Raw genomic sequence first — 288,358 nt, forward strand, 5'->3', positions numbered from 1 at the left:
GAGTTGGCCTTAAACAACTGCCACAATTGCTGCAGTCTTCAAACCATAGCATCTAGTGCTTAGTGTTGACGACAGTGGTTTCCTCCCTAGACAAGTTTGACAGTATGGTTTGGTGCCCATTTCCTGGTTGCTTATCTTTGAGACTTTACTACAGTTCCACAAGCCCCATAATATGTATGTAATTAACTTTGTCACCGACTGAATTATGTCCCCCCCAAAAATGTATCAGTTTGGTTAGGCCATGTGAGGTTGTCCTCCATTTTGTGATTTTCCTGTGTGTTATAAATCATAATCTTTGCCTGTGGTTAAAAGGATTAGGTTGGGATCTGGTCACCTCCCTGATCCAAGGTAAAGGGAGTTTCCCTGGGGTGTGGGCTGCACTTTTTTTTTTTTTAAATAATTTTTATTGTGCTTTAAAAATCAAGTTTACAAATCAAGTCAGTCTCTCACAAAAACCCATACACACCAGAGGCCCTCGGTTAATGGAGCTAGCAAAGTATCTTTTCCCCCCAAGTTGCAAATTTTTTCCTTCCCCAAGGTGGGGAGGATGGCTCTAGGTGCTCATCAGGGTCTATCTCAGGCCCAGGGATTCAGCCGCTGAAGCCAGCTTGGGGGTGGGGAGGGGGGCACGGTAAAATATATGCCAATACTTAGCTTTTGCCAAGAGCGCCCTTCTTCTCAGGTTCTGGAGGTATGAGTGGGCTGTGTGGCTGGCTGCTTCTCCCTGAGGAAACTGCGGATGAATGCTAGGACCAGCCCCCCACCCCGCCGCTCTGGGAATAGTACCTGAGGGCTCCCCGTGATTCTGGTCCGGTAACTCCTCTCCACTTCTGAATGGTCTTTTCCTTCCCCTGCTTCTCAATTCGTTGTCTAAGCTTGCCTTTGATGCTAAGGGCTCCCAGCTTGTCACAAATATACTCGTTTCACTTGTTTTTTCAGGTCTTTGTTGTAAAGAGGGCTCGACGGAAGAGTCTGTCTATTCCACCATCTTGCCTCCGCCCCTCTGCACCACCTTTTATCTCTTAAGAGATAAAAGTAAGGGAAGATAGCAGAGAGTTGGGGACCTCACACCACCAAGAAAGCCGTACCGGGAGCAAAGCACGTCCTTTGGACCTAGGGTCCCTGAGCCTGAGAAGCTCCTGGACGATGGGAAGATTGAGGAAAAGGATCTTCCTCCAGAGCCGACAGAGACAGAAAGCCTTCCTCTGAAGGTGATGCCCTCAATTTGGACTTGTAACCTACCAGGCTGTGAGAAAATAAATTTCTCTTTGTTAAAGCCACCCACTTGTGTTATTTCTGTTATGGCAGCACTAGATGGCTAAGACAAACTTATTTACTTCTTAAGTCATACATAATGGTCTTCTGTGGTTTATATATATACAGATGTAAGAGGTGCTCAGCAAATACTGTTTTTAAATTAAAATATAATATGTTTTTAAGTTAAAATAAAATATGTCACATGACAATATTCGACAAGTTGAATTGGAGTAATGACGAAAGGTATCTTATGCCCTATTGGTCATGGAAAAAAAATAACTACATAGACCTTATGTTTTGAAAAAGTAGAAAATAATTTAGGTAGAAATCAAATAATATGCCAGCATTGCAAATGTCCTGCACCATCCTCACAGTCATTACTGTGTTTGAGCCCATTGTTGCTGCCACATGTCAATCCGTCTGCTTAAGAGTCTTCTTCTCGTCTGATAACCCTCTACTTTACCAAGTATTATGTCCTTCTCCAGGGACTTGTCTCTCCTGGTAACATGTCCAAAGTACATTAGACAAAGTCTTGCCATCCTTGCTTCCACCACTCATCTGTCAAGTTTGTTGTGCTGTGGTGGCTTTCATGTTGCTGTGATACTGGAAGCTATGCCGCTAGTATTTCAAATACTAGCAGGGTCACTCATGGTGGGCAAGTTTCAGAGGCACTTCCAGACTAAGACAGACTAGGAAGAAATACCTGGCAATCTAATTCTAAAAAAAAATTGGCCAGTGAAAACCTTATGAATAACAGCAGAACATTGTAAGTATATATAGTATACATACAATAATTCAGTATGACTATATACATACTTGTCATTAACTTGATTCTAACTCATGGTAACCCCGTATGTTCTATAGGGTTTTCAATGGTGGGTTTTTTGAAAGTATATTGCCAAGGCTTTCTTTCGAGGCTCCTCTGGATGATCTCAGACTTGGTTAGGAGCGGAGAGCATTAAACATTTGCACCTTCCATGGGAACTCTCTCTCTCTCTCTCTATGTATGTATTTGTGTACATATATGTATGTATATATGTGTGTGTATATATATATATACAGACACACATTTTTTAAACATACTTATGCACACAACACCATCTAGTTTGAAGGCTTTCATACTAAATTTCACAGTAAACTGTTTGCTCTAAAGAGTGAAGTAAAAAGATGGATGTGGGAATTGAAAGATTTTTCCTGTATTTGCATTTGTAATATTTATACGTAAATATTTTACAGTAAGGATGTCTTAATAGTTTTATAATTTTAAACACTACATACTTTAATACAAGATGATTTATCTTAAATAATTTTGGCTCTCAACTTAAAGATACCAAAGTCTATAGCCTCCTATATAGGAATGCAAAAGGCCCTTACATTCCAGAATGCGTTTAACATGTATCATGGCACACATGCAGTATGGTCTACAGTTGCCAACCAAATACCAACATAGAGAGCTACAGGGTGCTACAAGAGCTGGCAGCTCTCATGTTTGCATCAGCTTCTACTAATTTCTTCATCTTCCCTCTGTGTCTGACACATTTCATGTTATTGTTTTAAATATTCCCTTAACTACTGAGCTAATATGCTTATATCTATAAGGGGTCTCTAGTGAACCTGTAAATAAAGACACATTAGCTCCCTAGAGGGCCACCATGACTCTCTGAACAAGCCAAGATGCCTAGAGACCTAATCATACAATTTCCCTAAGAAATAGCCTTGCTTTGAAGAAGTCACATCACTCAGCAATGAGTATGATAATTACTCACAGCAGTTTGCCTGGTGCTGTACAACATCCAATTTACAGAATTAAAGGTAATGTAATTTAAAGGAAAAGCAGCTCGTTTTTTGGTGTAAATGGCTACATCAACTACTGGACCTGTCTTTGGGGTAGAGCCTCTATGTTAGGGTTTCACAAGGCTTGTATTTTTAATTAGTGTCCTATTCAGCTTGCTATAGCTCTCAGGGGGTTTTTCTAGGACAAAATAAATCAAACTGCCAAAGAACTGAAACAAATTTTGAAGAAAGAACATGAGGACTAACCATTCTAAGAGAATAAAGACTAATCAGACAAGAAAAAAGAAGCAGATATAGGCCAAAATCCTACGAAATGCACCAAGAAAAAATAATTCAATTTTTGTTGTTGCTGCTTTAAAAAAAAAAAAATGGATTTAGCCTGCCAGAGAGAAGTGTTAGCACTTTGGAAATCTGATATTGCTAATCCTAGGTCGGGGGAACTTCAAATAAGTCACCTAAGAACTACTTAAAAGTCTAGTGCTTGCCCTCCAGAGGTAGAAAAAATGTTCTTTAAAAAAAAAAAAATTGGGATGCTAAAGAACATAGTTTAGTTAAACAGTGTGACATAAAAAAGCTCATATAAAAAAATTTTTTTTTTTATATATAGCATAGATATTTGATGGTTTCTAACTTGTTAGCGTTGCATTATTTTACTGTTTAATTTGTCTTCTAAGCATTTAAAAAATTGTTTTGTTGCTTTGCTTGCTTAATTATTAATTTTATTATCAAAATAATAAATGCACATGGCAATAGATTTAAATATCTCATTGGGCTTAAAATGAAAAATAAATGTCTCCTTCTACATTTCCTACAGTCTTATTACCCAGAGGTAGCTGCCATTAAGTTCTTGTTTATCCTTTTATGTGTTGTGCTTTCTTTTTTAAAAACAACACTACAATGAACACCCTTTCATGTATATTATTGCAAGTACATCATAGCAGTTTCTCTCTCAAAGAGAATATACACTGCTAATTTTGATACCACTAAACTGCACGACAAAAAATATTTCATCAATGTACATGCTCTTCAAGGATGTGTGAGCATAGCGCTTGTTCTCAAGCTATTGAGCAAAGCGGATTCCATCGAGTTCAAACTATACCACCAGTTTATTAGTCGAAAAATGGTAGCTCGGTACTATTTGGACTTGCATGCCTTCAGCTATCAATGAAGTTGAGCATCTTTTCCTACACAGATAGTCCCCAACTTACGACATATTCAAGTTATGACGAACTGCACTCATGACCGTCTTTTTTTTTTTTGGTACATATTATTGTTAGCAATATGTACTACATACAATGTTGCAGTGTATAATTTGCTGATAATTTATTTCTGAGATGTAATGTTTCCAACTTTCAAGGACAAATAAAGATTGGATTTACAAAGATACTAATAATAAAAGGCAACAATAATGAAAACTACAAAAAAAAAAAGATGTTTAGCTTGCAACGGAACAGACTTACGACAGAGTAGTCATTGGAAGGGAAACCCATGGAAAATCAGGGACTACCTATGTTCATCTGCAATATATTTTTTTCTGTATAATATTAGTCCATATCATTTACACTTTCATATATTGAGTTTTTTGTTGTTTTCTTAGCAATTTATAACAAACCAGCTCTTTATCTGTTGTATATAATTCTAATAATTTTCCTCAATTTCTTTTTCTTTTAGCAATGATTGTGATACTTATTGTTATATATAAAGATTTTTTAATTTTATGTGAACAAATTTTTATTCTTTGCCATTAAGACTTCTAAGTTTGGAATCTTGCTTAGAAAGTCCATTTCCACTTGAAGAGCATAAGAAATGTCCCCACTCCTAGTGTTCAGCTTTGCAATGTTATCCATAATATGTTATGATCCACACAGTCAAATACCTTTGCATAGTCAATAAAACACAGGTAAACATCCTTCTGGTATTCTCTGCTTTCAGCCAGGATCCATCTGACATCAGCAATGATATCCCCGGTTCCATGTCCTCTTCTGAAACTGGCCTGAATTTCTGGCGGTTCCCTGTTGATATACTGCTGCAGCCGTTTTTGAATGATCTTCAGCAAAATTTGGCTTGTGTGTGATATTAATGATATTGTTATATAATTTCCACATTCAGTTGGATTGCTTTTCTTGGGAATAGGCATAAATATGGCTCTCTTCCAGTCAGTTGGCCAGGAAGCTGTCTTCCATATTTCTTGGCATAGATGAGTGAGCACTTCCAGCGCTGCATCTGTTTGTTGAAACATCTCAGATGATACTCTGTCAATGCCTGGAGCCTTATTTTTTGCCAATGTCTTCAGAGCAGCTTGGATTTCTTCCTTCAGTACCATCGGTTCCTGATCATATGCCACCTCTTGAAATGGTTGAACGTCGACATTGCGAAGAATGGGAATTCCAGAACACTTAATTGTGCTCATGAGGAACTTTACATAGATCAAGAGGCAGATGTTCGGACAGAACAAGGGGATACTGATTGGTTTAAAGTCAGGAAAGGTGTACATTAGGGTTATATTCTTACACCATACCTATTCAATCTGTATGCTGAGCAAATAATCCGAGAAGCTGGACTATATGAAGAAGAACAGGGCATCAGGATTGGAGGAAGACTCATTAACAACCTGCATTATGCAGATGACACAACTTTCCTTGCTGAAAGTGAAGAAGACTTGAAGCACTTACTAATGAAGATCAAAGACCACAGCCTTCAGTATGGATTGCACCTCAACATAAAGAAAACAAAAATCCTCACAACTGGACCAATGGGCAACATCATGATAAACGGAGAAAAGGTTGAAGTTGTCAAGGATTTCATTTTACTTGGATCCACCATCAACAGCCATGGAAGGAGCAGTCAAGAAATCAAAAGATGCATTGCATTGGGTAAATCTGCTGCAAAGGACCTCTTCAAAGTTTTGAAGAGCAAAGATGTCATCTTGAAGACTAAGGTGCGCCTGACCCAAGCCATGGTATTTTCAATCACATCGTATGCATGTGAAAGCTGGACAATGAATAAGGAAGACAGAAGAAGAATTGATGCCTTTGAATTGTGGTGTTGGCGAAGAATATTGAATATACCATGGACTGCCAAAAGAATGAACAAATCTGTCTTAGAAGAAGTACAACCAGAATGCTCCTTAGAAACAAGGATGGCTAGACTGTGTCTTTCACACTTTAGACATGTTGTCAGGAGGGATCAGTCCCTGGAGAAGGACATTATGCTTGGCAAAGTACAGGGTCAGCGGAAAAGAGGAAGACCCTCAACGAGGTGGATTGACACAGTGGCTGCAACAATGAGCTCAAGCATGACGATTGTAAGGATGGCTCAGGACTGGGCAGTGTTTTGTTCTGTTGTACGTAGCATCTCTATGAGTCAGAACCTACTCGATGGCACCTAACAACAACAACAAGAGTGCTCAGCTATTAGTGTTGAATTTTAATGTTAAATTCAAATTACATTAAAAATTGTGTATGCCCCTTTGAGATATATTGAGCCACTCTATATAATCAGCTTTAGGGTGATAATTCAGTAGTGTCTTTTTGAAGAGATTCATATAAGAACTATTCTAGGCACTCTGCTCAGGACTTTCCATGTAGCATCGTGTTGAATCCATACAATACTTTTCAAGTGTTACTATGTGCTTAATTTAAGCACTATAGAAGTGTTCATATTTTGTTATATCATTATCCCTATTTTACAGATAGAAAAATTGAAGTTCAGAGAGCTTTAATTGGCATGTCTATGCACACATGTTGAGGTCACCTCAACATAAAGAAAACAAAAATCCCCACAACTGAACCAATAAGCAATAGCGTGAAAAACTGAGAAAAGATTGAAGTTGTCAAGGATTTCATTTTATTGGATCTACAATCAACACCCATGGAAGGAGCAGTCAAGAAATCAACAGATGCACTGCATTAGGCAAATCTGCTGCAAAAGACTTCTTTAAAGTGTTGAAAAGCAAAGATGTCACCTTGAGGACTAAGGTGCGCCTGACCTGAGCCATGGTGTTTTCAGTCACCTCATATGTGTGCAAAAGCTTGACAATGCATAAAGAAGACTGAAGAAGAATTAACATCTTTGAATTGTGGTATTAGCAAAGAATATTGAATATACCACGGACTGCCAAAAGAACAAACAAATCTGTCTTGGAAGAAATACAACCAGAATGCTCCTTAGAAGCAACTGTGGCAAGACTACATGTCACATACTTTGGACATATCATCAAGAGGGATCAGTCCCTGGAGAAGGACATTATGCTTGGTAAAGTAGAGCATCAGCGAAAGAGGAAGACCCTCAACAAAATGGATTGACATAGTGGCTACAACAATGGGCTCAAGCATAGCAAAAATTGTGAGGATGGCACAGGACTTGGCAGTGTTTGGTTCTGTTGTGCATAGGGTCGCTTTGAGCCGGAACCAACTAGACAGCACCTAACAACAACAACCTGAACACATGTCTACTAAAACAATTACACTTGGAGTACAATCCAGGCTTTTTTACTCCTAATTCTACTCTTTCACCAAATACTGAAGACGATTCAAGTGCATGTTCAATACCTGTCCAGAAACAGCTAATCTCGTCCTTAACCACTTGAGTAGAACACTGAGTCATTCAAGTCTCTAAGCTTGGAGCATGGAACTGAGCATAACAAATATCTCTGTCCTCCCTGCAGACCACTGCTGGGAAATTCTCTTCAGAGAATTTTTTTTCCCATTTAATTGTTGAGTAAAGATTAAAATTGGCAATGTCTTCAGACCTTTGAGAACTTTAAGTATTCAACTACTAACCCAAAGGTTGGCAGTTTGAATGTACTCAGAAGAACCTCAGAAGAAAGGCCTGGTGATCTACTTCTGAAAGGTCACAGACACTAAAAACCTCCTGGAGCATTATTCCACTCGGCACACATGGGGGTGCGCCATGGGTTAGAATGGACTCAAGGACAACTGATTTTATTTTGTTTTGTTTTTAAGCCTTTGAGACAAAGGGGACTCTCAAACAGTGCAGGCCTTACCTTGAGGACAGTCAAACCAACCACACCTGTCATTATCTTCCTTAGTTTCAGGCCCCAACACAAGCTCTCTCCTTGGCGGTTTACCATACAGAAGTATTCTCTGCTCCTTCCTTCTACAGACCCTCCCTCCTGATCTGTTCTACTTGACTCTCTAAGACCCACCTTCAGATGTAAATAAAATCTCCTAAACTCGTGGCCCCTCACAGAACTCTCTGGATCTACTTGTCTTAACTAAAACTTGGCTTTCTCCCTGGAGACCAATATCCCCATCATTGTCTCTAACATTAAAACAGTGCGTCTGTTTTTTTTTTTTAATCATGAAAATGAGATAATTGGGAGTTCAAATTTTACTTTCTAGGTTTTCCCTGTCTGCGTATATAGTACATTTAAAACATGGTGGGTTCGAGAATTTTGACCAAGCCCCATGCTCAATTAGACATGCCGGAAGTCCTTAAAGGGGCAGCTTTGGACAGAGTTAAAAACAAAAACAAAAAAACTCTGTCCTCCTCTTCTCTGTTCTCACCTCCAACTTATTTTCATGACATCATTGTAATCTGGTTTCTACTTTCACCAGATGGGGCGAAGGGGGGATTAACCAGTAAGCAAGGTAAGCTTATAGTAAGCAAGGTACACACAGACTTAATTGTGTTTATTTACTAATCTGTAGTGCACAATTTCACCAGTTTTTGTGGAAAACAGATAAAGTTGTGCACTACAGATTATTAAGTAAGCCTGTGTGTACCTTGCTTATCAGTCCCTGCTCTTGCCACTCAACTGAAGCCATAGTAGCAGAAATTACCAATTATCTGATTAACAAATACAGTACATTTTAAGTTTTCATCTTACTTGACTTTCTGCGACATGTAAGCAATAAACAATTTCTTTCTTGAAAACCTGTCCTTTGTGTTGATTAAGGACACCACTTTCTCCTTGTTTTCTTTGTACTTCTCCCATTGCGCCACCTTAGCATTCTCGGCTGACTCCTGGTTCATTGATAAACCTTTGTTATAGAGCAACATCACTGATACTGTTTAAAGTAAAAGCAAAAGAGATTTATTGAGGAACAGAGTGATTTGCGAACTGGGGTAGCAGAGAGCAACCAGGCAGTTACAAAGTGCTCCGTTTTGCTGGAGCTGAGAAGAGAGATTTATAGTTGAATAGTAGCAACATTTTTTAGGGAGACAGTCTAAAGCCCAGGTGGACTAAGGCATGAGACCTCCTGAATGACCAAAACAGAAGAAAAACATTCAGATAAGGGTTGTGAAAGATACATGATTAGCAGGATAATACGGGATGGACCTCTCCTGTTGGGGGTCTTCAGTTTGTCTATTTAAAACATATTAAGTGTTCTTCCCGCAAAATTCAATCAGCGAGATCTCCGGCTTGAATGCAATGCCGTTCCTCTTCAAGTTGTCATTTAGGGCACAGTGAACCATATGATTGTCCGATTCAAAATGATTAATACCAGTCCATTTCAGCTTACTAATGCCTAGGATATCTATCTTTATGTGTTCCGTTTCATTTTTGATGATTTCCAATTTTCCTGGATTCATATTTCATACATTTCAGGTTCCAATTATTAATGGATGCTTGCAGCTGTTTCTTCTCATTTTGAGTAGTGCCACATCAGCAAATGAAGGTCCTGAAAGCTTGACTGCATCCATGTCATTAAAGTTGACTCTACTCTGAGGAAGCAGCTCTACCCTGGTTGTATTTTGAGCACCTTCCAACCTGGGGGGCTCATCTTCCAGCACTATATTAGACAATGTTCCACTGCTATTCATAAGGTTTTCACCGGCTAATTCCTTTCAGAAGTAGACTGCTGGGTCCTTTTTCCTAGTCTGTTTTAGTCTGGAAGCTCAGCTGAAACCTGTCCTCCATGGGTGACCCTGCTAGTATTTGAATACCCGTGGCATAGCTTCCAGCATCACAGCAACACACAAGCCCCCACAGTACTACAAACTGACAGATGTATGGGGGCACACACAATCAACGTCCGTGGAAGCTAGAGTCAAGAAATCAAAAGACACATTGCATTGAGCAAATCGGCTGCAAAAGACCTCTTTAATATGTTGAAAAGCAAAGACGTCACCTTGAGGACTAAGGTGTGCCTGACCCAAGCCGTGGCGTTCTCAGTTGTCTCATATGCACGCAAAAGCTGAACAATGAGTAAGGAGGACCGAAGAAAAATTGATGCTTTTGAATTGTGGTGTTGGCAAAGAATATTGAATTTACTATGGACTGCCAAAAGAACGAACAATTCTATCTTGGAAGGACAGCCAGAACGCTCCTTAGAAGCGAGGATGGTGAGACTACACCTCACATTCTTTGGACATGTTATCAGGAGGGAACAGTCCCTGGAGAAGGACATCATGCTTGGTAAAGTAGAGGATCAGTGAAAAAGAGGAAGCCCCTCAACCAGAGGGATTGACATAGTGGCTGCAAGAATGGGCTCAAGCATAGCAACAATTGTGATGATGGTGCAGGACCAGGCAGTGTTTCGTTCTGTTGTACATAGGTTGCTATGAGTCAGAACCAACCGACAGCATCTAAGAACAACAACAAGTGTTCTTCCTAAGAGCAAGCTACCCCTCCATTGTTTATCCTCAGTCATTTGCTTTCTCAGAAACAAAAGTGGAGCCTAAGACAAAATGAAGTCCAAGCCAGACTTTGTGCAGGCATTTTAGTCAAACCAAATCGCTCAGTTTTAGGGTGCCCTCACACAATATCCAGTGAGAGAGGAGGAGAGCCAAGGTGTCCTATCCTTGGCTCTCCTCCTCTCTCATTGGATATTAGTGTCTTCTGTGGTCTTACCAATTCTTGTTGCTTTTTTTCACCATAACCAGATGACTCTTAAATTCAAGATCCATGGAGAATCTGCACCTCAATCTCAACATTTCCAATACTCAACTCTTTAACTTTATTCTTTCTCTCCAAAATTATTCCTCTTTCTGAGTTTCTATTTACCTGAATGGCATCACCATCCAGTCATCCAAGTCAAATGTGGAAATTCTTCTGGACTTCTCTCTTTCCTTCACACCCCATTTCTATTTGGCTAACAAGTTATCAGATTCTTGTTTTTAACTTTTCTCCTGTCCATCTTCCACTATTTTAGATAAAGTTGCAGGTACTTACACACTATCTCCTTGGAGCCCTCATGGCATAGTGATTAAGAGCTCTGCTACTAACCAAAAGGCCAGCAGTTCCAATCCACCAGCTTCTCCTTGGAAACCCTTATGAGGTAATTCTAATCTGTCCTATTCATCCTATCCTACACGGTCGCTGTGAATCAGAATGGACTTAATGGCAGACAACAACAACTTACACTATCTCCCAGGAGAGAATGGATATCTTCTTTGGTGCTTCTTTTATAAACTAATTTACAGTCTTTGAGTATTAACTTAATGCAATGTGGGTAAACTTATTCACTGGATAATGGCATATAATCCTTATCACAATCCTATGAGATAAGTGCTGTTTATTATCCCTATCATACAGATAAGAAAACTGCTGCTTAAAGATTTTAAGTAATTTGCTCAAAGTCACAAAGGCCAGAATTCAAATCTAGGCAATCTGAATCTGAGCCTGAGCACTTAGCCGCTACAGTAACTACCTTCTGTTTAGATTTATATCACAATATCTACAACATTTTAGGATCTTTATGTTTATTTTATTTTTTTTATGTCCCTCTCCAAGAACTCTTTTGGAGGTTAAGGAGTTCAACATCACCTTTGCATTTCTCTACGAATAGCGTAGGGCCTGAAAAATAGAAAAATGATGGAAATATTCACTAAAATAATTTTTTTTTTCTATGATAGTTGTTATAAACATTTGACTGATTGTTAGTGCTTGAGCGGTTACTGCAGAGGAACACAAACGAAGTAGAAAGCAGAGAGCTTTGCTCAGAGAAATTATAGCTTACTTAGAAAGGTAAACGATAAATACTTATGAAAGACAGGACTATTAACAAAATTGTCTACTTAAACCCGAAAAGACTCTTTTAATAATAAAGGAAATCAAGTTTATTCCTAAATGACTGAGTAAATAAATGGTTTTTCTACTCATGCCTTTTTTTTTTTTTTTAAGTGTCAAAACAAATTTCTAACAAGAGAAAACTCAATGTGAGCCTTAGATTTGGAAACAAGATATTATGAGAGGAAATTCAGGATTAAGGTCCAGTTTTTCTTGCAATTACACTGACATAGAAAAGCCAGATTTGCAGCTCAGTTCTCTTACTAAGTGTTAGATTTTATCCTAAGCGTTTAGGGGTATGAAAAAATGAGACATATCTAATATGTTACTATTCCATGCCAAAGTGGGTATGCCATATTTCACCCCTGGGGGAAAAATGATAACATCATACAAAAGCTTGACTTTTTCATATTATTCCCTAAATTGATTTCTCTCTACTCCATTGTTGTGTCAAACCACCAAAAAACAAACCCACTGCCGTCGAGTCGATTCTGACTCGTAATGACCCTATAAGACAGAGTAGAACTGCCCAACAGAGTTTCCAAAGAGCACCCGGCAGATTCAAACTGCCGGGCTCTTGGTTAGCAGCTGTAGCACTTAACTACTATGCCACCAGGGTTTCCAGGGCAGTCACAATTCTTACTCATGTAAAAGGGATAGTGACCTGACGGTTTTCCTTCAATTCTCATTTTCCCTATAGTGAGAAAGTTAATCAAGGGATTAAAATTATGTATCTGTATCACTTCTACAGATATATATATAAGGCCAACAAGAGGAAAAAAATCTCAAATCTCTTTTCCTTCCTGCTCATTTTGGATGGTATCCTCTTCTCTCATAAATATAAAAAGTAATACTGTTGACAGATTAAACAAACAAAAAAATACTTTTTTTTTTTCTCTTAGTGTTTTCTAAAATTACTGAAATGTGGCTTTTTATTTAAATTGAAATGTTGATGTTTGGCATGTTTACTAACATAGAAGAACCCACTTCTACTCCAGCCACATAGAAATAATAGCCCAACTATGACAGAGAATTCTTTTTAAACAAAAATCATTTGCTGTCCAGTTAATTTCGACTCCTAGCGACCCCAAGTGTACCAGAGTAGACTGAACCATAGGGTTTTCAATGGCTGATTTTTTTAAAGTACATTTCCAGACCTTTCTTCAGAGGTGCCTCTAGGTAGACTTGAACATCTAAACTTCCAGTTAACTGCCAAGTATGTTAACCATTTGTACCATTTTTAAATACAGAGATGAATTAGAATAATAGAAAATAACCCCTGCCCCCCACCAAGTGAAAACCAAGCATTAAGATGGGGCCAAAGAGGCCCAGGTTGCTATTAGATCTAGGTCAAAAAGCTGAAAATTAGGATATATACTGAGAGAGAGAAAGAAGAAATGAGACAAATGATAATAATAGTTGAATCAGCATAAAGGACGTAGGGGTGTTACTTGTACTTTTTTTTTTCCTTTTTTAATTCCAAATTTTATCTGTAAATTTGAAATTATATCCAATTAAAACTGTTTTTACAATTAGAAAAAAAAAAAGATGTTTCGTGGGAACATTTCTTTGTCAGATTGAGGAAGTATTCCAAGCTCTGAGCAAGATCAGTAAAAGAAATCCATACCTAGACATGCCGCGGTAAAATTGCAAGATACTGAAGGCAAAAAGATATCTCAGAACCAACCAGAAAGGATAGGCAGATTTACATGCAAAGGAAGGACAACTACATTACCCTAGATTATTGCAGACTTCTCTTCATCAACAATGAGAACAGGGTAAGAGGAATAATATCTTGCAGGTTGTGAGTAAAAACAACTGTCTACCTAGAATTCTATAACCAAATTAACTATCATTCAATGGAGAGGGATTAAAGATATAACCAGACATATACAGCGAGATTTAACTCAGACTTCACTGTAAATTTGATTGTTGAGATGTGGTAAGTGGGCATCTGATAAGCTTGGGAATTAATTAAAAGTTTGCCAAAGCCGAGGTCATCGTCCTCAGCAAACACATGACATTTTGACTTTATGTAGAAGGATCTCTGCTTCTGCTCCAAAGAAATTGCTGCAACCTGAGTCCTTCAAGGGTAAGAACATATCTTCCAGTTCTGTTCTTGGTCTCCATCCCCTACTTAGGTATATGCATATGTGCATAACACAAGGGCTTCTCTTTTATTTAATTCTAGAAACTGAAACTGTCTCTTTAAAAAATCATTATATTCTCACTGACCACAACCTGATAGATGGCTGCATTGACTGAATTCCAGCTGTTTGGTGGGTACATTTTTTTTTTTTTTTATTAACTTTTATTAAGCTTCAAGTGAACGTTTACAAATCCAATCAGTCTGTCACATAGAAGTTTACATACATCTCACTCCCTACTCCCACTTGCTCTCCCCGTCTTGAGTCAGCCCTTTCAGTCTCTCCTTTCCTGACAATTTTGCCGGCTTCTCTCTCTATCCTCCCATCCCCCCTCCAGGCAAGAGTTGCCAACACAGTCTCAAGTGTCCACCTGATATCATTAGCTCACTCTTCATCAGCGTCTCTCTCCCACCCGCTGACCAGTCCCTTTCATGTCTGATGAGTTGTCTTTGGGGATGGATCCTGTCCTGTGTCAACAGAAGGTCTGGGGAGCATGGCCGCCGGGATTCCTCTAGCCTCAGTCAGACCATTAAGTTTGGTCTTCTTATGAGAATTTGGGGTCTGCATCCCACTGATCTCCTGCTCCCTCAGGGGTCCTCTGCTGTGCTCCCTAGCAGGGCAGACATCGATTGTGGCCGGGCACCAACTAGTTCTTCTGGTCTCAGGATGATGTAGGTCTCTGGTTCATGTGGCCCTTTCTGTCTCTTGGGCTCTTAGTTGTCATGTGGCCTTGGTGTTCTTCATTTTCCTTTGCTCCAGGTGGGTGGAGACCAATTGATGCATCTTAGATGGCCGCTTGTTAGCATTTAAGACCCCAGACGCCACATTTCAAAGTGGGATGCAGAATGATTTCATAATAGAATTATTTTGCCAATTGACTTAGAAGTCCCCGCAAACCATGTTCCCCAGACCCCCACACTTGCTCCGCTGACCTTTGAAGCATTCATTTTATCCCGGAAACTTCTTTGCTTTTGGTCCAGTCCAATTGAGCTGACCTTCCATGTATTGAGTGTTGTCTTTCCCTTTACCTAAAGCAGTTCTTATCTACTGATTAATCAATAAAAAGCCCTCTCCCACCCTCCTTCCCTCCCCACCTCATAACCACAAAAGTATGTGTTCTTCTCAGGTTTACTATTTCTCAAGATCTTATAATAGTGGTCTTATAAAATATTTGTCCTTTTGCCTCTGACTAATTTCGCTCAGCATAATGCCTTCCAGGTTCCTCCATGTTATGAAATGTTTCAGAGATTCGTCACTGTTCTTTATCGATGCGTAGTATTCCATTGTGTGAATATACCACAATTTATTTAACCATTCATCTGTTGATGGACATCTTGGTTGCTTCCAACTTTTTGCTATTGTAAACAGAGCTGCAATAAACATGGGTGTGCATATATCTGTTTGTCTGAAGGCTCTTGTATCTCTAGGGTATATTCAGAGGAGTGGGATTTCTGGGTTGTATGGTAGTTCTACTTCTAACTGTTTAAGATAACGCCAGATAGATTTCCAAAGTGGTTGTACCATTTTACATTCCCACCAGCAGTGTATGAGAGTTCCAATCTCTCCGCAGCCTCTCCAACATTTATTATTTTGTGTTTTTTGGATTAATGCCAGCCTTGCTGGTGTGAGATGGAATCTCATCGTAGTTTTAATTTTCATTTCTCTAATGGCTAATGATCGTGAGCATTTTTTCATGTATCTGTTGGCTGCCTGAATATCTTCTTTAGTGAAATGTGTGTTCATATCCTTTGCCCACTTTTTGATTGGGTTGTTTGTCTTTTTGTGGTTGAGTTTTGACAGAATCATGTAGATTTTAGAGATCAGGCGCTGGTCGGAGATGTCATAGCTGAAAATTCTTTCCCAGTCTGTAGGTGGTCTTTTTACTCTTTTGGTGAAGTCTTTAGATGAGCATAGGTGTTTGATTTTTAGGAGCTCCCAGTTATCGGGTTTCTCTTCATCATTTTTGGTAATGTTTTGTATTCTGTTTATGCCTTGTATTAGGGCTCCTAGGGTTGCCCAATTTTTTCTTCCATGATCTTTATCGTTTCAGTCTTTATGTTTAGGTCTTTGATCCACTTGGAGTTAGTTTTTGTGCATGGTGTGAGGTATGGGTCCTGTTACATTTTTTTGCAAATGAATATCCAGTTATGCCAGCACCATTTGTTAAAAAGGCTTTCTTTTCCCCAATTAATTGACACTGGTCCTTTGTCAAATATCAGCTGCTCATACATGGATGGATCTATGTCTGGGTTCTCAATTCTGTTCCATTGGTCTACGTGCCTGTTGTTGTACCAGTACCAGGCTGTTTTGACTACTGTGGCTGTATGATAGGTTCTGAAATCAGGTAAAGTGAGGCCTCCCACTTTCTTCTTCTTTTTCAGTAACGCTTTGCTTATCCGGGGCTTCTTTCCCTTCCATATGAAATTGGTGATTTGTTTCTCTATCCCCTTAAAATATGACATTGGAATTTGGATCGGAAGTGCGTTAAATGTATAGATGGCTTTTGGTAGAATAGACATTTTTACTATGTTAAGTCTTCCTATCCATGAGCAAGGTATGTTTTTCCACTTAAGTATGTCCTTTTGAATTTCTTGTAGTAGAGCTTTGTAGTTTTCTTTGTATAGGTCTTTTACATCCTTGGTAAGATTTATTCCTAAGTATCTTATCTTCTTGGGGGCTACTGTGAATGGTATTGATTTGGTTATTTTCTCTTCGGTGTTCTTTTTGTTGATGTAGAGGAATCCAAGTGATTTTTGTATGTTTATTTTATAACCTGAGACTCTTCCAAACTCTTCTATTAGTTTCAGTAGTTTTCTGGAGGATTCCTTAGGGTTTTCTGTGTATATAATCATGTCATCTGCAAATACTGATAACTTTACTTCTTCCTTGCCAATCCGGATACATTTTATTTCTTTGTCTAGCCTAATTGCCCTGGCTAGGACTTCCAGCACGATGTTGAATAAGAGCGGTGATAAAGGGCATCCTTGTCTGGTTCCCGTTCTCAAGGGAAATGCTTTCAGGTTCTCTCCATTTAGAGTGATATTGGCTGTTGGCTTTGCATAGATGCCCTTTATTATGTTGAGGAATTTTCCTTCAATTCCTATTTTGGTAAGAGTTTTTATCATAAACGGGTGTTGGACTTTGTCAAATGCCTTTTCTGCATCAATTGATAAGATCATGTGGTTTTTGTCTTTTGTTTTACTTATGTGATGGATTACATTAATGGTTTTTCTGATATTAAACCAGCCTTGCATACCTGGTATAAATCCCACTTGATCATGGTGAATTATTTTTTTGATGTGTTGTTGGATTCTATTGGCTAGAATTTTGTTGAGGATTTTTGCATCTATGTTCATGAGGGATATAGGTCTATAATTTTCTTTTTTTGTAATGTCTTTACCTGGTTTTGGTATCAGGGAGATGGTGGCTTCATAGAATGAGTTGGGTAGTATTCCGTCATTTTCTATGCTTTGGAATACCTTCAGAAGTAGTGGTGTTAACTCTTCTCTGAAAGTTTGGTAGAACTCTGCAGTGAAGCCATCCGGGCCAGGGATTTTTTTTGTTGGGAGTTTTTTGATTACCATTTCAATCTCTTTTTTTGTTATTGGTCTATTTAGTTGTTCTACTTCTGAATGTGTTAGTTTAGGTAGGTAGTGTTTTTCCAAGAATTCATCCATTTCTTCTAGGTTTCCAAATTTGTTAGAGTACAATTTTTCATAATAATCTGAAATGATTCTTTTAATTTCATTTGGTTCTGTTGTGATGTGGTCCTTCTCGTTTCTTATTCGGGTTATTTGTTTCCTTTCCTGTATTTCTTTAGTCAGTCTAGCCAATGGTTCATCAATTTTGTTAATTTTTTCAAAGAACCAGCTTTTGGCTTTGTTAATTCTTTCAATTGTTTTTCTGTTCTCTAATTCATTTAGTTCAGCTCTAATTTTTATTATTTGTTTTCTTCTGGTGCCTGATGGATTCTTTTGTTGCTCAGTTTCTATTTGTTCAAGTTGTAGGGACAGTTCTCTGATTTTGGCTCTTTCTTCTTTATGTATGTGTGCATTTATCGATATAAATTGGCCTCTGAGCACTGCTTTTGCTGTGTCCCAGAGGTTTTGATAGGAAGTATTTTCATTCTCGTTGCTTTCTAAGAATTTCCTTATTCCCTCCTTGATGTCTTCTAAAACCCAGTCTTTTTTCAGGAGGGTATTGTTCATTTTCCAAGTATTTGATTTCTTTTCCCTAGTTTTTCTGTTATTGATCTCTAGTTTTATTGCCTTGTGGTCTGAGAAGATGCTTTGTAATATTTCGATGTTTTGGACTCTGCAAAGGTTTGTTTTATGACCTAATATGTGGTCTATTCTAGAGAATGTTCCATGTGCACTAGAAAAAAAAGTATATTTTGCAGCAGTTGGGTGGAGAGTTCTGTCTAAGTCAATGAGGTCAAGTTGGTTGATTGCTGTAATTAGATCTTCCGCGTCTCTATTGAGCTTCTTACTGGATGTCCTGTCCTTCTCCGAAAGTGGTGTGTTGAAGTCTCCTACTATAATTGTGGAGGTATCTATCTCACTTTTCAATTCTGTTAAAATTTGATTTATGTATCTTGCAGCCCTGTCATTGGGTGCATAAATATTTAATATGGTTATGTCTTCCTGATCAATTGTCCCTTTTATCATTATATAGTGTCCTTCTTTATCCTTTGTGGTGGATTTAAGTCTAAAGTCTATTTTGTCAGAACATTAATATTGCTACTCCTCTTCTTTTTTGCTTATTGTTTGCTTGATATATTTTTTTCCATCCTTTGAGTTTTAGTTTGTGTCTCTAAGTCTAAGGTGTGTCTCTTGTAGGCAGCATATAGATGGATCGTGTTTCTTTATCCAGTCTGTGACTCTCTGTCTCTTTATTGGTGCATTTAGTCCATTTACATTCAGGGTAATTATAGATAAATAAGTTTTTAGTGCTGTCATTTTGATGCCTTTTTATGTGTGTTGTTGACAATTTCATTTTTCCACATACTTTTTTGTGCTGAGACGTTTTTCTTAGTAAATCGTAAGATCCTCATTTTCATAGTGTTTGACTTTATGTTAGTTGAGTCGTTACGTTTTTCTTGGCTTTTATCTTGAGTTATGGAGTTGTTATACCTTTTTGTGGTTACCTTATTATTTACCCCTATTTTTCTAAGTAAAAACCTAACTTGTATCGTTCTATATAGCCTTGTATCACTCTCCATCTGGCAGTTCAATGCCTCCTGTATTTAGTCCCTCTTTTTGATTATTGTGATCTTTTACCTATTGACTTCCAGGATTCCCTGTTATGTGTATTTTTTTTTTAATTAATCTTAATTTGTTTGTTTTTGTGATTTCCCTATTTGAGTTGATATCAGGACGTTCTGTTTTATGACCTTGTGTTGTGCTGATATCTGATATTATTGGTTCTCTGACCAAACAATATCCTTTAGTATTTCTTGTAGCTTTGGTTTGGTTTTTGCAAATTCTCTAAACTTGTGTTTATCTGTAAATATCTTAATTTCACCTTCATATTTCAGAGAGAGTTTTGCTGGATATATGATCCTTGGCTGGCAGTTTTTCTCCTTCAGTGTTCTGTATATGTCGTCCCATTCCCTTCTTGCCTGCATGGTTTCTGCTGAGTAGTCAGAACATATTCTTATTGATTCTCCCTTGAAGGAAACCTTTCTTTTCTCCCTGGCTGCTTTTAAAATTTTCTGTTTATCTTTGGTTTTGGCGAGTTTGATGATAATATGTCTTGGTGTTTTTCTTTTTGGATCAATCTTAAATGGGGTTCGATGAGCATCTTGGATAGATATCCTTTCGTCTTTCATGATGTCAGGGAAGTTTTGTGTCAGGAGTTCTTCAACTATTTTCTCTGTGTTTTCTGTCCCCCCTCCCTGTTCTGGGACTCCAATCACCCGCAGGTTATCCTTCTTGATAGAGTCCCACATGATTCTTAGGGTTTCTTCATTTTTTTAAATTCTTTTATCTGATTTTTTTCCAGCTATGTTGGTGTTGATTCCCTGGTCCTCCAGATGTCCCAGTCTGCATTCTAATTGCTCGAGTCTGCTCCTCTGACTTCCTATTGCGTTGTCTAATTCTGTAATTTTATTGTTAATCTTTTGGATTTCTACATGCTGTCTCTCTATGGATTCTTGCAACTTATTAATTTTTCCACTATGTTCTTGAATAATCTTTTTGAGTTCTTCAACAGTTTTATCAGTGTGTTCCTTGGCTTTTTCTGCAGTTTGCCTTATTTCATTTGTGATGTCTTGAAGCATTCTGTAAATTAGTTTTTTATATTCTGTATCTGATAATTCCAGGATTGTATCTTCATTTGGGAAAGATTTTGATTCTTTTGTTTGGGGGGTTGGAGAAGCTGTCATGGTCTGCTTCTTTAAGTGGTTTGATATGGATTGTTGTCTCCGAGCCATCACTGGGAAACTAGTTTTTCCAGAAAATCCGCTAAAAAAAAAAAATGCAGTCAGATCCCTATCAGAGTTCTCCCTCTGGCTCAGGCTATTCGGATGTTAATGAAGCCGCCTGCGTCCAGTCCTAATCCCGGCAGGATGGTTGATGGTTCCCCGGCTGGGACGATGCTCTCCCTGTTCCAAGACCAGTCACTGCCTCCCGGGGACTTCTTCTACAGGCTGCGTCCCACGCCGCCCGCGGAACTGGCTGGTCCCCCTTCTGGGGTTAGTTCAGGGGGGTGGAGCAGCTCTCTGTGCTTGTGCCGTACCTGACTGGTACGCTGGCTCCAGGCTCTGAAAACAATCGCTGCTTCCCCGTATTAGTTCGTTCTCCATCTCTAAATCTGTGTTTGTTGTTCAGGGTTCGTAGATTGATATGTATGTGATCGAGTCACTTGTTTTTCCGTGTCTTTGTTGTAAGAGGGATCCGAGGTAGCGTCTGCCTAGTCCACCATCTTGGCTCCGCCTCTGTGGTGGGTACATTTTTACTTTATAAAAAAAAAAAGTGAAAACTTAAGACTTAGATGGAAAACAGCAGATAAATTCAGCTAGGGACTATTCCCCCTTGCCAGTCTCTGGAAACTTTTAGACACAATCCATCTTCAATAAACAAACAAAAGAAAAAGTATCCATAAATGTAATTATTTTGATCATGCTTTCAGATGGTATATGAGGTAGCCAACAGGAGGCAAATAATATTCAGGAATAAAAGGTTATTTCTTCAAATTGGTGCTGGGAAATAGCAATGAGTGAAGCGTGAGGAAGTATGTGGGAAAACCCTGAGCACCGATAGATTTACATTTTTATTAAAAATCTGTCAGCTAAGCATTCCCTAATTGAGTAGTGGGTAGGACATCACACACTGTCTTCCTTAGAGTGTCTGACGCAACTGCAATGGCTCATTGCCTAAAGTAAAAGTTATGTGAAAGGGCAAAACAAGACTCCAAGAAGCTGGGGTTTTTAGATGGGGGTTAACACTGTCGGTCTGAAAGCAGCAGGAAAATGAAGTGGGCTCAGAGTACAGGGCATTTATGGTGCTGCAGAAGGGCTTGTGGTGTCCTTCTGGGGACAGCTGGATTTTGGTTAAGACAAAGGAAAAGAATAAACTTTCAGTGGAGAAACTGAAAATACAAGAAGGTTTCTTAATTATAGAAGGATAGAGAGACCACTGTGAAACATTTGGGAGGGAGGAAAACCGTGAGAGGAAGGGGTCAGGGAAGAAAATGATGAGCCATGAGATACTGAGAGTACACAAGAAGGTAGATGCTTTGTTCAATTTAAGGATGCAGTGAAATCCAAGGCTGTGAGGCTTGATGATATTAGTTGGCTGCATATTTTTCAAAATGGTTAACCCCAGCAGACCCTTCCTTGGATGCTGAGGAAATGAGTCTTTTGCCACCAGGGCTCCTAAAAAGTAGTACCACCCCAAACCAAACCCACTGCCTTCCAGTCAATTCGGATTCATAGCGACCTATAGGACAGAGTAGAACTGCCCCACAGGGTTTCCAAGGAGAGCTTGGTGGATTTGAACTGCTGACCTTATGGTTAGCAGCCATAGCTCTTAACCACTACAGCCACCAGGTTTCCAAAAAGTAAACCAAAACCAAACCAAACCCATTGCCATTGAGTTGATTCTGACTCGTAGTGATCCTACAGGACAGAGTAGAACTGCTGCATAGGGTTTCCAAAGAGCACCTGGTAGATTTGAACTGCCAACCTTTTCGTTAGCAGCCATAGCTCTTAACCACTACACCACCAGGGGTTCCCTCTAAAAAGTAGTACAGGTAAACAAAAATTATGAAGGTATAATGTTTTGAGAAACGAAACTATGTTTTATATATAAATATAAAAGCATATATATATATATATGACAAGATACTATACCCGTTGCCTTTGAGTTGATTCCTACTCATAGCAACTCCGTAAAACAGCGTAGCACTGCCCCATAGGGTTTCTAATGAGCCACTGGTTGATTCAAACTGCCGACCTTTGGTTAGCAGCTGAACTCTTTACCACCGCCACCACGGCTCCATAACAATATAGATATACTTATTAAATTATGACTGGACCCATGGTGGCACCATGGTTAAAGTGGTCGGCTGCTAACTAAAATACCAACAGTTTGAAACCACCAGCTGCTCTGAGGGAGAAAGATGTGGCAGTCCGCTTCCATAGGGATTTATAGCTTTGGAAACCCTGTGGAGCAATTCTACTCTATCCTATAGAGTTGCTATGAGTTGAAATCGACAGTGGGTTCTTGGGTTATTAAATTACAGGAGTTCCTGGGTGGCACAAATGGTTATGTGCTCACTCAACTAATAACGGAAAGGTTGATGGTTCAGGCGCACTCAGACTCCTCAGAAGAAAGGCTTGGCAATCTGCTTCTGAAAGGTCACAGCTATGAAAAGCGTATGGAGCACAGTTCTATTCTTCAACATATGCAGTTGCCACGAGTCAGAATCAACTCCGTAGTAACTGGTTTGTTATTTTATTAAATTATTAAACATACATCTTTGTCTATCTACTCGTTGCTCTAACTATATTTTCTTTAATTTGTTTCACTTTTTTCACTCTCCTTCCACCCATTCCTATGAGTTATCTTCTAGACCATCCAGTGTTCCATGTCTCTGAGGAGGGATGCAATAAGAAGAAGCAGAGAAAAATGTTTTTCTCGTTTTGGTTTCTAAAGTTCTAAGCTTTTGGAAAACTGACAATTGAATTTTATCCAGAATGAGGGCTGTGACAGCAAAGATCGGAGTAAGAGGTATTGTTGAGGGCCCAAGGGAGCTGAACCTGAGTCACAGTCAGACAGCCTTCACTTGCATAAGCAGAATATGTTGTCTAACCACATGGGTGATGCTAGCTGAACTTCCCCCTCTGAGCTATAAAGATCTCCCTTCAGGAGCAGGCAGCATTGTGCCTGAGGATCAGAGGTGGCCTATGTCAGTGCTCCAAGACCTGCTCCACAATTGAGGGTAATGACACTCCCTAAATGCCCTAGATAAAAAGGTTGTGGGGAAGGAGTGACATGGAAGAGAGCCACGAACCCTGGGAAAGCACACCCCAATTACAGAGCCTTCCACTAATGTCAGAGAAACAATATCCAAGCGTGCCCTTAGAGATAGTGTTTTGCAGAAGTTCCTTTAAAAAGAAATTCTTCTTTTAGAATAAAAAAAAAAAAAAATGGAGTAAAAATAAAATAATTGACTTATTTAGTGAAGTATAGCAATGTTAACTTTCCTTTTTTTCTTTTTGTTAGTTATGAAATTCCCAGTACGGGGAAGTAAGTGATAATTTAAAACTCTATGATTTGAAAATCTCCAACGTGTCTGTCAGTTTGTCGTACTGTGGGGGCTTGCTTGTTGCTGTGAAGCTGGAAGCTATGCTACTGGTATTCAGATACCAGCAGGGTCACCCATGGAGGGCAGGTTTCAGCTGAGCTTCCAGACTAAGACAGACTAGGAAAAAGGATCCAGCAGTCTACTTCTGAAAGGAATTAGCCAGTGAAAACCTTATGAATAGCAACGGAACATTGTCTGATATAGTGCTGGGAGACGAGCCCCCCAGGTTGGAAGGCACTCAAAAGATGACTGGGGAAGAGCTGCCTCCTCAAAGTAGAGTCGACCTTAATGACATGGATGGAGTAAAGCTTTCAGGACCTTCATTTGCTGATGTGGCACGACTCAAAGTGAGAAGAAACAGCTGCAAACATCCTAATTATGGATAACATTGTGAAGAATGGGAATTCCAGAGCACTTAATTGTGCTCATGAGGAACCTTTACATAGATCAAGAGGCAGGTGTTCGGACAGAAGAAGGGGGTACTGATTGGTTTAAAGTCAGGAAAGCTGTGCGTCAGGGTTGTGTTCTTTCACCATTACTATTCAATCTGTATGCTGAGCAAATAATCCAAGAAGCTGGACTATATGAAGAAGAACAGGGCATCAGGATTGGAGGAAGACTCATTAACAACCTGCGTTATGCAGATGACACAACCTTCCTTGCTGAAAGTGAAGATGATTTGAAGCACTTACTAATAAAGATCAAAGACCACAGCCTTCAATTTGGATTGCACCTCAACATAAGGAAAACAAAAATCCTCACAACTGGACCAATGAGCAACATCATGATAAACGGAGAAAAGATTGAAGTAGTCGAGGATTTCATTTTACTTGGATCCACCATCAACAGCCATGGAAGCAGCAGTCAAGAAATCAAAAGATGCATTGCATTGGGTAAATCTTCTGCAAAGGACCTCTTTAAAGTTTTGAAAGGCAAAGATGTCACCTTGAAGACTAAGGTGCGCCTGACCCAAGCCATGGTATTTTCAATTGCATGTGAAAGTTGGACAATGAATAAGGAAGACCAAAGAAGAACTGATGCCTTTGAATTGTGGACTTGGTGAAGAATATTGAATATACCACAGACTGCCAAAAGAAAGAAAAATCTGTCCTGGAAGAAGTACAACCAGAATGCTCCTTAGAAGCAAGGATGGCGAGACTGCGTCTTACATACTTTGGACATGTTGTCAGAAGGGATCAGTCCCTGGAGAAGGACATCATGCTTGGAAGAGTACAGAGTCAGTGGAAAAAGGAAAACCCTCAACGAGGTGGATTGATACAGTGGCTGAAACAATAAGCTCAAGCATAACAACAATTGTAAAATGGCTCAGGACTGGGCAGTGTTTCATTCTGTTGTGCATAGAGTCGCTATGAGTCAGAACCAACTCGACAGCACCTAACAACAACAACAACAATTTGAAAATCAGGCTAATTTGTTTCATTTAAAATAAACCAAAATATTTTGAAATTATGCCAGTAATTCGTGTCATTATTGAAAAACTCCTAATAAATAAAAATGTCCATAATGCCACCATCCAGACATAACTACTCGTAACATTTTGGTATAAATGCTTTCCAGACACATTGTGAAATATAGCCATTCATATTTCAATAATCTGACTTTACAAAAGTTTGATTTCAGGCTCTCCCTTCACCTCACAAGGCCTGGTCTGAACATCACAAAATGGGAGCAATTTTAGAAGACTCATGCAGAGCACACAATGGGTAAAGTCAGGGAAACCTTAGATATCACCAAACACCTTGCGGGATGAAGTTCCTAGGCTAGAAGACAAAGAACCATAGACCCGGGGGACATCTACATCAATTGGCACAACATATCACATGAAGTCAACGTTCTGTATCCTACTTTGGTGAGTAGCGTCTAGGATCTTAAAAGCTTATGAATGGCCATCTAAGATAAAACTATTGATCTCTTCCCATCTGTAGCAAGGGAGAGTGAAGGAGACCAAAGACTCAAAGGAGTAATTACTCCAAAGGACTAATGGACTATATGAAACACAGACTACATGACCCCAAGAACAGAAAAACTAGGTGGTGCCAGGATACCATTACCCATTGCCCTGACTGAGATCACAACAGAGGGTACTAGACAGAGTGGGAGAAAATTGTAGAACAAAAAAATCAAATTCAAGATAAAGACTGGACTTGCTGGTCTGACAGAGACTGGAGGAACCCCCAAGACTATGGTCCTAACATACTCTTTGACCTGGAAATGAAGCCATTCCAGGAGGCCACGTCCCAGCCAAACAATAGACAAGCCAATAAGATAAACAATAACACCGGAGAGGAACGTACTCCTTAGAATAATCAATTATAAGATGAGAAGGCAGGACAGGGTAGATAATCAGGACAAAAGAAAATTGAGAAACCAGGGCAGAAATGGGGAGAGTGCTGATACATTGTGGGGAATGAAACCAGGGTCATGAAACACTATCGAATGGGAAACTAATTTGCTCTGTAAACTTTCTTCTAAACAATAAAAAAAAAAAAAAAAAACTGGGGATGAGTTTCTGGAGTTGAGGATGTGCCCCAAATATGGGTGCAGCCAGTGATGGTCAGATGTCCTCCAAAGCCAGAGTTCTAAGCAACAGGGCAGGGAACACAAGTGGTGTTAGGAAAGGGGATGAAAGTGTGTGTGTAGAAATACAGTTCTCATTAAAAAACATTTGCTCCCTTCAAAAAAAAGCAAAAGAAGAAAATGAGTTATAATGATATGAATAAATTTGATATCTATTAAAAAGAGAAAGAAAAAAGAAAGTATCTCTGCAGTTGTAAAGCTGGTGATTATCACATCAGAGTTTCTTTGAGAGAAACTCACAGTTTTCTAGTTTATACAGAGGTGTTCTGGGAACCACTTGCCTAATTTTGATTGACTTGTTTTGTCTTTGTTTTTTTTTTTTGTCTTTACTGTTTGTACCAGACGGTAACTGCCACGAGAGTGCTGAGTAACAAATACACCCCAAACGTAGTGGTTTAAAACAATAATCATTTATTCTCATTCTTTGTCTGTGGCCGATCTAGGCTGGGCTAGGCTGGTCTTGGCTCCAAGTTGCAAGCTGAATCCAGGTCTGTCCTACATGTTTCTCACTCTTCTGAAAACTAGCAGATTACCTAGTATTTTAGTTACCTGGTGCTGCCGTAACAGAAATAACACAAGCAGGTGGCTTTAAAGAACAGAATTTTATTTTTTCACGGTTTTGGAGGCTAAAAGTCCAAATCAGGGTCTCTGCCATGATGACTTCTTCTGGGGCTTTTCTGTTAGTGTCTACCAACAAGTTTGGTGTTCTTTTGCTTGTAGATGGGTACTCACATGGCACCTGTCTCCCCTGTGTGTGTCTGTCTATTTTGCTCTTTTTATAAGTCACTTCTCTGAAGTGATTAGTTTTAAGATCCACCCTCCTCTGTTATGATCTAATTAACATAATAGAAAAATTTCTATTCCCAGAGTCGCATTCACAGATACAGGTGTCAGAGCTTCAGCAAAACTTTTTGGGGAACACAATTCAACCCATAACACCTCAGTTATATTCTTTTCATGGTAATGGCAGAAATGCAAGAGAGCAAGTCTAACCGCATGAGCACATTTCAAGCTTCTACTTTTTTCACACCTGTTAACCTACTGGCCAAAACAAGACAATGGTTAAGTCCAAAGTCAAAGGACAGGAGTGTACACCCCACTTGCCATGAGGCCAAAGACAGTCATATATCCAAGTACATATTTCTCCCATGAAGAATTGGAGGCAAAGAGAATTTTTGAGTAATAATTTAATCTATCCAATTAAATTTCAATGGAATACATTGTCTAAAATACATTTGCTTTGTCAATTCTTAAAGTAATTGTATACTATTAATATTAATGTTAATTACATTTTGATTTATAACAATTTGCTCTACAATAATATTTCATGGATGACTCACTTTCAGAAGATGGAAGCAGAAAAATATGTTTTTAATGAGTTTATCCTCATCAGGTTGTTCTGTAACTGGTTTTCCATGACAGTAACTAGAGATAGAAGTAATAATTCTAATTCCTGATTCTGTGACGAATTTTCTTTGTAAACTGTAAGAAGCTTAAAAAGGTAGAAAAGTAATTTGAAAACATGAAGCATTCCCGAGAAACGGTAATATAAAGCCCAAAGGATTCCCATCAGACATCGCAAGAAGAGAGAGTCAGATTTAGACCTTTTAATGGCTCTGTAGGGGAGTCCCTGTGTGGTACAAATGGTTAAGCCACTTGACTTCAGACTGAAAGGTTGCAGGTTCAAGTCCGCCTCAGAAGAAAGGCCTGCTGATCTACTTCCGAAAACTCAGCCATTGAGAAGCCTATGGTGCACAATTCTGCTCTGACACTCATGGTTGCCGTGAGTTGGAGCTGACTTCAACACAACTCTTTTTTTAAGGTTCTGTGGACTGCTTTTAGGGATCAGAGACTAGACAAAGACGACGGCGCTTCGATTGTTGTGATGTCAAGGAAGAAGTTTGTGAGCGTCTATCCACTGATTAACACCCAGCATTTCATAAAAGCACTACCCTAAACAGAAAACAACAAAGTCACTTTAAAAAGAGCGCTCCAGTGTGCGCAGTTCCTCGTCTCACCCAACTTACATGTGCTGTTGCAGCTTTTACCTTCTCATGAATTTCCATGTCAACTACCTGGAAAGAGCACCGCTCCTTTTTCCAACAGGTGGGATACTTCCTGCTCAAACGTATTATAATTTTCTTCTGTCTTTCCTTCCTTTTTTATCTTTCTTTCTCTTTTTGAATAAACCTTTCTCTGTACAGTACTGATTCATAAATTTGGAAGCAATGTGAAACTCACTTAGTTCATACTTCTATTATTAGGTAGGTCCAGACCTCAAATAACCACACCTAAGACAGTGACCGCACTGGGTTTTTTTTTTTAAGACAGGAAAGGAAGCGCTGGGGGTGTAACGGTTAAGTGTTATGGCTGCTAACAAAAACCCGGCAGTTTGAATCTGCCAGGCACTTCTTGGAAGCTCTATTGGGCAGTAGGACTCTGTCTTATAGGGTTTCTATGAGTTGGAATCAACTCGAAGGCAACGGATTTGGTTTTGGTAAGATAGGAAAAAACAAGTATATATATATATACATATATGGCTATGGCTGGAAATCTTTTTTTTTTGTTGTTAGCTTGCTAAGGTCAGCATTTCAGGAAGCTGGTATGCCAGGTGACCTGAGGAAACTGACCTGTATTAGATGATTATATGGATAATATGAGCTACTGAGTGTTGATTTAAAGTGGTAGTGCTGTTGTGGCCACACCTGGTCCTGATGGAATCAAGCTTAGATTGGGCTTGGCATAGTTCTAGGCTGAGCTATAGACTAAGATTGATTTGCTAAGACAGGCAATGACTTCCCTAAAACTGCAAGTATTTAATAGAGGATGACTACATATGTCGGAGGAACCCTGGTGGCTCAGTAGCTAAAGGGCTTGGCTTCTAACCAAAAGGTTGGTAGTTCTAACTTACCAGCCTCTCTCCAGGAGAAAGATGTGGCAATCTGCTTCTGCAAAGACTGACAGCCTTGGAAACCCTACCAGGCAGTTCTATTCTGTCCTATCTGGTTGCTATGAATCGGAATCAACTTGATAGCAATAGGTTTTTTTTTTTTTTTTAATATGTATACATATTCTACCCACTGCCAAGTTTGCCATACAAAACTATTGTTGAAGAATTCTAGCCAGCGGATATTCAGCAAGTTGTATCCTGTCATTTCCCTTTCAAAATCTTTCAGTGGCTAAGAAATTCAGATCTCTGTGCTCAACATACAGGTTCCTTCATGATTTGATTCCTGAGTACCTTTGTAGCCTCATCTATAGTTATACTACCACTAGTTTTATGCTTCCATACAGTGGTGTAGTACATGTTTAACAACTGGCTCTCTGATGAAAAAAGAGAAGCCTTCCGTAACAGAAAAAAGAGAAGTTGGCTTTATAATGCTTCTCTCTTTTTTTTTTGTTTTTATTTAACTTTAGATGAAGGCTTACAGAACAAACTAGTTTCTCATCAGTTAGTACACACATTGTTGTATGACATTGGTTAACAAGCCCATGACATGTCAACAGTTTCCCTTCTCAACCCTGGGTTCCCTATTACCAGCTTTCCTGTTCCCTCCTACTTTCCATTCCCTGCCCTAGGGCTGGTGCCCCCCTTTAGTCTTGTTTTGTTCCATGGGCGTGTTCAATTTTTGGCTGCAAACTGAACCTCAGGAGTAGCCTCATTATTGAGCTGAAACGGTATCCGGGGGCCATACTCACAGGGTTTCTCCAGTCTCTGTCAGGCTAGCAAGTCTGGTCTTTCTTTTCGGGTTAGAAATTTGTTCTACATTCTTCTGCAGCCCTGTCCGGGACCCTCTATTGTGATCCCTGTCAGAGCAGTCAGTGGTGGTAGCCGGGCACCATCTCGTTGTACTGGACCCAGTCTGGTGGAGGCCATGGTAGATGTGGTTCATTAGTCCTTTGAACTAATCTTTCCCTTGTGTCTTTAGTTTTCTTCATTCCTCCTTGCTCCTGAAGGGGTGGTTTTATAATGCTTTTGATTTCTATGATGTAAATACTCCCACAATGGCTACTAACATAAAGTTGCTTATCATGGAGTTGGGAAGAAATGCACAGGATTGGCTCTTGTGAGCTTATGCCAGTCAGCTGTAATGCACCACTGCCTCCATGACTTCCACTACTAGAATATCCTTCTCCACTTTCTTCACTCTTACTCGTCTTTTACTTCTTAGCTTTGCTGATATTCCCACAGCTCCCTCCCCCAGCTCAATCTGAATTATATGCCTCTACTCTGTGTTTCTGGTGTGGCCTGTGGAGGGGTACTATGATAGTTTATTTTCTGTGTCAAGTTGGCTAGGCAATGGTGCCCAGTTGTTTGGTCAAACATGAGTCTAGATGTCGCTATGAAGGTAGTTAGATGTGATTAAATTTATAATCAGTTGACTTTCAGTAAAGCAGATTAAACCTGGTTTAATCAATTCTGACTGATATTGACCCTATAGGACAGCATAGAACTGCCCCATAGGGTTTCCAAGGCTGTAATCTTTTCAAAAGCAGACTGCCACATCTTTTCCCTTGGAGTGGCTGGTGGGTTTCAGTTAGCAGTCAAGCACTTAACCACTGTACCACCAGGGCTCCTCCAAAGGATATTTTCCTCTATTAAGTGAGTGTGTCTCATCCAATCAGTTGAAGCCTTTAAGAACAAAAACTAAGTTTACTGAAGAAGGAAGGAATCCTGCCTTAGGAGTGCAACATAGAAATCTCGCTGAGTTTCCATTGTACTGGCTTTTTCTTCGAATTTCAGCCTCAAGACTGCAACATCAATTGTTACTTAAAGTTCCAGCCGTCCAGCCTGCCCTATGAATTTCATACCTGCCAGTCCCCAGCCCCAACCCAGCCAATTTCTTAAAATAAATTTCTCCTTCTCTCTCTAGATATATACATATATGTGTATATACGTATATATCCTATTGGTTCAGTTTCTCTGGAGAACCCAGAATGATACAGGTACTACAGTTCTCTAAAAAAAAAAAAAAAAAAAAATTACTGAGTGCTCTCAGTGCTTCACACATTAGCATAAGTACAGGAGAACCACTGTTGAACAGAACAAATTACTCAGGCTCTGAGCACATTTGCTCAACCTCTTAGGAAAGGAAGACAATCAGCAAGTGTGGTAAAGTATTATTGTGCTACATACAGAAGAACCAAAACCACCTGCTGTTGAGTTGATTCTAACTCATGGCGACCCCATGTGTATCAAAGTAAGAGGGGCACCAATAAGGAGCGTTGTCTGAAACTGTAATTATTACTCTGTGAAAATAAAACTGAAAGAAATCAAAACTGTGAGGAATAAAATAATCCATTTTTAGGCACGATTTACCCACAAAAAGAACAAATGGCCACCCAAGGTCTAGAGGAATGCAGTGAACGGATATTAGCAAATGATTTTTTGACAGATCAGCAAGAGACTGGTAAGTGACACATTACCTTCACCTTTTCCCACATGCAGCCATGGCTATAGGAGTGGGTACTTGATATGGGCCTGACAAATTGTCTAAAATATAAACCTTTGATCAAAAATGGGCAGCTAATTATAATTTTTTAACCCTTGGATTAATATGTAGATCCTGGGGAAAAGAAGTTATCCTTTCCCCACTGAGTTTATTAAGCTAGAATAGGTTTAGGAATAGCAGCAGACCATTTTCCCTGTTACTGGAAGGTAAGAAGATGCCAAGCAGAAATGGAAATGAGAAGAGACTAAAACTTCTTGTTGAGCTGAGTCATAGGTTTAAATCCTTGAGCCCCTGGTTCCTCCAGCTCCTGCTTTGGTGGGCTAGACCACCCACAAATTCTTGCTACTACAGGAGCTAAGAAGTCAGTACTTACCTTTGCTGGTTTGAGTTAGAGTTAGTTCTGTCATACATACAACCAAAGGCTTCCTGACAAATATAGTAACTCTGGATGCTTCAAGGAAGCAAGACTAGACTGTGACTGCAAGTAAGAAATAGTACCTCCAGGAAGGTTCTTGTTTTGCCGTTGCTTCAACTCCTCCACATGTCAGAAATTAAGCCAACAGGAAGCCCTATGACAGATTCTGAGGGAGGCCTGTAGCCTGTAGGCTCTCAAAATAGCCTTTTTTTGATGGCATTTATATTTCCTTTCTTTGTATTGACCTTCCTTTCCCAAATGGCCCAATCCTTTGTAAAGTCTTATGAAAGCTTAAAGTTTGACTTTAGCTATTTCATGGGGAATTAAGAAAAGAGGTTTAGCAAAGGGGAGAATAAAAAACCAAAAACCAAACCCATTGCTGTTGATTTGATTCCGACCTCTGTAGCCTCCTGCAAATGCATGATGGTGTTTTCAGAAGCAGACGCCCATGCAGTGCCCAGCACACAGAACTTTCTTAAACCTGGAACCACTTTTTTGGGAAACTTCATTAATATAATGTGAAATTAATGTTCCACGGAACACTTGTTGGGAAGTTTTTCTCTGTACTAAGAAACATGTAACGTCGAAGGTCAGTACAAAATAAAATCAGTCAAACTATAAGCTTGTACTGTGTGTATCCAATGTACATAGCCCTGTTCCAAGGGCTATTTAGGGGCAGTAGAAACAAAGAATAAGTAACGAGTGGAATCAAAATTTCAAAGAATTTAAAACAACAGTAAAAGAAAATAATTGACTTCAAGTCAATCTAATAATGTCCATTGATCTACTTCCGTGTATTTTAAAATTGTCATGATCATAAGCTCTGTGGTAGTTAGTAATATGAATAAAAATAGTCTCTTATTTCAAGGAACTTCTTGTTGTTAGGTGCCATGGAGTCGGTTCCAACTCATAGCGACCCTATGCATAACAGAACAAAACACTGCCTGGTCCTGCGCCATCCTCACAGTCAATGGTATGTTTGAGCTCATTATTGCAGCCACTGTGTCAATCCATCTCATTGAAGGTCTTCCTCTTTTTGACTGACCCTCTACTTAACCAAGCATGATGTCCTTCTCCAGGGACTAAACCCTCCTGATAACATGTCCAAAGTATGTGAGGCATAGCCTTACCATCCTGGCTTCTAAGAACCATTCAACACACTTACAGTCTAGAAACTTACCTGTTCTGGGAAGAAGGAAGATTAATGAGTTGGAGGATTTAGGAAAGATTTTTTTAAGAAGGTAGCATTTGATCTCAAGGAGTTAGCTTTTAATTTATTTTTATTTTTTTAATAAATAAAAATTTAAAACTTCTGTATGACTAAAGAGTATCTATCAATAACAGAAAAGGGATTGCTATCCAGAATATTTAAAGGCCTACTACAAAAAAAGAATAAAAACCAGGAAATCTAATAGGAAAATAGAGAAAGAATATAAGCTGGCAATCACAGAAAATATACAAATTGCCAAGAACCACTTGAAAAAATGCTCAACTCGACTAATAATCAAGGGAATACAAATAAAAACAAGATGAATAATTTTCACCCAACTGATTGGAAAAGAATGTAAAGACTGATAGTAACTATTACTAGAAATCTTACAGAAAATTAGGTATTCTCAAAAACAGGTGGTGGAGTGTAAAATGACAAAGCATTCTGGAGAACAATTTGCTTGTACCTATCCAATTTTTAAATTGTGAGTTTTCTGAGACCCAGTAAATCCACTTCTAACAACCTATCTTAAAGAAACTGCTGAAACCGTGCACAAAGCTGTGCATTTATTGCAAATTGTTTTAATCACAGAACATTTTGAAAAACCCATCATGACTGCAGAGGCATGGTTAAATATATATTATGGTGCATCCATTCAATACAATTTTCTGCAGTGGCTAAAAGGAATGAGCTACATCTCTTTGCACTGATACAGGAAGTTCTCCAAGACAAGTAGCAAAATCAAGTTGCAGAGGAATATGTATTATGTGATTCCATTTAAATTAAAATGCATATGTATAAATCTACGAACATATGTATATTTGTGTGCAGATAAATGAATGAAAGAAAGGAAGGATTCCTTCATAATTATTAATGGTAGTTAATCGCTGGGGTAAGGAGTGAATACAGGTTAGCATGGGAGTGAATTTCCACATTTTACTTTCTACATACTAATGTATGTCTTAAATAGTTTGCACTGAGAATATACGCATGCATTATTTGTATACTTTTAAAAATAAAGAGGTATGGAAACAATGTAGAATTAATGTGAGTACAAGCTGAGAAGAATGAGTTTGTTGGCATGGGATAGTGCGGCACCTAATCTAACTAGGGCTGAGGACGCTTTTATGGTAGAAATAGAAATGAAAGTTTAGTGAGAGAGAAATGGGACTAAATTAAGGAGAACCTTGGAACCAGAAAGGGAAGTTCAGGTTTCTTACAGTAGCTTTGGTATTAGTAAGATTCATTAAAGTTGCTAAAACGGGGCCGTAAAATCCCAATGCGACCACTGTGCTGCCCCATTTTACGTTAGTTTAGAGACCTGGTAAGAACCAAATTGAGATAAATTTTACATCCAACTACCTAAAATTCCCTTTCACTGTGCCCAGTTTGTTCAAGCTTGACTTTGGTTTGCTCATCCTTTGATTTTTATACCTACCAGATGAGGTCGGGATTAGTTTCTCTCAAAACAAAACTACTAACAGCTTTATAAAGAAAGGATTACCCATCACTTTATTTAGAAGAGGCCAGATGGCCTAGCAGGCATAGAATTTTAAGGATTTCTCTCCACAGCCATCAAAAGGATTTCTATAGAGAAGTAATACAAATCTAAGAACTGAAAAGAACATTTGAGATCATCTTCCATCCAATGGGTTCCTATTTCACTCATAAAATTCCACTTCCTTCCATGGCTTTAAAAAAAAAAAAACCCTTGCCGTTGAGTTGATTCCAACTCACAGGGACCCTATAGGCAGAGAAGAACTGCCCCATAGAGTTTCCAAGGAGCCCCTGGTGGACTTGAACTGCTGACCTTTGATTATCAGCCATAAAACTTAACCACTACACCAGCAGGGTTTTCAAACTTAAAGGCCCTTCATGATTTCTTCCCAAGGCCAACCTGCAGACCCACCCTCACCTTCCTTCACTCTGCTTCTGCCACACAAGTAAACAGTCATAGCTCTGTTTCCATGGCCAACAAAGGCTCTACTGAGCACTCCCACGGGCCTCTGCTACTGATAACACCATCGTGCATTTGAGAGGGGAGTGTTTTTCTCTTTGCTAATGCTCTTTTCTTAATTCCCAGTGGAAAAGCTGAGGTCAAGCTTTTACTTTTCTCAAGACTTTACTAAGGGTTGGGCCATTTGGGAAAGGAAGTCCAAGGCAGGAAGGGAAATATAACTGCCACTAAAAACAAATCAAACGCATTGCTGTCAAGTACATTCAGACTCATAGAAACCTTATAGGACAGAGGAGAACTGCGCTATAGGGTTTCCAGGGCTGTGATCATTATGGAAGCAGACTGCCACATCTTTCTACTGTGGAGGGCCTAGTGGGTTCAAACCACCAACTTTGGGTTAGCAACCGAGTGCTTAACCATTGCTTTACCAGGGCTCCTTAACTGCCACTAGCAAAGGCTATTTTGACAGTGCACAGGCTCCAGTCCTTCCTCAGAAAACATTATAGGGCTTCTTGTTGGCTTAAGTCCTGGTCTGAGGCCATTGGTGGAACCAGTTAACTCCCCAGTGAAACTTCTGCACGTTTATCTTCCTTAGAGTTCATTTCAACTGCCGAAAAGTTTAAGGGGAGGACGTAGTTCATTGCAATCTATGCCCCATCTTGGATGAGTTAATTAGCCCTCCTGTTCCTCAGCTTCCTCTTTTGTAATATACGAATAATAGCACTAACAGCTATTGTATAGGATTATTGTGAATATTAAATGAGTTAAAGCATTAAGAATAGTATCTGGCGCTTAATAAGTACTTATCAAGTGTGAGTTATTACCCACCTTACACAGTTGGACTTATTTTACACTTCTTCAGTTTCTTTCAGCGTAGGTGAATTCACATTTTTTCCTCTAATAAATTCCATCTTACTGGTTTGAAATTATGTTTCTAAAGTGGTGGCGGCTTCTGATTCAGCTCTATCATCTACCATATAGATAATTATCTTTAGTTTTCTATGTCATGCCAACTGATTCTTCGCTTGTGTTAATGATGATTAATTTTTGTTTATTTAACAAGCTGATTAAGGATCTACGCATGTGAAGGTGTATGTGCTTGTGCATATGAGTGTTTAAGGCCAGGATTTCAAAGGCGCATTTAATTTTAATAAGGAGGGAGATTGAGTATAAATAATCCAAAGATTTAAGTGAGAGTGGGAGATGGAGTAGGTAAAGAGGGGCCACTTATACTGGCCAGAGTTTGAAAGAGTCATTCATTAAGGATGGAGCATGGAACGGTGACGTTTTGGTATAGTTTTTATTAGAGAAACATGTCTTGCAGAAATGCTTACAGGAGAGAAAGCTTAGCTTTTATTTTTTATCTTATTCTTTAATATTTAAAAATGTTTAAACTATCACACCTTAAGGGCATGAACAGAGTAAGGTTATCTTTGCTTAACAAAAACAGGGTAGTCTGTAAAGCTTGGAAAAACCAAATATAGGACAAATCACAGGAATTCCTCTTTTATGGAATGAGTAGTAAACCAAGAGGTGATCCAGACAGAAAACATTTGGTAGCTTTAAAAATATTACAAATGTATTTATAGTAAGGGTTCTACCTTGAGAATGTAAGCCTTGGGATATGAAGAAATTCTTGTGAGTGAAGACTTTGTAAGCACTTTAGGGAAGTTAGAGCACAGAATGGAAGAAGGAAGTACTCATGAGACTTTGCTGGAGTGGAAGAGAAGAAAGTGTTTTTGGTAGCCAAGGGGCCTACGCAAAGCAGTATACCCAGGAAGGACCTGAACCTGCTCTGTATTAAGAGATGTGCTACATTACAACAGTGATTCTACTGCATCAAAGGCTGCAGTGGTCCCTTTGATAACTCACAACGAAGGTGGTGTGTCTGAAGCTGTACAACAAATCACTTCATAATGTTTTCTTCTCTGTAAGTTGGAGCAGATGACTGCTGATCGTTTTCGACGCCCTAGAAACTTAAAAATCCATCAGAGGTGATAGTCATTCCTTCTCTCGTAAACATGACGTTACCACTGTTGGAATCGGAACTGGACTGATTAAGGGTCTGAGCCAGTTTGACAATTTTTGGGCACTTATGCTGAAAAAGAAGCTGATTAAAACTGGGGTGCCTATAAAGAAAAGAGGCTGGAAGGAAAGATCATTCTTTCACTGAGCAAACATTTAGGCCTTCCTCCTGTATTCCAAAGGAGCCCTGGTGGTACAATGGTTAAGCATTCCACCATTAACGGCAAGGACAGCAGTTTGAACCTACCAGCTGGTCCCAGGGAGAAAAGACCTAGTGATCTGCTTCCATAAAGATTACAGCCTAGGAAACCCTGTGAGGCAGTTCTACTCTGTCCTATAGCATGCTATGAGTGGAATCGACCTCATGGCACAACAACAACAATCTGTATTCCAGGCACTACACAAGGAACTGGGAATGCAAAACCAAATGAGGTATGGTCCGCCCACACAGTTTTGTCAGTGGAGAAATGATCAACAAGAAAACTGCACATATTGTCAACTGAGTTTTCCTGGAGACCTGTCCTAGGGTATGTGGCAACAGAGAAGTGGGGCAGCTACATCAGCCTGAGGTGTATTTAGGCAGAACTGACACTGAGGATCAGGGCAGTATCTCATTTTTAAATAAGGCAACAGGGTTGGAGCAGTTTTTCCTTGACTTACTGGCACAGGGGTGGCTTCTTAAAAACAGGTCAGATAGACTTTAGGAAAACCTTGGCACGTGCCAGTTGATTCTGCCAATACCTAAGAGGGAAGAACTAGAGAGTTTTTGGAAGTGAAGAAAGTCCCTCAAAAGGGGCCCCGTTTCATGAAGGGCTGAACTACTTTCATCCAGGGAAAAAGATTCAGGCATTAAGGGACAGGAGGGTGCCTGCCTGGAGTAATTTCAAGGCTCTTTTCATCTTGCCTCATGTGACAACAAGAAAAGACTTTTAAAAAAAATATTTATTTTTTTTAACCTCCATTCTCCCTCTCCCAGACACTCCGGTTTGGGTTTTCCATATGACTCATAATTCCTTTCGAAAAGAGGAGTCGAATTCATAAAAGTGGTGGATGAGGTGGAGCAAAGGCTGGGCGCCCCAGGGAGTCTTCATTACCTATACCCTCCCTCAGCCCCGGGGCGAGCGGAGGTCGGGGGTGGGGAAATCCAGTCAGCGCCCGGGATGGCAGATACTATTAAAGCCCTGGCGTCCCGCTGCCGGGCTGGGTGACTGCCTGAGCGGCGGGCGCGGAGGGCGCGGGAGGGTCTGTGGCGGGCGGCGCTGCAGCAGCTTCGGCCCTGCCGCCGCCGCTCTCGGGCGCGAGTGTGCGCGGGTGTGGAAGGCCGGCGTGCGGGCCGCGAGGGGTGTGCGCGCGTGAGCCGGAGAGGGGCTCGCCCCTCGCAGGCGCCCGCCGCCCCGCCGGTGATCGCTCTCCGGCCGTCCCCAGCACCGTCGGCCCCCCACGGCCGTTGGTCCGGGCGGGGGAGGGAGAAAGTGAGACTCCGTGTCATCATCATCCATTGTCAGGAGAGGAAACTGGAATCCAGCAGCGGCGAGCAGCAGCTGGGTGGTCACATCTGGGAATGCAAAGCCGACCTCCCCCCCCTCCGCCTCCTCCACCACCTCCTCTCTCACCCGGGATCACTTCCGAAACCACTTCAGCTTCAGCCCCTGCCTCGGCCAGAGGTTTCATTTTTAACTGAATATTTACAAAAGCTGGAAGCGTGCGAGGGGGTGGGGTGGGGTAGAAATAGCGGCTGCTTCTTTTCCAGGGATTTATTTCATGGGGATGTGTTCAAGGCAAGAGCGAATTCAGAAGGATATCGACGTCGTGATCCAGAAGTCTAGAGCCGAGAAGGACTGCCTGTTTGCAGGTGAGTTTTCGCTTTTCCACAGCCTCGCACCCAGAGCCAGCTTCCTCGGCCCGCCCGTCGCCTCCCTTCCCAGTTTTCTGACCGCGACGTGTGTGATTGGGGTGGGTTGCACGTCCCCATTCCGGGGTTCCTTTGGCAACAGCTGCTGCAACGAGAGCAGGAGCCAAAAGGGGTGGGGGCTCCAGCCTCAGCTCCCCTCACCCTCCCGGCTGGGGCAGCCAGCAGTTTCGGGGCCAGAGCCCGGGTGGCCGGAGTGGGGGTCTAGGCAGAGGGGCAGTGCAACATATTTTTAGTCTCTCCCCGCACGAGTCGGGGAGCGTCCCAGCTCGTCTCCCCGCTTCCAGCAGCAGCGGCCGAGCCAGGCGGGCTGGACTCGCTGGGTTTGCGCAATGGGCTGAGTGGCGGCGGCGACGGCCGCGAATCTGAGCCCTCTGTGTTGCGCGGCGCTCGCCGGCTGCGCTCGGCGCCGAGGCCCCCGGGGGAAAAGCGCTGGGCAAATCTCCGGCCCCTTCGACTCCCTGCAGCCCCCTGCGACTGGAAATGCGTTGCCTCGGAAAGAGAAGGGGTTCCCGGGGTTCCCGAGGGGCCTAGCGCCTTTGCCTGGGGGGTCGCCTTTCGTCCATTTTTCTCCCCCGGGAAAGGGACCTGATCTTGCTTTTGCAGTCGCGAGCCCGGCGGGGGCTGCTTCCGGCCGCCCCGACCGGGAAATTCCCGCCGTTGCCATGGCACCCGGCACTTGTTGCGGGGGGCGGCCTCCCGCGGCACTCGGCTGGGGTGCTCCGCGTCCCCTCCCGCAAGGCGGGGAGAGGGGACCTCGCGGCTGTCTGGCCCCTCGCCACCCGCCCAGCCAGGCCTTCCTTTGGTTCCTGAAAAAAACAGGGGCCCGGATCATGAGCAGAGTTAGAAAATTCACGCAAGGGGTAGCTTTTAACAGGACTTTTTGTTTCAGATTTCAGATACTCAGACTCCACCTTTACTTTCACCTACGTTGGCGGCCCCAAAAGGTATTTCTGTGTATACAGCTGCTTCATTTCCTGTTCACACGCTTGTGTTTCCTTTGTTCTTAGCTTGTTCCGCCTTTGAGTATTTTTTGTTGTTATTGTTGTTCTTCAGCCACGTCCCACGTCCCTCGGTTTTAAATAGCGGAGGGGAAATAAGGTCGGTTCAGGTGTTTGTAAGACCACGCCACAGGCAATGAGCAGAACTCTTACACTCTCGATGTGAAAGTGTTCGACCACAGTAGTACTGTGGCTGTTGAGGCGTTTTGGGGTTGATATAGTCAAGTGGGTGCAAAGCTGGAATACTCGGTATGAAGTGAAATGCATAAGGAGATAAGATGTCACAAAATAGTTTGATTTCAAGTAATGATCTTTGTGGGCAGTTGGGGCTGCAAGTTTCTGTGTTTTCTGAAGGTCGACATGTAAACATACAGTTTGCCAGTTTTCCATATTTTTTTTTAAGAAATGGTATTTTGGTAGTCACATTTAGTTGTAGGAAAGAATTTGGAGAGGTATATGTAGCTAGAGTGTATAGCCCTTCTCTTTTGGGGGAAAAATGAGATGCATATTTTAATATTAAATTTGTAACAGTTTGGAAGAAGCCCAAACCCGATTTTGTATTTAGGAAGCTGAATTAAAATGAAAGGTAATCGTTAAAATATGCTTGCTGCCTTTAAGTATGAAGTTAGAATTTTCTCCTTTAAGCCTTTGGGGACAGAGTGGTTTAAAAGAGCAGTGGCCACATAAGAGGACTGTCAGAGATTGAGCCTCAGAGGACTCTGGTGACCTTCCGCGCTGTTAGGACTTGACATCTAATATTTGCTCACATTCCAAAATATGTCTTAGCTATTGGCAACGTTTAAGAACACATAAATTGCAAAAGAAGCTTTTTTCTGTAAATACGTTTTTAAAAAGCTGGGAATTAATGTGAACCTTTAAAACAGGCAGGATTTGTGTTGCATTCTACTTTTCCTCAAAGAAGCTTTAATTATAAATGGTATCAGGTTATTTTTGTATGTATGTAAAAATTCCTAAACCCCAGGGTTGTTTTATTGATTTGATGATTGAAAATACAACAGTAAATCACTGTACTTACATTAGTATGTAGTTTATTGGGAGAGAATAAATTACAGTATATCTTCATTTCCTGTTGTACTACTGTACTATTGTCTTTGTAATTAGGAATACAAAAATAATTAAATTAGAGGAGAATCAACTGAATTAATGCTGCTTCTCCGTATAATATCCTCTTGGATAATTTTAACAGTTGAAAAATATGCTACTCCTGAAGTGGCCCATTGAAAATATTCCTCATGCAATCAGGTAGATATCTGCTCTGATTGTTTCACAGTTGTTGCTGTTCATCTGGTGAGAGGTGTGGGGTCATGGAAAGCCCTGTGTGGGCTTTTCAACTAACCTGCTTTCTGATTTAGATAAAATACTTGAGTTCTTTAGGCCTCAGTTTACTTACATGCGCAAAGAGGGGGTTGAACCATATGCCTAAACTGTAAAGTCTGTTAGGTTCTGCGCTAAGATTCTTTATCAGCAAATTATTGAAGCAGTATTAATATAGCAAGACATGGAGAAGGTCAGAGACCTCCAGGAGCAAGACCTGGGGGTTGGAATGAAAAATTAACTAATTAAGGTAACATCAGTTTTCACTGTAAGAACAAGTATGAGGAAGTACCATGGCTGCTCTTAAAGAGATGCTTCCTTTTCTATGTAATCCTATTGAGGGATAGTATTTTCTTTTGTTCCTGGTTTAAATTCTTAGAACTTGGATATCTAATGTGGAACAGCCTGTAAAAGGGGAAAGACAACTGGTACAACTGCTAGCATGATTGCTTTGTCTTCTCAAAAGTCTGTTTCCAGTACAATATATAAAAGGTTTTGTAGTAAAAGGGTCGCTATGAGTCAGAATCGACTCGACGGCAGTGGGTTTTTTTTTTTTTTTAGTAAAGATTGGTAATCCATTTGTGGTTTGTAGCTTGTGGTAGTGAAAACATTTCCCTCAAAAAACAAAAACATATATGTGTATGTGTTGTTTTCGTTACCTACATCGGAGTCTGGTATTTATTACCCATTTGCCATTCGGAAATGTCAGACATTTAAAATTAAAATAATCCTCCTCTGTTTTGATTTAATGTTCCTACCAATTTATAATGTTCAATTAATAGTGTCATTGCAGGTAAACTAGACTTACTTTACCATATGAAGAAGGTGAGAGTCCTGTGGAGAGATAATACATGATTATCTTTAAATGTATTTAACTGCCATTTCATCTAAACCATTGAGAACTTATTTTAAGAATAATTTTCAGTTCAAGTTGTAGATAAAAATATATCATTTCCTGTCTGACACTTTTCAAGAGTGAATTATACTTTGTTCTAAACACAAAGGTTGTTCTTATAAGCTGCTATTAAAAACATAATCAGAATCTTTTTTTTTTTTGTATGTACGTTTCTTTTATTTCTGTGGATGAGAGGAAATACCAAGAGTGTTTTCCCAGCGCTGGCCAGTGGCCTAGTAAATTGATCTCTTATTTGGAGGTCCTCTAAGGGACAAAGTGCTTGCTAAAACCCGTTTTCGTCCAGTTGATTCCGACTCATAGTGTCCCTATAGGACAGAGTAGAACTGACCCACAGAGTTTCCAAGGAGCGCCTGGTGGATTCAAACTGCTGACCTTTTGGTTGGCAGCCATAGCACTTAACCGCTACACCACCACAGTTTCCAAGTGCTTGCTAGTGTCTGCTATTCTGTCTTGATGGACTTCAGGTGAGGAATGAGGGGAAAGAGATGGCCAACTGGAAGACCCATAACCCCATTTTCCCTAATGGGCAAGCTCATGGACTTATTATTGTCCTTATTTTTGCATGTGCAAACAGGCTCAGAGTTTAAGACTCATGCTCAAATTCACCCAGTTAAGTGATAGACTTACCCGGTAAACCTTGTTCTTGCAGATTGCTGGGACCTGTGCTTTCTCTACATCTGTATTACCAACCTTTCTGAGCAGGCAGATACTTTTTAACATCATAAATTATGCAGATACTTACTTGAGAGTTGTAGTTTCAGTGTCTGTTGATGAGACATACTTAATGAAAAAGAACAACTGTGAATTCCTTAATTACGAATTTGATTATTAATAGCACCTACATATGTTTGAAAAATTATGGCTTTTTTTTTTTTAATATGGCAAGAGTAATTCTGTCTATCTATGATGCTTTGGAAACCCTGGTGGCATAGTGTTAAGAGCTTTGGCTGCTAACCAAAAGGTTGGCAGTTCCAATCTACCAGGAACTCCTTGGAAACTCTACCTACGGGACAGTTCTACTCTGTCCTGTAGAATCGCTATGAGTCGAAATTGACTCAGACAGCAACAGGTTTGGTTTTGGTTTTATGATGCTTAAAATACCCCTGGTCTGTTTGGGATAACTGCACAACCATCAGTGGTTCAGGGCCTACCACAGGCTCCTACCCTTTGCTGCCTCCCAATTTTAGGGGTGTACCAAGAGCTATAAACCAGAGGCCTTAATTGTACACAACTTGTAAGATTATGCAAAAGCTATTTCTTCCATAAACTGTGTCATTTTTGTCATCTCCTGTCTCTTTTTTCCTTTATTTCTCTACCACTGAGTTTACTGACTCGTTAAAATCAGAAAGATTCTGGATTTGGGTTCTTTATCTCACTTGGAATCAGATGTAGAGTTAGGGATAAAGTAAGTGTGAAGACTACTGGGCTGTTGAGGGGGGATAGGAAAGCAAGTTGAGTCCCTGGGGCCAGTGGTTAACAAAGATAAGGAAAGTGTAAGGAGAACCCAGCAGGCCTGGTAACAGACCATTCTGGGATTCCCTTATTGCAAGCTTGAAACAAGGAAAGTATTGTGAAGATACAACCCTGAGGGTTTAAAAATACATAAATAAAAATTGTTTATTATAAAAAAAATTAGAGAAATAAGCAAAACCAAAACCAAACCTCTATCTTCTATTAACATATTAGAATATTCTTTTAGAATTTCTACTTCTATATGCATATAAGATATATGTATTTCATAGATTTGTTTTTCCAAAGATTCTATTATGCTGTTTGAGACTTCGCTTTTTTTCACTCAAGGACATAACATTAACATCTTTCATACAGAAATGATGTGAGAATAAAGAAAAATGTTTACTAAATTGAGTGCAACTGCGTGATTTCTTGTTTAATCTTTGGCAGAATGGTGAGTTGCATGCACCTGTTGTTGTTAAGCGCTGTCGAGCCCGTTCCAACTCATAGTGACCCTGTGTACGACAGAACGAAACACTGCCCGGTCCTGTGCCAGTTTCACAGTTGTTGCTATGTTTGAGCTCATTGTTGCAGCCACTGTGTTAATGCAGACACTGACTCATCTGTCAGTTTGCTGTACTGTGGTGGCTTTTGTGTTGCTGTGATGCTGGAAGATATGCCCCCAGTATTCAGATACCAGCAGGGTCACCCCATGGTGGACAGGTTTGAGCGGAGCTTCCAGATTCAGACAGACTAGGAAGGAGGACCTGGTGAGCTACTTCTGGAAAAAAAAAAAAAAAATTGGCCAGTGAATACCTTATGAATAGCAGTGGAACATTGCCTGCATATGTAAAGTTCTTATTGTATGAATAGACACTCTTCTGTATAGTCATGGGTAAATGGGAATCTTTTGAAATATGACCCCTTGTTTTAGGGGTTTCTGTCCAAATGTTTCAAAGCATAAAGTGTACAGCTCATAACAGCACTGCAAGGGCACCGTGCTACCTCCTTATTCTCCTGAGCCTTCGCATTTGCTGCCTGGAACACCTGTCTTTATCCTACCCTCCTACATGTTTCCCCACTTCAAAGTTAATCAGCCCTTATCGTTGTGATCTTTGCTAAGCCAAATTCTCCTCTGAGAAGCCTTCCCTGGCATTCTGTTTTCTGGTATGATTCTACTATGTGTTTCTAAACCTGTCACACTGTATTGTCATTGGTGGTTTGTTTACTGGACTGTCTATTTGATTTTGAGCCTCTTGGAAACAGAGACTCTGCCCTATTCATTGTGGATTCTTCAGTCCCTAGCACACTGCCTGTTGTTGGTTGCCATCGAGTCAGTTCTGACTCATAGTGACCCCATGTGACAGAGTAGAACTGCCCTGTAGGATTTCCTTGAAGGAAACAGAAGCAGGTTGCCAAGTCTTTCTTCCAAAGTCACTGGGTGAGTTCGAGCCGTCAACCTTTCAGTTAGCAGCTGAGTGCTTAACAGTTGCACCACCAGCACTCCTAGTACTGCCTAATACAATATAATTCCTCAATAAATATATGTTGAATGAATTACTGAATGAATGGTTAAAGATCTTCTCGCAATTTCCTAACCAAACGACCACGTATTGAGATACTCAAACACTTCAAAGAGCCCCTGATGTGGTGATGTCACTTCCAATGAAAGTTTATATTAATCCAGGATGACAAATTGTCTAGCAAAATTATAGCCCTGTTCACTGGATCACATGCTCAAGTGCTTTCAGGGGAGCGAGATAATACAGTTGTTTAGGATTATAGGGAGCTATGGGGACTGTTTTATTGACTATACAAAGACATTCTACTGTGTGAATCATAACAGATCATGGATAACATTACAAAGAATGGGAATTCCAGAACAATTAATTGCATGCATGAGGAACCTGTACACAGATCAGGAGGCAGTTTTCAGACAGAACAAGGGAATATTGCGTGGTTTAAAGTCAGGAAAGGTGTGCGTTAGGGTTGTATCACTTCACCATACCTATTCAGTCTGTGGAAACCCTGGTGGCATAGTGGTTAAGAGCTACAGCTGCTAACTGAAAGGTCGGCAGATTGAATCCCCCAGATGCCCCTTGGAAACCCTATGGGGCAGTTCTACTCTGTCCTTTAGGGTCACTGTGAGTTGGAATAGACTTGATGGCAATAGGTTTTTTTTGGTTTATTCAATCTGTATGACCAAAATAATGAGAAGCTGGACTATATGAAGAAGACCGGGGTATCAGGATTGGAGGAAGACTCATTAACAACCTGCATTATGCAGATGATACAAACTTGCTTGCCAGAAGTGAAGAGGACTTGAAGCAGTTACTGATGAAGATCAAAGACCCCAGCCTTCAGTATGGATTGCACCTCAACATAAAACAAAAATCCTCACAACTAAACCAATAAGCAACATCATGATAAATAGAGAAAAGATTGAAGTAGTCAAGGATTTCATTTTACTTGGATCCACAATAAACAACCATGGAAGCAGCAGTGAAGAAATCAAAAGACACATTGCATTGGGTAAATCTGCTGCAAAGGACCTCTTTAAAGTGTTAAAAAGCAAAGATGTCACCTTGAAGACTAAGGTACGTCTGACCCAAGCCATGATATTTTCAGTCACGTCATATCCATGTGAAAGCTGGACAGTGAATAAGGAAGACTAGAAGAATTGATGCCTTTGAATTGTGGTGTTGGAGAAGAATATTGGATGTACTGCCAAAAGAACGAACAAATCTGTCTTAGAAGTACAATCAGAATGCTCCTTAGAAGCAAGAACGGCGAGACTGCTTCTTAATGTAATTTGGACATGTTGTCAGAAGGATCAGTACCTGGAGAAGCACATCATGCTTAATAAAGTATGGGGTCAGTGAAAAGAGGAAGACCCTCAACAAGATGGATTGACACAGTGGCTGCAACAATGGGCTCAAGCATAACAATGATTGTGAGCATGGTGCAGGACCAGGCATTGTTTCGTTCTGTGGCATATAGGGCTGCTGTGAGTCGGAACTGGCTCGATGGCACCTAACAACAACAACATGAGGATGTGGCAGATTGCAGAGTTAGGACTCGAAAAGTATTTAATTCACTTTAAAAAAATCACGAGCACTCTGGTGATCAGACTTGCTGGGGACCCAATTCCACCTGAGCTCCAGTGTGTAATTTGCTAACTCATGGGATGCCATGGATAGAGACAATCTACCTGATTGCCAAAGTGTGTTTGTTTTCTTTTGTTTCAAAAATGAGAAGTGTGTGCCTGTGTATATTGGAGGAGGTGGGTTGGAGGAGTAGAGAAGTAATCCCATCATCTTAAAAAGATTAATTACTTTTTATCATGAAAGAAATACACACTCATTTTAGAAATCTTGGAAATATGCAGTTATTTTGAAACCATCAAGTGCTCCTTACAGTGTCAAGGAGAAAAGTGATCATTTTTTTGCATCGAAGATTAATATATTCCTTTTGGCAGTGGTGGCTTGATCAGCATAATTACACATTACATCAATTATTATCCAAAATACTGATTTTTTTTAAATTAAATCAGTCCACATTTACATTGTTAATAATTAGGTATGGTATTCTGATTGCTGAAAGAGGTACTAAAGAAGAGATGTTCTTAGAATGCAGCTGAGTCCCCTTGCATAACTCAAACGTAAAAAATTCAGATTCATAGAAATTGAGGTGTTTGCTGTAACACTATGCATGTTTTAAAATAAATCATTTTATTCTACAAAGTCAGGCACTAAAAACAACAGGGCTTGTGGGAAAAGAAGAATTGGGAGAAAATACTGTTTTTTTTTTTTCTTTTTCTTTAAAGTGTGTTCCTTGGGGCCCTTGGAACCTACCTTAATCCCAGGTGGCAGGGGGCGGGGGTGTGAAGGAAACTGAAGAGGTGAATAATCTGGGCTTTGACATCCCCTTTTTAAATAAAAGCTGCACTTGCTCTTCTCTGTTCTGTATAAAAATTTCTTTGAAAAAGGTTTCATTGTTAAATGAGTTTTAAAACCACTGAACTAAAATACCACAGTTTTACGCAGGTATAACTTTATTGACGCTTATATATTAAAGCATATATTGAAACTCCATTGATTTCATGGATTAAGCTAATACTACTAATGACATATATTGAGCCGGTAACAGTCTCTGTGCTTTATTCTTCACAACAAAGACAAAATTGGTATTTTGTCTGCTGTTTTACATTTTACAGTTAAAGAAACTGAGGCTTGGGTAATTTACATGATTTAGAGCTAGGGAGAGGCAGTCCAGGGATATATTTCAGTGTAAGTCAATGTTTATGTAAGGTTTAAGGGGCATTGGTTGAACTGGCATGACTAGAATAGTTGGAAATGTTTGGGGTGGAGAGGAATTGCTAATGGGATGTCTGCCAGGGACAGTACTGAAAATACACTGGTTTTCAAGAGAAGTGCCTGAGCCCAGTGCTGAGCATAATAAATCGGAAAATTATGTACATTGGCTGTGGAATCCTTATGCAAATATTGGGCCAATTCATTTACATTCCTCATCATTTCTCTGTGCAGCATTTAAAAAGATCGTATAAATGGAATTTCATCAATCTCAAAAATATTTTATAATTCTCTGCACAGATTTGCTTTTGTGTAGATTGGGCAGTAGTAGATAAATCTTTGCCTTAAGGTAGCTGCCACTGACTTAGTCTGGAATGTTAGTCAAGCGTTGATGTGTAATCTTCCCTTTTTCACTCCCTGCATTTCTTTTTTCTTCCATGTACCCCGGGAAAGACTAATAAGAACTGTGTTTTTTGTTAGTAAGGCTTGTCTTCCCACTTTCATTGTGACATAGTCAAGGTTTTCTGTTCAGTGATATTTGAATGCTGGACACTTCCAGCTCAGTGTTTACAATCCAATACATCAGCACAACCCATAGTTTCCTCTTTAAAAGAACCATCTCTTCCCAGCCGTTCCTTGTTTTACTATCACATTACTGGAGCCAGGCACCAGGGTCAGAGTCTCAGATTTCACGTGACCAGCCTTCCTCTTCACCTCTCCCGAAGCTCTCCTGATCTTTTCTTTGAAATCAGTGTTGACATTATCATCCCTCCCTGTGTCAACACTGGTTACCTTGACGTTACTAAAACCCAGTGTTTCCAAATTCTTGGTTAACAGCTCTTACCCATCAAGTCCATTTCTACCTGTATTCTTTAAGCATGAATATAATCATCATCATTTATCTGTCCAGAAGCCTTTAAACGTGGCACTTGTTTTCTCCATGCCAACCTTTAACTTCTGCTCTTGACTTTCAAGAGCCACCTTTCTATTCATATGTATTTACCAGGCTTCCAGACATCAGTTTATACTGTTTCCCAGCCAGGTTCGCTTCCATGCCATTCCAATACTCGGTGAATTCCTGCCTTTTTCCTTCAGCACAAGGAATATCTTCCTTCTATCTTTGGTCTAAGTAAATCTCTTTAAACTTTCAGGGATCACTTTAAAACATCTCCATGAACAGTTCTCAGAATGGTCCAGTACTCACTGCGCTCCCTCTCCCTGCTTAACAGCAGTTTGTATTAATTTAGTGCATTAAGTGTACACAGCTGTTCCAGGTTTATTACTTGATAACATCTGTTTCATAGTACAATTGGATATCAAGATCATGGTTTTTATTATGGCAGAGACCAGTTAATTTTATCTTTTCCTTGACCACAGTGCTGTTGCCTTATTTGACTCTTCAGTTCTTAAAACTGTATGAAGTATGTGTGCTCAGGAGGACAGAGTGAGAACATGAGTGGAACAAAGTAATCACGAGAGGTCAGAGTGAAATCTGAGGAGGAAAGGATAGGAATAGAAAAAGATGATCTTCAGTCCATTACAGAATAACAACAACAATAAAAGTCTTGAGCATAGTTTATACATCAGTGATATTCCAATTCGTGACTGATGCCTTGTCAGTATTAAATGGAGGATCACAAGTCATTCAATGTTAAATTTACGAGGGAGACATTCTCTAAAACCTTTGTGTAGATCCATCACCTTAACTGCAGACACACAAGAAATTAGCAGAAAGCCTGCTAGCTGACTTCCTCCAGAGTGATTTCTTTTCTGAACATTTTGTAACTTAGACTGCAAAGACCTTACTAATGATCTGACTAGTGTTTTTATGAGTTGTCCATCAAATCTATAGTTATTTGTATTTCCATCATGGTTATTTTGTTTAAAAACAAACACATGGTGTTATTATTACAGAATCACTTATAGAATATTATATTTGAAGAATAGAATGGAGGCAGAGCCTTATATAACTACCTTTGTTAGGCTTTGACATCTTGCTGGGAAAAAAATACAAGCAGGAATGGGAAACAACAAAATACTGTTAAGCATAAAAAAAAAAAACAGGTTTTGACATCTTGCTAGGAAAAAAATACAAGCAGGAATGGGAAACAACAAAATACTGTTAAGCATAGAGTTGTGTAAAAGACTTGTTATAAATCAAGTTAAAAAAATAGTCATGCAAAAATAAATGAATATTTTATTTAGTAACTAGGAGAGTGCCTGTTGTTGTTGTAGGGTGCCTAGAATATAGTGAATACCTTCTAACATTTCTTAAGCGACAGAGTAACATTTCTCTTATGTTATGTGATAGCATTTCCCAAACTATTTAATTAGATGTTGGGTCTGTGGCCAAATATGTTTGGGAAATGCTTAAACAGTATTAGACAGTTTCAATGGTTGGTTTTTCAAAGCCTTTTATATATTGGTGTTCATTATGCATTTCCAAGAGGTGAATGAAGTATTCAGAATCTTTCAGGCTTATTTAATTACAGATCTGGACTATCTCAAGAGAGTTGTTTTGTGGAAAACACTTTGGCACACTTGCCAAAGTCTTATTCATTAAAAATAGTTTTTGGGTAAACAGCAGTATAATAGAAATGGAAATTATTGATTCACATGGAGCCCTGAAGAATTTATTTTCAGCAATTTTTATAAAAGTTGCTCTTTTTTTTTTTTTTTTTTTTCCATGCCACTGAGTTTTCTACACGAGAGGGAACATTTTCTTCTGGCCCTCTCACCCTTTCTCCGTTGTGTGGAATCCCTTTATGATGAAGACTTTCAACTATTCTTATTCATCAAAGCCCTGAAGTTAGCAGAGCCCTCTTTGGTACATGAGTAGAAGTTAGTCTTACAAGGAAGTGTGTGAGAGATAGATAATGATGCTGTGTAGCAGAAGTACCCACTATGTCCTCTTAAATTCTGTCACTTTGATTGCAGTAAAGCCACTTAGTGAGTAAGCTTTGATGGAGTACACTTCTGAGCTCATGGTGAGGGAAATCTGGAATTTATCTAAGTTTCATTTATTCGATAAATTACATTAAAAAAATCAATGAGGATATCCATTTTATAAAACCATTACCCCCTGAGAAATTTAGTGAAAGATTTCTCAAAATTTTTCAAGATCAGCCAAGAAACAAACTCACTTTTCCTAGGCAGAATCAGTCATTAAACTGTGAGAAGCTACATGTTGCTTTTGGTAAGACATGAGTGGAGAATGAAGCCTGTGCTATCAAGTGCACTCATGTGGACACAGGACACATTCAAACTCATGTTTAAAATGATTGGCCTTAACGGTAGACATATTCTTATATGAATATTCTAGAGTTTGTGAGGCAGTGAAACCAGCGGAATCTCACACTTAGCCAGGAATCTAGTAAATTCTGGGTTTACTTACTTGGGAAGTTAGTGGGCACAATTGTAACTGGGTAATTTCCTTATTGTAACAATGCATTTGTCAGTCTGTATGAATCCGTGTTATTGATCTTCTTAAGAACAGAGTCTTAGATATTGACGTGTGGGGTATCTAAGCAGAATGCTAAAATCAGCTTCTTGGATAAAAGCTGATGCAGTCATCATTTCTCATTAAAATGCACCACGGCTAGATAGGCTGCAAAAAAAAAAAAAAAGGCTCTCCAGCTGAAAAGCAGTCATTACTTTATTATCACCGCAGAATTTGAAATGATCTCTCTAGTGAACCAATTCATTTTAGCAACTAAGAAAAAAGTTTGACTAGTTCACTGCGAGCCAATTTTTTTTTTTTTCCCTTGGTCCTTTCTGGGTTTCAATACGTTTCAGTCAGGTGATTCCAATGAGAATTGCAAGTGCTTGGCTGAATTTGGCTCCGAAATAATGATAGTTGGGCCGAGAAAAATTTTAAACTCAATTTTTTAAAGCCACAGTCATTTGATTTAAAATGAGCTTCTGATGTTGACTTCCTATGTCATCGATTTAAAATTTCCAGTATTCTCAAATCTTGGTGTCCAATATAGAATCCTTTCCAACTGTAAGTAATTAGCAGGGAAAAATTTAATTAGGGCAGTAGTTTCACAAAAGGTTTTCAAAATAGAAATATTGACATTTGCAGCTTTTGAAGTGCATTCTGGGAAATGTTACATTTGAACTGAACCTTTTAAATCCAAAGATAGAATCTTGCCAAGACTTCTAGATAAAGAATACAAGAATTCTGATCTACAAAAATACTGTTTTTTTTTTTTTTTTGCATTGCACAGGCATATAATCAAGAAATATAAAATTAGATAATTATTTCTACTAAGTAAAGAAGTGCCTTAGCACAAAATTAAAAAAAAAAAAATGATACATGGATAACCTGTGGTATGGTCTGTTTCAGCATGTAACTAATTACATGGAGGTAGATCACAATTTTATATTAATAAAAATCTATCAATTTTCAAATATATTATGAAACTGTATTAAGAAACAAGTTATAAGTATTCAAAGAAATATTAATAACATTACAAAATTCATGTGATTAATAATTTTATCATCACCATAAAAATAAAGTATTCGATAATGCTGGCTGCCCTTCCCAAATAAAACCAATTAGAAGAATTGAATTACTTTAGAAATGTTTATTTTTGTGGAAGGTGGTAGGTAGGCAAGGAGTCCTGGTGTCACAGTGGTTAAGCATGCAGCTGCTAACTAAAAGATTGGTGGTTTCAACCCATCAGCCGCCCTGCTGGAGGAAGATGTGGCAGCCTGCTTTTGTAAAGATTACAGCCTTGGAAACCCTGTAGGGTAGTTCTGCTCCATCCTATAGGGCCGCTGTGAGTTGAAATCAACTTGATGGCTATGAGTTTGGTTTTTTTTTTTGGCTTTGGCTTTGGCAGGTAGGCAAGGGACAGTGTATGTTTTTAAAAATTTCCTCAGTGATTCTGATACCACATTCCAGCTTTTAGAACACAGATATACCTAAAAATGTTAATGAATTAGGTTGGACTGAGTTTAAAGATTATAGTCTAGATATTTTTAGAGTTTATGAAATTACATTATATGTTTTCCAAAAGAAATGTTGCAAATGTTAGTTAAGTTATATGGTTATTTAAAAAATTCTTTATAACTCACAACATTATAGTATGATGCAGCAGAAAACAGATGGGAATTTTTTCTAACTAGCCAGTGAAATTACTTAACCTTTCTTAGTCTCAGTTTTATCTTCTGTGAAATGGCAGCAATAACCTTGCAGGGTGTCGGGATTGCCATGGATAATATGCCAGACAAGGGAGTCCCCAAGACCACCCTCAGGCTCGATGGTTCACTAGAAGGATTCACAGGACTCGCAAGAAGCTGTTATACTCATGGTTATGGTTATTACAGCTAAAGGGTACAGACTAAAATCAGCAAAGGGAAAAGGCACACGGGGCAAGGCCCAGGAGAAACCAGGCGCTGGCCTCCAGATGTCCTCTCCCAGTGGAGCCAAAGGGACATGCATAATTCTTCCAGCAACAGTGTGTGACAACACTTGCAAAATACTGCCAAGGAAACCTCCCCCAGGTCTTGATGTCCAGGTTTTTTTTGGAGTCGGTTATGTAGGTCTGCAGTGCCTATGTGACTGACCTCAGCTACTCACACTCCAGCTTCCCAGAGCAAAAACAGGCGTTCACCATAAATCACATTTGTTAGCGTAAATTGTCTGATCAAACTGACACTGTGTGGCCCAGGGCCTCAGATACACAAATACGTTTTTATTAGGCAGAGTATTCTAGAGGCTCAGAGCTTATTTTCCAGGAGCTGGCCAAGGGCCAGTCCTGAAAACAGACCTTTCTTGGGAACGTGCACGGTTTGGGCAACTAAGGCCTGCTCAGTGAACCCTTTCTGCACGTACACAGTGTCCATCACAGGCTCTGACAGAGAAGGGCAGTGCCTGTCATCATTCACACCACTGGCCAGCTTCTAGACCCTGGGGACTCTGGAACACATGAGCAAGGAGGATAAGGAAAAAAAAAAAAATCTCTTTTATAGTCTCAAAAAAGAAAAAAAACCCACCCTAACTGGTTTGGAAATGTGGAATTTTCTGGATTAAAAATGGCATTGATTTGTAAGATGCATTTTATTAAATAACAGCTTTTGATAGAAAATTACATCAAATGTACACATAAGTTAAAAAAGTTATTTAAAGATTAGAATGGATGCTATTATTTTTTCCAGTGTCACAAATTCCAAGCCTATACCTTTGTCATTTTTAGAGCCTAAAGACTTTATACCATTCTTGGCCATTGTTGGATCATCACGGTGTTCTGGTGGCATTGTGTCCCCTCCCCACTATGTGTTCCATGTTCTCCATATTCACCTGTAACCTCTTTAAAATAGACAGCATTTTTTTTAATTTGAAGAATTCTAGGTTTTTGTCCATGCAAATGCTAAGTTTTTGTCTAGTTTTTGTATTTCTTACTTGCTTAAACTTATATTCTTTCCCTTTCTGTAACTGAATTACGTATCATTGAAAAGTGAGTAGTTTCTCTGAAAGTCAGCTGCAATCCGTCACAGGAACTTCAAAGGAGCACTTCTCTTGATAAGCCCCCCGTGTTACACCAGCCTCCCCTCTAACTGAAAAGCCTGGCATACATTCTGGTAGATTTGAAATTTTTACTGGCTTTTCTTGCATTGTCTGACACGTAACAGTCCTCTCCACAGGGGGAAGATCTTTTTACTTCAGGGCTGCATCAACAGACACATGGTGCTTCCAATGACGTGACTCAGGGGTGACAGTCAGATGAAGTGAAATAGTCAGTCTGTTTAGGGCTAAGTTCTCACTTTTGTCAACAGTGGCAGATAAACCTCACAACTTCCTCCTGCACGGTGGTTAGAAAGTTCCTTTTGACATATTTTAGACACATAAGTAAAGAACTGTTATAATCAAGAAAATTCACTTAACAAACGCTTACTGAGCACCTCCTGTGGGCTAGGTAAAGAAAAAAGAAATGACACCGAATTCCTGATTCCAAATTGCCCACACGTTTTTGTCTCGAGCAAATTTCTCACTCCCTGTAAAGGATATCTGGAAGCTGTTGGAAGGAAATGATGGCTAGGACTGACTTTATACTTACTGATAACCTTGACCACCTTAATTTTAATATTTTTATTTCAAGTATCTGATAATTTAGAGTCCTTTTAAGTAGCATAATAAAAGAGAAAGGTGCTCAGGTTTTGTGAGAGAGGGTATTGTGGAACCGGATGTTGTCATTACACTTGCAGCCTCTGCCTTCTTCGTCAGCCTAGGACCAAACCACCAACCACTGCCGTCCAGTCGATTCCGACTCATAGTGACCCTATAGGACAGAGTAGAACTGCCCCATAGAGTTTCCAAGCAGCCTAGGACAAAAAAAGGACAGTGCCCTTAAATTACTCTTGTTTTTTTACACTGCTTCCTCCCTTCTACTTCTGATATCCTGTGGGTTCTCTACAAGCTTCTGTTTTTTTGTCTGTTTTTCACAATGAGTTTCCTGGTTTTCTTAGGAGTTGCTGTGATAGGCAAGGCGCTATGATAGGCAAGCCGGGGAAACAGAAAGGATGAATGAGCGTAGAGGCTGTTTGTAAATTACAAAACCGTCTGTATTCTTAATGCGCCTCTGCTCTCTCTGTGTCCGTCTGTCTCTCTCTCTGTATTTACAATATATAAAATATATGCACACATATAGCTCTACAAGTTTTATACAGCAAATATTATCATAGCTAAAGCCTCAGGAAATCTGTTTTTAAGGAAATATGAATTGATTTTTTTCCCCTAAAGCTTGCTTAAGTGTGTTGATGCCATGTACCTAGTAAAGACAAAAACATTATCATTTCATAAAGTATGTTTTATTTTCATATGCTTCAGATATGCCAGTAACTAAAGCTCACCATTTTTTAAAAAATTTTTATTGTGCTTTAAGTGAAAGTTTACAAATCAAGTCAGTCTCTCATACAAAAATTTATATACACCTTGGTATATACTCCTAGTTGCTCTGCCCCTAATGAGACACCACACTCCTTCCCTCCACTCTATTTTCGTGTCCATTCGATCAGTTTCAGACCCCCTCTGCCCTCTCCTCTCCCCTCCAGACAGGAGATGCCCACATAGTCTCATGTATCTACTTGATCCTAGAAGTTCACTCTTCACCAGTATCATTTTCTATTCCATAGTCCAGTCCAATCCTTGTCTGAAGAGTTGGCTTTGGGAATGGTTCCTGTCTTGGGCTAACAGAAGGTCGGGGGACCAAGACCACCGGGGTCCTTCTAGTCTCAGTCAGATCATTAAGTCTGGTCTTTTCATGAGAATTTGGGGTCTGCATCCTACTGCTCTCTTACTCCCTCAGGGGCTCTCTGTTGTGTTCCCTGTCAGGGCAGTCATTGGTTGTAGCTGGGCACCATCTAGCTCTTCTGGTCTCAGGTTAATGTTGCCTCTGGTTTATTTGGCCCTTTCTGTCTCTTGGGCTCATAATTACCTTGTGTCTTCAGTGTTCTTCATTTTCCTTTGCTCCAGGTGGGTTGAGACCAATTGGTGCATCTTAGATGGCCGCTTGCTAGCTTTTAAGACCTCAGATGCCACTCTCCAAAGTGGAATGCAGAATGTTTTCTTAATAGATTTTATTATGCCAGTTGACTTAGATGTCCCCTGAAACCATGGTCCCCAAACCTCTGCCCCTGCTGCGCTGGCCTTTGAAACGTTCAGTTTATTCAGGAAAACTTCTTTGCTTTTGGTTTAGTCCAGTTGTGCTGACTTCTCCTGTATTGTGTGTTGTCTTTCCCTTTACCCAAAATAGTTCTTATCTACTATCTAATTAGTGAAAACCTGTCTCCCTCCCTCCCTCCCTCCCTCCCTGCCTCCCTCCCTGCCTCCCTCCCTGCCTCCCTCCCTCCCCACTTTCGTAGCCATTAAAGAATATTTTCTTCTCTGATTAAACTATTTCTTGAGTTCTTATAATAGTGGTCTCATACAATATTTGACCTTTTGCAGCTGACTAATTTCACTCAGCATAATGCCTTCCAGATTCCTCCATGTTACGAAATGTTTCACGGATTCGTCATTGTTCTTTATCAATGTGTAGTATTCCGTTGTTTGAATATACCATAATTTATTTATCCATTCATCCATCGATGGGCACCTTGGTTGCTTCCATCTTTTTGCTGTTGTAAACAGTGCTGCAGTGAACATGGGTGTGCGTATATCTGTTCGTGTAAAGGCTCTTATTTCCCTAGGGTATATTCTAAGGAGTGGGATACCTGTAGCAGCAAGTTTACGTGATTGATTATTCTTATAATAGCTGTGAATTGTATAAGAGCTTCATATTTAACTTTTAATATTTAATTTAAACTAGTTTTGAAGCATTTGATCTAAAATAAAATTAAAATTCTTTCGTCAGTGTTGTAGAGGAGACTCACGAATCAGAACCACCCCATGTTTTTTTAAGCAAGCATCTGTGAGTTGAAGGATTAAGTAAAGAGCATGCCATATAAATGTGATCATAAATTATTGCCTGTGGCTACTACTGTGACCTGGGTAAGGAACACTCTAAAATTTAATCCCACTTTCTGCCCCCAGTCTCCCCACCCCCTGTTCTGATTTTTTTAATTTGTTATTTATAATATGATGTGAATGGAAACCAAATAACCACGGTCTTAGGAATATGTCTAAAATGACAAGGACTTTGTTTGAGGACCAGAAGGAATGTAAGGATATGGCCTGTGACACATTTTTTTGATATTGAAAACCTTTTTGATTGCTGTGTTTCTCTTCTGTGCTTAACTTTATAGTTACTATTTCGAATCTTCTTAGAATTTGGGCTATAGAGCATTATAAATGTTGTTTAAAGTACCATTTTTTCACATTGGCAGGTGGCAACGTATAGATGTTGCCCCAGGGTGGTGCAAAAGATGGTTAAGGGCTTGACTGCTAGCTGAAAGGTTGGTGGTTCAAACCCACCCAAAGGAGCCTTGGAAGACAAGCCTGGCGATCTACTTCCAAAAGGTCACAGCCTTCAAAACCCCGTGGAGCAGTTAGACTCTGCACACATGGGGCAGCCATGAGTTGGAATTGACTCAATGGCTACTGACTATCTACCAAATCTGTTGCCTTCAAGTTGATTCCAACTCGTAGCGACCCTCCCTATAGGACAGGGTAGAAGTGGCCGATACGGTTCCCAAGGAGCCGCTGGCTGGTGGATTTGACCTGCTGACTTTTTGGTTAGCAGCGGAGCTCTTAACCACTGTGCCATCAGGGCTCCAGGGTTTCGATAGATGGTTAACATTTTGCTGTTTGATCAAGTCTGTGCCACTAGAAACTTGTTATCCCAGATAATCAGAACTTTCTTCACTTTCCTGAATGGAAAACCTAGAACTGAGCTGAGAGTGTAATTGAATACACACCAGGGGGTCTAACATTTGATTCTACTTCTTTCGATTGTAAGTTGTTAATGTCATTCTCTGAATATGAGTGAAAAGGTTTTCTACCAAGAATATGAAACTAACGTTTTACTAAGCTAAATTTTAATGAAATTATTTGGATTTATTTATAGTCAGTATTACCATTTTCAGTTCATGCATTAATATTAATTACAGTTACTGGTAAGAAAGTACAGAAATGGTGTTCAGTATGATAACCACCTTGTCACTGCAGAAATACGGACATTTGGTATTTTAAATATCATGTCTTAAGTTGAAAAAATTATCACAGAGAATCTATGCACTATCTCCTCTTTCTCTTATAAAATTGAGCCTAGAGACCTTGTACTATTTTAAATTTTCAGATTCATGTCATGTAAATGTTGCATTGGGCTTCCAGTTCATGCCTGTTATCCTCACAAGTAGTGACGATAAGGGTGTATTTACGGCCTACCAGTTGTTTAGCTGTGGACTAGAGGTGAATAGAGGACAATAATGGTATTTTCAAATTTTGTTAAGCCATTTTTCTTGATCTCTTATATACAGCTATGATTACCCCTCTCCCCCCCTTTTTTTGGTAACTAATATTGGAACATATGGTCTGATAATTGTGGGTTCATTTGGGGAGGGTAAGATAGAATACTTCAAATCAGTACTGACCTGGAAAAGCATTGATCTCAGTACTTGTGGACTAGGAAAGAAAGAGGCTAAAAAACAGACATTAGAAGCAAATGAATGGTAAGGCGAATAGATTGGCATCAAAACTCAGAGATGCGCTGTGAAGATATTGAGAAGAATTCCTCGTTTAATATAGCAGGAGCTCAAGTTGAAAGCTATCCACCTAGGATGTGATTTAAATATCCTGGTCGTAGCTGGGTTTTGAGGAAACCCTGGTGGCATAGTGGTTAAGTGCTACGGCTGCTAACCAAAAGGTTGGCAGTTCGAATCCTCCAGGCGCTCCTTGGAAACTCTATGGGGCAATACTACCCTGTCCTATAGGGTCGTTATGAGTCGGAATCGACTCAAGGGCATTGGGTTTGGTTTTTTGGGAGCTGGGCTTTGAACACTTTATTTACTTTGAGGAAGTTGTTTGACCCTTCTCAAAGATGCCATCAATTTCAGAGTAATGTAAATACATTTTCCCTTTGGCTATTTTACAAGGACATTGAGGATTAATTAAATATAAAAGAAAGTAGTGCATGGAGGTCCCTGGGGACCAGGAACTGTTTATCATTTATCTCATCATTCATTTCTTACTTACTCATTTTACAAATATTTGTTGAATACCAATTATAATGAAGACTCTATGCCAGGTGCCCTAATTGGGAGTACAAAAATGAATGATGAGGGTGGCTTCTGCTCTCATTATATTGTGTGTTCATATTTTATTTAAAAAAATTCCCTTTATGAGTGTGCCCAACCTGTTGCAATTGAGTTGATTCTGACTTGCAGTGACCCTGTAGGACAGAGCAGAACTGCCCCATGGGGTTACGGCTGATACGGCTGCCAACCAAAAGGTTGGCAGTTCAAATTCACCAGCCGCTCCTTGGAAACCCTACGGGGCAGTTCTGTTCTGTCCGCTATGGGTTGGAATCGGCTCGACAGCAATGGATTTGGTTTCTTTTTTTTTAATCTTTATGGAAGCAGACTGCCACATCTTTTTCCCAAGGAGTCACTCACTAGTGGGCTCGAACTGCTGACCTTTGGTTGGGTTAGCAGCCTAGAGCTGTAACCATTGCATCCCTGGGGCTCCTTAACATGAGTGTGCAGGGATATAATATTGTCAGTCTCAGAAACAGTTAATCATTGACTAGCATCACTTACACATATTTTTTCTTTATTCATTTTCCACTCTAAATTTAAAACTACTCTTCAATTTTTATTGCAAAAAGTGCACAAAATAATTTCATATTTTTTCTGTCTTGTAGTCGGTGCTATATGAACTATTTTTTCTTGCAATAAAATCATACACAGGTTATAAGAGCAAACCAAAATAAGCCCCGTGCACATTACCTCTTCCATTAAAATATACCTGATCTTATTTTAAATTGACACCTTCAGAATAATTTTGACCTCATATTGTTATTTGTGAAAATATCTTTAAGTAGAAATTTTTGAAAAAGAAAGCCTCTAATATATTCATACCCTAGCAATGAAAAAGCATAAATTAGTCCACAACTTTGAATTAAAATATGATAATTACCAAGGATGTGAGTATGGGATGGTGAACACAGATGTTTTCAATAAGCAATTATAAGTTCTTCTAGCAGAACAGTGCACGTTCTTTTGCAATGAAGCTGGTGAAGGTTTCCTAGCATAGGTGACTTTTCAGCTGGTTTTTTAATAATAAGTATTTAAATGAACAGTTTTGACTACCAGCCTGAACAAGGAGAAAACATGTTAATCTTTAGTTTAAGCCTGAGCAAGTGAAACTAGATACATTCGTAATAATATCCCTGATTCTCCTTCTGAGTTTGAAAAGAAATACTCTACTTCCTAAATTAATACAGGAAGGAGGAAAATTTCTTACTCTGATTTATTTCTCAATTTGGATTTGTGTTTTTGGAAAAGAATAATAACAGTCCTGGGTTCAGAAACCTTTATCACTGCCAAATAATGTACTTCTTTTTTTGTTGTTGTTCAAACATCTTGTATGAAGCAATACAGTTAGGCATGCACTCTTATACACAAATCTGTAAAGACATATGAATGCTGAACTCACTTGAAAATTATGGGCTGAAAAAATGCTGGGTTAGGAATAATGGTGACAACTAAAGTTGTATATAAATTTTCATATATTCTACTTCTGTTCACCTTACGTGTTATCATAAAAATGATAAAACACCAGCATCCAACTTCTGCTTAAATCACTTGAGCCTATCAGAAACCTTATGGAGTATTTTAGGTCTAAGCTCTAATACATTATTTGTGAATCAGTGTCGGGATTGATTTCCAGGACTCACTTTACTTGACTGTTTATAGCATGGACTTTTAAAAATGATTATCATCAGTATAGCTGCTTCAAAGAATATGTCAAAAATGGCACATATTTGTATTCCTGCCTGCTATTCCTTTCTCACAAGTGGGGCATGGGATGCCAATGACTTAAGTCTTTTTTGGAGGTGGTGAGCTTGCTGGGCAATCTGGTTGTGCTGTCAAGTCATTTAAAGCCAGTTTTGGCTCAGCCATCCCACTTGTTAAATAATCATTCTATACTTGTATCTATCTGTAAGCTTCTTTTCCAGAAATATAGATTTCATGATATTCCTGAATATTCCCTTTGGAAAAAACCCTGGTGTTGTAGTGGTTAAGTGCTATGGGTGCTAACCAAAAGGTGGGCAGTTCAAATCCACCAGGCACTCCTTGGAAACTCTACGGGGCAGTTCTACTCTGTCCTCTAGGGTCGCTATGAGTCTGAATCAACTCGATGGCAGTGGGTTTGGTTTGGTTTTGGATTCCTTTTGCATTTAGTTAAAAAATGTTATTTGTAATTGATTAGAGGATGGGGATAAATAAGCCAATATTTCAGAAACAGACAGGCCACTGTCACTGGGTGTGCAGAACCACGTAGGAACTTGTGTGTCTCCACATTTATGTATGTCGGGATGCCCTCATTTGCTAATCACTGAATACCCGACTTAGACTGGTTTAAACAAAAGGTGATTTTCTGGTTTACCTAACTCTGGATTTAATGGCATTGCACTCAAAGCTTGAATTTTTTCTTCAGTTCAGCTTGAGAAATGCTGAGTGTGTTCTTCTGTTTTGGTTTTCTATCTCCAGGTTTTTGTACATGTCATCATAATACTTTACTTTGTCTTCTGGAGCTACCCTTTGAAATTTTCTGTTCAGCTCTTTTGCTTCATCATTTTTTCCTTTTGCTTTAGCAGCTACTCAATGTTTGAGAGCAAATTTCAGAGTCTCTTCTGATATACATTCAGATCTTTTCTTTCTCTCCTGACTTTTTAATGACTTCCTGCTTTCTTCAGGTATGATGTCCTCGATGTCATCCCGTAACTTTTCTGGTCTCTGGTCGTTAGTGTTCAATGCCTCAAATCTATTCTTCAGATGGTCTCTAAATTCAGGTGGGATATACTCAAGATCATACTTTGGCTCTTGTGGACTTGTTCTAATTTTCTTCAGTTTCAACTTGAACTTGCGTATGGGTAATTGATGGTTTGATCCACAATCGGCCCCTGGCCTTGTTCTAACTGATGATATTGAGCTTTTCCATCATCTCTTTCCACCAAAGTAGTTGATTTGATTCCTCTCTTCCGTCTGGCAAGGTCCATGTGTATAGTAGCTGTTTATGTTGATGAAAAAAGGCATTTGCAATGGACAGGTCATTGGTCTTGCAAAATTCCATCATGTGATCTCTGGCATTGTTTCTATCACCAAGGCCATATTTTCCAACTACTGATCATTCCCTTCTTTGTTTCCAACTTTTGCGTTCCAATCACCAGTAATTATCAATGAGTCTGATTGCATGTTGGATCTATTTCAGACTACAGAAGTTGGTAAAAATCTTCAATTTCTTCATCTTTGGCCTTAGTGGTTGGTGTGTAAATTTGAGTAAAAGTCGTATTAACTGGTCTTCCTTGTAGGCGTATGGATATTATCCTATCAGTGGCAGCATTGTACTTCAGGATCGATCTCGAAATGTTCTTTTTGATGATGAATGCAATGCCAATTATTTTCAAGTTGTTCTCGGCATAGAAGGCCATATGATTGTCCAATTCAAAATGGCCAATACCAGTCCATTTCAGCTTACTAATGCCTAGGATATTGATTTTTATGCATTGCCTTTCATTTTTGATGATTTCCAATTTTCCTAGATTTATACTTCATACATTCCAGGTTCCGATTATTAGTGGATGTTTCCAGCTGTTCTCATTTTGAGTCATGCCACATCAGCAAATGAAGGTTCCAAAAGCTTGACTCCCTCCATGTCATTAAGATTGACTACTTTGAGGAGACAGCTCTTCCCCAGTTGTATTTTGAGTGCCTTCCAACCTGGGAGGGCTCATATTCCGGCACTATATCAGACAATGAATGTATTGCTGCTATTCATAAGGTTTTCATTGGCTAATTCTTTTTAGAAGTAGACCGCTGGGTCTTTCTTCCTAGTCTGTTTTAGTCTGGATGTTTAGCTGAAAACTGTCTGCTGTGGGTGACCCTTTGAAATACTGGTGGCATAGATTCCAGCATCACAGCAACACACAAATGGTAAGAAATTTGGAAGACAGTTACCTGGCCAGCCAACTGGAAGATATTCGTATTTTTGCCTATTCCGGAGAAAGATGATCCAGCAGAATTTGGAAACTATCAAATAATATCATTAATATCCCATGCAATCAAAATTTTGCTGAAGATATTTAAAAGAGGCTGTGGCAGTATATCGACAGGGAACTGTCAGAAATTCAAGCCGGATTTAGAAGAGGATGCAGAACCAGGGGTGTCATTGCTGATGTCAGATAGATCTTGGCTGAAAGTAGAGAATATCAGAAAGATGTTTACCTGTGTTTTATTGACTGTGCAAAGGCATTCGACTGTGTGGACCATAACAAATTATGGATAACATTGAGGAGAATGGGAATTTTGGCACACGTAATCGTGCTCATGCGGAATCTGTACATGGATCAAGAGGCAATCGTTCGAACAGAACAAGAGGATACTGCATAGTTTAAAGTCAAGAAAGGTGAGTATCAGGGTTGTAGCTCTTCACCATACCTATTCGATCTGTATGCTGAGCAGATAATCGAAGGGGCTAGACTGTATGAAGAAGAACGGGGCATTAGGATTGGAGGAAGACTCATTAACAATCTGTGTTATGCAGATGACACAACCTTTCTTACTGAAAGTGAAGAGGAATTGAAGCACTTACTGATGAAGAACAAAGACCACAGCCTTCAGTATGGATTACACCTCAACATAAAGAAAACAAAATTTCTCACAACTTAACCAATAAGCGACATCATTGTAAACGGAGAAAAGATTGAGGTTGTCAAGGATTTCATTTTAGTTGGATCCCCAATAGACAGTCATGGAAGCAGCAGTCAGGAAATCAAAGGATGCATTGCATTGGGCAAATCTGCTGCAAAAGACCCCTTTAAAGTGTTGAAAAGCAAAAAGTCACCTTGAGGACTAAGGTGTGCCTCATGCAAGCCTGTGTGTTTTCAGTCGCCGCACATGCATGCGAAACCTGGAAATAAGGAAGACTGGTGAAGAACTGACACCTTTGAATTCTGTTGTTGGTGAAGAATATTGCATATACCATGGACTGCCGTAGAACGAGGGAAACCCTGGTGACATAGTGGTTAAGAGCTATGGCTGCTAACCAAAAGGTTGGCAGTTTGAATTCACCAGGTGCTCCTTCGAAACTCTATGGAGCAGTTCTATCCTGTCCTATAGGGTTGCTATGAGTCGAAATTGGCTCGACGGCAATGGGTTTTGTGCCATAGAAGTAACAAATCTCTCTTGGAAGAAGTACAACTGGAATGCTTCCTAGAAGCAAGGGTGGCGAGACTGCGTCTCACACACTTTGGACATGTTATCAAGAGGGATCAGTCCTTGGAGGAGGACACCTGGCTTGGTAAAAGTAGAGGGTAAGTGAAAAAGAGGAAGACCCTTAACAAGATGGATTGGCACAGTGGCTGCAACAATGGGCTCAAGCATAAGCAAAAAATGTGAGGATGGCGAAGGACTGGGCAGTGTTTCATTCTGTTGAGCATCAGGTCACTATGAGTCAGAACTGACTTGACAGCACCTAACAACAACAGGAACAGATGTAATGGTAAAGGTTCAGGGCTTAATGATGTCTGCAAGGGCTTGGTGTCTTTTCAAAAGGTTGCTGTTGTCTTCCATAATGTCAGCTAGTGTTATTTGTCCGTGGGTTTGCAAGATACCTGCAAACAACTCCAGTGGGTCTTCCTCTTCGATACGCAGAGGGAGGTGTGGTGCTTTCAGAAGCTGATTATTGTTGTAGCCTAAATTCAGTGCCCCATCTCTAGAGTCAAGGATAAAATTAGCTATTCCAAAATTATTTACACGAGGAGGATGTGGTGTAGTAATGGATATCAGGAAAATTTCTAAGAAAAGGTACAGTAGATGCTTAGGTGGCAATCACCAAGGCCACTGGAGAGAGAGTTTTCCATTTTATCCTGTTTTATAATTCATTTTCTCCTTGGCCTCTAAAATCTAGGGAACAATTAGACTTCTCTGAAAAAAATGAACCGTGGTACGTGAGAATAGTTCACTCTGACGCACAGTTGCAACACAAACAAAATCGACTCCTTGATTTGAGTGTTCCCAAGGCAGGCTTCTGTAACCATTATCGGTATTTCTGCCATGAACTTCAAAGATCCCTAGGGAGCAAGCTTTGCATGAGAAGAGGCCTCACAAGAGATAGAGATTCACTGAGAAATATATCAGAATATGCCTTGATGAACCACCTTGTTCCAGTGTAGATGGAAGGATAATGATAGGTAAATATTTTACTCTTTTAGACAATACTCTAATATTTGTTTTGAACTTGTATTATTGATGTAGGTTTCAAACCCACATGTATGATATAAAATATGTATTAATAATTTAAACCAATAAAGATAAAAAAATGATAAATGATAGGAATTAAAAATCAGATCATTCTCATCTCTGAGTAAAATGTAATTATGAAAGTTCTCAATTAATATTTATGTAATGTTTAGAAGGTAATTCTAGCTTGACTGATGAAGTAGCACTTAAATTCTTTATTGAAAGAAAACCACTTATATATGATGAGTGGTTACATACATTTTATTGCTCTTATTATATAGCCTTGGCCGTTAAAAAGTTAAGTAAGTCATGCTGTATTATTGGTTGAGCTGTGGCTCAGGGCGCACTCAGTCAAGAAAATAATGGCCTAGGTGCACTTGATCTTGGACTGATATCATCATTTAGAACTACTTCCTTGTTTGTGCCAAAGGAATGGGGTGGTTTGGGAAGACATTTAAATATGAATAATTTTTCTTCATGTGTTAGCTCTTCAGTGGATCCTCCATTGCTCCTGGGAGCAGTTATGACCCTCTGGTCTTCTGGGGAAGAGATTTTATAATTCACCAGTTATCTGAGGTATGATTTTGCAGGAGACTGGGCTGTTTTGAAACTTCAAAGTAGCTATTCTGCCCTTTTCTTCAACGCCTGTACTCTTTTTTTTTTTTAGTATTTTGTTGTTGTTTGAGTGAAAGTTCACAGAGCAAATTAGCTTCCCATTCAACAATTTATACACAGCTTGTTTCGTGACATTGGCTGCAAATCTCTGAATGTGTCAGCACTCTCCTCCCTTCCTCCCTGGGTTTCCCATGTCCATTCACCCAGCTTTCCTGCCCCTACCATCCTTCTGAACTTTGCTATTAGACAAATGCTGCCCTTTAGTTCTTGTATTGTTGATTGTTCTGAGTTGTATGTTCCTCACTGGTGTTATTGTTCATTTTATAGGCCTACCTATTATATGGCTATAATGTGATCTCTGGAAACCCTGGAGGCCTAGTGGTTAAGTGCTACGGCTGCTAACTGAAGGGTCGGCAGTTCAAATCCACCAGGTCCTCCGTGGAAACTCTATGGGGCAGTTCTACTCTGTGCTATAGGGTCACTGTGAGTCGGAATCGACTCGAAGGCACTGAGTTTTGGGTTTTAATGTTATCTCTAGGAGTGATTTTAGGTCCAAGTCTGAAGGGTTTCTAAGAACCATAGTCTCGGGGGTTCTACCAGTCTCTATCAGACCAGTAACTCTGGTGTTATTTATGAGTTTGAATTTTATTCTACATTTCTGTCCCACTTTGTGCATGACCTTCTATCTGTGGATGACCTACATGTCTACTATCTAGTTAGTGGCCACCTCCCACCCCCACCCCTGGTAACCATTAAAGAATGTTTCCATCTGTATGAAAACCTTTTCTTGACTTTTTATAATAGTGGTCTCATATGATATTTGTCCTTTTGTGATTGACTTATTTCACTTAGCATAATGTCCTTCAGGCTCATCCATGTTGTGAGATACTTTATGGATTTGTCGTTATTTTTTAACATTGTGTAATATTCCACTGGGTGTTTGTGTCACAGTTTGTTTATTCATTCTTCTGCTGATGGGCACTTAGGTTGTTTCCATCTTTTTTCTATTGTAAACAATACTGCAGTGAACATGGGTGTGCATGTGTCTATTCGTGTCATGGCTTTAATTTCTCTAGGATATATACCTAGGAAGTGGAATCGCCAGATCATAAGTATTTCTATTTCTAGCTTTTTGAAGAAGTGCCATATCATTTTCCGTAGTGGTTGTACCATTTTACATTTCCACCAGCAGTGTATGAGAGTTCCAATCTCCCTACAAGCTCTCCGGCATTTGCTCAGTGCCATTATTACCTGTGTGAGATGGTATCTCATTGTAGTTTTGATTTGCCTCTTGCTGATGGCTAATGACCACAAGCATCTCTTCATTGGCTGCCTGGATGTTTTCTTTAGTGAAATGTCTATTCATGACCTTTGACCATTTTTTAATTGGGTTGTTTGTCTTTTTGTTGTTGAGTTGTTGGAGTTTTCTATACATTTTAAAGATTAAACTCTTGTCAGATATGTCTAGCCAAAAAAATTTTTTTCCGGTCTATGGATTCTCTTTTTACTCTTTTGGAAAGTCTTTTGATGAAGGTAAGTATTTGGTTTTCAGGAGGTCCCAATCACCTAGTTTACCTTCTGCTGTTTGTGCTTTTCTGGTTATGTTTGATAGTCTCTTTATGCCATAAATTAGGGCTGCCAGGTTTGCCCCTATTTTTTCTTCTATGATATTTATGGTTTTAGGCTTTACATTTAGGTCTTTGATACATCTTGAGTTAGTTTTTGTGTATGATGTGAGGTATGTAACCTGTTTCATTTTTCTGCAAATGGATATCTAGTTTTGCTAGGACATTTGTTAAAGAGACTACCTTCCCTCCATTTAATAGATTTCGACCCTTTGTCAAAGATTAACTGTCCATAGATGAATGGGTTTATTTCCGGATTTTCAATTCTGTTCCATTGGTCTGTGTCTTTTGTACCAGTACCAGGCTGTATAGTAGGTTCCAAGATCTGGGAGTGTGAGACCTCTTTTCTCCTGCAGAGCTGCTGGTGGGTTCGAACTGCCAATCTTTTGGTTCACAGTCCAGCACTTAACCATTACACCACCAGGGCTCCTTCTGCTTAATTCTACTCAGGTTTCTTTTTGACTCTGTACCTATCTTTGGGTAGTGTCATCCTCTGCTCACTATAGTCACTTGGAAAATCAGATTGAAGGACCTCCGTATTTTATCTGCATTACCTTGAAACACACCCTCCTTGGTCTGTATTTCAGGAGAAGACAGAAACTGGAGAATTCTGCCTGGACCTTTCTTTCAGTGACTCATCCCAGAAATAACACATATTACTTCCTCTCACATTTCGTGGGCTTACCTTAGTCATATATGCCTGCCCAACTGTAAGAGTTGCAATGAAGGGGAGCAAAAGGAGTATTTGGTGAGCATTACTATACCTGCTACAACTTTCTGTGATCCAGAAAAAATATTGCAGATTCTGAATATCTGGTTAGATACCTGGGAACTAATGTATCCCCTTGCCGTCTGCTTCATTTGGTTGAAGAGTCTCTTACAATCCACATAATTTCTCTAAATGAAGCATAGATCCCAGCATGCACATGTATTGTGGGTATTTTCTATTGAAGGATTCCTTTGCAGACACTATCATTCCAGCCCAAGGCTGCTAGTGTTGGCATTTTTGGGAACACTCCAGTACATGTCACATTCATTCTTGGTTTCTGCTCAATATCTAAGGTTCTCTGGTCATCCATCCTTCTTACAGTCTCTCATTCCCTTGCTCTTCTACTTCTCCAGGAACCCAAGCGGACACCACACTATACTTTTGCATTAGGAGTGATTGAAAATCAGGGTTTGGGGGAGCCTGAGGTGGGCAAGGATTACCCATTCCACAGGTGGACTGGGACCACAGACAAAGGAGAAATCCCCAACCTCAGATCACTATCAGTCGCATGTGCTGGACACCCGCCCTCTTATCTTTATCCCTCGCAGGCTCTGTCAGCACCACCAGCAGAGCTCCTATATCAAGTCAGTGCTGAGTGGCCCAGATAAGGATACCATGCAAGAGGCTGAACCCATAGCCTGAGGTCCTGGAAACACTGTGGATCCTGTTTAGGAGAGAAGAACGACCCTGGTTGGCACCGTGGACTCACTGTAGTAGTAAAATGCTAAGACACTCAGAGCTTAACCAATAGTATCCCCAAGGATGCTGATGCCCTAAGGCTGTTGTAGTCCTCTGCTTATCACTGTGCTTTACTTTGATGCAAGCCAGGTACGAGTGGAGCCTACATTGGAAGGTGGACTGCAGTGGGAACCTGTGGGAGCCTAAGTGTTGGCTTTTTGGGACTCCTGCTAATGACGCTCTCTTGCTGCAGCCTGTTAACAACCTCATTATGGGGAGAAATTTGTCACTAGTCACCACTGGAACTCCTACTACCTCCCCCAAGATAGGAGACAGCAACCATATACCACAGTTAATCACATGCAACAATACAAAAAAGAACATCCTTTCTTTTTTTTTTTTTTTTAACCTCCTGAAAGGGGTGCCCATATTTTTGCTCCTACTGCTATGCCGAGGCCCAGCAAAATTGTTAAAACATCAGAACTCTTCTAGAGCAGGAAGATCAAGAGGAAGAAAAGGAGAAAAGGGTGTGAGATCGGCAGGTAGAGTGGGAACAGTGAAACCAAGATCTGGCAGTCATTTTTAGACTCTTTTTTTTTTTTTTTAATGTGCTTTAAGTGAAAGTTTACAAATCAAGTCAGTCACTCATACAAAAACTTATGCATAACTTGCTATGTAATCCTATCCGTTCTCCCCCTAATGTGACAGCACACTTCTCCTCTCCACCCTGTATTTCCCATGTCCATTCAACCAGCTTCTGTCCTCTTCTGCCTTCTAATCTCATCCCCAGATAGGAGCTGCCCACATAGTCTCAAGTGTCTACTTGAGCCAAGAAACTCACTCCTCATCAGTATCATTTTCTGTCTCATAGTCCAGGCAAATTCGCTGTTTGAAGAGTTGGTTTCGGGAATGGCTCCAGTCTTGGGCTAACAGAGGGTTCAGGGGCCAGGACCTCTGAGGTCCCTCTAGTCTCAGTCAGACCGTTAAGTCTGGTCTTTTTATTAGAATGTGAGGTCTGCATCCCACAGTTCTCCTGGTCCATCAGGGATTCTCTGTTGTGTTCCCTGTCAGGGCAGTCATTGGTGGTAGCTGGGCACCATCTAGGTCTTCTGGTCTCAGGCTGATGTAGTCTCTGGGCTTTGTGGCCTTTTCTGTCTCTTGGGCTTATATTCACCTTGTGTCTTTGGTGTTCTTCATTCTCCTTTGCTCCAGGTGGCCTGAGACCAATTGATGCATCTTAGATGGCTACTTGCTAGCGTTTAAGACCCCAGACACCACTCACCAAAGTGGTATGCAGAGTGTTTTCTTAATACATTTTGTTACGCCAGTAGACCTAGATGTTCCCTGAAACCATGGTCCCCAGACCTGAGTCCCTGCTACTCTGGCCTTAGAAGTGTTTGGTTGTATTCAGGAAACTTCTTTGCTTTTGGTTTAGTCCAGTTGTGCTGACCTCCCCTGTGTTGTGTGTTGTCTTTCCCTTCACCTAAATAGTTCTTGTCTATTATTTAATTAGTGAATACCCTTCTCCCTCCTTCCCTACCCTCATAACCATCAAAGAATAATTTCTTCTGTGTTTAAACTTTTTCTTGAGTTGTTATGATAGTGGTCTCATACAATATTTGTCCTTTTGCTACTAATCTCACTCAGCATAATGACTTCCAAATTCCCCCATGTTATGAGATGTTTCACAGATTCATCTTTGTTCTTTGTTGTTGTATAGTATTCCATTGTGTGAATATACCAAACCAAAACCAAACCCAATGCCGTCGAGACGATTCTGACTCATAGTGACCCTATAGGACAAAGTAGAACTGCCCCATAGAGTTTCCAAGGAGTGCCTGGCGGATTCAAACTGCCGACCCTTTGGTTAGCAGCCATAGCACTTAACTACTACGCCACCAGGATTTCCGTGAATGTACCATAATTTGTTTATCCATTCATCCATTGGTGGGCACCTTGGTTGTTGCTACCTTTTTGCTATTATAAACAGTACTGCAGTGAACATGGGTGTGCATATATCTATTCGTGTGAAGGCTTATTTGTCTAGGATGTATTCTAAGGAGTGGGATTGCTGGATCATATGGCAGTTCTATTTCCAGCTTTTTAAGGAAGTGCCAAATCGATTTCCAAAGTAGTTGTACCATTTTATATCCCACTTTGTGACTCTTGGCCACCTTGTGGGAAGCAGAAGAAGAATGCTACCCTAGCACTAAATGTGCAATTTTACATCTGGCTTAATATAATTGATGGACATGGATTTTGTTATATTGCCTGAGGCCAGACCTGCCCCTACTCACATCGAGTGGGCACAGTAAATTCAAGATAAATTCAAGGCATGGCCAGCAGGGCAACCCACACAAGTGGCCAAAAGGCCTTGGAGGGCTAAAATGGTAAACAGAACATGGAGGCAAGGCTTCAGACACGTTGCTCAACAACCTGAGAACTAGGCTGTCTGGAAATGCATTAAAGACCATTAGATGCGCATGGTCTGGGAATTTTTTCCACAGTCCCCTGAAGTCTTGTTCTGCAGATGGCTGAAAGCTAACCCTGATTGGATTCAGCTGTGAGAGTGTGGGTGCCTTGGTGCAGTTACTCAGTTGTAGAGAAGGCTATCAATTCTAAGCCTTAACCACTGCCCTCAACCCTGACTGACTGGATATGTTTTTCAATGCTGTGAGACCAGAAGCCCAAGCACGGTGTTACAGTATTGTAAAGTTTGCCCAAGGTCAAATTCACTACCCTCTAACTGCACTTAAAAAAAAAAAAAAGAAAAATTTTTTTTTTTTAGCAAATATGTAAGTGCCCAGACTTAACGCACCCTCTCCAGAAGCTGCTTGCAACAACCCAACATCACCACCTGTTGGCCCTGGGATATTACGAGTCTCAGCAAACAGGAGTGTGTGTGGGAGAAGGACAGTGCCACAAAGTGCCTTACCGTCCCACCTGGAAGGATATTTACTGGTGCATCTGCCCCTGGGTTGCTTGGAGTAGCTGGAGCACCTACATCATCTGTTCCACCTGGGAAACATCACAATTGTGCATATGGCGAGAAGCCATACAGCACGGGGAGCTGAAGTCACTGTTTTTCTCACCTCCAAAGGATGGCAAGATGGGCAGCTGGGGCCATAGTGACAGCTAACGTAGGGACAGTAATCTTTGTTCTGTTTCCTGATTCAGCTCTTTCTCCTGTTCTTGGAGTTGTTGTTAGGTGCCTTTGAGCTGGTTCCAGTTCATAGCAACCTCATGTACAACAGAATGAAACAGTGCCTGGTCCTGTGGCATCCTCACAATCGTTGCTATGTTAAAGCCCATTGTTGCAGCCACTGTGTCAGTCCATCTCCTTGAGGGTCTTCCTCTTTTTTACTGACCCTCTAATCATAATGCCGTCCTGCAGGGACTGGTTCCTTCTGATAACATGTACAGAGTACGTGAGACGAAGTCTCGCCATCCTCCATTCTAAGGAGCATTCCGGCTGAACTTCTTCCAAGACAGATTTGTTCTTTCTTCTGGCAGTCCATGATATAGTCAATATTCTTCATCAACACTGTAATTCAAAGGCATCAGTTCTTCTTCAGTCTTCCTTATTCATCATCCAGCTTTTGGGTGCATATGAAATGATTGAAAACAACATGACTTGGGTCAGGTACACCTTAGTCTTCAAAGTGACATCTTTGCTTTTTAATACTTTAAAGAGGTCTTTTGTAGCAGATTTGCCCAAATATAATGTGTCCTTTAATTTCTTCATAGTTGTTACTTGAAATGTTCTCTGTCCTTCTACCGCCTTCCGTATTTATCCTCCTCAAACTTATTTCTCCACTTCCCTACAGATGACATTACATTAAAATTCACATAAAAATTAGTAACCGACAGATAACAACTGTTTTTATTTTTTGCCAGATGCCTACAACTCTTTGTCTTTGCTCATCCTGTCTTCTTTCATCTTCATTCAATGTCATTGTCAAGGAGTCTGGCGTAACGCCTCCTTTGTGTCACCTGGTGCCTGTCCTTTCCATGATTTATTTCCCTTCCATCACCTTTTCACTAACACCTATCTGTGTTAAAAAAAAAAAAAAAAGCAAACAAAAACTCTCTTGTTTGCCCCTTTTTTTTTAATTTGCCCCTGCTTTCCTGACCTTTAAAGCCAAGCTCTGTAACATTGTGTTGTTCTTTACATCCTCTGCATTCCATTTTCCATTCAGCCCATTGAATCAGACATGACCTCCAGTACTTCACTGAAGCAGCTCTTATTTTACTTGGATGTATGTAGCCCTTGCTGCGATTTCCTGCTTTCGGAAATGCTCTTCGCCCTTGGCCTGTGTGATGGGACTCCTGGTTTGTGCCTCGCATCTCTGACTGCTGTATTCCTTTTATGGGCGCCACTTCCTCTTATAATCCCTTAAATGCTAATGTACTTTAATGTTCCTTCCTGTGCTCCCATCTTTACCCACTGGACAAACTCCGAGAAACCTCTGTCACCTTCCTTGTATTCAGATACAAATTGTTATCATGTCTCAGAGATCTCCTGAATTCCTGACCCTTTGTTTTTTAACTCTGTTGTTTTTCTGTAAGGTGGTTCAGCCCAGATCTAGATTTATGTTCTCTATATCTACCTGCTTACTGTACATCACAACTTAGATATTTTAAGAATCCTCAAAGTCATTATATTAAAAATGAAACTCATCTCCTACCCTCCTTCTAAGTTTCTCACCCATATTTAAAAAAAAAAAAAAATTTTTTTTTTTTTTTTTTAATTTACCCATGTCAAAAACCTAGGTGGCATCCAAGGCGCCTTTGTCTCTCATATCTACAGTTAGTCACCACATTCTTATTTATTTTACCTTGTTAATATCAATCAAACCTAGTGCCTAATTTCCATCCCATCTGCCTCTACCTTCCTTCTGGTCACCAACATTTCTTACTTTGTTCTAAAAGCCATTTTTCAAATTCGTTTCCCTTCTTTTGGTCCTTATTTGACCCATAGCAAAGTGATCTTTTAGTATAAATCTGATCACATTACTTCCTCCTTTTCAAGCCCTTCCTAGTTTCTCTACTGACCACAGAGTGAAATCTAAACTCTTCACCAAGCCATTCAGAAGCGCCTTGTGATCTAGCATCTCTTGATCTCCCCAGCTGTATCTCACCAATACCCACCACTTTTATTTTTAATATTAATTTGTACTTTGCATATTTACTCCTGTTTGTTCTTGAGATTTCAGTTTAGATGCCGTTTCCTCTAAAAAATCTTCCTTGGGACCCTCACAATTAGATTGAACGTCTTTCCAAGATGCAACCTTAGCCCTTGATACTTGGTCATATGGGGATAGAGATCACATGATTCAAACTCCCTGTTTATGGCTCTTTGTAGCTCCCTAAAGGCAAGAATAGTGCCTTTTCTACTTTGAATCATGCCTGACTTAAAGAAGGTACTCAATAAACACTTTTGATTGAATGAACGAATGCTCTTGGGACCTAATGAGACAGGCCTACTGATGTAGGGTATTTTCTTTGTCCCCATAATTCCTTTTTTCTTCCTTTGGCTCGTAAGAATTAATACTCTTTATCTCTCTAATTTTAAGACTTAGCTTAAGTTGTCTTTCTTCTTCTTAGTCATTCCCCTATCTTAAATGCCTTTACTGTACCCCCGACACCCTATGTTTATTTGCCATACCACTTAAAGCAATAATTTATAATTACTGATTTTCTTACCTGTATTCACCTCTTGACTTTAAATCATTTGAAGCAGGACTTTATAGTGTTCTTATCTTTGTTTTTATACGCTTCTCCCAAGAAAAGAGGAACTCTTAAAATACTTAATGTAAAGGTGTTGGGGAGTAGCCACAGAATTCTTCGTATAAGTTCAACACAGGGGTTCTTAAAGACAGTTTTCAAACTAAATGCCTTTGGTAGATTATAAGCCAAGTTATCAGTTGATTATAAGAGGATGGAGAATTTTAACTGCTTTTTGACTTGCATTTATTTATTTATTACAACCGACTATAGATTCCCCTAGATTTTTAAATGGCCTGTCTCAAATAAAATTTGAATGAGCATGGGAAGCAGCTGTTATGGTCCAATATTTTCTCATCTTTTATTCCATTCACTTAACAGTAGTCATAGAATGAATTACATTAGCCAGCATTTTGGATCTAAGCCGTGTTTTGAAGCCATTAGGAAATTAAGTCTGTCCAGGTGTTGCTCATCGTGCTGTGATTGTTTTAGGAGACCAGAACTTATCTCAAAGATAGAACAGAAGTACATTTATAGAAGAACATGTTCAAAGTCTAGGGTAATACAGAATTCTAAGCATTTTTGGTTTATTATATTTACATCTACACTGCTCCTGGTTTTTACGAAGCTATGCATTATTGTCGTTAGGTGCCATCAAGTTGATTTCAACTTGTACTGACTGTACACACAACAGAATGAACCACTGCCTGGTCCTGTGTCATCCTCACAGTTGTTGCTATGTTTGAGCCCATTGTTGTAGCCACTGTGTCAGTCCATCTTGTTGAGGGTCTTCTTCTTTTTCACTGACCTTCTATCAAGCATGATGTCCTTTCTGACCCCTCCTGATAACATATTCAAAGTATGTGAGATAAAGTCTCGCCATCCTCACTTCTAAGGAGCCTTTGGGCTTTACGATTTCCAAGACAGATTTGTTCATTCTTTTGGCAGTTCATGGTATATTCATTTTATTCTTTGCCAGCACCATAATTCAAATGTATGAATTCTTTGGTCTTCCTTATTTATAAGGAAACTATGCACAACTTATTCTAAAAAAAAAAATCTTGACAATACAGAAGGGTATGAAGAAGAAAGTAAAAATCACTTATAATTTTCAGAACCCAAAGATAATATATTAATAGTCTGATACACATTTCGTTTCAACCTTTTTTCTGTATCCACATGCGCACATACACACATACGCACACTTGTTCTCTCTCTTACTTTCAAGTTTTTATTTATTATGTAAAAGAAGGATTATGCTAAACTCCTAGATGTGTGTTGCAAGTAGCCTTTCTCCCTTAAAAATATTGTTACAAATGGATAAATTATGGTATATTCACACAATGGAATACTACGCATCTATAAAGAACAATGATGAATCTATGAAACATTTCATAACATGGAGGAACCTGGAAGGCATTATGCTGAGTGAAATTAGTCAGATGCAAAAGGACAAATATTGTATAAGACCACTATTATAAGATCTTGGCTTTCAGCAGGCAAGGTTGTGTCATCTGCCTATCACAGGTTGTTAACGAGCCTTCCTCCAGTCCTGATGCCACATTCTTCTTCATCTAGTCCAGCTTCTCAGATTATTTGCTCAGCATACATATTGAATAAGTACTGCAAAAGGATAACAACCCTGACACACACCTTTCCTAACTTTAAACCACACAGTATCTGTCTTAGTTATCTAGTGCTGCTGTAACAGAAATACCACAAGTGGATGACTTTAAGAAAGAGAAATTTATTTTCTCACAGTCTAGTAGGTTAGAAGTCCAAATTCAGGGCATCAGCTCTAGGGGAAAGCTTTCTCTCTCTGTTGGTTCTGGAGGAAGTCTTTGTCCTCAATCTTCCCCTGGTCAAGGAGCTTCTTAGGCACAGGGACCCCATGTCCAGAGGACGTGCTCTGCTCCTGGTGCTGCTTTCTTGGTGGTTTGAGGTCCCCAACTCTCTACTTGCATCCCTTTCCTTTTATCTCTTGAAAGATAAAAGGTGGTGCAGGCCACATCCCAGGGAAATTCCCTTTACATCGGATCAGATATGCAACCTGGTAAGGGTATTACAATCCTGCCCTAATTCTGTTAACATAAAATTACAATCACAAACTAGAGGACAGCCACAGAATACTGGGAATCATGGCCTAACCAAGTTGATGTACACATTTTTGGGGGGGACATCATTCAATCCATGACAGTATCCCCTTGTTCTGTTCGAATGATTATCTTTTGGTCTGTGTACAGGTTCCGCATGAGCACAATTAAGTGTTCTGGAATTCTCATTCTTCGCAGTGTTATCCATAATTTGTTATGATTCACACAGTGGAATGCCTTTGCATAGTCAGTAAAACACAGGTAAACATCTTTTGGTGGTGTAGTGGTTCTACAGCTGCTGGCTAAAAGGTCGGCAGTTCCAATCTGCCAGGCGCTCCTTGGAAACTCTACAGGGCAGTTCTACTCTGTCCTATAGGGTCGCTATGAGTCGGAATTGACTGGACACAGTGGGAAAACATCTTTCTGATATTCTCTGCTTTCAGCCAATATCCATCTGACATCAACAGTGATGTCACTCATTATACACCCTGTTCTGAATTGGCTTGAATTTCTGGCAGTTCCCTGTGGATGTACTGCTACGGGCATTTCTGAATGATCTTCAGCAAAATTTTATTTGTGTATAATATTAATGATATTGTTCCATAATTTCCCCATTCTGTTGGATCACCTTTCTTTGGAATGGCACAAATATGGATCTCTTCCAGTTGGTTGGCTAGGTAGCTGTCTTCCAAATTTCTTGGCATAGATGAGTGAGCACCTCCAGCGCTGCATCTGTTTGTTGAAACACCTCAGTTGGTATTTCATCAATTCCTGCATCCTTGTTTTTCACCTTCAGTGCAGCTTGGATTTCTTCTTCACAACCATCAGTTCTTTATCATATGCTAATCTCCTGAAATGGTTGAACATAGACCAGTTCTTTTTGGTACAGTGACTCTGTGTATTGCTTCCATCTTCTTTTGATGCTTCCTGCAGTGTTCAGTATTTTCCCCATCGGATCCTTCAGAATTGCAACTTGAGGCTTGAATTTTTTCTTCAGTTTTTGGAGCTTGAGAAATGGCAAGCAAATTCTTCTCTTTCTTCTTGAGCCGTCTTTTGAAATCTCCTGTTCAGCTCTTTTGCTTCATCATTTCTTCCATTTGCTTTAGCTTATCTACGTTTAAGAGCAAGTTTCAGAGTCTCTTCTGACATCCATTTTGGTCTTTCCTTTCTATCCTGTCTTTTCAGTGACCTTTTGCTGTCTTCATATGTATTGTCCTTGATGTCATCCCACAGCTTATCTGGTCTTCGGTCATACGTGTTCAGTCTATTAGCGCATCTAGCCTATTCTTGTGGGATACTCTGAAGGTCATATTTTGGCTCTTGCACACTTGTTTTAACTTTGTTCAGCTTCAGCTGAATTTGCATATGAGCAGTTGATGGTCTGTTCACTAGTCAGCCCCTGTCCTTGTTGTGATTCATGATATTGAGCCTTTTCATTGAATTTTTTCCAGAGATGGAGTCGATTTGATTTCTGTGTATTCTATCTGGTGAGGTTCACATGTGTAGTCACCTTTTATGTTGGTGAAAGAAGATGAAATCATTGGTCTTGCAAAACTCTATCATGCAATCTCTGGCATTGTTTCTATCACTAAGGCCATATTTTCCAACTACAGATCCTTCTTTGTTTCCAACTTTTGCATTCCAATCTCTGGTAATTGTCAGTGCATCTTCCTTATATGTTTGATCAATTTCAGACTGCAGAAGTTGGTAAAAATCTTCAGTTTTCTCACCTTTGCATTTCTCACCTTTGTGTAAATTTGAATAATAGTACTAACTGGTCGTCCTTGTAGGCATATGGATATTATCCTATCACTGGCAGTGTTGTATTTAAGGATAGATCTTGAAATGTTGTTTTTGGGGTTTAAAACAACACCATTTCTCTTCAACATTTGTCATTCCCAGCATAGTAGACCATACTATTGTCTGATTCAGAATGGCTTTACCAGTCCATTTCAGCTCACTAATGCCTAGGATATCCATCTGTATGTGTTCCATTTCATTTTTGAAGACTTTCAATTTCCCTAGATTCATACTTCGTATATTCTACGTTCCAGTTATTAATGGATGCTTGCAGCTGTTTCTTCTCATTTTGAGTCATGCCACATCAACAAGTGAATGTCCCAAAAACTTGACTCCATCTAAGTCATTAAGGAGCCCATCTTCTAGCGGTATATCAGGCAGTGTTCTGCTGCTATGCATAAGGTTTTCACTTGCTAATTCTTTTCAGAAGTAGACTGCCAGGTCCTTCCTAATCTTAGTCTGGAAGCTCCGCTGAAACCTCCCCACCATGGGTGACCCTGCTGGTATTTGAACTACTGGTGGCATAGCTTCTAGCATCTCAGCAATACGCCAGCAACTACAGCACGACAAACCGTTGCCGTGGTGGCACTTAACAATAGCCATAAATAATTGTCTGTAACTCCTTTGTACGGGTGAACCTGTTTGGGAACATTTCTTTTGCTCCCAGTATCTGTCAGTAAATAAGGATCCTTGTATTTACATTTTTTGCAAGTGTCTATTCGCTCATGGAGCTCTGGTGGTGCAGTGGTTAAGAGCTCAGCAGCTAACCAAGAGGTCTGCAGTTCGAATCCACCAGCCACCCTTTGGAAATCCTATGGGGCAGTTTTACTCTGCCCTATAGATTCTTTATGAATTGGAATTGACTAGATGGCAGTGTCTTTGGTTTTTCTTTTTCTTTTTGGTTATTTACTCATAATGTATTCTTACCCAACCCAGTAACCTAGTGCCCTTGAGTCGATTCCAACTCATAGCAACCTTATGGGACGGAGTAGAACTGCCCCATAGAGTTTCCAAGGAGCGCCTGGCAGATTCGAACTGCCGACACTTTGGTTAGCAGCCGTACTCTTAGACATGAAAATTCTGAGCCATTTGTCACATGTTGTGAAGTTTCCTCTATGAAAGCAACATCAATTTACACTCCCACGAGCACTTTCATAACTTAGCTCATCCATGATATTAGAATTCTTTTCAGTTTTTGCCAATTTCATGTATACAATGTTGAATCTCTTTATAGATTTAATTTGCAATTATTAATAATGAGTTTGAATATCTTTTCATGTTTATTTTATTCTCCTGATATAAATTCGATGATTTATGACATTTTAGGTAGGGTGGGTTCTTCAAGAATATAAGTTTTAACTAAAAGCTTCACAGTATAGCCTGAGATAATACTCCCTCTCTGGAAACTGGAACCATGTATACATGGTTATGTAGACTCTGTGGAGCAAGCAGCACTCAAGTGTAGACTAAAAATGGAATAAGAATATTGCATTGTGGCAACTCCTTTGCCAATAATACTGAGTTGTCATTGCTTATGTGGGCCTGAGCTATAAGTGGGACATGACCTCATGCAGCACCCCCAGTGTGTAGAAAATGGAGAAAGTATCAACCTGGGCCAGGCTCATGCCTGGTTATTTAGGCCTCCTAAAGTAATGAACTAGGTTGAAAATGATTGTTGGAGTCTGACCAGTTTAGCTAATTGAACGCTTATTGACACATTTCATAAAAGCAAATGGGTAGGTTTTGTAACTTACAGTAATAATGTGCACTAATGAACTAATGATCGTTATTGTCAATAAAAGACTAAACACATTTGTATAAGCCATTCTTTTATTTTTTTAAAAAGAGTCATAAATGTGTTCATTTTTTTCCCTTTGGTCAGTGTTCAAATTTTTTTTTTTAAATTTCTGTATCCTTCTTACACTGTATAGTTTAAAAAAAACAGTAATTGAATATTTCTAAACTTTTTAGGAGATAAGGAATTATTATTTCCCAAATCTCCACAAATTGATTTACTCTTGAGTATTCAAAATTCAGGCTTTAGTGTACTTGAGCAATGTTTTGGTGATTTAGAATTCCTGTGGGAATTACAAATTTCAAAAATTGTGGCTTTGGTGAATCCAAGATAATGTTCTACTATGACATTACCTTGATCTATGTCAGTTGAATTTACTATTTAGTTTTGAACAAGAACTTGATTTAGATGAAAGAAATACATGCTCTTTATTGTTATGAATTATGTAAATGTTTTACTTAAGTCTGTAAATCAACACTTAGAATAATTTAATCCTTTATAAAGGAGAGAAGATTGTTTTTAAATGAGGAAATGAGAAACAGTTATTTCTAATTTGTTTCAGATATATAATGTAGTTAGGGTTTGGGGACAGCCAGGTTATACTGTTCCTTCTGTGACTTATTTCTTCCCTAGTTTATAGTTACTTTTTTGGACTGTTGGGTCTGCCTTGTTTTACACAGCAAGAAGGACACAAATTAAATCAGAATTGTTTAAAGCTTTACTGAAACCTGTTGCTGCTGAGTTGATTCTGACTCATGATGACCCCATGTGCACCAGGGTAGAACAGTGCTGCATAGAGTTTTTAATGGATGATTTTTTGGAAGTAGATGGCTAAGCTTTTCTTACAAGGCGCCTCTGGGTGGACTCGAACCACCAAACTTTGAGTTAGCAGCTGAATGCCTTAACCATTGCACCACTCAGGGACTCTTAAGCTTTACCTGGAGGAAAACTTAAAGTTTGATTCTAAGATTGAGTTAAACTTGAGTAACTGAAAAGTTGCCCCACATTTTAAATTAAACTTGTGCATCCAAGGTACCATATCTCCCCTCCCCCTGCAAGCTACCGTATTTTAATGGTTGTGAATATGTACATTAAATTTCTTGATCAGCCTCCTGGAATCTTCAGCTCGAAAGGATGAAAACTATGAGGCAGCTATTATTATATAAAAACAAAGCAGTGACCCTATTTCATCCACTAGTTTCTTTTTGTCTTTCCCTCTATAGCCATGTCTCTACCACTTTATCCCCATTTACTGTTTAACTCACTGAAATTTGTCCTCTGCTCTCACGACTCTAATTGGTCACTTTCTGCTTTGTGTCTTTTGCAGTCTGATTCCCTTGACTCTACTAACATCAGTCTTAGATCTGTTCCCCCCGCCATCACTTCTTTTCAGGAATCTAAATTAGTATTTCTTCATCTTAATTCTGTTGCTCCTTTCTTAATTTACTCTGTATATGGCTTTCTGAATTTTTCTTTTGCCTTCTTAGCTATCAGCCCCTGAGGCTTTAAGCGTCTAATCTCTTTACCCTTGGATTTACTGCCCTCGGCTTGGGTGTTCTTATTCTCCTTTATTACAGTATGACACAGGCCTGCCACTGTAACCGTGACTCAGTTAGGGCATTAAGAAGAATGGATCTGAAAACCCGTTCTAGAGTTTTTGGAAAGTTATTGAATAGAATGTCAGAATCTTATCTGGAAATCATTGCTCTTTTTTATTTCAATTCTTTGCTGACGGTATTTTAAACAAGAAACTCTGTACTCCAATCAAGATGTTAATACCTAAAGTAAATAAATAAAAAGCCTTGTTGAATTGAGGAGTCGGGGCGGGGGGCGGTGGCAGCAAAGTTATTTGTGTTTTTTTCTTAATATCTATGTTGGTGGTAATGTTGGTGGTAATAGACAGTGAATATTCAAAGCTCTATCTTATTCTCATTTTTCATCAGTGAAGTACTGTATTAGCACATGTGTTCTAATCTTCTGTCTCTTAGGACCAAGGAGCCCTGGTGGCACAGTGGTTAAGAGCTCAGTGGCTACCAGTTTTACTAGTAATGAAAATAATCTCTACATTGGACCAGGGAAACTTCCTTCTTCCTCTCCCTTGTACCCCTCAAGTGTCACTCAGGAGAGCCTTCTCTGTCTCTCTCTCTGACTTTGTGATTAGGCCACATCCCCCGTTAGAGGTTTCTCATCATATTACAACTGCAGTTTTACACATTTACGTGTGACTTTGTGGCATGCCTTGATTGTACAGTGGTTAGTACTCTGCATTGTGGCTGCAGCAACCTTGGTTCAAATCCAAGTCATGGCAGTGTCATGGTGCCTACCTTGGCTGAACCTGGTGTATCTTTGGGAAACCCTGGTGGTGTAGTGCTTAAGAGCTACAGCTGCTTAACCAAAAGGTTGACAGTTTGAATCTACCAGGCGCTCCTTGTAAACCCTATGGGTCAGCTCTACGCTGTTCTTTATGGTCACTATGAGTCAGAATTGACTAGATGGCAATGGGTTTTTGTTTTTTTATTGGTTAAAGTCTAATTTCATTCTCTGGATCATGATCTCTAGGAGGACTTTTGGTGTCATGTCTGCATTGGCTCACCATTCTCCAGGGCCTAGCACAATGCCTGGTACACAGTAGGTGTTCAAGGTATATTTCCTGAGTGTAAGTGAATACATGAGTTGGTGCTTCGTGCTTAAATTGGAGGTTTATGTAAGAGAACCTCAGAATACATACAAAATGTGTAAAATGTTTACTAATTGTTGTATTCATCCACCACTACAGCAGACATAGGCACTAGGGAAACAAAGACAAGTAAAACATGGCCCTTGCACTTGAAGGATCCATGTTAATCTAAAGCTACTCCTGTTGTTTTCAGGGCTTTCTGAGAATTCTAGAGCATCTGTGAATATTACAATTCAAATTAATTGTCTCCAGCAGGTTCTTAACAGCTCTTCTAACCTTTAACATCTTTTCACTTCCCACTGCTGTGGTGAAATGACCCTTGGCCTTATATGAAGTCAGAAATTATACCTGAGAGTTTTATAAACAGCAGAATCCCTATGTAAATGGGATGATACATTCTTTTTTCCCCCCACAGTGCAGTGATGAGCAGCAAAAAGGCCAGAAACAATTAACCAATCAAAGAATAATCAGTCTCTTATTCTATTGAGACATTCATTTTATCCCTTCTTGAATGGAAGGAAAACCCACTGCAGAAACTAAAAGGAAAATAGAAAGAAACATCTCAAAAGGAAGCTACACAGTCAAGGGTTCCCTGAAAGGAATCAGGAAATGACAAGGATTAGAAGGGAGGTGGTTTGTAAGATGTGTTTGCCAGGGAGATCTTTAGCTTCTCACTAGCAAGTTAAAAATGTACCAAGTAAATGTATTCAAGATATGTTACTCCCACCCTGGGGAAGAGTTAAAGCAGGATTTTCCTAAGTTTCACAGGAAACAAATGAACAAAGTTTCTTTGAAAAAAATTCCACCTTTGCCCCAAAGAACTTTGGCGAGAAGACATTTTTCTGTAGTCCTTTGTTCAGGAAACGAGGACATGGTGATGTCTCTGGTTATTGGATGTAGTGCTGGTAGAGGATGGAGCCTGCTTCAGAGCCATACTAATGTAATTTCCATACAGGAAGGGCATGTTTGTCTTACTTTCCTTTGACTCTATCCCTGCCTGTAACATGGCATGGCACAGAGTTAGTGCTGAGTAAGTACGTGTTAAATGACCGACTGAATCAGTGGAAGACTGAGAAGACCCTACAGCACTGGAGCATGGGAAGGATTATGGGGTTTGTTGACCCTTTGATTCCTCCCTTGCTAGTAAGCTTATTACCTAAAGAACTTGGATCTTAGCAGAATTGGAATCTTAGTACTAAGAGTTATTTTAAACTACCATTTTCAAAATGTTTGTACCTACATTATTCATATAATTCCATTTCTTTAGCTGCCTGAGTTTCCCAGCCTGCTCAAGAGCAGATTAGTGTAAAGAGGTATTCAGATCAGAGCAATGTGTATTCAGCCATTTTCATTAAAGCATCCTTACCTGTCTAGGACTACTCCCACATGCTGTTGTAGATAGACTATTGTGGGTCAGCCAAATTATAGTGCCATCTATATTATCAATATGATAAAAAAGAAAAAAGATATTATGTATTAAATCTCAAACCTTAATGGGCATAGGAATCAGTTGGGCATCTGTTGAAATGCAGATTTAGATTTAGTAAGTCTGGGATGGGACAGGATTGTATATCTTTAATATACACCTAGGTGAGCTGATGCTGCCAGGTAGACCATATTTTGAGTGGTAGCAAGTTGTTGGAACATTAGAGGTCTTTGGATATAGCTAAGACCTCTCACTGGTTCTTTCTGACTGATTACATATTTGGGAGGATAACATTAGAGGGCAGTGATGGTTCAGTGGTAGAAATCTCACCTCCCAAGCGGGAGACCCAAGTTCAGTTCCCCGCCAATGCATCTCAAGCTCAGTCTGTCAGTGGAGGCTTGTGTGTTGCTATGATGCTGAACAGGGTTTAGAGGAACTTCCAGACTAAGACAGACCAGGAAGAAAAGCCTGGCGATCTACTTCTAAAAATCAGTCACTGAAAAACCCCACGAATTGTGCAATGGGCTTACCATGAGTTGGGCTGACTTGAGGGCAGCTAACAACTAGATAACATCGGTCAGTTATGTCTGGCCCTTTTTGTCACCCATTGGATGAATTTAAAATTGCATTCACATGGAGAAAGACAGATAGCATGACTCATTGAAAACCAAACTAAATACAAATCCATTTCTAAAAGTTCAGTTGTAGACATTGTGGTGAGACAAACAAGTGTTTCTTGTTCAAGATCGAGAAAATAGTGAGATTGGGACTTAACACACAAGGTCTTAAGCCATGAACATTTGTCTTCTTTCTACTATACCTTGGGCCAGATGTGCCACAATCAGCTTCCAGGAAAAAAAATTGCACTGGCTTATGAGTGAAAAGAGCTGGTTTTTATTATTATTATTTTCTAATCTGTTGCCACTGTGCTGAAAAGAGAACTTTATATGGTTTTCCTCTTTAAAATTCTTCGAGAGGATAAAGCTTTTTTCAAGTTCCACCTATTAACTATTCTGTAGATAACTTCATTCGCAATGGGAGACAAGATAAACTTGCACATAAAAACTTTTTTTCTTAAGTAGCCTGTGGTTCCCAAACATAAATTTCCGTTTTGCTCTTCTTTAATGCAGTGAAATTGGAGACTTAATTTGATCAACTGCAGGAAAATAAACATAATGTCATCTAAATTTACTAAATAACTCTTTAAGGCAGATATTTAAATTAGTGAAAATTGGAATATGTGTTTGATTTTCTCTTATTTTAACTGTTTGCAGCCTCTTGACTATTGCTTATATGCTACAACTGAATATTTAAATCGGGGGGAGATCGTTTTTCAAAATTATGTTTCCTTCCCCTGAATACAGTGTTAAATTAATGTAGAAATGCTAATTCAGCTACTGTTTCTTAAACTTCTGAGTCTGTTTTTTTTTTTTTTAAGTGTGGCAGCAGTCTCTCAGGATAATCATTGGCTTTAGTAATTCTCACACTCATACTTTAAAGTAGCTTCTAGATAACCCTCCAAGTAGCACTCCATATCCATCTGAGTACTCATTAAAACACTTTCTGTTGGTTTTGGAGTTCCTGAATTTCTTCATCTGAGACAATGGAAGTTCCCCAGATTATGCCTTGGGGAATTTCTTATGTTAGAATTTATATGCAAGTCTTACATTATTTGAATAACCACATTCTAATTTAAATATGATTTTTCTATCATTTACTTTTAATGACTAACATGGATTCAAGTGACAGATTTTTAATTTTGGAGTTCATTTAACCTTCCACAGATTGAGCATTTGACAGCCTATGTTGTTGTCCCCTTCCCTGCACTTTTTTTCTTAGGAAAAGGGTGAGATGGAACGTGTTTTATATAGGTATCTTAATAGAAGGCTGTTGTAGTAGTGGCTATGAGGATGGGACTATTTGGATGAATTTAAAAGATATTTAGTGGCTGAATCAGCAGGGTCTGGTGTTGACTGGATGTGTGGGGTATGGATCAAGGGGAAGCCACTGTGAATTTGGTTACCGGGGCATAAAGCTTTTAATCCTTCTAACAAAAAGAATGTGTTTTGTATCTGAGGAAACCCTGGTGGTATAGTGGTTAAGTGCTACGGCTGCTAACCAAAGGGTTGGCAGTTCAAATTGGCCAGGTGCTCCTTGGAAACTCTATGGGGCAGTTCTACTCTGTCCTATAGGGTCGCTATGAGTCAGAATCAACTTGACGGCACTGGGTTTGGTTTTTTTTTTTTTTTTTGTATTTGAATTCCCCTCATAAATATTAATTTGCTTTTTTTGGGGCATAGTTTGTATAAGTGGGAGTATAATATATGTGACATTAACGTTATACAACTACATTTACAGTTTCAATGATCATTTTAGAAGCAACTTTTGTTAATAAGATTCGTTCTTCTAAAATTTTGAAGATTTTTGAGGCTGCCAAAGTGGTAAAGTTAACTTGAAAAAAACCATTTAAAGCCTTTATTCATTAATAACTCCAAAATAAACTGTTCACCCTGATGAATAGATATAACTGCATCCTAGGAAGATCTTGTCTTGCTCAAGGGACTTCAGATAAGGTACATGTGGAGGTTTTTTTTTTTGGTTAGTAATATGGTTATGCATAAGGATTTAGAACTTTTTCCTTTCTTATTTAGAAAGCACAAACCTTTGGTGTCATAATTTTATTTTTTAAAAAATTCAAGAATTTGACCTTGTTCTTAAAGCTCTGACTCATGAAAATAATGAGTGTAATTTCAGAGTTGTGATTGTTTTAGTTCGGAAATATAAAACAATATTTTTTTCTTGTTTTGGCAAGTGACCTTTTTAATAAAATGATACGCAGTTTTTCTGCTTTTAGGGACTAATTGAAGAATATGTAATTTGAAACCTGATGACAATATATTCATTGTGCAATTTATGTAAGTGTTCCTAAATTTGGTTCTTTTCTTACTGAACTTTTTTTAAATTGTGCTTTAAGTGAAAGTTTACAGATCAAGTTAGTTTCTCATACAAAAATTTATACACATATTGTTATGTGACCCTAGTTGCTCTCCATGCAATGTGACACCACACTCCTTTCAGCCCCGGGTTTCCTGTGTCCATTCAACCAGCTCCTGTCTCTTTTTGCCTTCTCATCTAGCCCCCGGACGGGAGCTGCCCATTTAGTCTCATGTATCTACTTGAACTAAGAAGCACACTCTTCGTGAGTTTCATTTTATATCTCATAGTCCAGTCTAATCTTTGTCTGAAGAGTTGGCTTTGGGAATGGTTTTAGTTCTGGGTTAACAGAGAGTCTGGGGGCCATGTCTTCCGGAGTTCCTCCAGTCTCAGTCAGACCATTAAGTCTGGTGTTTTTATTAGAGTTTGGGTTCTGCACCCCACTTTTCTCCTGCTCCGTCAGGTACTCTCTGTTGTGTTCCCTGGTGGTAGCCTGGCACCATGTAGTTCTTCTGGTCTCAGGCTGATAGAATCTCTTGTTTATGTAGCCCTTTTTGTCTCTTGGGCTAATATTTTCCTTGTGTCTTTGGTGTGCTTGATTGTCTATTACTGAACTTCTTAACTTATGAATTAACATTTAGCTTTAACTAAATCTTATGCAATTTCCCTAGGAAAGAAAAGTAAATTGTGTTTTTTAAAAAGATAGGTATTATACCACATTTGATCATACAATTGTAATAATTTGACCTAGTTTTGAGTAACAAGAAGTAACTTGAGCAGTGACTGATAAAGTATTAGAAGTAAAGTAATGATGTAACTACCCACTGCCATCGAGTCAATTCTGACTCATAGCGACCCTGTAGGGTAGAGTAGAGTTGCCCCATAGAGTTTCTAAGGCTGTAAATCTTTATGGAAACCAACTGCTACATCTTTCTCTCAGGGAATCACTAGTGGTTTCTAACCACTGACCTTTTGGTTAGCAGCCCAGCACTTGAACCACCACACCACCAGGGATCTTTAGAAGTAAAATAATGATGTAACTAGATAAGTAAATTCCTGCTTTATTGCTGGCTTCTAGAACAAGACCAGCCTTAAACTCATTCCTGCTTGTAGAAAGTATTATGAATGACAATTACCAAGGCTTCTCATTTTGTTACATGATTTTTTCAACATAGTTTTATTTTCTACAGAGTGATTTAAATTCAAAGTCAGAACCCTCTAGTTCATTAAAACTAAGACCTTAGCAGGTGAGACCCTTGCTTTTGACATTTCATTCTTATCTCTATAAAAAATAGGTAATATTCAGGATCCCGTTGCGGCAGCACTGCTTTTCCCTCCACCCAGTTTCTCTCTGAACTTTTTTCAACAAAAGTAGCAGGAATTGTTTCATTTATTAATATGGTATCAGACTCCTTAATCCTACTACAGAAGTAATTAAGGCACCAAACAATGCTAAGTGGAAAAGGATTAAGGAACACATTAGTTGCACAGAAGAGGAAACAAATATGTCTTTCATTCTTGCAGTCATTTCATGGATGCTTCCTACATGCCAGCCAAGGTGAATATAGTGGTGACAGGCTGACTGGGACCCTGCCTACATGCAGCTTACAGTCTAAGTGGAAAACATAGGAAAAAAAAAAAAAAGTAGAAAACATAGACAATAGATAAATATGCATATAAATAAATCAGATAATTATAGAAGATAGAAGGTGTTGTAGAAGCAGGTTAACAGGAGGATATGTAATCTCTGGGAAATGGCATTTCTGTTTAAGGAAATAATAAATTTTTTGTTCTGTACTATTTAGTCCAACTGGCCAACTCAGTTCATTACTTAAAACACTTCTTGGGAGTTGGATTTATCTCTAGAAAGATTCATGATATTATCACTGAGACAGTTTATCCCTCCCACAAATATTGAGTGCCTGTTGAGGTCACTATAAGTCGGAGTCGATTCAGTAGGTACAAACGGTTAACACACTCAGCTACTAACTGAAAGGCTAGAGGTTCAAGTCCTTGGAAGAAAGACCTGGTCATCTCCTTCTGAAAACACCCATTGAAAACCCTGTGGACCACAGTTCTACTCTGACACACATGGGGTTGCTGTGAGCCGGAATTGACATTACAGCAACTGGTTTTGAGTATATTTTAAGCTCCCTCTATGGAGAACAAAACAGTAAAATTTCTCATTGACTTTGCCATTTGTTCTCTACTCCTGACCCATGCCATGGTATTTTCAGTTACCTCCTATGCATGTGAAAGCTGAAAAATTAGTAAGGAATAATGGTGTTGGCAAAGAATATTGAATATACGTACCATGGATTGCTAAAAGAATGAACAAATATGTCTTGGAAGATGTAAAGCCAGAATGCTCCTTAGAAGCCAGGTTGGCAAGACGTTGTCTTGCTTACTTTGAACATGTTATCAGGAGGGACGAGTCCCTGGAGAATGACAGTAGAGGGTCAGCGAAAAAAAGGAAGAAGCTCAATGAGATGGATTGACACAGTGGCTGTAACAATGGGCCCAAACATAGCAAGGACTGTGAGGATGGTGCAGGACCAGGCAACGTTTTGTTCTGTTATACATGGGGTTGCTATAATTTGGAACTGATTCGTCGACACTTAAAAACAACAGTGAGAAAACTTGCCCTCAGAAAAACTGTCTGGAAAACTTCTTTTCTCACAGAAGAAAGCCTTCAGGGGAGGAGACTTATGGGCATGGAGTCAGAGCGATCTCACTGTGGAAATTTACGTATACATTTGTACACTTCATCAAGCTTCAGAAACTGTAACAAAAGGAGTGGTCAGAGAGTAAGATTTTGGAATTACTCATGCCTGGGTTCAAAATCTATCATCATATTATCCTAGCTTTCAGACCTTAGCCTATTACTTAATCTCTCAATCCTTAGTTTCCTATTTGGACTGTAAAATGATGGCAATAAAAACTTTTTTATCAGGTTGTTGGGAGGAATAAATGAGTATATGGTAAAAATATGTAATCATTGTGATCATTAACTAATAATGGCAAATAACAGGAATTATGGTTAATATGTTGATCTTAAGTGAATAGAGGGAAAAAGACTGGGGGCTGGAAAACTCCCAATCATCTGTCAAGCATTTTGCCATGAAACCATAGAGTTTTTGTATCTTAGGAGCATGGGGCCATTTACTGTAGTATTTCAAACAAAGAAGTCACACGGCCTTGAGAGATGAAGTGGAACCATGAACTGGATTTTTAAATCGATATAATTCAGAAAAGGGTCAAGGAGGATTTCCACAGAAAAATAGCAGAAAAAATGGTTAGCACTTAGTGAACACTCAGATTTACAGGAAGTTACACACATCCACAAACTCATACCTGCAGGCCCAAACACATACATGATTTTAGGGGACATTTTCAATGTTTGTTTTAACTTTAAATGATTCTGCTAATGTTTAATACTAAAACTTTGTAGGGAGTTTCTCTTTCTCTTTACTACCACCTCAGTTGTATCAGAAATGTAATGAAAATGAATTAGTAGGAAAACATGAAAAAGCTATGTTGTAGGAAATTATGTCTAATTAGTGTAATGCAAGGAAATTCCAATTTAATAGCTGTTAGTAAAGAAAAAATGAATGTAAAATTTGGAACTTTTTAAAGACTCTTGGTAGATATTTAAAAATTGTTGGCTTTGTATGTCAGATTACCTATGTCTTAGGCTGGGTTCTCTAGAGAAGCAAAACCAGTGTAGTGCGCACGTGTGTTTGAGTATACATATAGAGAGATACAGAATGAGGGAGACAGAGAGAGAGAGAGAGATTTATCTCAAGGAAATAGCTCAAATGGGTGTAGAGACTGGCAAGTCCCAAGTCCATGGGTCAGACTTCAGGCTGGAAGCTTCTCCTGACTCACATAGCTGTAAGGGCTGAAGAACCCAAGATCCACACGTCAGACAGGAGGCTGCTGGCTCATGGGCTGCAAAGGCTGATGATTCCAGTATCAGCAGGTAAGATGGTAGGCTGCTGGCTCAAGTCCCAAGAACCAGAGGTCACATGTTGACCAGCCAAATGCAGGATCCAAAGCAGAGCAAAAGCCAGCAAGCTTTGCTAGAAAGTTCACGTATATTGGATGCAAGCTATATGCCCAAAGAAGCTTCCTTTCAACTGATTGGCTATTCACAGCAGATCTCATCATGGAGGTGATTACATTATATCAGCTGTCATCGTGGAGGTGATTGCATTATTACCCATCTGCCAAACTACATCATAATTGCCAAACCTCTGAGAACCATCACCTAGCCTAGTTGACACACAACCTTAACCGTCACAGTCCACCCCTTTTCAACTTGACACCTGTACACATTTCCTTAAACCATACATAATCCGTAAAGACAATTATAAAGTCATACTTGCACCTAACATGGTAGCACTAACACATGTACAACTGAAAATGCACAAGGCTTGCTTACATCTTGTATTTCATAAGTGAAGAAAGCAAAAATATTTGATGCTTACATACAAGGAAGAAATACTCATAACAATCAGAACTGGTCACGTGGCCATAATTGGTATTTAGAACTGCCATCTTCCACCATCTATTCTGTATTCCCTTTACCCTCAGCAAGCACCTCAGCCTGGTGGGGTGACCCAAACCTTCATTCCTGAAGAACCTGAACCATTAGTAGTCATGTTAGAATTGGGTTGCTGTAGTTTTCCATTGACTTTAATCACAGGGCATCATAGTACTAAGAGATGACCTAAGGGATCACCTGTATTTCAGACATACTCTCCTTTACCTCCAGCATGTAATATCAGTTTGATTTCTTCTTGGTAATCAGGATCAATCACATCAGCCAATACTGTACTTCCCTTCTTTGCCTATTGATCCAGAGACATAGGGAGCCCAAAGTGGCTAGGTGGCATTCTTACCTTCCAGTTCAATGGCATCAGTGTTGTGTCTCCTGGTGGGAGCATTCCTCCCTTTGGAACTAAGAATTCTAGACCTGCAGAGCCTAGGGTCTTGGGGTCGGAAGTAAAAATCTTATGAGTGGGTCGCTACAGGTAATGGTGAGTGGTGGCACACTCATTTCCATCCCTTCCTGGACCCATGAATCCTGGCTATGGGAGAAACAGCAGCATATATCGGACATTGGTTTAGAGCATATACTGCCTCTGTGAGAACGTGGCCCCATCCTTGCAAGGTATTGCCACCTAGCTAGTGCAGTAATTGTATCTTCAGAAGGCTGTTCAGCAAGCTAGCTGCACCGATAAGTGCCCAGAGGCACCCCCTTCCACTAGGAAGTCTCCTGCCTGAAGGCACTCACCTCTTTTGCTCCGTGGATTGGCTCCTGTGCCATCTCGTGCCAGTTTTCCTGGTTCTGCTACTGCTGTTTCTCTACTGCTACTTCTTGCCATCTGTGCTGTCTCCAGTGTTACAGCTCTCCTCATTTCCTTCTGATCTGTCAGCAGAACTGTCTTTGATGTTCATAATTCCACCAGCAGTCTCTTCAAGGTAATCTAGGCTTTTGCATTAGGCACTTTAAACTCTTTCAGCCTCTACCCATTAGTTGGTTCCAAAACTGCTTTCACATTGTAGGTATTGTTTAGAGCAGCACCCCACTCTTGGTACTAAATTCTGTCTTAGTTAATCTAGTGTTGCTATAACAGAAATACCACAAATGGATGGATTTAACAAACAAATTTATTGTCTAGTAGTTTAGGAGGCTAGAAGTTCAAATTCAGGGCACCAGCCCCAGTGGAAGGCGTTCTCTCTCGGTTCTGGGGGAAGGTAATTGTCATCAGTCTTCCCCTGATCTAGGAACTTCCCAGCACAGAGACCCTGGGTCCAAAGGACACACTTTGCTTCCAGTGCTTCATTCTTGGTGGTATGAGGTCCCTATTCCCTGATTCTCTCTTTTATCTCTCTTTTATATCTAGACAGAGATTGACTTAAGGTGCAGCCTAATCCTGTAGATTGAGTTCTGCCTCATTAACGTAACTGCCTGTAATCCTGCCTCATTAACATCATAGAGGTTAGGATTTACAGCACAAAGGATACTCACTTCAGATGACAAAAGTGGTGGACAGCAACACAATACAGGGAATCATGGCCTGGGCAAGTTGATAAATGTTTTTGGGGACACAGTTCAATCCATAACAACCTCTAAATTGCTAATTGTTCCAAGTGCTGCTTCTACTTTTCATTTTTAGTTGAAAGTTTAGAATGCTGAGGAAGTAAGGCTTTTCATTACCTCTTCTATACAAATGTTTGTTCTTGGGGAAAAGGCAGACATGTCCTAGATTCAGCATTTGAACAGGAGCAGTTCTCTGCATTAGACAGGCAAGAGCCCTGAGATTCAGAGTGTAGGGGCTTGCCTCAGACCAACTAACCACCTTGTCATACAGGGACCAGAATGGTGTACAAAGCCCCACTGTCTTAGTCACATGAAGACTTTTTCCACTACGCATGTCTTTTTTGTGGGGGAGAAAAACATCTAAGAAACATGGATCCCTTTGATTTTTTTATTTCTATTTTTTTCAGTTTTAGAAACTAAGCAGTCTACTTATTGTAAAAAATAACACTGAATAAAGGAACTTAGGTTTCTTAATTTTTCATTTTGGAAAAGATACAAAATCTGGGAGTAAAATCATGGTCTTTTTTCTCATATTGGTGGAAAGAGTGAAGAAAAAAAACTAAAACTGTAGCAACATTCTGTAGAGGACTTTGAATTTGCTTTATTGTCAGTGATCAAAACGGAAAGTTTATTTAGTTTTGCATTTCAGCTCAGAAAATTTCTTTCCAGTTAATATTGTGCTTGTTTTTAGTCTCTCTCGATTTTATTTTCAAGTTCAAACCTACTAACTGCCCCAGCCTTTAATTTATGGCACATCTTCCATGGCCATCTCAGTGAAACATCGTTTTTTGACATCATCTTTGAAAATCTGGGTTTTTCAGGTCCACTTGTCTAAGAGCATGACCTTGTCAGTGACATTGTCTTGATTCTGCCTGCAGGCATGCCTACCAGTTTTTTAGTAATTTGTTTCATCACAGCTCTTATTTATTCTCTCCACATCTTATGTGGATCTATTACAATACTGAAGTTTGGGAAAAATCTACATAAAATTATTTTGAATTACCTGTAGTTTGGTTTTTGAGTTAAGCACTAAATCAAAAGTAATGAAGTCGCAGGAAGGAGAAGATGTAAGATCTGCTGTGGTCGTTGTTAGCTGCCATTGATCCAGCCCCTGACTGATTCCTGGCGACCTTATGTGTTACACAGCAGAACTGCTCCACGGGGTTTTCTTGTCTGTCACCTCTGCGGAAGCAGTTCACCAGGCCTTTCTTCTGTGGAGCCACTGGGTGGGTTCAAACTGCCAACCTTTAGGTTTGCAGCCAATCACAAACCGCGTGTGCCACCTAGGCTCCTGATCCACTGCTGCACAGAATTCTTTTCTTTTTTTTTAAAGTCAAATTTGCAAGCATGCTCTCTAGTAGTGGGTAAGCTGACTTGGTGTTGGTTCAGTGCGTGTGTCCAGGTATATCCAAGATTTGGTGTCATAAGAACACTTAACCATTGTCTATAAAATTATAACCCCTATATTACGCAGAGCTCCATGAGAAACAAGAATCCAGTTGTGATAATGGCAGTAAATTTGCTAGTGTCCAGGGGTTAGTGCCTCAACATTTCACGACTTCTCTTGTATGAAGGATTCTGTATTAGACACTTAAGGCTTTTCCATCCCACTCAAATTTTATAACAGTCTGAACATTCATTCTATTTCTGATTGCTTTTTTAATGTGACAATTTAGTATTACATATGTGATTTGCAGTATATGTCTTTTGGTCAGTGCTGCTTTAAAATAGCAATGCTTGCAGAGTGTTTCAAAATGGTTTTTGAAACCTAGATTTGTTGATTTGTTTGCAGAGTTATGAGCTTGTGTACAAGGTTGTGTAAATTTAGTGCTAGTTCACGATTAATAATTTATTTTCTCATAAAGTAAAGCTTTAACATTGCATATTGGAGGATGGAAATGACTTCTCACACACCTGGACTTCTGCCAGACTTCACAGGATAAGGGCACAGTCCTCCATAAGAGTGTCTTACTTTAGACACCAACGACAAGATCAGAGGTCCCTAGGCCGGGTTCACTTCTGGCCAAAAAAAAAAAAAAATAGCTGGCTACAAATTTGGAAGCTCCCATTACCCACTCAGGTTCAGTCATTTTCTAGATGATTCATAGAACTGAGGAAGGTGCTATACTTACTGTTACAGTTTTATTATAGTAAAAGGATACAAATCAGAATCAGCCAAAGGGATTAATGCATAGGGCAAGGTCTGGGAGGTTCCCAAACTTAAAGCTCCTGTTCTCCATAGGGACGTGTCACCCTTATGGCACATTGTTGAATGACAGTGTACAGAATATTATCAACCAGAGAAGCTCATCCAAGCCTCAGTGTACAGAGTTTTTATCGGAGTCTCATTACATAGACATGATTGATGGAATCACTGGCCACATGATTGAACTCTAGTTGAATCTCGAGCCTCCCTCCACTCCTCAGAAGTTAGGCTGATATCACCTGGCTCAGAAATCCAGCCCTCTAAATCATATGGTAATCTTTCTGGCCCAGCCAGACCCTTCCAGAATCATCTTGTTCGCATAAACTAGCTGGTGTGGTCTGAGGAGCTCACCATGAACAGCAAAGACACTGTAGTCACTCGTGAAATTGCAGAGGCTTAGAGGTTGCATCCCAGGAACTAGGGACAAATTAGCCACATTCTTTATTACACAGACAGATGTGACACTTATGAATGGATGAACTTCAGACTGGCCAAAGCAATGCCTTTACTGCCTTCCCCATCATCTTCTCAACATAGGTGGAGACTATTGTAAACACTGGAAAAGATTTGGTGGAAATTTTAGTCATCTGACTTTAAAAAAAGTATTACTTTAAAATTGGGGTATTGACAAAGTAACATTGTACAGGGGTTTGTTTTGAGTCTCTCTTATGCATTGATGAGCTTCATGATCTGCACTGATGAGCTTTGTGAAGCCAAAGTAAATCAAAAGGGGCTTATTCCTTTGAGTTTTACTGGCTGCCTTAATTATAGGAGAGCAACCACAGTAGCTAATTGGCTGGCTTCTTTTTAAATTGTAATTACCTAAAGTGTCAAGGAGTGAGATAAGGAAAATACTAATTTTATAAAGATATCTGACTTATTTTTAGTTAACTGGGCCCGTTTTAATTTTAAAATCAGTGCTGCAATAAACAAAGCAAGGACTGGGAACAATTGTATAAGAAATTATTTATTGAAAATGACATTTTTAAAGCAAGTACTTTTATTACTTTCAGCAGTAGTTTACTGATTAATACAGTTGCTCAATCTCAGGCAACTTTTCTGAGGAGAATGTGTGATCTTAGAAGTAAAAGATGAAAAGGACATGGTGATGGTGTTTGGTCAAACGTCTAGGCGCTATTTCTGTAATATCTGGCTCAGCTGTGGAAGGTAAGGGGGAGTCAGGTTACTGACAAAAAATTGAAGGAATAAGAAACCTGATTGGAGTACACCAAGGACGAAACCAATGGAAGAACTGAAAACAATTGAAGGTCTGTAAATATAATGTAAACAGTGCAAAGATGATAAATTAAGAAGATATAAATGATAGAGAAATAGCCGCCAGAAGAACTAAAAATATGTTTAAGAGAAGTTGGTGGGATTCAGCTATGACTTGATTTTCGTCATAAACTTGTGTGTAAAATTTAATTTGTCTGTATTTCTCTGATATATATTTTTACTTTGGTCTACGGTAGGGTTTCTTAAAATGTGGTTCAGGGTTCCCCTGCATCAGAATTATTGAAATGCATGCAAGATGCAGATTCCCAAGTTCCACCTCAAAGCAACTGAATCATGTTTTCTGGGCATGTGGCCTGGAAACCTGGTTTTAATTTGCTTCCCCATGGACTCTTAATGAACTGTAAAGCGCAAGAACCTCTAGGAGGGTAAATTTTTTGATGAATGTAATTACTGCACAGTATTTCAGTAAAAAGTTAATAAATGCATGTTGCAGTAGAAGTTTGTTATGATTGGCATCATATACAATTTGAACCAGCCCTGTACAGCATAATATTGGGATTTACAAAATGTCATTTTGATAGTGGTGATGGGGGACTGCCTATTCCTCTGCCAGGTATTCTGTATCAGTAAGATTATTGGCTCCATACTTCTCAGCTGTTGGGGCTAAGCGAGTCTTTTCTTGGTGTTTTGTAATTGCAGCATTGTGGGCAGCACCTAGAGGTATTAACCCTAAACAAAGTGTTTTTCACTGGGATGGTTGTATCTGCTCTGATCATATCAGGGATGGTATCCTTGTCTTAGAGAACTCGTGGTGCAATGGTTAAGTACTTGGCTGCTAACTGAAAGGCTGGTGGTTTGAACCCACTCAGTGGTTCCATTGGAGAAAGATCAAGCAATCTGTGCGGTAAAGATTACAGCTGAGAAAACCCTATGGGGTAGTTCTTCTCTGTCCCATGGGGATGCTATGAGTTGGAATTGACTGGACAGCGCCCAACAACAACATTCTTGTCTCAGCCAGGTTGAGTTACCAAATAGACATACCTTAGACACTGTATCAGCTGTTGTATTTTGACAGCAAATAGCAGAAACCAGGTCTCAAACAGGCTTAAGTATGAAGGGCATTTATTATCTCATATTACTGGAAGGCCACGGCTACAGTAAGCATCAGTCAGGACAAGTCAGGGGCTAAGTGATGTCATCAAAGAACCTAGTTATGTTGACTTTGTCCTAAGGCTGGTTTCCCTCCTCATTTCAAGATGGCTACAATTAGCAGTTAGTACCTTGCATGCTTCCTTATTCCGGTTCAGCAGAAAGAGTGGATGAAAAACTTGTCATCCAGGCAAGGCATTTAAGTCCTTTCCTTCATTATGATTGGCCAGTTTGGAGCCAGAATGGGATCATCTTACTGTGAGTGTAAAGGGACGGAGGAATAGATACTTGGAAGAAAAATTTTGTTTTTGCTTTTTGTTTTGTTCTGGTTATTACTTTATTTTTTTTGGAAGGAAGAAAGGACACTCTAGGCAACTAACATGTCCACTATAAAGATATTTTAATGTATTTCATTGAGGGGTATTACTGGCAGTTTATAAATTGAATAATGCAAACTTTGTGAATAAATGATACCCAAACCCAGTGCACATAATAATTGTTGAACTACCTCCTGAAAGGTTGAACATCGACCAGTTCTTTTTGATACAGTGGTTCTGTGTATTCCTTCCATCTTCTTTTGATGTTTCCTGCATCATTCAATATTTTGCCAGTAGAATCCTTTGGGATGGCAATCCAAGGCTTGAATTTTTTCTTCAGTTCTTTCAGCTTGAGAAATGCCAAGTGTGCTCTTCCCTTTCGGTTTTCTAACTCCAGGAGTTTGTACATTTCATTATAATATTTTATTCTGTGTTCTTGGGCTGCCCTTTGAAATTCTCTGTTCAGCTGTTTTTTTCTTCATCATTTCTTCCATTAGCTTTAGCTACTCTACATTCAAGAGCAAGTTTCAGTCTCTTCTGAAATCCATTTTGGTCTTTTCTTTCTTTCCTGTCTTTTTAATGACCTCTCACTTCATGTAGATGTCCTTGATGTCATCCCACAACTCTCCTGGTCTTCGGTTAATAGTGTTCAGTGCTTCAAATCTATTCTTGAGACAGCCTCTAAATTCAGATGGGATATATTCAGGGTCATACTTTGAACTTGCATATGAACAATTGGTGGTCTGTTCTGAGGTTGGCCTCTGAACTTGCTGTGACTGATATTGAGCTTCTTCATAGTCTCTTTCCACAGATGTAGTTGATTTGATTCTTACGTAACCCATCCAGTGAGGTCCATGTGTATAGTCCTTGTTTATGTTGTTGAAAAAAGGTATTTCTGATGAATAAGTCATTGGTCTTGCAGAATTCTACCATGTAATCTCCTGTGTTGTTTCTATCCTCAAGGCCATATTTTCCAACTGCTAATCTTTCTTCTTTTCAAACTTCGCATCCCAGTCACCAGTAATTATCACTGCATCTTGATTTAATGTTTGATCAATTTCAGACGGTGGAAGTTGGTAAGTAAAAGTATTTGATTTCTTCACCTTTGGCATTTCTTCATTCTTTGGATTTCTTCATTTTTGACCACTTTGAATTTTCCTTGATTCATCCTTGATTGATTCCATGTTCCAATTAGCTATTATCGCATGCAAGCAAAATTTTGCTGAAGATAATTAAATTGGCTGCAACAGTACATGGACAGGGAACTGCCAGAAATTCAAGCCAGATTCAGAAGAGGACATGGAACAAGGGATATCATGCTGATGTCATGTGGATTGCAGAGAATACCAGAAAATTGTTTAACTGTGTTTCATTGACTATGCAAAGGCATTTGACTCTCTGAATAATAACAAATTATAGATAACATTGCAAAGAGTGGGAGTTGCAGAACACTTAAATGTGCTCATGTCGAACCTATACAAAAACCAAGAGGCAGTCATTCAAACAGAACAATGGGATACTCTGTAGTTTAAAATTGAAGTACAAGGTTATATCCTTTCACTAGACTTATTCAGTCTGTATGCTTAGCAAATAATCAGAGAAGCTGGACTATATGAAGAAGAATGTGTCATCAGGATTGGAGGAAGATGCATGAACAACCTGCAATATGTGGATGACACAGCCTTGCTTACTGAAAGTGAAGAAGGCTTGCAGCATTTACTGATGACGATCAAAGACTACACGTAGCCTTCAGTATGGATTACACCTCAACATAAAGAAGATAAAAATCCTCACAACTGGACCAATGCAACATCATGATAAATGTAAAAAAATTCTGTATTAGTTGTCAGTGTTTCGTTTTACTTGGTCAGCAGTCAGGGGCCAGGGAAGCAGCAGTCAAGAGAACAGATTTGCATTGGGCAAATCTCGTAAAAAGACCTCTTTAAAATCTTTAAAAGCAAAGATGTCACTTTGATATTTAAGGTGCCCTTGACGCAAGTCATGGTCTTTTCAAATCTGCTTTGGAAGAAGTACAGCCAAAATGCTCTTTAGCACTGGGCAGTCTTTGATCAGGAGGATTAGATAAAGATTTTTGAAGGAAAGTGAAAACCGTATGTAGTGGCACTGAGAACTGAAGATGTGGCCTCTTTGAGATAATATAAGTACTTCATTTTGTCCTGAGAAAAGGACCAAGAGGAAAGTGATAAGAGATTAGGTTAGACAGATACTTTTGGAATGTCTAAATTTTTAAGATTTCTTGAATTTAAGTTTTATATGTATTGATATATGTTCAGGGTATACTTGTTTGTGGTGTGGACCAGAGTATTTTTATCCTTTAAAATTTTGAATTTTAGTTTAGATTTAGAATCCTTATTAATTCAAGACCGTTGACTCTAATAATATCTACATTTACTGAAACAGATTCTCATTATTCACATTGCCGTGTCTTCATTGCATCTATGTAAAATAATTCTCTAATGATACTAGCTCTATTCAAAGAAGAGTATGGAATTGGAATAAAATTAGTAATGAATCATTATATTCAAAATGAAGACCCTATATTTTGAGCACAGCATACCAGAAACACCTCTTTTCCATAACACATGGTATGTATCTACTTTTAAATCTTTGAATTACCTGCAGTTCATGTCACTGTAGTGGCATCATCCTGTTTCCACTACTATATTGTTTCAAGTTGGTCTAGGTACGTGTTCTGTTATTTTCTAACCATGTCTCTCTTATGTTATAACCAAGTCACAGAAAAATAATTAGTGAACATAATAATCTTATCTCTAAGATTAAGTAGATATCAACACTCTTTCCACATTTGTTTTAGATAACTTTTTTTCAAAAGAAATAAAATGTTACAGATACAGCTAAAGCTCTTCATTTCTTTCCAGAGGTAATCACTGTTCTGTAGTTGTTGAAGATCATTTACAAGTATATTTTTATACTTTCATTACACATGTTTCATACATGTATGGTTTTGCAGCATATATATCTCATTGTAAATTGCATTTTTGCTATTTGAGATTTGCCTATAGACAAACGTCGATCTAGTTCATTCAGTTTAATGGGTTCATTTTTTATTGTGTGAACAAACTACAATTTATGTACTCATTCCTATACTGAGGGATGGTTAGGAAATTTCCACTTTTTAATTATTTTGCACAGTCTTTCAGTGAACATCATTGTACAATTCCTGAGTACTTGTAAGGAGCCTAGTGGCGCAGTGGTTAAGCGCTTGGCTGCTAACCAAAGGCGGTTCTAACCCACCAGCTGCTCTGAGGGAGAAAGATGGGGTAGTTTGCATCCTTAAGGATTACAGTTTGGAAACTCTGTGGGGCAGATTTACCAGGTCCTGTAGGGTTGCTATTTTGTAGGGTTGCTATGAGTTGCTGTCCACTTGAGGGTAGTGGGTTGTATACTTGTGCTGGATTCTTTCTAGGGTAAATTTTAAAAGTGGCATTGTTGGATTAAAATAGGGGTATACGCTCAACAATTGCTCCGTAAAGTGGTTGTATCAATTTATACTCCAGGCACAAATGTATGAAAATCACCATTTTCCCCATTCTTGTGAATAACATTGTTAATTTGTATCAATATTATTGTATTAAATCATACCATTGTTATTTTAATTTGCCTAAACTGATTATTAATGAGCTTTTTTTTTTTTTGAGCATTTTTATGTTTATCAAAAGTTTGGAATGTTACTTCTGTGAATTTTAGTTTCCTTTTTTTGCATATATTTCATTACGTTTTTAATATTTTTCCTAATGATTTTAGGAGTTCTTTATATATTTTGGAAAATGGATTTTATGGGGTGCAAAACTTCTCACTTGGTTTGAGTTTTCACTTTGCTTATATGTCATAGTTTCTTTATTACCAATTTTCTTTCCTTCTACATGCACAATCGTTTAATTCTCATCCTATATGACTATACCTGGGGCTCTTTAATTGTAAACTACTTGTGATGATTAATGTCAGAAGCAAGTCTACTTAATAATTTTAGTGGTTAAGATCAGGGTTTTTAGAGTCCAAAAGTTTCCGTTTGAATACAGGCTTTTCATGATCTTGGGTAATTACATATTTTTCTAACATTAAATAGCAATAATAACTTGCAGTAATACATGTGTGCACCACACGCACACATACACACACAGACAAATAAGGTAATGCTTGGAAGTGTACCCACAATAGGTTCAAATAATAGAATAAGAATGAGGAAGAGGAGGAGGAGAGAAGTGGAACAGCAGGAACAGTACAAGCAATTTTCCTTTTGTCAAATACTGTATGTTTTCAGAGTGCTATTATTTAAATAAACCTGTTAATCTGAGCATTACGTAATGCAGATTTTAGTAGTCCATTAGGATCCTAACATACAGTGATTGATTTCTGCAATTTTCATATACTGATACATATATATCTTGCTTACGAAATCACTACTCAGGGGTTTCATAATTTATACAAAAATCTATATAGCTTCTTTTTTTATTGGGCCGTCTTGTCTCACTGTCAGATTTGCATATATTTATGTACTTCATTAAATCGATATGTTCTTTGTAAAGTGATGTAAAATATTTTTATGCACGTTTGTAAGATCATTGATTTACTAAATCAGATACTTGTCAGACACGCCTCAGTGTAAATTGTTGTTTATATGTATATAACATAAGCATAGTTCTTTAGACGGCAAACATAATTCATCATTCAATGAATATAAGTATGTGATCAATCAATAGTTTATCTCTCAAGGCCCAGACCTCGTAGGAAAGAAACTTTTGTGTGATACATGGAAATTACAGTTGTTGATCATTTGATCTTCCTGAGGTGTTTCTGCATTTTGTAGGTGTTTTAAATTTAGATTTTCTTATTTAATTGTAAGAACTGAATGGACTGACAGCTGCTAAGAATATGTGATCTTTTTCTCAAAAGCTGTATGGCAAATTATGAAGGTTTGATTAAATTTATGAAGGGTTGATTAAAATTCTTAAGTCATTAAAAATAACCTTTAAAAATCTGATTACAATTATTTGAATGCTGTTCAGGCTTACCCTTTGGAAGGTATCCCAATGGGAGAGAGATCATAAGACTACATTCTGCTAGAGAGAGTGAGAGACAGAGAGAATGAGAATATATATTCAGTGATGATTGTGAAATGTACTTAGTGACCCTTCAGTAGAGAAAAGCTTTGTTTAGATTTTGGCCAGAAAAAAAATGACAGAGAGAAAATTCCTATTAATACTTTTCTGGGGTTAATTATTATGTTTTTATTTCATTATACATCATTACTCTCCTGAAATACTCCTTTTTCAGTTATTTAAAGGTGCTAAAATGAAAGCCCTCCACCAGCTCATTAATTATAGGCACATTTCTGCTACTGTTAGCACAGGGAGATTCATTTGCATGCCTGGCTCAGCCTGCAGTAGAAATAGAATTTTTGGAAATTGCAGGTTTCTTTGCTAGGTTTCTCTCTTCTACTGGCTTTTATCTGTGTTTGAGATGATTTATGGTGCAGTGGTTGCTGTTCCTTTAGAACTTTGTCATCAGTAGTAATAGAGAAGTAATCTTTCTCATTTATATTGTATTGAAAAGAAAATCTTTGAGTCAGAAGAACCAGAGATTAGAATGGATTTCATACTCGTATAAAATACCAAAGAGGTATTTTATAAGAGTACCTGGATTTCACTGGGTCCTGCTGATCCTCATTTCTGGTCTATTCTTTTGTTTTGGTGGGAAAGTTTTCAGAGAAAGATAAGGAACAGCTTGCCTTTTTGTGCTCCTTTCTGTGTTCAAATTTTTCTTGGAATTCATTCTCCTTTTGGAAAATTTCAATATTTAAGTGCGACAGATTTAGCAATGTAACTCTGCTATTGACTTTTCAAAAAGAACTCAGTTTTGTTGCCATGTCTGCAGTCTACATATGTGATTAAAATTAATTATATCTAATAGGATCTAGGAGCCCTGGTCGCTCAGTAGTTAAGTGCTTGGCTGCTAACCAAAAGGTTGGCGGTATGAACCAGCTGCTCTGCGGGAGGAAGATGTGGCAGTCTGCTTCTGTAAAGATGTACAGCCTTGGAAGCTCTACGGGGCAGCTCTGCTCTGTCCTGTAGTGTCGCTCTGAGTTGGAATCGACTCGTCAGCCATGGGTTTGGTTTTGGTTTTTAATAGGTTCTGGTTTATAGGGTTGCTATGAGTCAGAATCGACTTGATGGCAACAGGTTTGGTTCGGTTTGGTGGTGTAAATGATTTACCTAGCCTTATCTTTCTCTCTCTTTTCCCCAACCCCCTCCACAGACTATGTGTGTGTACATTCAAATATATATCTGAATTTCCTAGCCTCAGCATAAATTTACAAAGGTACCTTTTAGAAAGTGAATTGTTACTTATCATCTGTAAAACGACATCTTAATCGTCCTCTGCTAAATACAGCTATGTTATTATGAACCTTTCCTCTCTCATCTTACCTCTGCAAATCTTGGTCATTTGGCCAATTGTAGAGCTAACTCTTTTGACATCCCACCTTACCCGCATTTCAGACATTGTTGTCTATCAGGTATCCATTCCTGCCTTTTTTCACGCACAGAGAAAAACAGTATTGTTCAAGAAATCACTCCTTAGTGAAAATGGCAAGGTAAAAGTATCTCTTACGTACCTTCCCCTTCCTCCCCCCACCTTGATTGGCTCAGAGCTGGTTATGGGACCCACATCTGGCCACTGAAACGTGAGGAGTCTGCTGTGAGGCATCTGGGACTGACCCCCATGCTCTTAAGAAGGAAACATATAGGAAGCCTCTTGTCCTTTAGAAATTCTTATGTCTGGTTATAATGCTTGCAACCTCAGCAACCAGCTTGTAGCCACACAGGAAGATAACCCAAAGGCGAAACTGGCATCTAAGAAAGATGGGGGGGAAAAAAAAGGGAGAGAATTTGGGTCCTTGATGACATGGTTGAGCTACTGAATTAAACAATCGTGGAGCATTCCTCTCTCCCCTTCCCAACACAACAATTTCTGCACTTCAGTGTCTTTATTTTTAAAGTCATTTCAGTTTGGGTTTTTAACAGTTGCAGCAAAAAGCATCCTTGGTGAAACACACCCCTGCTTTACCTTTTATTTCCACTTTCTATAGTGATTTTTAACACTTGTTAACTCTACCTTTGATTTTAAACCAGTGGAGTAAACCAAGTTATTTTTATAGCATTACTGTGATAAGGATAAACCTTCAGAGAAACAAATGCTAAAGGATTTTTCTGCAGAATTGATTTACCTACTTCCCAAAGGATCTCATCACTTCTTGCCAGCCCTGACAAAATATTTATGGTACAATATGATTTCCTTCTTTATCAATTTTAGGAGGAATACCTTCATTAATCTTCATTTTATTCAGGATGGTTTGAGAAAGATTATAAAGTGGAATGGCAGAAACTAAATTATCTTATGTCCAAAATAGTAAGAACACACAGAGCGTGCTGACCTTTGGTTATTGATTACCATTTTGTAGACTTTTCCCACAGTTATTCATATAAAAGTAGATATTTGACATTTTAGGGAAGAAATTCAGGAAGGTATTCTATTTCTCTAGAGTAAACAGGTACTGTTTTGTGAACCATCTATAAAATGACAAAATGAATTGTTTGTGTTTCTGATGCTTTGGTTACTCTTCTGTTGATTATAGACGCAAAATAAACAGGAATGTGTATTCAGTTCCATATTCATTTTATGCTAATGTCATGCAATATTTTATTGCAAGAAATGTGCAAAATGATATAGTCAATAAAGATTCTTGCTGATACAGTCTGTCAGGTTTTTGAATTATTGTTCATTATTTCTTCACTCATTCAAAAAACACTGAGGACCAAGCTCTATAGGACATCCTAAATATAGGAAGATGAAGTCTCACCCTCAGGGTGCTCACAGGTCAGGGAAAAGCTAAAGAGGCAAACATTATTGTATATTAAGATGTTATCGGTAAGATAAGTATAGGAGTAAAGAAAGTGAGGAGGAGAAGAAAGATATTTTGGTATAAGGACTGTTAATAGAAAGTAGGGGGAAGTAAGGTGTTAGCAGTGAACAAAGCAAGTTGGGCAGGAGAAAGACATATAGGGCATTTTAAGAAATTCGAATTCTAATTATAAGGGAGGCAATTGGAAGATTTTAAGCAGGGAAGTTACATAATTTGTAAATATGTAGTAAATTATGAAATTTGTAAGTAGATCACTCTGGCTTCTCTATACAATGGATTATTTGGATGGGGCAATGTTTTATTCTGTGGTACATGGGGTTGCCATGAGTCAGAGCTTACCCAAAGGCAGTTCTCAACAACAAAGATAGGGAAGTCTGGAGAAGACCAGGTTTAGGTAGAGAATGAGATATCAGTCAACAGTTAGGTCAAATAAAATGTTAGATTTCTAGTCTGGAGTTTAAGGGTAAGGACAGGGTAGGAAGGATAGATTTGGAATTAATTGGATGATGGCAGATAGAGCAAAGAAGGGATCCCAGGACTGAGCCCTGGAACACCCCCATAATTTAAAGGGCAAGCAAGAAGATGGATTCAGAAATGGAGAGCTGGCACCATATGCATGGAAACTGAGAGACAGGATGGCTGGGACAGTGTATTTTTCTTAACTGGGATAGACACACTGGATGCAGATTTGCCTTCCCTGAATGCAATGCTTCTGCCAAAGCTACCATTCGTGGACTGACAGAATGCTTTATTCATTGTCATGGTGTACCACACAGCATTGCTGTGCAGCAGTGAACTCACTTCATCGCAAATGAAGTGTGGCAGTGGGCCCATGGTCATGGAATTCACTGGTTTTCCCATGTTCCCCATCATCTTGAAGGAGCTGGCTTGATAGAACAATGGAATGATAATTCTAAAGACAAAATTACAGTGCCAGTTACATGGCAGTACCTCACAGGGTTGGGGCAGTGTTCTCACAGCGGTTGTATGTAAACCAGCATCCAACATATGGTGCTCTTTCTCCCATAGCAGGATTCATGGGTCCAGGAATCAAGGGCTGAAAATGAAATTGGCTTCACTCACTAGTGACCCACTTGCAAAATTTTTCTTCCTGCCCCTGCAATCCTATGAGTCTAGAAGTCTTAGTTCCAACAGGAGGAATGTACCTAAGAGGAGATACAACACTGATTACGTTGAACCGGAAGTTAATAATGCTACCTGGCTACTTGGGGCTCCTTATGCCTCTGGAACAACAGGCAAAGAAGGGAGTTACCATACTAGCTGGTGTGATTGATCCTGATTACCAAGGGGAAATCGGATTGATACCACATAATGGAGGTAAAGAAGAGCATGCCTGAAATATAGGAGGTTCTTTAGGATATCTCTTAGTACTACCGTGCCCAGTGATTAAAGTCAGTGGATAAACCATACCAATCCAATTCTGACGTGACTACTAATGGCCCAGACCCTTCAGGAATGAAGGTTTGAGTAACCCCACAGGGCAAAGAACCACGACCAGCTGAAGTGCTTGCTGAGGGCAAGGGAAATACAGAATGGGTGGTGGAAGAAGGTAGTTCTTAATACCATTTACAACCATGTGACTAGTTGCAATTGTTCTGAGTATTTCTTCTTTGTTATACGTGTGTGTGTGTGTGCAAGTCGGAATAAGCTCAACAGCAGTGGGGTTTTTGTTTTTTTTTAAAGATACGCATGTATATGTATACACACCTATACCTCACTCTCGGCCATCTCATTATCCAACGTTTCGTATTTACGACAATAGTAAAAAATCTGCTATTTGACTATTTTGTGCATTAACGACCTCACTGACCTGCACACTGTAGCAGCATGCAGCTGGTCCAGGGTGTGTGGAGGAGTAGCACCCTCCCCTGGGTATTTAAACCTAGCCTGGACACGGGTGCCCAACACTTCAGCTCCTCCCAGCTTGTGCCTCTGCTCCCTCCTCCTGGCTCTCTCTGGGCACGTCCCACCCTCCACTCTGGGCTTGCTTCTCACGCAGGCACACAGGCATAGGCCAGTGGTTGCTAGGAGCAGGGCATGGGCAGTCGCTTGTGGTGCCCAGCTTGCCACACCTTGTGCATCATGGAGCCCAAGCTCTAGCAGTCTGTAGCATGCCAGTGAGCAGAGCAAGGGCAAGCCTTTGAGTGCTGCAGGTACAAGAGGGAGGGCTGGCATTGGGGAGGCAGGGAGTGCTGGGGCCAGGAAGTCAAGAGTACTTGGCATAATACTGATTTTTGCTTAATGACCTGGTCTTTGGAACCTGACCATGTTGTTAAGTGAGGAGTGTGTGTGTGTGTGTACTTGAAAACCAAACCCATTGCAGTCAAGTCAATTCCAACTCTTAGCAACCCTATAGGACAGAGTAGGACTGCCCAATGGAGTTTCCAAGGAGCACCTGATGGATTCAAACTGCCCACCTTTTGGTTAGCAGCCGTAGCGCTTAATCACTATGCCACCAAGGGTTTCCATGTGTATGTATGTACATATATATAGCAAATATCTTTGTTTTCTCCCCTCCCTTATTCCAGTACTTATTATAAAATATGTCAGTCATGCTAGTGTGTTTTCAGTTTTATGCATGTTAGTTGTATTACGTTAGGTGCAAGTATGATTTTATAATTGTCTTTATTTACAGATTATGTATGGTTTAAGGAGATGCATACAGGGGTCAAGTTGACAAGAGTGGACTGTGATAGTTAAGGTTACATGTCAACTTGGCTAGACCATGATTGTCAGTGGTTTGGCATATATGATGTAATCATCCCCCATTTTGTGTCTGATTTAAGCAGCCAATCAGTTGAAAAGGAAGTTTCCTTGGGGATGTGCTTGCATCCAATATATGTGGATGTTCTGGCAAAACTTGCTGTCTCTCGATCCTGCCCCTGACTCGACATCCTCTGATGTCTGTCTGGTTCTTGGGATGTGAGCCAGCAGCTGCTGCCTGACCTGCAGATTTTGGGTTTGTCAGCCTTGCAACCACATGAGTCAAGAGAAGCCTCCACACTGACACCTGACCCTCAGATTTGGAGCTTGCTAGCCTCCACAACTACGAGAGCCGTTTCCTTGAGATCTAGCTATCTATCTATATATGTACTTCACTGGTTTTGCTGCTCCAGAGAGCTCAGCCTAAGACATTTGCTTATAGAAGCCAAGAAAATAAAATGGTTCAGAAAGGGGAAGTTGTTAACTGTCCAGTGCTTTTGAGAGGTTAATCATAAAGAGAGAAGTGGCCATTGGATTTGGGAATATGTAGATTCTTATCTCAATAAGATCGAAGCGCAATTTGATTGGTTTGAAGACAAAATGGGAGCTACAAAAGGGGAAATAATGACTATGGGCAATTCTTTCAAGAAATACTCTTAGGAAGTAGAACAGAAATAGGATGGTAGCTTGAAAAAGTTCAATATATATATTACACCAGCTGTTTGGATGCTGATGGAAAGGATTCAAAAGATAGGGAGAATTTGATGATGACAAAGAGACTAATTTCACAAGTGAAGTTGCTGACAGTGAGACTATAATCTTTAATTAATTATGCAATTGTGACCAATTACAAATTCATATTAAATTCTAGGAATTTGACATTCGGTAAAAATTTTGATAAAATCTAGTTAGTCATTGCATACCAAATTTTCAAAGTGATATGGGTAAATTGAGCTTATTACTTCTTTCCCTCGAAGGAGCAATTTTCCTTAATGTCTTCTTGATGAAAATATAATTTACTGAAAAAAAAAAAAAGAAAATGCTTCTAAAACTCTGAAGAAAGCTTATATATATGTGTGTATATATATATATATATTTTTTTTTTTTCTCTGAAAGTGTGCCAATAGGAATTTGGCTATGGTGGTGGTTGTTAGGTGCTGTCTAGTTGATTCCGACTCATGGTGACCCCATGTGACATTAAAACTATCTAATAGGGTTTTCTCGGCTGTAATCTTCTTTTTTGGTTGTAATCTTTAAGAAAGCAGATTTCCAGGTCTTTCTGCCATGAAGTTGTGTAGTTTGAACCAACAGACTTTCAGTTAGGAGTCGAGCACTTAACCGTTTGCACCACCAGGGCCCATATTAAAATTTGTGCCCTTTCCTCTCAGAAACTTAGTAGTTGAAGAAGAATAAACAAGGAACTGATAAAAAGAAATAATATTTTCACAGCTTGTCCAGAGAAAGAATATCCCTTGGAAACAAAAACATGCAATGCATGTTTAGAAATGCTTTTCATCATGACAAGCCAGGTCTACTCTAGATGAGTTTCAGGCAGGTAAATGAACTTCTAAGAGACTTAACAACACTGTGGTGTCTTGTCAGATGTAACTGTTATAAACTACAAGTTCCTGTGGCAAAATTATTTGAAAATATCTGACCTATTTCTGTCCTTGTTATTAATGTCACCAATAAAAAAAACAGCAATAGAATATATTAATTTTTATTAGTGGAGAACCTTTCCAAAATGATAGCTTCAGAAATCTTCCATGTCGGTCCAAATGTGTACTTTGCCCTGTTTGCATGATAAGATACACTTCATTTATCACTGTCAGGGTCCAACCCAGGCAGGAGGTTGCAGTCAGTAGGGATCTAGGTCCTTACTATCCCTTTTTGTGTATTCTTGCCTCAGCTCCTCAAGGTCCAGTTCCTTTCACACAGCAATTTGGCTGTAATTAACAAACAAACAAAAACAAAAACCCCATAATAACATGGCTTAAATGAGAATGAAGTTTTTACACTTTCATGTAGGTTTTTTAGGTCTGGTATGATCACTTATCACATGTGTATGCGAAAGCTTGACAGTGAATAAGGAAGACTGAAGTAGAATCGATGCCTTTAAATTATGGTGTTGGTGAAGAATATTGAATATACCATGGGCTGCCAGAAGAATGAACAAATCCGTCTGGAAGAAGTACAGCCTCAGTGTTCCTTAGAAGCGCTCCTGAGAAGTGAGGATGGTAAGACTTCATCCTCACATACTTTGGACATGTTTTCAGGAGGGACCAGTCCCTGGAGAAGGATATCATGTTTGGTAGAAGAGAGGGTCAGTGAAAAAGAGGAAGACCCTGAATGAGATGGATTGACACAGTGGTTGCAACAATGGGCTCAAGCATAACAACAGTTGTGAAGATGGCGCAGGACCAGGCAGTTTTTCTTTCTGTTGTACATAGGGTCACTATGAGTGGGAACCGCCTAAAGAGCATCAAGCAACACCACCCCAGTGTATAGAAATTTTCCAATGGCAGCATCATACCTTTTAAGGGAAGTCTGTCTTAGTTTAGAGTTTTTGATAGCTTGCTGCAGTGGGTAGGCGCCTTTGTTTCAGAAAACAGGTCATGGAAACACCAATGGATACAGGAAATACTAAGGCTTTTGTACAAAGGCAGAGTTAGCTTTGCAGTGTGATTATACCCTGATAGGTGGTTTATTGGAATATGAAAATTGGTCAGGTATTTAGGAAATATGAATTGTGACTTCTGTTACAGTTCATGCATTCAGTAATTTTTGGAACTACTTGAGAGAGAAAATCCAATTCAATGGATCCACCCTTTTTTTTTCCTTAATTGCAAGTCAGGTGTGACTTTTTAAATATTCAGTTGTATTGTCATGTACACTGTCTTGTACGTGAATGTTTAGTTCAGATGGATGGAACATAGTTGGAATAATAAGTAGTAGTATTGGAAGGAGATTGTAATATTCTGTTGCTGAACCTGTCTCCTCCTATAATTGTTTAGCTTTTTTTTTGAAGACGGTCGTGTCCTATTGAGCAAGAAAGGGTAAATGAATTAATGGAAATGTTTTCTTATTAGTGGGGGAAAAAAAAAGTTCCTGTTGGTTGGTATGAAATCAGGCCTTTGTATAAAAATGTAATGATAAAACTTGGTAAGATTCTTCTGATGTTTATTTTTTTTTTCCCCAGACAGTTCATCTAACCTACTTTTTTTTTTTTTTTTTAATGTAGTTTATGTTCTCTGCGTATCTGGATCGTGTAGCTTTGTAATAGTATTAAGAAATGTGACTGGGCAGATGAATCAGATTTGATTTTTCATGCCCAAGCTGCTCCCTTTTTCTTTGTGTCTAATTAAAATATGCTATGGTTTTCTTAGTGTAATATCTAAACAGTGAAGGACAGCTGTACTAAACAGTTGTTTTTGAGAAAGAATTTTGGGGGTTATTGAAATTGACTTTAAAATTACCTGTATTTGCTTTCCTCTGCCACTGCCATTAATTTATAATAAATGGCACTATCGTTGAAAGCTCAAGTCCCTGAGTGTTGCAGAAGGTTAAGTGATCGACTAGTAGTCAAAAGGTTGATACATTTGCTTCTAAAAGGCCACAGCCTTGAAAACCCTACAGAGCATTTCTACTCTGCACACATGAGGCCACCACGACTCAGAATCCATTTCAAGGCAACTAACAACAACAATAGTTAATGAAAGAGTTTTAAAATTAGATTTTGCAGTAAGCCAAATGTATCAATAATGTTAAAAGATGTAGTGATACAGGCTTCTACGTGTTCATCAAATCCCTTTTGCCCCTGACACACAGCTAGACTGCATTTTCCCAGCCTCTCTGGCTGTTAGGCTCCGTCATGCACCTTGGTTTCAAGAAATGGAATGTGGAATGTGGATGGAAATGATGTATGCCATTTCTGGGCTTGGCCTGTGAAACCATTCTGCTTGACTTCTGTGTTCTGTATCCTGACCATGTGATGGTTGGACACAGCAGTGTCCTTGTCAGATGGTTGGACTCAAGAGTGAAGAAGTCTGGGTCGTTCAATGACCGTGTGGAGCAGAATCTCCCCTTCCCCCCCACAGACTGTGAAAATGGATGAGAAGTAAACCTCCATTGTGTTAAGCTACTGAAATCTGGACTATTATAGTATTTATCTACCCTAATAAGAGAATTAGACCAAAATGCTAGATAGTATATGCTTCTGTGGAATCAGCCCTCTTGCAACCATGGAATCCATCTGTGTGTTCAGCAGGAAATGGAAATGGAATTTGGTGAACCCAGAGCATCACCTCTGCCTGAGATAGTTTTGCCATATTTTCTGGGCATGCATGTTTTATGTGCTTAAAATATTCAGTGCATCTGATATTATCCAAGACATTTCTTATCCTTGAAAAGTGATAGAAGTTGTATTAAAAAAACAAACAAACCAAGCCTCTTGCTGTTGAGTCGATTCCGACTCATAGCGATCCTATACGACAGAGTAGAGCTGCCCCATAGAGTTCGCAAGGGGCGCCTGGTGGATTCAAACTGCCGTTCTTTTGGTTAGCAGCGGTAGCACTTAACCACAATGCCACCAGTGTTTCCATAAGTTGTATGTTCACCAGGAATGTTTGGGGCAGGCCAGCGTCAAGAAGTCATTTCAGTTCACTCTAAATCATGAATATTTCTGTAGCAGATAATTAACTTTGTTAATTGTACTGTTTTATACCCAGCTTGAAGCCCTGGTGATGCAGTGGTTAAAGTGCTTGGCTGCTAACCCATAGGTCGGTGCTTTGAACCCACCAGCTGCTCTTCGGGAGAAAGATGTGGCAGTCTGCTTCCATAAGGATTTATAGCCTCGGAAACCCTACGGGGCAGTTCTGCTGTGTCCTATAGAGTCCCTATGAGTTGGAATCTACTTGACAGCAATGAGTTTTGCTTTGGTTTTATAGCCAGCTTACTGGTAAGGTCTGTAATGTGGCGTGGTAGCAGTCAAGAGTTATCTGATAACTGATTAGAGATAAGGGTTATTCTTACCCAGTGGTTTCACCTGTTGAATGCTAAAGTGTATTCTTGTCTCCTAAGTATGGTAATAGCAAATATTGGCAGTAAGCTAAAAATTCCTTTCTCTTCAGAATCAACTTCGGATGCCTTTAATGGTTGGTGACTCTAAAACAAGACAAACAAAATGTTATTTAGTTCTCAAGTGCTTGTTTTAAACTTAAATTTGGAAGTCTGATGCTTTAAAAACTCTCCCTTCAGAGTGCTGGGGTGAAGTCCTGATTTAGGAAGCAACATAGAGACATTAAATTTCTCTGTCTTGTACTCTTGGGCAAGTGTTCAGTCGGTGTATCCTACACTAGGAATAGATTGTTCTCTCTCAGTTCCCAGATCAAATGGTTGCCCTCTCAGGGCAACTATTTGATGATTACAATATTCATATGATTGAATGTTTGCATATCAAATGCCAAGGGGCCTTTCTTTTCTAAAAGAAGTGGTTGCTAGTTCTTGGTTGATTCGTATTTAACTTCTTGCAGGTAGTTTTGGTTCTGGGTCTGCACTGGTTCTGTTACTCTCTTGTCGGGTGACATCACAGTTAGGAAACCCTTTAAAGTTCTAAGACACTATGATTCATTAAATTTATTATTTTTTTGGCTATCAATAACCTTTACCCTTGGAGTAGGTAGATAGTAACCCTACAAACAGAGGAAGGAGTAAGCTGTTGAAGAAAGCATTTAAAAAAAAAAAAAAAAAAAACTCAGAAAATCAAATGAGAAAAATAGGGAAAGCATAAGAAAAAAAATGTGTCAGTGAGGAATATTTTCAGAGTTCCCAAAGCAAGTTTTAATTTTAAGAAAAAAAAAAAAAAATCTTTAAGAGGACAGAAGGGGGAATTTTAAAAAAGTTTCCATGTCTTAGTCAAACTTTTAAAACCTTTACATTGAAATATTTCATAAAACTCATTTATGGGAAATTTAGTCTTCCTTTTGAATTTTAAATAGAGATTTTGAAACCCTCCAGAAGAAATTCTTCTCTTTGGGCCACCATCCATCTCTGTGTTCATATGCCTATAAATATTCTTCACCATCAACTGCAGAAATTCTTGAAAATATGGTTGTCTATTCAGATTACATGCTTTTCCTTTCTGCTTTTGGAGCAAACAAACAAATACAGCTCAGTGAAATTTTATTGTGTGTATGAAAATTGATTCTTTTCTTTTACATACCTTATTAAGCATGCCAACTGCTAACTTTTCATTAAAAAAAATTATGCATTGAAAATAAATTATAGCTAATCAAAGTGATTTATTTCCTTTTAAATAACACACTGTATGTGCCAGAAGAGCAAAGGGAAAAATAAAAATTAGCTTGGTTATCTTTTAGTGTAAACAGAAGTTCGTAAATGAAGTTATAGCCACATGAATTGATATCAATGTGTAGATGAATAAAGATCACGACTGTGTCAGTCAGAAAGGGCTGCTCATGACAAGGTGAAATGTAAGATAATTCTTCCCTCTAAACCCTGGTGGTGTAGTGGTTAAGTGCTACGGCTGCTAACCAAAAACGGTTGCAGTTTGAATCCACCAGGCACTGCTTGGAAACTCTATGGGGCAGTTCCACTCTGTCTTACAGGGTCGCTATGAGTCGGAATCGACTTGACAGCACCGGGTTTGGTTTTTGGGTTTTTATTATAATCATAAGTTACTTGGTTTTTGTTGTTTTTTTTTTCAAAAAATAATACCTATTACAATTTTGGCTGTTTTGTCATAGTCTTACTTACTGTTTTCTATATTATAACCAGTTAAAATGTCTTTGAACTTTTATGACTGAAGTAGTAGTTTAATACCACTGAAATGGATTTAATTATTTTTTATGTTTGTGTATGTGTCTATTAGAATAGCTGGAGGCAAATGCTAATGTCTGAAGTAAGAAAAGACAACTAGTGAATTACTCACTTATTTGCAGTTTTAATAAGATACATATTATAGACACGGGCTCAAATAAAGTTCTTATATTTGAATCATCATTGTTAATCTGAGAAAGTGTTGGCTAAATATTGCTCCCTAACATGAATTCATCAAGGCATATCTGTGAAATTCAAACATAATTTTATCTATTTGCTGCTGATAATGGCTGTTAATTAAAGCAAAATTAGTAGGCTAACTGACATAGATTAAAGGATAATTTGTTAATTGATTTTTTCCATGACAGATATTTTACATTGTTCATACAGTATATGACATTGGTGTTAGGGCTAGTGACTAGAGTTAATTAACATGCAATAGCAGTAGAAGATCTTCTAGGTATTGAGCCAGTCTTCCTAGAATGTAATCAGTGTGCTCTTCTCTGTTTCTGTATTTCAAAATGCACTCCTAATGTTTGCATCATTAGTTTATAAGCAATAATACATAGATAGTATACTAAATTAGTGTTTCCAATTCTATGTATGTGTGCAAGATTTCCTTCAAATCATGACTGTAGACGCATTCCTTAGAGCCTGAGCTGTTTGTTTACTCCTGTGCCACCTACTCCTATGGTATTTCCATGCCTCTTTTTCAGAAAGTTGCCAATTTGATTGCTCTATATGTGGCTATTCTGTAGCTGTGCCATGTTGCTGCTTCAAGTTGCTCACCAGCCCCAAATCTTTCTTTCTTTTATAAATCTCCTACTTGGCTGTGAACTTGGACTTGAAGCTTCATTTTTTTTTTCTTTCAGTAGCACCCTGACTTTGGGAATGTTTCTAAACTTGAGAGTCTCTGTTTCCTCAACTGTAAAATGAGAGCGACTTTACAGTGTTTTATTAAATGACATAGCTAAGTTCCTGGTACAAAATAGGGGTTCGGTAAAAATCTACTGAATGAAGAAAGTTCACGTCATCTGTTTCATAGCTATCTTCCAAGCTTTAGTAATTTTTTTCGCATTTTATAAATACATTTTTATTGATACGAGTACCTCAGATTTTATCTCAAAGTCAGAGAGGCAAATCTACTTTTTCCTTGTTAATCACATTGATTAGCATCACTAATCACTGTAAAGCATACTGTGTATTGCCAATGATGTCTCAATTTAAAAAATTCCCTGGGAACACATCTCCATTTAATAAAGTTGGCTTGGGTGCAGGCGTGATAGAGAAAATTCTCTTTCCCCATGCAGGTGAACCCCCAAGGGAGCTGTTTCACACACTGGCCTCCTGTAGGCTTGCTGTCTCCTGGCAGAGCTACCACGGACTGTGCTGGCTGGACATAGGCACTGCCTGGGTTTGTCACTGTGTGCCTTCTCTGTTCCTGTGCTGTAGACCATTGCCAAGAGGCAGAAGCCAGGCCCCTCTGCTTGGGTCCCTTTGTTTAGAGTAAAAGGGTGGAGTTACGCTGGGAAGGGAGTTTGCATCTTAGAATAATGCATTCCTCTGTCTCCTATATTATTTCCTTCTGTGAAAACCAACCAAAGTGTGTCTTAGAAACTACTCTCTCATTTAAGGAGGAGGTAATCTCATGCTATGTGATACGGATGACATTTGTAGTAATATTTAAAAACCATCTGTCTCAGGCCTTTGAAGCTTTCGAGAAATACACAGGCTACAAGTAGTAGCTGGTATGCCAGTGACGGAACATTGCTCTGGGGATTGTTTTTAGTAATCGTTTTATAGTTTGCTTTCTACCTATAAGCAGGGCTATAGTATTTTATGGGGTTCCCTTCCCCTTTGTAAAAATGAACATATGAGAGATTTCCTTGCACAAAGAGCTGTCAGCACATTTAGAGCCAGCGTGAGTCAGACCCGGCTCTCCCGTGCCAAATACACCCTTCTGTCGTTGGAGTCAGCCCAGTCCCGCGTGGACCGCTCCTGCTTCCCACAGTGTTTGGCTTCCTTCTGAAAAGATGAGCGCTAATCTACTCAGGCTTCACCCCCCTTTTTCATGTTCTTCTTGTTTCGGTTCTGTGTTAAGTGCTGTGATCAGATTTTGAGGTAGATGTGGAATATATTTTTTGAAAGTAAAATACATAAGGTATTCTACATCATACGGAGGCTTGTTTTCAGTTCATTTCAATAAAATGTGTTAAGGGCTATTATGGTTTGCACCTTCCACTGAGCCAGAGACTAAAGGTACATACCAAACCTGTTGCCATCGAGTCACTTCTGACTCATAGCGACCCTATAGGACAGAGTAGAACTGCCCCATAGAGTTTCCAAGGAGTGCCTGATGGATTTGAACTGCCGACCTTTTGATTAGCAGATGTAGTTCTTAACCACTACGCCACCAGCGTTTCCACAGGTACATAGAGGAATCAAATAAAGTCTGTGCCATGAGGAGGTTTAGATTCTGCATTAAATTTGGAAACCAGGCGGCTAAAAAATGAAAATCTTTAGAAATGAGAGAGATGCATTTGAATTCCTCCTACCCTTTTCTTTCACCCATCTACACATTTCTGCCTGACCATCACTTCCTTAGGAAACTTTTCCCTGTACCCTTTTGCAAGTCATGCCTCCTTGTTTTATGGTGTCGCCTTCCTGCAGTGCATTTATCACAACAATAATGTTCATTTATTTTGGTGTTTTCCCCCCGGACTAGAAACTTCCTGAGTTCAGGGACCTTATTTTTATTCATCCCCCTTGTGGGGGGCGTGCAGTAGAACTTCAGTAATCATTTGTGAATGGTTGATTGAGTGGATGAATGAATCCTAGCTATTATTGACTGGCGACAACTCATTATTGAATTCAGGTTATATTACTTCTTTTCACTATGAATGTGAATGTCATTTCTGTCAGTGGCTCATTGTCTGTCATATTTATAAAAACTCTTGTGTGTCTTTGAAAGTTCTCACTTATTTTGTAGAATTTTTAGTCATCATTGGATGATAACTCCGAATTACTCCCCCAGAGTCGTGTGTGATTATTGGAATGTGTCAGGGTGGTGCATGTTTGAGAAGGAAGGGCTTGGCCCTGGAGCTACCCAGGTAGAAATGTTGCCAGCATTGATTATTAGTTCTGAGTCGTTTTTCTAGGTGGAAAACTTATCCTTTCAATTCTAATGACTTTATTTCTAAGCCATTATCCTGTTCCGGCTACTAAATGACAGCATCCAGTAAAGAAGCTCCATTGATATTTGCGATTTTAGGTATCAGGGTGGGTATAGGTGATGAAATGATGCTGTTGCAATTAGATTGGCATTAAAAATGATGTGACTTTGGATTCAACTGTGAATCAACACATCAAATATGGTAAAAAATGAAACCTTTTTTTTAACATTTTGAATTTTGAGAAACTTAATGTCATTTTGATATTTTCATTCGGTCTTTTAAAATTGACATTCTCATGTTCTTCTTTCTCTGTAATATTCTGAGTGCAATTTAACTGATGATTACCTTATCTCAGCTTCACCTTTGCTCCTTATCTGTCAACCTTTTGTTGTTTTTGTAGGAATCGCCCTTTCGAAACTCAGGTAGCACAGTTTCCTCAGTCTTAAAGAACTATGCGGACATTTTTTTTTGCGGGGGGAAGGGGGCATCAAGTGTGGGTTGTTTGGGGCAGGGGTCCATGTGAGACACTAGGTTACTGCCATCCTGGAACCAGTTGCCTTTTCTGTCCTGAGACTGCCTAATATAGAAATACTTCTAAAATAGAGAGCAAAACTGATATTTTAATATTTTAAATATTCTAATATCAAGGAAATTAAATATTTTTTGAGTTGAGAGTTTGTCCAACAAAGTTTAAAATGTTGCATAATTTATAAGGTATGCTTTTTATTTTTATTTTATTTTATTTTTTTGATTAAATCAGCCCCATAGAGTTTCCAAGGAACCCTGGTGGATTTGAACTGCCGACCTTTTGGTTAGTAGCCATAGCACTTAGCCATGATATGACCAGGGTTTCCAAAGTTTAAAATATTGCATAATTTATAAAGGATGATTTTGATTAAATCATTAAAATATTAAGTAGTTTCGAGTTTTTTCATATCATTTTGTTTCAGAAATATGTTTATGTTAACTTTAAAAAATAGTCAGTGTGATGAGACAAACCAGAGATTTTTATTGATGTAGACAAGAGCAAAAAAAATCGCTTAATTTTATTCAACCTGACTGAATTTACTGAGATCCAGTCTTCTGGTGCACATGTTAATATTCAGTTGTTGAAAATTGTTCCTCTTCTCAAGTGAAAACCTGAGTCACTTTAAAAAACCTAAAAATTTTGCTGTCCTGTTGTTTCGGCAACTCTGAACCAAGCAAAAATACATTTCTAAAAGGGTTACCTCATTATTACAGGAACTCTGCTTTGATAACCAATATAAGTTTGCAAAATTAATGCCAAGTAGAGTTAAACATGCCACATTTCACAGAAGTTGCTTTGCTAAGGGAACAAAAGACAGTGGAAAAAATAACCTTATTTTCTTATTTGGCCTTTAAATACATTTTGTGATTGGTTTAAATTGATTGATCTCTGACTTGGAGCAAGGGCTGGTGTTCTGTTGCATGTAAGTGTTACTAAATATGCCGCAGGAATTTAATTTATTCAATTGTGGAAATGATAAAAGCTACTGAAAGGCATCTGGACCAAGGAGACCTAGGCCAAGTCCTGGACCCAGTGCTGTGTAACCTAACCAAACAAAAAACCCATTGCCCTCAAGTCGATTCCAAGTCACAGTGACCCTCTAGGGCAGAGTAGAGCTGCCCCACAGGGTTTCCAAGGCTGTAACCTTTATGGAAGCAGACTGCCAGAGCTTTCATCTGCAGAGCGGATGGTGGGTTCAAACCACAGACCTTTTTTTGGCTAGCAGCCGAGGGCTTAAGCACTGGGCCACCAGGGATCCTTGCTGTGTAACTTAGGCAAATGAATAGACCTCTCTGAGTAGTTCCTTCCCTGTGAAATGAGAGGACTAGATAGATGGTCCATTTTATGGCTCTAATTCTATGAGTGTTATAGGAGTAAATTTTATTTTTCTTTGCAGTTTGGAACACTAATCCTTTTGAATTACTTCTTTTCTGTTCGGTACGATTATCTCCTGAAGGCATCTTCCATCCATCTTTTCCAGATTAGCTGCCTCAAATGTTTTTCCTTCTCTTTCTTACTGATAAATTTGGACTCCTTCTTGACACTGATGACAACTTTAGTATCCTTCTTGTCATCTTGCAGTCTTTAAACAGAAAAATGCTTATTGGTTTTTAAAGGGGGAAAAATGTATACATAAGGACTGGTGCCTTTTATTAAATGTTCATTACCCGAGCGAATTTGTTTTAGAATGTAGAATAGGAGAAGTAGAAAGGAGCTAAATGCGTTTGAAAATGGAAATGCAGTTGAAATTAACCATTTTAAACATTTTCGTAACGGCATTAGAAAGTGTCTTTGCTTGTCTACTACTAATTAGGGCGTGTACCTGGGTATATTTCCTCTTCTGAAACTGAAATCAGTTTATAAAAACGTGATTTTTAGAATCATCAGTACAGAGTGTAGAAGGATTTTAGCCAGATTTTGTTTGGCCTAAGTTTTATCAATTTCTATTTCTGGAAGAAGCCGCTGATTATTAACCAGTACTTTAGTAGCTATGAGTTGTTTTGTTGTTGTTGTTAGTAGCTGAAGTATTTATCCAATGCCCAGACATCATTGATGTATTTTTGTGGTTATCTTTGAAAGTAACTTTTATGCTTTTAGATAAATATCAATAGTTTCTTTGGTTAATAATGACTAAGGGTGAAATACAATAGATGAATTAACTGCATGAATTTAGGCATATTAATTAGAAGCCAAGGCAGTAACTATGAGGAAAAAGGCAGCCTTTGGAGTTTGGCTCACACCGAGGCAGTCACTTTATATGTTGATTTTATGTTCAGAAATATGTTGAGCAAGAAAGATGAGATCTTGTCACAGAGTAATCAGAAGTTTCTTGCCATAGCAAAGCTCAGCGTGAAAAAGCACAGGCGGCCAAGTGACTCAGAGGAAGATGTCAGAAGACTGGCCTGAGACTGGTTTCTCGTGGAATCCAACGAGCCTCTGAGCCTCTATAAGTTTGTTTCTTCATCTGGAAAATGAAGGGTTTGCGCTAGGTAATTTCTGACTTCTGTTACAGTCCAACACTATGAAATCAAGATCATGTTATGTACGTATGTTTTTCCATTTCCAAAGCCTTCTATCCTTTAGTTGGCCTTTCAACAGTGATATCAAAACAAAACTCTCTTCATTTTGATTTTTTTCCCCAATTGATTTATCTTTTACTCTTCAGCCCCAGAGACTGAGTACGTTTGTCTATTGAATTTGAGTCCAATGAAAATGTAAGATAGGTAATACGTTTGCCTGAATAGGGCTGGCTTCAGTGAATCTGGGAAGTCTGTTAGAGTTTTTCAATTTATTTATATGCTAAAGAAGACAGAGATGAGTGAAGAAAGGGTCACTAGACAGCTTTTTGTTTGTTTCTATAGTGAAGATATGATTATTGCAATCCTAGTATGGTAACCAAAAAAAAAAAAAAAAAAAAAAAAAACCCATTGCGGTCGAGTCAATTCCGACTCATAGCGACCCTATGTTTATTATCCTTTTCAGATACAATTTATTTTGGATGGAGTCATTGGGAAAGCATAAGGTATAGTACTCAATGCTTAGGTATTTATGTGCAGATAAAAAAAATCAATTATATGTTTGCTTAATTACAGAACTGGACCTAATGATTTATCCTTTTAGGTATTAAAACTTGAAAATACAGGGTGTGTATAATTCCTTATCTGGTTACATTCTAAATTTAAGAAGGTCTGAAAGTGGAAACAAAATTATTTTTTAAATTTGGCCCACACGTAATTTGGTGGCAAAACTGATCTGAGCTGGCATGAGGTTATTTCTAGGCAGGTAGTAGGAGTACTCCTTACAGATGTATTATTGTGTCTGATGAGGAGGACCCATACTCTGTTCTCTTTTGGGGGTGTTCTGTAAGATATGCACTATGTTACCTTTCTAAATTATAAAAAATTCTGAATTTGGAAACAAATCTGGCAAATAGGGTTTCAGTTCAGAGGCCGAGAGCTGTGTCATCACAAGTATCCCCAAAAGATTAGCGTGTGAGTACAACAGTGGCTTCTTTTTCATTATCGCTGGCAGTTGACATACAATGCAATAAATAAACAATACTTTAGTGATGGCTCCTAATAAAAGTAGGAATTAGTACCTGAAAAAATGAACTACATACGATGTGGAGGAGAACCTTAAAAAACACAAAACATATGGTAGTGCTTATCTACGGAAATTAGTTATTTGTTTAAGTTATAAATGCAAACGGTGTTTCATACAGATTTGCAAAAACTGGTTGTGAGAAATTCTGAACAGAGATAGTTGATGTGCAAACTGATATTTGCATTGGAAGCTAATTAAAGCACTGCTTGGAAACATTCAGTATGTTGCTGAGAAATTTGGCGGTGAAAAAGTAGTAGTAGTAGAAATTGTTATTTTAATGACAAATGCAAGTGACATACAATGGCTTTGACTCAGCACCTTGTATCTATTTTCTATTTTTTTGTGAGTAACTATAGGAAATGAAACTGTGAATAGTTTTCACATAACAGTGCTTTTTTTATTTCTGATCTATGGTCTTAGACGACTGATTCAGAACGGGTGTAAAACTTGCTGCCGACATAACAGATGGTGCCTATCTGATCTCTTGTGGGCAACTTGACTTTTAAAAAAGAATGGAAAATTCAAATTGTTAATTTCAGTACTCTAAACAATTTTTTTCCCCTTAACTGGTAGCTCTTTCCAATGTGTAATATCCACCCTGCTCCTAGGAATATACCACAGGAGCAGATATGTAGTATCTTGACGTTAGGTATAGTACCCTTTACTGGGGCTGTGTTCATGGTGGGCAGATGGGAAATAGACATACTGAGTGAATACCAATACATTTTAAATGATACACTCTTTTGCCTAAAAAAATCCTTTTTCACATTTTATAATTCCTGATGAAATAGTTCCCCACCCCCCCCCCCCCCCAGGCTTGGTCAATAAGCGTATTGTCTTTCCCTGAAAAATCTTCATAGATAATTGTGGTTTGGTTTAGCTCCCAGCAGCCCGCTCTGAGCTCTGAGGAAGATTGCCTTCTTCTGAGCTACCCGATCTTTCTTCTGGGCAAGAGACATTTTGGGATGATTCCACCTCTTCTTTTTAACATCTTACTTAGGTTTCTCATAAACTGGATCCTCTTGTATAACAACATGTCCTTTCTTATACATCTCCTCCATCGTGTCTGGAGTTACGGGGTTCTTTGTATATTTAGAGAATTGTTTCTTGTAAGCATGTTCATCTTCTTCCATTAAGTAACGCATATTATCTGCAGTGTTCTCACCAGTGATGTGTTTGTTTCCAATGTGCCTCTGGACTGAACTGCTTGTTTTCTGAATCATAACCAAGGATTTGTCTGGCATTGTGAGGGATAAACAAATCTCCATCCAGAGCTTCTTCACAGCCCTCAAAATGTTATTTCTATGGGTAGTCCTGGCAAGCCCTGCATCCAAATAGCAGGTGAAGACACCAGGTTGACCATCAGTGCTTTTCCACATTGTGTTCATCTCTGGTTACCTGCACTTGGCCATCATAGATCTTGTCCACGCTAAGCCTATTGAGAAGCCTGCAGGCCAGCAGTAGGTCAGTACAATATGCGGCAACATAATTTGTCAGGCCAACTTTCACACCAGACGTTGGGAATTCATGAGCATAAACTGCACAGAGTATCATATTTCCTTCTACAGGGGCATAAGCAATCTGACAAATGGTATCTCTGTTGTTTACATGAACTATCTTGTATTTGGGTACATTGTACTTATTTTTATCCTGAATTACCAAACATTTCTGAGAATAGTAATCAGTTTTACCCTCTCCTCCTCTTCTAAATTTCACTTGGTATCTCTTGAAGTAGGCCTTGTTCTTGACAACTTTCACAAACCCCATCCTGCGGAACAGAAGTCAGCATCCATGGCTCGCCACAGACCTACAGGCCCAACAGCTCTCTCTGCAGAGCAGAGGGTGTGTGGTGTAGAGAGGTAATTCCTGGTGAAATAGTTTTAAGACTTTTAAATGATTCCCTGATGATTGACTTTTTAACTTAATATTTTTTTTTAAATGTCATTGCTGTTACATGCCACCTATTAGGTTCCGGCTCACAGAAATCTTATGTACAACAAGACAAAATGCTGCCTGTTCCTTCACCATTCTCACAACGTTGCTATGTTTGAGCCCATTGTTGCAATCATTCAGTCAATCCATCTCATTGAGGGCCTTTCTCTTTTTCCACTGAGTCTCTACTTTACCAAGCATGATGCTCTTTTCCAAGGACTGGTCCCTGCTAATAACATATCCAAAGTATGTGAGACAAAGTCTCGCTGTCCTTGCTTCTAAGGAGTATTCTGGTTGTACTTCTTCCAAGGCAGATTTGTTCATTCTTATGGCAGTCCATGGTATATTCAGTGTTCTTCTCCAACACCATAATTCAAAGGATCGATTCTTCTTTGGTCTTCCTTACTCATTGTCCAGCTTTCACATGCATTGAGGCAGTTGAAAATACCATGGCTTGAGTCAGTTGCACATTAGTCCCCAAAGTGATATCTTTGCTTTTTAACACTTTAAAGAGGTCTTTTGCAGCAGATTTGGCCAATGCGATGCTTCATTTGATTTCTTGACTGCTGCTTCCATGGATGCTGATTTTAGATCCCAGTAAAATGAAATCCTCGACAACTTCAACGTATTCTCCATTTATTGTGTGTGATGTTGCTTAGTGGTCCACTTGTGACTTTAAGGGCTATGGTATGCCAGACCCAAGCTATGGTAATTTCATTCACCTCATATGCATTTGAAAGCTGGACAATGAATAGGAAGACTGAAGAAGAATTGATGCCCTTGAATTGTGGTGTTGGTGAAGCGTAGTGAGTATATCATGGACCGCCAGAAGAATGAACAAATCTGTCTTGGGAGAAGTACAGCCAGAATGTTCCTTAGAAGCGAGGTTGGTGAGACTTGGTCTCACTTACTCTGGACACGTTATCAGAAGGGACTGGTCCCTGGAGAAGAACATCATGTTTGGTAAAGTAGAGGGTCAGCGAAAACAAGGAGGACCCTCAATGAGATGGATTGACACAGTGGTTGCAACAATGGGCTTAAACATAGCGACTATTGTGAGGATGGCTCAGGACCAGGCAGTGTTTTGTTCTGTTGTACATAGAGTCATTATAAAATGGTACTGACTCAAAGACACCTAATAAAAACAACATCAACATATTTACTCTGATGTAAAATTAAGTCTCCTGTCCTATTTTATGTTCTTAGAACTTTTTCAAATTGCAAATGTCCTTAGAATGGCTGGTGGCTAATAGTTTTTTCTGTCTCAGACCGACTGAACAAAGACAGTTAAGCTCTCTCTGCTTATCTTTGCATTTTGTACCCTGAGAAATTTTGTCATTGACTTGTTGGGAGCTAGAAGTGTATCTGTTTTTAGATATACTTTCAATGGGTGTTGGAGTTTTTCTTTTTTCTCCAGTGATTCATAGTGCCACAATTCAATGATGCCAAGACACAGTATTCTTTAATGGTGTATTGTTGGGTTACCTAGAAAGGGAAGCTGAGATTCAGTGGGGATGGGGGAGATGGGGGTGGGAGAATTGTGCCTATTCTAAAATCCAAACCAAAACAGGCAAGATTAAAATATGTAGAATCGAGTGTTAGACAAACTATATTCTAGAATCTCAATATGATTTGCTTCTCTACAGCATATTGCTGTAATAGAAATTTATCATGGACAAAAATTATGCAATTACTGGAAGAAAATTTTTATAAGGCACGTTGGTGGTTGCTTCTCTCAAGTGGTAATGCTGTAATAGGATCCCAGTATACATTTATTTGGCTCCTGGTAGCTACCCATATTTTCTGTAACTTAAACATATTTGCATGACCTCCAAATATTGACATTTCAAGACCTTGAAGTGCTCTTTGCTGTTTGTGTAGATTTTAAAATCAATGTTGCAAATATCAAGTGTAACTAACATTTTCGTAGGTTTGGGCATTAACAGCACATGTTAAATTACTGATGAATGTGCTTGAACCCTCCGCACTTAATGTATAAATGGAGACAATGTGACTCCCTTATTCTCACTGTACAACCTTATACAGTATAACAAGATTCCATTATAATGATTTGTTTCATGCAGGGGCATTATAGGCCAAATTATGTCCATTAATGTCTATGTAAAAATGTGTCCCATGAGTCAAAGGCAAATGTTATGCATCTCTTCCAAAATCAAACATAAACAGTCTTAAGTTGATTGGATTTAGGTTGTATATCTTTGATAAGACATAAAATATTTTCTATTCTACCATATTTTAAGAGTCATTAAATGTACACGGGAAGGGAGCTGTACTTATATTTTGAGCACCTCTTAGTATACAACATGCATATATTTTGAGCACCTGAGACACAGCAGCAAATAAGATAGACATAGTCTCTGACCTTGGAGAAGTTAGATATAATGGGGGAAAAAAAAAGAGCTGTAGTGGTACAATGTGGTTAAAGCACTCAGCTGTTAACCAAGAAGGTCTTTAGTTTGAATCTACTAGCTGCTCTGAGGGAGAAAGATGTGACAGTCTGCTTACTTAAAGATTACAGACTTGGAAACCCTATGGGGCAGGCCAACTGCATCCTACAGGGTCACTATGAGTCGGAACCAACCCAATGGCAACAGGTTTGTTTTTGGTTTGGTTTGGGAAAAGAAGCACTAATCTCATAGTCACCCAAGTTACAGAGGTGACAAGGTTTACAAGGGATTAGTAAAGGGCCCTACCAAAGTGATAGGGGGACTTAACCTTGTCTGGTGGTGCAGTGTTTAAGCATTTGGCTGCTAATCACAAAGGTCATTGGTTTGAACCCACTAGCAGCTCCGAAAGAGAAACATGTAGCAGTCTGCTTCCTTGAAGATTACAGCCTTTGAAGCCCTATGGAGCAATTCTACTTGATAGGGTCACTATGAGTTGGAATCCACTTGATGGCAGGTTTTTTTTTTTTTTTTTTTTTACCTTGTCTGGGTCAGGTGGGACACTGGCGTGGAAGCTGGTAGAGAGAAAACTTGAGAAAGTGAAATTTAAACTAAAGCCTGAGGTATGAATAGGATCTAGCCAGGAGTCCACCCCCATTTCATTACTGAATATTATGTTATTTGAAGTATAGAATATAATTTTTACATTAAATCTAGTAACTTTCCCTATTATTTTTTTAATAAATTTTATTCCAGAAAAATAACAGGAAAGCAATCATCATCCAATAATCAGTGAACCAAGTAATCTCCTCCCAAAAAAGCATATTCCGCTCCCCACAATAAGACCCATACAACTGTAAATGCATATAGAGTGGCTTAAGTGCTACGGCTGCTAACCAAAGGGTCGGCAGTTCGAATCCGCCAGGCGCTCCTTGGAAACTCTATGGGGCAGTTCTACTCCGTCCTGTAGGGTCGCTATGAGTCGGAATTGACTCGATGGCACTGGGTTGGGTTTGTTTATACTATTTTTACACACACTTTTCTGTGCATATGTGTGTATTTGTATGTATATTATTTTGAACAAAAATGGGGTTGTAGCATTGATAAGTGTTACATCCCTTTTAATGGCTGCAGCGTTTCTTTGTAATGGGTATGCTATTATGTAGTTATTCTTGAGAGGCTCTATTCTTGAAAGTTATCTCTAACTTTTCAATAGCCCAGAAGTATTTTAAGCCAAGTCTACTGTGTTTATAATATTGATTTAATAACTTTAGCACCTAAATTAATCTGAAATAAGGAGACATTTATCAGTTCCAGAACTTCTTTTCTTAAGTTCACATATTAAAGATGGTTCAAATGAGAATTTGAGGTTCAGACATTAAACTTACTGAGATTTAGATTCCCTGTCAGACAGATTTCATTTGTATCCTGTGAACAGGAATCATTTGCATTCTTAGGGAAGGAAACATTTACATTATTATCAATTTTCTATAACTTCACTTTTATCCCTAGAGAGTGGAAAAAAACAGAGGCAATCAGACAGCCCTTTACTTTAGAATTAGGTATTCACTGGAGGGTCAAATAAACAATTCCTAGCATTTCACTGGTGGAACACCCAGGGTCTTTTTTGCCCACTTTCAAATTCCGGGCACTTTTTCATTACAGTCTCCTTCCTGTGATCATACATAATCTTCAAAGGCAATTCTTCACGACAGAAAGCTGCAGCATGAATGTTAGACATGTAGGCCTCCTTGGGTTTGCGACTGTGGAACGATGCACTGTTGAGGGTTCCCTGGGTGGCACAAATGGTGAAGCGCTTGACTACTAGCCAGAAGGTTGGTGGTTCAAACCCCCCCCGGAGAGTCCTTGGGAGACAGGCCTAAGATCTGCTTCCCAAAGTTCACAGCCTTGAAGCTCTGTGGAACAGTTCTAGCCTGCCCGTGTGGGGTCGCCAGGAGTCTGAATTGCCTTGTCAGCAATGGCAACTAACAACAACTAATGTGGTAGTTTTTCTCCATAAATTTTTATAAGAAGTCTTGGATTGGATTCACTTCTCTGAAGCTAGAAAAACAAAACCAAGAAACTTCACCAGATTTCACCTTCAGTACCTGTGTAATTGCGTGATTCTGTCTAGCCAAGGCTCCAAAAAAATCTGATAATTTTCCTAGCTGGCCAGAAAGCAATCTTTCTCACGATGACCATTACATCTGGGAGCCTATCAGCCAGGAACTAGGGCAGTTTTTCTGGAAGGTGTTTGTAAGTGCTAGTTCCACAAATAAAGTCAGTCCTTGTTCCTTAATGGTTGCTTGTCATTCCTGATTAGATGAGATTCATTTTCAGATATGATACTTCAGATATAACCTTGGTTGCACAATCAGTTTGTCCAGTAACATCCTGGCAGAAAGGGAGGCCACAGTCTTATTGAGCCTGTGAAATTAGTTATAAAGCCAAGAAATGCATGAACACTCAGTTTCTGAGATTCCAGGTTGTGAAATTTTTGAGGGATCTGTGAGGATTAGATGCTGTTTAATTTAGTTTAAAAACCAAAACCAAACCCCTGGCCATCGAGTCGATTCCGACCCCTAGTGACCCTACAGGACAAAGTAGAACCGCCCCACAGGGTTTTTAAGGAGCGGCTGGTGGATTTGAACAGCTGACCCTTTGGTTAGCAGCCATATCACTTAACCACTGTGCTCCAAATTTAGTTTAAGTTTACAAAATTGAAAGTCAAATATAGCTTAAAAAAAAAAAGACGATAAAGGTTTTCTTTATATGTCTGTCAGAAAATGAAATACTAAAACAGCATCAGCTTTATCCAAACAAAAACCACAATTAAATGTCCCTCATAAAAAAAAAAAATTTTTTTTTTTTCTTTTACATTAGTCTTACGTAATTCTTCTTTCCTTGGATTTTGGGTCAGCAGTCTGCCTTAATGGAGCTGACTGCATCCACACTAAAAATCTACATGCTAACCGTTAGCTGAGACAGACATCTGTTCAAAACTGGTATTGTAATTGTTTTCTTAAACTGCCTTCTTTTTTGGGGTAAAACCATACCATACACATGGCTATCTTTGTGTTGGAGTTCTTGAGGGGTGCAAATGGTTAACACGCTCGGCTGCTAACCAAAAGACTGAAAAAGTTGATAAACAGTGAAAGGCTAATGGATTGTAGTAAACGTTTATAAATAGGATCCTGTAGTCTAAAAGTGTTGGCACTCTCGTATATTTAGCTGCTGTCTTTCCAGAGGCTGTACTACAAAAAGAAACAAGAAAGCTAATGGATGGGACTGTGGCTTTCCAAATCCAAGTTCATATACCTATGCTATTGAAACAAAGTAAACTCAGTGCCTACCTAGGATTGAAAAAGTATTTTAGCCACTAGGGGAAAAAAAAATGGAGCCCTGGTAGCGTAGTGGTTAAGAGCTCAGCTACTAACCAAAGGCTGGCACTTCAAATCCACCAGCCGCTCCTTGGAAACCCTATGGAGCAGTTTTGCTCTATCCTATAGGGTCACTATGAATTGGAATTGACTCGACGGCAAAAAAAAGTTCAACCTTAAAACAAATGACCTTAACTTTGGTGAACAGTAAAATAATAAAACCTGTGCACCTGCAATTTTTGTTGCAAAGTTTATGTATATGTGTCTAATTTATTACAATTGATTTTGGTCATAATTTCTATAAAATTTATGATAATTATTTAAATCCCTAAATAAATCACTAATATATTCTGTACTTTAAAATAATTACACAAAAATTATAAAATTAAATCAAGCCTGTATGTCTACACTTAGTTTTTAATCTTAATAGCTTGTAAAGATTCACATTAAAACGTCTCAAACAGTTTAATGTGTCTGTGAAATTAATTAGGATGATTTCTTTTGCAAGAAACAAAAATACTTGATTCTGGCTTAAACAGTAAAAGGAAACGTATTTGTGCATTTGAAAAGAACTTCACTGATAAATGCAATTTAAGTTCGGTCTGTTGGAGACTGTCTCTCTGAAACTCCCTAAGTTCATTGTCAGTCCAGCTTCCTCATGAGTGTAAGAAGGTTGTTGATTTTGTTAGCTGCCCTCAGGTTGGCACCCAACTCATGGGGACCCCATGCACAATGAGACCAGACCATTGTGATCCATAGGGTTTTCACTGGTTGATTTTCAGAAGTAGATCACCAGACCTTTCTTTCTATTCCGTCTTAGCCTTGTTCAGCATCATAGCAACCAGCAAGCCTCCCTGACAGACTGGTGGTGGCTGTGCTTGTTGAGGCTCATTGGCTGGGAATCGAACTCACGGTTCATGCATGGAAGGTGAGAATTCTTCCACTGAAGCCCCACTGCCCCTGTAAGTAGGTTACCAGCAGAAATTAGGGCTATATGCTTCTTCATTCATACCCAGAAGGGGCTAGTGTCTGTTCCACAACCATTAAATGAAAGTCCCAAGCTTTACTGTGATGAGTCACCCTGAACCAACCCTGAGGCCAAAGTGCAGACCAGCATAGACTTAGACCATGCCCCTTTCCTACCGTAGAAATTGGATGGGTTACTCTGATTGGCTTATCCACTCTCTCAACACTCCCACTTGGGAGAAGGAATTTCTCTGTGCAAACCTAGGAGCTGTTGTGCAAAACCGGGAAGAGAAGGTGTGGAATGTAGAGGCCTTGCAATGTCCATCACAGACTTATTTTGCTTCTGCTTGTTTTTGTTTTTTTTTTTTTGCGGGGGTAGGGATTTGGGAGAAATCATTCTTAATGATTATTTCCTCTCATTATACAGTTATTTTCTTTCAGTTGTTTCATGTAATCCTCTTGACAATCCCAGGAAGTAGATACTATCTTACAAAATTAATTTCCTTAGGGGCACTTAGCTAGTAAGTTCAAATCTCTCCTGCTCCAAAGCCCGTGCTCTTTCTCCCATGCTCCTCGGGTTATAAACTAATTCATATGTGCATAGTAATTCTGTGATGAAGGATATTCAGAGTTGGAAGATCAAAGAAGTTATGAATTTTTAGTAATTATGGATTCCACCATTATTTTTGTAGTATTCCTACTGTGTGTTAGGCATATGGTACATGCTGGAGAGAACAATGATGAAGAAAGCCAGAGGTGCCTTCTACCCTATGGATTTAGTGGGGGAACTAGACATTAATAAATTAATAAGTGTATGATGACAAACCGTGTAACTGCTGTATCATAAGAGCTGATCAAATCGGGGAAGGGTGATCAGAAAGTTTTTCCTAACGAGGCCATGTTTGAGTCATCCGAAGGACGGGTATGAGTTAATCAGGCAAAAGGGAGTGGGTGGAAAGTATCGGCAGAGGGAACATGGTGTTGAAGAACTGAAAGTCCTTTTTGTTGGAGCAGAGAGAGAACGCAGGAGAATGGTGCAAGGTGAGACTGAGACAGGGAGATGGATAGATCCTATAGTGTCCCCAGAATATATTAAGAATTGTTTGATATTCTGTTAAATATTTGAGAAAGTTGCTGGAGTAGTAGTGTACTCTCACAATTATCTCTCTAGATATTTAATAGTATTTTCTGAAAACACATATTCTTGCCTCAGCAAAGCCTTACTTCAGTTAGTTATAAAAGTTTTTTCCATTATAATATGCACTATTATATTCAGTTTTTCTAAGCTGTGTGTATCATTTAAACTTTCTATAACCATTTATAACTTGAACTTAGATATAAAATAGTAAAAGCACTTATGTTTTAGTGAATGTTGAACAAAAGAATATTTAATTGGTTATGGTTGCAAGCTGCAGAGAATAAAAGTCCAGAGACATCAAACTTTTGGAAAAGAAACATGGAAATAATATTTAGATATAACTGATTTCTTGGATGTCAGTTTTCAGTGATTTGACATCATCTAAAAAAAAAAAAATTTTTTTTTTTTTTAAGCACTACGCTTGTCTTGTTGGAATTGATTTCTGTCCTCTTTATTTTTGTTTATAACAAAAAAACTGGGAGAGGCAGAATTCTATTTTAATGTAATGTTGGGTCTTGCATGGGACTAAGACAGTGTATAAAAGAAATATTTCCATCCACTAATTTCCTTAATAGTATAAATAAAGCATGCACCTATGTTACTAATCAAAGTGGAACTTAGGCCTTTCCAGTTCAACCCTGTTGAGAAGATGGCTTACTTGGAAGTCTAAGCATTTGATTGATGGTAAAATATTTAAACATAGAAGGTACTAACTTGGCCATTTTCCTAAAAACAATTAAAACACACACACATATCACTTTTGTTTCTATTACTTTACTTGCTGAAAGTATATAACTTAAAAAAAAACCAAATAAGTTATTAAGATAGGGACACAGACTATTGAGAGGCTAACTTACTGTTTAAGGAGCCCTAGTGGTGCAATGGTTAAGTGCTTGGCTGCTAACCAAAAGGTCGGTGGTTTGAACCCACCCAGGGGCTCCTTGGGAGAAAGACCTGGTGATCTGGTTCCGTAAAGATTACAGCCTAGAAAACCTCATGGGGCAGTTTTCTGTCCTTTAGGGTCTCTATGAGTCAGAATCGACTTGAAAGGTGTCAGGTTTGGTTTTGGTTTTAACTTTGTGTTTACTGGGCAAACATCTTTATCCTTTTACCTCTGTAACAACAACAACAAAAAAAGTAACAGGTAGTGTAAATTGCCCTACATCAACAATTTAGTTCACTGGTGGGTAAGATGTGCTTTCTCTTCTGGAACGAAAACTTTATTCTCTGGTTCCATGTTCAACGGTACTGAAGAAGGGTCTCTTACCCCACTGCCGTTGAGCCAAATCCGACTGAAGAAAGACAGGGCCAGGTATCTGTAGAGTTGATATTAGAGGCCTTCAACGAAACAGGCTTGTTCATTGCAACAAGTTCCTGCTCAGCCTTTTTTCATACCACTCCCCTCTTTTGTCTGGGAGAGTCGACCTTCCCCTCCTTACATATACTTTCAAGATAGGCGTAGGTTAAATAACAGGTTTTATGTGTAGTGTTCTTTTGACTAGTAAACTAGTAAGTATTTTGAAATGCTAATATTTTTACTCTTTTGTATTGAAAATAACTGGTTCTTCCCTTTTTTTTGGAGCATCTCAGAGATCTTCTATATTGTCATTGAAGTTCAGCTCATACCATCGAGAGTGCTAAATAATGCCACTGTCACCCCCATAATATAGATTTGAAACTGAAAACTGTAGAGAATCCACAAGACCTGGACACTCAGAACTCATTCTACCTTTGTCTATAACAAAAAACATGAGAATGTGATGAAAGGACCAGGGACTCAACATGCATCATGGTGTGTACCCACAGGGAGAAGTGTTGGCTACCAGCATTTAATCATTTTAATCAGATTTTTGAACACTTGCCCAAGTAGTAGATACTCTGCCAAGGACCGTCATGATATACCCTCAAGTAATTTTGGAAGAAGATATGATTTGTTCATTTATTCAGAAGCTATGTATGGATTTATAAGTCACTGTGTCAGGGCTCTGGGAATATGAGGATGAAAACATTGGTCTGGTCTCTCCCTTCAGTCTAAGAGATAGTTAATGTCAAGATGAGGTGGGTACTTAAGGGAAGGAGCTCTGAGTCTGCCTGGGGAGTTGGAGAAGTTTTGTAGGAATTTGTCTTTGAGATCGAGTCTTGAAGGAGGAGTGGAGAGTGCTCCAGGGAAGGATGTGTAAGAGTAAATAATCATGATGATATTAATGAAGCAGCTGACTGGCAAGTGAACATAAAAATTTCAGGCCTTATAAGCATTTTTGCTAGGGGGGAGGACTGCTTGCCATTAGTAGCAATTTTTTGTTGCTAGTTTCTTCATTTTGCTTTTTCTCATGTAAAGTCTGATCTAACTGGAAGAGATGAGAAATAAGGCTACAATTTATTGGAGGATAAGATACAAGGACATTGTGCAATAAAATGTTGGTGATTTTTGCTCTGTCACAAATGGGTGTAGTTGAAAAGTATGAGCTTACGATTCAGTAGTGCTGAGTTTCATTACAAGAATAAATGACCTTATGAATCATTTTAAGTTTAGAAAATATGTCAGAAATAAACAAAATATAAGATTAGGTAGCTATTGAACACCTGAGGGTGCCCCTAGGAAACTCCTTGAGGAGCTCTTGGCTAGACAGATGCCTTTGGTTGGGCCAGATGTTTCTCCTCCATGTTCACCAGTAATTAACTACAAGACAACAAGCAGGGCTCCTGCGTACGTACTACTAGCTTCCTCTGTAACCTTTCAAAGGAATTAGAGTTGGATATAACTGTTTTGCTCAATACATCTTTTTCACAGTTCTGTTTTTTCTTCTTCTTTTTATATTTTGCTTAAAGTGAAAGTTTACAATATAGGTCAGTTTCTCATACAAAAACTTATACACACATTGTTAATGTGACCCTAGTTGCTCTCCCTACAATGTGACCGCACACCCTTCCTTTCTACCCTGTATTTCCCGTGTCTAGTCAACCAGCTCCTGTCCCCCTCTGCTTTCATCTCGCCTCCGGATAGGAGCTGGCCACATAGTCTCATGTGTCTACTTGAACTAAAAAGCGTACACCTCACCAGTATTATTTTATGTCTGATAGTCCAGTCTAATCTTTGTCTGAAGAGTTGGCTTCGGGAATGGTTTTAGTTCTGGGCTGACAGAGAGTCCGGGGACCATATTCTCTCCGGTCCCTCCAGTCTCAGTCAGACCATTAAGTTTGGTCTTTTTAACTAGAATTTGAGTTCTGCATCCCACTTTTCTCCTGCACCATCAGGGATTCTCTGTTATGTTCCCTGCCATGGCAGTCATCGTGGTAGCCTGGCACCATCTAGTTCTTCTGGTCTCAGGCTGATGAAGTCTCTGGTTTATGTGGTGCTCAATACATTTTTGAGATAATAGAAATAAATTACAGAGTCTAGTTTCAAACTTGTGATTTTAGAACCCAGTTTTTTTATAGTGCTGTGCATATTGACTGACCTGAGTTTTTCTGGAGAAGCAGCTCGGTTTAATTGTAATTTAGCCTATTCCAAAATTCTAAAGGCGTATTTTCCTGAATCTGAATTCAGAGCTTGCTCCAGGTTTTTTCTTTGTTCTCAGGTTCACCTTCTTTCACTTTCATTTCTCCACACTATTTCTGTCTGCTTTATAATATTTATTATGTTCAGTACATAATAACCTTACTGTGAACTCTGTTTCAGCTTGGTTCTTTCCTCATTTTTTGGCCCTACCTATTAGTCCTTTAGTTTAATCATCCATGTCTGCTTGTACTAGATTGTTTCCCTAAGTACTCTGTAAGCCACAAAGTGAAACTGATCAGGATTTTATGGCCCTGGTGATTTTCCTTCTGGTATCCTACCAAGAAAATGCTATAGCACGTAGACCTGATAAATTATTTTGTAGGGCTTTGGCTTTCTATTTTGTGTTTGAAAAATTAGATATGGTCATGAACATGGAAACATGTGGTAATGTCATGAGCATAATGCAGTAATAAAATAAAGTCTTCAGTGTTAGCATTGGTATCTGGTAAATGTGATATTGTATTTTTAGTAAATTGAGTTCTCCAGAGAACGTTCATTCATGTAAAATCTCACTTCTGTAAATTTTAATTGCTTGTGCTGGAAGCTGAACTAAAATTACTTAGCGCCTGCTGCTATGTGTCTGGTATTGTCCTAGGGGCCTTACACCTGTTAAGTCATTAAATCATCACAGCAGGCTTGTAAGGTAGGTATGATTTCCTCCGTTTTACTGAAGAGACATTGAAGCTGGGTGTTTTAGTAACTTTTGTTAGGCCACCCAGCTGTTAAGACTCAAAGTTGGAATTTGATTTCTTTCTGTCTGTCTCTAACTACAACAGGATCCCTAACTGGATATAGACAAAGGAGTGAATTAAGGCTTCATTTTACATTTAGAAATCAGTTTGGATGGCAAAAAAAGCCAACTACTTTTGGTTCAGATTGTGAACTGATGGGGATTAATTCAGTTTGATACTGAGTATAATCTGTGATGAGGTGGCAGGCTTCCATCGGGTCAGATGGTACTGCCAGATCAGAAGGGTTGGTCTGCTCATCAGTCGTTTTATTTCTATAAAACACAGTTCTACTCTATAAGGGAGAGAATCGTGGGGAAATAAATCCATATGGGTCATCATGTGTATTTCCCCCAGCTTTTATTTGAGGCACAGCTGCCATGGATAATATCTTCTGATCCTTGGCATTTGATTCAGGACCACCGTTCCCTAGGAAGTATGGGGTCCAACATCTGCCGCTTGTTCCTGCTGATTCTGGTTACATACTGGACCAGTGATAATTTGCTTAAATTTTACTACTGTAATAGCCTCTTAGTTTGGTTTCTGTCTTCTTCAGTCCCTCCTAAATATTGTCTTTATCAGAGTAATTCTTTCAAAATACTGATTGTGCCTTTAAATGCCATCATGCTCCACACTCTGTGATTCCATTTATGTATTATTCTTGAAATGAAAGCAATTAGAAGGATGGAGAACTGGTTCATGATTTAGGGATGTTGGAGTGAAGGAATGTGGGTTTGAATCTAAATGATAGCAAGAGGGAAATCTTTGAATGATGGAATAGTTCTGTATCTTGTTTGTGGTGGAGGATGCATGAATATATACATGTAATAAAATAACAGAGTATACACATACTCTACATCAATGTAAATATTCTGTATCCTGTTCTTTTTTTTTTTTTTGAAGTTGTACTACAGACACATAAGATGTTCGCCTACTGGGGGAAATTGAGTCAGCCATACATGGGATTTCTCTGTACTCTCATTGCAACTTGATGGGAATTCATAAATTATTTCAAAATAAGAAGTAAAAAACAATTGCTATGGTGTCAAACTATTCAAGTTAATTTGTTTATCATATTCTTATATGTAGTTTAATTTTCTCTGTTTCCCTCTGAATTAATTGTCCAAATTTAGATCCTCTGATTTTTTTTTCTACCCAACTCTTGTCATTAACACAGTGTTTGGCATATACCAGATTATAAAAACAAATGCTTGTTGAGTTAATAATTGAACAATTGAATATGTTTTATGAATGAACAATGTATCAACATCTGGCCTCCTTGTTAATCATCCCTTTTTTTTTTTTTTTTTCCTACTCATCTACTTAGTCTTTCTTGTATCTGTCTCATCTCTTTCCAAAGACTGAGCAGCATGCTAAAGACTTACTAGTGAGGTCCTGGGGACCTGACCTGAATTTGAGGGTTGCATTGCCTTGTGAGTACAGTCACAAAGGCCTAAGTCCAGTTACAAGACTTAAAAGGGAGTTACTTTTCAGGAATATGACTTAGTATCATAAGCCAGGAAAGCCAGGGTGTAAACTATGATGAACTTTGTCCATCCATCTGTTTGGTGAATATAGCATATGTACTTCAGTGTTTTATGAAAATCAATTTCAGACCTTCTGCCTTTAGCTATTATTATTTTTGGTTCTATAAATTATTCAAACTATAATTGTAGTGTTGTCTATTTCTCCCTTTAATTCTGTCTGGTTTTGCTTTATGTATTTTGATATTCCCTTAGTAGGTGCATGTGCATATATGGCTGTCTTCTTCCTGATGAATTGGCCTTTTTATCATTAGGAAAAATTCCTTTTTTATCTACGGTATTATTCTGTCTTGAAGTCTTTACCATTAATTTAGACATTTCAGTCTTCTTATGCTTACTGTTTGCATTCTTCTCTCTCCTCCCTTTCTACAACTGTAATTATACATATGTTTGTTCTTTTGTTAGTGCTGTCCTAGTTTGTGATGGTCTGTTTTTGTCTAACTCTTCAAATTCGATAATGCTGTTGACCAATCTCTTTAAGTTTCCTGATTCTTGCCTTATCGCCAGTATGCATTAAGCTCATCAACAATTTTTTTTTTTTTCCATTTCAGATATTGTATTTTAAGTTCTGGAATTTCACTTGGATCTTTTTATAGTTTCCATTTTTTTTTTCATTCATTATAAGCATATCTTTTTCTTTACATCCTGAAGTATACTTGTAACTGCTTTAATACCCTTGTTGGCTAATTCCAACAGTTAGGGTCAGTCTCCTGTGATTATCTCTTTTCTTGAATGTAAGTTACTTTTTCCTGTTTGTTCATACATCAAGTAATTTTGGATTGTATACTGCACTTTGTGAATGATACCTTGCATAGATGATTCAGTATGTTCCTTCAAAGAGAATGGATTTTTTTAGTGACTCCTCAGTGGTGAGCGGCAGCTTCATTCATCCATTTAGAAAGCTAATATTGAACAATTCTGTATGCTAGGCACTAACATAGATGACTGAAATAAAAATACAAATAGATATAGACCCTAACCTCAAGAGGCTTGTAGTTATTTTTCAAACAACTCAATCATTTGAACACAGTTGATAGGCCTTTTACATTTTATACATACACACAAGTTGTATGTAAAGTACATATACTGATGAAAGATTGACCGATGAAAAATACTTATTAGTCATACTTTCATCATCATATTTTGCTAATTCTTTGAAGAAAAGGACATTTTTTAAAAGCACAACATATTGTGAGGAAGAATGTTAAAAATACATATTTAAATTCTTGAGTTCCATACTAAATAGGAGGAATAATTTTTTTGGGGGGGGAGAGAAAATATAATTTTATGAAATCATCTGAACAAACAACAAAAAATGATCATAAATGTAGGGATATTAGACACTGCTGAAATGAAAAAGACTTATGCTAAAAATCATCACTGTTGGGAAGATGCATTTGTATTTTAAACCTGTTCTGGAAAGGCATTTGGACTTAGTGAATGTGAATGTTACAAAACCTGTTTCCTGTGTCAAATATCAAAGTAGTTTTCTAATCCATTTTGGATGTTATTTGTTTATACTTGTATCTATATAAATAAATGGGTAATATTGGATTAGTTTTTATTTTCTAAAAGTGTACCTGTCTTAGCAGTAACTTGATCCCTTTTTTCCCTCTTTTCACAGTGTATCCTACTCGATACATGTATCTGAAGATTACCCAGGTATGTTTTCTTCTTCTTTTTGTTACAGATACTCATGTCATGACTCCTTTGAATTTTTTCTTTCTTCTGGAGATATAAAATATATATAAATATTTCTAGGAGTGAAGCATTGACAGGGTAAGACTAAAAGAAATACTAACATTTCCTTAATTGCCTGTGAGGTACTTGTTTTATCCTGAGACTTGCCCTTACCCAGAATCAAAATAACTTCCCAATGAAAAGTAGTTTACGTGTGCCCATATGAGAGCTTCAGCCTATATACTTATATCATTAAAACGAAAATAAAGATGCTCTAAACTTTATAATTTGGTATAGGGTTGCCTTAGAGATTTATCTAGTGCTGCTATAACAGAGATACCACAAGTGGGTGGCTTTAACAAATAGAAATTTATTTTCTCACAGTTTAGGAGGTCAGAAGTCCAAATTCAGGGTGCTAGCTCTAGGGGGAAGGCTTTCTGTCTCTGTCAGCTCTGGAGGAAGGTTCTTGTCTCTTCAGCTTCTGGTTCCTGGTTCCTTGGAAATCTCCATGTGTCTTGGCATTTATCTTACCTCATCTCTGCTCGCTGGCTTGCTTGTTTAATCTCTTTAATATCTGAAGAGATTGACTCAAGACACACCATACACTCATCCTGCCTCATTTTAACATAACAAAGGCAACACAGTCACAAATGGGATAATAACCACAGGCACAGAGGTTAGGATTTACAACATATTGGGAGACAGAATTCAATCCATGGCAAGGGATATTTCGTCAGTTTTTAAGCCAAGTATTTACTTCCTGTGGTAGTTTGTGTTATGCATTTAATCTTTCCACAAAATTAAATATTACATTTAAAAATTTTTTAGAGTATAAATTTCCAATTATTTTGCAATAAAATATCCATTTGTGTTAAGCTTAGTGTTCTGTAAAACTACTGTTCATTTATACAATGAAGCTTATTCATTATTATGGATATGCTCATTTTTTAATACTAATATAAAAAGCATTCTAGGCAGGTCTTACTGGGAGCACTAAGACAAGAAATACTTATAAGGAAAAATATTTTTTGTAGGTGGTTATGTAATTAGCCCTCTCTCTTTTATGTTGTGGTGTGTTTCTGATATTGAATATTTGCTAAATAAATGTGTTAGAAGAAAGGTCCCACTGTTCATGGTAAATATGATTACAGTTTGTGCTTCTCGTTAGAAACAGCTTCTAGAGATGTCAGCCATGACAAGAGCATGGCTTTAAGTCAAGGTGACAGAAAAAAATGCCATAAACGAGGAGGAACTTGAGGACAGTCGTGAAACTGGTCAGTAGCAGACTAAATATGGTAGAAGAGGCCTTTAGTAACTAAGTGAACCAACTTCTTAGCTCCCTCTTGTGGCCAAGAGTTATTATTCTGGCTTTTTCTCCTAGTTAGGGAGCCCCTCTTGGAAATACCGTATGTAAAAATTTTAAAATATGGAATTGGTTATCATATCATTTGTTCTCTTTTTACTGAATTCATTCCCTTCTTGGAACAAGTTATTAGTGAATTCCCAACATAATTTTATTCTGCCCCCCTCCCCAAAGAACTAGGAATGTAAGTATATTTTATATTTGATCTACTTGATTTATGTATGCCACAATAATCACAAGGGTGGGAAAGGAAGCCTAGTGCATTCTGGTTTTAAATACTAAGGCAGAATTGTGACTGATGCAACCTGGACACCACAATACACTGTATAGTGCACAGCACACCAGGTATTTCCACAGCCATAATTTCATTTGATTCCAACTGCCAGTCTTTGTGATAGGCAGAGCAGGGGCCATATTGACATTTCACATTGGAAGAAATCTGCTGAGAGAGGTAAAAGAATATTTCCCAAGGCCACGTAATTTCGCAAAACCAAGTCTGTAATTCAGTTCAGATTCCTGTTGTTTCTGGGGAAGAGGTAGTTATTAGTATTTTCATGGAGCTTTTCTTCAAAGTGAACAGTAGCACGATGATATTTATCTCATTATTAAAATTTTAGTAGTCCACATTTATTTGTAATCAGAGTTGTTCAGCTAATACTCTTGAATTAATTACAGTTATTCAATTACAGTTAACATTATAATACCGTATAATAAAACAATGTTTAATTTTCCTTTTTAAAATTCCTACTTGTGTTTTTTTTCCTTTTCTTGTACTGGCTAGAACTTCCAGAATAAATTGTAATAATAAGAATGATAGTCAGCAAGTCTCTCCCTTTTTTCAGAATGCACGAGCACGCTTCCAATTGCTTTCAGAAAAAGAAGTATCATTCCTTTCCTAATTTGCCAAGCTTTTTTTTTTAAAGAATGAATTTTAAACCTTTATCAAATTTCTGTTTAGCATCTATTGAGATGTCATATCTATTTTCTCATTTGAACAATAAGTGGCATGCTGTCTTGAGCCTGGTGCCATTTAAGGCATGGATCTGGACGCAATTGTTGATTTTTCTGCCATGATTATTCGTCTCTTGTTTTTCTATTTCTTAGTCAGTTTTTGAAGTGTGTTCTTCTTGAAAGTCTACTACGTTGATGAAATGTCCTAATTTGTTAGCAGAAGGTTTTATATAGTAGCCTATTCTGTCTGTAATTCTAAAAATCTTTGGTGTTTTTGTTATTTCTTCTTTCACATTCCTATTTTATGTTTGTTCTTGTCTTCCCCCCACTTTGGTTTGACTTCTAAAATTTTTTTTAAATACTTCTTTCAGATGATTAGCTCTAGTTGTTTTTAAATTTCTAAGGCAGCAATTTTCATATTATCTTTATCAATTCCTTCTGCTAATGCTCTTTAAGGTTGTTTTCCTGTCTTTTCCCTGGATTATTTAGTTCAATAATTGGTCATCTAAGTTTGAAAATATGAGATTTTCTTTGCCATTCAGAAGTGTGCCAGCACTATCTTCCAAATTCAGCCAAGACTTTTTATGTGACTCTGTCTAATTACCCTAGAACCGACTTACCATTTTATAAATTTTAATCTATTAATTGTCCTTTGCTGTCCTTTGAAATGTAGTTTATGCATTCGAGTTTCAGGTGTACACAATAACATGTATATAAATGAAATACTAAATGATGTGTTGACTCTTCAAAATAAGGTGAAATGGGGCGGGCTTCAGGTTTACTTGTACTTCTTGTGGATTTTATGCTGCAGTGTTTTTTTTTTTTTTTTTTAAGTTAACGGATCAGAGAATAGGTATGTGTAGTACAAATTCATTGCCATTGAGTAGATTCCAACTTGCAGGTTACAGGTAATTTGCTCTGCTGTAAAAAGACAACAGAATTCTTTAATTCTCATCAGCTCCCACCTTTAGGAGGCTTACCTACTGGTGGAAATTAATTCTCTCATCTCTTTTACGTGCCTCACTAGAATCTAGAGGAATGGGGAGGTAGTTCCTGATCCTCTAGTACCTGTGAGTCCAGTCTTGACCTAGGTGCAGATACTTGGGCATTTTGTGTATCGTTGTGTGTGAACCATTTAACTGAAGACTAAAATCCTCTATAGTTTATATCAAATTATAGCCTCTTTAATTTTTTTTGTATTTAATGACCATTTATATTTTACAAGATATTATAATTTTTTTTCATATTTTCTGAAAATAACACATAATATACTGAAAAACATTGATCTTTGGAGTTAGACTCAAGCTTCACACTTACTAGGTGTGAAATTACTCAACTGCATAAGTAATGTGGACAAATCACTTAATTTCTCTGAGCCTCAATTTCCCCATCTTTAAAATAGAGATAATAATTGGTCGGTTTGGGAGGATGACAGGAATATTACATACTAAATTCAGGAAAATATCCAGAATATGATACAAAATTAATATAATCATTATTTATAGTTATAATTTGCACTAAGTTGTATAGTAATGAAAAATTCAAAGACTTGGCTTGAATTATTTTGCATTTGAAAAAAATAAAAGCAATAGTTCGAGATGTTTTACATAGCTTTCTACTCATCTTTCTGCAGTTGGTCCATGGAAGTGCTGATAATCCTTACATAGTCTAGTGTGAAAGTAAAAAGAAAATATTCATATTGTTAGCCTGTAGCAAGGATCTATAGGTCCTATATAAAACATACATGTTAAAGAGCCTCATTACCCCTGTAGGCTAAAAAAAAATTGGCACCCTGAAATCGAGTGGGAGAATTCCAGTGAAGGAATTTGAGTTTGAAAACATTCTTATTCTGTCAGTGACTCATCCTGTTACCTTAAATGCATTCCTCACCCTTTTATGTCCTACTTCCCTGTCTCTGAGTAAGATGATGTTATTATCACAGATGTCAAAATAGTTTGAGGAAGATTTAGAAGAATTTAAGCAACAGCAAAGAACAAAAACATAGGTCCGTGCAGCTGGGAAGATCCATAAGAATCTTCAGTAAATCTCTTCATTTTATAGCTAAGAAGACCTTGGTTGAGAGTAAAAAGGAACAACACCAAATTGGTAGCAGAGTCTGGATGAGAAATGCCTTCTCTACCCTCTTTCACTTCTGCTCGTGTCTTGTGCATCCTTCTGTGATGTGGCCTGTATTATGTCATAATGGCGGTGGAGTAGATAGCGTCAGAAAGCCTGAGAACATTTTGGGTCAGAACACAGTAACCCAAAAACAGATTAAAAGTGTTCTAATGTCTAAATGCTAATCAAAATACAAACTGTGAGATGAACTGAAACTTTTTTAAAGCTGATAATGTTAGAAAGTTAACCTGTTACTTCTCTATTCCTTCAATGTTGTGGTAGCAATGCTATTAAGATTTTGCTTAAACTGGGATTCCTATTAAAATGTCTTAGAAAATATGCTTGAAGGCGTAATCCTGTCCCTCAGCATTAAGCAATATGTATCCACCAAACTATGTTCTCCTAAATGATATCTTACTGCCTTCCAGCATCAGTGCTTTGGCAAGCCATTTTGATAGAAAATCTTTTGAATTGAGTTATTCTCTGTTTTCTTAAACAGATGGTCTTAATTTACTTACTTGCCTCTTGATGATTTAGATTCCCATTATTCCATGATGCTGTGATATTACTTGGTTCTGTGTCTACTTTATGAATTTTTAAAAAATTTTCCCTTATGTTTGGTGGTCATCTCTTCCTTCTGTTGCTTTAATGTGCCCTTCTCTTTGGGCTTGCTCCCAGGAATCCATCGAGCACAAGGAAAACAGATAACTAGGTTGGTTAAGTATCAGATAACTTAATCAGTAAGTTATGAGTGAGGGTTTAAGAAATAAAGAAACTGGATTTAATAGAGGGGTTTAAATATGAGGTAACTGACAGAAGAGGCTGTAGATAAGAAGTCCAAGCCTTAGCCTGTAAGATGAGATACTTAAAAATAAATTTATAATAAATCAGTTTCTTAATCTGTGGTCCCACTTGATAAACATAAAAATCTTACACCTTTCTTGCTGGTATTTGAAAAACTACATAAAGCAAAGTTTGTGGTTAGAACAGGTGAGTGTAGTATGACAAATTTGTGTTTTGTTGCAAAATTAGTCCACATCCACCCCCTCTCCCCATTCTGAATCCTATTAAAGCCTTAAATCATATTGAGAGTCTTTTGAGGCTAGGCTGTGACTAGAAATCAGTTTCATTTACTCATTACTCAAGGTCTAAAAACAGTACAGATGTTTCTTTGGAAATAAGGTAATGATTTAGATTTCTATCAGTTAAGAGTCATGTTCTCACTTTGCTGACATAATATTGTGAAAACTGGGCTCAAAAAGATCTTTTATCGTGTATTCAGTCATTCATTGCAATGCTAAATTTCCCTTAGCAGGAATTGATACAGGCTGCCATTATTTCTTGGGGATATTTTAGACTATTTAGTATGCCAACAACAAGTGCATTATCAGACTGGTATTGAAGAATTGGCAAGGTGTTTGTGAAGGAGCTCTATCACAGATGCCCTGCAGTCATCAGTGAGCAAAGCAGAATAGAAAAACTGTGTTATATTAATTTCAGACTCATTAGCCTATACTTGGGAATCAGTATTTATCAGGGAAAAATGTTAACTTTGTAAAAATACTATTTTTTTTTCCAGGGGAAATATAGTGAATAATGAAGCTTAATGTTCTATACATTCAACTTGTCTAATGTATTTAGATAAAATTAAATCATGGGAGAAGGATACTTCTGAGACTTTACATCAGTTTCAAAGTATCTATTACAGCAATATGGGAGATATGATTTACAACATCATCATCAACTGATATTCTTTAATGACCTGATCTTGAATTTTCTTGATTGTTCCAAGTCCTCCACTTTGCCTTCTCTCTCTACTACTAAACCTGCTTCTCATAGTTGATATTGATGTTGGGAAGGACCTTGGTCGGTGATTTGGGCCAACCGTTTCCATACCACATGGGATATTAGAGATGTATTGGGAAGTCTGTACTGTCTCTGTTTCTCTGGGAGATGCAAACATTTTTAAGTAGGTCATTTAGAATTAAGTCATACATACATGTACAATCAACTTCATACATTTTTTCCAGAGTTTTATCAAAACAGTAATGTGTGCTTGATTAGTGTTGGAACTAAAGTGATTTGGACACAACCTGAACTTTTTTTTAAGTAAATGATGTATTTTTCAAGTTACAGTGTCTTTAATAATCCATCTGTCTTTGCAGACAATACATATGTGTCAAGCTCAGAAAACGATGAAGATGTATTAGTTACTACAGAGCCAATTCCAGTAATTTTTCATCGAATAGCAACAGGTACTAGGAATACAAATACTTTCTCTTCTAGGTTAATTTTTTTTTTTTTTTTTTAAATTATAGGTAGCATTCATCTTCAGCATCTGTAAATCTGGTTTACTATACACATTTTCTATTTAAAGGACATTAGTTTATATTTTTCAAGTGTCTTTGAATGTCTAAATATACTGTTTAAATGCATTATGTTGACATATGCTGTTGTGAAAATACCTCCTTGCGCAGTGATACTGCTAGACAAACTGAATATTTTAAAAGCACGTTTCGGGCAAAGTAGATACCATAAAATATGTGATGAGAGCCAAAGGATTCTTCAGTTTGACCATATTTTTATGGACAAGGAAAAGTCAGACTAGCTTGTGAATTTTGTAACTCTCCACCGTGATATAATTTCAAAATATTCGTTAATTCCTCTTGCAAAAGGGGTATCACCTAAGAGTGTTTTTATACTGAAAGCCATTAATATTTGGTAAACAGCCACTGAACACTAAAATGATTTTTTAATTATAACTTTCTTTCAGAATTAAAAAGAACAAATGACATTAACTGTTGCTTATCCATAAAATCAAAACTACAGAAGGAAAATGGGGAGGTATGTCAATTATATTTTATATTTCTTTAAAACGACAAAGATATATTTTAAATTGACTATGTATGTGTAGTTAATATCACCATAGTTATTTAGACGTAAATTGTGTATGGTAAATGAAATGAAGCTCAAGCTTCTGGTTTAGGAGTTTTTTTTGTGTGGTAAGGGGAATGGCCTAAAGTTAACTCTGAGAAAGGCATTGTCTTTAAAATCATAGAAAAGAATGTCTGGTTTAAATGTAAATCAAATGGTTGCACAACAATTTACTCTCTTCTTTCATCAAATAATGTAGTTGACTGGGGAACAATTAATGTAACTTATAGAACTATACATTATCATACATAATTTTGATTGGGCCCTTAATATTTCATTTGTAAAACGTGATCTTTTAGTCAAAGTAGCACATAGTTGCAGTGCAGCCTTAATGTTATAGGGCAGTATTAAAAAGGAAAAATGTCACACCACACCCGCCCCCTCAACTTTTAAAAAGTTTACTTGAAACTGCAATACTAGGACTGTACACAAAATGAGTCCAGTTCGACCAACATTTCTTTGCTTTCATAGCTATGTATTGATACAGCATTCTCTCCCCATTTCTACTGTATCCATTCTTCCCTTTTTTATCTGCATTGAGAATCACTGATTTGGCAAAACTGTTGCTAAAACCAAAAACTGGTAGCATTTTATAAACCCAAGCGCGTTTTTCTAGGTTTTTTGTTTTCCTAAGAATTTGCAATTCAACCTAGAGATTTAGGGATTACTACAAAGCATTGGATGAGCGGATCCTTATGTACAAAGGAAGCTACTTTTCTCCCGACTACATTTATACGACAAGGGATAGGAATACCACCATTAGCTTAATTAATATCTTTTTATTTCAGATGAATTTTCATTGTTTTCACTTTAGACACACAACTGATGTGGCTCAACTAATTGGAAACCCAAATTTAAATCATATTTAGAGAAATATTGTTTTGAAATCTGAAATACAAAGCAAATAATTTCTGTAAACTGAAACTGTTCTCTTCGTAATGTGATCCATATTTCTTTTTACAATTCACATATTATTGGATTCAAAGTTCCTTCTCTTTCATTTCATTGTGTAGAGTTGCCTTGGAAGTGAGAACAGTCTGGGATAAATAATGCTGAGGAACGTTTTGATGACAATTCAATCAGTATGAGCTGGTTAAATGTTTTATGAGGATAAAAACAAAGGTGTAATTGCTTATACTTAGGTTTTTAATATACATCAGATATTAAATTGCACAACTCACTCAAAGGTCAGTGAAATAGAACTTTTAAAAAAGATGAATGCAGAGCTGAATGTGCCCACAAAACTTTTTACCTCTTATGACCTTTTTTGGATTGTATTGTACCAAGAATATTTTTTATATAAAATCCACATAATCTGCACAAGAGATACATATTACAACCATTTGTTGCTTTCTTTAGAAAGGAGGCAAGCTAGTTTGGCCATTAAAATTGTCTTTTTACTCCATCATTTTAAGGAGTCAAGACAGAATAGTACAGTGGAAGAAGATTCTGAAGGTGATAATGACTCTGAAGAATTTTATTATGGAGGACAGGTAAGCAAAGCTACCCTTCTAAATATACACTGTCAAGTTTAGCAATAGCTATATAAGTCCTAGTGAAAACACGTGCTTGAGAATTTGGAGACCTGTGTGTTGGTCATGGTTCTGTTACTAAATAGGAAATACATATAATTAATCTGTTTCTCATTTTCTACTTAATTTTCGGAAATTAAGGTTACCTTTGAATTCTTTTGTTAGCTGTAATCATTCATTACATTGAAGTTGACTTGATTCATTACAGAGATTTTGCAGGCAGCAAAATTTTTTATGCTTTTAAATTTTGTATTATTGTGCTTTTAACTTTTATATTTCTTAAGCATATTGTACGTAGTTGATGTTTTGAAATGATGACACTGAACAAAAACATAGAAGGTAATTATGAAAAATTGAGTTTCTAATTATTGACCGTTCCTTGTTAATGCTTTATTATTGTTCCCCTTTATATTATATTGTTCCCCTACGTTAATATAAAATATTTGCTGAAAAATTATGATGAAACATCATAAATACACAAAATAGTATATCTAATAATGTGTGTGTGTGTGTGCATGTGTATATATATAAGCACCCATCAGAATTTTCAAGATAATGTTAAAATTTAAAATTGAGCAATTTATTTTAGCATATGGCTCTGTAATATGCCTTGTTCTGTTTCTGTAAACCCTTGATCAAATATGTTTTATAATTTGAATAGTATAATGGGAGGGTAATCAGTTAAGGAGAGATATTAAAGCCAAAGTTGTTGTTATGTAAAATAATACAAATGAATTTATTCCTTGAGAATCAAGGATTAGTAATTTGTCAGTCAAGGACATTTGAGGCAGCAGAGATAATGGAAGAAGCCCTGGTGGTGCAGTGGTTAAACACTGGGCTGCTAACCAAAAGGTCAGCTGTTCTAACCCACCAGCTTCTCTACGGAAGAAAGCGTGGCAATCGGGTTCCGTAAAAGCTATGAGTAGGAATCAACGTGGCAGCAGTGGGTTTGGTTTGGTTTAGAGATAATGGAGGTAAATAAACCTAGATTTTTTCTCAACGCATGCCTCTTTAGCAATGAGGTGTTTCTCGTAATCAAATGATTCTTTCAACTATGTAACACTAACATTTATGCAAAAGGATCCTTCCAGTTTTGCTTTCTGAGGGAAATATATAACTGCATGTCTCATTTGTTTACACAGTTTATTCTTAGAGAGGAAAAGTAAATGTTTTCCTTTAGTCTGGATGTTCAGTTTAGAGGTTTTCCAGGTTTTCTGCTGTGTGCTTGTTTTATTTCTTTTTGACATCTTAATTTTCTTTGTATTAGAATATTTTAGTTTTACTTTTTAAACATAATGTATTTTCCTAGATCTATGTGAATGTGAAAGCTAGTCACTACACTGCTGAATTATCTTTTTCCTTTTTTTATGAATCCGACAGAGAAAATACTTATAGCAGAGCCCACAGGGTGATTTGCCCAAGAGCATGTTTGTGTTTGATTCTTTTGAAGTCGTTTCTAAATCATCCCTTTTCATCAGGTGAACTATGACGGAGAGCTGCGGAAGCACCCCCAGCTGGAAGCTGATTTGTCGGCAGTGAGAGAGATATATGGACCACACGCAGTTTCTCTCAGGTAAATAAATACCTTCAGTGAATAAAAATATTATTTGGTAAGTCATTGGGATTTTCTGTTGGAATAATTTTTCTTGGCCTTCATTATATCTGAAAGTGCTTGAGAAATTCTGTTGTGTGTCTGTTTGTAGAAAATAGCATAGTTATGGCAGTATGTATATATTTTTTCGGTACACGTGATTTAAGATTATATTGATTGCATTAAAGACATTGGTTATTTTGGAGAGTCAGTTTAATGAAGTATCAGTCTTAAATAGTGTCATAATTTTTTCTAGTAATAGATTTAGCCAGCTAAGCCCATGTTGAACAATAAAAGCAAATAACGTATAACCACTGGTATCCAAACCACATAGTGATATGTGATCTGAACCTTAAAAAGGAAAAAGAAAACATAGTTTTGCACAGTGTTTTATTCCAATAATGTTTACATACTATTTTATTTGATGATAAACTTCCAGGACATTTTAAAATCACTTTTAATCATCCAAAGATTGCACCATTCTTATTTACTTTTCTCTCCTTAATGTAAGAAAAACATATTTACTGTCCTTGTACTAGCTTCTAAAAGTCAGACCTGATTATTTCAGATTTCTGTTTAAATTCTTTGAATGGTTCCTTGCCTACAGGGTAGTCTCCAAGTGAGCATGGAATTCCAGACTCCTCTCAGAGTCTGACCTCAGTCTCCCTTGCCAGTCTCTTATCTACCCAAACTGGAATTAACCCTGTTCTCAGATATACCGTATTCCTTCTTGACTTGTCAAGGAATGCTTCCTCCATTCAGGACCCATTCCAAAGGTCAGATTTTCTCTGGGCCTTCTTAGAATTCCTCTTCTAGATTATAAATTCTGTGACTGGTGCAGTAGAGGTTTTTGTTGCTTGTTGAATTTTTGTTTTTAGTCATTCTTGTATTCCAGTGCTTAGCATAGCCTGTGGCATACATGGAATACAGGCTGTGGGTTCTTGATGGTTTTCAGTGGCAACATCCATGAAAGATGTTGACGTTATCTCATTACACTGTCTTCAATGGACATATCCAGATTTTGAGAGGGCAAACAAATACTTTTAATTCAGAAGTACACCACAGCTATAATTTATAATTGCCAAAATGATTCATTTTAATTGCAGAAACAGAAGCTCACTACCACCTACAGCATAAGTAAGCTGGGGTTGTGTGTATACCAAACCTCCCTCTGCCACCCTTGCAGGGATGTCAGGCTACAGTTGAGTAAGTGTGATGAGATTGTACTTGGAAAAGCAGATCTTCACAAACCCAGCAAATCAGCTGTGATCACCTGCCAGCTGATCTCTGCTACAGCTCCAGGATAGGGAATATGGAAATGCAGGAGATGTTACAGAACGAGTAAATAAAGAAGGTCATAGAGATTATCAATAAATTGTCCAAAAGAATTGCCCTTTAAGATTTTAATTTAGCTTTACTTGGAAGTATAATATTTTGGTTTTAAGTACCATATTTTGACTTCCCACAAACAAACAAAAAAAAGTCTGTGGGGAATAGTTAATAAGTATAATACAGCATGAAATTAGACTTACATATTCATCTGAAATGCGTATTTTGTATAGAGGATTATTTAGCACATATTGGTTGTTTTTATGGTTAAAATTTTTTTCTTACACATTCTTTTCCATGCTCTGTAGGCTCCAATCTTACTGTCATGTAGGAGTTTTTCTTCTTTTTTTTTTCAGCATTTATTAAGCACCTCTGATTATCTGTATTAGTATTGTCTATCATTAATAAAGTATTAATAATTATCAGCTGTTGAAATTAGAGAATTATTTGAAATTGTTAGAAAAATGAAATATCAAAAGTCACAAATGGTTTTGATTTTTCCTTGCTTATAACAGTTTTGATCCAATTTAAATCTTAACGAATGCAAGCCACGTTCTTGCCTGCTTCAGATTTTCTCTAGCTGCAGAAGATGTTTCCAGAATAAATAACCTCCCAGAGGCCTCATGGTATAAAGGTCAATCACAGCAGGACTAGTTTGATTCACTTAAAATAAATAAGAAAGAATTTACTGTCTAGCCTCAAATACTAAGGCAGGGACACATGGGAAAAAGGGTAGTTAGGCATAAGGTCTTAGAATCATCCTCACTGCCAAGTTCTAAGTCTATTGAAAACAGACTGTTCTAATTAGATGTTCTTTTACTTAATTGAGGCTTATAAGAACTTAATGGAGTCTGAAGAGCAAAAGTACCTCAATATGCACAATAGGCTATTTGATGTCATTTTTTTAAGATGGCATCTAATGAGAAAGGCAGCTAACCACATCTAAGTTCTCTATAAGAGTTGGAAATAACTGAAATTGCCTAGACCGAGGCAAAACACACCTTACATAGATTGAAAGAGGGTATAGAAAATGTGACTGGTGATAGATTTTAATACTGAAAAGTTTGAGTAGATAATGACAACTGTACCTGACCATATCATGCAGAAGCAGAATACTGGATGTGTTGAACCATTTGGATTTGTAAGCTCTTCTATAGGAGGTATATTAGGTCTCTGGGGAAACGTAATTAATGCTATGATCAGTCTGAATATGTCTCATCTTGAATCATGAAGGTTTTATGTTTTTCTTTGTAAAAGTACTCCTATAGTCATGAATTTATAAAGAAATATCGATCAGTGCCATTTGTTAACAATTTGAGATTAATATTTTTAGAAAGATGAAAATTATGGGTCATAAAATTCTCATTTTGTTGGGAAAGAAATAATTCTAAGAATTTTCTTGGGAAATTTAAAACTTCTCTCCCAGATAAAACATTTTTTCCTTTCTGATCATACCATCTTTCATTTTTAAAATGGAAACAATCTGATTAACAGTTCAACCTTTTTGTTATGACTAATGCTTCCTGCAGACTGGGAGATCGCAAGATTGGGACTGTTCTGCCATTCAATCACTTCTGCTGGGTGAACAATTTTAATAGGGCTGTTCAGAGTTGATATTTTGGAGGACAAGGGAGTGTTAAGGAATTTCTGGTGGTTTGAGACTATACTTCATTAACTGGATCCATACTCATGCCTACCGCTTATGTCCTAAAATAATATAAAAGGAAGAAAAAAACTAACACAAATCAGGATGGACCAATTTAATTTCTCTGGATTTCCATTCTTAGTGGCCATTGGGACTGCTTATGGATCTTCTGGTTCTCCTCTTCTACGTATGTGGTAGGATTGTATTTTAATGTTAGGCGTGGACACACAACTTACTTGGTCAGTGAAGTGTGAGCGGAAGTCCACTGTGTGTGAGTTCCCATGTTCCCCAGCCTCTGTTACCCTGGCTTGGTCCTTTAGTGACTGTATTAAGATGTACCTCCTTACCATTCCATGTCAACCACATAGCATAAGTTGGATATGAATCCTTCTTTTGTGTTAAGCCACTGAGATTTTGAGGATGTTTATTACCACAGCATAACTTAGTCTACATTGATGGATATCATTCATCAAAAGAAGATCTTGGACTGAGTGTCGTAATATCCTTTTCAGCATATTAATTCTCTGCCCATTGCCTCTAGAACCTAGGAGAGAAAACATTCTGACCCTGAATATCAGGGGAAAGTGATGACAAGAGACACACAGAGGAAACAAAGAGGAGAGTGTTTTCCCAAAAACCTGGAGCATAATGTAGATGTAAGCTTTAGATGCTGAAATCCTGGACAGCCATCTCTGCTCTCAAAACCTGTACTTGGTTCAAGCAAGGATTATTAAACCGAGGGCAGCCTGGTAACAACTGTTAATACTGTACCTCTTACGCACTGTCTTATATGAGCTTCCGTCATTAACTGGATCTAATTTTTAAATTTTTCTCAGTCCTGTTGTCCTTTAGAGAAATTTGTAGCTACCTTGGATACAGTCTTGCAAATGCTTTAATCTGCCAAGATTTCTTCCTGACTACTGAATGCGCACATTTCTTGGCCCGTTCACAAACATTTCTCCCACACTAGGCAATAAACATACATTGAGTAGGCATGCAGAGATAGACATTGAAGCTATTGAGCTTCAGCCATGAAATAGTATATGTTTCATCACAAATATATTTCTTCTTAAAATAATACTTGTTAAAAGCAGAAATAACTAAATAGTAATAGAGGCTTATTACCCAAGAACTAGTTTTTTTGTGGTAGGGTTTCATTTGGGCGTGTACATATAATTTCCTTGAAAGTCGATAAGGAAAGGCTAGATATCTGAAACATTTTATTATTATAACAATTGCTGCTATTTTTTATCAGATTATATTATAAAACATCACAACAGCATATTAAATAGCCCAGTTATACAGAGAAAGGAGAACCAACATTGATGATCTAACATTTAATATATTATTCTATATCTGTGTCTTATTAATAAGAATTTTGTCTGGAATAGTTTAATAAAAAAAAAGGAGAACAAATTGGCAAGAATTCTTACACAGAGTGCCCTCAAAAATACAAGTTCATTGAAAAAAATATTTCATATATATGCCTTTTTTTTAAAATTGTGGTAAATATATAACCTGTCTTCACTTATTGGCATGGTTAGGTTCCAAAGACCAGGTTGTTAATGTGTATGCGAAAATGGAGGACGACCACATCAGATAACAAAATGGAGAATGACTGCATCGTTACACAACTGCCAAATTATATCATTACATAACTGCAAAACCACTGAGAATCATGGCCCAGCCAAGTTGGCATATAATCTTAACCAACACAGCCAGCAGTACACTTGCCTACCATCTTGGCGTTCATTACTGCCAGATGTCATTAATGTGCAAAATAGTTAGATAGTAGATTTTTTTACTATTGTTGTAAATGCTAGGGTCGGAGAATAAGATAGTCGATAAGTGAGAAGATGTATATATAACAAAATATTCTTCATACATACAATTTAGTGGCATTAATTGTGTTTATTGGGTTGTGCAATCAGCACCACTGTCCACTCCCAAATTTTCCATCACCCTTACCAAAAGCTCATTGTCCCTTAAGCAGTGAGTCCTCCTTTCCCCCTCTTTCCCATGATAAAACCAAAAAATCCATTGCCATCAAGTCAGTTCTGACTCATAGTGACAGAGTAGAATTGCTCCACAGGGTTTCCAAAGCTGTAAGTCTTTACGGAAGCAGACTGCCACATCTTCTCTCCTGCAGAGCAGCTGCTGTGTTCAAACTGCTGATCTGTAGTTTAGCAGCCAAGCTCTTAACCACTGCGCCACCAGGGCTGCTCCTCCCCTGGTAACCACTAATAAATTTAGTTCTCTCTACAGTTGTCTATTCTAGATATTTCGTATCAGTGGAATCTGTATTTATCCTTTTATTACTGACTTTTTTCACTTAGCATGGTATTTTCCTACATATATTCTTGAGTAGACTGGGTCCCATGTAAAATGCCAGTTGTAGATATGTTGCTTTAAAGATTGCTGCAACTGAGATTGGAAGTATCACTGGAGGTCAGGCGGGAACATTTCTGGAGCAGTTCTTCGAAAACCCTCTGCTCCAGAGGGAACAACTGCATCAGATCACTTACTTGGGTGCTGTTTCCTTCATCTTAAAAAAGTATTCAAGTTTAGTTTGTTTTCTTCTTTTCACAGTGAATAAACATAGGCAGTACAAGAAATTATTTTGAGTTATTATAAACTCACTACAGCATTGAGGGCACAATCCGATATCTAGTTTTATAATTCAAGTTGCATTCATGTTTTAGACATTCAACTTGATTTTGCATTTGCTATTCATGAGATCCTGGGCCACTGAAAGTTATTCAGATATAGAAGCAGTCCTGATGATTGTGTCGCTGTACTGGGCAAACTGTAATCACACTTTGTAATCTCTCAGCGGGAAACATGAAATTACTGGCATTAAATAAAAAAGGCATCACAACGGAAATGGGTTTGCATATACCCAGTGTTGTTTGTGAATTCTTTGAAGTGTGGCATAAAAACAAAACAAAAGTGTAACTATTTACAGAGCTGCACCTGCAGAATGTAGTTAACTGCAAGCTTTTAAGACCTCTACCTCCTTAAAATTCTGTATTTATGCTCTGTGGCGCCCAAGGAGATCACCGGTAACCCTTTATTTTCTCTTTTTTTTAAAAAAAAAGAAATTGTGAATATTAGATGTGGAAGGAAGATACTAATTTAACAGGAAAAAATATATATATGAAACCAGTGCAGAAGTTTTAAAACTGTATGGTAAATTCTGTTGAACTATTTATGGAGAAAGCAGCAGTGGGTAAAGGTTCTCACTGGAAATTTTTGTTATCTTTGATTTCTTTCTCTCTGCCTCTAAACATACCAAAGTCTTGCCAATGTAAACATTACAAAACAAAAGTTATTCTCCCCTAATAAATTGGCAAAGATGGGAGAAAAAATGCCTGGTGATAATGAGGACTTGGGAAATGGTCCCTGTCATAATCTGAGTGGTGTGATTATAAATTGATATAATTTATTAAAACAGTGATTAAACAATGTTGTTGTTAAGTGCTGTCGCGTTGGTTCCAACTCATAGTGACCCTGTGTACAACAGAACAAAACATTGTGCAGTCCCGCGCCATCCTCACAGTCATTGTTATGCTTGAGCCCATTGATGTGGCCACCGTGTCAATCCATCTCGTTGAGTGTCTTCCTCTTTTTCAATGACCCTCTACTTTACCAAGCATGATGTCCTTCTCCAGGGACTGATCCCTGCTTGTAACATGTCTGAAATACTTCATATGTGAGACGAAGTCTCACCATCCTTCTTCTAAGAAGAGTTCTGGATGCACTTCGAATAAAACCAAAACCAAACCCAGTGCCATCGAGTTGATTCCGACTTATAGCAACCCTATAGGACAGAGTAGAACTGCCCCATAGGGTTTCCAAGGAGTGCCTGGCGGATTCAAACTACCGACCCTTTGGTTAGCAACTGTAGCACTTAACCACTACGCAACCAGGGTTTCCTCCAAGACAATATATAAAAATACTAAACATAATCATACTATTTGACTCAGAATAGAAATTAATCGATTAGAAGACAGATGTACACAGATTTTTATCCAGAGGATTATTTATCAATATGTACAATGTTAAAAAAAAAAGTAACCTAGTTTTTTTTTTAATTGTTGTAGAAATATATGTAACACAACATTTGCCAGCTCAGTGTTTTCCACATGTACAATTTGGTGACAGCAGTTACACTAATTTCGTTGTGTAACCATCACCAATCTCCGTTGCTAAATTTTCCATCACAATAAGCCGAAACCCAGTGCTTCCTAAACAGTGACACCCATTTCTTCCCTCCCTCTCATCCCTGGTAACCACTGATAAACTTTGGTCTCTATATATTTGCCTATTCTAGATATTTCATGCAAGTGAGATCATACAATATTTGTCCTTTTGTGATTGACTTACTTCATTCAGCATAATATTTTCAAGGTTCATCCATGTTTTAGCAAGTATCAGGGCTTAATTTGTCTTTATGGCTGAGTTATATTTTATTGTACCATTGTATGTATATACTACATTTTGTTTATCCATTCATCCAATGGATATTTAAGTTGTTTCCACCTTTTGGCTATTGTGAATAGTGCTGCAGTGAACATTAATGTTTATGAAAGTAACCTAATGTTTATTACACAAGTGCATTTAAACAAATACAGCCATTCACAGTTATGGTTTTGAAGAATATTCTACAATACGGAAAAACACTCATAATGAGTGAAAAGCAGGACCCAAACCTTTATATACCATACAATCATACATATATATGAAACAAACAAGAATGAGACATAAGTAAAATGTTACAAAGAATTATCTCCAGGTGGTGGTATTAGCAGTGACATTATTTTTTGTGTGTTTTTCTATTGCCCACATTTCACATAATGATCCTATATTATTTTTGTAATCAGAAAAAGTAGATATATATTATTAGAAATTACATAAATTATTTTTTATGTAAGGTTTACCCATAGTCAATAGGTAATAATTCAGTACCTTTATTGGTTTTCTATTTTTTTAATAAAATAAGGCATTTTAGTTTCGATGCTTTTTTGTAATCTGCTTATTCACTAAATAGTATATTTGAAAGTTTTTCCTTAGGTTATTAAATTTTTTTTTTACCAACATCTTTAGTTGATGTTGATCATTTTTTCATCATATCAATGTGCTATAAGTTATTTAAATATCTCATTATTTAACATTGCTTCCACTTATTGCTTTCACATCCATCCTTCTGGGTGGAACTTTGTTATTTTCTTAGGATTAATTTCTATAAGTGGAGTGATTGTAGTCAAGGTATATGTATGCATTAAGTCAGCATATTTTACCTTGATAATTAGAGAAAGGCTAACAAGGTTTTTTAAAAATATATTTGGAAGAAAAAATCCTCATTAACTGCTTGTCTCAGTATATTATCGTTTCTCCTCATCAACACCAAACTCGAATTCTAGTGCCTCTTTTAGTCTTAGTCATTGTTTTCTGTGAAGTTCAGCTTCTGCCTTTTTGTCCTCATAAAACTTCTCTTGAACATCATTAGTAATCTGTCCTGTTCATTGAATTTAGTACCCTTCTCTTTTAACATGCCTAACAATAAATATTTGACCTTTTGTATTTATGAATTACACACTCATTCAGGGTCAACAGGCTGTGGGACCTATTTTTAAAGAGCACAGGAGCTAAGAATGGCTTTTGTCTTTGTAAAGGGTTGTGAAAAACAACAACAAAAAAAGAAGAATATGCAACAGAGATTGTATGTGGCCTGAAAAACCTGAAATATTACTATCTTGTCCTTTAGAGAAAAAAAGTTTTCTGAACCCTGAAGTTAAAGGAATAGAAGAAATGATTCATTTGCTTGGTTCTTATTTTTGCCATACTCTATGTATAATACCATATCTAAATTTGTGTGTCATTTTATCCTTTCTGAATAACACAGATGTTTTGACATCTGTGATTTTTTTAAACAGTGGGTTCCTATGTGAGTAATTTTTCTTCCTTCTCTGTAACCTTTAAAATTCTACCACAGAAGAATAAAAAGTACAATTTCATAAATAATGAAAATGTGCTCAGTGTTTTGATACATGTTTGAGGGGAGATGGGAGAAAACACAGAGGTTAAGTTACAGTCTAGGATGCTGCCTTCTTTGTCATAATGATCGGAAAGCAAAAGATGGGGATTAGCTCATGCGTCAATTTATACAAAACCATTCAGTCATTAAGATTTGTTCTCTGAACCCTATTAAAGTGCCACACTTTTTTACTATTATTAGTATCACATATATAATACAGAGAAATACTTATTAAGCACTTACCATGTGCCATGATAAACAGAGAAAATATTGAAGTCGTCAAGGATTTCATTTTACTTAGATCCACATTCAACCCCCCCCCCCCCCCCGCCGGGGAAACATCAGCCAAGAAATCAAGGAACATATTGCATTGTCAGATCTGCTGCTAAAGACCTGTTTAAGTGTTCAAAAGCAAAGATGTCACTTTGAGAACTAAGGTGCACCTGGCCCAAGCCATGGTATTTTCAGTTGTCTCATATGCATATGAAGCTGGACAATGAATAAGAAAGACTGAAGAAGAATTGATGCCTTTGAGTTACGGAGTTGGTGAAGGATATTGAATAATACCATGGACCGCCCGAAGAACAAACAAATCTGCCTTAGAAGAAGTACAGCCAGAATGCACCTTAAAATTGAGGATGGTAAACCTGCGTCTCATGCACTTTGGACACAGTATCAAGAGGGACCAGTCCCTGAAGAAGGACATCATGCTTGATAAAGTAGAGGATCAACAAAAAAGAGGGAGACCCTCAGCGAGATGGATTGACACAGTGGCTGCAACAGTGGACTCAAGCATAACAAGGATTGTGAGGATGATGCAGGACCCAGCTGTGTTTTGTTCTATTGTACATAGGGTCACTATGAATCAGAATCGACTCAATGGCACTTAACAACAACGTGTGCCAAATACTGTCTTTTATGCAGTTTTGAAATTAAATCTGCATTCAATGCTTGACTTTCCAATGACTTATTTAGCCTTTGGCAACCTATTGTACTTCTTTATCTGTAAAATGAGGATAATAATAGTATCTACCTCATAGGGTTATGATGAGGCTTTAATGAGCTCACCCATTAGCATTTTTTTTTTTATTGTACTTTAGATTCAGGTTTACAGAACAACCTAGTTTCTCATCAAACAGCTAGCACACACATTGTTCTATGACATTGGTTAACAACCGCAACAAGTCAACACTCTCCCTTTCCAATCCTGGATTCCCTATTACCAGCTCATCTGTTAACATTTAACCTGGTTTCCAATATAGTCATGTTTCATTGACTAGTGAAGCAATTAAGCATTTTCTAGCCAAATAGGATGTATGTATGCAAATCCTGGCATTGTTACAGTGCGATGATGGATAGGTTACTTTATTTTTCTGGGCTTCAGTTTCTGCATATATGAAATGGAGATAGTAGTAGTACTTATATTATTTTTATTAAATGAATGCTTGTACATGAAATACTTAGAACAGTTTCTAGTACATACCAACAAACCATCAACCAGTTGCCATCCAGTCGATTCCAACTCATGGCCACCACATGTGTTTCAGAGTAGACTGTGCTCCTACCATATGATTTTCAATAAGTGCTCAGTAAATATTGGCTATTGTCTTTTATCATTTCAGTTATTTTTATAGCTTTATCTCAGACTATATATATAGATTTTATAGCTTTAGTATTTTACAAAAACATTAAAAATGGGTGTGTATGTATGCTGTCATTGTTAGGTGTCATTGAGTCAGTTCTGACTCATAGCAACCGTATGTACAACAGAATGAACCACTGCCCTGTCCTGCACCACCCTCAAAGTTGTTGCTATGCTTGAGGCCATCGTTGCAGCCTCTCTTTCACCACATCTCATTGAGAGTCTCCCTCTCTTTCGCTAACCCTCTGCTTTACCAAGAATGATGTCCTTCTCCAGAAACTGGTCCCTCCTGATCAAATGTCCAAGGTACATGAGACAAAGTCTTGACATCCTCACTTCTGAGGAACATTCTGGCTGTACTTCTAAGACAGATTTGCTCGTTCTCTGGTTGTCCATAGTGTATTCATTATTGCTTGCCAGCACCGTAATTCAAAGTCATTAATTCTTCTTTGGTCTTCCTATTCATTATCCAGCTTTCACATGCATATGAGGTGATTGAAAAGACCATGGGTTGGGGCAGGCGCACCTTGGTCCTCAAAGTGACATTTTTGCTTTTTAACAGTTTTCAGGAGGTCTTTTGAAGTGGATTTGCATAATGCAGTATGTTGTTTGATTTCCTGACTGCTGCTTCTATGGGCCTTGATTGTGGATCCAAGTCAAATGAAATCCTTGACAATTTCAATATTTTCTCCCTTTATCATGATGTTGCTTATTGGTCCAGTTTTGAGATATGGTCGCTATGAGTTGGAATCGACTCGACAGCACTGGGTATTTTGTTTATGTTGAGATGTAATCCATACTGAAGGCTATGGTGTTTGATCTTCATCAGTAAATGATTCAAGGCTTCTTCGCTTTCTGCAAGCAAGGTTGTGTTACCTGCATATTGCAGTTGTTAGTGAGTTTTCCTCTAATTCGAATGCTTCATTCTTCTCCATATAGTCCAGCTTCTCAAATTATTTGCTCAGCATACAGATTGAATAAGTATGGTGAAAGGCTACAGCCCTGATGCACACCTTTCCTGATTTTAAATTACACAGTATCTTCTTGTTTTGTTCAAATGGCTGCCTCTTTGTCTGTGTACAGGTTCCTCATGAGCACAATTAAGTCTTCGGGAATTCCCATGTGTATATAAAACCAAGCCAAACCCCTTGCCGTGGAGTTGGTTTCGACTCATAGTGACCCTATAGGACGGAGCAGAACTGCCCTATAGGGTTTCCAAGGAGCAGCTGGTGGATTTGAACTGCCAACCTTTTGGTTAGCCGCCAAGCCCTTAATCACTGTACCACCAGGGCTCCATGTATGTACAGGGAGACTAATAAAACTAATTTTCCTGATTTTTTTTTTTTTATGTTCTTTCGTTAACTTAAAAAAAAAAATGCTGGGCTGTACAAAAGTTGGTCTTTGCAAAGCCTTGATGTGGAACATATTATAGCTTTTTGATTTGGATATGTCAGTTTTAGAACTGCCTATCTAAACACAGCAATATCCGGGTTGCATAGTACCTGGATAAGTTTCAGAACCACTGATCTTATCTACTTTGGAAGGAAATTTCATGGGAACATAATTGTGGCAGTAAGTTATCCTTCCATCCCTTTCTCATGTCTGAAATTCCTTTTTTGATTTTAGAAGTGCCTCTTTATCCTCAGAGTGCAATTAAAACAGAGTAGCCGCATAGCAAAATTTTTTAATTTGCCACAGACATCTGGGAACAACTGTGAACTCCTGAATTTATAACAAATACAAGCATAATACTTTTTACAAGTGAAAATGGTGAGACTTCGACTACCTTACTTTGGCTGCATCGTCAGGAAAGAAGACCAATCACTATAAAAGGGATATGGTTGGTAGAGTGTCAGCAAAAACGGGAGAAACCCTCCATGAGATGGCTTGACACGGTAGCAAACACAGTGGACTCAAACACACCAACGATTATGAAGATAGCACAAGATCAGACAGCATTTCCGTCTGTTATACCTAAGGTTGCCGTGAGTCATAACCAGCTGCAAGGCAACTAACAACAATAAATGTGTGTACATAAAATAGAAAGATTTCTGTGTGGTATAAATAGGTCACAGAAGATGACAGTACAGCTAGGTTGAGTTAGTTAATTCATTTCCACAGTCAGTTCTGAGCTATCTCGGAAATCAGAAATGAGAATTAGGGATTGAATTTTTAATTTAAAATATCTAAGAAAATCTATCTTTTAAGGAAAATGAAAAATGAATGTTAATATTTGCTTTCAGGGAATATGGAGCCATTGATGATGTAGACATTGATCTGCATGTTGATGTTAGCTTTCTTGATGTAAGTATCCGTTTTATGTAATGACTGGTATATTTAAAATACCTTGATTCTTATTCTTGGAAGAAATTTAATTATATGTTCTCTTATGTTTTGACTTTGTTAAAGTGATTTATGAAGAAATACTATAACCCACTGAAGACCCAAAGATTATATTTTTATTTTGCCATGGTTCTTTTAATACATTCTGAAATTTATAATTTCTTATTATAGTACTTCATTATATTTTAAATTCTCGCTTTTAATGTTTTTACATAATAAAAAGGAGTAATTTGACCTTGTTTTCACAACACACTGGGTTTTGAGATAATATGTACACTGTCATGATTTATGCATTTCTTTCTTCAATGTGTTTTTAAAAAAAATTTTTTTTTTTTCATTTTGAAAAAACTCAAGAACACTACTAAAAGTTATTGACTAATTCATCTTTTAAATATATTTGTGCAGGAGGAGATTGCTCTGGCTTGGGAAGTAATTAGAACAGAACCTATAATTGTCCGACTACACTGCTCACTTACCCAGTATTTAAATGGCCCAGGTTGGTTTATTTATTTGTTTTTTTTCCGACTGTTTACTATTTTGAATATTAAATGAATTGTGCACTGTACAATAAGCATATTTGGTAATTCTGGTGTTTAAATGTGCTCACTTCCTAATAAAGGTGATTAATTACCAATGTAACTTATGGAAATAGATTTTGAGATTTAATTTTAGGGTTTCTTTATCCCACCTTTGATTATTGATGAATTTAGCCTACTTAAATGCAACATATTTCTGTGTTTGTAAATGGAAATCCTAATAGTGTTTTTGTTTTCCAAGTCTTTAAGGGATGATTTTACTGTAACTTAACTGATATCTGCTCTCAACAAAGGACTCCATTCTAAATCTTGCCAAGACTTACTGTGTTAAATTTTCCCCCAGTCTACTAAGACTTGCAAGGATACACACACACACCTGTACTCGTTCATATTGTTCTAGTTGTCTACCCTTGAGTAAAAATAGCCCCAAAACCTAGTGACTTAAAAAAAAGGACAGCTTATTATTATCTTTCATTCTTCTTTGGGCTTAGCAGGGCAGTTTTTTTTTTTTTTTTTTTGATGTTGTAGTCAGTTGGCGGCTGGGGACACTAGGATGGATATTAAAGATGCTGGACTTCAGATGGCTACCATCTGATGCATTTGTCATCAGGAAGCTCAGCTGGGACTGTTGGCTGGCGTGCTTGTCTACACTTGGCTTCTTCATCTGGTTTAGGACTTCTGGCAGCATGGTGGCTGGGGTCCAAAAGTAAGTGTTCCAAGAGACGAGAACTAGAAGCTACCCAGAAAAAGGCACAGCGAATCTTCCACTGCATTCTGTTGATGAACAGAGCTAGCCCAGAATCAAGAAGTGGGGAAGTAGACAGCATCTCTCTAAACTGTGGCCATCTATAATCTGCTAAACATACTTTAGTACAATCTCTGCAGATTTTTCTCAAGACATTTCAAGTAACATACACCTACTCTTAGTTTTCATATAAAAATAGCATCTGTGCTTTCAATTTTATGAAACATATAGTGAAATCTTTCATTCTGAGACTCTGTCCATAGTGAGCCTCACCTGTTTTCTATTTTAGATAATGCATTGTATTTAATTAAATTCTTAACTCTTGGTATAAATAACATTTACTAATATTGTTTAATGCTAGACCAGGAAAAACAGATGTTAAATATTTGTTTTCTGATTATTGCAAATATTTACAAATGAAATAAAGAAGAAAAATAAAACTTACTCATAATCTGTTTATACTGAGAAAATTGTAGTTTGCTGTTATTTCTCTTGTCTATTTTCTGTCACCCATTTTTTTAATAAAGTTGACATTGAATTGTATAAATTGCTATGCATCTTGCATTTTCACTTAACATTATAAGACTTTCCTCAAGTCTAAAATATTCCAGAAATAAATGATGTATGATAATCTGCAGAATATTCTAGCCTATAGCATTTTTGCTGTTCTCCCACATATCGTGCTACATGGCTAACTTTTTTCTTTAATGATTTAGGAATTTGACCATTCAGTTTTCCCCTGATGGTGGTTAAAATTCTCATGCCTGAACTTTTTTTTTTTAATTATGAAAAAAAAATTTTTTTCAGTTACGAAAATTTGTTCAGTTAATCTACTCATCTGAGCCCCATTGGTGTGAGATGAGAGTGTAGCATGCTTTTATGTAATCTTGTCATTGCTACTTATTTTTAAATAAAATCTTGAATTTTAGAGCTTTTCCTTCACATTGTTATCTCACTGAAGTTTTTTTTACGTTTGAATGTAGGAAACATATTTAAAAATATGAAATGTAAAAATGTTTAATTGTGTATTTAGACGATTTTATTCTTCTTCAGTATTAAAATCCATCCATTCTTTTTTTTTTCTTAATCAATTTATTGGTTGATTTACATATTTAAGTAATTTGTAAATCAAGGAAACATGAGAGCTGTACTCCCAGTTTTTTCATACATGAGAGTGACTTTTTGTTTTGTGAATGAGACCCAGAATAAATTTTTGAGATCATAATAATTTCCCCCCCAAAGGCAACAATGCTTTAGAAACTTCTAGTTGAATTAAGTCTGAGAGTTTCAGCTTGTCTCATTTGTAAGAAAGCTGTTTTGGTTTGTTTGAGTTTTTATGTGTACTTGTTGGACTAGGAAACCCTGGTGGCGTAGTGGGTAAGTGCTACGGCTGCTAACCAAAGCGCTGGTAGTTCGAATCTGCCAGGCGCTCCTTGGAAATTCTGTGGGGCAGTTCTGCTCTCCTATGGGGTCGCTATGAGTCAGAATCGACTTGATGACACTGGGTTTGGTTGGACTATGTTTTCTTTTTCTCCTTGATACTGACTTGTTTGTATTTACTTTTGCAGAATATATCTAGGTCTTAATTACACTTCAAGAAATGTTTATGCAGTTATTCATTATTCCTTCTTTATCTGATTGCCCCCAGTATGTATAGATTGTATCCAATTGCACTGTCTTCCATGTTCATTCTTTCTCTCATCCTTTCTCGCTGTTTATCCTTCTCTGAGTTCTTTGTAAGTTTTTTCAGATATGTCTTCAACTTAATTTTTTTTCATGATTTTGTCTTCTATTTTGACGCCTGGTGGTACAGTGGTTAAGAGCTCAGCTGCTAACGAAAGGTTGGCAGTTCAAATCCACCAGCCTCTCCCAAATCCTTGGAAATTCTATGGGGCAGTTCTGCTGTGTCCTATAGGGTCATTTTGAGTCGGAATCGACTCCAGGAAATGGATTTTTTTTCTTTTAATTTAGTCTTTTACTTAATGTCCCAATTGTATTTTAAATTTGACAGCTATCTTTGCTGATTTTACATTACTCATCAGTTGATTTCATTTTATGTATGCATATCATTTTGACTTTTGTGGTGAACATTAGTAGTCCCAGATTTATAGTTTTATAGATTGAATGTATCTTTTCTCAGTATTGTATTCAAACAGGAATTAACATTTATTTCTTTCAGAAATAACCTTTTTTTTTTTTTTCAATTAAGAAGGGAAAGAAAGAATTCTTCATTTACTTCACTGTAGATTCATTAGTGCCAGATGCGACATTTGGTGAGAGATTAGCAGTGGACTCTCTTGGTACCATGTACAGATTCTCTCAGACATTTTTTACCAGCTCTGTGCTCCCATCCTCCATGTTTTTTTGCTAACGGCTCTGCTGTTATAATCCTCACTTAGGGTCTGCCTCTGGGCAGACTTCACCTAAGATGGTGGGTGGGGGGCAAGAAGTAGGTCAACACCTTAAGCAGTCACAGTGGTAATCTCTGTACAGGAGAGTTCTTTTTTTTTTTTTCACTGGATTTGGTGTGAGTAGACCCAGAATCAACCTTGGTAGTAACCATCCCCTGTGTGTTCTGGCTGTACAAGAGTGGAGGAACACATTCCTACACCAGCTTCTGAGTGAGAAGTCATGTTAGGCTGTCCATTTGTTCCTGCACTGCTACTCCTGGAGGCAGCCCCCCTGGGGTACACTTCCTGGGTCATCTGCTCCTTCATTTGGAGGTATGTTAGTAGTGGTCAGCAGTTTGCTTTCTTATCTTTTGAATTCACTATTTGGTTCCATCTACACTATTTGTAGCAAAAATCACTGGAAGCTTCTCACATGGGGATGGTATTATTAAAAATTTTTATCCTTTTGCTGTTTTTCTGCTATTTCTGTAATGCAGTGGTTTTGAATTTACTACTTATTATATTCTATGGAAAAATGGAGGGAAAAAATATAATTTAAAATGGGCAGTAACGTGTAAATACATGACTAAGACTAGAGATGTTACAAAAAGGAAAATTTATATTTTTACAGAAGAAAAAATTATGTTTTATTCAAGTTTATGACTTGGATTATTACAAGCAAATAATTTAAAAACAGAAGGTAATAAAGTAATTTCTTGAAGGCTGTTTTATATGTCTTTGTAGGTATCAGCATTTATGGTAAAATGAAAGTAGGAAAGATGTATGACTAATCCAAGGTTTAGACTGACCTAGTTAGCAGTTCTTTCGAAAAGCATTTATTCTTAGGTTTCAGAAATGTATGAATAACACTTTTCTGAACTACAACATTTGTCTAGGGCCAACATGACAGTTACCTATGAGAGATAAGAATTGGAGAAATGCAACTTTTTATCCACTTTGAATTTAAAGATAAGATTTTTTTTTTATTCACAGGGAAAATGTAGTTTAAATAAAATGAGTTGATATTGTTTAGTATGATTCTTATGATAAATATATTTTTTCCCAGAATTCCTGAAATCTAAGTTCAGTTTCTGACCACAACAACAGGGCTGTCTTTAGTTTAGAATGATAGACAATTAACCTTACTTTGAAATGTTTTTCTCTCCTAATCCTCTTCTCGGAAACCCTGGTGGCATAGTGGTTAAGTGCTACGGCTGCTGACCAAAAGGTCAGCAGTTCAAATCTGCCAGGCGCTCCTTGGAAACCCTGTGGGGCAGTTCTACTCTCTCCTGTAGGGTCGCTATGAGTCAGAATTGACTCAACGGCAGTGGGTTTGGTTTTAGTTTTTGGTAATCCTCTTCTCATTAGTACCACTACATGGTCAGAGTGTTAGTGTAATTTCTACATATCTTGAGCAGCCCTCCCTCCACTCTCCTCCCAAGATAAATTATATCAGATGAGAAGAAAATTGAATAACCTTCACCTCCCTCATTCCCTTCCTCCTCAAAAAGAACTCTGTAGGGAATTTGATTGTGTCTAAGGTAAACTTGTAAATTTGAGAAGTGTAGACATGTTTACAATACTTACTATAAAGGATCATTTGTTTACAGTGTCAAGATTTATATATCTGTACAGTTTTCTGTTTTGTTTTTTGGTTTTTGTTTCTTTGTCTTTTGCAGCAGTCATTAATTTTCACTGAGTTTATTCCTGAGTACTTTGGTTGTCATTATCAGTGGGACTTTTATATTTTATTTTTAACTAGTTATTAAAATTAATTTCTAATAACTTTTTGTTTTAAGAGTTTTAGATCTACAAATTGCAAAGTTACTACAGAGAGTTCCCATATACTCCATACCCAGTTTCCCTAATTTTTAACAACTTACATTAATATCGTATGTTTATTATAATTAATGAACCAATATTGATACATTATTAACTAAAATAGATAATTTATTCAGATTTTCTGAGTTTATATCTAATGTCCTTTTTCGGTTCCAGAATCCCATCCAAGATACCATATTACATTTATTAGTCAGGCCTCTTTAGACTTCTTTTGGCTTTGACAGTTTTCTCATATTTTGATTACCTTGACAGTTTTGAGGAGTTGTGGTCAGACATTCTGTAGGATGTTCCTCAACTGGAATTTGTCTGATTTTTTTTTCCCCCTCATGATTGGACTGGGGTTATGCGTTTTGGGGGAGGAAGTTAACAGAGGTGAAGACCGTCATATCAAGGATATCATAACAGTTGACAGTACCCTTAATCATCTGGTTGAGATGTTGTTTGTCAGTTTGCTTCACTGTAAAGTTACTCTTTTTCCCTCTTTCTATACAGTATTCTTTGGAAGGAAGTTAGTTTGTGCAGCCCATATTTAAAGAGTGAGGGGTCGTGCTCCATCTCTTTGAGGATGGAGTATTCACATAAACTATTCGGGGTTCCTCTGCATGGAAGATTTGTCTATTATCCCCATTTATTTGTTTATATAATCCAGCATTAACTCATGAATATTTATTTTGTTGCTCAAATTGTTTGTTTTGGCCATTTGGAGCGCTCACGTTCATCTATTAAGATATGTTTCCAGCAAGCCTCTCTCTCCTTCCAATACTATTCATGCCTCTCTCTCTCCTGAGTGATTCCCATCAGTAAACAAGTATTTCTCTCATCTTAAAAAAAGAAGAAGAATAAAAAAAAAAAAACACAGAAAACCTCTTTGGCTATTCAGCTATGACCCTAATACTCTGCTTTCCTTGACTATTAACTTTCTTTACTGAAATGCTCTCTGTCATCTTAATCCGTGTTCTTTCTTCCTCTCTCCTGTGAATTGACTTTAGTCAGGTGCGGACCCATCATTTCACCAATGCTATTCTTGTCAGCATCACCAGTATTACTTTAGTGTCGCTAAATGACCCTGTGGTCAGTTCTGAGTCCTCATCTTAATTGACTTAACAGCATTTGATGACCGTTGTTTATCCTGTCCATGAAAAACTTCTGTGAATTTGTGGTTCCCATGAGCCGCATTCTGGTTTTCTCCCATCCTCCTGGCCATTCCACTTCAGCCTTTTTTTGTTGAGCCTCTGAATGCTAGGAGATTCAGGGCCTAATCCTTAGACTTCTCTCATCCATCTACACTCATTCAGTTGTTTGTTTTTTGTCCAGCCTCGTGTGTTTAAATACACATACGCTGGTTATTCTGAATTTGTATCTTTGGCACATTACTCTCACCTAAATGCGAGGATACTGGACTTCTCTATCCAACTCAAATTTTAGATATCCAGAGTCAAATAGCTGATCTTGCCACCTTGCCAAACCTGCTTCTCCTGCAGCCTTTTACATGCTGAGAACTGGTAAGTTTCATCCTTCTAGTTGCTCAGGCCAAAATTCTTGGATTCAACCTTGACTCTTTTCTCTTGCGCTTCAAATCCAATCCATCAGCAAAACCTGCCACCTCTAACAGAGAGCATGAATCCAAAATATTCACCACCTCCGCTGATGCAAGCTACCATATATTTTGCCTCAGTTGTTGTAATAACTTCCTGACTGACCTTTCTGTTTCTAGCCTTGTCCTTTCACCAAGAGATCATCCTGCACATTCTGATCCATGGTTCTTCTCTGATCTATATCCTAATAGCACTGCACTGCAGTCACAGTAGTTGGCTTACTGTTCCTAGAAGGTTTAAGCCTGTTTCCTCTGGCTAGACTACTTTTCTTCCAGATGCCCACATGCCTGTCTCCTTCAAATCTTTCAGGTCTTTACTCACATATCTTCTCAATGAGTTTTTCCTATTCATCCTATCTAACATTGACGCCTGTGTCCACAGAACCTGCAGTTTCCATACCCTTTCCCTTCTTTTTTTTTTCTCCAGAGCCTTGATCACTTTCTGGCATTCCATATATTTTCTTACCCATTTTTGTTTGTCTCCTCCCACAGGACTGCAGAGTTCAGGGGGGTGGGGATATTTGAGCATTTTTTTTTCTTAAATTTTTAATTGTTCTTATATGTAGTGCTTGGCACGATGTGCACTCAATAAATTTCTCTTTAAATCAGTGAATAAATAATGAGCAACTTCTTGGAGAGAAGTTGTTACTAATTTTATAAGCATTGTAATTATTAAAAAATGCATAAACCTGGTAAAAAAAAAAAAAAAAAAAAAGGAACCAGATAAGAGGGTATGCAGTAGGAAGTAAGTCTGCTATGCCTTACCCCCATCCTGCATTTTTTTTCCCTAATAAAGGTATATGTCTATACAACATATGTGTCGTTGCCACTTAAAAATTAGCATACACACTGTGTGCTATATTGTTATTCACACTTTATTTTGAAGATCATTCTCTATCAACATATAATGATGGAGAATTATCTCAAATATATACATTAAGTATAGATAGTGCGTAGGACTGTGTGTACCCTGTTTTTAAGTGTATGTATAATACATTACACACACGTATTCATTAATACACACGCTTACTACTTCATCTTTTTACTGGCTGATGGTCCAGTCTTGACTCAATATTTTACTTTGATTTTTTTTTTTTTCTTTTCCTTGCAGTGCCCACTGTTGATGTGTTTCAGATCTCCACAAAAGAGCGATTTGGTTTGGGACATCAGCTGAAAAAGTAAGTTTGCAGGAGTGTAACAAATAAATTCCTATTGAAGAGAACTGAGTTCTCATTTTGCTCTTTGCTCTTTTAAAATTTATAAGAGGTTTTTTGAGGTGAGCACCTCAGGAGAGGAATTCATCATGATGTTAAAAAGTTAGTTAAGAGGAAATCACTGTAAATAATTTAGGTATCAGAGCTTACCTTCAGGATTGGGCCAGCATCCTTCTTTTTCCACCTCATATCTGCTCCCCTCCTACCACATAGCACTCTGCCCTGGGAAACTGACCTGTGTGGATGCAGCCTCTTGTGTCTCCGTGTATTTAATTTGACCAACGCAGGGAGGAAGGAGAGTGAGATGTGAATATTTATTGTCCTGCCTTTTTCTTTATGAGGTCACACTGGCTCACTAGCCCTTCAGTTAAAGCCTCCTGGGATGCTCTAGGCTGCAGCCTTTACAGGACTTTCTCTGTTGCAGGATTCTGTTAACATTCCCTTGCTTATTTCTTAGGGCCTGGAGGTAGTAACAGTTTAGCAGCCACTGGCCCTGGTCTACTGTGTGATCCTTGTTTGGATCCTGGCTAACATAATGACTCTATTTAACTCTTGTAAATTAACTTAGTTCTTTAGAAAATAGTGTGTGTAATTAAATAGGTATGTACATTCATTATTAGTACTTGTAGCACTGTGTTTATATAGTCATTAGCTTTCTGGCAAACTTTGGTATTTTTAATGGACCCAAACTAGAAATTCATGAAAACGGCTTTTGAGCATCAGGAAAAAATGTGAATAAAGTTTTTGCATATTGCTTCATAAAATTTCACAAAGACTTTGTGATAACTTTTTCCATTGTTCAACTCTAGTTTGCTTTGTTTTCTGATATTTAGGTCTTTTTTTGCATAAAAACCTGTTTTTTAAAGACAGAGAACACTGATAGAGCCAGATACAATGGCAGCAGAACAAAATTACATCTTAAAATGAAGAGAAAAGTGATAAATTACAGACACAAGGATTCACCAACTTTCAGCTTTTTCTAAGATGAGATTATCTCTGGTATGAGCTAAGGAAAAGATTTTTGGGGCCCATCTCCAGTGTTTTGTTGCAAATCTAGAGTGGTTGCGGTGATTTTCCCTGAATATGATAATGATGCTGTCCACATGGTCCCCTTTGGCGACCTTCCACGCAAGAAGGAATGTGGTTTCTTCTTTAGACACAGAGTCTGGATGGGTCGTGACCTTTCACAAAAGGACGTGCAACTTAGCCCAGTTGAAATGACTTTCGAAACATAGAGATATACTTCAGTTAGCCGTGGTCAAAATATAAACTTGAAAAATATTATAGTTATCAAAATATTAGCTTTAAGAATTAGTACGCATGGAGAATTCCTGAAAGATTATTCATTCTGAATATGCACCTTTTACTGAAATTTAAATTTATCAAGATAGACCGTCAGGTAGGTAAATACTTAAAAGACCCTTCGTTACAATGCTTAGATGCTTTGTTACAATTCTGTCCATATGTTCCCCTTAATTTCAGTGAACTTTAATTTGGCATCATGCATTGACCTTTATTGACCAATGTTCTAAGAGAAAACTCTTTGAAACGAGTTATTGTACTTACTAAATAAGGAACTTTCTACATGATGCCCTCCTCCATATGAAAACATCTTGTATGATTTTATATTTGCATCTGACTGATTACTACATGTTTATTTCCTTTGATAAATGCATTCTCTACATAATAAATACAGAATTAAAAAAAATGACACTGGTACTGTGATAACAGAATTATCTTTTGATTGACAGAATCATGCAGTCATTTGTTACACAGCAGTGGAAACAGAGCAAAGAAAAATCCAATTGCCTGCACAATAAGAAGCTGTCAGAGAAGAAAGTGAAGTCTCCCCTGCATTTATTTTCTACCTTGCGCAGGTAGGTAACAGGTGACTTAATCATTGTCTTAGCAAATGCTGGGCATGTGATTTTCCATTGTTACGCAGTTCAGAGTACTATTCCTATATTCTTGACATCTGTTTATTTTTCCTCTCAGGCTTCAAAGAAAGATCTAAGTTACATGTATTCTCTTGCTGTAAATGACTGGTTCTGTACATAAAAACAGACATTCTAATATGTGTCTAGAGTTTTCATTTCTTTAACATGGGTTAAATTCACTAAAATTTTATTCTTTTTGTTTTCTAATCACATAGAGCCCTTCCAGCCAAAAATAGTTCCACATGGGGATTTGGGATATGTGTCAAGTGGATTTTGTAGGAGAGGGAGAAAATTCTTAGAACAGTTTTTTGGTTTGTTTTTCACGGAAAATATAATTTGCTTTTGATTTCAGTTTTAACTGGTTAGACTCTATTAAAATGAGTTAGCAAAATGTTTATAGCAGTCTCTCCAGACTTAGCCAGATCCAGTGTTTTGTGAATAGCTAAGTTTGAGCCCGATGAGATTTCTCAGTGGTCCGTTATACTCGTGATTTGCCCTGTATTAATTGTTCGTTTTTGAAGGTCGCCAAGTTATCCTCCCCCTGGTTGTGGTAAAAGCAAATCCAAACTGAAATCGGAGCAAGATGGAATCTCCAAAACGCACAAGCTGTTGCGGAGGACTTGTTCCAGCACAGTCAAAACCGATGACGTGTGCACCACGAAGTCACACAGGACCTTTGGGCGCTCCCTGTCCAGCGATCCCAGGGCTGAGCAGGCAGTGACAACAATTAAATCGCACAAACTCTTGAACCGCCCCTGCCCTGCAGCTGTTAAGCAAGAGGACTGCCTCACTCTGAAGTCGCATAAACTATTGACTAGATCTTGTTCCGGTGATCCACGATGTGAGCACAACACCAACTTGAAGCCGCACAAACTGTTAAGTAGGTCTTACTCCAGTAATCTCAGAATGGAAGAATTATACGGACTGAAGAACCACAAGTTGCTCAGCAAGTCTTACTCCAGTGCCCCCAAGTCATCCAAAACGGAGCTTTTCAAGGAACCTAACTCAGAGGGCAGGAGGCTCTCTCTTACCTCAGGGCTTATTGGTATCTTAACACCATCTTCATCTTCATCTTCCCAGCCTGCTGTGCGTAAATATTTTCATCTTGGATTCTTAATTATATGTTAGCTAAGGTGCAGTAGACTTCTTTGTAAGAAGCAGTAGAGAAAAGAAACAAGATTGTTTTTCCACTTACTGACTTTTTTTCTTTTTGAATACTGTTTTGCATCCCAGACATTTGCAACTGATACTGAAATGTTAGTTTTGGTTCTCAAAAAAAGTATAGCTATTGATTCAAGGTCTTGCACAAAATTCTATCGTAGCAATGAATGCTGCTAAAAAGGAAAGGAAAACAAGTAGATTTACAAAGCCTTTCCTTTTAAGCAAGCATGTAATTTTAATGTTTTATTACATAAGCTTACCTAATCTTTGTTTTTTTTTTTACTGAGTAGTGAAGGACAAGGTTTGCCTTATAACTAAAATTAAGAGTAATCTCCTTCTTGTTATATATAAGGAGAGGACTTTGCCCATGAATATGGTTACTTGTAGAGAGAAGCAACATTTGCCAGAACCTCACTTAAAGCTGTTCTTAGTTTCCTCTGTTACTGGTCACTTTCTAGGTAAAAAAACAGGTCTTATGAATATCATTTACATATTCAAAATAGTTTAGATAAAAAAGCTTTTGTTTGCATTTACTAAATATGTATGTGGGGAGTATTTATTGCTAATCATTAATATGGATACATCCAACAATAAATATTGAAAAAAAAATGAGTAGGTAAGTTACATTACTCTTGTACAGATTTATTTCTAAAATTAAGTTGTAAATTATACTGTAAAATTTTATTTTAGAAAATTTATTTGAGTATGCTGATAACTTTGAGTGAACATCTATCCATGAAGCCCACTTCTTTTCAGAACTAAGCTTTACGGGCTTGGAGAAAATGATTTAGAAGAATTATGTAGTGGAAATTTTCCCATGATAGTTTCAGATTTTCTGCAAAAGCAAGGGTCATAATTACCTCCTGTATGGTTAGGAATAATACATAGTTTAGTGTTATGCCACTTTCTGTGGCTATCTCATATTTCCATGGAGGATGAATTGTATCTAATTGTAAAATGAGCTTGAAATACTATAAATGAAGAGCCTGCTGAATTTGACGATGAGAAATAGAAGAAACACATTTTTTGTGATCATGTAAAGGTGCCAGTCATTTTTATTAGAAGATCAGATGCTAAGAATGCTATTTAATTTAGACAAAGATTGAAATACAAAGGGTATTATAGAGTGAATTAAGAAATCCTAAAATCAGTGACTGAATTCATATTACATGTGGTCTAAGAGCACACCTGTATTCATTGTTTCAAAAAGTGAAAGACCATAGTTTATATTTTTTCCCAATTAAAAAAAAGGTACTTTGTTCTTTTACTTTGCTTTTTATAGCCAAACGGTGCAAAATGCGTTCCAATACGAGACCGCGGCTTCCTAGTCCAGGTATGAACAAAGACTTCTTCTGTTATAAAAACACTAGTGTGTTTTCTTGTTTATTAACTAACTCCACCTAATTGTTTTTCTTTGTTGTTGCCTTCAGACAATTGAGTTTGCTGAACAGAGGATCCCAGTATTGAATGAATACTGTGTGGTTTGTGATGAGCCACACGTGTTTCAAAACGGACCCATGCTTAGGGTAAGTCCTCACTGATAGAATGTTTCAGCTGATTTAGAATATAAAAGCAAAAGGTTAAGAGATAAAAATAAGTAAGGTTTAAAATAAGTCCTTTTTATTGAGCAAATTAATTCATACACTATACATAACTTTGACATATACAAATAATGTCAACACTCTCCCCTTCTCTACCTCGGGTTCCCCATTACCAGCTTTCCTGCCCTCTCCTGGCTTCTCGTCCTTGCCCCTGGGCTGGTGTGGCCAGTTAGTGTACTTTTATGTTACGGGTCTTTTTTTTTTTTTTAAGACCATATGCCAGTTAGCAGAGGTACAGAGTGGCATATGTAGAATCAGAACAGATTCCTCCAAATGCTAACTCATTGACACATTCAGAGCATTGTCCAGGGAGTACAGAAATAAGAATCAAGTATTTGGAGAGAATTACTCAAAGTTTTTTTGCTTTTTTTTTTATTGCAATATTTTCTTGAGATAAAGCTCATGTAATATAAAATTCACCATTTTAAAGTGCAAAGTTCAGTGTTTAGTATTTGCAATATTGTATAACCGTCACCACCGTTTAATTCCGGAACACTTCCATCACCCCAAAAAGAAACCCTGTACCATTAGCAGTCACTCCCAGTTTCTCCCTCCTTTACGCTCTGACCAAACCAAAAAATCTGTTGCCATTGAGTCGATTCCAGCTCATAGCCACCCTATAGGACAGAGTAAAACTGCCCCATGAAGTCTCCAAAGAGAGTCTAGTGGAGTTGAACTGCTGACCTTAGAGCAGCCATAGTAGCACTTAACCACTATGCCATCAGGGTTTCCCACTCTCGGAGAAGCACTACTATATATTTTTCTTATGGATTTGCCTTTTCTGGATGTTTCATTTAAATGCAGTCATACAATATGTGATCTTTTATATTTGACTTTTTCACTTATCATAATGATTTCAAGGTTCATCCATGCTGTATCGGTACTTTACTTTTTTTTTGTTGCTGAGTAGTATTCCTTTATATAGCTATAAAACCCATGGCCATACCACATTTTATTTATCCATTCATTATACGGTTGACGTTTAGCTTGTTTCTACTCTTTAGCTTTTGCGAGTAATGTTGCTACTAACATTATTGCTGTTATTTGCTGTTGAGTCAGCTGTGACTCACGGTGACCACATGTACAACAGAATAAAATGTCTCCTGGTCTTGTGCCATCTTCATGATCATTAGTATGTTCGGGTCTGTTGTTACAGCCACTCTGCCTTGTGAGTGCCTTCCAACCGAGGGGCTTGTTTTCTAGCACTGTATTGGACAAAATTCTGTTGTGATCCACAGGGTTTTTATTGGCTGATTTTCAAAAGTAGATCTTGAGGCCTTTATTTCTATCTAGAAGCTTTTCCGAAAACTTTCTGCCATGTATTTAATTTTCTTAATAATTTTTGGTCCATTCAAATCTCTTTCGTATTGGGTGAAATGAGATAGTTTGTGCTTTTCATGAAATTTTTCTATTTTCTCTCACTTGTCACGTTTATGTATTCAGAGTCGTTTCTAGTATTCCCTTATTATCCTTTTGATGTCTGCAAAGTATATAGTAATATCCTTTTTTTTGTTCCTCATATGAAAACTGGCAGACACCAGACTTCTCTTTTTTTAAATCAGTTCTTCTAGAGATGTATTGATTTTATTAATCTTTTTAAAAAAGATGTTCTTTGTTTCATTGATTTTTCTCTATTGTTTTTCTTTTTAAGTTATTGATTTTTTTCTTTATGCATTGAAAGTGGGGTGTTGAAGTCCCCAACAATTGTTGTTGAATTGTCTATTTCTTCCTTCAGTTCTGTCAATTTTTGCTTCTTGTATTTTAAGTATCTGTTGTTAGGTGCATATATGTTTATAATTGCTATATCTCCTTAATGTTTTGAGTCTTATCATTATGTAATATCCTTCTTTGTCTCTAATAACAATTTTTATCTTAAATTTTATTTTGTCTGATATTAGTATAGCTACTCCAGCTCTCTTGTGGTGCTTGAAGTATCTTTTTCCATGCTTTTACTTTCAAGCTTTTTCTGTTTTTGACTCTAAAGTAATTTTTTTGTATATAGAAAATAGTTGGAGCAAGTTCTTTTATCCATTTTGCCAAGCTCTACATTTAAACTGGAGAGTTTAATCTGTTTACATTTAACGTAGTTAACTGATAAGAAAGGACCTATTTACCACAACTGGACTAAGCCAAAAGCAAAGAAGTTTCCTGAATAAACTGAATGCTTCGAAGGCAAGTGTAGCAGGAGCAGGGGTTTGGGGTCCATGATTTCAGGGGACATCTAAGTCAATTGGCATAATAAAATTTATTAAGAAAATATTCTGCATCCCACTTTGAAGAGTGGCCTCTGGGGTCTTAAACACTAGCAAGCAGCCATCTAAGATGCATTGATTGATCTCAACCCACCTGGATCAAAGGATAATGAAAAACACCAAGGACACAAGGTAAGTACGAGCCCAAGAGATGGAAAGGGGCACATGAACCAGAGACTACATCATCCTGAGACCAGAAGAACTAGATGGTGCTAGCTACAACCAATGACTGCCTTGACAGGGAACACAACAGAGAACCCCTGAGGGAGCAGGAGAGCAGTAGGATGCAGACCCCAGATTCTCATAAAAAGACCAGACTTAATGGTCTGACTGAGACTGGAAGGGCCCCGGTGGTCATGGCCCCCAGACTTTCTGCTGGCCCAGAACAGGAACCATTCACAAAGCCAACTCTTCAGACACGGATTGGACTGGACAATGAGTTGGAGAGGGATGCTGGTGAGGAGTGAGCTTCTTGAATCAGGTGGACACTTGAGACTATGTTGGCATCTCCTGCCTGGAGGGTAAATGAGAGGGTAGAGGGCATTACAAGCTGGCGAAATGGACACGAAAAGAGAGAGTGGAGGGAGAGAGAGCGGGCTGTCTCATTAGGGGGAGAGTAATTGGAAGTAAGTAGCAAGGTGTGTATAAGTTTTTATGTGAGAGACTGACTTGATTTGTAAACTTTTACTTAAAGCACAATAAAAATTATAAAAAAAAAAAAAAGAAAGGACCTATTTCTGCCATTTTGCTATTCATTTTCTTATCTCTTATTTGGCCCTCAATTTCTCCGTTAACTGTCTTCTTTCATGTTGGATATTGTCTGGTGTGCCCCTTTTAAGTCCCTTGTTGTTTCTTTTACTATTTACTCTGGAGTTGTTTTCTTAGTGGCTGCCCTGTAGATTATAGTTAACTTCTTAATTTATAACAAAGTAGTTCAGGTATGGAGCTGTGGTGGCGCAGTAGTTAAGAGCTATGGCTGCTAACCAAAATGTCAACAGTTCGAATCCACCAGCTGCTCCTTGGAAACTGTATGGGGCAGTTCTACTGAATCGACTTGATGGGAGCGAGTTTGGTTTGTTTTTTTGGCTTAGTTCGGATAAATACCAACTTAATTTCAATAATATTGAAAGACTTTGTTTCTATATAGCTCCATCCATCCTCCTTCTTCCCCCTATTCATACTGTTCTTATACATTGTGTGCCCATCAACATAGATGTATAATTATTGCATTATGTGGTTATCTTTTAAACCAGATAGAAAAAAAAGGAGTTAAAAACAAAAAAAATATGCTTCTAATGTCTTTATATTTTCCTGTGTAATTACCTTTACCAGTGTTCTTTATTATCTTGGTATAGATTTGAGTTACTGTCTACTGTTCTTTCATTTCAGCCTGAAGGACTCCTCCCTTCATCATTTCTTGTAGGATAACTCTGCTAGTGAACAGCTGTCAGGTTTTATCTGGAAACACCAATTTGCTATTCACTTTTTTTTTTTTTAAATAATTTTTATTGTGCTTTAAGTGGAAGTTTACAAATCAAGTCAGTCTGTCACATATAAGCTTATATACACCTTACTACATCCTCCCATTTACTCTTTCCGTAATGAGTCAGCTCGCTACCTCCTTCCAGTCTCTCCTTCCATGACCGTTTTGCCAGTTTCTAACCCTCTCTACCCTCCCATCTCTCCTCCAGACAGGAGATGCCAACACAGTCTCAAGGGTCCACCTGATACATGTAGCTCACCCTTCATCAGCATCTCTCTCCAACCCATTGTCCAGTCCCTTCCATGTCTGATGAGTTGTCTTTGGGAATGGTTCCTGTCCTGGGCCAACAGAAGGTTTGGGGACCATGACCGCCGGGATTCCTCTAGTCTTAGTCATACCATTAAGTCTGGTCTTTTTATGAGAATATGGGGTCTGCATCCCACTGTTCTTCTGCTCCCGCAGGGGTTCTCTGTTGTGCTCCCTGTCAGGGTAGTCAACGGTTGTGACTGGGCACCATCTAGTTCTTCTGGTCTCAGGATGATGTAAGTCTCTAGTTCATGTGGCCCTTTCTGTCTCTTGGACTCATAGTTTTCCTGTGCCCTTGGTGTTCTTCATTCTCCTTTGATCCAGGTGGGTTAAGACCAATTGACGCATCTTAGATGGCCGCTTGTTAGCATTTAAGACCCCAGACACCACACTTCAAAGTGAGATACAGAATGTTTTCATAACAGAATTTATTTTGCCAATTGACTTAGAAGTCTCCTTAAGCCATAGTCCCTAAACCCCCACCCTTGCTCCGCTGACCTTCGAAGCATTCAGTTCATCCCGGAAACCTCTTTGCTTTTGGTCCAGTCCAGTTGAGCTGACCTTCTCTGTATTGAGTATTGTCCTTCCCTTCACCTAAAGTAGTTCTTATGTACTAACTAATCAGTAAATAACCCTCTCCCACCCTCCCTCCCTTCCCCCTCTCATAAGCACAAAAGAATGTGTTCTTCTCAGTTTATACTATTTCTCAAGATCTTATAATAGTGGTCTTATGCAGTATGTGTCCTTTTGCATCTGACTAATTTCGCTCAGCATAATGCCTTCCAGGTTCCTCCATGTTATGAAATGTTTCACAGATTCGTCACTGTTCTTTATCGATGCGTAGTATTCCATTGTGTGAATATACCATAATTTATTTAACCGTTCATCTGTTGATGGACACCTTGGTTACTTCCAGCTTTTTGCTATTGTAAACAGTGCTGCAATAAACATGGGTGTGCATATAACTGTTCGTGTAAAGGCTATTATTTCTCTAGGGTATATTCTGAGGAGTGGGATTTCTGGGTTGTATGGTAGTTCTATTTCTAACTTTTTAAGAAAATGCCAGATAGATTTCCAAAGTGGTTGTACCATTTGACATTCCCACCAGCAGTGTATAAGAGTTCCAATCTCTCCGCAGCCTCTCCAACATTTATTATTTTGTGTTTTTTGGATTAATGCCAGCCTTGTTGGAGTGAGGTGGAATCTCATTGTAGTTTTAATTGGCATTTCTCTAATGGCTAATGATCGAGAGCATTTTCTCATGTATCTGTTAGCTGCCTGAATATCTTCTTTAGTGAAGTGCGTGTTTATATCCTTTGCCCACTTTTTGATTGGGTTGTTTGTCTTTTTGTGGTTGAGTTTTAACAGAATCATATAGATTTTAGAGATCAGGCCCTGGTCAGAGATGTCATAGCTGAAAATTTTTTCCCAATCTGTAGGTAATCTTTTTACTCTTTTGATGAAGTCTTTAGATGAGCATAGGTGTTTGATTTTTAGGAGCTCCCAATTACCTGGTTTCTCTTCGTCATTTTTAGTAATGTTTTGTATTCTGTTTATGCCTTGCATTCGGGCTCCTAACGTTGTCCCTATTTTTTCCTCCATGATATTTATCGTTTTAGTCTTTATGTTTAGGTCTTTGATCCACTTGGAGTTAGTTTTTGTGCATGGTGTGAGGTATGGGTCCTGTTTGATTTTTTTGCAAATGGATATCCAGTTATGCCAGTACCATTTGTTAAAAAGACTATCTTTTCCCCAATTAACTGACACTGGACCTTTGTCAAATATCAGCTGCTCGTATGTGGATGGATTTGTATCTGTGTTCTCAACTCTGTTCCATTGGTCTATGTGCCTGTTGTTGTACCAGTACCAGGCTGTTTTGACTACTGTGCCTGTATAACATGTTCTAAAATCAGATAGAGTGAGGCCTCCCACTTTCTTCTTCTTTTTCAGTAATGGTTTACTTATCCGGGGCTTCTTTCCTTTCCATATGAAGTTGGTGATTTGTTTCTCCATCACATTAAAAAATGTCATTGGAATTTGGATCGGAAGTGCCTTGTATGTATAGACGGCTTTTGGTAGAATAGATGTTTTTACTGTGTTAAGTCTTCCTATCCAGGAGCAAGGTATGTTTTTCCACTTGTGCAGGTCCCTTTTGGTTTCTTGCACTAGTACTTTGTAGTTTTCTTTGTATAGGTCTTTTACATCTTTGTAAGATTTATTCCTAAATATTTTATCTTCTTGGGGGCTTTGGTATTGATTTGGTGATTTCCTCTTCAATGTTCTTTTTGTTGATGTAGAGGAATCCAAGTGATTTTTATATGTTTATCTTGTAACCTGAGACTCTGCCGAACTCTTCTATTAGTTTCAGTAGTTTTCTGGAGAATTCCTTAGGGTTTTCTGTGTATAAGATCACGTCATCTGCAAATAGAGATAATTTTACTTCTTCCTTGCCAATCTGGATGCCCTTTATTTCTTTGTCTAGCCTAATTGCTCTGGCTAGGACTTGTAGCACAATGTTGAATAAGAGCGGTGATAAAGGGCATCCTTGTCTGGTTCCGGTTCTCAAGGGAAATGCTTTCAGGCTCTCTCCATTTAGAATGATGTTGGCTGTTGGCTTTGTATAAATGCCCTTTATTATGTTGAGCAATTTTCTTTCAATTTCTATTTTGCTGAGAGTTTTTATCATGAATGGGTGTTGGACTTTGTCAAATGCCTTTTCTGCATCAATTCATAAGATCATGTGGTTTTTTTCTTTTGTTTTATTTATATTATGGATTACATTAATGGTTTTTCTAATATTAAACCAACCTTGCATTAAAAAAAAAAAAAATTGCATACCTGATAATAAATCCCACTTGATCGTGGTGGATTATTTTTTTGATATGTTGCTGAATTCTATTGGCTAGAATTTTCTTGAGGATTTTAGCATCTATGTTCATGAGGGATATAGGTCTGTAATTTTCTTTTTTTGTGGTGTCTTTACCTGGTTTTGGTATCAGGGATATGGTGGCTTCGTAGAATGAGTTAGGTAGTATTCCATCATTTTCTATGCTTTGAAATACCTTTAGTAGTAGTGGTGTTAACTCTTCTCTGAAAGTTTGGTAGAACTCTGCAGTGAAGCCGTCTGGGCCAGGGCTTTTTTTTGTTGGAAGTTTTTTGATTCCCTTTTTAATCTCTTTTTTGTTATGGGTCTATTTAGTTGTTCTACTTCTGATTGTGTTAGTTTAGGTAGGTGGTGTTTTTCTAGGAATTCATCCATTTCTTCTAGGTTTGTAAATTTGTTAGAGTATAATTTTTCATAATAATCTGATATGATTCTTCTAATTTCAGTTGGGTCTGTTGTGATGTGGCCCATCTCGTTTGTTATTCAGGTTATTTGTTTCCTTTACTGTATTTCTTTAGTCAGTCTGGCCAATGGTGTATCAATTTTGTTAATTTTTTCAAAGTACCAGCTTTTGGCTTTGTTAATGCTTTCAATTGTTTTTCTGTTCTCTAATTCATTTAGTTCAGCTCTAATTTTTATTATTTGTTTTCTTCTGGTGCCTGATGGATTCTTTTGTTGCTCGCTTTCTATTTTTGTTCAAGTTGTAGGGACAGTTCTCTGATTTTGGCTCTTTCTTCTTTATGTATGTGTGCATTTATCGATATAAATTGACATCTGAGCGCCGCTTTTGCTGTGTCCCAGAGGTTTTGGTAGGAAGTGTTTTCATTCTTGTTGCATTCTGTGAATTTCTTTATTCCCTCCTTAATGTCTTCTATAACCCAGTCTTTTTTCAGCAGGGTATTGTTCAGTTTCCAAGTATTTGATTTCTTTTCTCTGATTTTTCTGTTTATTGATTTCCACTTTTATTGCCTTGTCGTCTGAGAAGATGCTTTGTAATATTTCGATGTTTTGGATTCTGCGAAGATTTGTTTTATGACCTAATATGTGATCTATTCTAGAAAATGTTCCATGTGCACTAGAAAAAAAAGTATACTTTGTAGCTGTTGGGTGGAGTGTTCTGCATAAGTCTATGAGGTCAAGTTGGTTGATTGTAGCAATTAGGTCTTCCGTGTCTCTGTTGAGTTTCTTACTGGAAGTCTTATCCTTCTCCGAAAGTGGTGTGTTGAAGTCTCCTACTATAATTGTGGAGGTGTCTATCTCACTTTTCAGTTCTGTTAAAGTTTGTTTTATGTATCTTGCAGCCCTGTCATTGGGTGCAGAAATATTTAATATGGTTGTATCTTCCTGGTAAATTGTCCCTTTAATCATTATGTAGTGTCCTTCTTTATCCTGGATAAAGTCTATTTTGTCAGAAATTAGTATTGCTACTCCTGTTCTTTTTTGCTTGATATATTTTTTTCCATCCTTTAAGTTTTAGTGTGTTTGTGTCTCTAAGTCTAAAGTGTGTCTCTTGTAGGCAACATATAGATGGATTGTGTTTCTTTATCTGGTTTGAGACTCTCTGTCTCTTTATTGGTGCATTTAGTCCATTTACATTCAGCATAATTATAGATAAGTATGTGTTTAGTGCTGTCATTTTGATGCCTTTGTGTGTGTGTGGTTGACAATTTCATTTTTCCACTTACTTTTTTGTACTGAGACGTTTTTCTTTGTAAATTGTGTGCTCCTCATTTTCATAGTAGTTGTATTTATGTTTGCTGAGTCGTTATGTTTTTCTTGGTTTTTATTTTGAGTTATGGAATTGTTAGACCTCCTTGTGGTTACCTTAATATTTACCCCTGTTTTTCTAAGTAAAAACCTAACTTGTAACATCCTATATCGCCTTGTTTTCCTCTCCATGTGGCAGTTCTATGCCACCTGTATTTAGTCCGTCTTTTTGATTATTGTGATCTTTTACATAATGACTTCAATGATTCCCTATTTTGAGCATTTTTTTCTTTTTAAAATTAATCTTAATTTGTTTTTGTGATTTCCCTATTTGAGTTGATATCAGGATGTTCTGTTCTGTGACCTTGTGTTGTGTTGGTATCCGATATTATTGGTTTTCTGACCAAGCAATTTCCTTTAGTATTTCTTGTAGCTTTGGTTTGGTTTTTGCAAATTCTCTAAGCTTGTGTTTATCTGTAAATGTTTTAATTTCACCTTCATATTTGAGAGAGAGTTTTTCTGGATATATGATCCTTGGCTGACAGTTTTTCTCCTTCAGTGCTGTATATATGTCATCCCATTGCCTTCTTGACTGCATGGTTTCTGCTGAGTAGTCTGAACTTAGTGATTCTCCTTTGTAGGAGACCTTTCTTTTCTCCCTGGCTGCTTTTAAAATTTTCTTTTTATCTTTGGTTTTGGCAGGTTTGATGATAATATGTCTTGGTGATTCTCTTTTCGGATCAATCTTATATGGGGGTCAATGAGCATCTTGGATAGATATCCTTTCATCTTTCATGATGTCAGGGAAGTTTTCTGCCAACAGATCTTCAAGTATTCTTTCTGTATTTTCTGTTATCCCTCCCTGTTCTGGAACTCCAATCACACGCAAGGTATTCTTCTTGATAGAGTCCCACATGATTCTTAGAGTTTCTTCATTTTTTAAAATTATTTTATCTGATTTTTCTTCAACTATATTGGTGTCAATTGCTTTATCCTCCAACTCCCCCACTTTGCATTCCAATTGCTCGATTCTGCGCCTCTGACTTCCTAATGAGTTGTCTAATTCTGTAATTTTACTGTTAATCTTTTGGATTTCTGAATGCTGTCTCTCTATGGATTCTTGCAGCTTATTAATTTTTTCACTATGTTCTTGAATAATCTTTTTGATTTCTTCAACTGCTTTATCAGTGTGTTCCTTGGCTTTTTCTGTAGATTGCCTTATTTCATTTTTGAGGTCATCCCTGATGTCTTGAAGCATTCTGTAAATCAGTTTTTTATATTCTGCACCTGGCAATTCCAGGATTGTATCTTCATTTGGGAAAGATTTTGATTCTTTAATTTGGGGAGTTGTAGAAGCAATCATGGTCTACTTCTTTATGTGGTTTGATATCGACTGCTGTCTTCGGGCCATCTATATGATATTGTAATGATTTGTTTTATATTTGCTCACTGAGTCTTATCTTGTTTTGTTTTCTTTCAATATACGTAGATGGGCTACTAGATTGTGCTGTCTTGATTGTTGTAGCCTTTGAATCACTTATGTCCTATTACTAGCTGGTTTGGGCTGTTACCAGATACATAAGCCTAAGAGCCTATTCATTATTCTTGAGTAGAATCTGATTTTTGGCCACCGTGTGTGTTGTAGACTGTCACCTATTCACTTAGAAGAGTAGTGGTGATAGTTGTGTGCACCAGATTCTAGTAGCAAAAGGGCATCACACTCCAGGGTGGGCAGGATGCTGACAGGCTTCCCCCAAGTGCCAGTGAGGTAGGTGTGTCTCCATTCCTAAAGCACTTTGGTGGGTGGGCTCTGCAGCTGTACTTTAGGCACCCAATGCATGTACCTCTACAGATTGGTAGGTGTCACTATCCTCAGACCCCTATGGCAGGAGGCTAAGTGGTTTGGGTGGAGCTTCAGCCCTCAGTTCCCTGTTGTGGGTCAGTGAGGGCTCTGTTCAATAGGTGGTGATATCAGACCTGGGAAACTTTTCTTTCCAGTAATCTGCTAAAATAATTAGAGTCAGATCACTATCAGAATTGCCTTTGCATTATAATAGCCACCTTCTTCCCTGTAGGGATGAAAGCCCAAGACTGTGGATCTCATATGCTTGGCTGGAGCTTGTTCTGTATTTTTAGTCCAATTTCGGGAAGTCAGGGAAGGATTTTCGGTCCTTGGGTTTTTTGTAGCTGCTTCTCTCAGGGCAGGAGAATGGGTTAGGAAAAGCCAAAAAAAAAAAAAAAACAAAAAAAACACCACAGAGCACTTCACTCCCTGGCCCAGGAAATTCCAATGTTAATGAAGCCGCCTGGGAAGGGGAGGGGAGGGATCAGATAGCTAGAAGAGAGTAGCACCCAGGAATATAGACAAAGTTACTTATCTTGCTTGGTGATGACTGTTTTATCTGAGATACCTGAGGGGTGTATAGCCTGTGTGAGTTGGCTGGGTCGAGATTGCCCCTGAGGGTCAGGCTCATGTCCTGTGCTTGTGCTGTCTCAGAAGCCGTGGTCAGTTCCTCCACTCCCAGTCCAAAGCCCAGCGCCGAGGTTCCCCGGATGGGATGCCGCACTCCAGGCTCCAAAACCCTTCGCTGCCTCCCAGTGACTTCTCCTCCTGTCAGCCGAGTTGCTGCACTGCCTGCGTACACTGGCTGGGCTTCCCCCGAGGTCACGTCTGGGAGCTAGGGCTACGTCCTGTGTTTGTGCCGTCTCAGGATGCTGTGCTCAGCTCCCCTGCGCCCAGTCCAAAGCCCGGTGCCAATGTTTTCTGACTGGGATGCTGGCTCCAGGCTCCGAAAACAGTCACTGCTTCCCCGTGGTTGCTCGTTCTCTCATTAGCCCCGTTAGTGTGCAGCCTGCTTGCGCTGGCTGAGTCTATACGGTGATTACCCCAGGGGGCTAGGGGTTAGGGCTGTGTACTGTTCCTGCCTCACCTCAGCAAGCCGCAATCAGCCCTGCCGCTCGTCACCTGGGAACCGCAAGGGCTCAAGGCTGTGGCGTGGGTCACCGGTTCCAGAAGCGGTAGCTGCTTCAGGATGCAGCTTTTTGCTCCCCTGTCACTCAGGTCAACTCTTTAAATCTGTGTTTGATGGTCAGGGTTCGTAGATTGTCACGTATGTGATCGATTCACTTGTTTTTCCAAGTCTTCGTTGCAAGAGGGATCCGAGGTGGCTTCTACCTAGTCAGCCATCTTGGCCCCGCCCTAGAATCGCTCTTCATTTTTTGAAGAATAATTTAATTGGATATGGAATTTTTAGTTGAATTTTTTTCCCCCTTTAAGTCTTTTGACTGTGTTATCCCACCGTCTTCTGACCTCCATGCATCCGAAGAGAAATCAGCTGATAATCTTACTGACAATATCTTGTACATGATGATTTGCTTTTCTCTTACTGCTTTCAAGATTCATTCTTGGCCTTTAGTTTTGGACAATTGAATTATGATATGTCTGGGTATGGAATTCTTTGAGTTTATCCTGCTTTGGAGTTCATTGTGCTTCTTGTATGTGTAGATTAAAAATTTTCATCAAATTTGGGATGTTTTGGCAATTATTCTTTCAAATGTTCTTTCTGTCCCTTTCTCTCTGCCCCTTTGAAACTCTCATTATGCATATGCCGGGATGCTTGATGGTATGGCACGTGTCTGTTAGGCTTAATTCATTTTTCTTCATTTTGTTTTCTTCATTTTGTTTTCTTTCTCTTCCTTAAACTGAATAACCTCTATTGACCTACCTTTGAGTTCACTAAATGTTTCTTTTACCTGTTCGAATCTGCTGTAAAGAACCTCTAAAAAAAATCAAACCCATTGCTGTCAAGTCAATTCTGACTCATAGCAACCCTCTAGTGAATTTTAATTATTTAAAAAATTTCAGTTATTGTACTGTTCAACATCAGAGTTTCTGTTTGGTTTGTTTTTATAATTTCTTTTTATTGGTATTCTTTATTCAGTGAGATTGTTTCCATAGTTTGTTTTAGTTATTTAAACATGGTTTCCTTTAGCTCTTTGAACATATTTAAAATAGTTGATTTAAAGTTTGTGTCTAGTAAGTCTAACATCTGTGCTTTTACTCAGGAATAGTTTCTATTGATTGCTTTTTTCTCCTGTATATCGTCCATTCTTGTTTCTTTAGATGCTTCAAAATGTTTTTGTTTGAAACTAGATATTTGAATATAGTAATGTGGCAACTCTGGGAATCAGATTCTCTTCTGCTCCCAGGATTTGTTACTGATGCTGTTTGTTGCTGTTCTTTGTTTAGTGACTTTTCTAATTATGTAAAGTCTGTATTCATTGTTGAGTGTGGACACTCAACTTTCTGTTTAATTATTAGGTAATTATTGGACAGACTTTCCTACAACACCAAAATTCAAAAAAAAAAAAAAAAATCTCCCAATATTTTCATAGGGACTCTGTTCCTGTTGGGATATGCCTTTACATTCAGCCAGGCAGTTTACAATTTTGCTTTTGCCTTTACTTCCTGCTTGCACAGAGACTCAGGGTCAGCCAGTGGTCTTTCTTGAGCATGTCCACAATCCTGGGCATGCATATGGTCTTCTGGATTACTAGGAACACATTGGAGTGTTGCATAGCTTTTATGGACATCTTATTCCCCAGCCTTTCCTCACAGGCTTTTTGGTTAGTGTGTTGTTTGCCTCAAATTTTATCCATTGCCTCAGGCTGCAGCGACTAATATATTTGCTTGTAAATTGTTTAATGCCCCGGTGTTGGCTTTAGCACTGGTTGATTTCTAAGACAGTTTTGCGCTTGTCTTCCAGGGAGCCACCAGACAAGTGAAATAATGACAATTTATTGTGAATGAGATCCATTATTCTTCCTCTGGTACTCGAAATGCAGGCTGTTATTTTCTAGGCTACCACTGAGCTTGGGGTGGGGGATGGGATTAAGGTAATTTAAAGTGTCAAATATCTCACAGTTCTTACTCAGATCCATCTGCTTTTCCTGAAGCTTCCTGGGTTGCTGCAGGCTTTTGGTTAATTTCCAGAATTCATAAAAAGTTGATTCTGACAGTTTTTTCTAGTTTTGTTGTTGCTTTCATGGAGAGGTGGAATTTCCAGGTTCTTTTTTTTTTTTTTTTAATCTGCAGTGTTTGCTAACATCACTCATCAATTCAAAGTTTTAAGCAAGCAGTGCATTTTACCATACCTGCGTGCTAGTTAAAATCTGAGAAAAAATAAAATGTAGATAAATAAGAAGATAGTAATTCATTCAGTATCTGGTACGGTTAACAGATGAAAGATTATTGAATGCTATGTGCCAGGCCCTGTGCAAGATATTTTGCATGGTGCATACTTACTCAGTTTTCACAAAGCCACGTGGTTTAGGTACTTTTGTTCCCTTGGTACAAAAAGAGATATTAAGATTCACAGAGGTTAAGCGATTTGTTCAACACCAACTGGTTAGTATGAGTAGAAGACGGTCTTTGAACTTCATTCTGTTTGATTTTAAAATTCTGCATCATAAATGCATATTGAAGGCTTGATAAGTTAAGGCACTATGTGGGATTCTGTGTTAAATTTTTTTTAGTAGAAATTAGTTTGCCCTTAGGAACGTATGTGTGAAAAATAAATCACAAAGCTTTTAGGTAAAAGTTCAGGAAAAAAAAAAATAGAAGATATATGACATATATTCCTATTTGAGATTTGCCAAAATTATTCAACATAATATACATGTTGTTATAGGATGAGACAGGTAAAGTTAATTTATAAAATATTTTTATTAAGGACTTTAATTAATCATATTTTCAGGCTTAGTGAGATCATATATATATATATATTTTAATCCTTGCAAAATGAAATCTAAAGATCGAACATTGTTATATCTCTAGTGCTTTGTTCAAGGAGTGTTGGCAGAATTTTCTTATTGCAAAAACTTCCCCAAAGAGAATATATAGGAATGCATGAATTGCTCATTTATATAGAATGTATAGGCTTAGATTTGGAAATTTGGTATTTTTTTAGATCTCTAAATATCAACAGACACACATCTAAGAGGAACACGGCATAGAGCATTTACACTTGTCCCTAATGGAAGTGTAATATTTTCGTTCAAATTAAGGAAAGTAATTAAGGGCAGTAATTTTTTGTTTTGTTAAAAAAAAATGTAATATTTCTGTTGGTGTTATTCCAGTGCAGATATTTTACAACAAATCTAAGTAGCATGGTAGATACTCTGTAACCGTATACGTCTTTTAATTCTACACCTTCGTCTTATTTTCTCTAAGGACTCCAATTCCTTTTTATTTTCATGAAACCATTGAAGACAAGCACAAAAGATCAAGAAGAAATTGAGCTTAGTGCCCAAGAATTTTGAAATGCCTAAAACCAAAACCAAACCCGTTGCTGTTCCGACTTATAGCGACCCAATAGGACAGAGTAGAACTGCCCCATAGAATTTCCAAGGAGCGCCTGGAAGATTTGAACTATCGACCCTTTGGTTAGCAGCTGTAGCACTTAACCACTAAGCCACCAAGGTTTCCTTGAAATGCCTAGAAAGTGAAAATTTTATCAGAAATTTTTTTGTGTTTTGGGGTTTATACTTTAAAAAATATATAGAATATATATATATTTCATATATATATATATATAGAATAGCCATTTCATGGACATAATCATCTATCAGGTGTTTTGATATATTTGTTTTTGTTTTATTTAAAGGAACATAATGGAAACCCTGATGACATAGTGGTTAAGTGCTATGGCTGCTAACCTAAAGGGTTGGCAGTTTGAATCCGCCAGGTGCTCCTTGGAAACTCTATGGTGCAGTTCTTCTCTGTCCTATAGGGTTGCTATAAGTCGGAATCGACTTGATGGCACTGGGTTTGGTTTTTTTTGGTTTTATGTGAAAAATAGTTTTGCAACCCATATGCTATGTTTTTGTCAGTTAACTTCTCCCTCTAAGGGAGATATTTTTAGTCTGAAACCCAAATCGACTAAATCAACATTTATTTATTAAATATTTGTGCAGATTTTGCTATTTGATACCTGGAAGTGTGTAGTTATGATAAGAATGGGGAGAATCTTTTGGCCATCTCAACTTATCCTACTTAGAGGTACATTTTTACTTGGTTGATGTTCATCTGTTGATCTTAATCTGTTAATTGCTTGATTCATGACAGCACAATTTTCAGAAAATAATAGCAATGCTCTCAATAGCAAAAACTTTTTCACTGCCTTTTATGTGACTAGAACATGTTTTAAGAGTTTTACATGGATTATGACATTGAATCCTCGTAATGAACCTGTGGGCTAGACTATTATTATCCTCACTTTACCGATCAGGAAAACAGGGATTTGTTCAAAGTTGAAGTCATAGAGAGTCTCCATACATGGCAGAATGGCAACAATACCTGAGTTCTAAGCCACTCGTGTACTTGAACAGACTATAGTCTATTAATTTGATTCTTCATCCATGTCTGGAAATTTACTAACACATTGCTGGGAGCTCACACTTGGTGGCTTAATGGTTGGCAATTCATTCCTATAGTAAGTGATAAAAATATCGTAATTGCCATTAGGATTTTCTGTGCTTTACTCCAAATTTTATTTGACTTCATCTGTACCATTCCACATCATTGAAATTTGGCATCTTTCCCTAGAAGTTGAAGTACTTTTATGAAGAAGACAGAAAACGTTTTCTAAATAAATACACAGTAGCTGGTTATTAGTCGGTTTTATGTTGGTCGGATTCATACTGATATCTAAGGGACTGAAAGCTTCCTTTGGTTTCTTAAATAGTAACATAAGTGACAAATGAAATCAGATCACGAAATGAAAATCAAAGAAACTTTTCATGTTCAGAAGCAAACAGAGGTAAACAGAACTGCCTCTTGATTATGTTAAACAGATGTTTCACCTAAGTCAAGCAGACTTATATTTTTATATCTCATATTTATATTGTAATATGTCTTACTGTAATTTTAATGGTAATATATGGAAATGTTCTTAGAACTATAATTTCTTATGGTGCATTAATCAGTAAGCTGATTCATTGACCATTTATTCAGCCCATGTAACATGTTACAAGCTGTGATAAATCTCAGAGATATAAAAAATATAAATTATAACCCAGTTTCTATGATTAAATACATTAGATAAAACTTGGTTTCTGTAGAGTTCTGTGTCTAATTTTTTTTTCACGTTTGTTAGATGCTTTTCTCTCCAAATTCAAATTGCTTCCTTTTTTTCCCTCTTTTCTCCAAGCTTGATTCCTTTTTAGATGAGAGAAGTCCACTTTTACCCCAAGTTCCCACATGTTCTAAAATTTTAGTGACTATTTTCACTATTCTGACACTTTACTCAGAGTCCTGGGTACACGTGCCATACCATGTTTACTTAGAAACATCATAAAGATCTTATTTCCTTTTTTTCTTTATAGAGTTTGTAAATGTCACCCTCAGGGTTGAGTCCTAACATGTAACACTTTGAATCTGCATGAAAGTCCCATTAACGTCAGGGGATTGTGCAGAGTCCCAGATTTTCAGTTTGGCGATGCAGTTTGGTTTGTCATCAGAAAATCAAACAAAATCCAAATAAGTGGTTCTCTATATATTATAATCTACTAGAGTGTACATCCAGCATACTGTTTTAGAGATGCTTTGAAAATATTGAATGTGTCTTCATTAGATGTTTTTGGAAAGCAAGAAAACAAAGGATTTCTTGCCAAAAATGCTGCAGTTTTATCAACCTCTAAGTTCATAATACCTTTCTTTTTATTATATTCACCTTAATTACTCCAGTCTTGATTCAGTGCAATAGTTTGTCTTCTTTCAATCCTGCACATGAGCTGCTGTAGAGAAACTTGGTTGTCATTGATACTTGCCAATCATCGAGTGAGTCTCTGGTTGCTAGACTTTCCCATTTCCCACATCACCATATGCCGTAAGAATTACAATCTTTCTCTTCGCCTTCCTTGTGAAAATGTCCTAAGTTACTTGCTATGAGTGGATGGATCAAGCCTGAGATTCTAGCCCAGTGGTTCCCATATAATTCTGCATAACTGTATCACTCACTTAGAATAATACACCCTTACCTATTTTTTTACCTACTGAAGCAGAATTAATTGAGAAATCCAAGAATCTATATTTTTATGTACCCAGCCTTACCTTGAGCCTAAGACAATGTTTGTAGCTAAGATTCTCATTTCTGAGTGAAACTAATAGCACCCAGTTATAATCCGGTCATAATATAATAGCTTAAGGCATTCCCATGAAAAAGTCATGAGAAACTGAGGATGAGGGTATACCCGGGCATCTTAGTTTCTTAGTTTGCAAGTGCAGCTGTAACAGAAATACCACCAGTGGGTGGCTTCAACAAACAGAGGTTTATTTTTTCACAGCTTAGGAGGCTAGAACTCAGGGTGCCGGCTCTAAGAGAAGGCTTTTGCACTGTCAGCTCTCGGAGAAGGTCTTTGTATCTTTTCAGCTTCTGTTTCTGGTTTCTTCAGTGATCTTCATGTGTTCTTTGGTCATCTTCATGTGGTGTGTATCTTCCCTTCCCTTTGTGCTTCTTTCTTTTGTGCCTGATCTGCTCTTTTATATCTCAAAAAGTGATTGGCTTTAAGACATACCCTCCCTGATGTTAACAAAGAAAACCAAACTATCCCCAGATGGGATTATACCTACTTGTATAGTGGTTAGGATTTACAACACATATTTTGGGGGACACAATTCAATCCATAACACCGAGATATCCCACTTAACTTTCCAGAAAGTAAAATCACAAGTCTTCTTCTGTGAAGGTCTGACTTTAATATTTGAAGAATAGATGAAAAGCATGTCTTGTACTTCCCCTCCCCAAAGCCATCCAAATTCAGATTTCAAGTTCTGAAATATAGGTTGAAGATTTAAAATTAATAATTTTGCCAAAGCATTTTAGTTCCAGTAGGATTTTTTTAGTAGAATTTTTTTTTTTAACACATTCAAACTGAGTAGAAATTGGTTTTAATGCTAAAGCAGCATTTTTCATTGTATGAGACATTGTGTTGAGTCCTCATCAGACTTGATCCTATCTTACTGTGGATCCTGGTTTTGAACCCACTGTGATTCACCTCTTTTAATTGACAGTAAACCATCCCCCACACTTGAATGTGTCTCTCTTCCAAACCACGAAAGAATCATTGACTATAAAACAGGAATCACAGAAAATTAAAGTCTTGTGGGTTTTGTGGTTCTAGTAGAGATATATATATATACACACATGCTCATATATATATGTAATTATTCTCAGAGCTTTTGACACCAGTTTTTGAATCAAGAATTTATATTTACATTGCTTATTTCTTTTTTAGCAAGAAAGGTTTTAGCAATAAGAGTTCCGATAAGTTTTGTCATGAAAATAAAAGTACTACTTCGTATTATGCTTCAAGAAAACTGTGTATTTAAATTTTTTTTTTAATTTTATTTTGTGTGTGTACACATTGGGTTAAAGCAAGTCGTTGAGGCAGCTTATTTAGGTTACCTATATGGTTAATATTTAAACAGCACTGTTTACCTCAAAAGGAGATTTTACAAACTTTATCTCACTTGGTCTTCTTGTTAACTTGTTGAGTTGATGTTTTTATTCCCGTTTTACAAATAAAACTGAACACACATGTGCTCCAACTGAAACAAGCTCTACATTTGTTTTGAGTTTGCAACGAAATATTTTGTTTGAGAAAAAAGTACATGACAAAGTTTGAAAACCAGTAACTTACACCATCCTTATCTCTTTATACAAATAAATAGCTAAATTCTCTAAGTTGTAGTATTTTTATTTTCAGTGGGAAGTAATTTGTATTCACTGAATGAATACACACAGGTTTCTAACATGCAGTTAGGTTCCAAGATGTTCTTTACGGCTTGAGAAAACATTTTTGAAACATGTTTCTGTTGCTTATATTTAAATTCATGTGAATCAAATAAAAGTAAAAATATATTCATCTTGGCTTAAAAACTTCTAAAATAAGTATCTTCGGGACATATAAAGTTTCCTTGTTTTTAAGTGATGCATAATAAATAAGGAAACCCTGATGGCATATTGGTTAATTGCTACAGCTGGTAACCAAAGGGTCGGCAGTTTGAATCTGCCAGGTGCTCCTTTGGAAACTCTGTGGGACAGTTCTACTCTGTCCTATAGGGTCGCTACGAGTCAGAATCGACTCAACAGCACTGGGTTTGATTTTGGCTTCGGTATAATAAATAATGTATTATAAATATATTCTGTGTATGTAATGGCAAGAGGGACTTGGCATGGATTTACAGCCTTAAAATAGGGATTAGTTGCTTGAAGGCAAGCGTGGATATTTAAGGTTATATAATTACATAACATTGAGAATTCTCAAATGTCAGAAATTTGAATACAAATTCAAACAGTAATAGATTTATTGTAAACTTTAAATGAATTGATGAGTAATATACATAGTTATATTTAGGCGTACCTAATTTGTATTAAAGCATGTGAAATAAAACGTGATTACATTTATTCTGGTAACAGCTGTTATAATGATTATACTACATTTTGAATTGATGCTGGAATTCTGTGTAATAACATAGCAACAGAAGTATTTGTTGGCACCAGAGGTGGGCTGGAAGTTCGAGGTAGCGAAGAGTTGGTTCACAATGTAAGTACTTTACCATTTATTAAGGAAGAGTGATTTAGTTAGTCTTCCTTGAGTAGGATATCCGTTCTGTGAGCAATGAGACACCAAATCTTGATCACCTAATATGATTTGGGAACATTTCATCTAGAGTGCCATCTTGTGTTGACATTTTGAACTTCTCTCAAATAAATTGTGAATAAATAAAGAAGGGGGCAAGTACTAAGTAGTAGCTGTATGCTTCAGAAAGGTCGCAATCTTGAAGACTCTATGGAGTAGTTCTACTCTACACACATGGGGTCGCTATGAGTCAGAATTTACTCAAGGGCAACTAACAAGTCTATACAAGCTAGTTTGAAATGTTTACTTCGAAATTAAGTGGATTCACTCCCTGAATATTCTCTTAACTTTATAGTAAAAATGAGAGGAAGATAAACAGTAGTTATTAAAAACTTTGCTAGCACTTATTTGTTGTTGTGGTTAGGTGCCATTGAGTTGGTTCCGACTCATAGCGACCCTATGCACAATAGAACAAAACACTGCCTGGTCCTGAGCCATCCTTACAGTTGTTGCTATGCTTGAGCTCTTTGTTCTAGCCACTGTGTCAATCCACCTCGTTGAGGGTCTTCCTCTTTTCCGCTGACCCTGTACTCTGCCAAGCATGATGTCCTTCTCCAGGGACTGATCCCTCCTGACAACATGTCCAAAGCATGTAAGACGCAGTCTCGCCATCCTTGCCTCTAAGGAGCATTCTTGTTTTACTTCCAAGACAGATTTGTTCATTCTTTTGGCAGTCCGTGGTATATTCAATATTCTTCACCAACACCACAATTCAAAGGGGTCAATTCTTCTTCAGTCTTCCTTATTCATTGTCCAGCTTTCACATGCAAGCATTTATTTAGTATGATTGTATTATGGAATATAAATTAATCATATTACATCTATATTTGTTACTTTCTTTTCAAAGAAGGGAAGATAAGATTTTTATAAGAATGCAATGTGTACTTTTACTTCTTTTCAGTATTATGGCACAACTTTCTTTCCAAAAGAAAGGTTTTGTAGTGTACCTGATTTCCTTCTTCAAACAGTTGTGGTAACAGGATATTCCCAGGTATTGGTTGCATTGCAGAATGAGAGGAAGGACCACTTTTGAACCAAAGAAATGGAAGAAAGAAGAAAAGTGTTCATAAAGGGATCAAGTCATAGCTTTATCATTAGCAATGTAGGCTTATTATTTAAAATAATAAGTAAAGTTGGAAAGTCAGTGTGGTTTAGAGATTTAGAGGTTAGACTATAAACAGGTATGGAAAGGGGATGAAACAAATGCAGAAGAAAGTATTACGGAAAGCATTGAAATTTTGCTGATTTTTCCCTTGAGTTAGAGAATTGGGAGGTCTAGGTGAAATTGCTAAAAATTTTTTGAGACAAAGTCAGGTACACAAATGCCTAGGATTAGAGACAAAGTATGTGAATGGAGATGTGTCCATTGCATTTTTTCTTAAGTCTTTGAAATTTTTTCTGTTAATTTTTTATTAACTTTCCTACCTTGTGTAGCAGGATATTTTATCTTCATTATTTAAAACAAGAATTCAGTACTGAAAAAAGATAGTATCTGTTGTTATATTCCCTAGAGTGATTGAGTATGTGTAGGTGTGGGTATGGGTGTGTGTGTTTATAGATAACATGTTTGCATGATCACAAAGTAATCATAGTTGTTTGTCCATAGTTCAAATAGAAAACATCCCTTACGAGTATTTTTTTTGATTGGACTATTATTAAAAACAAAGTACCTTCTATGTCACTGTTTACTTCCTCAGTGAACTTTGGGTAGCTGGTACGTGAATAAATTCCTACCACCCTTTATTATTTCCAAGATTAATCTTCCTGCATTCTTGTTTATATATTTACTCATTATACTTTAAATGAGATTTAAAAAAAAAAAAAACCTGTTGCCATCAAGTCAATTCTGACTCATAGTGACCTTATAGGACAGAGTAGAACTGCCCCATAGGGTTTCCAGGGAGTGCCTGGTGGATTTAAACTGCCGACCTTTTGGTTAGCAGCCCAATTCTTAACCACTACACCACCAGGGTTTCCATTAAATGAGATAGCACATATAAAATGACCAATGTAGTGTTTTACACTATGGTAAATGTGCAACAAATTGTTCACATTATTTCAGACCATATTATTCTCTAGGACCCAGAAAATGAAAAAAAAAAAAAAAAAATCCAGTGTCATTGGAGAAATTGAGTGTACAACATATATATATGCACATTGATGCACACAGAAAATGCAAAATGATTATGTATAGATTAAGCACTCAAGTAAAAATAGAAATTGATCAGCCTTCTCTACATATATCTAAATATATATGTGTGTATTTGTGTAACAGTGTATATATATTTATATGTGTGTGCGTATGTATATATATAAGCAGGCATAGCTTGAGTCTGGATGAAGAATTTTCTTCAGTTAATTTACTCTCACTCACAGGTAGTTTTCTTGAAATTGGAATCAAACTGTACTTTTAAGACTGACAAAGGAAATAGATCAATCTGTTTTTCTAAAATTCCCTTTGGGGAAAGTCAACCAGAAATCTTTGTGGTTGGTCAGGCTTTATATCTATAAAGGATGTTCAGAATGGGGCCATGCTTCCCACTGGTTAAGCAATAGACCAAGTTGTCCTCTGAAATGAATGAGCGCAGGAGCTGTGGCACTAACAAATGCCTTTTGTCTGCTGTGCGGAGCAGCATCATGGATTGCATCATGTTAGGCTTCATCAGGTACCTAATGCAATGTAACTCAGGAGATAAGATAAATCAATTGGATGACACCATATTAGATTTGAAAGATGAGAGCTCTTCCAAAGCAATTGCAGAGTGTATATTTCAGTGCTGTTGACTTCAGGAGGTTATTGAAGTCAAAAGACTTCTCAACAAAACCCATCATTCAAGAGCTAGCTAGCAAGTAAGCACAGTCATGCTATTTCTTCTGAAGAAAATTACCTAGGAAAAAGTGGAATTTTTTTTTTTTTTGGTGTATTTGTTTTATACAGGTTTCGTGTTTAACCTCATATTTTATTATGCCACCAGCTTGGGTATTTGTCTTTTGCAGGAGAGGTGGACTTTCGCATTTAAGGATATTTTTATCTCTTGCTAGATCATTCTGGCTGCAGGCGCATTCAACTAATTGAAACACATAATTTCTTTTTGTATTTGTGACTCTATATTAGTAATTTATTTACTCTTTTAAAAAATTTTTTTTTTTTTTTTTTTTTTAATATTATTTGGAGCCTTGGTGGCACAGTGGTTAAGAGGTTGGCTGCTAACCAAACAACTGGGAGCAAATTCGCCATGTGCTCCTTGGAAACCCTGTGGGGCAGTTCTACTCTATCCTATAGGGTTGCTATGAGTTGGAATGGACTCGACAGCAACCGGTTTTTTTTTTTCCTTAATGAATATTTATTTACTATATTAGTAGTTATAAATTTAACTTTTACCAAATAAAATGGCATGCTTTTCTTTTTGCTTTAATGCCAAAATCATATATTTTCTATTTATTATGGGGAACGTCATAAATTTAGGAATTGGGAGATGGGAAAAGCGTGGTTACTGATTCCCTTTTGTTTTGTAGCCTACCGTGTGTGAACGAGAGCTGTGTGTATTTGCTTTCCAAACTCTGGGAGTAATGAATGAAGCTGCTGATGAAATAGCAACTGGGGCTCAGGTAGTAACACGTGATACTAATTATTTCTTATTTTGATTTGGAAAATTTGTTCCAGTTTACTAATCTTCTCTATGCTATTCTTTTGGGCAACTTTTTGACAACTTACTATTAAGTTAAAAAGCAGACTGACATTTTATGTTTTTTAGATAGAAACCAAATTTTCCTCTATTTGTATAGTGGGTGGTTTGCCAAGATGAGAAATTAACCAACTTTTCTTGTTTAAAATGCAATTGTTATTCTTACGCGGTGAAGTTAAATTATTGAAACCCTTGCGCGTGTAAAATTTATTTTACATTTGTAAATTTACATTGCCATAAAATGGAAGCCAATTTATTTTAAACACTTAGGTAGAAAGATAATGGGCAGAACCTATAATAAAGAGAACATTCAATTTAACTTAACAGTATTTATGACGTAAAGAGTAATACAAAGACAAAGAAATAGCTCAGAAGTAGAGAAACATTCTGTGTTTTTGGAATGGAAAAATGGAAAGAGCCATAATTTATTTATGTAATTCCTATCAAAATTTCTGTTAATTTTTTTTTTTTTTAATTTATGGAACATGTCCAAACTACAAATTCATCTATAAGAATAAACTAAATAAAATTTCAAAAGACAATGCTAATTAAGGAAGATAAGACCAACCATATACAAAAACATGTAGCTCACTATACTATTTTAACAAAATACAGTGTTGGCAAAAGAATAGAATGGCAGGTCAATGGTCATCCCTAAATGGATCAAATTATGAATAAATCTAATACACGATGCAGGAAGCATCACATCAATTCATTAAAAAAAAGAATTCTGTAGTAAGTGAGGTGAGAACAAATGACCTGCAACATGGTGAGGGGGCGTGGAATTATATTAGCTCTTTACCTTACAATGTACACGCATATACAAAAAAAAAAAAGATTCCAAACGGACTAAAGAATATTTTATAAAAAGTATAAAAATTAGAGGTAAGTAAAATTAGTGTTGTAGTGATAAATTTATGCAGTTAAAAGGAATCAAAGGAAAATATGAACAGATTTGAGTCCCTATATACATTTTTTACTTGAAAAAATAGTGAGCATTAATATCTCTCAAGTTTATTTTCAAACAATTATCTAAAGAGCTCTTAAAAATTTAAATGAAAATCAGAATAGATTGAGGAAGTGATTCTAAGAGGAAAATATTAAGTGACGTAGGAAGCATCAAAAGAAGAAAAAACAAACAAACCTGTTGCTGTCGAGTCGATTCTGACTCATTGTGACCCTGTAGGACAGAGTAGAACTGCCCCCATAGAGTTTCCAAGGAGCACCTGGTGGATTCAAACTGCCGACCTTTTGGTTAGCAGCCGTAGCTCTTAACCACTATGCCACCAGGGTTTCCATCAAAAGAAGATAGAAGAAATACACAGAGTCACTGTGCAAAAAAGAATTGGTCAATGTTCAGCCATTTCAGGAGGTAGCATATGATGAACAACCAGTGGCACTGAAGGAGGAAGTCAGGCCGCACTGCGGGCACTGGTGAAAAACAAGGCTTCAGGAATTCACGGAATATCAATTGAGATGTTTCAACAAACGTGCAGTGCTGGAAATGATCACTTGTCTATGCCAAGAAATTTGGAAGATAGCTACCTGGCCAACTGACTGGAAGAGATCCATATCTGTGCCCGTTCCAAAGAACGGTGATCCAAAAGAATGCAGAGATTATCAAATAATATCACACACAAGTAAAATTTTGCAGAAAATAATTCAAAAGCAATTGCAGCACTACATCAACGGGAACTGCCAGAAATTTAATCAGATTTGGAAGACAGTGTGGAATGAGGGATATCATTGCTGATGTCAGATGGATCTTGGCTGAAAGCAGAGAATACCAGAAAGATGTTTACCTGTGTTTTATTGACTATATGCAAAGGCATTCGACTGTGTAGATTGTAACAAATTTTGGATGACATTGCGAAGAATGGAAATCCCAGAACACTTAATTGTGCTCATGAGGAACCTGTACCTAGACGAAGAGGCAGTCATCCGAACATAACAAGGGAATACCAGGTGGTTTAAAACCAGGAATGGTGTGTCAAGGCTGTATCCTTTCACCATACTTAGTCTTTATGCTGAGCAGATAATCTGAGAAGCTGGAGTATGTGAAGAAGAATGCGACATCAGGATTGAAGGAAGACTCTTTAACAACCTGCATTATGCAGGTGACACAGCCTTGCTTGCTGAAAGTGAAGATGACTTGAGGCACTTACTAATGAAGATCAAAGACTACACTCTTCAGTATGGATTTCACCTTATCATAAAGAAAACAAAAATCCTCACAACTGGACCAATCAGCAACATAATGATAAACGGAGAAAAGATTGAAGTTGACAAGAGTTTCGTTTTATTTGGAGCCACAATCAATGCCCACGGAAGCGGCAGTCAAGAAATCAAAGAATGCATTGCTTTGGGCAAAACTGCTGCAAAAGACCTCTTTAAAGTATTAAAAAGCAAAGATGTCACTTTAAGGACTGATGTGCACCTGACGCAAGCCATGGTGTTTTCAGTCATCTCATATGCATGTGAAAGCTAGACAATAAATAAAGAAGACTGAAGAAAAATTGATGCCTTTGAATTATGGTGTTGGCAAAGTGTACTGAAAATACCATGGACTACCAGAAGAACAAATAAACCTGTCTTGGAAGAAGTAAGTGAGAAAGCTCTTTAGAAGCAAAGATGGCAAGACTTTGGCTTACGTACTTTGGACAAGTTATCAGGAGGGCCCAGTCCCTGGCAAAGGGCATTATGCTTAGTAAAGTAGAGGGTCAGTGAAAAAGAGGAAGATCCTCAACAAGATGGATTGATACAGGCTGCCACAATGGGCTCAAGCATAACAACAATTGTAAGGATGGCACAGGACCAGGCAGCGTTTCAATCTGTTGTACATAGGGTTGTTATGACTCGGAATTGACTTGACGGCACCTAACAACATGTACACAAACACACAGTAAAAAATCTTCAAGTGGTACATTTAAGTATTGTGTGTTTTATTGGATGTAAATTATCCCTAAAATACTTGTGAAAGGGAAAACATTAAAGCCTAGAAATAAGAAATTATTGATGAGAAGGAAAAATGATCATGCAAACTGTAGGGCCTATCATTAGTAGAATAATAGTCTTTTTTTTTTTTTTTCCTCTTACAGATGAGTCTTCAAAATAATTTTTTTAAATTAATTTTGAAATGTGTAGTGAAATAGGTATAAAGCACACGTGTTTGGTCAGATCAATCAATTTAGCATTTCAACTCTAAAGATCAAGATCCAAAGATCAGAGAATTTTGTGATTCTATTCCAAAAGGGAATATTCCTTTCACTGCTTTATTCTGCCCATATATTCTGGTCATACTCCTAAAGATGACATGGAAACTAATTATTTTTCTAAAAAAAATATGTATTCTATATTTGTGAAATAGTATGTCAAAAGCATACTAGCTGTTTCAGCTCTAGTGTTTTCTGGATGAGTCTTGTGGGTATCTATGTCTGTGTCCTTTGGGTGGTGTTATTTATAGGTCTTATTTTTATGCCCAGTGACTTGAATGAGGTCACCGGAAATTCTGGGTACTGTGATTGGGTGGGTGAATTTGTGAATACACAACACCAAGTGCTACTGTCTTTAGGTTACGTGCCCATCTCATAAAAATTGGTGAAATCAAAAATTGTTCACTCCTACTGTGCATTTGTTTTTAAAAATGCCCGTTTAAAAACGTTCTGGAAATAGCTTTCCCTTTAAAGAATAAATCTGCTGCTTCCTTTTTAAGTCCCTGTGTTCACACTGTAGATATTTTTGTTCTGGTGAGCTCTCTCCTGAATTTCTAAGCATTTAGACATTATCAGTTTTCCTGATTCAGTTGCCTGCATCATACTTGGTTTGAGGACTGGAGAAGGATGCCTGGTAATAACTGTCCTCAGAACTGTGCTGTTAACTGCTGTGTAGCAATTTTAGTAAATTCTGCTAAGCAGTTCTAGGATAACGTAGGAATAAAGTCATTGTACTTAGCAAATTGAAGGTCATTGATGACTTTTGACAGCATAGGAAGAGATAAGATAATGTCAGGAGATTTTCTATTCCTGTAGCAGTCCACTCTCATTTCCTCCATTTTTGGTTTCCCTCACCTGGAATGGTCTCCCCTCCACATATCCCCCACCCTCACTTCCTTTGAGAGACCTTCCCTAGCCACTCTAAATGAAACAGCACCCCCTACTGACTCAGTCTCTAATGCCAGCATTTAACACTACTAGAAATTCTATGTAAGCATGTATTTCTTTAGCAGGTTTTTTTATTATGCATCTTCTCCATTAGAATGTAGACTCTACAAGACCAAGGATCTTGTCTCTTTTGTTCACTGCCTAATCATAGGGCCTAGAACAATTTTAGCACATAATATGTGCTCATGACAGAGACATATTAAAAAAAAAAATTTTTTTTTTAGGACATGAATAATTGTGGACACCATATATTTATTATTTTAAATTTGTGATAAAGTTCATCAAATTTGGTCTAAAGTCATGAATTACAGACTTGAGAAACTGGTAGCACTCCTGAGGGTCTTCTAATGAACTTGTGCTACCATGAAAGGGAGAAACAATGGGAAAGTGCTTGATACAATCTGGAGGATAGTAATTATTTCTCATGTAAATTTCAAGGTGGTAGATCTTCTGGTATCCATGTGTAGATCTGCATTGGAATCTCCCAGGAAAGTTGTCATTTTCGAGCCATATCCCTCTGTGGTCGATCCTAATGATCCTCAGATGCTGGCCCTCAACCCCAGGGTAAGTAGTTATCCTAGCGTATCAATCACATGTTTCCATTCACTATCATTGTGATTTTAGTCTGCTTTCTTCTTTCGGTCTAAATCTCTGCCTCACCAACCATATCTGTGACCTGTCCCAGACTCTGCCTTCCCTTTAGTAATTATGACTCTTCTTCAACGAACGTTATTTGTTTCTACTTTCAGTCTTTCACATATCCTCTCACTTCCCCCTTTTTTCTTCCTTTAAAATCATTTCCAGAACTTCATTCTCATGAAACCAGGCCCAGTTAATCTCAAATTTTGATCTTTACACAACCTATCCTCATGACAGCTAGATAAATAAAAAGATAGATAAAAAGCTGCACCAGTATGATTATTTTTTTTTCTATTTATATATTTTTTGGGATTCTAGTTTATGTAACCTTATTTTCACCAGCCTACATAAAGGGACCAGTTTTCCCTTTTATTTTGTATTTTCACTTCATGCACCCTTGCCTCACTGCCACCAGCACACTCACAGTTATCTGGATAAAGTGAAAGTTGGATTCACACTGTAGATGAACTGGTGTTTCATGGGGAAACAGTTTTATAAATAGTCATGGAGATTAGGCAAACTCCTTTTGAAATATCAAAATTTTCAAATCTCATGAGAGCTAAAATTAACCTTGGTGTCTTCTTGAAATTATTTCATAGAAAGAGTGACTATATAAAATTTCCTCAGAAAAAAATTTCCTTCCTTCATAATTGGCATCAATGCACATAATTATGTTTAAAAATGAATTACCGGTTAAGTGGTGTCAACTCACACTTTTCAGCCATAATCTTTTGGTAATAATCTTCCAAACAAAAGGAAATATAAAAAAAATTAACATTGTAAGATTTAAAGTGAATTTTTATAATTTGGAAGGTTTCTGTGCTTACTTTATTCATCCTGTCTTGATATTTTAGTGACAAAAACCAGAACCATGAGCCCAATATCTATTTTGTATTTGTAGCTTTTTTCCCCTGTGAGCCAAACATGATTTTGTTCTGGCTTTGTTTCTCTTTTCTGGCTTTGTTTCTCTTTCTTCTTACTCAGTTATAAATCCTGTGTCCTCGAGCCAGCTTATGGCAGTCTTTCCTTTTATGCACACATAATAGTCACTGCTCTCACTGCCCCTGATGGAAATTCACAAATGCTTAGAAGTGAATACTTTTTTTTTTTCCATTCAAACAGAAGAAGAACTATGATCGAGTAATGAAAGCACTTGATAGCATAACTTCTATTAGAGAAATGACACAAGTAAGTATGTCATCTTGTGGTCTTTTACAGTTCAGTTTTGCTTGAATAAAATCATATTTTAAGAATGTCTGAGAGTACTGACCATGTCGTGAGATGTACAGTTTTCTATTACATGATATATTGGTATGAAGTTTGTAGTTGTGCTGTACGAAGATGTTTTAATTAAATTATATTGGTGCATTGACATGCTGCCACTGTGGCTTTTTGGAATGTAAATTCATAATTATCATCTTATTTTCCTGCTCTTAAAGTCAGTGAAAGCCTTGAGTATGTGAAGGTATGTCAGGGGATATTTGAGTTGAGAGCAGAGGTTACCATTTTCCAAGAAAGTTAATTTGATTGATGGTAGTCATTTTGAAATATTTTAATGTTGAAATAAAAACAAATATTCTATAAAATGCAAATTTTGCATAAATATTGTAGATCAAACACAGAACCTCGAAACATCACTGGAAGACCCCAGATTCCCTGAGTGTATGAGCTTATATTTTTGTCCATTAGCGAGGCTTTTTGGGAAAGTTTGACAAGCAGGGAGCAGGGTTCATTATGGAAGTCCAACACATAACTGGGCTGTATGTGGAAAAGCACATGTTATTGAATTATTAAATTATCCATTGCCAATGATTTGGAGGCAGGTATAAAACTTATCATTGTAAGTAGAAATTTATAGTTAGAAATTGACAACAGTACACTGTGTGTGTGTTGTATATGGTGGTTTCAGGGCTTATACTGCCCCTAGAGATACTTGGGGTTTTATAATGAGCATCACCCATTCTCTGCAGAAAGAATAGGGTAATTCTGTGTCTTGGACCCACAAAGCTCCTGCCCCTAATCTACCTTATGATCTTTATCTCACTCTTTCCCAGCTCTAGAGACCCTCAGTTCTTTACCTGTAGGTCACTCACCCCTTGTCAATCTCTGTAAAGAGGACATCCTGTTTTAGTTCTTAGCAAGAATATCATCTCTACTTCTCCTTTGAAGACAGTGCTCCAACAGCGCATTTTTACATTCTCAAATTGGCTTCTCCTCTCTACTTGCCTGTTTTCTTCTGTCACATAGCTTATTCACTATCCCAGTTCAAAATCTGTCCCTGTCACTTATTAAGTCTCTGACTTTGGCGCCTGCTTCTCATCTTCTTCAAAAGCTTGAGGTAAAAGGGAGCATGTTTCTTGCACCCAATCTGGATTATAGAGGACCATTAAAAAGAACTAATTTCTTTTGATAATTTATTTTTTCATGTATTTAAAGTTATTCATGCATTCGCTAATAGTATGAACACCTCCTGATTTTCAGACAATGGCAAATAAAAGATCCTTTAATTCACAAGTTATTTGCTTAAAATCTACCATCCCTTCTGGTTGTTTTTCTATGCCCACACCTTCCTGTATTTTCTGAATTCTTTGCCAAATAAGCATTGTCATTTGTATAGGAAAAAGAACACTATAAAATACGTTTCCACTTAAGGGGGAAAAAGAAAACCTATTGCAGTGTCTTACAGAAAGTTATGCAAATGTTTTTAGTCATGAAAACAATTTTGATTTAGTATACTTAAACTGTGTGGTAGACCCTGATCATTCTTGGATATATAAATAGCTACTAACTCTAACTCTGGGATGAGCTCTCTGCCAAAAATTGCTACCTTTACATTTCTGGGTCATGTGTAAGCTATTTTAATAGGAGACGATAAGAGAAGATGGAGCATCAGCCTAGGAAGTTAGAGGCCACAGTTGCATAACTGGCTCGTCAGTGATGTTCCTGAACTTGGACAAGTTGCCTAATTGCTTGATGCCTCAGTGTCTTCACTGTCAAGATGAAAATAGTAACCCTGAATCCTTTTTCACTCTATACTTCATAGGCATGCTTTCAGGTTTTATTATATCAGATTCTTTTAACTGTGCCAAATAAATATAGTGTTATCTTATCCTATTTTCTAGAAGTACTGCCTTATAGATAGACCTATATTGTCACAGAGATTGAAATGGTTAATTGGGCCAATTTCATTAACTACTTTTTAGAGAAAAGTTATTTTTATGTATATTTTGACCAATTTTCTTCATATAAAAATGTACACCTAAGTAAATACCCTCACCTCACATATGAGCATGATGAGTAGCTGTCACAAAATTATTAATTAAAAGTTAAAAATAGTAATCTTGAGCAACAACTAGGATAGTTGTTGCTGTTACCACCATGTCAGGCAGCAAATTTTCAAGTTTAACCAGATTAAGCATACTATTAAGCCTAATATTCCTTTTGTAAAAATGAAAACAGCGGGGGAAAAGTGGATTTTTAAGGGAAATCAAGAAGTATAATGACTTTTTTTTCCAGGCGCCGTATCTGGAAATCAAGAAGCAGATGGATAAACAGGACCCCCTTGCGCATCCCCTACTGCAATGGTATAAAATTTTAGTTTTCCTCTTCTTGAAAACAGAACATGGTTTTCTGCTGCCTGCTTTAAAAAAAAAAAAAAGAAAGAAAAACCTATTTTACAAGACTTGCAATGCTACAGTTCTTCTACAAGCTTATGAGGCCTGGTGATTTTACAATCCAGGAGTCCTTAATGACTCTCACTTAATTAAAACTTCTACATCGCAAGGGGAAGAAGATGCTGTCACATGCACCACAAGGATATACAATCTCATTTGACTGCAGTTTGTCTATAGTTTTTAAAAATATAGCCAACTGGCTTAGGTGGCATTTCAGTTCGTTTAATTTTCTAGTTACGTGAAGACTAAGTGAAAAAAATTTATTGATTCATCCCTTATTATTGAAAATCTTTCTAAAATGTGTATTTTGTATATCCTTAACAGAGGTGGTATAAATTTGATTTAACTCTTTGGTGACTGCAGATGATGCAGTGTTTCTTAGCGAGCCTGATGAGGGACACAGCGTTATCCAGCATAGATCATAGAGGGAGGACTAGACTGAGAATAGGAGACGTGGGCTGAGATCTCAGCTTCCTACAATGTCTCCTTGAAGTAATTTATCCTCTCACTTCTCATTTGCAAAATGAAGACAACAGTATCTATTCAGCATACCTTATAAGGGCTTCATGAGCATGTCTCTTTGAAATCACTTTGAAAACTCTCAAATGTTATGGAATTTACCACTCTTGTCATGCAATAATACAGATGTAACGATTATAAGAGATTGGTCTGAATGAGTACTTATTCCGTGCCACAACCAGAAAGTTGCTTTAAAAACCTGTGAAGATGGGCAAAGGAGACAGAATCTGGCTACCTCAGGATTCTGATTACTTAACTTTCAATTAGTCAAAATTTTATAATACACATTTAATTTAGTCTGCTAAGGCCATGACAGAATTTAGGTTTAGAAGCCTTCTTCTTTGTATATTTGTGCTCTATTATTAAAATTCTGAGAAATTAAATAAAATTGTACTTAGTTTCCATTTTAACCTTTTAAATTCTTACAATAAGTCATAGTCAAAATAGAAGGTAAAATTCTCATATCTAATCTGTTGGGTTTTTTTTTTTTTCCCCTGAAGTTAGTCTGACTTTTAACTTTATTTGTGATTGTTACCTTCAGCTTTGTAGTAACTCTTCTTTCAAGTGAAAGAAAATTTACCAAAATTTTTCCCAGTTTCTCTTATTATTATTGAAAAGTATGGAATATTCAGTTCTTCACATACCTGAATTTAATTTTTTTCATCTCTATTATCTGTGTTGAATAATAATTTGAATACATTGTATGTATCAACCCAAAGACATCCTCAAATATTATCAGAATAAGAATCTTCAGAGCCATTTTTTTTATTGTGCTTTAGATGAAGGTTTACAGAACAAATTAGTTTTCATTAAACAATTCATGCATGTATTGTTTTGTAACCTTGGTTGCCAACCCCGCGATGTGTCAACACTCCCTCCTTCTCTACCTTGGTTTCCCTATTTCCATTCGTCCAGCTTTCCTGCCCCGTCCTGCCTTCTTGTCCTTGCCCTTGGAGTGGTGTGCCATTTAGTCTTGTATACGTGGTTGAGCTACGAGTATTACTGTTTGTTTTATGGGCCTGTCTAATCTTTGGCTGAAAGGTGAACCCCAAGAGTGATCATAGTACTGAGTTAAAAGGGTGTCCGGGGGCCATACTCTCAGGGTTTCACCAATCTCTTTCAGACCATTAGGTCTGATTTTTTTGTGAGTTAGAATTTTGTTCTACATTTCCTCTCCAGCTCTGTCCAGACCCTCTATTGTGATCCCTGTTAGAGCAGTCAGTGGTGGTAGGTGGGCACCATCCAGTTGTGCTGGACTCAGTCTGGTGGAGTCTGTGGTAGTTCTGGTCCAGTAGTTTTTTGAACTAATCATTTCCTTGTGTCTTCCGTTTTCTTCATTCTTCCTTGCTCTAGATGGGGTGGGACCAAGTGAAGTATCTTAGATGGGCCGCTTACAAGTTTTTAAGACCTCAGATGCTACTCACCAAAGGGGGTGTAGAACATTTTGTTTATAAAACTATGCTTTGCCAGTTGAGCTAGGTGTCCCCCAAGGTCATGGTCTCCAGCCCTCAGCCCAGTAATTCTGTCGCCTTGCATTGGTCAAGCTGTGCTGACTTTCCCAGTATTGTGTACTGTCTTACTCTTCACCAGAGTTACTACTTACCTATTGTCTAGTTAGTGTTTTTCCCTCCTCATCCTTCCCCTCCCTTGAAACCATCAAAGATTATTGCTTTTTGTGTGTAAACCTTTCCATGAGTTTTTATAGTAGTGGTCTCATACAGTATTTGTCCTTTTTCGATTGACTTATTTCACTCAGCATGATATCTTCCAGTTTCATCCATGTCGTGAGATGTTTTGCAGATTCATCATTTGTTCTTTATCATTGTGTAGTAAGAAGAATTCATTCTTAATTAGGCAGTGTAGGAGGAGAGAAGGAAGCTGATTCATAAATCAACTTCTAATCTTTGTATTTAGATTAGCTTTATTTGAAAATATATACAGAAAGGAAACCCTGGTAGCATAGCAGTTAAGAGCTATGGCTGCTAACCAAAAGGCCGGCAGTTCGAATCCATGAGGCGCTCCTTGGAAACTGTATGGGGCAGTTCTACTCTGTCCTATAGGGTCGCTATAAGTCAGAATCAACTTGATGGCAACGGATTTGGGTTTTTTTTTGGTTTTATATACAGAAATGTTAATTTTGATAATATTTGGATTGTGATTAGTGAATATTAAGGTTTTTTTTTTCCTTAGGTTTTAAGGAATCTCAGTGTGTTTCTCAGATTAAAATATTTTCTTTTTTGTTAGAGAAATTCTTTAAATGTTTCAGGAAGCAAAACAAAATTATGTGATTAAATAAAATTATTACAGAGTTTATGGTATAGCAAAAATAAGTTTTACTCTCTTTCCATCTAAGAAGAAAAACTTCAAATATACTTGGCATGTATTTGTGACTGATGGATTAATTTTAATTTCAGGGTTATTTCAAGTAATAGGTCACATATTGTGAAGCTGCCAGTTAACAGGGTAAGTTTTTTCTTTTTTTTTCCATGTGTATAAAACTGTAGTTCAGAAATGGAATACCTATAAGTTGTGTGAATAAATAGTTATTTGTTGGGAAAGCTGACCCCTATGCTTTTTTGTTAGTCTCTCCAGGAATTGCAGTAGATCCAGGTTAAGTCTAATATTTTCAGTTTGAAATTGCCATTTGTGCACTAGCTGTAAGCCTTTCCAGTATATTCAATTCAAATTCACACTGCTGCTCTTTAAATAAATAAAAGAGTCAATATGAGATCAATTAGTTGTTCCATAAGTGATAGAAAGTGTATTGCCAGGGACTGACCAGAAGAAAGTTAATGTGCTTTTTATCATTGTTGGTTTCATGTTGGCACATCTCCACTTTCTATATCTGAGAAGATACTCTCTTCAGATATCTACTTATCAGCCTAATAAGCTTTCAGAAAAGCTGCTGGAACTGTTATTTCTGTTCTCATCATGATCTAAGAGCAGCATCCAAAATCTCGTGTTTCTGTGAATCTTTAAATTGGCACACCCCAAATCTTGCCAAGAGTACCCTTTTGAGACATGAATGGATATTTTTAAGCAAGTATGTTCCTAGGTGAAAGGGAAATAATTTAGAAAATTTTGTCCAGTAACTATTCAAAAAGTCTCTGTTTTAATTTCTTTCTTTGACCAAAGGGGAAAACCGCATTTAAATGCAGGCAATTTCCAATTTTATAAACCTATGCAAATAAAGCTTAATGCTTTTGTAATTTAGAAATCTTGAACTAACTTTTCTTTTCTGCCCAGCAAATGCTCAGAATATTTCCTCAGTTGAATAGTTAGTGTATACTTAGGGAATTCAGTAATAAAAATCTTAAAAAGAAATGTAATTAGGAAGGCAGGTCTGCTCGGACGTGATTACATAGTGTATTTTAAAACGAAATACAAATGACTTTGGATTGTCTGTACTCCTGTCGCTTTCCCGTTAGTCTAAAGAATTATCCTTTGTATCAGCAATTCCATACGACTTATCATTTGTGCAGAGTCTGTTTTTAATGCTGTGAATTGGCCTGTTAGTCTGATTAGCCTAAAGTTACTATGGTTTGAAACTGGATAATTTTTAAATCAGTAAAATTTGAAACTGTCATGGTTATATGTTAAATTTGACATGTTTTTATTTGTCATTATTTTAAAAAAACAGCAATTGAAGTTTATGCATACACCGCATCAGTTCCTTCTTCTCAGCAGTCCACCAGCCAAAGAATCCAATTTTAGAGCTGCCAAAAAACTCTTTGGAAGCACCTTTGCATTTCAGTGAGTACAGCTTGATGTTAAGGGAATATGTCTCCACGTCAGTCTTCTGGAAATGTGTAGGGAAAAGTTGGGAATTAATGCTGAATAGTCGATGACATCATTCTTGGACACTCAGAACTTTCAGAAGGTAGCACTAGTTATTATACCATGACCACTTTAAAAGACCTTTAATTTTCTGGTTTTGGTTTTTCCTGGTTCTAGTGGCTCACACATTGAAAACTGGCACTCCATCCTGAGGAATGGTTTGGTTGTTGCTTCTAATACAAGACTGCAGGTAAATTTTCTGAATGCTTGAACAAGACCTCATTGTTCTTCAGTATTGAGATTAGGCCAGCTGTCATGGTTCTCAGCCTTTATGTCCAAAAAGGGAAGGATAGGTATGTAGAAAAACTACATGGAGTGTCTAATAATCATAAGAGCATTTTTGTAAAATAACAAGCAGGATTGATGTATATACAATGTAGGAATGAAAAGGAAAAGAAAACTAATTACTTAATTTAATTAGTTAAAAAGAGAATTAAAATTCTATGAGACACAGTAAAATCAGACTTTGAACATAAATAGAAAAATATTAGCAAACTCAAACTGTATAAATATTCATTAATTCAATACACATTTATTGAGTACTGCGCCTTAGTGTGACTCCTTCTAGAGCTGAAGAGATAGTGTTAAGAAAAAGCAAAGTGGAGGCTGGACACCAGAGACCCATCTGATACCTGCATTTCAGCCTCCAGGAGAGCCCCTGGTGTTAGCAGAATGTTGTGGATATAGTTCCTATTTTTACTTAGGTCCTTCATCCCTCGCATCCTTCTTCACTCTCGTGCAGCTGGTTTTCAAATGACAGTCTAAGGAGGGCAGGAAATGAGATGTTCAACCTAATCACCTGCACTAAACCAAAAAACCAAGCCCGTTGGCATCGAGTCGATTCCGACCTGTAGCGACCCTATCTATAGAACAGAGTAGAACTGCCCCATAGGGTTTCCAAGGAGCACCTGGTGGATTTGAACTGCCAACCTTTTGCTGTAGCTGTTAACCACAATGCCACTAGGGTTTCCTCACCTGCACTAGACCTCTCAAAACAATGATATTAAGGTGATACAATTAGATGTAAATGTCTTTAAACGCACATTTATCAAACTAGCATTCGGTTCATACTAAGAAGGGGTGAGAATTCTACAACATAAAGATACTAAGAAAGAAATTTAGTTGTTCCAAGTTGTTTCTTAAACCAGTCAGAGAGTTTCAGTCAATAAAACTCTCTGTAACTTGGAAAATTTAGAGGAGGATAAGAATCAGATGCCAGAGAGTACTGCGTTATGAAAATATGACTCAGATTGTATACTAGTAGGTGAATCTTGATCACAATTCCTTCATGTGTATTTCAGCCTTCACCTGAGATGGGGTTTTGTTTTCAGAATTTTCAACTAATTAAAATAAGACACTAAAACAGTACTTTATAATAAATGATTCTGACTCTGGTGGTTTGGAAAACCTTCATCGTGGATTTTTTCCTCTTGCTATCATTTTTCATATAGAAACTTACTCTGAATTTTGAGCACAAGGATATTAGTATTATTTTCAAATAAGACCTTGGAAGAAGAGCTCCATCATTTTCTAAAACTTAATGTTCCAACATGAGATTGATTGCCTTCTTTTGTAAAATATTAACATTGGAAACCATTGACTGACCTTTCTCTCTCCCACCTCTTCTGATTTTAGCTCCACGGTGCAATGTATGGAAGTGGAATCTATCTTAGTCCAATGTCAAGCATATCATTTGGTTACTCAGGTAATCCTATATTTCACTTCTAACCTCAAATTTGTTTAGTTTTAATTTTTTGGTGCTAAATATTCTAGGCACAAGTTTGTGTCAGGTGACTAAGGCTTATTTGATATTTTTGTATGAAAGTCACTTGATAAATATCAGAAGCAAAAATAAAGCACAAATGTCAAGGTGAGCTTACAATACTTCGCCTTGTATATAAGACAAGGAACCCTGGTATCACAACTATTAAGTGCTTGGCTGCTAACTGAAAGGTCAGTGGTTCCAACCCACCCAGTGGCTCTGCAGGAGAAAAGACCTGTCAATCTGCTCCTGTGAAGATTACAGCCTAGAAAACCGTATGGGGTGGTTCTGCTCTATTCTATAGTATCCCTGTGTGTCGACTCAATGGCACACAACAACAACATATTTTTTAAATTTATTCGTTTTGAGTATTATCTTCCTTCATTTTTTCCTCTAGTTTTGTATAACTTTATGCTGCATATGGATTTATTAAACCAGTTATCATAAACTTTGTCATTGCTAATTCCCATCTAGTAAAGTTTTAATACTTTAAATGTAAAATAGTAGAAGGAAAGTAAGTTAAGGATAGCTCTATCACAAAAATTTTGTTTAACTTCAGTTTTTTCACCTGTAAATTCGTTTAGCATATGGCCATGAAATATTAGACTACAAAATATTAACTGACACTCTTGATCCTTTAAATATACTTTCAATTATAGTATTATTAATACTCCATAAAGAAATTTGAAGAGTACTCGATGGCAATGGGTTTTTATAGAAATTTGGAGGGAAGTGAAAAAAAGCACCCTGATAATCATCATACATATTGATATCTTATTAATATTTTGGTGAGATTGTGGGAAAAAAAAATCTTGAAATAAATGGAAAGTATGTTGAGGGAGCCTGGTAAATTCAAAATGTGGAAAGAATGATCACCAAATTGTAAACATTAATTATTCTTGGGTGGTGGGCTTTGGAATGATTTCTTCTTTGTACTTTTTTATTTTTGGACCTTTACACAGTGATTAGTATTACTTTTATAATAATTTACCTATTCTCTTTAAATGCAAAGTAATTCGCTCATTGCAAAAAAGGTATTCAGACTACACAGTCTTCTATAAAGTAACAAATGATATTTTCCTACAACTTCAACGTTCAATGTATTTTTCTTCAGTCTTTTTATTTTTCAGTTTTTATTGTGCTTTAAGTGAAGTTTACAAATCAAGTTAGTCTCTCACACAAAAGCTTATATACACCCCTAATTGCTCTCCACCTAATGAGGCAGCCCACTCGCTCCCTCCCTCCACTCTCTCTTTTCATGTCCATTTTGCTAGCTTCTCTCTAACCTCTCATCTCCCCTCCAGGCAGGAGATGCCTGCATAGTCTGAAGTGTCCACCTGATCCAAGAAGCTCACTCCTCACCAGCATCCCTCTCCAACCCACTGTCCAGTCCAATCCCTGTCTGAAGAGTTGGCTTTAGGAATGGTTCCTGTCCTGGGCCAACAGAGGGTCTGGGGGCCATGACCACTGGGGTCCTTCTAGTCTCAGTCAGACCATTAAGTCTGGTCTTTTTACGAGAAATGGGAGTCTGCATCTCACTGCTCTCCTGCTCCCTCAGGGGTTCTCTGTTGTGTTCCCTGTCAGGACAGTCATCGGTTGTAGCCAGGCACCATCTAGTTCTTCTGGTCTCAGCTTCAGTCTTTTTAAAAATGATTTTATATTCATATACCTGCATATGTAGAACTGGAATTATAATTAGAAATACTAAAAGGAATGGGGATTACAAATCCTGTCAATTACGTAAATTTGTCTGGGAAGAGAGTCCATAACTTTTCATCAAATTCTTGAAGGTCCTTGATCTGAGAAAATGTTAAGAATTACTATAACGAGATGAAGTAGTTTCTGTAGTTCATTTTGAGGGCTGCGAGTCTGGGAATTAGAGGACAGAACTGACTTTTAGCTTTCTCGTCAATTCAGACTCACAGTGACCCCATGTTGGCTCTTGTGTATGCTAGTGTGTGTGAGTGTGTGTGTGTGTGTGTGAGAGAGAGAGAGAGATTCTTTGATCACATTACACAACTCTAGGAATTATTGTTCACATGGTGCCTGTATGGTAAGTCTTAATATCCCATATTAAAGAAAAGGATAGAGAGGTTTAATAACCAGCAGAATGCTAACCAGGCCTGCTCTTCCTATGCAAAGTTCATGCCCTCTCAGCCATAGCAGGTTGTTTGTCAGTGATGGGAGAGTAAAATTGAAACACTTAAAACTGGAATTATAATTAGAAATACCAAAAGAGAATAGCAACAGTAATAAAAACTAAGATGATTAAATGCTGAGGGAAAGAAAATTAAAAAAAAAAAAAATTAGAAGTCTGCAAGCTAACATAAAAACTAAAACTGGAATAAGAACTAAAAACTGGAGTAAAAACTATGTAAGGAAAAACTAAGAGAGAGCATAAATACAGATAGGTATCCCAGTTACAATTGCCATATAAAAAAACTGCCCCAGACTCGGGTGTAAAACAACAGCTTTATTACACGTCTGGGTTCTTGGGTTAGGAATATATGACCCAAGTTGGCTAGGATTCATGGAGAGGAATGCAGATTACAGATTCTCTGAATCATGTAAATTTTGCTTGTGCATATGCACTTTTGTCTGGGGAGAGAGTCCATAACTTTCATCAAATTCTTGAAGGTCCTTTATCTGAGAAAATGTTAAGAATTACTATACTGAGATGAAGTAGCTTCTGTAGTTCGTTTTGAGGGCCGTGAGGCTGGGAATTAGAGAGCAGAACTGACTTTTACCCTTCTAGTCAATTCCGACTCATGGTGACCCCATGTGTGTCAGAGTAGAATTCTATAAGGTCTTCAGTGTCTGATTTTTTAGAAGTAGATCAACAGGGCTTTCTTCTGAGGCATCTCAGGGTGGACTCTTAAACTGCCAGCCTTTTAGTTTGCACCACCCAGGGACTCCTCTGCGTATAATACCCTTTGGTTTTCATCAAAAACTGCTTGTTGGAAATCCTAGGCCTGTTCCTCACCCTGATCCCAGCCATTTCGGCACCTTCAGGAGACTGCCTGACTTGGAAAGGGTTAGATCCAAGGCGTTTGCAATTTGGTAAGCAGGCTTTGCCTACACGCATTAACTCTCTTATTGAGACAACTTCAACATAATAACACAACTTTTGATAGAGATGAATATTTTCAAATAAAATGTAGGTGCAACAAATCTACCAATTCTAAAACCAATAGGGATTTTAGTTCTGTATTTCTAAAATCTTCTGGAGTAAGAGATCATGGCATTAACAGAGTAAGCTAAAACTTGTAGATATCATGGGCAAAAGAACTTACATGATTTCCCTTAAATAGAAGAAATAGTTTAAATTCTAAACAGAATTTAGTATGTATCAGTAGTTCAAGAAGTTAAGTGTCAGTGTTCAAGAAGTTAAGTATTTCTGCGATTGATCATATCTCCCCACCCTTTACCTCTCCCTCCTGTTCACCAAGTGGTGAGAATTAAATTTAGGATCTAAAAGTCATTTAAAATCAAATTTTAAAAATTTTCTAAATATATTAATTTCATGCAAAAGAATGTTGTATCCTTATTTTTAATGCAAGGAATAACCAACTGGGATTTCTACCTTGTAGCTTGATCAAGAATTCTAAAACCCACGGACTTTCAATCCCAGGTGCTGAGGCACAGCCAACTACGTCTTCAGAAGCTCATTGTGACCATCTCTGGCCTCATACAAACATTTGCCTGAAGTAGAACGTTGCACCAGGAGAGACTGTATTTTGAGCTGACCTGTACAGCTTTGTTCCTCAATTATTATTTTGCTGATGTTTTCAGGGATGAACAAGAAGCAAAAGGTGTCAGCCAAGGATGAGCCAGCTTCAAGCAGTAAAAGCAGCAATGCATCACAGGTATTGTAGCAACCCGAGTGACTGTGTACGATTAATGAGCTATAGCTTTATTAAACTTGAGGGCTTTAATAAATGCTCAAGCTTTTTAAGTGGCCGTTTCTCATAGAGAAATAAAACTCACCCTAACATGTAATAACCAAATTGCCTTTATTCACTAAGTATTTATTGGGCTACTGCTATATGCCAGAGACTCTCTTAGTCATCGGGGATATGGTGAAGATCAAAAACAGATAAAAGTTCCTGTCTTCTTGAAGCCTACATTCTAATAGAAGATACAAACAAATTAGACAGATTGATAGGTAGGTCGGTATAGATAGATAATGCCATATGGTGTTAAATATTATGGAGAAAAAGAAATCAAGTAAAAGGAATGGAGGATGCCATTGTATGGAGGAGAAGACGAGATGAATGTTGAATGGGCTGGTCAAGAAAGGAATAAACACCTCTAAGTAGTGAATGAGTACATGAACCATGTGGCTCTCTGGGAGAAAGAACGTTCCAGACAGAGAAAAGAGCAAGCATAAATCTGTTGTTTCAGAGAGAAAAAAAAAAATACACTGGGAAGATGAAAAATCTATCAGATGAACAATGTGACTTAAAATAAAAAAAAATAATAGTCTGTATCTTTCCAACCTTCTACTCCCCCAAAAAAAGTCTTCTTCTACGTGAGATGTTTCTGACTCTGTGCAATTTAGTAAATGATACTGTAAAAATGAGTTGGTTTTGGATAGTCGGATGATCTGGAGTAAAATGGGTTTTATTGTTTGAAAAGATCATGCAAATTTAACTTTGTTTATCTTGAAATAAAGATGCCAGTCCTCCAGTGAAAATAAATTTGAGGTCTAATTTATCTGATGAGAATATTGAGGTCTAATTTAGTATTAATTTTAATTCACTCATCATGAGAGTGATTTAATAATGACGATGTACAGAACTTAAATGATACTACGTATATAGCTTGATATTAAAAGAGAGCTGAAGGATATCGCTGACTGCTACTAGTCTCGATAGGCTTTTTTTTTTTAAAGCTGGAACCATCTAATGACTGTTATTTTTTAATTAATTTTTGAGTGCCCATTTTCACTCTAGTTTTTAAATTCTTTTGGACTTCAGTCACAGAAAAAAGGGCAACAATCCCAATTCCTGCAAAGCCGCAACTTAAAATGCATAGCTTTATGTGAAGGTAAGTTGAATGTTTTACAAACCTCATCATGTTAATTCTCCGTCTTATCTGTATTTTAGAATTCAGGTATATTTACTGGATGCTCATAATGGAATAGTGAAAGCATTGTAACTTATGACCATCTCTAAGGGCGTATCTCTGATGGTATAGTGGTTAAGAGCTACGGCTGCTAATCACAAAAGTTGGCGGTTCAAATCCACCAGCCATTCCTTGGAAACCCTATGGGGTGGTTCTACTCTGTCCCATTGGGTGGCTTTGAGTTGGAATCAACTAGATGGCAACGGGTTTGTTTTTGTTTTTGTTTTTTTTTAAGGGCACACAAGGAAAACAGATATAATAAAGACCATAAAGGTTAAAACCAAAGAGCAGAGTTGGCAAGAATTCAGATAGCGCTAAGTTTTACTCTTGGCAGATGTCTCAGAATAGTAATTATATCTTTCTGATCAAGTAATGCTCACTGCTTTTGTTCAAGATGCCATCTTCCTCTTAAAGTTGGTGTTTGAGCTAGTTATATCATGAAAAACTTGAAAGATAAGCCAAGCACTGAGAAAATAACCCAAGAGGACTTTCTGTTTCTACACTGAAATTATTCTTCTGTTATGAACTTACGACAAAAAAAAATTGATTTTGCAAGATCATATACTTGTTCTTGCTTTAAAATCTGACTCAGCTAAAAATTCACTTCTTCTTTCAAGAGTTTGCTGTTAGCTGTCTCTCAAGTTTTCGACACTTGATAGTTATATAAACCCGTGAAGTCGATTCCTACTCGTAGCGACCCTATAGGACAGAGTGAAACTACCCCATAGGGTTTCCATGGAGCGCCTGGTGGATTTGAGTTGCTGGCCTTTTGGTTAGTAACCGTAGCTCTTAACCACTATGCCGCTAGGGTTTCCTGATAGTTCTATAGAACATTTAATTGCTCTCTGCATAGTTCCCAAGTCACAGGGCTTGTTTGTTTTTCATAATACACAAGTTACTTCCTTCCTAGTGTTATAGTATTTGTTGTATATCAAATTATAAGGTTGTTACATGGTAGTTCATTGTTTTTATTTACATTTCTTGTTAGCTAATAAGGTTGAACATCTTTTGTATGTCCCTTTATGTCTGTGTTTTTGCTTTTCAGTTTCTGAAGAGAAGGGATATAGTAACTTGGATGGACTGGGGTTTCTTTAGAGAATAAAATAGTTCTTTAATTTTATCTTCCACATACAGTGATCACGTCACCTGATCTGCACAAACATGGAGAGATATGGGTTGTTCCAAATACTGATCATGTCTGCACACGGTTCTTTTTTGTGTAAGTGGCAATGCTTGATTAGTATGTTACTGCCTTCTCTGTGAATGAGGTAACAGCGACTACAATATTAAGTGGCCGCTTTAGCTGCCAAAATAAACTCACAAGTAATTCAGTTTTCTGTTGAACTTAGTGATTTTGTTTGATTTTCAGAAAAAAAAAAAAAAAAAAGTGATTTTGTTTGATTTTCAGAAAGCTGGGGAAAAAAGGTAATGTTTAAATGCTGTCAACTTAGAACTGAAAAGAAGCATTCTCTCTGTCTCTGATCATCTCTCTTTGCGTGTGTGTATGCGTGTGTGTGTGTATGAATAGCTCCTTGTGCACATATGTGTGAATGTATATATACACATATACATACAGCTTTGTGTGTATTTGTGTGTGTATAGCTCCTTGTGCATATATATACATGCAAAGATGGGTGTGTGCATGTGTGCGTATACATCCACACACATACACTTTATAGAGTTTTCAAAAAATATTAAACTAAGCATAAAGAATAGCGAGAAGGTGCTGTGTCTATACAAGATTGGTCTACATTCCATATAATATAGGCTGGCAGTGTAAGGCATATTAATGTGGATTTTTTTAGAGCTAGTTATATCATAAGAGCTACGTTAACATATAAGAACATTATTTTTCATTCGTAAATAATGGGTGCGGTAGACCTGCCTGATTTTCACCCGACCCTGACCCCCAAAGCTTTTCTCATGTCTTTTCCCACCTAGTCCGTGATCCTGTCACTAAAAGAATCTCGGGGAAGACTAGGGGATCTCTGCTTTGTACTTTATGTCGTTTTCTAGAATGAAGGTGAAAATTACACTGGTTTGTTTAATAAGGCATGTCAAAATGACTGCATCAAAATGTTTCAAAATACCATGAATTCATAGTACTCTGTGCCTTCGGTATTTGGTCCATTAGTTCTACAGTTATTCGCAAGAAAAATACTATGAGCTACCTGGTTTCCTTTTGTATGGTATGAAAATTGTGATTGTCTTACGATACACATTTATTGGCTGTAGATTTCTTGCTTAGTGGTCAGGAAACAATAAGTGTAGTGGAAGGAACCATACCGTTGAGTCAAGACAGTTAGAATCCTGGCCCACCAGTAAGGTGACTTTAGCTAAGTTACATAACCTCCCTAAGTTTCATCTCAAATGAGAGTAATGTACCTCCCTGTATATCAGTCAGAATCCCAACAGGTCACAGATGACTCATGCCAAATATGATCATTTCTGCCATCTACAGTTAGGTCACTTATAAAGCCATGGGTATAGTAGAACTGCAGATGTAGTAACCTGAATCATTTTGCACCAGAGCTCTTACATCCATAGGGTCAGAAGGACAAGGGGAGGAAGCAGTTACCAGAACCTAGTAGAGTCCTTTCCAGTTCAGCCTCTTTGAAAGGAGCCATGGCCTTTAGCTGAGAAGCATAGGCAGTCCAAGGTGCGTTTGGAGGGATGGAACCAAGGTAATTAACACCCTGAATTCACCTTCCAACCAGTGTCTTGCTGGGACTCCTCATTGGCCAATCCTACCAGAAGCTAGAGGGCCAGGGAGCATATGGATGTAGCCTCCTGGGACAGAATGCAAGGTGGAGAATGTGCCAGGTGAATCTGGAGGCTCCAAGGGAAGCTGTCTGGCACACTACTTTTTATGAGGATTAATTTAGGAGAATGCGGTTCTCTGTTGAAAGGCACTCAGTAAATACTTTCCCTCTTCCTTCTTGATCATCTTGACTGTTACCCACTGTTAGAGAAGCTCAGCCTTCCAAAAGAAACCTCCAGTGACAATGTTATTTCACTGAGGAATCCTGAGACTTTGACAGAAAAGCCCTGTCATCTAATTAAGTTAATCTACCGTTTTTGGCTTCTTGTTTAAATTCATATTTATTGAGCTAAATAAACAACCTTAGGTCCTTAAGAAAGCAATAGCCATTTCTAGTATACTTTCTTGGAAACTTTATATAAAAAAAAAAAAAAGTATTCAGAAAATAAACCTGTAGGGATGGATAGATGTATAAGGTGTGTGTGTGTGTTTACTGCAGAGAAGGATGTCTGCATTTCATAAGAAAAAATTGAGGAAAGATCATTGGGGGAAGATAGAAGAAATACTTTGAGTATACTCAATTACTTTACAAATAATATAAAGGGGAAAAACCTATTAAGATAATGATTTTCATTGCTTTATAAACAAATGAGATTTCGTTCGTTTTCTCTTCACCCTCAGGAGAGAAGAGACTAATTAAGGAAAATTGATAAGATTAAAAAACAGATCAAAAGGAGAATCTATTCACTAATTATTGTGCATTCTAATTACAGCCATCAGTTTCTTGCTTTGTACAAGATGGTCACAAAGTTCTGCTAGTGGTGTCTCCCTAGTGAGTGGTATTATGTAGGAAAAAATAATGGAAGAGAATGGAGTAAGCTGTCACAGATACACAGTTATCAGATGTAAACTTAATTTTTATTCTTTTTTTATTCTCATTTATTTTATGTTGTATGATCCTTACTGTAAGAAGCTTGGTTTAATGACTAGAATATAAATTAATGTGATCTCATATTTTATAGTAATATTAAAAATTAAAATAGTTTCCAGGCTAATCTGCTTCCCAGAGTGAGGATAATAATAAAGAGATAATAAAAGTATTTAGTATACTAATCACAGTCTTTCTTCCAGTAAAAAACAACACAGAATGAGAGAAAATTTGGGAAGAAATTTTAGGGACCAGACTACTATATCAGAAAAATTTAAAGTAATATTTAAAGAAAGGTATCACTTGGAGGGGGGTGGAGGGGAAGAGAGGGAGAATGAGAAGTTTGAAAACATTTTGTTGGGAAATTCCAAAACGAGTAAACTTAATTAAAAATAAGCGCTCCAGGCAAAATGTAATAATTCAGATGTTATGACCAGATTCTAGCCAATTTCTAGTGCCTAAAAATTGTTGACAAAGCCTGATTTCATTACTGACCTTAATGCATGTATACAAGGACATTAAGGCCCATAGGTAGAAATAAGGCAGTTGTTTTAAAAATGGCCAGATGCTGGGCTCAAGCCAGGGGATGTAAAAAGCAAACACATATTGTGCACAAAAATGTTTACCACGCACTGAATGAGTAATTTCAGAGCTGGAGAAGAACGCTCACTATTGGGATTTTTCCTAAGTAGGATAAAATAATAAAATCCAAGAGAAGGTAATTGATGATTTGGCAAGATAACAGAATAGGTATATCTAGTGCCATGGTCTTCCCCAAGCTCCCGCCACTGCTGTAGTGAACAATTTAGAGATAGGAGTATATCCTCTCTCGCAGCTGTTCAGGGACTCAGGCAATGTTAGGAACCATTGGATGTGCTTTATCCTGCTCATTTGATGTAAATATCTACATGTTGAATGCTTTGATGTTTCTTTGATTTAGAGCAGACAAATGTACAAATGAATTATTTACATATTCTGTTTATTGAATAAATGTATGTGCCCCCTTCATTTCTCAGAACATTTTAGGCAGTTCCGAAATTTAAGAACAGGAAGAACCAAATAAAACAGATCACCTGCAGAAAATAGGACAGTATTGTCAGGTACCCTAGTCAAGGAAATGACAGTGCTAAATAAATATCAGGAATTGCTATCCAAATCTATTTTATCTTTCAAGGTCTAGTTCAAATACCACCTCTTTCATGAAACTTCTGGTCAAAGTTAATCTCTCTTCCTGGTGTTCCTAGCTCATTGCAGAACTCCATTTAAAATTCATTGTATTCGACTCTTCACAAGGCTTGAACTCCTAAAGGCAGACTCCTTCCCTCGTCTTTTTCTACCCTGCATTTTCTGCCACACCTTGTACAGTAAAAACATATGACATATAATTTAAATATACTTAATGCTAGTCTAGGTAAATTGCAATGTGCTGAGAAGATCTGAAAGAGCAAACTTGTAAGAATTAACTAGGTTAACAAGCAACCTTGGGTCATTAGTTGAGAGTCTGTGTTTGATACAATTATATGTAGGTGTTTAAGCAATGGATTATATAAGGAACTAAGCCCTCATTGCTGTATGTCATCCCTTTCATTTTCCTGCATTGCACTATTTCAGGAGAATGTAAGCTGGTGAGGAAAAGACAGTAGCATGCCTTAATCTTTGAGACAGTGCTTACCCACCGCCCCGCCGCCCCCCTTATCTATTTTGAAGTAATTACCACTTCTCTAAAGCTTCCATCTTGAAGCCATTTTTGTGAAATAAAATTAATTCTTCACCTCTTCCACCCTGAATATTATCATGAAAGCTTAAAAATTCATTCTTGGGAAATTCTTATTGCCCAAGTAAGTTTATTTGAGGAAATAAATTATTATCTGAAATGTAATTATTTCTTTCTAAAGGACTTAATAATTGCTGTCCTTTAGTATTATACTTTCATGTCTGTTGCTTAGCTAAAGTTAGCCGGCCTGGAGTCTTATGTGAAGTACCAGCATAAATAAGAATATGTTATAGTCAGACCAAATAGAGCAAGTAGTGATAAGAAAAAATGAAGCCCTTGATTACAGCCGAACAATAACTAGAAGGCGGGCATGGTCAAGTGGTAGAAAATGAAGTAATTAATAAGAGTGCCACCAATCAGAAAATAAATAAATGATTGAAGTAGAAGTGGAGCTAAGAAGTCCATTACCTAAGGGCCATAATGTCGAAGTTGATGTATTGGTTCACAGTAGGGTTCCTAACAGCTATGGTGGAAAAATGCTTGTAAGACCAGACACTGAGATGCTTCCTGCAACTCAGGCAGTGCTTTGTTGTGAATAGAAAAGTTAAAATTTAAAGGGAAGCAGTAGGCAAATTTAGGCATGAAGTTGAATAACGGGCTTTTTTGTGTTTAGCAACATGAACAACTTATTAAATACAACTGAAACATAACTGTATCTTTCCCTTAGGCTATATATTAGGTATCAAATAGCATTTCCAAGCTGTTTTAAATGCTGTCATTTTTATGAATATTTTTTTGATTCTGTGTTTTGTGTTTTAGCTATGAAGATGGCCAAGTGGGAGATGCAAATATTAACACACAGGAAGGAGGCATTCACAAAGAGATCCTTCGAGTAATTGGTAATCAAACTGCTACTGGTTAAAGGACCACCATTTAATTAACATGATTTGAAAGCCTTCCTCGGGTTCAAAGCTGGATTTTGAACTGAAGAAGATGATAAAATAATTTATTGTTATTATACACAGAATTAACCCTTTGAATACTGATTTTTTTCTTAGTATTTCTAAGTATCTCATTAAATACCTAAAATGGTATAAAATTTATCAGTTGTAGGGGTTATGGAATCTAGTAATAAAATTAAAAAAGCACTTAAACTGAAGTTTGGGCTGCTCACAATAAACAGATTTAAAAAACAGTTTTGTGCTGATATTTTTATATTAAACTCTTTAATTGGACATTTGGAATTATATACCGACATTTTAGGTAACCGAAATAGAATTGAGAACATTTTATAATGTCATCTAAATCTGTAAGATACTTTGCAATAAGTATCGTGTTTGCACATTCTGATGTGCTATATTATTAGCGGCATGAACATTCGAATGTTTTGGGAGGGATGTTCCCTATGCTACTGTTATTTTTCCTTATACAAAACCAGCTAGGTCTTAGAAATAGCGCTTTGCCCAAAAGTATGTAATATACATACCTATAGATTCATGCATCAAAATGTGTGTTTGTGCATATGTTTGTGTATACACACACATAGATATTTTGACAACAGAGGTGGTGCAGATGGTTCACAGTACTAGCTTCACTTGTTGAAAAGAAGATGCTATTCAGTAAGCAGTAAACCTGGACATAAACCAAGATATGAGCCAAATTTTCCACTGTTCATTCACTGAAAATATTTGCAAACAAGTTTTCTATTTGTTTTAAGAAATGTCCCATCTGTTAAAATTCAGCTCTTTTAAGAGGTTTTCTAAAAATCATCATTTGGGGAACATGAATGCCCTTGGTAAACTAAATCTGTATTCAAATGATTGTATGTTTAAAAGAAACGCCTCACAATTGAAACAAACAGTATATATATTTTAATTTCCTACAGTGGAACTTTTTTTTATTTCTACCACACCAGCATTTTTATACTTTAATTTTTTTCATATTGAGAAAGAAGACAAACTTTGAAACTTCTTTTATATTAAAAGAACACAAATAAGTTTATAGAGAACAGTAACACCAGTTCTCAGCATTCAGCCTTCAAAAGTCATGTGCTCATCAGAATCATTTCTATTTCTTTGGGTCCAAGAGTTCTTATTCACTTCAAGTTTTAGTTGACGGTGTTTGTTTTTCTCCATGATGTTTTTGTAATAAGGTGATTCATGAAAGCAGTTTAATTTGGGAGTCTACCACTTTATTCAAACCCTGAATCAAGGCTCATATCTGATTGTAATTTACTTAGAAAGAAAAAAATAATAAAAATGTATAGCCATTTGCAAGCATAATGTGATAACTTCTGTGTTTATTTCCTTTGTCTGGCATAAAAGGTGAGAGAAATGGTCATACATGTTGTTAAGGGCTGCAATTTAGAAAGTAGTTACTAATCATTTATTTTTCTTATATTGTAAATAATTGATATCCCACTTATTTCTGAAACTAATAGGCTTGAAATTGTTGGGGTGTTGATCATTTTGATAAATTTTGATTTTGATAGTATCCACTTAAAACACGGATCTGTTTTGATTTGTGCCTGTGAACCCGACAGACTGAGGGATAGTATTAGCATCATAAGGGCAAGATACAGTATCTTCTTTGTGTTCTCTGACCAGGTATTTGGAGACATTATATGGAACAAGAGGACTCCGTACTTTCTGCCAAGAATCCCTAAGTCCCCCAAGTCACTTTAACTGTTTTAAAAACATTTTTAAGCAACTGAATTCTTTTTTCAAATTTACTTTTGTGGGATATCTTACATATGACATAAATATGAAGTTGCAATAGCAGGATTTTGGAGTAGAGAGTCTTGGAACCCCATCTGTTTGACTACCAAGATCATTGAGGCTCCTTATTAACTCTGTAATTGCCTCCGAGCATAATTTAAACACAACTGACCTGATCCATTACCTAACAGTTTAGCGATCTGTAAGGAGCATAGTATCAGAATCTGAACTGTAAGGGTGACCTGTAGGATTCAAGAGGGACTGTTTAAGGGAATAAAAAACTGGCATAATGTAAACCTGTACTGCCAACTTAAGAATAAAATTAGATTTGCCTATCATAGGAAGGAAAGTAATTGATAGTTTAATGCTTATTAAATATTACAGAGCAATCGACATCTTTTATGATACTAAAGTAAGATGTCTTCTAATGATAATTGAGTGATACTTCAATGCAGAATGCAGATCTTAATTTTATTTCCCAAAATTAAGGGTCAGAAGGAGAGCCCATCTTTTAACTGAGCTTCTCGAAATCGAGAATACTGTAGCATACTGGTATAGATGCATATATTTATTTCTAAAGAATCTAATTTCAGTTCAGACTATCAATAAATTAATACCACGCTTTCAAAATCCAAACAAGTACTTAAAATTTAGAGGTGTAAAGACCATTATCATGCCTTGATTCAGTCACCCCAATAAAATATTACCAGTTGGCTTATTCAGTGATTCCAAACACTTGATATTATATTGTTTTTAATAATCATTTAAAATCTGTTCACTGATGCTTTGTAATAGTTATATCATGTAGCCATTGTTGCTAAATATGAACCTGAGCAAAGGCAGTCATTTATTTTCATTCTTTAGTAGGAGAAGGAAGTTCTTCACTGACTAAATTGATTCAAGTTTTTCCTGCATTAGGGATTCTGTAAGCAGTTTACTAAGAATAATTTGTCCTCTTTCAATGTCCACTGTATAAAAAAGGGAAGAAAATGATTGAACATTCGAGAAGGGAAAAAAGTAACAATGTCCATATAACATAATGCTGTAGAATGCATCTGGTACGGCCCTTTGGGTGCCTTAGAGTGCGTTATTCAGAATGATTTTATTTTTGTTGTTCACCGAATCTCACTCAAATGTTGGATTTGAAGGGGGCTATTAAAAAAAAAAAGAAGAAGAAAAAAATTTTTTTTTTTAAATTTAAAATCCAGACAGTGTGCCACATCCTTAAATTTACTTTCAAATACTGTGTAGTATTTTTTTTTTTTTTTATAAGATACAGATCCAAACTATTATTAATGCTGTGGGTGTTTCTCACTGAAAAATTTGGGGGTTTAGAGAAGAAATTCCTCTATTTTTCTCCCTTTTGCAAAATGAAAGGAAAACTTGCATATGCAAATCTATAAATCTTTATATTAATATCACTGAAATCATTTTAGCAGTACTTTATACGAGATCATAACTTGCCTTTAGGCATGGAGCTTCAGAAAGTGTTAAGGGAAAATTCATCATCCTTGTTAGAGTCCGGGTAGTTTCATCAGATGATAATTTAACGTGTCATAAAGGGTCACTGAACCTGGGACTGTCTGCCCTCTAAATAAATGCGGATTTCACGGTGGCATTTGAAGCACATGTTAAGAACATTAGGATGTTATTCTGTTCTGCTGAATTCTTTTTTATTATAACACTACCTCAAGACAACTGATAGGCTGTTTGTTAAAGTAGGTTCCTAGAGTAAGGAACAAATTACATTTTACAGATGGAAGGTATCAGATAATTCAGCAGACCATGCTGGACATAGATATTGTTGATTATCTCTTGACAACACATAACACGAATATTTCAGTCTCTGATGACAAATGACATATCATAGTTAACAGCTAATGAGTTGTTGGAAAGCGTTTTAAGTTGCAAAATTTGAAATTAGTTCTTTTTAATATTGATTTTGTACATGAATCCATTTTATGTCCATTCACCTAAAGCCACAAACGGTTGCCCACCGTAAACAGTTAAAGGATTAAAATACCCAACTGCTAGGCCAGAATGGCAGAGTAATTATTCAAGTATTTTGGCATTTAATGCTTGCTAAATTTTGTTAGATTATATATAGATTCGATGTATATTATCACCCACTAAATTTCTCTTGGAAATTTTTAATACAGTATGATAGGATAGGTTTTTGTAGGTCCAAAGAATTTCAAGTAGTTTTTAGAGAAAACATATCCAGAGTGTGAAAAAGCTGTGTTGATGAATAGATTACATTACACATTTGCCAGCAAGTCAGTAAAAAAATAGTGCTTATTTACATAGTCAACATAATTTAATGTTCTAAAAATAATTTATTTAATCTGCCCAATATTTAATGTACCACTGGAGATTCTTAAAAAAATGCAGCCCCTCCTTTATGTAAACATTTAAGATATGCCTATGTTTTTTTTCACTGTACAGCCTTCCTTACAATAAATTTCTTGACTTTTGTGCACAAAATAGGATTGCAACCTGCTATTTAGCCTTCGGTGCATTAGAGTCATTATAAATATTTAACAATATGTACATAATGTAAATACTGCCAAGAAATCACTAAGGCCAAATATTTTCTCTATTCACTTTTTATCGCACTTGCTTTCTATTGCTACTTAAGCCTCTTTTATCCAGCTTTGTAATAGTTCTAACATTGTAGCCAATGTAAATGTTGACTTTCAATAAATCTGAATTTGTTCAACAAGTATGGTATATGTGGCTGCGGGCCCTCTGGCATGCAACAATTTGTGTTAAATGGTGTGACATGGCTTCTAACTCTTCTGCAGTGTAACCAGACCTAGGCTTAAAACCCTGCGCCTGTGACACCTGCCCACCTTCTCTCTGGAAACAGCATGCCCCTGGCCTGGAAACTTGCCCCTTCCTCCCCTCCAGTGAGCTAGCCCCCAGACCAAATGCACTCCAGGCCCAAGGTGGGGCCCTGCCTGACCACCACACTCGGTCCATGACTTGGTCCAGTAGCCCTGCGGTGGGGCTGTTGGGTGAACTCGGTCATTCGGTTTCCACAGTCTTGTGCCCTGGGGCCAGGGTGCAAAAAAATGCAGGGACGGTTTTGGGGCCAAAGAGGCCATAACTGTCATCTGCTTCATTGATGGGGGTGGGCACAGGCAAATGAGGGTTTATAACAAGCCTCTGGTGCTAATTGCATAATTACTTTGAAAACATGGTTAGGCCTTAGATGTTCCTCATGATAAATCTTGCTTTGGGCGACTATGTATTTGAAGATCTCAACAAATTCTAAAAATGTCCTTGATACTTATAAAATACTTTTAAAAGAAAAGAAAAAGAAAACTTGCCAGTATTCCCCAAATAGTTGTGATAGATTTAATTGTGTGAATGCCATTTTAATTTCCAATTCTGTCAAGAAGTCTAGGACTGAAAACAAAAGGTTTTTGTATGTTTTGGATGCATGCTCTATTTATAATGTCTGGGCATCATATCAAAAGGAGAATGTCAAATGAACCGTCCTGAATTTCCTAAGTGTTTCTGACCTGATTAGTAACTGGGAATGATTTTTAAAGCAACACTCTTTATATAATGCATCTCATTAACTGAACAAGACTTTAGTCCATAAAAAATATGGTTCTCTAAACACATTAGTAGTAAATATGAGGAACTAAGATTATATCCCCATAATAAAATCATCTTGTGATACATTTATAGCTTAGAGTCTAGTCTGTATCTGGACAACAAACAAAAGGAATAAAGAGTATTAGATTTTGTGTTACTTTTAGGGAGCTTTAATAATCTCTTTGGGAAAAGAAAAGAAACACTTTGGGGGGAAAACACTTAATAGCACAAGGCCAGTGATGCTGAAAGGAAGAGACCATAAATGCGAGCGACACTTAGGGAAGGAAAGGAGAGAGAGATGACAGCAGTTGGAAAAGCCGTGAAGGATCCACGGTGTTAGCTGTCCAATAGACTCCCCAGCCTGGGGGTAAAGTGCAGGGCCTTGAAAACAGTGATGGAAACAAAATTGGCATATGAAAGAGAATAGGATTAAAAGGAAAACGGTCTCGGGTGAACCTACAAAAAGTCTTATAAGTGTATTCGCATTCACTGGAATAAAACAGCACCCACAAATGACATTTTGAACCTTTAAATTAGTACTAAAGAGCAGTGCATTATTTTCATTTACTCATTCACAGTCTTTTTACATCAAAGTTACAATGAGATGTTTGTGTATTTTTACTTTGTTGTAGATAATACATATAGCACTTTTTTGTCTGATTCTTCAACAAAATTTTTGATGACATCCTTTTGATCTCATTCCCTCTGTCGCCTTATTGTCTACGTCCTCATAGAAGCTTCCCAAAGGGTAGTTCAAAGTCTAAAGTTAATTTACCTTTTCCAGTGCCCACCTCCACCCTTTTAGTGACTACTGTCTACTCTGATGCAAGCATCTATATTTTTAAAGATTTGCTTTATTGGAAGGCCCATATTGAAAATCATTGAGAATTTGTTGAGGATTTATTTGGCCTTTCTTTCTCTTCCTAACTTTCAGGTCCCTCTGATTATTTCAATATAGTTAGATTGCAGGGACTTGACAGTGACTTGTAACTTATATGTGTGAAGACATATATTTTTAAACATATCAAATATATACAGTTTAAAAAAATCATATTCTTGAATTTCAGATAAAAGGAATTTGTTTTATTTGGTGATGTTGTTAGGTGTTGTCGAGTTGAACTTCAACTCATAGCAACCCAGTGTGACGGGGTAGAACGGCTGCATAGGGTTTCTTAGGGAGCAGATCGCCAGGTCTTTTCACCCACCGAGGGGCTGGTGGGTTCGAACTGCCAACCTTTTGCTTAGCAGCCAGGCACTTCACCATTGTGCCATCAGAGCTCCTTTTATAATTTGGAAAGCACTTTCACATAGATTGTCTCATTTTCTCTACAAAATAATGCTATGAAATGTGTTAGCAGATATCCTTGTTCAGGTGTAAATGAGAAGTTAAATAGCTTGCCAGAAGGGTCACTACCCACCCACTCCTAGGGTCAGGGTTTCTGAGTCTCATCTCTGCTCTTTCTAAGAAATCATGTTCTGATGAGATCCCAAGCTGGCAAAACAGATGAACAGAGATAAGAATGACAGAAAAAGTCAATGAAGAAATAGATCTGATTGTCCTGAAAAGCTCTATCTGGGAGATGTGAATACCATTGCATGGGCTGGCTGTGATTTTATTGTAGAGAACCTGGGCAGAAGGAAAGAAGTCTGCACTTGATATAATTGGCAGTGGAAAAATCGTCGTCAGCCCTTGAGTGAGTGACATCATGAAAGGGATTTTGGAAGTTTGCTGGCAGCTGTAATCAGAAAAGATTTCTGAGGAGATGCAGAAAGCTAGAATTGTTAGGAAACTACTGTAATTCGGACAGGAATGAAGGCCTGGAGAGAAGGAACTGGACATAAGAAAAAAAGGAGCTATATCAGGCAGTGAGAGAAGATCTGGGAAAAAGGAGTAAATTAGGAATCAAGAGACTCAATTTATATGTTAAAAAAGAGAAAAGATACTATAAATTGAGCCTAATTTTCCCTTGAGTTTCCAAAGGTATAACTTTCAGTATTCAGGAAAGAGAGGACGGACTGACTGAAGGCAATGGCCTAGTGATGTTCCTGTCCATGCCAAGAAGCCTTTAAGCAGACATTCAGCCATATAGGGAGGAAGCATAGGGAAGGGGTATTCTGAGATATCATGGGAACATATTTACCCCAGCATTTCAGGAACAAACCTCTCTTCCACCTGTAAAACCAGGTTTGCGAAATAATGAGCTGTGTTAGGGAAGGGTGCAATAGTTGACTAATTTTCATGTCTGGTTTAACATGACTTAACCATTTCCTGGATCCTTCAAATTTCAAATTTGTGTGTGTGAGAGAAAGACAGATGTACTGTAGCCTGGGGAACACGTAGACTCACTGTCCAAGATGGTGACACCTTATACTCTACTTGGATGACACATCCAATCCACCATGCACAACTCCAACTCTTACCTTTAGTCTAACAACTGAATCTGCAGCTCTTGCTCCTATCTCTCCCTGAGCTTCAAATTCATATGATCAAATAATTCCAACAAACATCTCTTCCAGGATGTTCCAAGGATACCCCAAATAGACTCTAACCAGTATCCCAACCCAGCCCTTCCCCAACAATCCCTGTCATCCTACTCCTCCCCTTTCAATCTTATTGATGAACCAAGGAAAGGCAAAATCATTCACCTGTTTATCCATGCCAGGAGGCTTGAAGTCATTCTCTATCCCTCTACCCTTTACTGAATCCCCATCATCCAATCAATAGTCAAGCCCTATTAATTCTGCTTGTTGAGTATCTTGTGTCTACTCGATTATCCTGATCTCCCCTGTGACTTCTTTATACAGGTTTTGTCTTTTTTCATCACCGCCATGCTCACACTCGGCATTGTAACCAAACTGAATCGTTGCAGATCCTAGGTCAGCCCCTTGTTTCTCTCCTCACATGCTTTTTCTCTCAGCCTGAGGTAGCCCTACTTCCCTTTCTCAACGTCACCTTCCCTTGGCTTTCAAGTCTGTCTTCACGTCTTTCAAAGTATTCCATTATACTTCCATCCTGGAAGAGATGGTCCTAAATCTCAGAGTTCTCTGACCATAATTCAGCCATCTCACTTAGCACAGTTTGAAACGGTTTATTGATTTGTCTGCCTCTTTTCCTCCTGCCCACCCCTCCTCCATCCCACCAGACACAGATTATTTCCTCATTAAAAAAAAAAAAAAATTGCTGTCAAGTCGATTCCAACTCATAGTGACCCTATAGGACAGAGTACAACTAGATTATTTCCAGTACCTGGTAAATGCTTAGCAGTTAGTAGGTACTCAAAAAAATGAAGTATAAAAATGTCTCTGGTAAAGATGGGCTTCAAATAAAATGTCATTATACGAGAAAATCTTTATGTCTTCTAATTGGCACATAGTATATTGGTAAATCTAAACCACTACCCAGAAAAAGTGGGCAGGGGTTGGAGAGGAGAATACAACAAGCCAAAGCTATCATCATCGTCATGGGCTCCAGCTCCAGCTCTATCATCTGCAAGAAAAGTAGCTGTGGTAACAACCACTTTATGTCACCCTTGAAGTATGTGTTTTCATCTCCACATTATTCATCTTCTTAACTTTAGATCAAGTAATATTTGGTTTGGAAGGTCATTTAGAGGGCTCAAAATAAAACATAAAACTGGATACTTATAAATTAATAATTTAATATCAGTAATTTACATAACCAAAGGATCATTGCTTTGCTAAATAATTATCTTAAATAATGAGCTTCCTAGCATATGTAAGAGTTCATTTACAGTCTTTAACTGCTTGACATACAAGGTAGAGAGATACTATAAGCTAAAGTAGTATTCATTACCAAGAAAAATCAGTTACAGAATTAAACAAGGAGCCCTGGTGGTGCAGTGGTTAAACATATCTGTAATTATAAATCAGTGGGAAAATAAGATTCCTTCTAAAAAGAATTGCATTCTTCTAGATGGTATAAATTGTAAACAACCTGAATTTTTTTACGTATACTTAGTACTTGGGTTATACTTACTACTCTGTTATGGATTGAATTATTTCCCCTCTCCCAAAATATATGTTGTAAATCCTACCTTCTATGCCTGTGGTAGAAACCCTGGTGGCATAGTGGTTAAGAGCTATGGCTGCTAACCAAATAATCGGCAGTTCGAATCCACCAGGTGCCCCTTGGAAACTATATGGGACAGTTCTCTGTCCTATAGGTTTGCTATGAGCTAGACTCTACTCAACTGCAATGGTTTTTTGTTTTTGATGCCTGTGGTTATAATCTCATCGGAAAAGGATAGTCTTTGTTATGTTAATGAGGCATGATTAGTGTAGGGTATGTCTTGAGTCAATTTCTTTTGAGATATAAAGGAGATTAAACAAGCAAGCAAGAGAAATTGAGATGGGGGAAGAGAGATGCCAATCTGCATTAAGATTGCCCAGGAGCAGAAGCTCAGAAAGACAAGGACCTTCTTCCAGAGGCATCAGAGAAAGCTTTCCCCTAGAGCTGGCACCCTGAATTCAGACTTCTAGCCTCCTAAACTGTGAGAAAATAAATTTGTTTGTTAAATCTACCCTCTTGTATTTCTATTATAGCAGCACTAGATAACTAAGATATATTCCTTGACATCTAGTTTAATTTTTCTAGTTAGTGAGAACATTTTTATTCTTTCCTGGTTAACTCCTGGGATACATATTTCTTAATAGTTGTAGGCTTACAGCACATTCAATTTTCTAGTTCTAATATGTTGCAGCCCCAAAACTATAGATTTCCGTAGTATATTATTTGGAATTTTTTTTCTTGAGTCTTTGACTGTTGCAAATAATTCAAGGCCAAGCTCACATACCCTCAAGTACATGAATACTTCCCTGGTTCACTCAGACATAAGTGATGTCTTTCTGCTCCAAATTCCTACAACGCTTTGTAGTTCTCTTGGGGAACTGACTTACAGTTATTACTATTTCTAGGGCTGTACGTATAAAAACCGCATTCCTGAACATTGCCCTCCTCCCACTAATGCCAATAGTTGTTGTTAATGTTATGTTTAAGTCCACAAATTTAATCTGTTAAATATTCAGTGTTTAAGTATTTAAAATTTAGTAATTAACTTTTAAGATTTCTATTAATATTATTGGCAAAAGTGACAAAGACTTTGGACTGAACGTCTTTTCTGCCTCTTTTACAACTTTCCATCTCTGCTACTCAACCAGGATGATTTAGGGGAAACGGCACTGGGTTTTTTTTTTTTTTTAATAGGGCAGAGTCACCATTTATCTACAATAATGTAACAGTGTAATGAACCATAGATCCACCATTTTCCATCCTCTCTTTGGGAATTTCCTTACTTGGTGATGAAGAAAGAGCTGGCCACCCATTGGAAGGGAGGCAAGTTGATTGTAAGCTGCACACTGACATTCAAAAAGCATCTGAGAAATGCATGATTCATCTTTTACAGAAAGTTTAAAAACAATAGGTGTAAACAAGCGTGAAATTTCATAAGCTATCAATTGTATTTTGTAACACTGTCTAATGACATCCGTTCACAGGGATCAGGCATGCTATTTCAGTTTATGTAATCCTGAGAATGAGAGTTCGGACAAGTGTGTCAGCACATTTTCCCATCAAAATAGCAATGCTGGTCTCTTACTGGCCACCTTATTTCTGTTCAAGTCCCTTCCATTCCCAAAGTCACAAGGTAGAAAACCTCTCTTGTCCACCACACCCACTAGGTCTCAAAGAACTGTGAAGTCTCCAACCAAACTATCTCTGACTTCCCTGGACTGCTACAATATTTGGTAGCCTAATATTTTTATTTATCTGTTAAAAATTATTTTAACCCTGAGTATATGCTAGGCACTGTCACAGATGCTCTCTCCATGTTCATCTTTTACCTTCAAGATGTGGTTCTTGCCTAAAAGAGGTTCTGGTCTAGAAAAGAGTATGACATACAAGTGGTAATCACAATCCAGTATGGTGAATGGTAAGAAGATAGATACATGGAATGTAGCCCCTCACCTAGCATTGAAGAGTGAGGAAAGCTGCTTTGTCAAGTGACTATCCTGCTCAAAAGGTCCTGTGGTTTCACAACAGAGAATCACTGATGGAGCAGGAGAAAAGTAGGATGCAGACCTCAAATTCTAGGAAAAAGACCAGACTTACTGGTCTGACTGAGACTGGAGGGACCCCAGAAGTCATGGCCCCCGGACTCTCTGTTAGCCCGATACTAAAACCATTCCCAAAGCCAACTCTTCACACAAAGATTAGACTGGACTATAAGCCATAAAATGATACCGGTGAGGAGTGAGCTTCTTAGCTCAAGTAGACACATGAGACTATGCGGGCAGCTGCTGTCTGGAGGTGAGATGAGAAGGCAGAGGGGGACAGGAGCTGATTGAATGGTCATGGGGGATACGGGGTGGAGAGGAGCATGCTGTCACATTGTTGGGAGAGCAACTAGGGTCACATAAGAATGAGTGTATAAGTTCTCGTATGAGAAACTGACTTGAATCGTAAACTTCCGCTTAAAGCACAATTAAAAAAAAAAAAGATCCTGTGGTTTCTCATTATTATGTGGACCACATATCCTAGCATAGCATCTGTGAAGAGACTAAGTATTTCTCCATCTGTCTGTATTTATGACAGAACACTTCACATACGTTTATTATACCAAACCAGGGTCCCCATTATTCCCTGAATCCACCAAACCTTGGGATCTCTTAATTCTATGCCATTCCTCACCCTGCTTTCCTTTGATTGGAATTCTTCTACTCATTCTCACAGTCAGCTCAGTTGGTTAAAATCCTTTAAATCTCAAAGGAAATCCTACCTCCTCTCTGAAGCCTGTCGGCCACATGCAATCTCTTTCTTCTTTGCAATCTCATAGCCATCCTTTTGAGCATTTCTTGTGCACTCGGTAACAGCACCAGGTTTGCCTTGTTTCTTCCAGTAGAAGCTCCACCAGATAAAGAACTGCGTAGATTTTTATTTTTGGTATCCTCTACTACCCCAAGTAAGTAAGCAGTAAATATTTTTGACTGAATAAATTAACAAATGAATTTGAAAGCTTCAGCAACAAAAGCACTATTATTGGTGCTGTTAGGTGACATTCAGTCAATTTTCGACTCACAGTGACCCAACCTGGCAGAGAAGAACTGCCCCATAAGATTTCCTAGGCTGTAATCTTTGCTACTAGAGCAGATCATCAGGTCTTTTCTCCCACTGAGAGGCTGGATAGGTTGAACCCCCAACCTTTCAGTTAGCAACCCAGCGCTTAACCGTTGCACCACCAGGGCTCCCTATTGTATGCTGTATGTACTCCCTTTGTGATTTCTGCCCTTCCATTCCAGTTTACAAGACTGCATACTGAGAGTAATATATCTAAACTATGTTTTGCAAATTCAACGTAGAAAAATAACAATTTTTGTGTAAATTGCAATTAGAAATCCCCTTCTGGAAAAAAAATTTTTTTTTTTTTTTTGCACTTCAACCTGGGATCCTGGTTGTTCTGATGTTTCCTGTTTTGCCTTGAGCATACAGCTACATGGTACTTTCCTCACAACCTGTTTCTCATATTAAAGTCTGGCCAGCATTAGTATGTTTTGGTCTACTGCAGTGAAATGAAAAGAGGAGGGTAAACCCTTAACACTCTCCTTTTCCTGAGAGTTGTGTAACCTCCAGTCTCCACTGGTCTCTGTCCTCATCCTCATTAGGCGCAAACTTCCTGTGTCAGCGTCAGTTATGAAATTCCCAGGAGATTCACCAAGGCAGAAATTTCCTTGGATATTAGATGAAGCTACTTCATTCTTTTGCATATCCATTTTTTATGTGGCTTAGGATGAAGTCCTTTTAACGATTGGAAAAGTTCTCAGAAAATCTGAGAAAAGCAGTCATGTGTTTTTCTTTATGGATGTGGAGTGACAGGGTGAGCACTGCGAGAGAAGTTAAGAGGCCGCCTTCCATTCCTTATTTGGCCAGCAGAGGATAGGAGCCATGTGAGTAGCAACGATGAGGGGCAGTGGGAAGGCAAGCAGGCACCCCTTTATTCCCAGACCTGTTGGTAATCTGGGAGTCCTCCGAAACCAAGAAGCATCTCCAGACAAATTTATTTCTTAGCTTCTGGAAACTTACTAACCCTCACTACCCCCAAATGAATTTCTCATGCTACCTTTTAAAAACGGCATTCAATTTTTGTTTAAAGTCTTACTGATTTACTTTTTTTTTTTTTTTTTCCTATTGCTCTGTCACTGCTATTTCTTTCAAGGCATCTACTCAGGTCAAAAACTGTATATGTTTATTTTTCTGTTATTTGTATAAAAAAGCATTCTCTTCAGCATGACAGCAACCACATCCCTACCCTCCACTACCGTAACTACAAACTTGTGTTGGTATTTTAAAAAATGTCAGTCTAGAAGGTGACAAGGTGAAAGGTTGGCCCGTACTGAGTTGTGACACTGTTGACAAGGTGTCGTCATCATAGGAGTTGCAGACAAAAGGTGAGGAACATGAGCACAACTTAGGAATCCAGGTAAACCAGCATGATTTTCCATCTGACCACCAGAAGACCTCACAACAACAGAGAGATCAAAGTGAAAATGTTTAAAGGCAGTGACAGGCACTGACATTTAATAAAGGTGACAAAGACAGGAAGTTAAACATTAAGTCCAGGCTAGAAGATAGCAACTTCCCTCCACAACAGAACTATCTAGTGTGTTCAGTTTGTCAAAGAAAACCTGTAATTCATTCATTAGCCCTGTGTTTTCCCAGAAAGTGCAGAATGGGGTCCTGGGCACAGAGTAGGGGCTAGATACTCCAATGAATTGTACTCCCCTCCCCCCAAGATTTCTAGGCCCTGCGTAATTTTACCTCTCCCATGAATCCAACCTTATCTCCCACCATCTCTCTCACCCTGAGTTCAGTCATTCTTTTTTCTTATGTCCTGTCAACACCCTGTCAGCCTCTCATGAGGTCCCCAAGTAGTTCCCCTTGTTTAGAAGACCCCCATTCTCCAGATATCAAAATCCTATTCATATCTGTAGGCCCAAGCTAAGCCTTACCTCCTCCATGATTTCTTTTCTGATCACTTTAGGACTTACTATGACCTTCCTTTTCTGGACTCATTACAACAAGTTAATTATTTTATGGAAACCCTGGTGGTTAAGTGTTATGGCTGCTAACCAAAATGTCAGCAGTTTGAATCCACCAGGCACTCCTTGGAAACTCTATGAGGGGCAGTTCTACTCTGTCCTATAGGGTCTCTATATTGTTTATAGGTGGTTTATGAGTTTTATTTCCTCCGCAACATTATATAAGGTCCTCAGAGAAAAAAAAAGTATCTTTTATACTTTAGATTTCTAGAAAGTTCATCATATGGAAAGTACTCAGTAAATAATTACTGAATTGGCAAACTGAATTGAGCAGTTGAATTGAGTGCTAAGAGAAAAGAATAAGAAAGTTAGGATTTAAGAAAGACTGGCAATGCAGCCAAGACAAATCTTATATTAATAACATTTAGTAACGGCTCACACAGCACCCATACATACTTCCGTTTAAAGTTGTCTCACGAATATAACTATTCATTTACATTGATGTATGTTTGTTTCTTCTGAGCCCAAAGCCCTGGAGTTACTCATCTATCTCATGCACCTTAGCCCAGTGCCTGCTACTGAATAGGCATTCAATATACCCTAGTAAAAGAACTAGTTACCCAGCACAGAAATGAATTATGAGTGGAAATAACAAGATCAAATTTGGAGGCCTCTAAGAAATACCTAAGGAGCCCTGGTGGCACAATAGTTAAGCACTCAGCTGCTAATAGAAAGGCTGGCGGTTTGAACCCAGCAGTGGCTCCACAGGAGAAAAGAACCAGGGATCTTGCTCCTGTAAAGATTATAGCCTAGGAAACCCTGGGTCACAGTTCTACTCTGTCCTATAGGGTCACTGTGAATCAGAACCGACTCAATAGCACACAACAACAACAAGAAATACCTACTCAAGCCTCACATGGAATTTTTGTACTTCCGTGAAGGAAATAGAGTCCCCGGGTGGTGCAAACACTTAGGGCACTCAGTTGCTAACTAAAAGGTTGGTGGCTTAACTCTACCCGGAGGTGTCTCAGAAGAAAGTCCGGGTTGCCTACTTCTGAAAAATCAGTCACCGACAACCCTAGGGAGCACATGTGTGCTTTGACACACATGAGGTCGTCATGAGCGAAACTGACTGTGTGTCAGCTGATGAAGAAATGCTGCTGTGGATCCCAATATCCTGGGATCAGCAAAAATGGGTGGGACATGAGTGCCTGGAGGAAGGAGGGGTAGGTCTTCTCAGCAAAGGGAACTAACTACATGAGGGCCCACATTAAAGCAGAAATGCCTATAGAGGGTGGAAGCTTTGCACGAGGGAGTACGATTTTGCATTAATTTAATTCCCCTTTGGTGTCTGGATTTTTGTCTTTTTTTTTTTTTTTTTTGGTGTCTGGATTTTTGTCTTATTTTGAGCCTAGTCTCATTTAGTTTGAATTTGTCCTTCTCATCTCTGTTTGCTTCCCTTATCTTCTCCACTCTCCAATTACCTTCAAATGCTAACTAAGGGTGAATAGCAAGCAAGAAAGCCACGAGATGCTCTAGAGACTGAAGTGCTGTATATAGTACAGATTTCCTGTGACTGAATGAATCAGGGCTGTATTTGTGGCCTTTGCTAATAGGGTATAGTAAGTAACTTGAGGCATTATATTATGTCTGGATGTAACTCAAAAAACAACAAAAAAGTCAGTGGCTACTGTGGTCCAGATACTCTGCCGAGTACTGGATAGATACAAAGATGAAGACACCATAAGCCTTGCCTTTCAAGAGTGTACAGTCTCTGGAATGCTTATCAACAATAACAACAATTGTCATGGATTGAATCGTGTTCACCAAAAATATGTGTCAACTTGGTTAGACCGTGATTCCCAGTATTGTGTGGCTGTCCTCCATTTTGTGATTTTCCTATGTGTTAAAAATCATAATCTCTGCCGATGGTTAAAGAGGATTAGGGTGGGATGTAACACCCTTGCTCAGGTTGCGTCCCTGATTCAATGTAAAAGGAGTTACCCTGGGGTGTGGCTTGCACCAACTTTTATCTTACAAGAGATAAAAGGAAAGGGAAGCAAGCAGAGAGTGGGGGACCTTATACCACCAGAAAGCAATACCAGTAGCAGAGTGCATCCTTTGGCCCTGGAGACCCTTCACGGAGAAGCTTCTAGTCCAGGGGAAGATTGATGAGAAGGCCGACAGAGAGAGAAAGCCTTCCCCTGGAGCTGATGCCCTGAATTTGGACTTCTGGCCTACTAGACTGTGAGAAAATAAATTTCTCTTTGTTAAAGCTACCCACTTGTGGTATTTCTGTTATAACAGTGCTAAATAACTAAGACAACAATGATTATTAGCACTGTACAAGACATTGCCCTCACCATTTCACATCTTACTTCATTTCTTACTTACAATAACATATAAGATGGATACCATTATTGCTCCCATTTTACATATGAATAAACTGAGATGGAAAAGCCCAGAGATTTGCCAAAGATCACACAGTCAGTGAAAGGCCACCCATCTGAAGTTCTTGCTCTTCTCTGCAATATTGGTGCCCTTATCGTCTGCTTAGCACAGTTCCAAACACAAAGTCAATACCCCAAAATGTTTGCTGAACCAAATCACTTTATATGTGGTGGTCATGAACTCCTTGTCCATGCCTTTTCAACTAATTTTGCCATTTATAATGACCCTAGTCAGCAAGACTATCTTTATAGGAATGAATGAGAGGAAATGTTGTTCACAACACTTTGACTGTTTTACCAACAAGTTCAGCAGGATCCTGGAAGTGTCTGCTCCAGAAGAGCTTGAGAGCCATTCAGTCGTTTCAGTGTCTGCCCAGGCTGCAGAAGGTAAATCTAAGGCTTTGTTCACAGGATGTTGAGTGCAAGAAAGGCTGTAGGGAGAGGCTAAGTCCTGAAAAATACATCAGAATGAAACCCAGAAACTGTCACAACAGTTTACATGAGCTGGAATACAGTCATCTTGATAATCCTCAGGACTATAAAGCCTTGGAATAACATCAGAGTTGTGAGATCCAAAGCAAAAATGCAATATGTACAATGGGACTCACATATACCAGTGAGTAAAGTGAAAGTTATACCCTATTTGTTAGGTAGCAAGTGATAAAGCTGGCTTCCAAAGTATTTTCTCACAAAGCAGTTAGAGTTGTGACAAACATGAGATCATAAAGATGATTTACTCTGTATAGTTTTTTTCATTCTTAAGGCATTTGGATATGTATATTGGCCACTTATTATATGGACTCACCATATAAGGAGTTGGAGTACAGAGAAGAAAGAATGAAATGCTCATACTGTTCATGAAGGTGGAGTCCCTGAGTGGTGCAAAGAGTTAAGTGCTTGGCTACTAAAGGAGACACTGGCAGTTCAATCTATCCACGGACACCTCTGTAGAAAGGCTTGGCAATTTACTTACAGAAGATCACAGCCACTGAAAACCCTGTGGAGGTGTGGCCATGAAATGCAATTGATTGGAAAGCAACTGTTTTTTGGTTTTTTTTTAATTAATGAACACAAAGAAATATTTTCTGATTTGTTCACTGCTGTGCCATTCCTGAGCATGTTTGCCTTCAGATCCATTCCCTGCTCTGCCCTGTATCACAGGATAACCTGAACCTACAGACTGCATTTCTTAGGCTTCTGCATTAGCTGGCTACCAGGTGAATTTGGACAATGGAAAGCACTAGAGGAGATAGGAAAGCGCGAGGAGGGAGAAGCTTGGGTGTTTCTTCTATTTCTTCCTCTGGTGTCCTTTCTAGCAGAAGCTGATTCTCCTCCAAGGCTCCATCTTTTGGGGGGCAGGTTTGCCATTGTTCCTGTTTCCAAAGGATGACCCTGGCTTCGGTAACTTTTGTAACACCTCCTCCTTTTTTAGCCTCTACAGTCTCAGGATCCTGTGGCTTCCAGAAATTATTAACTTCTAGATTGCCTCCTCATCCTTTGTTTGTATTCTCAGCTTCTACATTACCCGAGTAACCAAGAAAAAAAAAAAAAAACAACCAATACCATGCATTAAATCCCTTCAGTTGCAAATACTCAAAGTGCTTTGTATTTTAGACCCTGAATAACTACTGTATTCCCTGTGCCTAGAACAGTGCCTGGCACATGTTTATTTCTTAATATTTGTTAAATAAACAAATGAATAAATGGAAAGAAAAACAAGTGCACATATTATTATAATATATAAGCTTGTTGTTATTAGGTGCTATCAAGTCGATTCCAACTGATAGAGACTGTCCTGGTTATGCAGTGCTACTATAAAAAAATACCACAAGTAGATGGATTTACCAAACAGAAATTTATTTTCTCACAGTTTTGGAGGCTAGAAGTCTGAATTCAGAGCATCAGCTCTAGGGGAAGTCTTTCTCTAACAGCTCTAGAGAAAGGTCCTTGACTTTACAGCTTCAGCTTCCTAGTTCCTTGGAACTCTCCATATGTGTTGGCGTCTATCTTACTCCATCTGTCCTCTGCTCGCTTGTTTAATCTCCTTTATATCTCAAAAGAGGCTGACTCAAGATATACCTTACAAGAATCCTGCCTCATTAACCCATTCCCAAATGGGATTATAACCACAGGCATAGAGATTAGGATTTACAACACATAATTTTGGGGGGCAGAATTCAATCTGTAACAGCAACCCCCTATACAACAGAACAAAACACTGCCCAGACCTGCACCATCCTCACAATTGTTGTTATGCTTGAGCCCGTTGTTGCAGCCACTGTGTCAATCCATCTCATTGAGGGCCTTCCTCTTTTTCACTGACCGTCTATTTTACCAAGCATTATGTCCTTCTCCAGGGACTGGCCCCACCTGATAACATGTCCAAAGTAAGCTAGATGAAGTCTAGCCATCCTTGCTTCTCAGGAGCACTCTGGCTGTACTTCTTCCAAGACAGATTTGTTCATTCTTCTGGCAGTCCATGGTATATTCGATAGTCTTCGCCAACACCATAATTCGAATGTATCAGTTCTTCTTTGGTCTTCCTTATTCTTTGTCCAGCTTTTAAATGTGTATGTGGCAAATGAAAAACCTCACTTGGGTCAGGTGCACCTTAGTTCTCAAGGTGATATCTTTGCTTTTTTGCAGTTTCAAAGAGGTCTTTCACAGCGGATTTGCCCAATGCAATATGTTGTTTGATTTCTTAACTGCTGCTTCCGTGGACATTGATTGTGGATCCGAGTAAAATGAAAACCTTGACAACTTCTATATTTTCCCCATTTATCATGATGTTGCTTTTTGGTCCAATTTTGAGGACTTTTGTTTTCTTTATGTTGAAGTGTAATCCATACTGAAAGTTATAGTCTTTGATCTTCATCAGTAAATTCAAATCCTCTTTGTTTTCTGCAAGCAAGGTTGTGTCATCTGCGTATCACAGGTGTTAATGAGTCTTCCTCCAATCCGGAAGCCCTGTTCATCATATAGTCCAGCTTCTCAGATTATTTGCTCAGATTATTTCAATAAGAAAGGCGAAAGGATACAACCCTGTAGCACACTTCCTCTGATTTTAAACCATGCAGTATCCCCTTGTTCTATTGAAACAACTGCCTCTTTGTTTATGTGCAGGAGCACAATTAAGTGTTCTGGATCTCCCATTCTTTGTAATGTTATTCATAATTTGTTATGATATAAATTAGGTATGACAAAAAGATATAAACTGTAGGAAAATAAAAGAAAAAGTAGTTCTGGATGTTTTCAGAGTATAGGGAAATTGAGTTTTGAAAGACAAAAAGAAATTTTCAAGATGAAAAGTAGGTAATATGCTTTCCAAGAATTAGAAACCTCAAGAATATAATTAAGGAGACAAGGAAAAGAAAGGTACGGTGGTCAGGGATTTTCTTAACATTTTTTCACAGATAGAATAGAAAATTAGTGTCTGGGAATTATAGAAATTAGAGCAAAGGGTGATCACGTTTGGACTACAAAGACCCTTACGTCCGAACTAACAAAACCAAAACCAAACCCAGTGCTGTCGAGTCGATTCTGACTCATAGCGACCCTAAAGAGTTTGGATTTATTCTGCAGAACCACTGAAAAATTGTAAGCAGGAAAATACACAAGCACAGAAAAAAAATCTCAAATCCATGATATGCCTGTTGTAAAAACAAAACAGGCATTTTAGGATTACTTAATTTCATCTAGTTTTGTTTGCTGTTTATTTTGTCATAAAAAGCAGCTCTTACAGAAATATTTTATGTAATAAAAATGGATTTCAATAGCAATAGATGGTTCAGTTTGAAGATGTTTTTGTGAATACCAATTAGTTAATAACCTCAAGGTCTGTGCTGCTCCATTACAATAAACATCAACCACTTTTGTTTTGTCTTTAACCACCGATGCGTCAGCTTATAACGTCAGAGGTGTATTTGTTCACAGGCTGCCAGATGGCTGCAATGTGCCAATTGCTTAAAATTCTAAACAAGTGTCTTCTACAGACTAGAATTATGTAGAAATTGGAAAAGAAATTCTCACGGTTATCAGGAAGCTGTGTTTCTGTGTTTCTACAACTGCATTAATCTGAAACCTTTGATAAGAATACCTTATAGCCCCAACTGCCTGTGCATATGAAAGCATAACGGCAAATAATGATGACTTGGATCTGTGAACCACAACAGATTCTGTTGTCGTTGTGTGCCATGGAGTGGATTCCAACTCATAACCCATGGCCGTCAGTCGATTTTGACTCATAGCAACACTATAGGAAGGAGTAGAACTGCTCTGTAGGGTTTCCAAGGCTGTAAATCTTTTCAGAAACAAATTGCTTCATCTTTCTCCTGAGGAGCAGCTGGTGGGTTTGAACTGCTCGCTTTTTGGTTAGCAGCCGAATACTTAACCATTGTGCTACTGTACCATCTGTTCTTAAAGAATCCAAAAAACATTTTATGCATACTCCAGATGCCTTTTTATCCCTTGAGTTTTTATATATGATTGGCTTAAGCACCTAGGTGAACACTTTATGGAAACCCAAAGTCATCTTCGAGATTTCTGTGGATTGTTCATGTTAACAGGGTCACTTCTGCCTCCTGGATCCAGTCAGGGAACTCTGCCCTTTCCTCATTTTACATACACATTGGGGCAGGCAGAGTGTTGCAGTACAAATGACATTTGATTCAGCCTTAGCAAGTTTTTAAGTCCTTTCAGCCTCCTGCTGAAGGTGTCCTCATTGGCTCTTCACCAGATACCCATGCCACTACATTTCATCTTCCTCACCAGGAGTCTTGACAAGGAATTTACATGATAAAATTTTGAGCTTCTTATTCCAGCTTACCCACCAAGGCTCATCTTAACCCAAGGAGTTTCAGGAAGAAACTTCTTGAAGGAGTTAAGTCAACACAAGGGATCAACATAAGTGATCTTATCAGTGAAAATATTGCTATGATTTAAGCATCTTTAGGTCCTGGACCCCTTAAGAATCTAATAAAAGCATTTGATCCTTACCTCAAAAATATTCACATGGAAAAGCATGGAACTGTGAGACCTAATTTTTGTATTTACATATCTGGGCATGTGCTAAAAGCCTTTTTCATTATTTTAGCTTACTAGTTCCAGTTTACTACTAACTTCATTTTGTAGCAATGCTTTTGTGCAAGCATTTCCAGGTAGCATACCAACTAATGGAGTCAGGATGATGGTGAGCAGACCTTTGGCAACAGCAGTGCCAGTTTCTCATTCAACACCTGTCCATGGTCTTCACAGTGTTAATCTATGGTTGGGCTTCAGAAAGGTTCATAATCTGCCAAAACCATACAGACAATTTTGTTCCCCTGATCCATTTTGAGTTAATTTTTGTGTATGGTATGAGGTTTAGGTTGAGGGTTTTGGGTTCATTTGTTTTTCCCATGGATGTCTAATTATTCCAGCACCATTTGTTGAAAACGCGTTTTGTCAAATATCAGTTGGACATATATGTGTGGGTACATTTCTAGAGAGAACATCTTCAACTCGATAAACAGCATTTACAAAAAACCTACAGCTAGCATTATACTTAATGTTTAAAGGTTGAATGCTTTCCCTAAGATTGGGAAAAAGGTAAGGTTTCTGTCCTCACCACCCTTAATTCAGTATAGTGAAGGTCTAGTCAATACATAAGGCAAGACAAGAAATTAAACAGAATATAGAGTGGAAAGGAACAAATAATATTATCCTTATTTGCTGATGACATGGCTGTCTTTGTAGAAAATCTATGTATACACACACAAAAAAATTGAACATGCCTTCTTGTGAGTTACTTGAATATTTTTTATAAGTCCATTTTTATTTATCTATAGTGTTTTTTGTATATCTCTTTGAACAGCTTTTTTAGTGGTTGGTCTAGATATTACATTATATGTGCATAATATATCATAATCTGCTAAAGTCATCATTTGACTAGTTGGAGTGAAATGTAGATATTTCACCTCCCTTTACATTCATGTACCCTCTCCATTTATGGAATAATTGTTTTAAACGTCTTTGCTACCTATGTTTAGAACCACATCAGAGAGAGTTTTGCTTCAACCGTAAAGCATAATCTAGAAAACATAAGAAGAGAAGGAAAGTCTATTGTTTTTAACTGTATTTTGCTTACTGTGTGCTTTCTTTCCATTCGAGAACTTTATTTGCTTATTTATTTAGCCGTCCTTTGAGGCCTTTTGGTAACAAATTTTGTTAGTTTTCCTTTATCTGAGAATGTCTTGATTTCCCCTTCATTTCTGAAGGCTAGCCTCACTGGATATAGGATTCTGGGTTAACAGTTCCTTTCTTTCAGCACTGGGAAATTTTTGCCACTTTCCCTGGCCCCATGGTTTCTGACGAACCCTCCTCTCTTTCTCTTCTCTTCACAGACTCTGATGACATGAACGTGAGATCTTTTACTATAGTACCATAGATCCTTAAGGCTCTGTTTTTGCTTCCCGCCTCCCCCCACCCCCAGTTTATTTTTTCTCTGTTGTTGAGATTGTGTAATATTTATTGTTCTTTCAATTTACTGATCCTTTTCTCTGTCCTCTCCATTCTGCTGTTGATTTTTTTTTTATTTTAGTTATTGTACTTTTCAGTTCTAATATATTCATTTGGCTTTTCTTTATATCTTCTGTTTCTCTGCTTAGACATTCTATATCTTTGTGAGACTTATTTTTTTCATTTGTTTCAACTGTGTTCATAATTGCTCATTCAGGCATTTTTTTCACAATGGCTCCTTTAAAATCTTTGTCAGAGAATTCTAGCATCTCTACCACTTAGATGTTGGCATCTATTGTCTTTTTTCAGTCAGTTTGAGATCTTTCTGGTTCTCGGTACGAAAAGAGATTTTCAGTTGAAACTTGGACATAATGGGTATTGAATTATGAGACTCTAGGGCTGGGAGGTCTTATTTAAATCTTCTGGGTTTTTTTGTTTGTTTGTTTTTGAGAAATGTCCTAATTTAATCATCATATTTGAATGAGAGGAAGCCCTGGTGGCGTAGTGGTTAAGTGCTATGGCTGCTAATCAAGAGGTCGGCAGTTTCAATCCGCCAGGTGCTTCTACTCTGTCCTGTAGGGTCGCTATGAGTAGGAATGGTTTGGTTTCTGGATTTGAATGAGAGTTTTGCAGGACATATGCTACCTCACTACTGCTGGTAGGTGGAGAAGGTGGTAGATCTTCAGGTTCCCCACTTGGCCTTCCAGACGTATGGACAGGTGGACCCCTAGTAACTGTTGGATGGTGATGGGAGTTCTGGCTCCCCACTAGGACTCCACTAATACCTCCTTGAATGGGATGGGTAGGAACACTTTGTTACTGCTCCCCTCATGACCTCTACTGAAACCATGGAGCAGTGTGTGTCCTCATTACCACTGAGCAGTGATGAAAGTACTGGCTCTAGGCCTTGTTTGACACTACCTCAGGATTGTTGTTGAGTTGGGGTGGAAACCTAGGCTCTCCACTTGGCCTTTGCTGGCTTGGGCAGGTTTGTGGCCACTTTTTTCTGTGGTGCTTGGCTAGAATAAAGAGGTTATTGTCTATGAGTTCTCTGTTTTACTTTGCTGCACCTTTCCTGGTCATTTGCCTAGAGAGAATAGGGTTTTGTTGGAGGATTATTTTGTCTAGAAAAAGCAGGCTTTTGTTGAGATTCTCTTTTGTCTGTGAGTTTTGATGTCTCTGGGCTGCTGGTTACTTTAGCTCCAAGTCTGGGGCACATAAGGCAACAAGAAAATCCAGGGAAATCACCATAATTTTGAACCTTGGGTCTCCAGGTCCTTATCCAATCTGTCTTTTTTTCTCTACATTTGTAGACCTCTTTTTATGTTTGTTTTATGTAAAATATCCAGAGTTTTAGTTGTGCTTAGTGGAGGAATGGGGAAAATATTTCTGCTCCATCTTCCAGAAGTAGAAGTTCACTTTTTTCCATGTTTGTGAGATTTTTTGTTTTTATTCTTTCATGAATTTTTTGTGTAAGATCTTTACATATTTAGTTATTGAATTATCATTGTTATTTTTATTTCATTACCTATTTATAGTTTAAGATTATTAGCAATGTCATGTTGGTGGCAGATATTTTGCCAGTCTCTTAATAGACTTTTAATTTTGCTCATAATGTTAACATACACAAGTTTTAACACTTTATGTAGTCAAATCCATTGATAGTTTTCCATGTGATTTTTCCCTTATCTAAAGCTTAAAAATCTTCCCGTATACAAATATCAAATAAACATTTGCACATATTTTCTTATAGAGTTTTAAAACAACTTTATCATTTTCTTTTACTTTTGTCTCTTATCCATTTAAAATTTAGAGGAAAAAAATTTTAAACTATGGTTTAGGGGAGGAATTAATGATTTGAACATGTTCCCACATATCCTTAATTCCAGTACAAATCCTTGCTTTAATAACCAGAAACTGTGCCATTTTATTTATTATGTGGATGAGCAGGGCCAGTCCTGCTAATCTGCATTTACCTCAGTTCCTGTTGAGGATCATGGGGAAGGGAGCCTTGCCTGAGCTGTCAGCAATGGCTTCACCATCCCCAGGAACATGACCAAGCTGAGCAGCCCATGTGGATGAGGAAGGGTGCCCTGACCTGGGCTGTTGGAGGATACGGATTGAGGCAGCTTGGTAGGCCTCCTATCATTCAACATGCCATTCCAGACTCAACAACAGAAAGTAGCTGTGCTGAATTATTACTGGAGTGATTTACTTCAAGTGCAGTGACTCAAATTTGGTGTGATTTGAAAGACTAATAAGTGTGTGTTAAGGGAGACAAGGTTCTTTCTGTTTCCCTCACAAATGTCTGTCTTTGTTAGGAACTCTAGGGCTCCATCAAAGTCATTTTTTGCCATTAATTTGGAGGCCAGGAGACTAATCATCTCCCAGAGTACAAATGGGCCAGTGTAGTGCTGCCATCTTGAGACAATAAGGACTAAAAATAAATCCTTTTGTGCTTTCTGCCTTTGCTTTTTTTTTTTTTTTCTTGATATGCTGAGCTTCTAAGGCTTCATCAAAACCACAGACTGAATAAAAGAACAGTTCTCTGCTTAATGCATCAGATGACCAAAACCCAAACCAAACCCGTTGCCGTGGAGTCGATTCTGACTCATAGTGACTCTATAAGACAGAGTAGAGCTGTCCCACAGAGTTTCCAAAGAGCAGCTGGTAGAGTCAAACTGCCTACAGTTTGGTTACCAGCCAAGCTCTTAACTACTGCACCACCAGGGCCCCATAAAACTCATAATTCTGCATCACTGAGCATAACTCAGAAATGGAGTCCAAAAAGGAATGTCATTGTTGAAGAGAGAAAAAAAGTTGTGTTACAAGAGCTAGACAGCTATACTTTATAGCAGCATGGAAGATATTTTACATTAAGTTAAAAACAAAAAAAAAAAAAAGCAAGATACAAAATAGTATGCTTACCTTAAAAAAAAAAAATAAACACCAATTGTGATAGTAGTTGCGTTCGGGTGGCTTTTTCCCCTTCTTTTTATTAAACTGTATGTAATATTGCATATTTATGAGCTAGCCTACAAAAGTACTTTCACAGTTTTTATTTATTAAGGGAGAATAATTATATAAAGGAGTTGCCTTGGTTCACGTTGTTTTTGGCTTCCTAGAGTTAAAGTCATTTTAGAGTAAGGCTTACTTACACAGGCTAGTTTCACAGGAATGAAATACTGCCTTATTGAAGATTGCCTTATCATTGCTTGGATCTTTATTACTAGACAAACTCAACAGTGGATTAAAAATAATTCAAATGTTATAGCACTCTGTAAATTTCCGCTTTGTTCTGCAAGCAGTGATCAGAGGCAGCGGACTGTAAGATGAAAAGAGCTTCTGCTACCTCCCAAAGTAGCTCCCTTCTCCTCTCACTGAGCTGTGAGAGGGCAAGTACAAGCAGAGGAGGTTTGCTTCTTCACAGTGTGCTTTTCACAGAGGTACTTTGCCAGGAAACCCACAGGACAAAATTTCTTTAGGGCTTCAGCTATGCCAAGAAACAGTTGGGAAGAAAACCCCAGAAGCATTTGGTTCTCCAGAGAGCAGGTTTTGGTGCAGACGAGAAGCCGACCTGTGGCAGTGTGTGTGACTCCAGGGCAAGTGAGTTTCACACTTCACAGTAAAAACAGTTAGCAAAGCCCAAGAGTTGTTTGCAAGCTGGGAACAAAAACCTATTCAAATAGTTGTAAGTCAAAAGAAAAGAGAAACTTCAGATTAGAAAAGAGTTCAAGTAATACATGAAAAATAAAACACAGTTGTTGGCCCAAACACACCACTACCCCCACATACTCACATACAAATACACAACTCCAGGGGGATGTGTGTAAACGTATTTGACAAAGAGAAGAGAAAGCCCTCTGAAGCCAGGAGAGACTTAAGCAATGCATAAAAACAGAAGAGAGAGGGAACAAAGAGAATATAAATTGATAGTAGGGCTCCCGTGAGGACTATATAACTATTCATGGAGTCCCTGGTTACTGAAAGGTTGGAGGTTCATGTTCACTCAGAGACACCTCAGAAGAAAGGTCTGCTGTCCTAAAAAAAAAAAAAAAAAAAAATCAGCCATTGAAGCACAGCTCCTCCGACACATGTGGGGTCGCCTTGAGTTGGAATCAATTCAAGGGCAACTGGTTACCAGCGTATTTATTCATATTATTATATTTGTCAAGCAAATCACTATTTATTATAAGTCTTGGTTAAGAATTTTAACAAAGGTCCATAAAAACTTGGAAATTTGGGGTGCAAACTATCATATCATTGAGTTGATACCCAGGGAATACCAGATGACACTTAGAGAAGAAAGAGAAGACAGAAGATTGGTGTCTTGAAAAGGAAGACTTCACATTCCAGTATGTTATCTTGATGACCCTAGTTGCATTATTGTTAGCACATGACATGGGAGACATGCAACATAACATAGGAGGCATAAACAAGACAAAGGGGGCTCATAGGCCTTGATCACTTGCCCAAGGCTACTGTCTAGAGCAACTGAGCTAGGAATCAGAGCACAAGTTTTTTGCTCCCTGTCCTCAAGACAGATTTAATGTACTAATGCTCCCACTTTCTGCTTCTTAAATCTTCCCCCTGCCTCCAGAAAGAACACTCTGTTGTCATTGCTCCAGGCACTACTTTGGAGGGGACAGTCGTCTGGTAATGATCAGTAGGAACCAATGACAGAACACAGCAAATTCTCACCTCTGTGTTGTGTCAGCTTCCACTGATGTCATTTTAACTTTATAGCTGGTCCTTTCTTTTTAAGTTCCCTGTTGGGTAATTTAGGTGGCAAACCAATGCATCCTATTACAAATATGCACATACATTTTTACAGTAAAACTGCTCTACATATTTTTAGTTTAGAAAAATGAAAAGGGAAAATTTTCCAGACCACTATTTCTCTCAGACAGATTTACCTACTTTTTTTTTTTTTTTTGCTTGCCTTTCTATTTATCCATATTATGGTAATCCCTAAATGCCAGCAGTATTCTGGTGTGCGTCAGTATTCACCGGACTCTTTCTTCTGGACAGGACAGTCCATTTGCAGGCAATTGTTTGTGTCTCTATCAGATTCAGCAAATGTAGTGTCTGTCACAGTAACACTCAAATAAGAAAAGTAAATATTGGAAGCTTGACGCTTGAAAAGTAATTAGGGAGACACTTTTTCTGTAACCTTTTTTCATCTTAAAAACATTCACATTTCTATAGGCCTAAAGTGAGTTTTACGAAGAGGGTAAAAGCAAGAGAGAAGACGGTGCTTGAAGAACGTTTTGTCTACGCAGTTTCCCCTCCTCCTACTTTTGTATTTTCTTCCTTTCTTTTTATTTCCTTTATCAAGTTTCCCCTAACAAGGTATTCTTTGTAGGACATTGAAAGTGTATTATCTGCAGATCTTTGAAAATGAAAAGTTGACAAATATATTTGTTTCCATAAGACTCAATTTTTCTTACCTACGGTTAAAACGGTTACCTGAATTGAATTCCTAATACAGCACTATTCCTTAGATTTATCATTCTCTTGGTCTTAGCTCAGAAAAAAATATGTGGTTACATCTGCAGATTTAAAAAACGCATTATGGATGTTGTCCTGAACTGCGTGGGACTTTGGAGAACATCCTTTCCATAAAACATACAAGCATTTTGAGGCAAGCCTGGGGCTTAAAGATGGTTCACCATTCTTGGGCTCAGTTCCTCCTGTGATCTTGCAGAGACCTCAGGTTGTCGTGTGGCACATTTCTTTGCACATTTGATAGTGTGGAGATGAATGGCATACAAAATAAATGTTGGGACAATAGTGACAAGTGGAAAGGAAAGAGAATAGTAGAAGGTTTAAGGTTAAGATCCTAGCATGCCCCTACAGGCTCGTAAGTCACTCTAAAGATGTTTATTGAATTTTACATTCCTGGCATGGAGCACATAGAAATGGTTGCCCGTTATAACAAATTATGAATGTCCTTAAAGAGTTTAGACTCCCCCTAAGTAAAATAAATTTCTTACAATATTGTATTTGGACCGCAGGAAATAACTCACAACAATTCCATGTTGAAATCATGAAAGCTTTGCCTGTTGTGGGGAACCAAGATGTGCAAGGAATATGTAATCTTTCAGGAAGGCATACTGCTGGTTCTTCCTACTTGTGATTATCACCGGTTGCACAGTATTTGGCTGGTAGAGTGATAGCAGTAAATTCTGTCTCTTTGCCTGGTTTTTGTTTACTGAATTTAGATGATATTTATCTCCCATATCTACTCTTTCACTTTTTTTTTTAAAAGGAAATAGGTCAAACATATTCTTATATTCTCTCTCCAGTGCAAATCAACTTGACCATCTTGGGTTTCAAACACTGTTTTGTTTTTGCTGGTGTAGGTTTTGCTGCATACTTTTTATCAGTTTACAAGTAGAGGCCTCACTGTGTGAAAGATTCACTGAGAAGAAAGTTGTTTGCCATCTTTCTTATCTGGTTTGATTCAATTAGGTGACATTGTATCTGTTTCCCTAGCCAACATTCCTCAAGGTGTGGTCCATGTACTCTTCTAGGTCCCTGAGAGTCTTTCAGGAGATTTATGAGGTCAAAACCATTTTCATAAAAATAATAATAATATGTTGTTTGCCTTTTTTACTCTCATTCTTTTGCAAGTCTATTATGGAGTTTCCTAGAGGCTGCAGGTGTGGGATATTGCTATAGATTGAATGCAGAACCAGATATGAGAATCCACCTAAATTCTATTCAGTCAGATATTAAAGAGATTTGTAAAAGTATAGAACGCCACTCTTCTATTTTTTATTGGAAAAATATAGTTATTTTTCATTAAAATGTTATTTATATTAATAAAACCCAGTGCCGTTGAGTCTAATATGCAATATTTATTAAAGTTATTTTAAAATGAATTAATAGATGAATAATTAAAACTTTTCATTTGAATTATTATGGTAAATATGGATGGATAAAACCTGCATGAATGAAAGCTTTTTGAAATTAGTGGTGGTTTTGAACACATTACAGTGAAACCAAAGTTTTGAGAATGACTGCTTTGAGTTTGGAGTCCTGGTGTTGCAGTGGTTAAGAACTTGGCTGCTAACCAAAAAAGATCAGCAGTTTAAATCCACCAGCAGCTTCTTGGACACCCTATGGGGCAGCTCTACTCTGTCCTGTAGGGTCGCTAAGAGTCAGAACCAACTTGACAGCAATGGGTTTGGTTTTGGTTTTTGCTCTGAGTTTTCTCTATCCTTGCTTAGTCTCTTCTTTTTTATAATTTACCTTTGGGTGGCTGAATCTTATTTATGAGGTACACACTAAATCTTTCTCTTCTATTTTGTCCACAAACTCCATCTCTTCCCCAACCACTAGTCTCCCTCACAGAGCATAACCACATAGGTTTAAGAAAATGAAGAAAAAGGATAGTGTAAAAAACAGCACAGGGTGTAGCCACCAAATGTGAGCACCGGTCCCCCAACGAGAAGAGCAAGCTAGTGTCCCTTGTCTGTAAGATGAGAAATGAGATATGTTATTTTCAAACTGTATTCCACAGAGCTTTATGGTTCTGAAGAGATGGCAATGATGGGAAGTAAGGAGGCTGGACTTCCCTATTTCAACCAAGACAGATCCACTACCAGATTGTCTTACAGATCAGAATTCAGGGTAACACCTCATTTGACGTAAGAATTTTTTCAGTGAAAACGTCTAGAAACCATTGGACTAGATAATTTTTGAGCCGTAAATTGACAGAGCTGTGCCTGTCATTAGAAAATTTGTATGCTTCTCCTAAGAGAATGTAATTTTGTTTTTTTGGTTCATATTTTGTGAGTTGAAGAGGGGCCTCAAAGGCATTTTAGAAGGAAGCTGTGTGCAGATCCTAAGTGAAGGATCTGTCCTCTACTCATGATCTGTGCTGGTTTGACATATGAACACAATCTTCCGACCGGAATCTCACTCCAAAACTTGGCTACACTCTCTTTAACAGGGCGGCTAACTTCAGAGAAGCAATTTTACCTTCATCTGATAGAAGACGATTCAGTAGAAAACGTAGGAACCTGTCAGAGAGGCTTCCTTTCTCCACTGGAGTTTATAGGATATTTGCTTTGCTGTTGAGGTTAAAAAAGGAAGGAAGGAAGGAAGGAAAGAAAGAGAGAGAGAGAGAGAAGAAAGAAAGAGAGAAAGAAAAAGAAAGAGAGAGAGGAAGGAAGGAAGGAAGGAAGGAAGGAAGGAAGGAAGGAAGGAAGGAAGGGAGGGAGGGAGGGAGGGAGGGAGGGAGGGAGGGAGGGAGGAAGGAAGGAAGGAAGGAAGGAAGGAAGGAAGGAAGGAAGGAAGGAAGGAAGGAAGAAAGGAAGGAAGAAAGAAAAGAACTCCAAGGTCTAAATAACTATAGAAATGAAGTAGATTTATAGATTTTTATGTATTTGCAGATTAATTCATAGATTAATCAGAGCAATAAAATATTTCAATAAAGTAGCTTTTTTTTAACTTTAGTCTTTCTTACATGTTGTCTTAATTACCTAGTACTACCTTAACAGAGGAAGACCCTTAACGAGGTGGATTGACACAGTGGCTGCAACAATGAGCTCAAGCATAACAACGATTGTAAGGATGGCTCAGAACTGGGCAGTGTTTCGTTCTGTTATGCATAGGGTTGCTATGAGTCGGAACTGACTCAACAGCACCTAACAACAACAACAACAATCACCACCACCTTAGCAGAAATACCACAAGTGGATTGTTTTAAAGCACTGAATGTATGTTTTCACTAAAAGTCCAATTCAGGGTCTCAGCTGTGTTGATTCTTTCTATGGGCCTCTCTCTTAGTTTCTGTTGTCTTCCGGGAATCCTTGGCATTTCTTTGCTTGTAGATGAATCCACACATGATGTCTGTCTTCTCCCTGTATGTGTCTCTATGCCTATTCTGTTCTTTTTATAACTCAGAAGTGATTAGGTTTAGGAGCCACCCTACTCTGGTATGACCTCATAAACATAACAAAAGAAAACCCCTATTTCCAAACAGGATCACATCCACAAGTATGGGAACTAGGACATCAATATATATTTGGGGGAACACAATTCAATTCATAACATATGTTATTTCTTTTCCTCAACTTGATAAAATATTTAGACAAGATACCATCTCCATTTAATGACTTAAAAAAATTGAGGCGAGATATGAAATAACTGTATTACTTCACTAGAAAGAGGTACAACAAAAGAGACAGAGTTACAGTGGAACACTTTGGCTTATCACCTGGGTTCCTTGTTTTATAGTCATTAGAATGGGTTGTATATATATTACTAATTATACCAGTATGAGGTAGTGGCCTAGGAATATATTTTCACAACACAAAATATTTTCATATGAAACACTTCTCCCGGGCAGAGCCCTCCTGTTTTCATCTCTGGCTCACTTTCCACCCTAAGAATCTAACCCCTCAACTTTAATGTCAATAAGCATCTAACATGTTCTAAGTGAAATAGTTTAAGTAGTGGTGGTTTAGTGGTAAAATTCTAGCCTTCCATGTGGGAGACCCCATTTGATTCACGGCCAATACACCTCATGCACAACCACTACCATCTATTAATTGTGTGTTGCTGTGATGCTTAACTGATTTCAGTGGAGCTTCGACACTAAGACTGGGATGAAAGGCTTAGTGATCTACTTTCAAAAATCACCCAATGAAACCCAATAGATCACAATAGTCCAATCTGCAGCCTATCATGGGGAGGCACAAACAGGGCAGCATTTCATCCCTTTGTGCATGATGCCATCATGAGTTGGGGGTGAGTCAACACAGCTAACAACAAGAAGCAATAACTGCCATTTGTATGGGAGGGAAACTTATAGTTTTAATATTCTTTCAGAAGTTCTAGCATTTTCAAATGCTTATAGTTAAAACATAATGGAAATGCACAGATCTTTCTGTCCTAGGTTCCCCTTGGAAGAAGGCAAATAGGAGATATTCTATGACATTCTATGTCGATCTCAATTCCAGGTAAAATAGTGTTTGAATTAAATTTTGCTAAAAGGTGGAACCCTTACTCTCGGAGACACTTTTAAAAAACAGTTGTACTTTTGTTAAGAACAAAATCACAAGGTTTAAAAGTTTTTGATGAAAAATTGTTCACAATGGTTTTAAGAGTTTTTTTTTTTTTTCTCATCAATCACATTTGTTTCACTTTCAAGATGTGTTTTCCAATAAAGCTGTTTATAGATTTATGGTATTCTCTATATTTTGTTTCTCTTCTCATGTAATGAATGCTCCATTTTTCATTTGAATCATTAAAAAAAAACTCTTGAAAGATAAACTACATTATGCAATTCAGATTTCCACACCATTTGCAGTTCCACAGAAACTATGAAAGGGTTAGTCATTTCCTGCAATTATTAATGACTTCATTGTGATCATTTGATGAAAGACATGCTATCACAGTCAGCTGTATATATATATATATATATATTTGGTTTTTTGGTTTTTTTAGACTAAATTACTTAATTTATGTCTGCTCTTTCAGCTGTAAGTTACATATAACCCATTTTTGTGGGCTTATCTGAGAGCAATCCATTATTGACTTAGTTTGGGGTAGACATAATATACTAATCTTAGTTTGTGTTTAGTCATCAGAAATATACTTATAGAAATTTTCCATTCTCTTTATTTCTCAAAACAGACCACTCTGAAAAGCTCTTATCTACAAACAACAGAGAGGAGTAGTTTCACACTCTAAGAATTCATCATGAGTCACTGGAGAATTTGACATATCCTTGTGCACCTAACTTATCTGCCTGGAGTATATTTCAGAATCAACTCTTAGATAATTAAGTGAAATCCACTCAGCAATTTACTTGCGTAGTTTGATGGTTCTATTTTGGAAGAAAAAAAAAATATATGGGCTCAACTGCTGGTCTGACCCAAAACAAAACAGAAACACTTCAAGTTTTTCAAATGCTTATAGAAGATTTACAATGGATATGAGTTATTGCTTCCCTGTTAAAGCTTTATCTTAATTCCTCACTTTTATTTTCTCTTTCACCCCTCCTCTCCTGACTCAAAACCGCCATCTAACTTTGGCCAATCTGCTGCTCTTTATCATATACAGCGTATTTGTGGGGGACTTTAAATCATTTTGGAATAGGACATTATCCACTTCTTTTTGCATCCCTCTTCTTTATCATTGTTCCAAGGAAATGCAAAATAAAGAATAAAAAGACAGAATTTATCTGACTGAATATTCCATCATCTGAAATGATTGTCAGGACTCTACCAGGAGAAGATCTTGAAAAAATATCAAGTATTTCATGCCCTAGAGAAGTATAGTTTTAAATAGGACTTTTGATTTTTCCTGTATTTTTTGGTACAACCCACATCAGGTAGCTACAACAATCTGCTCTAGCACGGTCTGGTTTTCTTACCATATATTATAGTTTGAATTGTGTCCCCTAAAAAGATATGTTGAAGTCCTAACCCTCGTAGCTGTGAATGTGACCTTGTTTGGAAATACAGTCTTTGAAGATGTTGTCAGTTAACATAAGGTCACACTGGAGTAAGGTAAGTCCTAATTCAATCTGAGTGGTGTCTTATAAAAGAAGAGAGAGACAAAGCAAAGGCGGCCATGTGAAGATGCATATTAACACACCAAGAAACACCTGAGGCTACCAGAAACTGAGAGAGACATGAAAAGGATCTTCCCTAGAGCCTTTGGAGAGAACACGGCCTACCTACTACCTGGATTTGGACTACTAGCCTCTAGAACTGTGAGACAATAAATTTCTGTACTTATAAGCCACCTAGTTTGTGACACTTTATTATGACAGCCCCAAGAAACTCATATACCATATAAACCCTAAAACGCCCATTACCCAGTGCTCATATCTGGGATGTGCTTATTGTTGTTGGGTGCCATAGAGTCATTTTCAACTCACAGCAAACCCATGTGACAGAGTGGAACTACCCCATAGGGTTTTCTTGGCTATAATCTTTACAGAAGCAGATAGACAGGTCTTTCTCCCATAGAGTTGCTGGCTGGGTTAGAACCACCAGCCTTTCAGTTAGCAGCCAAGTGCTTAACCATTTGGACCACCAGGGGTCATCTGGGATGTGGTATAAAACTAAAACCAAACCTGTTGCCATCGAGTTAATCATGACTTACAGTGACACTACAGGACGTAGTAGAACTTCCCCACAGGGTTTTCAAGGCTGTGATCTTTACAGAAGCAGACTGCCACACCTTTCTCCCACAGAGTCGCTGGTGGGTTCAAACCACCGAGCTTTCAGTTAGCAGTTGAGTTCTTAACTACTGTGCCACCAGGGCTCCTTTTGGGATGTGGTAGGAGTGGCATTATCACTGGAAACTGGAAAAGCTTTCACCTTTGTCCTACAATTTATTTCTAGAGGGTACTATGGATTCAAAATTACTGTTCTGAGTTACTTTAAGTAATAGCATATTTTAGAAAGGAGTTAACCAAGGAGGGAGGGCTACTAAATTCAGGTATTGAAGACTTGTTGGTCTTCTAAGTTGTTCACAACATACCTGATTAAAAAAAAGATTAGAGGCCTCTATACTGGAAATGAAGGTTCACCCTTACCAGAGGGAGAAGCTAGATTAGAAGTTGCTATCAGCTAGGTTTTGTGGATTTTGAAAATACATGATGGCAAACTTATTGTTGGCTCATATTCTTGTTGCAAATAGGCTGCTGTTTGGAATCTAATGAAGGTAGTGATGTCATACAGCCATGTTAATGTGGGAATGGTCAGTACTGTAATGGTCTCCCCTACGTATTAATATGATCAGTTAATACAACTATTATTCAAATTTATGCACCAACCACTAAGGCCAAAGATGAAGAAATTGAAGATTTCTACCAAATTCTGCAGTCTGAAATTGAGCAAACACACACAGTCAGGATGCATTGATAATTACTGGCATTAGGAATGCGAAGGCTGGAAACACAGAAGGATTGGTAGTTAGAAAATATGCTCTTGGTGGTAGAAACTACACTGGAGATCACATGACAGAATTTTTTCAAAAACATAAATAGTGACTATACACATGGACTGTGCCAGATGAAAAATGCAGGAATCAAATCAACTACATCTGTGGAAAGAGATGATGGAAAAGCTCAATATCATCAGTAAGAGCAAGGCCAGTAAAATAATTCTGGTATGAAAACATTCTGCATCCCACTTTGAAATGTGGCGTCTGGGGTCTTAAATGCTAACAAGCGGCCATCTAAGATGCATCAATTGGTCTCCACCCACCTGGAGCAAAGGAAAATGAAGAACACCAAGGCCACATGACAACTAAGAGCCCAAGAGACAGAAAGGGCCACATGAACCAGAGACCTACATCATCCTGAGACCAGAAGAACTAGTTGGTGCCCAGCCACAACCGATGACTGACCTGATAGAGAGCACAACAGAGAACCCCTGAGGGAGCGGGAGATCAGTGGGATACAGACCCCAAATTCTCACAAAAAGACCATACTTAATGGTCTGACTGAGACTAGAGGAATCCCGGCAGCCATGCTCCCCAGACCTTTTGTTGGCACAGGACAGGAACCATCCCCGAAGACAACTCATCAGACATGAAAGGGACTGGTCAGCGGGCGGGGAGAGAGATGCTGATGAAGAGTGAGCTAATTATATCAGGTGGTCACTTGAGAGTGTGTTGGCAACTCTTGTCTGGAGGGGGGATGGGAGGATAGAGAGAGAGGGAAGCTGGCAAAATTGTCACTAAAGGAGAGACTGAAAGGGCTGACTCAATAGGGGGAGAGCAAGTGGGAGTACGGAGTAAGGTGTATGTAAACTTATATGTGACAGACCGATTGGATTTGTAAGTATTCACTTGAAGCTTAATAAAAGTTAATTAAAAAAAAAAAAAGCAAGGCCAGTGGCTGACTGTGGAACAGGCCATCAATTGCTCATATGCAATTTCAAGTTGAGGTTGAAAATCAGAACAAGTCCATGAGAGCCAAAATAGAACCTTGAGTATATCCTACCTGAATTTAGAGACCATCTCAAGAATAAATTTGATGCATTGAACACTAGTGACCGGAGACCAGACAAGTTGTGGAATGACATCAAGGACATCATACATGAAGAGAGCAAGAGGTCATTAAAAAGACAGGAAGAAAGAAAAGACCAAAATGGATGTCAGAGAGACTCTGAAACTTGCTCTTGAATACCAAGTAGCTAAAACAAAAGAAAGAAAATGTTAAGCAAAAGAGCTGAACAGAAGATTTCAAAGAGTGGCTGGAGAAGACAAAGTAAAGTATTATAATGAAATGTGCAAAGACCTAGAGATAGAAAACCAAAAGGGAAGAACATGCTCAGCATTTCTCAAGCTGAAAGAACTGAAGAAAAAATTCAGCCTAGCTTTGCAATATTGAAGGATTCTACGTGGAAAATACTAAATGACACAGGAAGCATCAAAAGAAGATGGAAGGAATACACAGAGTCACTATACCAAAAAGAATTGGTTGACATTCAACCATTTCAGGAAGTAGCATATGATCAAGAATCGATGGTACTGAAGGAAGAGTTTCAAGCTGCACTGAAGGCATTGGTGAAAAACAAGACTCCTGGAATTGACAGAACGCCAATTGAGATGTTTCAGCAAACAGATGCAGCTCTGGAAGTGCTCGCTCGTCAATGCTAAGTCCGTCTCACATACTTTGGACATGTTACCAAGAGGGATCAGTCCCTGGAGAAGGACATCATGCTTGGTAAAGTAGAGAGTGAGTGAAAAAGAGGAAGACCCTCAGTGAGATGGATTGACACAGTGGGCTGCAACAATGGGCTCAAGCCTAACAATGATTGTAAGGATGGTGCAGGACAGGGCAGTTTCCTCCTGTTGTACATGGGTTTGCTATTAGTAGCACCGACTAGGCTGCACCTAACAACATAATTATCTCCTCCACATGCACACCATCTATCTACTGACGGCCACACAAAGAATGAATATGCATTATGAATGGTCATTTTCCTGAAGGCACAGACCCATCCAACATGACTTCTTAACACTAGTTTAGCTTTTTGAATCTCTTGTAGATCACTGAAGATATGGTCTCCGCCCCATCATTGTTTTAAAACAGTGGGTTCATGCTTTGGGGTTGAGGGTCTTCTGAAACCTGTCTTCAAAGGAAGTATTTGGAATATTAACAAATGAAATGAATGAAAACAACAGTGCTTTGGTGCCAGCGATTCTTCATTCTTGGCACTCATCCCTACCCTCATGGTTTTAAATGCTGTAAATAAAAGGGCATATATCTTGTGCAAGGTCATAGACACATCCAAATTCCCTGAGGGACTGAATTGCTAAGCTGAGGGCTGTGGGGAACATGGTCTCAGGGAACATCTAGCTCAATTAGCATAATAGTTCATAAAGACAATGCTTTACATTCTACTTTGGTGAATAGCATCTGGAGTCATACAAGCCTGTGAGTGGCCATCTAAGATACTCCACTGGTCTTACCCCTTTGGGAGCAAGGAAGAATGAAGAAAACTAAAGACATGAGGGAAAGATTAGCCCAAATGACTAATGGACCACAACTACCACAGCCTCTACCAGACTGAGTCCAGTACAACTAGATGGTGCCCGGCTATCACCACTGACTGCTCTGACAGGGATTGCAATAGATGGTCCTGGACAGAGCTGGAAAAAATGTAGGACAAAATCGTAATTCAGAAAAAAAGACCGGACTTACTCACCTGACAGAGAGTGGATTATGGCCATTGGACAACCTTTTAGGTTTAGTAATGACGTCACTCCTAAGGTTCACCCTTCAGCCAAAGTTTAGACAGGCCCATAAAACAAAATGAGACTAAAGGGGCACACCAGCCCAGGGGCAAGGGCTAGAAGGCAGGAGGGGACAGGAAAGCTGGTAATAGGGAACCCAAGTTCAAGAAGGGAGAGCGCTTGACATGTCATGGGGTTGTTAACCAATGTGATAAAACAATATGTAAAATAACTGTTTAATGAGAAGCTAGTTTGTTCTGTAAACCTTCATCTAAAGTACAATTTAAAAAAAAAAGGAAATACCTTGTATTTCTGTAGCTCACATGCTGGAAAATCAAATCTTCAGAATACAGTTCCCAAACCCCTCAAAAAACTAAAATTTCTCTCACAGCCCAAAATAGTTATAGCAAATCTCCTGCTCTATAATGTAGCATTTTAGTGTTTCAGCCATTGTGTGTGGCCTCACTTGTCCTAATTTATTATTCCATTCTTCACCAAGCTCTGTTAGGTCTGCCTTCTCGGTCCATAACATATTGTGATGGTGAATAAGGTTCTTATTGAAAAAGTGAGGATACACACTAGACAGCCTCTTAGGGCTTCTCCCTCAGAGAATGATGAAGGCAAAAGTGGGGAGGTCATAGGACAATATTACTGCTTGGTGATGGTTGTTTGTATTGATAGTGATGAGTCAGAACTAATTTAAATTATATTCAAAAGCCTCTGTTTAAGAAAGCAGTAGAGTATTTTCAAAAGCTTCCAAGCAGATTGGTTAACATTTTTTTAAAAAGGTTTTTGGGTACATATGGGTAAAAGTCAGTTTTGAGAAACTTCATTTACATAAAAAAGAATTCTGACTAAATAATGTGTTTATTGATATGATTATTTTACAATAATCTATGAAAGAAAGTCTTTTTTTCTGAGTCAAGCTCAATTTCAGAATTTGAATACTGCGGCTCTAGCCTTTGATGACTCTTCACTGTAGAGGCTGTGGTGGTCCCGTAGTGGAATTTCCGCTTTCCATCCAGGAGACTGATTAAATTCCCGACCAATGCACCTGATACGCAACCACCACCCGTCTGTCAGTGGAGGTTTGCGTTTTGCTAGGATGCTGAAAAGTTTCAGCAGAGCTTCCAGACTAAGACAGACTAGGAGGAAATTCTTGGTTATCTTCTGAAAAACCTGTCAGTGAAAATCACAATGATCCAGTCCTGCTGTGCGCGCGGCCCCCATGAGTCATGGGCTCTATTCTAGGCACTGGTCTAAGCATTTTATAGTGAGAAATTTTTTAATCTTCACAATTCTGAAGTAAGTAATATTATTATTCCTATTTTATAGCTAAAGAACCAGAACATTGGAAGTTTAGTAATTTAAGATGCTGCTAATAAGTAACAGAGATAAGATTAGATGTCAGCAGTCTGGCAACAAACTCCACGCTCAGGTAACCATAGACATGGAGGAAGCAGCATCCAGAGTTTACTCAGCAAAGGCTGTGGATAAGGTGGCTCTTAGTCCTTGAAGGAGCAAGATGCAAGTAGTACGAAGATAAGAAGAACTACACTTTGAGAAAGTAGCAAAAACCCCAGAGGAGATGGTGCAGTAACGTGCTGGGAAGAGAATTCTTTGGTTAGAGGCAAGGTGTCTCATGGATAGTTACAGCAAGGAGCTGGTAGAAAAATGGAAGAAACAGTTGATGAAGGATCTTAAATTGACAGTCCAAGTTTGGGACTTAATTCAATAGGACTAATCATAACACATTAGAGGCTCATGAGTATGGGGGAAAGTATAATGGAAATGACTTTGGTTCTTGGTAACTTGGTGCCACACAATGGAGAGAAGCTGATCCAAGGAAAGACCTGGACTGTGGCAGTGCCTGCCTTGAATGCTGTTTGCTCTCAATACACAGGTTAAGATTTACATAAAATTTTCTGTAGCCTACTAGGGCTGTGTCTCCCAAACTTTGTGCCAAGGGACCCCAGAGCACCTCTGGGAACTCAAAGGCTCACAGCAAAATATTTTAAAATTTCAAGGGGAAAACCTCAGTACTTAACATCTGTCAGATACAGGCAAATTATTGCCTTAGGAGGTTCACAGTTTCAGCATCAGATTGTGCTACATTCCTTTTAGTGATGTCATATCTTTGAGACGCTGAGCTTTCCAAAGTTGCTGCGAGAAAGCGAGTACCATGAAGAAAATCAGTATGGAACGGGAGACGAAGATAGCAGTGTCCAATCTGATTCCAAGGCTTGGGAAGATATGCAGTGCCCAAGAGGCACATATGTCCATTCCATTAGTAAGTAATTGCTGTTATTTAAGTATGAAATAAAATATCATTTGCCTTTCAATTTATGCAAATACATGTTGTTAGTTGCTGTAGAGTCAATTTCAACACATGCAGACTCCGTGCGTGCATCAAGGCAGTGACTGTTTGGAAACAGCTTGCCAGGTCTATCTTCCTAGGCACCTCTAGGTAGATATGTATTTACATGTATACGTAAGTATATATATGTGTGTATATATATGTATGCATATATAATATAAAATATATTTAAATGGCTGCTAAGCTGTTGGAACATAAATACTTAATTTGTTTGAACCAAACTACTTAAAAAATGTTAGGTAATTCTTTTTGCCATATTGTTGCCTTGACAAAATTTCTGAGACACCGAGAGTATCATGTACTGAGGAAGTCTGTAAACCTCTATGCTAGGGATTATGGCCTGAGTCGTGGCCAACCCAATGACAACTAACAACAATCAATTGGACAGTGAATTGCCAAGTGTTCTAAGTCTAAATGTGTAGTTTCCCATATGTATATAAAAGCAAGAAAGCACACATGCAAAAAATGAGAGAGAGAGAGAGAAAGGGGAAAGTTTCGCGTGTATTTTGACTATATGATGCTTAACCTATTTTTAAAAAAGGCTATTTACATTTGGGAAACCCTGGTGACATAGTGGTTAAGAGCTACCGCTGCTAACCAAAAGGTCTACAGTTCGAATCCATCAGGCACTCCTTGGAAACCCTAAGGGGCAGTCCTACTCTGTCCTACAGGGTCTCTATTTACATTTGAGAAGCACAGCTATGTTTAATCTCAGTTCAAAATCTCCTGCCCGTTCCTTATCTAGTTTTCTCCATCTTGGTAAAAATGATATCACCACTAAACAGGAAAACTAAGCATTAGCTTTTATTCTTCCCTTCGTATTGCCCTCCACAGTGAATCTATCACTGATTCTTGTTTCCACCTCAACGTAGATGTCAAGTCTGTCCATCTCTCTCTGCCCTCACTGCTACTCCCTTGCCCAGACCATCTCCTTCCTCTCCTAGACCAGGATCACTGCCACAGCCTCCAGTTGGTCTTCTGTGTACATCCTTCCCCGCTTTCTTTTTTCCACAAAACAGCTTCAATAATTGTTTGAAAATAGAATAGGGTGACTCTTTTACTAAAAATTTATTAACTTCTTATTTCACTTCATTAAAAAAAATAAATAAATAAGCGATTTGCCACGACTTAAATCGTGCACCATCTGTCCCTTCTCCACCTCTCTGACGTTCACCTCAGCGCATCCTATCCTCAGGCACCATGCCCCAGCACACGGGCTTCTTTCAGCTTTGCAAAGACACTGAGCTCCTCTCTGACTCAAGGCTTTCATACCTCTCACTGGAATGCCAAACACTCCCTTACAACCATCACCAATTTACCTGGCTCCTTTTATCCTTCAGGTGACTACCGTGACTTCCTCAAAAAAGCTTTCTCTGACCACACTAACTTAAGTAAAATGCTTCCACATAACTTTAAGTAGAATCTCTTTCATGGCCTGAACTAATCACAGTTTTTATTTATATTTGCCCACTTCCTTCCTAATTGTTTGATTGGTCCCACTAAATTAAGCTAGCTAGCTCTGGTGGTCCAGTGGTTAAGAGCTTGGCTGCTAACCAAAATGTCGGCCCTTGGAATCCACCAGCCGCTCCTTGGAAGCCCTGTGGGACAGGTCTACTCTGTCTTTTAGGGTCGCTATGAGCCAGAATTGACTTGACAGCAGCGAGTTTGGGTTTGTTTTTGTTTTTTTGGGGGGGTTTAGGGTAGATAGTAGGAATTCCTGGGAGGCACCAACAGTTAAGCCCTCAACTACTAACTGAAAAATTGAAGGTTGGAACATAACAAGATGCACCTTGGGAGAAAAGCCTGGTGATCTGGTTCTGAAAGGTCACAGCCTTGAAAAACCCTATGGAGCATAGTTCTACTCTGCAACACATGGGGTTGCCTTAATTCAGAATCAGCTTGATTACAACTGGTAACTGGTAGGGTATGTAACCATCAGTGTGTGTCCAGTACCTAACAGATTCTCTGGAGTCCCGGGCGGTGCAAATGGTTAATGTGCTCGGCTGGTAACTGAAAGGTCGAAAGTTTGGGCCCACCTAGAGGCACCTCAGAAGAAAGGCCTGGTAGCCTACTTCTGAAAAATCAGCCATTGAAAGTCCTATGGATCACAGTTCTACTCTGACATACAAGGGATCGTCATGAGTTGGAATTCACTCAACAGCAATTGGTTTTTAACAGAGTCTCTGGCATTCAACAGCAATTATGAAACAAATGATTGAATGGGAGAATGCACTCCACTCCACCAGATGGCTGGGATGAGATGTAAGGGGTGGGGTCCACTTAGTCTGTCCTACTCTGCTGGACATTCCATCTAGCCTGATCTTGTCCTGAATCATCTAAACCCAAACTACAGAATGGAATTTTAAAGTGGCTGGATAAGGGTATAAGCTGAATGTAAATTTAGGGACACAAGGAAGCATCGTCTCTTTTCCTCCTGAATAACCTTTCGAAACCCCTAAATTAGTGGTAGCAAACAAAGATTTCAGATTGTCTTTCTTGGATCACTCTTTTTACCGTTCTATGAACTTGACTATTTTAATACTTAAATGATTTAAATATTTCCTGTATATGAGAGATTTCCTGAGTGACTACTTCCTTGTGCTAAAAATTCTATTCTGGCTTTTCTGTTTATAGAAGTTCCAGTAATGATGTTCATATGGAAGACACAGAAGCAAGATTTCTTGGGATGTCTGCTACATACGCATGGAAGATGTTGCAAAGCAATATTCCAGTCTTCTGAAAAGAAATCCTATCCCAGCTTTCTACTCTATTATGGTCATTATGGTCCTAGATACTGGAAAAGAACTGTCTTTAGTGCCTGAAAATTATTAGAAATTTGTGTAAAGGTGTACCCTGACTGCTGGATAGTGATTTTGGAAGAACATATATATGTATTGCCTGTATTCAAGATGTTTTATTAGTTTTGATTTTCATAGTCTTAGTGAAGTATGTATGTGTATTATCATTAATTCAACATTTTACAGGTATGTGAATATTTATTTCCTAAATACTGGGAGTAAGGCTCTCTAGTAAACAACAAAGAGAAAACAAAGTCATACCCACAGGGAGTTTGACTTTAGCTGGGAAGAAAGACATGTATATGCATGCTATTGTTGTTGTTGGTAGGTGCCACAGAGACAGTTCCAACCCACAGTGACACTATGTACAACAGAATGAAATATTGCCGTGTCCTGTGCCATCCTCACTATCTTTGCTGTGCTTGAGCCCATTGTTCCAGCCACTGTGTCAGTCCATCTCATTGAGGGTCTTCCTCTTTTTCGCTGACCCTCTACTTTACCAAGCATGATGTCCTTCTCCAGGGACTGATCCCTCCTGATAACATGTCCAAAGTATGTGAGAAGTAGTCTTGGCCACCCTTGCTTCTAAGGAGCACTGTGGTTGTACTTCTTCCAAGACAGATTTGTTCATTCGTTTAGCAGTTCATACTCTATTCAATATTCTTCGCCAACACCACAATTCGAAAGCATCAATTTTTCTTCAGTCTTCTTTATTCATCACCCAGCTTTCCTATGCATATGAGGTGATTGAAAACACCATGGCTTGGGTCAGGCATACCTTAGTCTTCAGGGTGACATCTTTGCTTTTTAACATTTGATGCATGACTATACTAAGATGTTATTTGGAATATGATTTATATGTGCAGAACTGATAATAAGTGCTATAAAAATATGGGTAAAGGGGGATTTTCTTTGAAGTCTTTTAATTAGTGGAAAAGTCTGGAAAAGATGGGATGTTTACTTGCCCTGAAAGACTGGATAGAGTTTTTATAAATAGATTTTTTTTTATTAAATATTCTATATAGAAGGAACGGACCAAGCATTATCCTGGGAGAGTATTAGCAATGGACAAAGAAAGGCAGCAAACTTCAGAGGTCTCTGTTAGTTGCTTAAGATGGAGGATGGCCCAAATGATGAGAAATTATTTGCAATTGGTAGTCTCCTCATTCATCAGGGGTACATTCAGAACAAAGTATGTCCTGGAAGAAAATTAAAACAAGTACACAAGAGCCAAAGGACAACCTTGAATATATTCCATTTGTATTTAGAGACCATATCAGGAATAGATTTGACACACTGAACATTAATGACCCAAGACCAGATGAGTTGTGGAATGACATCAAGGACATCATACATGAAGAAAGCATGAGGTCATTAAAAAGATGGAAAAGAAAGAAACAAGTAAAATGGATGCCAGAAGAGATTCTGAAACTTACTCTTGAACATAGAGTAGTGTGTGTCAGGGTTGTTTCCTCTCACCGTACTTATTCAGTCTGTGTGCTGAGCAAATAATCTGAGAAGCTGGACTAACATGAAGAAGAACAGGGCTTCAGGATTGGAGGAAGACTCCTTAACAACCTGTGGTATGCAAAGGACACAACCTTGCTTGCTGAAACCTCAACATAAAGAAAACAAAAATCCTCACAACTGGACCAAAAAGCTACATCATGATAAATGGAGAGAAGATTGGAGCTGTTCATTTTACTTGGATCCACAATCAACACTCATGGAGGCGGCAGTCAAGAAATGAAAAGACACATTGCATTGGGCAAATCTACTGCAAAAGACCTCTTTCAAGTTTTAAAAAGCAAAGATATCACCTTGAAGACTAAAAAGTGTGCCTGACCCAAGTCATGGTGTTTTCAGTCCCCTCATATGCATGCAAAAGCTGGACAATGAATAAGGAGGACAGAAGAGGAATTGATACTTTTGAATTGTGGTGTTGGTGAAGAATATTGAATACAGCACGAACTGCCAAAAGAATGAACAAATCTGTCTTGGAAGAAGTACAACCAGTGTGCTCCGTAGAAGCAAGGATGGTGAGACTATGTCTCACATACTTTGGACATGTTTTCAGGAGGGATCAGTCCCTGGAGAAGGACATCATGCTTGGTAAAGTGGAGGGTCAGTGAAAAAGAGGAAGACTCTCAAGGAGATTGATTGACACAGTGGCTGTAGCAATGGGCTCAAGCATAACGATAGTGAGGATGGCACAGGACTGGGCAGTGTTTTGTTCTGTTGTACATAGGGTTGCTGTGAGTTGGAACCGACTCAATGGTGCCTAACAACAACGGCCTCCACAATTGCGTGAGCCATTTTATGGAGATAAAGCTATCTCTATGTGGCTCACTGGTTTTTTTCCTCTAGAGAACACAGCCTAAGAAAGCAAATAGTACAAGAAGCTGGACTATGTGAAGAAGAACGTAGCATCAAGTTTGGAGGAAAACTCATTACAACCTGCGATATACAGAGGACACAATCTTGCTTGCTGAAAGCAAAGTAGACTTGAAGCACTTACTGATGAAAATCAAAGACTACAACTTTCAGTATGGATTACACCTCAATATAAAACAAAAATCATTGCAACTGGACCAATAAGCAACATCATAATAAAAGGAGGAAAGATTGAGGTTATCAAGGATTTAATTTTACTTGGGTCTATAATCAACTCCTGTGGATGCGGCAGTCAAGAAATCAAATGGCACATTGCATTGGGCAAATCTGCTGCAAAAGACCTCTTTAAAGTGTTAAAAAGTGAAGATGTCCCTTTGAGGAATAAGGTGCACCTTACCCAATCCATGGTATTTTCAGTCGCCTCATATGCATGTAAAAGCTGGACATTAATAAGGAACACTGAAGAATTGATGCCTTTGAATTATGGTGTTAGCAAGAATACAGTCATCCCTCAGTATCCACAGGGGATTGGTTCCAGGACCAAAATCTGAGAACACTTAAGTCCCTTATATAAAATGGTGTAGTATTTGCATGTAACCTACTCACGTGCTCCTGTGCTTCCGGATACTTTAAATCATCTGTAGATTGCTTATAATACCTAATACAATGTAAATGCTATGTAAATAGTTGCTAAAGTTTATGCTTAACACTTAATGCTTTCTCAGTCTTTGTAAGAACTTTATCGCTAACAAGAGAGACTATTGTTGCCATTGTAGGGGCAGGACTAACATTCCCACAAATTTCAGCTTCCTTCTGCTGTATCGATTGTGCGAATGCTGGATTCGTTCTTAACAACCTCACAGCCCACTTTGGCAAGTGACATGCCACTTTTCAAAAGATTCAGGATTTTTATTTTCTCCTCAAGAAATGAAATATCACTTTACACTCCTTCTTATCCTTTGAAGGATTGCTTCAACCACTGAATTGCTTTTTAGGAGCCATTTTTCACAGAAACAAAGGTTTCACACAGCACAAGTAGCAGATGATCGAGACGTGAGGCGAACAATGCTCAAACAACCAGTGCTGAACAGAGACTGAGGGTGTGTGAAAGAGTGGGAGGCTACAGCAGGGGATGTTTACACATCACTTCATTCGTGTGCATTCAGTGTGGTGCTCAGTGCGGGGCAAATGCAAGTTTTGCTTTATGAAAGTTTCTTTTTTTTTTTTTTAGAATATTTTTGATCGGAGGTTTGTTAAATCCAAAGAAGCGAAACCTGCAGGTACAGAGAACTGACTGTATTAAATATACCACAGAATGCCAGAAGAATGAACAAATCTGTCTTGGAAAAAGTACACCCAGAATGCTCCTTAGAAGTGAGGATGGTGAGACTTGGTCTCACATATTTTGGACAGAAGAGACCAGTCCCCTGGAGAAGGACTTCATGCTTGGTAAAGTAGAGGGTCAGGGAAAAAGAGGAAGACCCTCAGCTAGATGAATTGACACAGTGACTGCAACACTGGGCTCAAACATAGCAATGATAGTGAGGTTGGTGCTGGTCCCGGCAGTGTTTCATTCTGCAGTACATAAGGTCCTTATGAGTCACCTAAAAACAATAGCCCTGGCCCTCTTATCTTTTTCACCACCACTCAGCAGAAGAACACTGGTCCTTCCCCTGGCACTCTCCTGCTTAGAAAATAATGGAAGAAGTTGAGCAGATAGAGGGTCACTATTAATTTCCAGAACATAGAATATTTAGTAGGGAAGACACTGGATCTCCCCTCTGACTCTTGCCTATAGATTGTGGCCTCCTGGCCCATGTTACTGCGTGATGACTAAAAGCCCCGAATAGAGAATGCCCCTGAACAGATAAGTTTCAGTGACCTAGTATCTACCAAGTGTTTACCTTAATAGCATTTAGCCAAAGAATCCTGGATCTGTCTCTCTCAGCGGGAGCTTCCACTTACCCTCCTAGAAGATTGTTCCGATTAGGGAAAATTGTTTCAGAGAAAGGGACAAAGTCAGGTGAAGCTGGCAACAGAGTCAATCATTGCTGACTACAACTTTTATTTTAGGCATGACATAATTTTGTCTTCTATTTTGCCTAAAATATTTTAGATTTAACTCAAAGCTGGAGATTTAGCATTTTATAAAAAGATCACTGAAATTCAAAATGGACTCCACAAAATGAAGAATAGTAAATACCATTGTGCTTATGCCCTGCAGTGTCCAGTTGTAGGATTCAATTTATTAAATCTAAAAAATGCGATTAAAATGTAAGTGCGCCCAATTTAAGTCAATAGGCAATAGATGTTACTATGTAAAAAAAAAAAAATGTCTAAGGCACCGTAAAAATAGCTGTAGAGGAATTTAAACAATTCAATGCCTGGTCTCTGACATCGTTGGGAAGAGGAGGCATAATCACAGAAAGCACAAAATGTAAGGCAATATGTATGCACCAAGCTAAGCGATTCAGCAATTTAAATTTAAAGACTGCAGCCTCATTTTAATTGCAAATTACATAATTGCATTTTCGTGTTTCACAAAAAGTGACAATTTCTGTCCAAATTCCTCTTCTGTAGGAGAGGCTACTTGGCCCGCAGAAGTCCAGTGCTGGTGAGAGTAGCGTTATTCTGGGGCCACACAACCTCATATGTACTTTCAGGGTTGGGTGGACTGAAAAAAGGTCTGACCCAAAGACAAAATATGCATTATAATGGATGTCTAAGTTACGAGATAAAGAAAAGCTTTCTTCTTCACTGCTCTAGAAAATGAAATCCTGGTGGTGTAGTAGTTAAGTGCTACAGCTGCTAACCAAAAGGTCAGCAGTTCGAATTCACCAGTTGCTCCTTGGAAACCCTACAGGGCAGTTCTACTTCTGTCCTATAGGGTCGCTATAACTCGGAATCGACTCGATGGCAACGGGGCGGGGGAGCACTAGAAAAACAAGTTATATTACCCCAGGAAATAAATGGGAGAATTGGTTTGTAGGTAATTACACACCGGTATTTAAAATTATACTTGGATATTTGAAGTATGTGGACATGGAGGGGAGCTATGTCTCAAATGTACAGTTAAACGTCTAAGAATTTAAGGTGGATTTGGTACAGTGCAGAAGGTGTGGCTGTTTGTCAAGCACACGATAATTTAAGTCAGTATTGACTTTGGGGTATTTTCTCTGACACACAAGAGAGCTAAACAGTGCAAGTGAGGCCTGTGTTCAAGTTATTGTATCAGATGAAATTTCCTGGGTAAACTGTCCAGCTATTATTTTAAATATTGGGAGATTAATGTATTCAGTGAGTCAAGCATAAACCCCGGTTCAGTGCACTGCTGGAATTCAGAAGTGTGCAGGGATGTCTGAGAATTTGATAAAATAGATGGCACACCATATTTATTCATATTCTTTAATTTGCACCAAAATCCAGTTGCTGTCTATGTTCAGAAGTAGATCGTCAGGCCTTTCTTTTGAAGTGTCCCTGGATGGACTTGAACCACCAACCTTTTGGTTAGCAGCCACGCTGCTTAACCATTTGTGCCACCCAGGGACACTTTGCACAGGGGACAGTGTTTGTGCAGAAAAAGTAAGGGGAGAGCTGGAATAGTCACCATGAGGTCTGATTCAGGTAAGGGTCCAGTACCGGAACCATTTGGGTATCTGCTCAGCCGTGGTCATTCCCCTTTTGTTTGAGACTTATTCCCATCCTTGGCAGCTGATGCCCTGCAAACACATTTGTATTTTATCAGGCCAGGTCTGATTGGACCTATAGGGTGGATGGATATCTGACTCCAGATGGGTTATTCTGATTTTCTTTCTTGAGAATCTGAATTGAAATTCAGGAGATCTAGGAAGCCTCTAAATGGGACTGGACACTGTAAACCTTTGACTGGTAGTTACAGCTATATAGCCTGCCATGAAAAAGGTGCAGAAAAAGCTGGTAAGCAGAGAGACATAGCAGAAACCAGAGGTTTCAAGTTGTGTACCTTTGGTTCCCAGTGAGAAAGGGTAACTCAGTGAGCAGAGACATTTTTACACTTTTTGTGTGTTGTAGATGCAGTGTTCTAAGAGAGGCTGCATTGACTAGTGGTAGTGGAGGGGCACTCAAAATTGGCTTTGAAGGTCAGGTCAGTAGCTGCCAATGGTGCTGACCAATTGACTTAGGAATATCACCTGGAAACTCCAAGAGGTAATTGAGTAAGGTTCGTATCCATGAGAAGAGCAGAGTAGTGAGTCGCTGAACAATGGGTAACAATGGGTAACAATGGGTAATTCATATTAAAGTGACCTCTTTAGTTCCCATGATTGGTTAGGCCTAAGGGATCTTGTAACCATATAATATTAAGGGGCCCCACTTCCAGAGTACTTGCTTTGTAAATAGTAACCAAGGAATAGTGCACAGTGGTTGTTTTTCATGTCAGATGGACTTGTATGCTGGAATAAGAAGTGTCACCCAATGACCAGGTAGATAAATAGATACACAGACTGACATAGATAGCTGCCTTCGAGTCCGCTCCTACTCATGGTGCCCTTATGTACAACAGAACAACACATGGCCTGGTCCTACATCATCCTCATGATCGCTGGCAGCTACTTTTTTATTCCATCTCACCAGAGGCCTTCCCTTATCTTCATAGGCCCTCTACTTCACCAAACATGATGTCTTCCTCTATAGACTGATCCCTCCTAATGATGTGTCCAAAGGCAAGTGAACTGAACAATGTTCTGTTATGATCCAGAAGGTTTCCACTGACTAATTTTTGGAAGTAGATTGCCAGGCCTTTCTTCCTAGTTTCAGTCTGGAAGTTCTGCTGAAACTGTCCACCATGGGTGACTCTGCTGGTATTTGAAATACCGATAAAATAGCTTCCAGTATCACAGCAACATGCAAGCCACTATAGTTCAACAAACTGACAGATCAGTGGTGGAATGACCAGGTAAACCCAACCCATTGCCGTGGGTTGGGTTTTAAATCATCTTCCTCCTCTGGACCTCATTTGCTTATCTATAAAATAAAGCTCCTAGAGAAGATGATTTATGTGGTTGCTTTCAGGTCAGAAACTGTTACCAGAAAAAGGTTCTTGCCTCTCACTGGTCAAGAATGAGCAGGTAAGTCACGTAGAGTTTTCCACAGGAGCAAAGCTTTATTGAAGAGGCTTGCAAGCGGAGATGAGGAGCGCCTAGGGCAACACTTACCCTCATCCCACAGAACAAAAGATAGGCCTGAGTTTTTAAAAGTTCTGGGGCAGGAAAAGATTCGTGTTTATTCAAAGGCACAGAAGGGGATGTGTTAACTAAGGTTCCGGCGCAGCAGCTTTCCAAGATGACTCCTGTCCCAGAGGCCTCTGGGATTCGTAGCAGGATTTATTATGGGGTGTCGCACCTATGCAGTCTCTTACTCCACAGGTTCGATTCCCTGGCTGGGGCTGTAGCCCCTCACTGCCCCGGTGGAAGGTCACACAGTGGTCACAGGTAGATGTTCTGTGCATGTCCCTGGGCGTGGTTTTCTCCAGCTGCTTCTGAAAGGCAATTTTAAAGACATTTTAGATATCCTGCCCCATTGCTCTGGGGAATGGCTTTGTTTCTGGGCCCTGACCCATTTCTTGTTAATTTGTTTGCAGATTTGGGGACCCCCGGTTCCTTCTTTTACTAAGTCTCTAGGTTCCACACTCAACCCGCTATTACCTCCCTGATACATAACCTATTTCTCTTTTACTTGCTTCTTCTCTAACCACACCGGTCTCTTCGCTATTTCTCAATCAGGCACCCTCCGATCTCAGGGCCTTTGTTCCCTGTTTTAAAACCTGTGTTTATGTGAAGCTATGAATATCTTGTATTTGTTCTTCTCCTTCTTCAAAAATATTCACAAAAAATATTTTGTGATAGTCATTTAGTTTTTTTCTATGCTTAAAATTGCATATTTATTATTATAAATTAATATTTATTACAATCTTTCTTACAAGCTGAAGTGCAAATGAGCAGTTTTCTTAAGAAAGGACTACAGAACAGTTTTTTACATAGCTATGGGTTCTTTTTTTTTCTTAAAAGGTAGTGTGCTGAAATGAATCTTTAGTTTATGAGCTATGGGACCAGAAAGCTATTATAACATGCCTCTGGTACATGTCAGTGACTCAGCATTGGAAAGAAGCAATTTAGCACTTGTTGAAAATCTAATTTGTGTTTGCTGAGGTGTTCCATGCACCCTTTGTATGGAAACCTTCCTGAGGCTCTTACTGGTAGTGGAAGTTCTCCAACAGAGGCCTGAGAAATGAAAGGCTGGTGAAAACAGTGGGAGAAAGGGGATAATAAATACACCTAAATCTTTGATAGGCTATGGAGGTTATGTCCATCATAAATCCTAGCTTGGCAGAGGAGGGGAAAAAAAAAAAAACAGTGGAGACACAAGAATGTAGAATAACAAATTTCTACTAAGAGAAGAAAGGGAATCAGAAATAGCAAAAAAAAAAAAAAAAGCTATTCTTTCTATATACTATCCATCCATCCATCCATCAAAAGACCTCTTAAGAGTGATAAAAAGCAAAGATGTCACTTGGAGGACTAAGGTGCACCTGACCTAAGCCATAGTGTTTTCAGCTACCTCATATGTATGTGAGATCTGGACAATGAATAAGGAAAACTGAAGAAGAATTCATGCATTTGAATTATGGTGTTGGTGAAGAATATTGAATATACTATGGACTGCCAGAAGAACAAACAATTCTTTCTTGGAAGAAGTACAGCCAGAAAGCTCCTTAGAAGTGAGGATGGTGAGACTTCATCTCAGATACTTTGGACATGTTATCAGAAGAGACCAGTCCCCTGGAGAAGAACTTCATGCTTGGTAAAGCAGAGCATCAGTGAAAAAGAGGAAGACCCTCAATGAGATGGGTTGAGACGGTGGCTGCAACAATAGGCTCAACCATAACAGTAGTGAGGATGGTGGAGGACTGTGCAGTGTTTCATTCTGTTGTACATAGGGTTGATAAGAGTCAGAATCGGCTCAAAGGCACCCAACAACAACACATGGAATTAGACTATTATTCCAAAGTTTAGGGCTAAGCTTAGGAAAACCTTGAAGGAGATAAAATGCATTTGGAACCATGATCATTTTCCTCTAAGAACTAGAGCACTTCTCTTTCAAAACCTAATTTTTGTATTAAAGCACCATCGTGCATGTATGGATGTGGGTTGAAAATAAAAAGCCTGTTTTAAGTTTGAATTGCAAAATCATAGCTTCTGCATTAGGAACACAGTTCCTCAATATTTTTGAATTTTTCTTTCTGTTGGAGGCACAATGTCCATGCATTTTCTAGAAATTCTTAGATGTAATTATTAGGTGCATTAAGGTAGTAGATGAAGGAAGGGAGGGAGACATAGAGAAAGAAATGAGAAGGGGAAGAAGGGGCAGTTTAGAATAAGAAGAGGTATCAGGCTGTCTGGTAGAAACATTCAAAAATGTGATTTAATTTTGACCATGAAAGAGATGACACTGAATGCTGAGAATCAAGTGGAATAAGCATCTGTCCTCAGACAACGTACTGAGTGTCGGGGGAGACAATATTACATATTGGTTAAGGACATGGCCATGGGTTTTGGAGATTGGGAGATGTGGGTTTAATTCTTACTTTTTAAAAAAGTCTCCTTTGCAAATGAAAAAACTGAGACTCCATTTTGTTTTAATTTTATTAAAACATAAATAAACATAAAAATATATCCAACACTCATGTTAATATACAAAATATATTGTTATGGATTGAATTGTGCCCCCCTAAAATGTATGTCAACTTGGCTAGGCCACGAGTCCCAGTATTGTGTGGTTGTTCACTATTTTTTGATCTGATGTGGTTTTCCTATATATTGTAAATCCAAACCTCTATGATGTTAGGTGCATGAAGACTAGGGCATGTCTGATCCAAGTCATGGTGTTTTCAATTGCCTCTATGCATGTGAAAGCTGGACAATGAAAAAAGAAGACTCAAGAAGAATAGACGTCTTTGAACGTGGTGTTGGTAAAAATGTTGAATATACCATGGACTACCAAAAGAATGAACAAATCCGTCTTGGAAGAAATACAGAGAGAATACTCCTTAGAAGCAAAGATGGCGAGATTATATCTCATGTACTTTGGACATGTTATAAGGAGGGATCAGTCCCTGGAGAAGGACATCATGCTTGGTAAAGCAGAGGGTCAGCAAAAAAGAGGAAGGCCCTTAAGAAGATAGATTGACAAAGTGGCTGCAACAATGGGCTCAAGCATAACAACGATTGTGAGGATGGCGCAAGACTGGGCAGTGTTTTGTTCTGTTGTACATAGGGTCACTATGAGTCAGAACCATCTCCACCGCACCTAACAGCAACAACAACATGATGTTAATGAGGCTGAATTAGAAGCAGTTATGTCAGTGAGGCAGGACTCAATATATGGGATTAGGTTGTATTTTGAGTCAATCACTTTTGAAATATAAAAGACAGAATCAAGCAGAGAAGAGAGGGACCTGATTCCACCAATAAAGAAACACCAGGAACTGCTGACCTTTTGGTTAGCAGCCGAGCTCTTAACCACTATGCCGCCAGGGCTCCATAATAGCACCCTAGGAGGCGTGAAGTGATATTGTGATTTTGATTTGCATTTCCCTAATGACTAATGACTGTTCATCTTTTCATGTGCATATTGGCATTTATGTATCTTCTTTGTAGAAATGCCTATCGAAGTGTTTTGCCCATTTTTAAATTGGGTTGTCTTTTTGTTGTTGGGTGAGGCTCAGTATTTCAGCCAAAGTCACTCACATGTAGTAAGTGGTAGAACCAAGGTTTGAATCCAGGCTGAAACCAGCGGCTTTCCTAGTATAACATAGCAGTTCAAGAGAGTTTTGGAGGGAAGCAGCTATGATATAGATGAACTAGAAAAAAGAAGAAAACATGTAAAGGAGAAAAAACAGGGGAAAAAAATCAGTGAAAAGTAGGGGGTCTAAGAGGTTAGGCACTTGTGGTTGAGGGAGATCAAACCTAGAGAACCATCTGGCCAGAACTGGAATCTCAAAGTGGAGATCCAGGTCAAAAGAACTTGTTTCTGTAGGGCCCAAAGGAGTTTGAGGAATGTTAATTTTCTGACTGAGAACAAAAGCCAGGTGCTTTAAGGAAAACATAAGAGACATCTCAGCTAAATAAGCATATGAAGACATAGAAAGAGAAGGTCCCAGGTGGGTCCATGAAGACAATCAGAAGCAAAGTAAATAAGATTTCTCTTAAGATAGAGATAAGTCAGTGAAAAGCTGGCTGGAGAATGGCCTGTCACTTCTGTATCTCTCCTCTTTTTACCACTCAATCAAAGGTCCAAGTGTCCTCATGAAGCTGGAAGTGTGATATCAGGACTGTCCCTCTTGGTAGTAGCCCTTGAGTAAGTCCCCTCTCTTTTTCCGGCTCCTTCAAATTGACCTGTGAGCTATCCACTGAGTGAATGCTGTATATCATCAAGAACTTAAGGGAGAAGTTCATGTCCAGACACTATCCTATGATAAGATTAGAGGACTACCACCTCTACCCTCAATGACAAGACAGCCTTTAATTCATCTCAAACTATTTCAAGGATTCAAAATAAATTTGAAAGTTCTTGAAAACTCCAAAGCTTTGCATTCTGATAATACATCCTCGATCTCCACGCACAGGGTTATTCACTAAACCAGTCACCACTAGCGGTGTTTACCTGACAGCATATTTGCTGCTGTTGTTGTGAGCTTACAGCCCAGAAGTTTGGGAAGCAGACCTTTGGACCAGGCTGGTACTGGATTATTCAGGTTGGCTTCTTCCTCTTCAGCCAATCGGCCAGTGTTTATTGAGTATCTCCTATAAGCTCGACACTAAGATAATAGAAAAAAAAAATAGAAAACCATAAAATGCCATGGTCCTGACCTTGAGGACTTTAGAGAGTTTCCAAAGGAAGGTGGTAGGGTAGGGAGATGGTAGAGACATCCATGACTGTTTGCTGCTGTCTTTCAAATAGTTCTTAATTATAGGACTGATTCAAACAAATCACAATCAGGAAATGCTAAAGATTTTTGTTTATATTTAATTTCTTGATTGTATTAGATATTGTAGCAACAGAGAATACCACTAAACAAAATCTAGGGATCCATAAAGAATGATTGTGGATTCCTTTCCTGGATATCCAAATTTCCTAGTAGACAGAATAAACAGCAATCTTTCAAAGACCCATCACTGAAACCGTAACTTAAGACAATAACACCTAGATCCTAGTCTTAGGTCTACCAACGAGTATCTGTGTACTCTTAGACAAGTCAAACTTTCTGGATTTCAGTATTTTTTTTCTATAAAATGAAGAGACTATAATGTGTGAGAATTATAAGTCCTATAAGCATTGCTTTCAAATATAACTATGAGCTTCTGAGACCACTCTCTCTGAAATATTTTTTCACTTTAATTATCACTGTGACAGATGTCTGGACTTGGCTGTTGATACAGCTTCTGGTCGTTGTTGAGGTTTCAGGTCTCTGCAAATGAAGGGGGCAATTTTGTGCTCCACAGCAGGGAGAAACTGGAAGGGGGGTGTTATGGATTGAATTGTGTCCTCTGAAAATGTGTGCCAACTTGGCTAGGCCATGATTCCCAGTATTGTGTGGTTGTCTGCCATTTTGTGATCTGATGTAATTATCCTATGTTTTATAAATCCTAAACTCTATGATGTTAATGAGGCGGGATTAGAGGCAGTTATGTTAATGAGGCAGGACAAAAGCTACAGGATTAAGTTGTATCTTGAGGAGGCATTTTCTTTTGAGATATAAAAGAGAGAATCGAGCAGAGAGGAAAGGAACCTCAGACACCAAGAAAGAAGTGCCGGGAGTGGAGTGTGTCCTTTGGACCCAGGGTCCATGTGCTGAGGAGTTCTTAGACCAGGGGGAAGATTAATGACCAGGACCTCCCCCAGAACTGATGGAGAGAGAAAGCATTCCCCTGGAGCTTGCACCCTGAATTCAGATTTCTAGCCTCCTAAACTGTGAGAGAATAAATTTCTGTTTGTTAAAGACAGATAAATTTCTGTTATAGCAGCACTAGATAACTAAGACGGGGGTCTTTCTGCCCAAGGGCAGTCTGGCCCCACAACTGGGCCACGAAACATGCCTTAAACTGATGGGCACCAGACTACACAACAGTTTAGAAAGACCTAAGAATAATAGTAGTTTAGTGAAAAGAGATTTAGAACTGAGGAGAGTTTTATTTCCTGTTCTGATACCAATTTGAATGATTACTTTAGACAAGCTACTTACACTGTCAATTTTACAGTTTCCCCCTTGGCCAAAAAGGATGAATTATATTGATTCTAAGCATTTTGTCAGAATGTTGTCAGGATCAGCCCCACACTCCTGGCTCTGTATCTGATATAAAAGTATCTTCAATATCTTTGGTGGATGGTGGTGACAGTAGGGATTGGGAAGGTGGATCTCATTTGTTCAGTATATTTGTGTCACTCACTAGTCCACCCTCACAATTAATCTTAAAAGACCATCCTTAGCTTGCCACTCCCCCACTCAAAAACCTTCTATAACTCCTACTGCTTAATGAAGACAATTTGAAAGACTTGAGGCTAGTTACAAGGCTAGTTATAGACAAGGTCATGGAGATCATTTAGACTCTATGTCTGCCAGTGCAATAGTCCTCAGCTGTGCACATAAAAGTCCTTTGCACTGACCTTTCCATCACTGCCTGGGGTTTTAGGCACTTTCACGATGGGCTATCAAATGCTTTGGCAGATAAGTCTGGGCCTCTGACTCCTTCCTATTGCTATTCCTCATCTGTCCTCCATGGAAGAGCTGCCTAGCTGTACCAGTGCAGCCTCTGCCCCTGACTATCATTGATCCCTTGCTCTAGCCTCCATTCTCATTGCTTCTGCCTCTAGTGCTCAGCCCAAATGACTGCCAAGCACCCCTTTCCCACTCCTATTCCCACTCCCTGTAAGTGCCACAGCCACAATGCTGAAGTCTAAGTTCCCTGGGCTGCCATCCAATGTCCTCAGCAGTGTGACTCCAACTTATGCAAGCCTCATTGTCCACTTCTCCCCATGGAAACTTCTTTCTCTGGCCAAACTTTCTTTCCTTAAGACATTCCCCACGCTTAGTATAACCTCTGATCATTCTTTCTCTTTCTCTCCTTTTCCATTTATCCGTATCCTTGCCATCCTCCTCACCTCCCCTACTCCATTAAGATTCTAGGACCTTGTTTTCTCTCTACAGCTAGAACTTTTATTCTTTGTACTCTGCTTCTGACACTACACTGAAATGTTGTCTTAGCTGAGTTTTAAAGGCAGGGCTTCAGTCCTGTTAACAGACTTTGTAAATCTTGCCTTTTAAATGAGGCTTTTGACTCAATTCTCTAAAAGGCCAACTGAAGTGCGTATTACTTGGGGCAAAGGGTTGGGGGAGAGAAAAATACAGAATGACTTTGTTTTAGTTGTTAATTTTCTTTATTAGACTTAGAGGTGATAAACTGATGGGCTGAATATAGTCATAATCCAGTTCCAAATTGTTGACCATACTCTTAGCAGAAGGATTCTTCAAAGTCCCAAGCGAAAAGAGTGGGAAATAACAAGGCAAAAGCCTGCAGCAAATGATGGCAGAGCTCTTGTTCCTTCTTTTAATGCCTAGGAGAAAAGTATAGATAGACAGCAATTTACTTTTTCTGAGGCTCAAGCCCAGGAATGTATAGTGAAGCCTGTGAGAACTGGAACTCGAAAGCACTGCTTGTTTTTCTGGGTCTCACAAGTTTTTCCCTTTTGACAAGATGTGCAGCCTTTTCTATCACTCTCTATTAGTAGAAAATATTTTAATTTTCCTTCTCTGACAGGATTCTGCCTTACATAGGTTCTGGCTTTCACAACTTTTGCTATAAAATTATTTGACATGATCCTCCCCTGAATATCAACGAACTCTGTGACTGCACTGACCAAAAAATACAGCAACAAAAGAATATGCCACTTTCTGGGTTGACGCTTTAAGAGAAGGGCAATTTCCACTTTGTGTCTCTTGCAATATCACACTTGGAACTGAGTACGTTACCATGAAAAGCTCAAGCAGTCCCAGGGATGAAACCCACATGGAGAAGAACCAAGCCTACCAGCTGAGAGCCCCGGCTGAATTCCAGGCACAACTAACACATATTTGCTACCACATGAGTGAGTCTATGGAATGTCCAGCTGTGGCCGAACCGCTCCATCAGATGCTTCTGAGGCCATCAAAGATGAGCTGTCCACATAGTGCCTGGCCCAAATTACATATTTTTTAGTAAAATGAAAAATTGCTGTTTTAA

At 38.1% G+C, this 288,358-nt stretch overlaps 1 protein-coding gene, 1 long non-coding RNA gene and 1 pseudogene across 6 annotated transcripts; 2 read left to right on the top strand and 1 right to left on the bottom strand.

Annotated features, from left to right (window-relative positions):
- The first annotated feature begins 39,027 nt into the window (after positions 1 to 39,027).
- On the top strand, positions 39,028 to 236,977 carry PARP8 (poly(ADP-ribose) polymerase family member 8). 5 transcript variants are annotated; one of them, XM_064271870.1, is made up of 28 exons: positions 39,028 to 39,307; positions 39,394 to 39,495; positions 40,445 to 40,499; positions 132,999 to 133,106; positions 141,738 to 141,775; positions 148,391 to 148,480; positions 148,999 to 149,069; positions 150,575 to 150,652; positions 152,170 to 152,264; positions 165,179 to 165,239; positions 165,684 to 165,774; positions 173,497 to 173,563; positions 175,351 to 175,476; positions 176,058 to 176,622; positions 177,980 to 178,030; positions 178,128 to 178,223; positions 202,150 to 202,242; positions 206,918 to 207,043; positions 208,241 to 208,306; positions 210,635 to 210,702; positions 213,726 to 213,774; positions 214,952 to 215,064; positions 215,266 to 215,338; positions 216,784 to 216,853; positions 220,703 to 220,776; positions 221,890 to 221,959; positions 223,172 to 223,256; positions 228,260 to 236,977. In XM_064271870.1, the coding sequence occupies exons 1-28, from the start codon at positions 39,205 to 39,207 to the stop codon at positions 228,360 to 228,362; spliced, it is 2,787 nt and encodes a 928-aa protein (XP_064127940.1). In that variant the 5' UTR covers positions 39,028 to 39,204; the 3' UTR covers positions 228,363 to 236,977. The 5 variants fall into 5 exon arrangements, with proteins under 5 accessions (XP_064127940.1, XP_064127947.1, XP_064127949.1 ...); XM_003408024.4 differs by lacking the exon at positions 132,999 to 133,106 and having other exon boundaries at positions 39,030 to 39,307; XM_064271879.1 differs by lacking the exons at positions 221,890 to 221,959; positions 228,260 to 236,977 and having other exon boundaries at positions 39,029 to 39,307.
- On the top strand, positions 57,442 to 116,093 carry LOC135228144 (uncharacterized). Its single transcript, XR_010318474.1, has 2 exons — positions 57,442 to 66,427; positions 66,963 to 116,093. It is a non-coding gene; the product is annotated as an uncharacterized LOC135228144 (long non-coding RNA).
- On the bottom strand, positions 125,305 to 126,260 carry LOC104845714 (large ribosomal subunit protein uL18-like; annotated as a pseudogene).
- Positions 236,978 to 288,358: the final 51,381 nt, after the last annotated feature.

The sequence above is a fragment of the Loxodonta africana genome, chromosome 2 (genome assembly GCF_030014295.1).
Source record: "Loxodonta africana isolate mLoxAfr1 chromosome 2, mLoxAfr1.hap2, whole genome shotgun sequence".
Classification (NCBI taxonomy): domain Eukaryota; kingdom Metazoa; phylum Chordata; class Mammalia; order Proboscidea; family Elephantidae; genus Loxodonta; species Loxodonta africana.

What these genes read in the sequence shown, in the direction of transcription:
- PARP8 (XM_064271870.1), top strand. Translation starts at nt 39,205, where the DNA reads ATGCAAAGCCGACCTCCCCCCCCTCCGCCTCCTCCACCACCTCCTCTC. An exon ending in TCACGGTTCATGCATGGAAG is followed by an intron (nt 133,107 to 141,737) that starts GTGAGAATTCTT and finishes CTCTTTTCACAG; the next exon opens with TGTATCCTACTCGATACATG. An exon ending in AAAGCAGCAATGCATCACAG is followed by an intron (nt 220,777 to 221,889) that starts GTATTGTAGCAA and finishes TTTGGACTTCAG; the next exon opens with TCACAGAAAAAAGGGCAACA.